This window comes from Leuciscus leuciscus (assembly GCF_965113295.1).
Source record: "Leuciscus leuciscus genome assembly, chromosome: 16".
Classification (NCBI taxonomy): Eukaryota; Metazoa; Chordata; class Actinopteri; order Cypriniformes; family Leuciscidae; genus Leuciscus; species Leuciscus leuciscus.
Window position 1 is genome coordinate 8,417,244 of NC_138740.1, and position 288,358 is coordinate 8,705,601.

Sequence of the window (288,358 nt, forward strand, 5' to 3'; positions counted from 1 at the left end):
ACAAAGTCTCTGATGTTTTGAACTGTCCAGTTTTGTAGCACTGGATGCTCGCACCTTTTGCAGACCTCACATTCCATCATTGACGCCAAGTGACCTTTACTGATGTGAGATCTGAAGTGTCTTATTACTGCATTCACTTCAGCATTGGTCCATGGTCTTTTGGGTGTTCGCTTTTTTCTTCTGCTTAAGACTAAAAACAAACAAGATGATACATTCTTAGCATTACTAACAACCATTTTTAAGTCATGTGCCTTTTAAACAGAACTTGTTCCCTGGCTTAACTGATATAAATATATGTTTAAAGGATTAGTTCACCTCAAAATGAAAATTTCCTGATAATTTACTTACCCCAATGTCATCCAAGATATCCATGTCTTTCTTTCTTCAGTGGAAAATAAATTAAGTTTGAGGAAAACATTTCAGTATTTTTGTACACAGAATGGACTTTAATGGCAACCAACTATCCTAATGTTCAAAGAAGGTTCAAATATCCATCTCAATGCAGCTCCAGAGTCTCAACACAATCCCAGTCGAGAAATAAGGGTCCTATCTAGCGAAACGATCTGTCATAAAAAAAATTAAAAAAAGAACATTTATATAATTTTTAAGCACAATTATTTGTGTTGCGCTGGTCTGCAATGCTGGAAATCACATCATCACCTTGGAAACGTCACCTGTCACATCATCCAAGTTATTTATCTGTGTACTCCGGTTCAAAAAAGCAGGGAATGGCGAAAAATTCCATATCATTTTCTCCTCCAACTTCAAAATCATCCGACATCTTTGTTTTAATTTCTGGTGCGTTGCAGACCAGCGCAACACGAACAATTGTGCTTAAAGTATATAGTTTTTTTTCTTTTCTTAGAAAATGCCCGATCGTTTCGCTAGATAAGACCCTTATTTCTCGAATGGGATTGTGTAGAGACTCTGAAGCTGCATTGAGATGGACATTTGAACCTTCTTTGAACATTGGGATAGTTGGTTGCCATTAAAGTCCATTCTGTGTAGAAAAATACTGAAATGTTTTCCTTAAAAAAATAATTTAATTTCTTTTTCACTAAAGAAAGAAAGACATGGATATCTTGGATAACATCGGGGTGAGAAAAATTATCAGGCAACTAATCCTTTAAGTAATGTTTTCTCAAATTGAGCATGACTGTGTTTGTATTTAAGAACAGGTAAGCCAACACAAATTTAAATGGGATTGTATGCCCATATTGCTACTTCAAATGTGAAATGAAACCTATTAAACAGTGTTGAGAACTAGGAAATAAGTGTTATATTTTTGTTCTTTCTTTAATCTATATGCATTACATGAATTCAATTAAAATTAAAGGGACTATGTGTAGCTTTTTAGGTATTTTATTATCTAAAATCAATATTTTTATTCATAAATATGCCCTCAATGGTGTACAAATACCTATGCCAATGATCAGACTAATCCTCGTAAACGAAGAATTTATTATCTTTATATACATGGGACGGGTAGGTCCACGGAGGCTTCCATGTAGTTCCGCCATCTTGAAAAACTATAATAGCAGAGAGGGACAAAAAGTAATAGGCCAAGGCGTTTCCACAACGCGTTTTCGTTCAGAACCAGCGTCACGTGACTGAAGCCAGCAGAAGCGGAGGAGCAGAGCAGTGAGAGGCGCTTGTCACTGCCACGGCAAGTTTAAAAGGCTGCACTGCACGATTATTTATACACCGTTCATTCATACATATGCTGAGTCACAGGATAAGGAGTCCTTGTCGTCGAAAAAGTCCAAAATAGACCGTAAAAGGAAACGTGACCGGAGATTACAAAAACAAGGGTTAATGTCGGGATAGCTAACGCAGGAGAAAGCTTTCAAAAGAGACGCTGAAGTTGCCTGCTTTCTTCTCGACAGGTAAATCAATGTTACGGTCTTAATTACAAGCTTTTTTTCATTGCTTGATTGTGTACTTTATTATATAGACAGTCGAACATTTATAGTTAAAAGTTAAACAGGCTCTTTGATGAATAGCAGCTATTGAGTAAAGTAACGTTAGAGAAGGCTCTGATGATGATGATATCTAACAATGCACGTACTTCAAAAAATATAACGAGTAAAGGCGGCATTACTACTAATTACCATAGTTAATGTTTTTCACAGTCAGTAGTTCATACTGTAACATTCTTTTTTTCGTTGTTTCAAGTTTCAGTTTGTTTTAAATAACAAACCTGTTCACCCGATGAAAAACTCGAAGTGCTATTATAAGACATCCTGTCATAGCTTTTTGGTACATAACGGCAACCGTAGATGCAACGCGCATTTGAAAAAGTGAGGCGCTGGAGAGCATTATTCGTTTGAATGCAAAATACAATTTCACCACTAGATGGGAGAAATTCCTACACACAGTCCCTTTAAAACCCAAATTGACCATACCATTGTTTTCAGAGACTTTTCTGTCAGTGTTTAGTCCTTCAGATGTGTCCTTTGGGCACGGTTTCCTCCTTACCAAAGGCTCTGTAAAAGATAGGCAAATTATTGTTTTATAATGCTTTGTCTACATAGAAATAGTATGCATACATGCAATAAACCACTGGGCAATACTACAGTTGTAAGATGAATGGCTTAACAATACTTTAAGTTTTTGTTCTTTCTTTAATCTCTATGCATTACATGAATTCAATTAAAATTAAAACCCACATTTACCATACCATTGTTTTCAGAGACATTTCTGTCAGTGTTTAGTCCTTCAGATGTGTCCTTCGGGCACGGTTTCCTCCTTCCCAAAGGCTCTGTAATAGATAGACATGCTTTGTCTACATAGAAATATTATGCATACATACATAAACCACTGGGCAATACTACAGTTGTAAGATTAATATCTGAATGGCTACTCCACAACAATAGTCTCCTAATGGTTTCCAAACCATTGACAAGCTAACTCGTATTGTATGAGAAAACACTTCCCATCAAAGATTAGAGCTTGGTGCAACGCCAATAGCACCCGTGACTCCTACAGGAGGAACTAGACCTCTCAAAGTCCAATGAAGTAGCAAAGCCAGATTAATTAAAAACCAGGATGTATAAGGTTGCAGAAACCAGGGTTCATTGGTGACTATCAAATGGGAAATGGTGGAAGAAGAGAACACAAGCGGGATTCCCTAAAGGGACAATGTAGAGCCGAAGGGTAACAAATCCTCTGTGGTTAGATGTGGACCCTGCTAAACTGCTACAGTAGTTAGGTGGTCTGGTCTTCTGTTACTGGACTTAGAGGAGCATAGAAGATGGGCTGGATGGCCAGTTTTATTGACAGGTTTGTGGCAGTACACAGAATGCAGGTGAGTAGATCCTTCAAGTAGTACACAAAGAATAACAATAAGTAATGAATTGCAGGTGTGATGAGGACATGATGATTCCAGACAAGTGGGAAAAATACACTGCAGAGAGCAAAGGAGCAGACAATGGGACAATATAGATCAGTATCAACAGGTATAGCCAACCCTGCTAAATTGTTAAGCTGTCTGGTCTTGTCACAGGACTCAACGGTGGGCAGAAGATGTCTGGGTTTATTGACAGGTCTGTTGCAATATACAGAATACAGCTAAGTACATAAGTGAAGCAGTACAAATTTAATTGACTGTACGAGTTAGCAGGAATAGCTGGATTCCAGCTAAAACGAGGGAAAAAGACAAAAGTGGAAGATACATTAAAGGGGTCAAAAAATAGCCTATTATTTCGAATTTATGATGATTTTTATGTAATAATATTGATATTGACATTATAGGCAGACTTCTGAACAGCACAAAAGAAAAAAGGCAGTTCATGACCCCTTTTTAAAGAGAACAATGAAGCAGAGGATGAATCTGAGAATGGGGTAATAAACAGTTCAGTTAGGGGAGTCTAAAAGAGCATCACTCGAACACTCTAACTCCTCCAGTGCAGTAAGTTGGTGATCCAAGGAGGTCTGAAACAGTCATTTACCAGACCAAGTGTGTGAGTGCAGCAAACATATGGTGCAGGTGATTAGAACTGTGGTTATTCCAATTAAGTGGGAGGAGCTGATAGATATGGAGTAGATAATGTGACTGATTCTGACAGAATATCCCTGGTAGAGAGACAGACCTTCTGACTCTGATGGTACTGGGGAGTTGCAGCTCTTCTTGCATTGGCTCTTTTGTCTTCATACTGCCCTCTGTAGATGGATGTGAGATGAGTCCCAGATAGGGATAGGAACCAAGAACCGGTTCTTCCTTAGAACCGGTGACCAATGAATCAATTCCTTAGAACCATTAGCATGCCTGCTTAACGATTCCGCTTATCGGTTCTGCTTGTTGCAAATGTGTCATGACGTCACACACACGCTGCATTGTTTTGGTTCAGATAGCAGCAAACACTATGAGCAAACATGGCATTGAGGCAGACTACACGCGACACTGCAACATGCGATAAAAGGTATATTTTCCATGTTAATCAGAGTTTTTGCCCTAACCAGCTGCGATGATTCTATTTTAGAAACGGTTTCTATTTTTCTGCGATGTCGCGCTGGAACAACAAACACAGTGTGGCAATGATAATCTCAGATACTGTTTATGTACTTTATTTAATGTTAAAAGCGTGTAATGTGACTTTGAATATAATTTAGTGCTCCCAGCTTTGTAGCTGTAAAAGCAACAATGGATAATTCACCTCAGATCTTAAAATGAAACAAATGGAAACAAGAATGTTCAAACTGTGAAGAAACAAGTGTATTATTTGACAAAGATTGTTTTAGTAACTCAGTAGCCTAATCCAAATGAGCACTGTTAATATTCCAAAAGGCACAAGCTCTTCCTTGACTTTTTTCAGTCTGTGTTTTTAGTTTTTATGGCACATAAATGGCAGTTTTATTTATTTATTATTTTAATTTTATTGTCTGGACCAATGAATGTGAAAATTAACAATTTCCTAATCCTAAAGGCACTCTTCTTGATAATCTTTCCAGGCATACTTGTTGAGAAACACTGCCCTAGGCTATAGGTCCCTGGACTTTACTTTGAGAAGTAGCTCACATACTTTTAGGTTTGTTCTGAGGTTGCTACACATAATTTGTGTATACTCTGTCCTGTGTCTTCTGATCAGATATTAAAGCGAGTTAATACAAACAAACAAATTTGTACTTATTCCCTCACCCAATGAGAATCGATAAGGAATCGAATCGATAAGCATTATCGATAATGGAATCGGAATCGTTAAATTCTTATCAATTCCCATCCCTAGTCCCAGACCCTCTTGCTCTCTTGGAACCAATGGTTCACAACTGGAACCTCAGATGGCACACCTGATCAGGTTAACAGGGAGGCTGGTAGCAGAGTATGCATTAGAACGTGGTTAGTTCATTAGTGGCTTGTTTCAGGGAGTTCTGAGCTAGAGGTCTTCTCGGGTCCTAAAAACTGTACCCGACCCGAATCGACCCGAATCACTACTTACCCGAACCCGACGTGCATAAATTAATTTTTTTTAAAGAAAAACCCGACCCGAGACAGACCCGATAAAATTAGACCCGAGTCCGACCCGACCTGACGCCATTTCCTTTAGAACCCGACTGGACCCGAACGTAAACGGCATTTACATTGTGCACAGCCTGCAGCCCTGCGTTTCTCAAAAATGCACTTAACATAGACGCGCAAGTAGGCCTACGCGCTGAAGTGCTGAAATGTCAATCACACATCACGGTCGGTAACCCATTACATCCTATAAAATTTGGCATAATGTTATTTACCGGACCATACGATGATTAACATTAGAACCACCACAGGGTAAAATTTACCGATGGCTGTTTTTCAAATGTAGCCTATAACAGATTTTCAATAAAATATCCAAAGTCTCCCAGTCATTGACTTTTACTAAAATTTTGTTATTTAGCCTACAATCCCGTTGTTAAAAAGTTGTTTAGATAAAACCAGATTAAAAACAAGGCATTAGAACCGCCATAGCAGGTCAAATACCATGTAGGCATATGTCTTTATTATCACATATCGTTTATTGTTTGCTGCTATTTATTCAAGTCTGCCAGTTTCCTGAAGAAAATTCCGATCTTTAATGTAGCCTAATGAATAAAAAAAAAAATCTGATTACCCCAAGTTTATTGGGGTTGTTCATTTATTGAAATTATAAATTATATAACTAAGCAAATTAATAACTGAGTAAATAAATGCGGAGGCAACCGTGCTTAGCCCATTGCACGTAGAAGCGCGGATTCGCTCTCTCACTTAGAAAAAGTGAGAGAACGGTGTCATAGAGTTGTTTTAAATAATGCAATTTTGTTGAATGCCCAACATAGTTTGGGTCTTCTCGGGTCCATTTGGAATAAGCATTTTTATTTTAAATTACCCGAGACCCGAGGCCACTAATACCGAACCCGACCCGTGTCCGAGACATTCGTCTGAGTTTTGGACCCGAAACCGCTCGGGTCTCGGGTCGGACCTCGGGTTTTCGGATCCAAGTAGACCCGTGAAGACCTCTATTCTGAGCACACTCTGCCCAGGGAATGTGGTGGCTCCAGCGGTGTTGGAAATCGACAATATGACCATGTGTCTCTCTCAATATCCTAGATCTTGAGCTCAGTCTGGAAATTGGGGTCTATGGTCCAAGAGAAAATCCTCTGAGATTCCAAAACACCAGAATATGTTTTTGAAGAGGGTCTCGGCCATGTCAAGAGCACTAGGTGGTTAGGGAACCTACCATGGCGTTTTAGTCATTTTTGTCGGTGTCTGACCCATCACAATTTGCTGTGCCATTGCTGTGGCCAGGCCACAGGCCCGGCTCCTCAGCAAAAAACAAAAGGGAGTGCATCCACTTCCGTATTTATACCCACACTGCGGAGTGTGTAATGCAAACACTCGTTGCCAACTTCATTGGCTCGTTAAAATATACTCATAGAGGATTGTCTCCATAGCGCAATCCCAATTCATTGTCTCCGTTTCCTCCTTCAGGGAACCGGAGTTACCATACGTAACCGAGACGTTTTTCCACTGTGGCCTTATATACTCAATGTTTCCGGTGGAGCCAAGCATGCACATTTTGCACGCCAATTCCCACTGGCCTTTTCAAGAAAGACTGAAGGTGATTTGTGCTCTGAAAGCAAACTCATAGTGGGAAATAACATTTCAGTTTTCTCCCTCTGGGAACAAGGGTTACCATACATAATTAACACATTTCTCTTGTTACAAGGATAGTTCACCTAAAAATTATAATTGTCATCATTTCCTCACCCAAAAGTTGTTCCAAACTTGCATGTATCTGTTTTTTTTCCTACTGAACAAAAAAATATATGTTTTGAAGAATGCCAAGCAGTTTGTAACCAAGCAGTTCCCAGGCCACATATATATTTGCATAGTATGTTTCCTACTATGGAAGTCAATGGTGCCCAAACATGCTTGGTTCATCAAAATATATTTTGTGTTCAGCAGAACAAAGAAATTTATAAAAGATTGAGGGTGAGGAAATTACAGAATTACATTTTTTCTGTGAAATATCCCTTTAAGCAAATCACCTACACCTTCTCATCCAAGTATACAAATACAAGGAGAATCCTAACTGTTATGCAGATACTTTTTTACATTTAAAATACATACCATTAATTTCAGCAGGAGCATCTTCCTGTTGTACATTTTTAGCAGGAATGGTTTCCTCATCTTCGCTGTCCTCCTCCTCCTCCTCATCCTCTGAGAAATCTGAACAATGGAACCCATTTTATTTTCAGATTCAACAATTAATAAACTTCACAGCTAAAAACATGAAATATGGCTTCCTAATAATTATGAAAAGGTTAGTTCACCCAGAAAGGAAATTTCAGTAATTAATTACCTTCGTTCATCTTCAGAACACACATTAAGTTATTTTTGATAAAATCTGAGAGCTCTCTGACCCTCTGTAGACAGCAGTATCAAGGTACAAAAACATAGCAAGGACATTGTTAAAACATTATATATACAGTGAGGAAAATAAGTATTTGAACACCCTGCTATTTTGCAAGTTCTCCCACTTAGAAATCATGGAGGGGTCTGAAATTGTCATCGTAGGTGCATGTCCACTGTGAGAGACATAGAAAAGAGAATCTAAAAGAGAAAAGAGAATCTAAAAAGAAAAATCAAGAAATCACAATGTATGATTTTTTAACTATTTATTTGTATGATACAGCTGCAAATAAGTATTTGAACACCTGTCTATCAGCTAGAATTCTGACCTTCAAAGACCTGTTAGTCTGCCTTTAAAATGTCCACCTCCACTCCATTTATTATCCTAAATTAGATGCACCTGTTTGAGGTCGTTAGCTGCATAAAGACACCTGTCCACCCCATACAATCAGTAAGAATCCAACTACTAACATGGCCAAGACCAAAGAGCTGTCCAAAGACACTAGAGACAAAATTGTACACCTCCACAAGGCTGGAAAGGGCTACGGGGAAATTGCCAAGCAGCTTGGTGAAAAAAGGTCCACTGTTGGAGCAATCATTTGAAAATGGAAGAAGCTAAACATGACTGTCAGGGCGTTTTTCCACTGGGTTCGTTTGCTGCGGTCCGAACCCGAGTGCGCTCGTTCCCGGCGCCCCCCGCAGCGTTGGTCTGGTTTCACACTCAATTAGTTGTATCGAACCCAGGTGCGTTTGCAGTGATCTTACGTCATCGCAAACGCACACGGAAAATGCATGGATAATACAACTCGACTGAGCATAGCTGTAATTTGTCTGTTTTTTTGGTGCTATTATGCACAACATAGTGAGAGACATCACCTCTTCAGTGTCCCACAACGTTCCCCTGCCACTCATGGTTGTCGTGTGTGAGGAAACAATGATATCGACAGTGATACGCATGCGCGGGATACTATACTTCCTGAACAAGCGCGCACCCGAGTCCGTGTTGCTTGCACATTAACGCGAACCGCGCCACGGTTCGGGAGCAACCGAGCTCAGACCACCTCCTCCAGGTAGTCTCGGGTTCGGTACTCTAGTGCGCACCCGGGTCCGATGACAGCGTTCACATTAGCGATTTTTCATGCGAACCGTGCCCCGGTCCGCACTAAACTGCCAGTGTGAAAGCGCCCTTAATCTCCCTCGGACTGGGGCTCCATGCAAGATCTCACCTCGTGGGGTCTCAATGATCCTAAGAAAGGTGAGAAATCAGCCCAGAACTACACGGGAGGAGCTGGTCAATGACCTGAAAAGAGCTGGGACCACCGTTTCCAAGGTTACTGTTGGTAATACACTAAGACGTCATGGTTTGAAATCATGCATGGCACGGAAGGTTCCCCTGCTTAAATCAGCACATGTCAAGGCCCGTCGTAAGTTTGCCAATGACCATTTGGATGATCCAGAGGAGTCATGGGAGAAAGTCATGTGGTCAGATGAGACCAAAATAGAACTTTTTGGTCATAATTCCACTAACCGTGTTTGGAGGAAGAAGAATGATGAGTACCATCCCAAGAACACCATCCCTACTGTGAAGCATGGGGGTGGTAGCATCATGCTTTGGGTGTGTTTTTCTGCACATGGGACAGGGCGACTGCACTGTATTAAGGAAAGGATGACCGGGGCCATGTATTGCGAGATTTTGGGGAACAACCTCCTTCCCTCAGTTAGAGCATTGAAGATGGGTCGAGGCTGGGTCTTCCAACATGACAATGACCCGAAGCACACAGCCAGGATAACCAGAAGCATATCAAGGTTCTGGCGTGGCCTAGCCAGTCTCCAGACCTAAACCCAATAGAGAATCTTTGGAGGGAGCTCAAACTCCGTGTTTCTCAGCGACAGCCCAGAAACCTGACTGATCTAGAGAAGATCTGTGTGGAGGAGTGGGCCAAAATCCCTCCTGCAGTGTGTGCAAACCTGGTGAAAAACTACAAGAAACGTTTGACCTCTGTAATTGCAAACAAAGGCTACTGTACCAAATATTAACATTGATTTTCTCAGGTGTTCAAATACTTATTTGCAGCTGTATCATACAAATAAATAGTTAAAAAATCATACATTGTGATTTCTGGATTTTTTTTTTTGATTATGTCTCTCACAGTGGACATGCACCTACGATGACAATTTCAGACCCCTCCATGATTTCTAAGTGGGAGAACTTGCAAAATAGCAGGGTGTTCAAATACTTATTTTCCTCACTGTATATATATATATATATATATATATATATATATATATATATACAGTATATATATATATATATATATATATATATATAATGTATATATCAGGGGTTCAACCGTAATTTTATGACACTACAAAGATATATTTTGTGTGAAAAATTAACACTTTATTCAACAATTCTTCTCTCGCAAGTTGCCATCTTCCACCATTATTGATATTACCATGGGGAATGCATGTCCTTTACTCTGCATGCAAACAAGGGGCAGCGCATTCGTGTTCAATGTCAGTAGCAGCCTGTGCATGCATTGTAATAATGTCCATAGCAGCGGAAGATGGTAACCAGAGGTGGACAGTAACAAAGTACCCTAAAAAGCAAAAAGGCAGTAACTACGCAGAGTGCAGAACTGAGAAAAATGACTTTAAAGTTATCCTGTCATCCAGTCTAAGTAGTTGTAGGTAGATTATTGGACATGTGGCTGTTTTGTTACTTTATATAAGCTTATTCTTTGTACATATCAATCCTCATATTTGATATGTTACCCCTATTTTGCAGTTACTGTATTCTTGCTTTGTATTACTTACCAGAAACGTAGCACCATACCAAGGAAAAAGGCAGTAACTGCAATAACTACAGATCCTACTACAATCTTTCTCCAAAACGACACACATTTGAGATAAGATGTTTTGTCACATAACAAAGGATGCCTTGAATGTCATGAAAATGATAATAACTCATTTTTTACCAAAAATGCAGTTCTGACGTCAACCCAATTCTCATTTTCAACCAAAATACAACTTCTGTCCAACGTTGGAGAATAACGTCATTGTGACGTTGGATTCTGACATCAACCTGATTTTCATTTTCAACATTGTGTTTGGTCTTCTAAATGCTAATTTTGTCATTGATTTGGCAAACACTAACTTATTATAGATACCAGTAGGCTAACATATTCATACTAAAAGCCAAACATCTTTAAATAGGGCACTTATTTTGGACGTTATTGAGTGCATTTATTCAATCTCACATAAAATCCCACTACTGGAACTGTGTTCTCGAAATACATTTCGTAAGGTACTGTATTACATACAACAATAATATAACAATGCATTGACATTTACTTCTTACTTTTGATACTTAAGCACTTTTAAAAACAAGTACTTCTGTACTTTTACTCAAGTAAAAATCGGTACAACTTTTACTTGTAACGGAGTAATATTTGACTAGTGGGATCTGTACTTTTACTCAAGTAAGGACGTTGTGTACTTTGTCCACCTCTGATGGTAACTCACGGCAGAAGAGTTGTTGAAGTCATTATTAAGTCATTCGTTTTTTTTGTGGACAAAATGTATTCTCATAACATCATAAAATTACAGTTGAACCACTGATTTTACATGAACCATTTTAACAATGTCTTTATTATGTTTCTGTGTCTTAATAGTGGTAGTACTGACTCTACTAATAGACCCTGTCTAAGGAGGGTCAGGGAGCTTTTGGATTTCATCATAAATATCTTAATTTTTGTTCCAAAGATGAATTAAGGTCTTTTGGGTCTGGAACATGAGGGTGAGTAATTAATGACAAAATGTTCATTTTTGGGTTAACTATCCCTTTAAAGGTCTTTCTACAATATAGACCTATGAAGATTGTAGGGATGGTAATCTTGAGGCACCTCATAATTAAATAATTAATTTGATTAACAATTGGATGGAAACTTAGCTACTGAACTGAATTAAAGGGTCATGAAACCCCAGACTACTTTGCACATCACAGTAGACAAAGTTAGCATCCATTCATTTTAATTGTTTGGGAAAACTGGTTCATTTTCAGCTTTTTTGCGCTATTTTCAGCTTCGGGTTTAAAAATCGATATTGTGTTGACATCAATTTGTTATGTGGCAAAGGACTATGGTACATTGATGACGTTTAACGATCTGAAACAAAAGTATCAAAAGCAAAGCGCAAGTCACTTTACGCAAGTTACGTCCTACGTCATACTACAGGATGCATCTCCCTTGATCGCGCATCTCCCGCTACCGGAAGCCAGCTTTTTCCTTTATAAAGTTTTAAATATGTATATTTTTCCGACAAAACCGCACGGATTACCCTCGGAAGGCCTTCGTTTATCCCCCTGCAGCCCGATGGATTACTTTTGTGAAGGATGCGTGCATATTTTTGGGACTTGAAGGAGGAATACAGAGGTGGACCCCATAACTTCTCATTATAATCACTGAAAGATCTAAGACATTTTCTAAAATAACTGAAAATGTGTTTGTCTGAAAAATTATTGACATATGCATCTCGAACGGCATGAGGGTGAGTAAATCATGGGTTTAATATCATTTTTGGCCGAACTATCCCTTTAAGGCATAGGACACATGTAGGCCTTCCTCTTCATCAACAACATTAACACGACACTGTGTACACCAGATGCAACACCAAAATACAGTAAAACCCTTTATAATCAGTGATTCCGTCTACAGATAAGCTGTGCGACGCGACAAATCTATGTCTATTAGATATTTATGACGTCCTGACACATTTTTGCAATGGTCACTTGGTTGCGTCCAGTGTAGACAGCCTCTAACTGGTGTGACGCGATGAGACAACTGTCGTGTCCTGTGTGACTGAAGCCGAGAGCAAGATATGCCTCGTCATAGAGCTGCACAATTCAATTCAATTCTACACAGTCTGCTCTCTGTGTGTCAGCGGCATTGAGAACACTTTTTCAAAAGGTTTAATATACATGGTCAAATCGAAAAAAGAAGGAATTTTCTTACCATCATTGTCACTGCCTGGCCTTCTAGCTTCCTGCTGGGATCTAACCATGATTTCCTGGAGTGAAAAAAATATATATAACAAAAAAAATTATTCCATGAAAGACAGAGTGGATATGGATATTAGGGATAAGCTAATTTTCACACTGGTAAATACACTTGCAACAAATTGTCTTTGGGAACAACTGAGATGAACCAGAATTCTCTTTTTTGACACACATTTCTCTAGCTCCCAAGCAGTATATCATTTACATGATTTCAGGCACTGAGGGCAATTATGAGGACATGATTTGGTTAACGAGGACTCATATGACTATTGTATGTGACTCAGCAGTAACTATTGTTTTACACTTGTGTGTGTTTACTCATGGTTTATGAGGACATTATTTGGTTAATGAGGACTCATATGACTATTGTATGTGACTCAGCAGTAACTATTGTTTTACACTTGTGTGTGTTTACCAGTGATGCGCGGGTTGATCCGAAATGAGCGGGTGCCTGCGGTCACCCGCGGTTACCCGCGGTTACGAGTCATCCAAAAATATTTTTAATGATATTCGGGTCGCGGTCGGTCGGGTCGTTTGAAATAAAGATGCCAATTAAACCTTTGTAATTTATATAGTAGTATAGAGAGCATAAGCGGAGTGGAGCGGTGAGAATCTTCGCTCATCGCTCACGGAACTGTCACGGAACTGTCACGGAACCGCTCAACGCGGTTTGATCCGCGCTCCACTCAAATCGCCCCCCGCTCGCTCCAAAAAGGGGAAAAAAAATCTACATGTAGCCTATATCACTGTAGCTTAGACCACAGCCTTACCTCCTAAAGAACTAATGAGCAACAACAACATTTTTCAAATAGAAATGTTTTATTTCAAATGACAAATTAGGCCTATGTAAGAAGGAATATAGCCTACACAAAGTCCTGTAAAATTAAACGAATAAATGGGCCTAATAATATGAATAACAATTATATAAACAAAAATATAGCCTACATAAAAATTTTACTATTAGGCCAGAATTTTGATAAGTTAACTTTTGTGCAACGCGCACGATTAAAATTTAAATGGGCTTATATCCATTGTACACACAAACTGCTGTAAAATAAAACGAATAAATGGGCCTAATAATATAAATATGAATAACAATTATATAAACAAAAATATAGCCTACATAAAAAATTTACTATTAGGCCAGAATTTTGATAAGTTAACTTTTGTGCAACGCGCACGATTAAAATTTAAATGGGCTTATATCCATTGTACACACAAACTGCTGTAAAATAAAACGAATAAATGGGCCTAATAATATAAATAAAATTTATATAAACAAAAATATAAAATAAATATACATAAACGTTTTAAAAGTAGGCCTAGGCTAAATTAACTATTAGGACAACATTCTTATAACTGAACTTGCGCGCAGGATTAAAATTTAAATGGGCTTGTATCAATTGTTTGCATTTTACGCTGTATTTAATTTAGGCTACACTTTAAGTTACCGTATTCAATTTGCTAACCTTTTGCTTTCTTCCCAGCGTGTTCACATATCACACTGCATGTTTTCGAGAGATGTGTCTTTTTAGATTCCAAAATTTATCTTTAGGCCTACTGACTGAAACGATGTCGTTTTCTTCTACCACATAATAGTTAGTTTTACACCTGTATGACTTCTTATTTTCCTTTTTGAAGTAGCCTACTTTTTGAACTCCATTATTGAGCCGAGTTTTGACTGAAAATAGAATCCATCTTGCAGTCATCAACAGTAGACTGAGTCAGGCTTGACTGAGCATGCTTCAGAATCTTGGTGTGCGCGGAGCGAAATTGGAGCGGGAAATAGGGCGACGCTCCATCCTTTTAAAAATGCCGCTCTGCGTTCTGTCCAAGATCCGCCCGCTTGCTCCCGCTCCACTCCGCTCACATGCAATTTTCTATGAAATACATAGGCCTACACTTTATTGGCTGAATAACTGGCGTGAAGATGACGCACGAGCTCAGTCTGCAGGTAGAGATGGAGGCGGCAAGAGAAAAGATGAAGACTGGGGAGTGGAAGCTCCGCAAATACACAAACAGAAAGAGCAAAGTTGCCGAAATAATGAAAGATAATGACCAAAGTGCTGGCTTTGTCATGTGTATTTCTTGCTATGCATTTACTAGCCTACTTTTAAAAAATGCGGGTCAGGAAGCGGGTCGGGTACAATATTTTCTTTCTTTTTTTTTGCGGTCCGAGTTGCGGGCGGGTTAGTTGAAAACGTCGGTCGGGTCCGGGTTGTTTATACATTGACCCGCGCATCACTGGTGTTTACTCATGGTTTATGAGGACATTACTTGGTTAATGAGGACTCATATGACTATTGTATGTGACTCAGCAGTAACTATTGTTTTACACTTGTGTGTGTTTACTCATGGTTTATGAGGACATTATTTGGTTAATGACGACTCATATGACTATTGTATGTGACTCAGCAGTAACTATTGTTTTACACTTGTGTGTGTTTACTCATGGTTTATGAGGACATTACTTGGTTAATGACGACTCATATGACTATTGTATGTGACTCAGCAGTAACTATTGTTTTACACTTGTGTGTGTTTACTCATGGTTTATGAGGACATTATTTGGTTAATGACGACTCATATGACTATTGTATGTGACTCAGCAGTAACTATTGTTTTACACTTGTGTGTGTTTACTCATGGTTTATGAGGACATTACTTGGTTAATGACGACTCATATGACTATTGTATGTGACTCAGCAGTAACTATTGTTTTACACTTGTGTGTGTTTACTCATGGTTTATGAGGACATTATTTGGTTAATGACGACTCATATGACTATTGTATGTGACTCAGCAGTAACTATTGTTTTACACTTGTGTGTGTTTACTCATGGTTTATGAGGACATTATTTGGTTAATGAGGACTCATATGACTATTGTATGTGACTCAGCATTAACTATTGTTTTACAACACTTGTGTGTGTTTACTCATGGTTTATGAGGACATTACTTGGTTAATGAGGACTTATATGACTATTGTATGTGACTTAGCAGTAACTATTGTTTTACAACACTTGTGTGTGTTTACTCATGGTGTACTCATGGTACGATTAACACACACAAGTGTTTTTAACAATAGTGTACTGCTATATCACATTTAGTAGCAATAAGAAAATTTTACTTTAGATCATGTTATAGCGTGTGTGAAACTTCATTGACAAAAGTATTAACGAACCTCTTTAGGAGACGTGACTTTACTTCCTGTCATGGCTGGAAATGCTGGAAGACAGAAACAAAAAGAAAGGAACAATAATGTGACTCAGCAGTAACTATTGTTTTACACTTGTGTGTGTTTACTCATGGTTTATGAGGACATTATTTGGTTAATGAGGACTTGTATGACTATTGTATGTGACTCAGCAGTAACTATTGTTTTACACTAGAGCCCGACCGATAAAGGATTTAAGGCCGATACCGATACAAATATTTGGTGATTTAAAAATCCGATATTCCGATATATCGGCTCGATATATATATATATATTTTAATCCAGAAACGTGTAACAAAACATGAACAGATTTTCCCTAACATTAGTTATTTGTAGTTATTTAAGAGTCCTCAGCCTTACTAAAATAATATAATGCAGTTTAAAAATAAATTAAATTTTTTTTAAATTAACTTTAGTGTCACAACAGAACAGAATATATTAAAGTTCTGATAAATATAATGTATATTAAAAATACAAACTTAAGATATGAAACTTAAAGTCCTTTGAACAAAAAAAAAATCAACTATTATTATTAATATTGACAGTAATAATTTTTAAAAAATCAATGATGATGATATTATTATTACCTTCATCATTTGTATTATTATTAAACAAGACAAAGGTCACTCCTAATTCTATCCATCTATTCCATCAAGCTAACGTTACAACAAACCATTTTCAATCATCATTTGCTGCCTGCCTTCTAAAATCTACTACTTATGGCGCTTTTCCACTACACAGTACCAGCTCGCCTCGACTCGACTCGACTCGGCTCTGTTTGGTTTTCCACTGTGTAAAAGTTGTACCTGTACCCGCTTCCAGGTACTTTTTTTCGTACCACCTCCGGCGAGGTTCCAAGCGAGCTGAGGCGAGCCGAGGCGATACTAAAATGTGACGTGAAAACACGGCAGACTGCTGATTGGTCAGAGAGAATCGTCACTATTCACTGCGTCATCATTGCACGCGCCAGACGGAGTATCCTGAATAAAAAACAGCAAAAACAAAAACAAAAACATCCAAAAACAGCATACACTCGATTTCCTCCATTGTCCTGTGTGTGTGGGTAGCGGGTGTATCTCGCGCGTCTCGCGTAATAGATTAAGTCACGGCAGTTTCCTGCGGCGTCGCTATGACGACCAGGTACTATTGTGGAGGTACTATCTGCAATGGAAAACGGAGCGAAAAGCGAGCCGAGCCGAGACGAGGCGAGTCGAGTCGAGTCGAGTTGAGCTGGTACTGGTAATGGAAAAGCGCCATTAGTGATGCACTAAATACATTATGTGAGGTAATTAACACATGGTTACCGAGTCGATCATTCCCTGGGATGCGTTTTCATGAAAATCGAATGTAAAGACTTTTATCTCTAAAAACAGATGATCTTATAACGCTAGTATATGGGGCACAGAGTAAGTAAAAGTAAATCGCTAGTTAATACCACTAACAAGGCTCAAAATAGCCTCACACTAACACGGTAGCATAATGAGGGTCCCTACATGCAAAACGAAGCATTGAGAACTTTGTAAGTGTACAGACAGTTTAATAAGAAGATACTTTATAAAGACAGTACATTACGCGTTTACAGGCATCATCTAGGAAAACAGTCTCGACTTGTCGAGTCACGAATGCTGTGCTACGTTAGATTTCACAAACGTAATTCCTATGGACCAGCTCACTTAGCACGGCGTTCGTGACTCGATGAGTCGAGACTGTTTTCCAAGATGACGAATGGCTGTAAACCATAGACTGTAAAAAAATATGGACGTAGTGTCCGTGACGTCACCCATAGGTTTCTGAAGAGCATTTTTGAAGCCTAAAGTAGGCGGAGCCGGCCGTCGCCATCTTGGTCTTGCGTCACTCCCGGATAACAGAAAATAGGCAAAGAGGCGGGGCGTGAGTGGAGCTGAGGAGCCTTGCTATGATTCTGTACTATTCTGCTAGTTGAAAATGTATTATGCAGTAACTTAATATTACTCTGAGAGTGTGTGTGTGACAGTGATTTATGTGCTTAACGTTACATGTCAGTCACTCTCTTTTTATAGTCTATGGTCCGTCAGCGCGGCATCGCTCAAGTTCGTAGAGAGCTTATTCAGTCCATTTTAAATTCTGATTTTGGCCGCCTCTCAAATGGTTTAAACCATAGATATATTGCCTATGAAGTTCAAGTAAATGCGCTAGAAAATCCGCGCTTATTCATGGATGTGCATTTATTGCATGGACGGAGAAAGCGCCGACACCTGCAGGATTTCATCTGACGGTACTTAAGCATATTATAATCTATCTGTTCCGTGAGAGCAGAACGAACTAGCCTTTATTGACGTTTTTAAATCTGAAAACTCCAAAAAGCAACGAAATTGTCAGACATCCCTTAGTGCATGTTCACAGAGGAAAACAACTGAAATACAGCGCTGGTTGCTCTCTCGAACGATACTCGACGACAACGACGGAATCCTAAGCCGTGGGCGAAGTAATGGGTGTATTAAATTGTATGAAATAATCCCGAAAAAAAGCACAAACACTGCAGAGATGGCAAGTTCAGCAGCTAACATTTGCTGAGGTGAAGTGACGGCTAGTAACAACAGACAAACGGCTAGCATTGACATCAGCGGCAATCCGCCTGTCACTCAAGTGGCCACACCCTTAATTATGCAGAACTTTAAATATTAATCAACTAAACGGATGAGTTATAAAAAAATTCACCCCCCTCACAGTTGTTATGAAGGGCAAAATTAGCTGTATAGACCAAAGCCACATAGAGATCCAGGCTGTAAACATGTTTTTTTCTGCTGTAAAGTTGGTAATTTTAACATGGGGGAGATACAGATTTGACTCACTTCTGCAGCCAGCCCAAGCGGACAGTCAATGAATTGCAGTTTAACTCACTTCCGTGTTGGTTTCAAGAGAGAGACGGGGAGGTTGCCGCTTGCTGTAAACGCGTAATGATTATCCAAGGCATGCATGTTACACACATAGACATCATATATAATATCTATGGTTACACACGTCACAGACTGTATTTCTGGTTGACCATTGTGTATTATAATAGAAGTTAACTAACTAATTAAGAGAAAGGCTAAGGTTTATGGGAAACAAAAAAATAACTTACCTTTGACAGTATTTATATATCTCCAGGTTATTATGTCTTTGTCCTTGTCCATTTTAACAAAAATCTCTGCATCTTTTAGAGGATTTGGTCCTCTGATCCGATGACTCCGAACCACTACAAAATAACATGTTAAGTCAGTCTTTACAGATAAACAGTTGTGTTATTTTTTAGTTTTGTATTTATAGTGTTTATATATAATATTTATTCATACTATATTATGAGGATATTTATATAACATGTTATTATAAAAATTAACATGATATAAAAAAACATAAATAACATATTTTATGTTAAATATTAACTATTATGATGTTAAAACAAAAATAATCATTAGGTAATTCTAACTAAAAGCGCCACTGAGAGGCAAAGATGAGTGTGCGATGCTCCACACATGTTAATGATAAGTTTGTGTGGAGCAGCATTAACAGAGCAGAGGGTTCCTTTTAATAGTTATTTGTAATTTTATCTATTTACTTATTTAATATTTAAATAATATTACTTGAATAACTTGTTCTCTGATCTTCTGATAACCATAAAAAATGTACTATAGCTGCCAAACAAAAACAGAGAGAAATGTATTCATAAATCTTTAAAACAATCTAATTAAATCTTAGACACAAAACATTCAGCCAGTAAAAAAAAAAATATATCCTCTCAGATATATATATAATATATATATATGTATATATATATATATATATATATATATATATATATGTTGTCTCATTTATCATTGTAGCCTTAGTTAAGCTGATTTTCTGTATACTGTGTATTTATTTTTGGACTAATAGTGGTTAATAAAGTCCAATAATGGTATGAGAGAGTGTCAGTGGTAATATCATTGTGTTCCTATTGGTTAATGTTAGAGGATCTGTGTAACAGCTAGCCTTAGCCTGACAGTTAGCCTGCCCTGGACCAGGCTAGTTTTCCAGCATAAGTTGCCAGGTTAACTGAGTTTGAACTATTTTAAGTTTGCTTTATGAAACAGAATCCACCGACAATAAGTCTGACAAACCAAAATAAGCCTGGCTTGTTTATGGAACAACCCTCTGCTCTGACATGCACACACATAACCTTAACCTACACTCATGTAAATAATTAAATTGCATACTGTATATTAAACCTGCAAGTGGAGTACTTACAGCAATGGCGCCACGGACTCCTGGCCACCCCACTGGCCACCCCGCTGGCCAGTATACATTTTAGTAGCATCAGTTATGCATTTCATCCCTAATGCACAGCCAGGCAGGCAATTAAGCCGCTCTAGACCTTCGATCGCACACAGTAGCCGCCAGTACTCCCCCGCCCCTCCGTCCATGCCGCTGTTGCGCGCTCAGACAGCAACAGCTCAGCCCGTACCCGTCGGTCAACAATTTCAAAAGAAGTTAAGAAAGAAGACGAAGAAGACTCCCGCGTCAGTTTGGGTGACAAAGGCATCTGAAGTCATTCCATAGCTTAATGTGACGGACAGAAGTCTATTTACATCATTAAAGTTTACGGAAACTCATTTTCTCTCCTCTGTGGCTGTCAATCATTCTCTATTCAGTATTCAAACAGCGCGCGCGCCTCTTCCGGTTGGATGCACGGTAAAACTCTCTCCAATATGATATATTCACATTATAATGCATTATCTGTAGATAAAAGGCTGTGGCTTTGCATAAAATGACTTTATTTTGTTGGAGTTTGTTGCTGTTTTTAAACGACTCACTACCGTCACGTGTGCTTGTTAGATCACACACATCACAAGGACTATGAATCGGCATCAAACGCACAATAACTGGAATTTAAAACTGTGAAACAAATGATCAATAAACTGTTGGACAGATAGACACTAGGATTTGTGCGCTCGACATTTCTTCGCTTTGTGCCGTGAACTTTTAAATGCGCACGTTGTGCAGCGCAGCCTATGAGCGCAGCGCTGAACACTGTGACTCCATGTTGCTTTTTCACTGTGACTACTACAACAGTAGAAAAAAAATCTGAAATTATGGTTTATAGTTTTGGTGTGCCACCCCAAGATTTTAAGTGGCCCCATCTGGCCACCCCTATGAAAAATTTCTGGAGGCGCCACTGACTTACAGACAAGAAACAGCATGAGAGGGAAGATTTGAGCGATTGTGGGTGGAGGTTTGCAGGTCTCTGAACACCTTTGAAATCTTCTCCTTGAATATGCGACAATTTCACATCTACAAACCAAACTTTGAATTTTGGTAGTGTAGGCTACATGTTGAATCTCACACCATTTCACCATTTCATGTTTAGTTTAATTTAGTGTTCATGTTGATACTGTTAAACTAACCGACAGTTTCTTCAGGGAAGATGCATTTAGTGGCATGAGCATTTGATATGTTTTGAGTGCTGCTAATCCAGAAAGCAATTCATACGCGTTTTGATAAACAAGTTAATTAAATGGAATTGTATTTCTATGGTCATGGCGTGAATAAAACTTATTTTTAAGTGTTATTTAATTATAATAATATATAATGTTTTATGTATTCGTCATTAAATGAAAAGAATTGCTGTTAACGTCTTTTCTATTATAATAAAATTGCATTGTGGGATATGTAGTTTCTAGATGATTCTCGTGACGCTGAGTTGACTGCGGAAGTACTGCACTGCGCAGTTTACGTGGAGTTTACAGCGTTATTTGTCCTGAGGTATTCTAATCAAATGTAATGTTATTTTATAGCTGTGTTGATATTTGTCTGTATTTTTGCTAGCCCAGCTGCACTCTACTCTGTCGTCATTATAAAATGACTCTGTTTGAGAACCATAAATGCCTCTTGTCCAAGTAATTAGGTGTACGATCTAATTAACTTAACAGGCTTTCATTAATATTGCAATAAATTAACAAGTTTTGATTGTGTGCACTGATATTTAATTAGACTTTTATATCATTTCAAGGCTACAAGTCAAAGCACTGGTCCAATATGTCAAAGATGGAAAGGATGAGTATTCTAGGAGTGAGGAGTTTTGGAGTTGAGGATAAAGACAAACAAGTGATCTCCTTCTTCAGCCCACTCACGGTGCTTGTGGGACCTAATGGAGCTGGAAAAACGGTTTGTATATTGCTGTCAGTCATTATTTACATTTAAACCTAAGACAGCAGGTTTGAGAACCACTGGTCTAGGGGAGGAACACAACAGCAAACTGGATGGTGATGAAACGAGTGTGCTATAGGGATCTCCCAGTCACGTGACCCCTAGCCGCGTGTCAGCCATTTTGACGGAATACTATTGCACAAGCGCACATACATGAGAATGCGGATTATCACGTTTTATGGCTGCGAATTGATTAAAATAATGAATAATGGTCACTGTATTAATTATCTTGAGCCTGCTGAAATGTTCCTATAAATATATTTTCTTTCCAACTGTGCAATCTTAATAATAAATAGGCTAAATATATTTATCCACTAAGCTGCAGCAGTCTATGCTCGTCTTCCCATTAAGTTTTTTTTCTCTTTCTGACATTTCATACCTGTTGTTAAATTTTGGAGGGGGACCGCAGCAAGTTGGGGTAAAAAAAATAGCTAAAAAAAATTTGTTAATATGAGTATTGTTATGAAATAGCATTATAATAATTTGTTGCATAGTCTATCTGAACATTATAGCCTACTTTTAATGCTAATATTTTAGAGATGAACTGATTGATCAGCTGGTGACCGGTTTTATGCCGGTCAAATGCACTCGGGCGCCACATGATTAACATCGCACAACATCAGCATCACACGTGCACACGGAACGCACATGTAGGAAACCTTGTGAATTTCGGCCGTTTCAGACCGCAAGCGCGAGCGGCGCGTTACGAGTCGTTCTCCTTTCCCAAACCCCAAGCCTCTCTCCAAGAAAGTAGCCTAATTATTCCAAGGGAACAGAACAGGTACGGCACAAGGCTTCAGCCTTCGCCTCCCTCCGACTTCAGCAGGCTCCTTGAGCTCTTCTGGCACAAAGTGCCGACTGCACACCTGTGTATGGTGAGATATAATTAAATTGTCTCTTCTTATATTTATTATCCATTTCTTTCTCTGTTGTACGTCGGAAGGGAAAGTATGAAAACTAATGATTGAAATAAATTTCGCTGAGGACGAGCACTGAGGGACACAACAGTGCTCAGCTGATGTCCCCTCACAGCGCTGAAATTTAAATGGCTTTTTCATTTCGTTAACTTAAGTTATCATTACTTTATTTTCACGTATTGAATAAATTAAATAAATAACTTCTAGTTGAAACTTTATCTATTAAAAACCACTAGAGTCTCAAGGAGTCTTTACCTCACGGATTTGAAGGTGCCGCCCACTAACCTAAAAGTACCACAACATCAAATGACGTTCTACCGCAAGTTTACGAGCTGACTTATCTTTATGCGCGTGCATATAGTCCATTCTCCTCCCCCTTCACATCGGTCACAATCATTTTAATTTATACTTTACCTTTGCAGTTTATATAAACCACACCTCACATATTTCAACAGGGAATCTTGCTTTATTATTATTTATTATGAATTTCTTAAATAAACAAACTTCAACAACATAAGGGCAGATCCTTTGAGCGCTGCTGATGACGCTGTGAAGTGACGCTCGAGTGATCAAGTATTCCAATGGATAAAAAAAAAGCTTTCATTCGATTCCTCCATCCTCCTTTTCTTTCCTTGCAGCCTTCCCTCGTATCCTACAGGGGGTGGAGCTGAGACGCGAGGAAAGGTAACGAGGATGCACAAATAAGAAATGAGAAGCACCCCCTGTCTCTGGCCCTGTCCCAAATGGCACACTTCATATGCACTTTCGGTCTTGTGGACTTACAATGGCTGCCACATGCGCGTGTCCGTTAAGTCCGTGAGACCGTAGGGTGTCCCATTTTTCATTTTAGGCCTCAGAAGGGTGCTCGCGAGTGCCCCCTTTGCAGTCGATATGTGCCCTCGATGCGCACTTTTGCCGAGCACGCACTGATGCGGACTCCGCAGCAGACTTCTTCCCGACAGTCAAAGTGCCATTACGTCACGAAAGTGCGGACTCGTAGGAAGACCACGAGTGCTTAGTGTGCCATTTGTGACAGGGCCTTTCTCTTGAAGCCAACACGGAAGTGAATTAAACTGCAATTCATCGACTGGCCGCTTCAGGCTGGATGCAAAAGTGAGTCAAATCTGTATCTCCACCATGTTAAAATACTGTGAGCGGGATACTGTGAGCGGGATAATTTTTTTTATAAATCAATCGTTTAAATTATATTAAGCCTAAAAGTTCTCCATAATTAAGGGCGTGGCCCTTGAGTGACAGGTGGATTGCGGCTGCCGTCAATACTAGCAGTTTGTCTGCTGTCTGTGTCTGTTAGCGTCACGTCACCTCAACTAATCCCAGCCTCTGAATTTGGCATCTCTGCTATGTTTGTGCTTATTTCATACAATTTAGTTCACGCATTATACCTTCGCCCACGCCGTTGGATTCCGTCGTTGTCGAGTATCGAGAGAACAACCAGCGCTGTTTTTCAGTTGTTTTCCTCTGTGAACATGCACTCATGGATGTTTGACAATTTCATTGCTTTTTGGAGTTCAGATTTAAAAACATCTATAGATATTGAGGCTACACTAGTTCTGCGGTACCGCTGCTCTCACGGAACAGATGGACTAGATATGCTTATTTAACTTTTTAGTGTTACATAAAAAGTACCGTCAGATGAAATCCTGCAAGTGTCAGTGCTTTCTCCCTCCATGCAATAGATGCACACCTTTGAATGAGCGGGGATTTCTGGTGCATTTACTTGAACTTCTTGGGTAATATCTATGGTTTAACCCATTACGAACTGCCAATACCTATGGACATTTGCACACATAAGCCCGCCCCCCCTCAATCACCCCATACCCCATGAAGAGCAGACAATTAGTGCAATTAGTCCACCTCCTCCTACCTGCACTCTGTAATAACTACAGACACTTTAAGATTTTAACGTTTAAATGGATTTTATGTATATATATATATATATACATGTAAATATATATATATATATATATTGTCTTTTTTATTTACATTTTAATGAGAGAACATCGTTTGTTTAGCCTATTTGTCTTTTGTCCTGATGTATGTTGTTTATTGTTCCTTGTAGTTTTTGTTACCTTTTTTGTGTGGTGCAAGGGTGGCTCTGTGAGAGCACCCTAAATTTCGTTGTACCTACACAGTGCAATGACAATAAAGGCTATTCTATTCTATTCTATTCTATTTGAGAGGCGGCCAAAATCAGAATTTATAATGGACTGAATAAAGCTCTCTACGAACTTGGCTGACATGCTCATTAATCACTGTCACTCACACACGCTCAGATCAATACTGTAAGTTACTGCATGATAATAAATTTTTAACTAGCAGAATAATAATGCATCACGATATACATAGTCTCACTTTTAGTTATGTCTTTTAACTATTATAGTATTTCGAAGGGCAAAAACATGAACTTTAACTATTGGCTTTACTTCAAGTCAGCTATCACTTTAGCGCGAGGCCAGTAGCATATAGCATTAGCTCCTATGCCTGAGCTAACTCGATCACGTCGAGCTAGGGGGCGTGGTTTCAGATAGCCCGGCACCTCACCTCCACACACGCCCCACCTCTTTGCTCATTTTCTGTTATCCGGGAGCATAGACTGTAAAAAAAGATGGACGACGCCCCTTCGCTCTCTTCCATTGGTGAGAAGTGAAGCTGCCAGTGTCCCGATATGGCGCTGACATCTTGGGACCTGAGTCTGCGCAGTAGCGATCTCGGGATCTGAGTCCGCGCAGTAGTTGTGCACAGTAGTGAGCAGGAAGGAAGCCGTGAAATCAAGGCCCCGCCCTCACTCTCGCAGAATCAATTGCAAGCACACGCTCCTGCACTTTTTAAAATTAATTATAGAAATGTAGATATTAAATTTAAAGCTCCAATCTCCTCAGTCCTCCGAAGATCCCGAAAAAAAGTATTTTGGTGCTTCAGTGACTACTTCGCTCAGAGAACCTGTTAATCACAGCTGTCAATCATCTCTTTTCCTGGAACATATCTCACCATCAGGCTATACTTTTGCAGTCTAATCATCATTTTCTGAAGTCTGGAACGGAGCTTTATGGAGTGGCTTCTTGAAAATGATCTCCAATGGCTTGTGGTCGGACTCAACCTGAATGCAGCGTCCATACAGATATTGGTGAAATTTTTCACAGCCATGCACAATTGCTAACAGCTGTGCATAGTTTTGTGCATAGTTTTGTTCACAGTCTGTTAGTGCTCTTGAGCCGTATGCTACTGGTTGTCCCTCCTGAAGAATCACAGATCCTAGACCTTCTGAGCTGGCATCCACAGACAAGGTAACCGGCTGACTCACATCATAAAATTTCAACACTGGTGCTGTACTCACTAGCACTTTCAGACGATTGAAGCTGTCTTGTTGTTCACTCTCCCAGTGCCAAAGTGTTTCTCCTTCCAGCAGCTTTCTGAGAGGTGCAGTTACTTCTGAAAGATTTGGGATGAACTTTGCAAAGTACTGCAACATGCCTAAGAACCTCTGCAGGACTGACTTGTCCTGTGGCTCCGGCATCTCATGAATAGCTGTCACTTTTTCATTGTCAGGTTTCAGTCCGTCTTTGCTCAGCACGTGACCTATGTAGCTGATTTCACTTAGGCCAATCTTGCATTTGTTTTTGTGCAGTTTCAGGTTTATGCTTCTCAGTTTTTCTAACAACTTCCTCAGTCTGCAGTCATGTGAGTCTTTGTCTTCTCCCCACACCAGAATATCATCCATTACATTAACAACTCCTTCCATTCCTTCCAGATGCTGAGACAAACACCTTTGGAACACCTCTGGAGCTGATAAAATCCCACAAAGAAGCCTTATGAAACTGTACCCCCCTAAGGGTGTGTTGAATGTACAGAGTTTAGAACTGCCATCATCCAGCCGGATCTGCCAAAATCCCTGATTTGCATCCACCACAGAGAATATCTTGGCTCTGGGCATTTCTGCAACAACTTCAAGCGTTTTAAGAGGATAATGTTCCCTTCGTATTGCTCTGTTTAGATCTTGAGGGTCTATGCAGGTCCTAATCTTTTGGGGTTTTACAACTGTCACCATACTGGTCAGGACTGAGCGAGAGTTCAAAAATAGCCTCCTCGGCCGGTTTAGAACAGGACGAGAGTTGATTGGCTGTGATATGATCACATGAAAGTTCATAACTGGCTTCTGCGACCGGGTTGGAATAGGACCAAAGTTCATAACTGGCCTCCCTGGCTGGTTCAGGACGGTACAAGAATTCATTGACAGTCTGCTTGGCTGGTTCAGAACAGGATGGCAGTTCATAGATGGCCACCGTGGTCGAGACAGGATGAAAGTTCGTAAATGACCTCTGAGGCCGTTTCAGGGCAGGACAACAAGGGTTCAGAGATGGTCTCCATGGCTGGTTTAGGAGAAAACAATAGTTCATAATTGGCCTCCGGAGCCGGTTCACGACAGCATGAAAGTTCACAGACAGCCTCTGCGGCTGGGTCGAGACTGGACAAGAGTTCACAAACGGCCTCCGTGGCCGATTCAAAACAGGACGAGAGTTCATCGCTAGACACTACCACCGCGCCAGGAGCTGAAGCGAGTGCCACCGCCTCATGAGGTTCAGCAGCGTAGGCCGCCACCTCTAGGGAAATTGAGACAGCTAGATAGAAATCGCATTTGTAATCGAAAAATGTATTTTTCTGCAATTGTTAACATAATTGAGTTTCTTGTTTCAAACACGCTTCCTTTCAGGGCTTCATTGGATGCTTTTGACACAATGGAAGAGGCGGGTGGGCCACCATCCTCCCCTCTTGTTTGTGTTGATCTGCAAGATGTGTGCAAGCGCGCTGCAGGGAAACTAAATATTCCGTGGCCGACCGTGGTAGCAGAGACTGCAAAGTCTCGCAATGAGGAGAAGAGGCTGCTGAGTGCAAAACAGGCAGCACGACAGCTCCTTCCTGTTTTCCCAGAGCTCCTGGAGGAGGTTGCAGTTACGTGGAAGGACAAGCCGTTTACCAGCAAGATGCCAGTGCAGGGTGGCTCCGTTCTCGATGTGGAGGGGATGGAAAAGGAAGGCCTTCTCCGAATGTCCCCCATGGAGCCATTAGTTGCCACGCACTTGCAACCGAAGCGCACGGAGGCTGCAAATCCGACCTTGCCATCTAAAGCTGGCCATTTCCAGTCGAGCATGACGGAACGCGCTTATAAAGCAGTCGCGCTCTCTGTCAGGGCTATGAATGCGATCTCTTTGCTGACCGCATACCAAGCGGAGCTGCAGGACGAAGTGTCTACCATACCAGGTCAGACACAACACGGATCTCTCTCTCCGTCTTCAGAGATGCGCGGTTGAAGCTGCTGGGAAAGCCATGGCCACAATGGTTATCCAAGAGAGAGGATGATGGCTTAATCTCTCTGACAGAGAAAAATAAGCCATTCTGGATGCACCGGTTGTTGCAGAGGGCATTTTCGGCTCAGCTCTGACACTGATGCAAAAGAGATGAGAAGAAAAAAAGAGGGATGACGAGGCCTTGCAACTCTGTATGCCAAAAAAAGACACAGACTGCACCCCCTCCGCCACCCCGACAGACCTTCACGCAGGCTATGGCCCGCCCACCTCCCAACTTTCACATTCCGAGCAGAGGGTCAGAGTGGAGTGCAAGATGTTCTGTGGGGAAAACAGCGCCTGGTTGGGCCGGGGGAAGCAGAGCGGTGAAAAGGACAAGACACGGTTCAGTGGTGCACACCCACTCACTAGTCACAATAACTTTTCATGTTCAAAATTGAGAACAACAGAGAATGTTGGAAAACATAATGCCCCAAAATTTTTTGCAAAACATGTTCACAGAACACATTATAACATCACCTCGGGGAGCGATTGATCCCTTAGAGGTGATGAGCCACTCAGACTCTGCTCAAGCGCTAAGTGCCCACGCATGCGCAGTACAGACCAGAAACTCGTTCATGACTCAGCCACACGATGGCACCAGAACGCTGCAAATAGACAATTGGCGAGAGTGCATACAGTCCCGCTGGGTATTAAAGACAATACAATTCGGGCACAGGCTGCAGTTTGCCACATCCCCCCGCATTTTCAAAGGGATAATTCATTCTCCAGTGCAGGGAGAATTACAGCACATTCTTCAGGGCGAAATCTACTCTCTGTTGAAGAAAAGGGCGATAAGAGTGGTCCCACACGAGCAAAGCCACAGTGGGTTTTACTCGAGATACTTTCTCGTCCTAAAGAAAGGAACTTGTGCCCTTCGTCCCAATTTAGATCTACGTGCACTGAACAAATACTTAAGGAAGTACAAGTTCAGAATGCTCACTCATTCTACACTCCTAAATCTGGTGCGCCCGGGCGATTGATTTACATTCATCGACCTGAAAGACGCATATTTTCACATAAACATATATTCACCCCACTAGAAATTCCTGAGGTTTGCTTTCCTTGGAGTGACATACGAATACCTGGTTCTACCAATTGGCATGTCTCTCAGCCCGAGAGTATTCATAAAATGTACAGAAGCAGCCCTGACCCCGCTCAGGGATAAAGGCATTCGTCTCGCTACTTGCATAGACGATTGGTTGGTGACAGCTCAGTCAGAGCGAGAAGTGAGAAATCACACAATCATTCAAAAGGGCAGGATAGTGAATGGAAGATGGGGTCATCATCTGACCAATCTTCACATAAACTATCTGGAAATGCTGGCCGTGTTTCTAACGTTGAAGCATTTTCTTCCTTTTCTGAAAGGGCATCATGTTCTTGTGAGAACGGACAACACTACAGTTGTGGCATGTATAAATCGACAGGGAGGCCTCAGATCACTTCCCTTGCACATGCTGGCACGCAAACTGATTTTGTGGAGCCATGCCAATCTTTCATCCCTGAGAGCGACGCACGTACAGGGCGTCATGAACCAGGGTGTGGATCTGCTGGCCAGGGGAAATCCACTTTACGGGGAGTAGAAATTGAACAAGGAAGTGGTTGAACAGATCTGGGAAATATACGGCAGAGCAACGGTGGACCTGTTCGCATCCCACTACAATGCTCAGTGTCCTCTGTTTTTCTCTCTGAAAGATCAGAGCGCGCCTCTGGGGATAGATGCGCTGGCACACGATTGGCCCTGCACTCTCCTTTATGCGTTCTCACCGATAGCGTTAATATCCCCAACACCCCAACACTGAGGGAGGAGGGATTAAAGCTGATATTAATAGCTTCGAAGTGGCCAGGGAAATACTGGCTGGCGGAGATCATACGTATGCTGTACGAAGACCCGTGGTCTCTCCCGTTACGCAGAGATCTACTGTCGCAGGCAGGGGGGAAATCTTTCATCCCCAATCAGAACGCTTGGCACTATGGGCCTGGCCTGTGAGTGGTTAAATTTGAATACAACCGGTCTGTCTGACAATGTCATCAGAACCATACAGAATGCTAGAGCTTAGTCGACTATGTCTCTCTATGAATGCAAATAGGGCGTGTTTGAGCGCTGGTGCGCAGCTAAGCATGAGATTCCTTTTCAGTGCTCAGTGGCAGTCGTTCTATCATTTGATAGACCAAGGGAAAGCGTTTTCAACCATAAAGGTGTATTTGGCCGCTATTTCTGCTTGTCACATAAGTTTTGATAATAAAACCGTGGGGCAGCATCCTTTAGGGCGTGTGCAGGTTCATGAAGGGCGCGCGTCGCGCTTTGCCAGTTTCAAAACCGCTTTCCCCTTCATGGGATTTAGCACTGGTACTTGATGCTCTCTCAATGTCTCCATTTGAGCCACTGGACAAGATTGATTTTAAAATAATGTTGTTTAAGACGGCGCTGCTGTTAGCCTTGGCTTCGGCGAAGCGCGTGAGATTCACGTGTATTCAGTGCATTCAGCATGTATGCAGTTCATGCCCGGGGATGCAGGGGTAGTTCTGAAGCCTAATCCTGCATTTATGCCCAAAGTAGTTCATTCCGTCACTCCTTTTGAGCTAAAAGCTTTCTATCCACCACCTTTTGCTTCATCAAAACAGCAAAAGCTAAATGAGTTGTGCCCAGTGCGTGCTTTACGCATTTACACGGAAAGAACCAGAGGTTTCAGGGAGAGTGATCAGCTGTTCGTATCTTGGGTGAAACCAAGAACGGGGACACCGATTACTAAGCAGCGTTTGCCGCACTGGATAGTGGAGGCGATTTCATTGGCATATTCCAGTAAGGGTCATGCACCCCCAGCTGGTTTACATGCACACTCAACAAGGGGAATGTCAACTTCATGGGCTTTCTTTAAAGGAGTCACGATACAGGATATTTGTGAAGCGGCGAGTTGGTCCTCGCCGCATACATTTGCAAGGTTCTATAAACTGGATGTTACAGCTCAAACTTTAGCACATGCAGTATTGAGCGTTGAAGTTGAGTCATGATTCAGGACTCGTCCAGCCCTAGAGGCGTTGCTGTGGTTGGCAGGAGACTTCGAGGCAGGCAATACGGGAGTTAGAATATCCCATAGTGAGACACCGAAACGTATGCTTGAAAGAGAACAACAGGTTACTTGCGTAACCCCGGTTCTCTGATAGCATTAAGTGAGGTGTCTTACCAGATCACCCTGCTTGCTGTGTGAAGCGAGGAAGAGGTGTGCTTGTTTTGAATGTCGTAATGACGTAGTGCTGCTCCTCTTATACTGAGGGGTGGGGTAGACACTCCCAGATACTACGTCAAGTCTGCTAGCAAATTGGGGCGGGCGTAATGTAATAGGACTTCTAAGGAATCCGCGGAAGGGGCGTATCCCATAGTGAGACACCTCACTTAATGCTATAAGAGAACCGGGGTTACGCAAGTAACCTATTGTTCCCCAAACCGGAAGTGCCACCCATAATTCAAAACGTAGTAAGGTCGTCAGGAATGAGGTGGATACCCTTACATAGGGCAATATTTGAAGGGACAGCCATTTGTACTGGTGTCCTAAACCATAGTGGAGTCGACATCATTAAAACACTCATTCAATCCCACAATACACCGCAATAACGACTAACGAGTGTACTGATGTATGCTCAACGGCTAGAGAATACCCATAATGCACTGTGAGAGTCGCATGCTGAATGAATTCCCACGTCTGACCAGAAGATGAAGCCGCAGCTGAATCATCCATCTATTTTCCAAACCGCTGGTCCAATGTGGCCACAGCATTATCAAGCAGGTATAAATTTATATTATATAAATCACAAAATAAATCTTTTCATTACTACTGGAGCTGCTATGCAGCTTGCTACATTTTAAATGATTAAGCAGCACAAACCATGCATTTTTACTGCTCAGATAGCTATCTGATTTATCAAAACAATTCCATTTACACCTGGTCACATATAAATGTGTTTTCGCAAAACAGATTTAAATCTGATCTTCAATTACCATGCTATATGCAGATTTAATGGAAAGCAACAGAGCTTCATTTTATTGATCATCATTCATTCAAAATCAAAGACCGCAATAGGTGAGAGCGGCAACAGCACTGATAAGATCATTTAGTTTCTTTTTTTATTATTATTATACCTTTATTTAACCAGGAGGTCCCATTGAGATTCAGAATCTCTTTTACAAGAGAGACCTGGCCAAGGTAGCAGCCAAATCACAACAAATGCATACATAACAAACACCAAATTACATTTTCACGATAAAAAAAAAGTACAAAATGTTAAAAATAAAAATATAAAACACAATGAGACTCTTTAAGAAAAACAAGAACATGTCTCCATCACAACACTCTTTACAGTAGTTTTAAATTCATTTATGGAAATAAGAGTTTCTAACTTTAGCTCTTTTTGTAGATTATTCCACCCCCAAGGTGCTAAATAAGAAAAAGCAGTTTTTCCCAATTCGGTTTTAACTCGTGGAACATTAAAAAGGAACCACTTTGAGGAGACATGATCAGTCTTACTATGTGGATCTTACTGTGGTGTTTTAGTGTTTTATTATTTTTATTTTTATTTTATTTTTTATTTTAGAATTGCTTGTACAGCACTTTGGTACAACTCACTGTTGTTGGAATAGTGCTTTATAAATAAAGAAAGAAAGAAAGAAAGCGTAGCTGATAGATACCAGAGCAGACAGAGAGGAGGTTACAGAGGTACAGTGGAAATTTGCCAAGTATAGCTTTATAAATAAAGATATACCAGTGCTGTTGTCTACGAATTTTAAGTGATGTCCAACCAACTAAATCATAAAGAATGCAGTGATGGGTAAGGGACTTTGTATTTGTTATGAATCGTAGTGATGCATGGTAAACTGAATCAACATGACGCAGGATGGAAAATGCAGCATGCATGTGCAATTTATCTCCATAATCAATAACAGGCAGAAAAGTAGCTTGCACAAGTTTCTTCTTAGCACTAAAAGTAAAGCAAGATTTGTTTCTGTAATAGAAGCCGAGCTTGACTTTAAGTTTCTTAACTAAAGCAGTAATATGTTCATTGAAGGAAAGCTTATCATCTATCCATATCCCCAAGTACTTGTATGAAGACACTCTCTCAATTGATTTCCCATCTAATGAGAAAAGGCCACAATTGTCAAGTAGCTGTGCTCGAGCTTTTGAGAAGACCATAAACTTTGTTTTCTGTGTATTTAAAACCAGTTTTAGACTCAATAATGTGTATTGCAATGCCTGAAACGCAGTCTGAAGTTCCTGCACTGCTACTGAAATGGTGGAAGCCTGGGTGTAAACCACTGTATCATCAGCGTATAAATGTAATTTGGCTTGATCTCTATCCAAATCATTTATAAAAATTGAAAACAGAATGGGTCCTAAGATTGATCCTTGAGGGACACCTTTAGTTATCTCAAGAAAATCAGATTTATAACCTTCAGCATAAACACATTGAGTACGATCTACAAAATAATTCTGGAACCATGCAACAGCCTTCTCACTTAAACCAATTGAACGTAGTTTGGTCAATAACAATCCATGATCAACCAAATCAAATGCCTTAGAAAGATCAACAAATAATGCAGCAGAATGTTGCTTCTTATCTAAGGCCCCAATAATATCATTTGTCACTAATGTAGCAGCAGTGATAGTGCTATGGCCACTTCTGAACCCTGACTGAAAATTATTTAGAATGTTTTTGTCAGTCAAATACTGTTTTAACTGTACATTCACAAATGATTCCAAGATCTTTGACAAAACAGAAAGTTTTGATATTGGACGGTAATTATTCAATTCTGATAGGTCTCCACCTTTATGTAAAGGGAGAACATAGGCTGCTTTCCAACTTTTAGGAAATGAGTTTGAAAGAAGACTCAAATTAAAAATATGCGCTATGGGCTCAGCAATAATATCAGCTGCCACTTTTAACAGAAAGGGATCCAGATTATCTGTACCTGCTGACTTTTTGTGATCAATGTCTCTGAGGGCTTTATGAACTTCTGAAACTGAAATCGGTTTAAAATTAAACAATTCCCGATTTACATTTTCAGATGCTGACATGGCAGGACATGGGACAGATTTATTTACGGTTTGATTAAATATGAATCCAGCCTGAATAAAGTGTTTATTAAACTGATTGACTATGACTGCTTTGTCTTTTATTTCATCTGAACCAATAAGAATCTGTTCTGGGAGGTTTGAGGTCACACGTGCACCCGACAAAGATTTAATTGATTTCCTAAACTTTTTGATTGGTACATATTTATTTACAATGGAAATAAAATTTAAATGAAAAAAAATCCCATGCCAGTTCAGCATCCGAAAACAAAGACACCCTGCTGAGTTCACTATGATACAGATCATGCAGAAAAGCCTGTTGTTCAAAACTTTTAAAATGTCTTTTTAGGATCATGTGCGGTTTTACCTTAGGGATTTTTGTATTTCTTACACAAGCGACTGCACAATGGTCACTGACGTCATTACAAAATACGGCAGTTGAGGTATATTTATGAACTGAGTTTGCTATGATTAGATCTAGGAGAGTAGATTTTATTTCTGCTTTGGGATTTATTCTTGTCGGTTCATTAATAAGTTGCACTAAGTTTAAGTCATTACATAAGTCTTTAAAACAATCAGAGTTCCCAGAAAGCCAGTCCCAATTCATATCACCCATAAGAATAAATTCAGAGTGATTAATTTCATGTAATATTTCGGATATAGATTGGAAAGCATCCTTTGAAGCAGATGGAGGTCTATAACACCCAACTACTGTAATATCAGCATCTTTTGAAATATTCACTTTCACGGTCAGAATTTCAAACTGTTTAGCTTTAGTTAGTGATAGGGTTACCGAGCTTATAAACTTGGATTTCACATATATGGCAACCCCACCTCCTTTGCCAACCCGATCAGTTCTATAAACTTTAAAACCTTCAATAGAAATAAGTTCATCAGATACAGATTTTTTAAGCCAGGTTTCAGAGATAATAATGATATCAGCATTGGTTGTATTAGCCCAGATCTTAATCATATTTAGTTTCTTTACTTTTAATGAAGATGATTGTGTGTTAAGCGTCTGCGACTTACTTTCACTTTGATTTGCGATAGTTTGCACATTGGCTTGATGAGTTTCTCAGCTGCTCACCTGTGGTGATGCTGCAGTAGTACCGTCATATCTGGCTATACATGAATATCAGATGATGTCACCAACGTCTCCTCACTGACGTCACTCACTTCTAGAACTTGTCTGCCGCCATCTTGAGTACCTGATTCACGTCAGTCGCAAAGGAACTAGCTAGCTATGCCTTCAACATGTGCGGTAGGGTGCAACAACAAAAAAGGAGACCCCAAAATATCATTTTACAGGCTACCTCAGGACGAAAAAAGATGCCGTATTTTGCGGGTGGGACGAGTGGGACATGTCCCCACCACTTTTGAAACATCTCGCGGCAGGAATGTACCAATACAAATAATCAAAACATCTCCAGTTAACTAGCAGAGCATTCATTTCGTTTGTTTGTTAAATAAGAGGCGATCTAGCGCTGAAATGTGTTGTTTCTGAAATCAAGTGATCAAAGTGCTCGTTGCCGCTGCGATCAGTGGTGCGGATACTGTGTTTGTTTGTGGCTCGCGCACAGCCTTCACTCGGATGCGTGCTTCAATGTGGAGAGACTCTCTATTTGTTCCGGTGAAATTACAAAACAAACTGCACACAAACGTGTCCCTGCCTGATATACAACCACTGATAAACATAATCGGTTTTGATGAGAAAAAAATAAAATAAAAATATATGAGTCCGGATTAGAACACAGAACCCAGAACCTCTGACACGCTTGGCAAAAGTTCTGCCCCTGGACCATTTAAATACACGCTTAAAATAGTCGGATCAACATATAATATAATTGAATGCCAGGATTGGTTGTTCGGTAGCACCGGACAGAGGCTTGAAGTACGCATCAGGTATCGCGTAGGGATCGCGTTATAACGATATTATTTTTTGAAAGTAGCGTTTCGTTTCATGGCAGTCGAGGTGCGAAATGTTGTCTTTCGTAGCCATTTACTGTATCCGTACGAAGCTGTAAATAGTAGCAAGCTAGCTAGTTAATGCTTGTCAGTACCATAGACAGTACTAGGTAGGTACTCAAGATGGCGGCAGTCAACTGGAAAAAGAGCGGATGACGTAAGAGGTCACGTGACTGATATTCATGTATAACATGATATATAGCCTATAGACCTTATGTAGCCCCGCCCCTTTTCAGCGCTGCGCTCGTTGTCTTTTGACTTCCGGTCTGTATTTTCACAGCGATTTTGCGTGTTTATTAATGAACGGCTCGTTTTAAAATCTTCCCGGTTAAAATGCACGGACACGGAGCAAGAAATGAGCTCTTATAGAGAGAGGATGAGCTCCCATGAAAGCAGTAAAATCATACACCTGTGGGGGTCTCTAAAAATCATCAGCACCATTAATATGTAAGTGTCTAAAATAAATGTGCACAGTTCAATTAAATGGTCAATTTCGCCCTCTTTAACAATACAATACATTAAATGTACGAAGCAAACTTTGTACAAAGCTGAAAAAATCTCAACAACAGTGAAATAAGATCGCATGATTTATCTGTCAATCAGATGCATGTAAAAGTGTAGTTCGTTACTATAGCAACAGTGGGCTCCCAGCACATTTTCGGTAGAACGAAATTTTTTTATTTTTTATTTAACATATTAACCATACACCACTCATTTTTATTTATTATTATTTAAAAAAAATTTACTGCCACTTTTTTATTCATACTGTTGTAAATCTCTTTTTAATCGGACCTCTCACTTAACCTTCTTTGCTTTCAATTATGAAATGATTCAAATGAAAAGATTCAAATGATCTTACCTGGTCTTACTTTTCAAAATTAGTAATAAAACAATCGCTCTTGACAACAGGGAAAGCTAGTATGTTTGCTTAGCATACCGTCAAACACTACAATTTATGAGTTTAATATCATGTTTTGCTCCAAAAACACAATACATGTCAGTCGTGTTTAAAGTGACTTCTGTGGTTTCATGTTGCTTCTTAACACAGAGTGAGAATATATTATTTTATTATATTCTATGATACAAGCTATGTTGATTAGCATTGCATTAAAAGTATAGTTCACCCAAAAATGAAAATTAGCCTATGATTTACTCACCCTCAAGTCCTCCTAGGTGTATAATATATGACATTCTTCTTTCAGTATACAATCAGAGTTATATTAAAAAATATTCTGGCTCTTACAAGCTTTATAATGGGAGAGTAAATGGCTGGAAAAAATTAGGAAAACAAATTACTCCACTCGGCTCCAGTTGGTAAATAAAGGCCTTCAGAAGCAAAGCCATGGGTTTTTGTAAGAAAAATACCCATATTTATAACTTTATAATCTAAAATAACTAGCTTCCGCCAGACGACCGTACGCATACTACGCAATTTGACTTGCGTCACAAGAGTAACCCGTGATGCATGATGTAGGAGTATCGTAAGCTTAGAAACCTCTCGCGGTTTAAACAAATAGGGCTGTGCAACAAACTGAAGCTCCTCTTCTATTATATAGAAATACTCCGTCATTTCTCTTCAAAATGGCTAATTCGTGACCGATGTTTTGTTTAGCTCTTTCCTCTGAGCTTCCACGTTCGTCATTACGCTGTGTGTCAGGTCACGGGTTTTCCACCGTAAATCGATGTGTACGGCCGTCTGGCGGAAGCTAGTGATTATAGTTTATAAAGTTTTAAATATGGGTATTTTCCTTAGACAAACGCATGGCTTCACTTCAGAAGGCCTTTATTAACCCCCTGGAGTAAAAGTGGAACACTTTTATCATGGATGGATGCACTTTTTTGGGCTTCAAATTTTCTCCAGCCATTCACTGCCATTATAAAGCTTGGAAGAGCCAAGACATTTTTTGGACTGATTGTATTCGTCTGAAAGAAGAATGTCATATACACCTAGGATGACTTGGGGGTGAGTAAATCAGGGGCTAATTTTCCTTTTTGGGTGAACTATCCCTTTAAAGACATATACATCATTCTTACGAAAATACCTGAGATAGCTTGATGAACAGATATATTATCGCTATCATCTGTTTGTCTTCATGTTTCATCAGTTAAAACATCTCTATTTGCATGTTATTATATCCATATAAGGCATTTCTTGAAATGTCATAAGTTTTATACTTCTATGAATCTCACTTGTGGACTTTCTGCATGAGGGATGAATCAGTACTGGGCTTCCAGTATGAATGAAACGGATGACATGTGAGTGTTTAGCGATCCATACCGCTATCATCTCCCCATTTTGGGTAAAAATAGAAAAATAATATTAAAGTACTTTGTAACGTAGTTACTTTTAGTTTTTAAGCAAACGACGTATTTACTCTTACTTGAGTCATATTATTTTTCAGTACTTAAGTAGCAATACTTGGTAACACTTTAGGTAACACTTTATTTTACAGTGTCATTGTTACAGTGTAATTATATATTCAAGTACTGAGTAATAATAATTAACAACATGTACTTACTATAGGGTTAGGGTAGGTTTAGGATTTGGTTGAGGGTTAATTGCATGTAATTATGCATAATTTACTCGTATTACTATGGTAAGTACATGTAACCTATGTAACAAGGACACTGTAAAATAAAGTGTGGTCCCACTTTACATTAAGTGGCCCTAATACCTGTGAACGTACATGGTAACTACATGTGTACATAGTATGTAACTACAGTGTAATTACAAACTGGTACATAGTATCCACAGCTGTAATGTTTGTGTAACTACACATGTAACGACCCACAGAATGGTATGTGTAAGTACACATGTGTAACAGGAATTATGTAACTACAATTTTGTAGTTTTTTACAGCAACAAAAAAACTGCATTTGTAGTTTCTACGAATATAAAGTGTGTGAACATTCGCCGGTTCCCACCTCCTTCTTCCCATAGCAATATACCTTGTTACAGCGTTTTTAGAGTAACCCTTTCGCCATGGGGCGCAGGAATAAGGTGGCTATTAACTATTTCTTTTTATGAATTTCCAGACCATCATTGAGTGTCTCAAATACATCACTTCAGGAGACTTTCCACCAGGAAGTAAAGGAAACACCTTTGTCCACGATCCCAAAGTAGGTCCTTGACAGGAGTAATTCAAGTAAACAAATATAAGCTGTTATAGAAATGTTCTCAATTACACATATTTTTGCTTGTCTTATTCAACTTTTTCAAACTTGCAAACATTGTTTCGTATTGTCAATGCAAGAGCTGGGCAGTATGACACTTAGTTTTTAAAGAGTTTTAATTATAGATAATGTTGGTCTGTTGTAGGATGTTCATGAAACGGATGTACAGGCACGGATCAGACTCCAGTTTAGAGATGTGAATGGCGATGCTGTGGTAGTCCAGAAGTCTATGCAAAGTACACAGAAGGGAAAGAAAACTGAGTTCAAATCCCTTGAGGGTTTCATCAAGTAAGTTGTCTTTTACTAGTCTCTTATACTCACCAAGGCTTCATTTATTTGAGCAAAAATTCAGTAAAAGTAGCAATACTGTAAAAATATTATGTTCCCATTCAGTCAGTCACGTTTGACGTTACGATGATACTGATGTAATGGGGTCTCGCCTGGGAGACCGATCACCTCCAAGTGGTAACAAAACGAGCCAATGGACATTGGCCAGTGAGATTTGCATGCCGAATCACACCCACCAAGACAATACGGGTATAAATAGGACCGGTATACTCAATTCATACATACTTTGCTTCTAAGCTGAGTGGTTGTCAAGTGATCGCTCATTTCTAGATCACCTTCACAGAAGAGTGCAAATTTTCTAAAGAAAATGAAGAGAGCAAAACAGCAATTTGCATTGCTATTAGGAGTTCTACACCAAAAACAGCAATTGTTATTGCTACTGTTTGCTTTCCTTTCAGCTCGGAAACCATTCCCTCACCAGCTGTAGCGTCTGGAGTCATTGGCTCAGTCCGTAGTGACCTGGACTTTCTCGAGGTATCAGGAAGCCCTGCCATCACTTCCTCTTCCTCTGTAGTCTCTGCCGAATTCCAAGCCACATTCTCCATCGTCGCCTTCTTCATCTGTGACCGCAACCCAGCCCTGGTTTTTCGTCCTTTTAGCGCTGTTTTGTGAGTTGATATCCCACCGCTGCCACCACTTTGGGGGGAAGGGAAAAAGTAACTGGAGTCCGTAAAAAAAAAAAAAAAAAAAAACATGGCTTACTCACACAGCACTCTAATGCAGGGTGTAATTTATTTACAGTGCCAATGAGTAAGACAGTCCACAGTGAAGTATATTTGTACATGTGTGCACAACCTGTTTGGCCGACGCAGCGTTTACCCGCCGAAAGACCGACTACTCCCAGACAACAAACAAACAAACGAACGAAGACACAAGGACAAAACACAAGACACGGATAATGTGTGTGTGTGTGTGTGTGTGTGTGTGTGTGTGTGTGTGTGTGTGTGTGTGTGTGTGTGAAATGATCGGTATGAGACTAGGCTGAAGGGAAATGTGGTGCAGAGAAATGTCCGTGAGCCATCGGTCTGGCGTGAGGAGTGCAGTCTGGAGTGAATTGATTTGCGCAGACATTTAATTTAGGTATATTTTGCGGCACATGGGAGAAAATGAAGACTCTTACGCTCACTCTTACATCCAACAACAGAACACCGGGATTACTTACAAGACACTGTCACTAGAGCTGCTCGAGCGCAGAGGAAATGGCGGATAGCGTACAACTCGCTGAGGGCGGAAACTATGGTAATGCAGGACTGTCAGTCAGCGGCCATGGGCGGGGCCTGAGCAGTATGATGTCACACTGCTCAGAGAATCAAAACGGCATATCTAATGAGACTGCTTTGGTTTAATGGGGATTAAAGTAAAAGGAGATGGTGGATTTTTATCATTGTTGGGTGATTGTGTTCACACACTGCCAACACACATTAATGTCCAAATACCATGTAAAAGTGGATTTTGCATAATAGGTGCCCTATAATATTCATGAGGTGAGACATTGCTATTAAAGGATAAGCACCCAGCACTTCGCCCACACATCGCACCAGAACCGTTTTTGGAACCAAAACTTAGGAATTTCGCACGGTTCCAGCATTTTTAAAAAAACACTTCCGGTTCTCGGTTCCCAACCCTTTACTCCCACTTGGCCCATGAAAAGTGTAAATTATGTTCCCTGTTTGAAGGACTTGTTTTCTTGTTGGATGTTAATACATCTTGACCTCTCTTGATGTCAGGCACAGAGAGAAAGAGATCCAGAGCTCTAAATGTGCTGAACTAGACCGTGAGATGATCTCATCCCTGGGCGTCTCCAAAGCTGTCATCAGCCATGTCATCTTCTGCCACCAAGAGGAGTCCAACTGGCCTCTCAGTGAAGGGAAAGCCCTCAAGCAGAAGTTTGATGAGATTTTCTCAGCCACAAGGTATTTTTATCTGGACAATGGCTTTGTCACTGAAGCTTCATTCATTAAAAGGGTCATATTGTACTTTTTATTATTGTTCTTTTTTTTTTTTTTTTTTGAGGTCCACATATGACTCTTTGGTAAAATATGTTTTAGTTTTTCATTTTACATCCTTTCTCTGAAACGTAGAATTAGACGATCCCCTTCACAAATGCTTAATGGGCAACAGCACTGAATGCCTTTAATTTTTGTCTAGTAATTTTTATAGCAATAATGCTTTTGGAGTGTGAAGGATGTTTTCAGTCAGTTTATGAGTTCATCAAGTTATTTTATCTCAAAAGATCTAGGAAAAGGTATTCTTGCTGCATAGATATATCATCCCCATAACAGCATTCAAATGAAGTTTTAATCATTAATATGTAATAATATATATATATATATATATATATATATATATATATATATATATATATAGTGGTTTGAAAAAGTGTTTGCCCCCTTGGTAAATATGATCAAATATGGCTGTAAAAAATAAATCTGCATTTTTAATCCTTTTGATATTTTATTTTAAAAATGTGCAAAAATCTAACCTTTCATTGAAGTAAAATAATTGAAAGTGGGGGGAAAATCACATTATGAAATAAATGTTTTTCTCCAAAACACATTGGGAACAATTGTTTGCCCCCTTTTATTAAATACTTTTTGCAACCTCTGTTTTCCAAGATAACAGCTCTGAGTTTTCTCCTATAATGCCTGATGAGTTTGGAGAACACCTGACAAGAGATCAGAGACCATTCCTCCATACAGAATCTCTCCATCCTGTTCTCCGTTATAAGATTTCTAGCACAGGCTGTCAGGTTTAGATTATTATCTGTTGGTATTTGATCGAATCCATGATGCCATGTATCTGAACAAGATGTCCAGGACCTCTGGCAGAAAATTAGGCCCACAGCATTAAAGATACAGCAGAGTATTTCATTTTACACATGGGGTACTTTTTTATCCCTGTGTGCACCAAACCCATCTTAAGTGTTTGCTGCCGAAAAAGCTAATGTTTTTGTTTCATCTGACCATCTGGACATCTTGTTCAGATACATGGCATCACGGATTCGATCAAATACCAACAGGATGGAGAGATTCTGTATGGAGGAATGGTCTCTGATCTCTTGTCAGGTGTTCTCCAAACTCATCAGGCATTATAGGAGAAAACTCAGAGCTGTTATCTTGGAAAACAGAGGTTGCAAAAAGTATTTAATAAAAGGGGGCAAACAATTGTTCCCAACGTGTTTTGGAGAAAAACATTTATTTCATAATGTGATTTTCCCCACACTTTCAATTATTTTACTCCAATGAAAGGTTAGATTTTTGCACATTTTTTAAATAAGATATCAAAAGGATTTAAAATGCAGATTTATTTTTTACAGCCATATTTGATCATATTTACCAAGGGGGCAAACACTTTTTCACACCACTATATATATATATATATATATATATCCTACAAGAAAACATCATCCCATTCCAAAGTCTTTTTAGAAGTTTGATATGTGTATATAATTATTTCTTTTCCCCTTTTCCCCTTCATTTAATGCATATTATTACCCTATAAAGGACTGTTGTGTATTATCTACACAATATATGTTTTGTAAATACTGTAAATTCTCAACAATCATGCCAGAGAAGCTTTGAACACTATGGGTCTAATTCTGTAGGCCTACACCAGTAGATGGCGATAAATGAGTGTCTATTTAAACAGACTTTTTTGCATATTGGCTTGTTGTCCTGTGGTGTCATTTACTCATATTAAGCTGGCATTACAAATGAATGGCCGAAAATAACCAAAACCTTTTGCTTAAAGGTACATTACGGTATTGGAGACCCTGAAGAAGTTGAGACAGAAGCAGTCCCGGACTGTTATTCTCTGCAGTACGGACCTCAAGTACCTAAAACAGTACAAAGATAAAGCCCTAGAGATTAGAGAGCTGCTGTCCACTAAAGAGGCTCAGCTTTCTTCCTCCAAAGAGAATGTCCAACGCATCGAGAATCAGATTGACCCACTGAAGGCGAGACACCAAGAATTTGTTGGCTGATCCGGTTTTCTTTTTCTTTTCTGTGGGATTTTAGAATAGAGGTTTTCCATTTTTGAGATCTGTGGCAGTTGATTGTTTTGGATAATGAATATTTAAAATTGTATTTAATAGAGGCAGGTGTATGGGTGGGCCGGTAGACATGATTAATCAGTACAAATTTTGGACTATCGTCTCTATCGCAGTTACACGCTCACGTGACGTTGCTGTGCGACATGGTCACGAAAACGTATCATTTGCATGCGTTTTCAAGCATTGGCCTTGAATGGTTAAGTACACAAACTTGTATGTCAAAACATTCATTTATGTCTTATGTGAAAGTAAACAGCTGAGAAAGAAAACACATGTGTATATTGGGTCAGGGTATTCGGTCTTAAAGTGCCTTATATTCCTGCTGTCTGTCTTTCATGTCTATCAAACTACAAAAGAGAGAAAATCTCTCCCTGACTAAATCACTTTTGTACATTTAATTAGAAGAAATTTATGTTTAACGTCCCCATTGAAGACTATAGTGTTTTTTTATTATTATTTGATTATACAGTTTATGTAGCATTTCTTATTTATTTGTTCTTCTGCATTTTTTTATTTTTTATTTTTTATTTATAATTTTTTTTGGTCATATATCTTGGAAATTGGTTTCTTATTCTTATTTTATCGCTGACTGTTTACATCTTCGAGCTTGAGTTTTTTTTTAGTTTTTTTTTTAAGCCTAGTATTCGTTTTTTGTGACCGGAATTATGACATTTCTATGGTATCAACATTTTTGTAATCATAACCTAATTTAAAGCAAAATGATATATATGGTGATATATATCGTTATCATGAAATAAATTACTTGTATCGTGATATAAGATTTTATTCATATCGTTGTTGTCATTGGCAGCAAATTCATCCCAAAAATATATGTTTTACATGTATGTATTTACATAAACATGTAATAATGTGTATTTTTAAATAATCCAGTCATTTAAATTATTTATTAATAAAAAGGTCATCAAGATTAATACTTTTTTTTTTTTTTTGATACTTGTTATTTACTTATACTTATTATTTTGATACCAAACTAAAATATAAAATTGATTCTAAATTATTGATAAGTCTGACATCAGTGCAAAAACAGAAGCTTCACATTATGATCAGTTGAGTTAAAAACAAAAGATAGATGAGCCCCACTGAAAATAGTCCAAATGTGTGCTTGTGACTGCACATCAGTTGAATTTTAGCTCATACACTAATGCAGTCATGTGATGTATATTCACTAAACACACTTTCCCCATATTTTCAGAACCGACTGTATGACATAGACAGCAGCCTCAGCAAAATAATGAAGTTGGATATTGACATCAAAGCTCTGGACAGCAGGAAGCAACAGATGAAGGATGATAACCGGGAACTAGAGGAAAAGATGGAGCAGGTAACCCAAGGTTTTTTTTTTTTGTTTTTTTTTTATATCAGTCATCAGTTATGAAGCTTTCACTGCTTCTCAGTATTAGTCATAAATGCCAGATAAGGATCATGCGAAAGCAGAGGAAGTGTTTTGCATAGAAAACATGTACAGGATGTTCAATAATTTATGGTTTTGGTATATTAACTGCTGCTGTTTTTCATCTGATGTTGGAATGAGGGGTTTGCGTTTGCTTGTTTTATATTGTTTGAAAATAAAAGAGGTCCATCCACTAAGTTTTCTTACTAAAAGCCATACAATTTTCTTCATTTACCTAAGGGTTCTTCTGGACTACTGGGGATCCAAATAAACTCTTAGTGTTATACTATGTGTTTGTTCTCAACAGTGCTCCCATTGAAGTCACATTAGTGTTGATGCTTTGGTTCACTGGTAGTCAAGTCAAGTCTCATTTATTTATATAGTGCTTTTTACAATACAGTTTGTTATCAAAGCAGCTTTACAGAGATAACAGGAAAATAGTGCAGCAAAGTTTGTTTCCAGAAGAAAACAGCGTCACAGTCCAGCTTAAGTAAGCTCAGTGATGTTTCATTTTTGGTGTAAAAAAAAAGTTAGTAATTTAGTTAATTTATATATATATATATATATAGCAGCTCTGGTGAAAACAGTGATGTCATCATCCAGCTCACCTCAGTTCTCAGATAATGGTGTCAATGCAGGCAGATCAATAATATTGTTGAATATTAAATTAAATGTCCCCAAGTGACAGATTTGAGTTCAACCTGAGTCATGTCTCGATTTATTCCTCCCCTCTTTCTTTCCCCAAAGGTTACTTCTTAAATTGTAATAAAACAGAGAGACAATCATCAATATTAAACATGTCTTGAGTCTGGAGAAATGTAGAGTTGTCAGCATTACAATGAAACGTAATACCATGTTTTCAAAACATATCACCTAAAGAGAGCATGTACGGAAAGAAAAACGAAGGGCCTAAGACAGAGCCTTGCAGCACACCGTGTGTTCATTCCTTGGGGCGCCTTGACTCTGTGTTGTGCTGTGTTTTTAGATGTTTCAGGGCTCAGATGATGAGCTGCAGGACATGTATCAGAACCACCAGCAGACTGTCAAAGAGAAGGAACGGAGACTTACGGAGTGCCAGCGCGAGTTAGAACGGGCCGGCCGAGAGTGCAAGAGGATGGACCGCATCAAAAATGACTTGCTAGTTGAGCAAGGTAGTCGTTTGCTCCTTTGCTATTCATTTATTGTTGTGTGGTGGTGGTGGAAATGTGTTCTCTATATCAAATGGTTGTTTCGTTGATTGTAGTATTTAAAAGAGTCAATAGAAGAATAGTGACGTCCTTAAGTTCTTATATAAAGTGCTCTCGTCTCGAGCTTTTGGCGTTAAACACATATATTTTTGCTTTTCTCCCACTTTGTGGCCTTCATCATTTATCCTCTTTTTAAATTGAAATAACTACTACTGCAAAGTTACTTCACTTAAGAAATTTTGCTTTTATAGATTAGTTATTCCAGTCCTAAAGTACACTATACTTGTAGACATGCACTAATAACTAGGCTAATACTTTCATATCGAGTGATTTTGCTCAAAATGCATTTTTAGCAGGAAAAAAGTTTATTCTTTCTCAGAGCTGTTCATCGTCATTGTTTCTGTTCATTTGAAGGCCGTCTGCAGCTGGAGGCAGATAGACACACACAAAACATTAAAAAGAGGGACACCCAGGTGAAGAGTTTAGCGTCTTCCCTGGAGTTGGAGGGCTATGATCGGACTCCTCTTAACGAAAGACAACTCCAGAGCTTCCACAGACAAGTCAAAGAGAGACTGGACCAGGACACTGAAGCCCTCAACCAAACTATGGTAGATAATTGAACTGCAGGACGTCATTTACCACCCAGTTCACGCTCTTTTGTATGTATGTATATATATATTGTGACGAGCGTCCTCAAAGGAATCAGCGTCGCCCTGGCAACAAACACAAAACACCTGCACGTCCTCACAGCGGGCTGATCGGTCACAGCTGCACCTCATCAGCCCACAGCCACAAAAGCAGCACGCGCTGAGCAGACAGACAGACTCTGGTCTCGAGCTGAATGAATTGCTGGACTAACCTTTCTCTCTGTTCCCTTCAGAAAGCAGCGAGTGACCGACAGCCCACCTCTTTTGGAGCACGTTTGGACACCCACTTTCGGTTTGGATTGAACACTGCAGAGCACTTGGAGCACCAGCCATCACTCACCGGATCACCGTCTTCCTTCACCTTTATTTTTTGCACTGTAAATAAAATCCACCCTCCGGGGCCTTTTCACTAAGCCTGCCTTGTCGAGTGATTCTTCACCCCGTGACAGTGGTGGAGAATGCGGGCAAGTGCGTGAAGAATCACCGGCAAGTTCACCACCCCAACCCCTAATTTTTTCTTTTTTTCCTGTGTGCACTACAGGACACGGAAAGCGGCGCGCTCGGTCCCCACAATGGAGGAGGTTCTGCAACGTCTCGCGGAGGTGAGCATCCGCCAGCAACAAATTGTAGAACATCTCGCCACTCGCCAGGGCAGGACGGAGGAAGAACTGACCGCCATCCATGCCGTCGCCGCCCAGCGCGTTCCGCTACCTGATCCTCGTGCCCAAGCAACCCGCCTGCTGCCGAAGATGACGGCTGATGATGACGTGGAGGCTTTCCTGCAAGTCTTTGAATCCACAGCCCTCACTGAGGCATGGCCCGAGGACGATTGGGCACGCGCGCTGGCACCTCTCCTCACCGGAGAAGCCCAACGGGCTTATTTTTCACTTCCCCGTGCGATCGCCGAAGATTATGACGAAGTCAAGCGTGAAATCCTGGCGAGGCTCGGCCTCTCATCCATCTGCGCCGCCCAACAGTTTCACGAATGGGAGTTCAAGTCCCGCGTGCCAGCCCGTGCTCAAGCCGCCGAACTCAGCCGCATCGCTCGTCATTGGCTGTTGGAAGATAATCCCACTGCAGCTCAGGTAGCGGAACGGGTGGTGGTCGATCGCCTCCTCCGTGCTCTTCCCCGTCCAATTCGGCAAGCTGTCGGCATGAGAAACCCTACCAACACTCTGGAACTCGTGGAGGCGATCGAGCTGGCGGATGCCATCCATCACCGTGAGGCTGGGGATCGAGCGTTGCCGTTTCCCCGGAGGGTGGTCCAGGAGCGGCGCCCGCTCGAAGGCACCTCGCGACCAGTCAGCAGGCCGACGGTTTCCCCGCCGCGAGACGAGCCCATGCCCAGCGCTGAACCCGTAACACCACCGCGTGCGTGGTTGGCAGGCTGCATCGTCCACCAGCGTGTACCATCGGGAGCCCCTGAAGCGGACGTGGTCGTGGAGGGGAAACGTTTCCGGGCCCTGCTGGACTCAGGCAGTGCGGTCACCCTCATCCAGTCGCGGTTGTGTGCCCCCCGAAGCGGTGAAAAGAGTTTTCTGCCGATTACCTGCGTTCACGGAGACACTCGCCAAGTACCGGCCCGTAGAGTTACCATATCGTCACCTCAAGGCACCTGGCCGGTGGAGGCGGGTTTGGTGAAGGACCTGCCGGTGGCCGTACTGCTTGGGAGAGACTGGCCGGGCTTCGACAGACTGCTCACTGCCGCTACTCAGCCTGCCAGCCCAGAGGGGAACCGTCGAAGACGGAGGCGGCCGCGTGGACCCCGCCGTAGACCAGCCCTACTTGCCTCCGACAGCGGGAGAGATGGTGAGTCCCCTTCTCAGTCTTCTAATCCTTTCTTTGATGTTTACCAACAGGCTGCAGGAGGGGGCTCATTTGCCAAGGAACAGCGGGAGGACGATCGTCTAAAGCACTGCTGGTCTCAAGTGCGGATCATCGATGGAAATGACGTCCTCCCACGGCCCCATCCTCTCCCGCATTTTGTCGTCGAGAATGGCCTGCTATACTGTGTCGCACAGCGGAGGGGGGAGGAGAAAAAACTACTGGTGGTACCTCGAGCCAAGACCGAAACTATCCTGGAGCTGGCCCATTCTCATCCCATGGCAGGTCACCTCGGGGCACCCAACACCACCCAGCGAATCCGTGACCGTTTCCTCTGGCCGGGCCTGGAGGCCGAAGTGAAGCGGTTTTGCCAAGCCTGCCCGACCTGCCAGGTCACGTCGCCCAGGACTCCTCCCCCCAGCCCGCTCATCCCGCTGCCCATCATCGAGGTGCCCTTCGAGCGGATCGGGATGGACATAGTGGGGCCGTTGCCAAAGTCTGCCCGGGGACACGAACACATCCTGGTGATCGTCGACTACGCCACCCGGTACCCAGAAGCAGTTCCCCTACGCAAAGCCACCGCGAAGTCCATCGCCCAGGAGCTGTTTCTGTTGGCCAGCCGAGTCGGTATCCCTGCGGAGATACTGACTGACCAGGGAACACCGTTCATGTCCCGGCTAATGGCCGATCTCTGCAGGCTGCTGCGGGTGAAGCAGTTGAGGACCACGGTTTATCACCCTCAGACGGACGGGCTCGTGGAGAGGTTCAACCAGACCCTTAAGCAGATGCTGAGACGCGTGGCGGCGGAGGATAAGCGGGATTGGGACCTCATGATTCCCTACGTGCTCTTCGGGATCCGCGAAGTACCTCAGGCCTCAACTGGCTTCACCCCCTTTGAGCTCCTGTTCGGCCGCCAACCACGTGGGCTCCTCGACATCGCCAGAGAAGCTTGGGAGCAGCAGCCTGCCCCTCATCGCACCGTCATCGAGCATGTACGACAAATGAGAGAGAGAATCGATCGAGTGATGCCATTAGTCCGGGAACACCTCAGCAAAGCCCAACAAGCGCAGCAACGCCATTACGACCGGGCAGCCCAACCACGGGAGTTCCAGCCGGGAGACCGCGTCATGGTCCTGGTCCCCAGCTCTGCCTGTAAGTTCCTGGCTTCCTGGAAGGGTCCATACACGGTGTTGGAAAGGATTGGGCCAGTCACATACCGTCTAAGGCAACCTGGTCGACGCCAGACAGAGCAACTCTACCATATTAACCTCCTAAAGAAGTGGGTGGGGACCCGGGACCAAGTGGCGGCCCTAAGTCTCACCGATCCCGTGGTTGTAGACGTCAACCCCCATCTATCGGCTGCCCAGAAGGCGGAGCTGCAGCACCTGGTCAGTCAGTTCCAGGATGTGTTCTCAACCCAGCCCGGGCAGACCAACGTGGTCCAGCACGACGTCAGGACACCCCCAGGAGTCGTCGTCCGGCAACGGCCCTACCGTGTCCCGGAAGCTCGTCGGCAGGCTATTGAGGAGGAAATCCAACAAATGCTAAAGTTGGGGGTAATAGAACCATCCCGGAGCCCGTGGTCCAGCCCCATTGTAATGGTTCCAAAGCCGGATGGCACCCTCCGCTTCTGCAACGACTTCCGCCGCCTGAACGAAGTCTCCGAATTCGACGGGTACCCCATGCCTCGGGTCGACGAGCTGCTGGACCGTTTGGGAAGGGCCCGGTATATCAGCACCTTGGACCTCACCAAAGGCTATTGGCAGGTACCACTCTCCGAAACTGCTAAACCTAAAACTGCTTTCTCGACCCCCAGTGGCCACTGGCAATACCGGACCCTTCCCTTCGGCCTGCACGGGGCCCCCGCGACCTTCCAACGAATGATGGACATCATCCTGCGGCCCCATCAAGCCTACGCAGCCGCCTACATCGATGACGTCGTGATCCACTCCGAGGCATGGGGAGAACATCTGGAGCGTCTGCGGAGGGTGCTTTCGGAGCTCCGGCGGGCTGGACTCACCGCCAACCCCCGAAAATGTCATCTAGCTCTCTCCGAAGCCAAGTACCTGGGGTTCCGTGTCGGACGAGGCCTTATACAACCCCAGGAGAAGAAGGTAGAGGCCATCCACTCCGCCCCGAGACCCCAGACAAAGACCCAGGTACGAGCTTTCTTGGGGTTGGCAGGGTATTACCGGTGTTTTATCCCCAACTTCTCCTCTTTAGCCGCCCCTCTGACAGACCTGACCAGGAAGGGGCAGCCGGAGAAAGTATGCTGGACCCCAGCCGTTGAAGAGGCCTTCGCCCGGGTCAAAGCGGCACTGACGTCGTCACCGGTACTCCGCGCTCCAGACTTTGGCTGCCCCTTCCTGCTGCAGACGGATGCCTCCGACACGGGACTGGGAGCCGTCCTGTCCCAAGTCCAGGAAGGTGAGGAGCATCCGATCATTTACATCAGCAGGAAGCTGTCCCCGGCCGAGAGGAAGTACGCCGCCGTCGAGAGGGAGGCCCTGGCCATCAAGTGGGCAGTCCTGGAGCTCCGGTACTACCTCCTAGGCCGCAAGTTCACCCTGGTCACAGACCATGCGCCTCTTCAATGGATGGCCCGCGCCAAGGACACCAACGCCAGGGTGACTCGCTGGTTCCTAGCGCTCCAGGACTTCCATTTCGAGGTACGACATCGGGCCGGGGCCGCCAACGCGAACGCTGATGGTCTCTCACGGATATGGACAGCTTATGCAGGTCTGTCAGGGGTCATTCCCCACCCGCCCCTAGTTTCACCCCTACTATCTCCATATGTTCACAGGACCAGAACGACGCTTAGGGGGGGGGAATGTGACGAGCGTCCTCAAAGGAATCAGCGTCGCCCTGGTAACAAACACAAAACACCTGCACGTCCTCACAGCGGGCTGATCGGTCACAGCTGCACCTCATCAGCCCACAGCCACAAAAGCAGCACGCGCTGAGCAGACAGACAGACTCTGGTCTCGAGCTGAATGAATTGCTGGACTAACCTTTCTCTCTGTTCCCTTCAGAAAGCAGCGAGTGACCGACAGCCCACCTCTTTTGGAGCACGTTTGGACACCCACTTTCGGTTTGGATTGAACACTGCAGAGCACTTGGAGCACCAGCCATCACTCACCGGATCACCGTCTTCCTTCACCTTTATTTTTTGCACTGTAAATAAAATCCACCCTCCGGGGCCTTTTCACTAAGCCTGCCTTGTCGAGTGATTCTTCACCCCGTGACAATATATACAGTATATATATATATATATACACTGTATATATATATATATATATATATATATATATATATATATATTGCATTGCCAATTTTTATACACTTTATGAAGTGTTTTATCCAATATAGAGACATATGTAATGTTTGGGTAACACTTTAATTATATTATTTTTGTATTATTCAATGCTTAACAGAAAATTATTAAATAATATTAATTCAGATATTTATAAATATCCTGAAACTTCATATATTTTCAAAAGTTCAGTATTAGTATCAGTATATAGCATGTTGCCATTTTTAATAATAATTTCTTGTTTTCAGCAAGATATGCAGGAGAAAGAGGCACAGAAGCAGCAAAGCATCGATGATCTCCGTAATAAGAAGACCGGTCTAGAGAGAACCGTTGAGCTGAAGAGAGACATACAGGCCAAGAAACAACAGGAACTGAAGAACATCAAGTGTGATCTCCAAAAACTGGAGGGCTCCTCTAGCAGACTGCAGGAGCTGGACACTGAGCTTCAGAAAGCGGTTAGATCTGCACTACACCACTAAACTTGCTTTGAGCATTAAGCCCAAAGTATACTTAGTTTTTTTTAACGCATGCGCTAGCATATGCGTACAGTCGAACTCGTAGCCTTTCAAAATATACTCCATTTGATAGCATGCAGACGGTCGACACATGCACTCTAGAAAGTTTCATCTATGTCCAGTGTTTGCCCTATTTTTCTCCAGAAGTTATGACTGATAAAAATGTCTTTTAAAATAAAGTTGCGGCTTTCTCATAACACCCCTCACACAAACGCTTGTCAATGTGTGTTTGTTGTTGTTGCAGTCTTCAGTATGTTCTATGTTGTTGTTGTTCCGTCTCTTTTAGTTTCGTTTTCTACTGTGAAACAACAGCCGGGCCAGTGTTGCCACCTTATGGAACAACTGAGTAGTGCAAAACAAATTCAGTCCGCTTGTGCGACCTGCGCATACAAAACGTATTTCATTTGTCAATGTTCTGTTGGTTTCCACCAACTGAACCTTTAACTAAAATGACTATGGAAAACATTTATGTATATAGCGCGTTCATGTCAGCTAACAGCTTGCACCAGCTCAATCCCTCTTTTGGGGTAAAAAACTACTTTGAGGTTTACTGAAGACACACAGTGAGAAAATAGCGATGAAAAGACACAGACACAGTCATTTTTGCAGCTGACCTTATTGCATACATATGTAGGAGTTTCCCTTTCAGATGTAAAATTTATGTGAGAAGTGTATTTAAATAAATTATACAACGTAATCTACTAAGATCTGCGGTATTCAATTTACTGGTATTTGCGACATTATTTTTAATGTCAGTCAGGATTACAGTCTCACGCTAATTTGCCCTGTTTAATAAATCTGGCCTAAAATCTGAAAATAAATTGTAGAAAGAAAACAATACTAACACCGCAACCAACAAAACTACCATCATTGACACCCTGCATTGCTTTTGTATGTGTTTTTCTTAATGTATGTGTGTTTATAGGAGCGTGAGCTTGATAATGCCACGCAGGCCTGTACTGTGGACAGTCTGAAGGCAGAAGTAATCAATCTACAGAAGGAGAAAACTGAACTGGATCAGGCCCAGCGCAGACTGGACCAGGAGATGGAACTGCTCAACACACACACCAGGGCACATGCAGAGATGGACATGCTCAAGAAGACCAAGGTGAACACACACATCATTCTCGCCCGCAGCCATATCACCTGTAGCCCAAGACTGGTTTCCCACTGAAGCTGAGCAGGGTTGAGTCTGTCAGTACCTGGATGGGAGACTCCTGGGAAAACTAGGTTGAGGCCAGTAGGGGGCACTGCTCACCCTGTGGTCTGTGTGGGTCCTAATGTCCCACTATAGTGATGGGGACACTATTCGGTTGTTAAGTCGTGACGTAACCAATACTCTTTCCGGGTCCAAAGTCCAGGTCCTCTCTACCTACCTACCGCTTTCGCTGGTGTTTTGGTTATTATTGAGTGTTTTTACAATGCCGCAGTGCTGTGTCTCGTGTCCCGAGCTAACTCACTTCAACCTCGTAAATCTTCTTTTTCATTGAGGACTCTACTCTTAATTATGCCACCTGAGTGATGAGCTACACTAACCACTCTGTTGGTGTTAAAGGAATTTAAACCCTTTTTGACCGCCAAGGGTGCCTCACTAAGAAGGACGTGATCGTAAATAAATTTACAGGTTCCACCGTTGTTATTTCTGGACCGCTTGGGACCCAAAACGTCACGCGTGACGTCAGACTTAACAATCGGATACTGTCAAAAAAAGCACGTCCTTCAGATGAGACGTTAAACCGAAGTCCAGACTCTCTCCAGTTGTGGTTGAGGAGAGACCGTATGTACAGTATTGTAGTAGTACATTAGAAAAGCGCTTTATAAATGCTTCATCCATCCATTGTGATAACACCTTTATGCCAAATTCTGAAACAAATGTAGCAAACAAACAAAACAAATGTCTTTGGACAATAAAGCGGTGCAGAGATGACATCAGAATTCTGCTAATAATCTCGAGATACCACAATATATCCTACAAAATGTGTTAAGTTCTAGAGGTGTTTGAGTTTGCCAGCACAATGTTTGCAGTAAATAACTGTAACACTAGATGTCAGTACAGTCTTTCTGCAGTTTCCTGACCGCCTAATATCCTCCAGTCTTTTATAAACACTTCAGTTTGTCATTTTTACATCACAAAAAATTTACTATTTATAACAATAGTGTACATTGTACACTATTACAATTGTACATTGTGTTAAATTTCAGTTTCAACAAAAAAAGTTGAATTGATGCCTATTAAAATGACAACTAATGCTAGGTTTATTTTAAAATGTTTGATGGGGCATCAAAATAATTTATAACATTCCATGCTGCCTAAAGCAAGATATGATTGGAAATCTGAATTTAAAAATGAATGGTCAATCAAACACATCATCTTTTACAAACATTGGTCATCCATTTCTTACTATGATAATTTTTCAGATTAATTTCTTTAATTGAATAGATTGCTTTTAAATAATTATTTATTAAGGTCATGTGCAATCTATAAAATAGTTCCTTCAGAAATTATGTTTTCATACTCTTTTTAAAAAGCAAGAGTGTTTTAGCAAAGACAATATATGCTACTATTTATGTTTTAGAAGTTTGCAGATTTTTATATACAGTATATGGATGAACCAAATTATTCCCATTATTACATTTATCAAAATGTGCTGAATCAGAGCAAACTGTGAGATATTAACTGGACGTCACTTAGGCCAAAAGACATTCTTTCTAGGCAGTTATGGCAGTATACAGAATATACAGCACAGTAATGTCTGGATAGTGATCTATATACTTCTAATATAGCAGTTTTATGATCAGTGCTTATGCCAGACAGAGGCTTGCAAAGAGACAGCTTTATCCAACTAGAAAATAAATAGTTTATCTCTGCTTCGGATTCCAGATGGAGAAAGAAGAGCAAGTGAGGAAGATCAAGTCGAGACACAATGAAGAGCTGGTGTCTCTGCTAGGACACTTTCCAAGCAAGAGCGAGCTGGCAGACTGGATCCACTCCAAAACCAGAGAGATCAACTCCACCAGAGAACGGCTCAGCAAAATGAAGTCTGTCGCACTTTGATTTGTTTTTCCGCAAACGTTTATTATAATAAGCTAGAGAATGCCATAAATGATGATATTCAGTGTGAGGGCCTATAATGTTTCATGCCGTTCTAATCATAATTGAAATGTCTACGTGATGAGCGACATACACACATGCATTGACACTGATGTAACAGAAAATACTGGCCTTTGTACAACCACCCACATACTTAAATCTTATACTTATTTGGTTTCGATTTCTGGGTGCCTGAGGAACAGGTCATCTTCAGGTCAGTGGAACATGCAGTGTAGTTTTCAAATGGTGACGTTTAGCTTACACAGACATGTCTAAAATAGGGCTGTCTAGCAAATATGGCAGATATGACTTGCACTCAGGGACGGATTGACAATCTGTGCGTTCTGGAAAAGTCCAGAACGGCCGTCCAACCGAGGGCCGTCGGCACAAAAAAAAAAGTCTAATAAAGCAGTATTAACAGCCAACAGCAGGGGCACTAATATGATCACTTATGCTACGTGTAAAAAACAACAACTGAGGAAGAAGAGTCGGCCTATAGCCACTGACATTTTATAAGGCTGCACTTTTAAATTTGCTTACATTATATTTGAATAGCTGTGGTCTCCAACGTGGTGCCTGTGAGTTGCCCGCTAAACACATTCTATAAATAGCCCCAACTTGCCGTCGGGGTTCCAGACTTCGAATAAATGGTATAATTTTGCGACCTTTTCAACTAAACGTTTCAATTTGAACTTTTGCCTCTACAAAATTACCCAACTCTCTTTGATTGTACGCTGTCATTTGCGTTGCGTATGAGAAACATCAAATGGCAAACGCTTAAAAAGCGGAACAAAACTTGTTTGATCTGAGCAGCGCATTATCAGCTCGGCCCAAAAAACAGCGATCGCGGACAAAGCTGATCTCGATCACGCGAACATTATTACACAGAGCTGCGCGATCCACTGAGGTCTGAGAAGCATTTCAATTCAGCGCAGAATTCTCTATCTCTATTATAAACCACAAATGACTATGTGATTTAAGCTTGTAAAAAGCCAGATGAAACAGCGCTGATATTCTCAACATATTGACGCAAAAACAAAAAACAAAAAAAAAAACAGGCGAAACATTGTTCCGAGAACAAACCAGTTAGAAGACATTACACACCAAAACCTATGAATTAACTATTAAAAATGCTGTTATATTAATACAGTTATGTATAAATGTATTAAATGTAATGCAGTAATGTTTTTGTTTAGAAGTTATGGCAGTTTATTATTATTTTTTTTCATTATTTTTTTTCATTTATATTTATACTAAATGTTTGGGCTACTGTTTTTGATAACACGTACAATAGGTTTATAGAAAATCAACAAAAAAAACTAAACAAAAAAAATAATTTTCATAAGTTTTCAGGATTTTTTTTAAACGCTTTTAAGTCTGAACCAGAATATCAAGATATTTTATTATTTCCCATATGATGGTGAAAAGTAAAAAAGCTTCACCATGTTATGTATAATAAATATTGGAGTATAACAAATAAAAATTCCTTCTAGATGTAGCCCTTGCACACAAAAAGGTTGGAGATCCCTGGTATACAGTAGCCTAACTATATGTTTTATAATTACAAGTTGTAATTTGGGTTACTGTAGCCAGTGACATTTCATTATTTGTATTTTATGGCATTGTACATTTTTTGTTTTTATTTGAAGGCTGAGGCTTCATTAATAAACACAACCCCAATTATCATCATTGGTTTTGAGATGTTACTTGCTGTGAATACCTGTCTGATAGGCTACAGTATTGTGGCATAGTATCAGGACATCCTGGCTAGTGTCTGTCCCACACGGCTAGAGGCGAATGGCCGGATGATGGGCCTATTTGGGAGAAAGTCCAGGGCTGTTTTTTAGCCCCAGTCCGTCCCTGCTTGCACTTGTAGTAGTGTACATAAACTGTTCGTAAGTTCACACACATCAATAAAATACATGTTTATGTGTAAGATAATATCGGAGAATGTACAATTTTCCAAATGCTGTATTTACACAATAAAATGTAATTATCCTCCAACTTACTCTAACTTGAACAGTGCTGAGATAATTCCCAATAAATGTTAATACATCCTTTGCAGCCTTCAGATAAATTAACTAGCATTAGACAAGACTTTTCATTTTTATTTTTCATAGTAAGGAGCTTGCATCTGGAGAACAGAAGAAGACTCACTTAATGGCAGAAATCAAACATAAGGAAGAGCTGCTGGTCAACTATGAAGAGAGACTTTTCAACGTGTGCGGCAGTCAGGACTTCCAGTCAGACCTGAGTAAACTGGAGGATGAGCTGGAGAAGTCCTCTAAACAGAGAGGTATGCTCTCACAAAACATTTCAGATCCACACTAAATCTACATACTGTGCTCATTTTGTAGGCAAATCTTCAGAATAATACAAAAAATCATATACATTTGGTAGAAAATGCTAATATAATGGACAAATCATACATGAGCCCGCTAGGGTCGAGGGACGCGTTTTGTGTATGATGGCCTTTGAATTCTGCTGAAGTCTTTGAAGCTTTTCAGATGCAGATTCTGTGTGGGCCTGCTTGACGGTAAATTACTGTTTATTGGTAAACAGGATATAGACTTTCTTTATGCCAAGTAGAGCAATGACTGTTGATATGAAGTCTGATAAGATATCAAGCTGGGACCCACACAGCTGAGTTTATGAAGTCCACAGCAGTTACACAACCCAGTATGTGTGTGAATTCAGAACATCCCTGGTTTTCTCAGTCTTCCGTGTTTTGAATGTGATTATCGGAAGTGTTGGGGAAAGTTACTTTGAAAAGTAATGCATTACAATATTGCGTTACTCCCTTAATAAGTAACTAATTGTGCTACTTAGTTACTTTTTATGTTATGTTATGTTAATTTTGCGTTACTTTTTTTGCACCTGGGCTGGGCTTGTTTTTTTTATAACAAAAAAGTTATATTTTTGGGCAAATGTAAAGACCCTTTCACACCAAAAGTGAAATAATAAGCCTCAGGCTGAAGGAAATTCACAGCTGTACAGTAGAGGGCGCAGCTCAGACAAACCTATCAGCTCTGCTGCCATTTCTGGATAACGGAAGAATAGGATGCAGGTTTAACACTTTAACCAATAAAACTTAAAACTTAAAAGTTTAACACTTACTTTAACCAATAAAACAAAAAAAATCTGTAGTCATTTTTGCTTATGGTTTAACTGAATCATCAAGGCAAGGCAAGGCAAGGCAAGTTTATTTATATAGCACATTTCATACACAATGGCAATTCAAAGTGCTTTACATAGAAGAAATAAAAATTATAAAAATAAATAAGAATAATTAAAACAGTTATATATACAGAAAAATAAAATACAGTACAGTACAAACAGTCGGACGAACAGTGGCACAGTGCTCATTCAGTAAATGCATAGCTAAACAGAAGTGTTTTGAGTCTGGATTTGAATGTGACCACTGTAGGAGCACATCTGATCTCTTCTGGAAGCTGGTTCCAGCATAATAGCTAAAAGCGGACTCGCCATGCTTAGAGTGAACCCTTGGTATTTCTAGCTGATATGATCCTAATGATCTGAGTGATCTGTTGGGTTTATATTCAGTGAGCATATCTGCAATGTATTGAGGACCTAGGCCATTGAATGATTTATATACCAGTAATAATACTTTAAAATCAATCCTAAATCTAACTGGGAGCCAGTGTAAAGACCTGAGGACTGGTGTGATATGTTCATATTTCCTGGTTCTGCTCAGAATCCTGGCCGCAGCGTTCTGTATGAGCTGCAACTGGCTTATGGTCTTTTTGGGAAGGCCAGTGAGGAGTCCATTACAGTAATCCACCCTGCTGGTGATGAAAGCATGCACAAGTTTCTCTACTTGTTTCTCTACATTATCAAAGGTCAGAAACAAGTACATTGGTCAATAAAGTGAGATTAAATGCATAAAAATGTATGTTTTATTTAACATATTTAGTTATTGAAGGTTTGCATAGTATTCTGATTCTGCATTTCAGTGATTTTATTCATTTTGAGAAATATTGAATCTTTTTTTGTGCAAGTGAGATGAGTAAATGCACGCTCACTTTTAGTCTAGAACTGCAATAAGCATCATGTTCACACAGCACACAAACACACACACACAACACCTCTCCACTTACTCATGATTCTCTCAACATTGGGACAGGAGAGCTCTCATTATTCTCGTAATTTTGTTGTAATTTTGATATTTTGTAGGAAATTTTAAACTTTACTTTACAAGTTACTTGAAAAAGTAATCTGATTACATATCTCAAGTTGCTTGTAATGAGTTCCCCCCAGCACTGATTCTCATTATCTTTTTGTCTTCTCTTGGCAGCCATGCTGGCGGGCGCCACCGCCGTGTACAGTCAGTTCATCAGTCAGCTGACGGAGGAGGGCGAGCCCTGCTGTCCCGTGTGTCAGCGTGTATTCCCCTCAGAGGCCGAGCTCCAGGACGTCATTAATGACATGCAGTCCAAGCTGCGGCACGTCCCAGACAAACTGAAGAACACCGAGCAGGACCTGAAGAGGAAAGAGCGCAGGCGTGATGAAATGATGGCACTGAAGCCCATCAGGCAATAACACTTTTCTGGCCATTCAGTTATCACTTTATCTATCTATCTGTCCATTCCTCAATCCGTTTATCACTTTAACTATCCATCCTTTATTTCATGTTTATACATCCATCTTTTACTTCACCTATCCATGCATCCATCCATCATCCACCTGTTTACCCATTCATTCCTGCATCCATCCACCTGTTTACCCCTTCATTCCCCACCCATCCAGCTATCCATACATCATCCACCTGTTTATCTATTCATTCCTCCATCCTTCCATCATCCATCATCCATCCATCCATCCATCCACCTGTTAATCCCTTCATTCCTCCATCCATCCATCCATCCATCCATCCATCCATCCATCCTTCTTCCTGTTTACCCCTTCATTCCCCCCTCTGTCCACCTGTTTACCCCTTCATTTCTCCATCCCTCATCCATCCTTCCTCCTGTTTACCCCTTCATTCCCTTCTCTGTCCACCGGTTTACCCCTTCATTCCCCCCTCTGTCCACCTGTTTACCCCTTCATTTCTCCATCCCTCATCCCTCATCAATCCTTCCTCCTGTTTACCCCTTCATTTCTCCATCCCTCATCCATCCTTCCTCCTGTTTACCCCTTCATTCCCTCCTCTGTCCACTTGTTTACCCCCTTCATTCCCCCCTCTGTCCACCTGTTTACCACTTCATTTCTCCATCCCTCATCCATCGTTCCTCCTATTTACCCCTTCATTCCCCCCTCTGTCCACCTGTTTACCCCTTCATTTCTCCATCCCTCATCCATCCTTCCTCCTGTTTATCCCTTCATTCCCCCATCCATTCATCCATCCATCCACTTACTTACCCCTTCATTCCTCCATCCATACTTCCTCCTTTTTACCCCTTCATTCCCCATCCATCCATCCATCCACCAGATTACCCCTCCTTCCATCCACCCCTTATATTGATATTGATGAATATTTTTTGTCTTGACAGGCAGTCTATAGTGGAGCTCCAGGAGAAAGAGCTGCCAGAGCTCAGAAATAAACTCCAGCGTGTGAATCGAGACATTGAGAAGCTGAAAGGAGACACTGAGGAGCAGGAGACGCTGCTGTGCACACTGATGTCTGAGGAAGACACCGCCAAGGCCTGTCTGCAGGACGTCTCCCTCATGGATCGCTGTCAGGTCTAAGCTCATCTCCAGCCAGTCCAAACACAGAAAATAAAATCCAGTAACATGCAGCACATCAGAACAATACAACATTTACTTAAAGACTTATTTATTTATCACATAGAACATTCAGAAAACTGCAGTATTTGGGATTCTTATTAAAAATACACAATACTGAAAGTTTATTATATACTAAATCTCAAGTTTTCTGAAGTCATATACTGTAGTAGCTTTATGAAGAATAGAGCAAAAGTTGTTATCCGGTTGTAAAGGTGCACAATGCAGGATTTTCAGTTACTGTTTGTAAACACAACATTTAAACTTGGCCCCTCCTCACAGGCTGAAAACCGCCAGAGGCACAAGTCCTCTCCCTGTCTATCAGTTGCACACGCAGCCGAACGACTCAAGAGAACACCAGCGGGAACATGAGCAATGAGCTGTTTTGTTATAAAAAATCATCCAAAAATAGCATTGTGTATACTAAAGAACAGATACGCAAATAGTTAGATGACTGCTTGTAATTTGCGAGCGAGTTTAGCCATCATCAGTCTAGCTCACTAATAAACAATAATTACGTGTCATCATAAAAACATAATTATAATGCCTAGTATTCTGACGGATTACAGATAGCTGTCAACAAGGCAATAGCAACTTACCGGACAACTTAACCAAGCTTCAGACTCACATGATAAAGTCCTGTCCTCACCTGTGCCACGCATCATTATTGGCTGGGGCTACACATTCCACAGGAATTCAGGAAGAAAATATGAAAATATAGGCAGTAGTGTATTTGTAGACACAAACACCGCTGCACACTTCTAGTGGACCATAAACCGTGATTGAGAGGCATTATTTAGTATTAGTCTATACACAATTTTTTCCCCGAAAATCCTGCATAAGTGCACCTTTAAGTCTGATTTCATACATTACAGTTTCCAGGTCCAAATGCTCCTTTGGATCCCAAAAGCAAACAAACTGTGCTAATATACTCTCATGGTGTGCTGTACTACTCCTGAAAAAATCAGGATCTTAACCTTTAACTCCATAGAAATCTAAAAACAAATTGTTATGAATCATTACAATTTTGGTGTCCGGGACAGAGTCCAGAGACTATAGTGTTCTCCATGTTTTTAAAAAAAAAAAGCTTAGCTTAAAGGTGTGCTATAAATGAATAGTTCTCATAAATGGCTTTCGATATATTATTCTCACTTGAAATAGAGTATAAACGTGGATGCAACAGTAATTGATGTGGCACAAGTTAGTATTAGCACAACGCAGTATTTTTATTGAACTGTGGGTAATCAGAATGTTTCCTGTCATATGTAGCTTGACCTGAAGGATGTGGAGAGAAAGATCGCTCAGCATGCAGCCAAGCTTCAGGGAGTTGACCTCAGCCGAACCATGACGCAGGTCAGCCAGGAGAAACAAGAGACCCAACACCGCCTGGACACCAGTACGTTCAGCTCTTTATGTAGAATACAAAACACTTTTTGTGAATCTCATGTGAATGTACACTCCTGTTCAAAAGTTTGGGGTCTGAAAGAAGTCTCTTGTGCTCACCAAGGCTGCATCTATTTGATAAAAAATACAGTAAAAACATGTGGAAAATTATTACAATTTATGATGTTTTCTGTTTTAATATATACAAAAATAGTAGTGTAATTTATTCCAGTGATAGCAAGGCTGAATTTTCAGCATCATTACTCCAGTCTTAAGTGTCACATGATCCTTCAGTTCATTTGGTACTGCTTAAAACAGTTGTGCTGCTTAATATTTTTGTGGAAACCATGATACTTTTTTCAGGAGTCTTTATGGATAGAAAGTTCAAAAGAACAGCATTTCAAACCGCATTTGAAATCCTTTGTTACATAATAAATATCTTTACTGTCAATTTTAATCTGTTTAAATAGTCTTTTGCTGAATTAAAATATTAATTTCTCTTTTTTTTTTTATCTTACTGACCCCAATCTTTTGAATGGCCATGTACATCAATTTAAACATGTGTCATTTGTTCTTTGATATTCTTATTTTATATTTATATAAATTTATAAGGGAAATTGTATATCCTGAGTACTATATCAACAGATAGACAGAACGACCAACCAAGATAGATAGATAGATAGATAGATAGATAGATAGATAGATAGATAGATAGATTGATTGATTGATTGATTGATTGATTGATTGATTGATTGATTGATTGATTGATAGATAGATAGATAGATAGATAGATAGATAGATAGATAGATAGATAGATAGATAGATAGATAGATAGATAGATAGATAGATAGATAGATAGATAGATACTAATAGGAAAAGGTATTTTTTCTATACTTTTAATCACTTTCACTACTTAGGGTGAGTTGCACCAATAGGGATTACGCTTAAGTGTATCTAGTAATTCTGTTGCACCAAACTTTTAAATTTGTTTAAAAATAAGCATGCTCTCATTTAAACTATCATTTTGATCCTAGTTTTATTTTACATTTAAGATAGATTAACTTTAATCTTGTTGCTCCATTACTTTAAACTCTGATTTAAATCTCAGTTAGGGATAATCTTTAAATTTACAGGAGAGGTTTAAATGCACCTACAATAATAATAAAATAAAATAAAATAAAAAATTTAAATATGTGGCTGACTAAACAAAGTAATGTAATATAAAAGAAACTGCATGCATTGTTAATATAAAATAAGTATTAGCAAAATGCTATTGGAATTCATTTTAAATGTAGCATGTCACACCACGGCAAATGTTAACAAAGTATTTTATGTCAAATACCCAAATACTGGTAAAATAAGTTCTAACACCTACTGTATATGACCCTGTTTATCACTGTGTCTCCATGTGATGCTCTTCGTGTTTAGCCTGCAGTAAGATCGAGCTGAAAAGGAAACTGATCCAGGACCAGCAGGAGCAGATCCAGGCCTTGAAAAGCAGCGTAAACGAGATTCGTGGAGAAAAGCTCCTGATCTCCAGCAACATGCAGAAGCGTCAACAGTTGGAGGAGCAGTGTGTGGAGTTCTCCACTGAAATCCAGACGCTCCAACGAGACATTCGAGTGAGGAGCGCCTCTCCACTTTAATGTGCCTTTCATTCATAATGAGAAAAGTTCCCTTTCATAGGTTCACTCGATGCAGCGTCATTAGCTGACATTATCGAAACACCCTTCAGGTATGAAGATTGTCTGAAACCTGTATAGAATCACACCAATTCATTGACTGATTGTGCTTGCACCGGTCACTAAGGCATGTGTCACCAGGATGTTATCATGGCATCACTCCTCAGATTTCTGCTCTTCAGAAATCTGAGCCATGTAGTGTGTTTCTTCTGATTTGAATGGATTCATCATGTTTGGTGGTCTTCATTACGTAGTAGATTATTATCCTCTGGGTGAACACAATGGCATTTCGTAAGTATGTGGCTCTGTGTCCTTTTTTATTACGAGCGAGGACTCGCATGATAAGTGCTTGGGCTATCATCATGCTCAAGCCGCCTTTAATGACTTGTCAGCACTGCAAGAATTTTAAAATGAAAGCTGATGTTGCATTGGATGAGAAATGCTATTTGTAAAGCTTATGAGGCGTGTGGGTTATCTTCACCTCTGGACACTTTTATAAGATTTTATAATCTTGATATTAACCTGACCCCAGGTTCCCAGTTTTGTTGTTGTTGGGTTTTTTTTTTTTTTGCTTTTTGCTTGAGCGGGGTGTTATTTATTCATGTCTGTCAGTGTTTTGTGTTTATGCAATCACAGACTGATAAACCAGTAGTTACCTCGTAGTGTAGTGCTGTGGTTTACTGTTCCCATAGCTTCAGCTCCTGACTCAGCGTTATATGAACCCATAAAAGGGAACATCTATAGATTACTTATGTATTTATTCAGTAAGATTGCATCAAACTGCTCAAAAATGACAGTAACATACATTTTAGTATAATAGTATAATGGCTGCTGAAAATTCAGCTTTGCCATCTCAGGAGTAACTTACATTTTAAATATACAGTGGGTATGGAAAGTATTCAGACCCCCTTAAATTGTTCACTCTTTGTTATATTGCAGCCATTTGCTAAAATCATTTAAGTTCTTTTTTTCCCCCTCATTATTGTACACACAGCACTCCATATTGACAGAAAAACACAGAATTGTTGACATTTTTGCACATTTATTAAAAAAGAAAAACTGAAATATCACATGGTCCTAAGTATTCAGAACCTTTGCTCAGTATTTAGTAGAAGCACCCTTTTGATCTAATACAGCCATGAGTCTTTTTGGGAAAGATGCAACAAGTCTTTCACACCTGGATTTGGGTATCCTCTGCCATTCCTCCTTGCAGATCCTCTCCAGTTCTGTCAGGTTGGATGGTAAACGTTGGTGTACAGCCATTTTCAGGTCTCTCCAGAGATGCTCAATTGGGTTTAAGTCAGGGCTCTGGCTGGGCCATTCAAGAACAGTCACGGAGTTGTTGTGAAGCCACTCCTTCGTTATTTTAGCTGTGTACTTAGGGTCATTGTCTTGTTGGAAGGTGATCCTTCGGCCCAGTCTGAGGTCCAGAGCACTCTGGAGAAGGTTTTCGTCCAGGATATCCCTGTACTTGGTCGCATTCATCTTTCCCTCGATTGCAACCAGTCGTCTGTCCCTGCAGCTGAAAAACACCCCCACAGCATGATGCTGCCACCACCATGCTTCACTGTTGAGACTGTATTGGACAGGTGATGAGCAGTGCCTGGTTTTCTCCACACATACCGCTTAGAATTAAGGCCAAAAAGTTCTATCTTGGTCTCATCAGACCAGAGAATCTTATTTATCACCATCTTGGAGTCCTTCAGGTGTGCTTTCATGTGTCTTGCACTGAGGAGAGGCTTCTGTCGGGCCACTCTGCCATAAAGCCCCGACTGGTGGATGGCTGCAGTGATGGTTGACTTACTACAACTTTCTCCCATCTCCCGACTGCATCTCTGGAGCTCAGCCACAGTGATCTTTGGGTTCTTCTTTACCTCTCTCACCAAGGCTCTTCTCCCCCGATAGCTCAGTTTGGCCGGATGGCCAGCTTTAGGAAGGGTTCTGGTCGTCCCAAACGTCTTCCATTTAAGGATTATGGAGGCCACTGTGCTCTTAGGAACCTTAAGTGCAGCAGACATTTTTTTGTAACCATGGCCAGATCTGTGCCTTGCCACAATTCTGTCTCTGAGCTCTTCAGGCAGTTCCTTTGACCTCATGATTCTCATTTGCTCTGACATGCACTGTGAGCTGTAAGGTCTTATATAGACAGGTGTGTGGCTTTCCTAATCAAGTCCAATCAGTATAATCAAACACAGCTGGACTCAGATGAAGGTGTAGAACCATCTCAAGGATGATCAGAAGAAATGGACAGCACCTGAGTTAAATATATGAGTGTCACAGCAAAGGGTCTGAATACTTAGGACCATGTGATATTTCAGTTTTTCTTTTTTTAATAAATGTGCAAAAATGTCAACAATTCTGTGTTTTTCTGTCAATATGGGGTGCTGTGTGTACAATAATGAGGAAAAAAATGCACTTAAATGATTTTAGCAAATGGCTGCAATATAACAAAGAGTGAAAAATTTAAGGGGGTCTGAATACTTTCCGTACCCACTGTATATTAAAATAGAAAACAGTTATTTGAAATTGTAATATTTCACAACAGTTTTTTTTTTTTTTTTACTGTATTTTGATCAAATAAATGCAGCAGTGGTGAGCATAAGATAATTCTTTCAAAAACATAAAATCTTACAGACCCCAGACTTTTGAACGATGATGTAATCATATTTTTACTGGTGTGTCATGATGTGTGTTTATTAGGATGCAAAGGAGCAGATGTCTCCTCTAGCTGCAACTCTGGAGAAGCTCCAGCTGGAGAAACAGGACATTGCAAAGCGCAGGATGCATAAATGGGAAGAAGGGCAAGAAAAGGTGTTGGTTAATTTGTTTTTGCATTTGTGTTTTAGGTTTTATGTGACTTATAATTTATGTTTACTGTGAAATTATTCACCACAATGTATTACATGAAAGGTTGTGGATTTTTACTTTAATGCAACTAAAGTCATTGCTTATTGTCAGAGTTGACTAAAGCTTTCTTTTAGATACATTCACTCAAGGAAAAAGTTAAAAACTTGACCCTCCTTGAAAGAGAGATCACCAAGTACATTGAAGAGGGCAAAGACAGCTACAAAGAGGTACAACAAAATAATGTGCCATCTCTTAGCTCTCGTTTCCTAATAAATGCAAGTATGTTTTCCCATTTGTTTTACTTTTTTACTTTTTCTTATTTAGCAAAAAGAAACTGAGCTACAAGAGGTGGACAAACAACTACAGGAGGCTGAAAAACAGCGAGAGAAGACCAATAAAGACATGGGCAACATCCAACAAGATATTGACACTCAGAAGGTCAAGCAAAGCGTTTTTGCTTTTGTTGTTGCATAGGCCTATATATACAGTTGTAATATAAATTATTCAACCTGTAACGAATTAGCTCTATGAAATATTAATAATCAATAATATTTGGTTATAATTGATTATGAATATTTGGATCAGTTAATATAATTAACTTAATGTTGTAAAATTAATATTACAATCAACCCACCTGTTTGTCCCGTGAACACTCAGTGTTAATTGTTTATTAATTATAAGAAATATTCATTTCCGGGGAAGGGAAATGTCTGTCTTACTGTACAGTACAAAGAGCCTGTTGTCAAAATCTAAATCGTAAAGTAAACTTTGTTGCAAGCAGAGAATCAGAACCAGATATGTATTGTGCACAAGTTTTATTAACTAAATCACAAACATAACTAATCTAAACACATACACGGGTAAAAGGGTGAGTGACAGAATGGAATCGGAAGCAGGAAATGGAACTATGGGAAAGATCCATTTAACTATGAAAAGAACGATCAGCTTATCATTTTCAGAGTACCTCATTAAATGTATATACTTGCTTGGCATTTGCCGCGGACACATTTCTTGAAGATCGTGGAAAAGGATGTTGATGTTTCCTTTGAGTGTCAAACATTGAAGTTGCAATCGTTTTCTTCTCCGTTGGATGAAGAAGATATGATGAACTTGCATGGTTAGTTCGACTCTGTTCTGGTTGGAGTGCAGATTGTGAAGGGGCCGGAGAGGACACGCAGAGCAAATGGTGGGAGTTGCGATGGACTTCTTCTGCATTGAAAGAAGACATTGTCCAAACTCCTGAGGTTGTCCTTGATTCTGTTGTGGTTGAGAGAGTCCTCTCTCTCCTGAATGAGCACATGGCTGGTTGTGAGTCGAGGCCTGCTGCCCTGGGGCCTGCTGAGACCACGCTGGACAGTACGGCATCCTGAACGTACCGAGAAGGCCAAGAGTTGATCGTTGCCCATTCAGTGATGGTAAAGTTGCAGGTTTTTTTTCTGATTCCTTTGGGAGAGTGAAAGCATAGCAGGCGGTGGTCACCGCCTGCCCACAAACATCAACCCAAAGAAGCAGCACTAGAGAGCCAGGAGAAGAGAGAGGAGGGTCACTGTGAATTTGTCTCTAATAAAGCCTGAGAAAGGCCCCACCTCTCTGGGTTCGCTTGACCAATGAGAAGGGTGGAATTTCCAAGCGGGAAAATTCCTCTGTGGTTGATTTATGAATCTTTGTTTTAAAGGGATACTTCAGGATTTAGCATTAAGCTTTGTATTAGTAGAAAACCTGTAGTATTTTCGAATTACCGTGCTTTCCACCCTCATATCCCCCTGAGATGAGAGATTTATGTATTTTTTGTCTGGAAAAAATCCTCAGATGACGCAAAAAAACGTCATTTTGCGTCATCGGAGGATTTTTTGGCCAGAGGCCAAACTACAGCCAGTAGGAGGGGCTGTCCCGCATGTCTTCAACCCGCCCAAAGGGGGTGGGATCTCACTCACAGAATGTACACAGTGTCAGCCGTCTTTCTTTGGAAGCTAAGCTAGCAGGCTCTTGATCTGTGGAGAAAGCTAAGTATTAGGAGAAAGCTGAGTAGTAGGGGTTACCATCCTCTTTTTCCTGGACATGTCCGGCCGTCGAGATCGTCCAAAATGTTCGGGATTCGGCTTTTGCTTTCTGCAGTCGCCATCCATGGTTTACATGCACACCTTTTGTTTCAGTCTAACTGAATTCATTCCGATTGGTTTATCTGAATGTAGTGTTTACATGAACGCTAAACAAGTGATCGGTTGATGTGCGTTTTAACTGCTAAAAAAAAATCCCGCTCCTCTGTGAGAGATAGGAGACCGGTGCGTCTCACAGACGGTGCGTCTTTGACTGCAGCGCGTCCTGCTCATCGGTAATCACGCCACCAGCCTTGCGCCGTTCTCCCACGGCCCTCAGTCTCGTCCTGCTCGCCACAGTAAACATAATGAATGGCGACTGTAGAACGCAAAAGCCGAATCCCGGACATTTTGGGCGATCGTGAAATCCCGGGCAGACTCTTCACGGAGCTTCACTATTAGCCTAGCCTTGTTGTTTAACTGCACTCTCTTACCGGTAGGCGTGGCTTGGGAGTGGCCTCCTAGGGCAGCGAAGCAAGTGCATTCTGGGAGTTGTTGTCTTTCATCCACATAAGCCAAAAATACATTTTCTGGCTTTTCTCAGTCTAGAATGCTCCAAATTCAAAAATAATTTCACATTTCTTCTACATAAATGACCCATTTTAAATACACATTCATCTTTCCAGAGGTGAAGTATCCCTTTAAGCGTGCTCATTTGCATGTGCAGCTGGATTGGTTTCTGATGAAGAAACGCCTCGGTTACGACTGTAACCTCGGTTCCCTGAAGAGGGAACGAGCGTTGCGTCGAATTGACGCTATGGGGAACGCTTTGCGTGATGACGTCTTGAAGCACATGTAAAATCAGTCCAATGGTGTGGCGGAACGTCAGAGGCGAGTGACGTCACGTACCAGGAAGCTACAAAAGCCGGCCCGAAACAGAAAACGAAAGCTTCGTAGAGTCTGAAGTCGTGCTGACAGGCATGAAGGAGATATGGCAAGGTGACGCAACGCTCGTTCCCTCTTCAGGGAACCGAGGTTACAGTCGTAATCGAGGCGTTCCCTTTCAAGGGAACTCGCGTTGCGTCGAATTGACGCTATGGGGAACGTCTATACCAACGCCACCATAGCTACAAATGTCTGTCCTGTGTGTAGTCAAGTGAGCAACACTAGGAAGACAAAACCTGAGACCCTGGAGTAGAGTCTAGGTCTAAAGAGTAGAACCTGACGAAGGTGTGCGGTAAGGACCAGCCTGCCGCATCACAAACGTCCTGTAAAGATACTCCTGATATAAGGGCCTTAGAGGCCGCCATACTCCTAGTAGAGTGCGGCCGGACAGCCAAAGGAGAAGGCTGCCCAGCCGCCTCATAAGCAAGTGAGATAGCCTCAACCACCCACTTGCTCATCCTTTGCTTACTGGACCTCCTTTGTTAGGGGACCCAAAGCAAACAAACAATTGATCACTCTTTTACGCCACAGGGCAGCTCTGTGGACATATGTGTCTAACGCCCGAACAGGGCAAAGCAAATTTATTCGCCTCCTGGTCCGCTTTTCGAAAGGGAGGAGGACCTCCAAGTGCCACGAGGGAAACGAGATACCAAAGGGTCTTTCCCCACAGACATTCCACCCAAAGGACTGTGGTAAGCACCTACGGCCGCCACATAAACCTTTAAAGTGGACGGGGTCAGACCTGCAGTGAACCGGTCCTGCAGGAACTCCAGAACTGTACCAATTGGGCAGTTGACTGGATCCAACCGACGGTCACTACACAAAGAAGTGAATACTCTCCACTTCCGGGCATAAAGTTTCCTCGTGGAGGGAGCTCTGGACTGTAGAATGGTCTCAGCAACCTCAGTTGAGAGACCTGACTTTATGAACTGGGCCCCCTCAGAGGCCAAGCCCACAGGTTCCACAGTTCTGGCGGGGGTGAAATATTGAGCCCCCTGCTTGGGACAGAAGGTCCCTCCTGACAGGAAGCTCCAGAGGATGCCCGTCGAGGAGGGACACAAGATCGGGAAACCATACTCTGCCCGGCCAACGCGGGGCTAAAAGAAGCAGGCAAACCCGGTCCCTGCGAACTCTCTCCAGAACTCCCGGGAGCAGAGCCACTGGGGGAAAAGCGTACAGACGTAGCCTCGGCCACGTCTGTACCATAGCATCCAGTCCAGAGGAGCTGGATGCGTGAGGGAGACCAAAGTCCCTCCATATCAGCTCCACCACCTCGGGGTGGAGCCTCCATTCCCCGGGCCTCGGCCCCTGTCTCGACAGAGTGTCTGCTCCTATATTCTGAACCCCGGGGAGGTAGGCTGCCCTGAGTGACAGCAACTTCCCCTGGGACCACAAGAGGATATGGCGTGCCAGATCGGATAATGGGCGCGAGCGCAAACCCCCTTGGTGGTTGATATAGGCGACTACCGACGTGTTGTCCGTATGTACTAACACATGGTGTCCCCTGAGACCTGTGATAAAGCTCCTCAGAGCCCGGAAGACAGCTAACATCTCTAGGCTATAGAATGCCAGGAACGATGATGGTCTTCCCACAGACCTTGAGATGAGTGACCCTCAGGATCGCTCCCCAACCCGTGAGGGAAGCATCCGTCGTTAGCAGTTTGCGACGACAAGGAGCTCCCAGCACTGGGCCCTGGGACAGGAACCAAGGTTTCTTCCACATAACCAAGGCACGTAGGCATCGCCGCGTGACCTTGATTGTGCGAAATGGGTTGCCCCTCGGGGAAAAACCCTCTGGTCCTGAGCCACCACTGCAGGGGTCTCATGTGCAGTAGTCCAAAAGGTATCACGTTGGAAGCTGCTGCCATGAGACCCAACAGTCTCTGGAACTGTTTGACAGTGAGTAGCTGGCCTAGCTTTACACTTTTCACAGCTGCAAGGATGGAATCTATGCGTGGCGGTGACAGGCGCGCCTGCATCGACACTGAATCCCAAACCACGCCTAAAAAAGTGGTCCTCTGAAATGGAGAAAGCACACTCTTCTCGGCGTTCAGCCGTAACCCCAACTCTTTCATATGGGCGAGAACAACATCTCGATGTTGAACCGCCATCTGATGCGACTGAGCTAAAATCAACCAATCGTCGATGTAGTTCATGATGCGAACACCCTGGAGGCGCAGAGGCGCCAGAGCTGCATCCACGCATTTGGTGAAAGTGCGGGGTGATACAGCCAGGCCGAATGGAAGAACTCGATATTGGTATGCTTTTGCCCCCGAAAGCAAACCTCAGGAACTTCCAATGACACGGACGGATGGAAATATGCGTCCTTGAGGTCTATCGTGACAAACCAGTCCTCAGACTAATCTGTGGCACGATTGTCTCAATGTTAACATTTTGAACTTGAGCTGCATGACTGACTCATTCAGAACTCGAAGATCTAAAATGGGACGCAATCCCCCGTCCTTCTTTGGAACTATGAAGTACCGGCTGTAAAACCCGGTTTCCCTGTTGGAGGGAGGTACATATTCTATGGCCCCTTTCTCTAACAGAGTGTTTACTTCCTGTTCCATAACCAGAACCTGCTCGGGGCCCACCACTGTGGGCAGGACCCCCATAAACCGAGTTGGGCGTTTCTAGAATTGTATCTGATACCCTTTTCCCACGGTCTGCAGGACCCAACGAGAAACATTTGACAGTAGCTTCCACGCTGTCAAAGATTCTACTAGAGGTACCAGGTTTCTGGATTGTGTTGCTGTTGAGTAGTCGGTTCGTCGCCCTGTAACGGCGCACCGGCAGGGAACGACCAAACAGACTGCTCTAGCACCCTCCTCAGAGGGGGCGGGCATCCCGAGGCCACTACGTTTCCGGGTGGACCTTGAGATATGTGCTCGCCGGAGACCGCTGCGCCCTGTAACACCGGAGGCGGCAGGGTTGGCAGAACGGTCCCCTGAGGGCACCGAAGAGAGACGGGCACCGTGAAAAGAGGTGTTAACCGCTCTGCTTCGGGGGGACTACCCTCATTTGTCCTGAGCCCTCAGACATCAGGACTTTTTCCCAGCAGCCTTCTTGGCGGTAATAACGGTCCGCAGATCCGTTTTACCCCTCGAAGACTGCTGGGTTTGAGAGCGCCCTCCGTGTCCCCGAGATTTTTGTGGGGGAGCACGGGAGGAAACGCTCTGTTTCTGAGTGGCGCAGTGCTCAGCGCTCTTTTTAGAGGAGTGAGGCTGCTCCCGCTCAGCAGCCTCATAGAAAGAACGGCGGGGGAGAAGTTTCTGAAGTGCAGCTGCCTGTTTTGAAGCTTCTTGTGACTTCGCTACAGCACTATTAACTGCGTCTCCAAATAACCCCTGCGTGGATACTGGTGCATCTAAAATAACATGTTTTTCTTTGTCCTTTATGTCACTTAAGTTGAGCCACAGATGCCTCTCAGTGGCCACCAGGGCTGCCATAGAGCGGCCGATGGATTTAGCCGTCTCCTTGGTGGCCCTGAGAGACAAATCTGTGGCTCTACGCAGTTCAGACACCGTATCAGCACTAATACCCCCGCCCTCCTCATAATCACCCAATAACTCAGCCTGGTAAGCCTGCATTATGGACATTGTATGTAAACACGCTGCAGCTTGACCGGCGGCGGCATAAGCTTTATGAACCAGGGCAGATGAAACTGTTACTGGCTTGGATGGAAGTGCAGGAGCCTTCAGAGAAGATGCCGTTGCTGGAGAGAGATAGCTCGCGAGCGTCTCTTCCACCTTCGGCATCTCCCCATAACCATGCTCTTTATAATTGTGAATGGATGAATAGTGTGATGTTTGTGCAGTATACACTCGATATGACACTGGTTTCCCCCACGATCTCGACACCTCGGTGTGGAGATCGGGGAAAAACGGAAGGCTTCTGCACTGAGGCTGTGCACGAGATGGCAGGAAACGTTCGTCGAGCTTGCTTTTCGAACGAGCGCCCTGCCTATCTTCTGGCCACTCAATAGATAATCGCTCGACAGCTCTAGTGATAACATCAAGCAATTCTTCAAACGCATGAGACTGAGGTGGCGAATCCTCAGACTCAGCGTCAATACTAACAACGTCCAACTCCTCAGAGCTGGACAATTGCAGTTCTTCGGGGGGGAAGAAACCGCAACACGTGCTTCCACACTCTGGTGAGAGGCACTGGATCTATCAGAAGGAGGCTGAGATAAGGCAGAGCCCGTCTCAACATCCACTGATAGATCCATTTGCGAACCCCAGGTCTGTGATTGCCGCCGTGCCTCGGCAGCGGCGGGACCAGAGCCCTGGGGAACGCGATCGGGCTGGCTTTTGTAGCTTCCTGGTACGTGACGTCACCCGCCTCTGACGTTCCGCCACACCATTGGACTGATTTTACATGTGCTTCAAGACGTCATCACGCAAAGCGTTCCCCATAGCGTCAATTCGACGCAACGCGAGTTCCCTTGAAATGGAACTAAGAAAGATTCTTGTAATACTAATATGTTGCGCAGCTATCGGCATATCATGTACACAATCATTTCGATCTTCAAAGTACCAATTTTATAGAGACCAAACTTGGTATAGGTGAGGTTACATTGACAGTTGGTTCTATCATAAAATACACAGTATCAAGAAAATAATAGAATTAAAAACACTATACAAGACAGTAAATCATTCACACAATTTTCTGGGATGCATGTTCATTTATAGATCAGATTAAGGCAGCAAAGTCTGTTTTAAAGTCTGTTTCTGTCTTCCCCATTGTCTCTGTCTCGACCACGTGACCACATTTTTTAACAGCCATAAAACCAACTTATCTGATCGTGGTCATGGTAACTAAGACCTTCTTGCCCTTGTTGGGGGGATGGGACCACAGATCTCAGAGTGAGTTTTAAATATTATTTGTTAAACTATAACAAATACTTGTGTCTGATTTATCTCAGTCGTTACAAACCCCCACTGCAAATCAGGTTTATTGTCAAAATGTACATACTTTTAGCTGTTTGCAATGGACAAATCAAACAAAGGTAATTTAAATAGCTCAACACAACAAATGTTTCAAGTGATTTCCCCAAATTCAACTGAAAATGTAACTTTTAATGACTTCTGCAGTCTCAAAATTATTCAACCCTTTAATGGCCAGCATCTGTATTACTTAGTAGAACATCCTTATGCTGTTTGACCTGCTGCAAACGAGATGTTTAACCAGACAGCAGCTTCTGGCAGTGTTTCTGAGGAATCTTAGCCCATTCCTCATGAGCAAAATATTACCCCAGTAATATTCATTAATTCTGAATATTAGAATATTTTTCAGTAATATTCTTGGGTTTGCGTGCTGCAACCGTCTTTTTCAAATCCCGCCAGATATTTTCTATGGAAGTCAGGTGACTGTGAGGCCACCATAGAATCTTCCAGGACTACTTCTGCAACCAAGCCTCAGTGGAATTTTAGGTATGCTTGGGATCATTTTCCTGTTGGAAGGTCCAATGACGACCAAGCTTCAGCTTCCTCACTAGGATTTCCTGATACATTAATGAATCCATCTTGCCTTCCACACGCTGCAGGTTTTCAGTGCCAGAGGATGCAAAGCAGCCCCAGAGCATCACCGAGTCCCACCATGCTTAACTGTTGGCAGAGGGTTTTTTTTTCAGCAAATGCTTCATTCTTGTTCCTCCAGACATACCGCTGATCCATAGGGCCGAAAAGTTCCAGCTTTTGGGTTTGAAGTGGTGTACGGCATGAAAACAGCATGCGTTTAGTACGTACCTTACTGTGCAAGCTGAAACCTCAGTGCCTGTTGCCACCAAGTCCTGCTGCAGGTCTCTTTGCAGTCACTCAAGGGTTTTTCTTAAACTTGCCTTCTCAGAAATTTAGTTGCAGCCGTTGATAGCTTCATTTTTCTGCCCTGTCTAGGTAGTGTAAGCACTGTTCCTTTAACTTTGAACCTGCAAACTATGCTTCCAGCGGTGTCTCTAGGAACATTTAGTGCCTTCTCTATCTTTTTGTATCCTGTTCCTTGTTTGTGAATGTGATGATATCTTCTCTAACTTTTTGGACCATTATTTTGACTTAGCCATATTTCTAACATGTAATCAAACATGACACTCAACAAACCCAGCCAGTTCAGATATTTCATGTGTTCTAGCTCAAGCACACCTGGTGCAACTAATGAAGCCTTTGATTAGTTGCATCAGGTGTGCTTGTTTTGCAGATTTGTGTTGTTGTGAGGGATTCTACTCAGGTGGTTGAATAATTTTGAGACTGCAGGAGTCATTAAAAGTTGCATTCATGTAATCACAGATGGACTTGATGATGGTGAGATCAGATCTCCGTGTGGAGCACCGGCTGTTGTCAGACTCCTTGTGCATTTAAAAATCTCACTGGATTATTACAATGAATGGCAAAAGGAATGTTTAGAAATGTAAACAGATATTTCCTACTGACACTACAGCAAAAGATTTAAATAACTGGCTTAAATAAGTTTTTGGGGGGTGAAAATACTAAAGTGCCTGTAAATAGAAGTGCTTTCAATCGATTAAATAAATTACGAATTAATCGCACATTTTTCTGAAAATTATTGGGATTAATCGTACCTAACGTTATTTTTTTTTTATCCATTTTTTATTTGTAATAATTTCATATTTATTCTCCAAATTAATATAGAAACAACATAAAGACAGTAGCCTATATTTTAAATATTTGTTTAATGAAAGAAGGCCAATATCACCGATACCAAAACTGCTATTGATGTCAAGTCAAGTCAAGTGTATTTGTATAGCGCTTTTCACAATACAGATTGTATCAAAGCAGCTTCACAGTATTAAATTAAAATAATACAACAAGGTTTGTTTCAAGTGGAATTTATTGATTGATAAAATTAAATTAAATATCCCCAAAATATCCCCAACTGTGCAAGCCAAAGGCAACAGTGGCAAGGAACCGAAAAACTCCATCAAGTGACCTAATGGTGTCCTAAAACTCCATCAGGTGACCTAATGGAGAAAAAAAAAACCTTGGGAGAACCCAGGCTCAGTCGGGGGCCAGTTCTCCTCTGGCATTTATGAGCTAGAGGCCGGATTGTAGTTTGAACTGTAAGATTAAAAATATTATATGAATGCCTGGCTGAAGAGATGCGACTTTAATCTAGTTTTAAACTGGGAGAGCGAGTCTGAGCAACGAACAGTATCAGGAAGACTATTCTAAATGTCTACTTTTTGCCGTTTTCTTTGATGTCTCTATGAAATAGATTTTTTCTAAATTTTAGCCATTAATTATAGGCATTTAGCATTACCGTATAATTTAATTGTACAATACAGCTATTAATTTCCATTTTTAATGATATATGATTTTTTTGATTTTTAACAGGTTCAAGAACGCTGGCTACAAGATAACTTGACCTTACGGAAGCGTGTGGAGGAGCTGAAAGGGGTGTCTAGAAAACATGAGGCTTTGCTTAAGGAGAAGGGAAACATGCAAGACGTGCAGTTGTGCAAGTATGAGATAACTTATACCTATACAGCTACCAAGTGCCAGTTAGGAAGTCCTGATGATGTTTGACACTTTCTGAAGCTCAAGAGACTTTATATGCTGAGTATGTTCTTTGGTTACCATAACTAAATGAATCTCTCTCATCAACTCATAGATTTTGCTCCTCGCTACTTTAATGAAACCTAGTTTGTTTAAAGGGGAACTATGCAGTATTTTTAGCTTACCGTATTTCCCGGACTATAAGTCGCTCCGGAGTATAAGTCGCATTTATTTAGAAATTTATTTCACAAAAAAACAATGTTACGGACGGGATATTTCTCTGTTACAGACGTGAGCGCTCTGAACGCGGCACTAAAAGACTGTTTTAAAACTTTCACAGAGACCTCAAACAGAAAGCACAAAGCCCGTCTTTAAATTTAATTTCGTTTTGTAATTTTAATCAATGTTTCATCAACCAATTACCTGGATTCAATAAATAAGAAGTAAATATAGTAGAAATCTGATTTTTCATCCTTCAAGCGAAGCACACGCATCGCTGGAGCTGGAGAAGAAGCCACGCCGTCTGAGAGAGAGCACCTTCAGCGGGACGAGTCACTGAAGTCGCTGGCCGCGCCGCCTTCCTTGCCTTCCTGCTGCGCTATCCGGCGTTATATCCTTTCTCTGCTACTGTGTTTATGTATGTGTGTGTGCTCGCCGCCACGACACACACTCTCATTGCACTAAAAGAGCTGGGCGTCTTTTTGAAGACGCCCCTTTTCCTGAGGATCACGCAGCTCTCGCGCTCGCTGACGGCGACTGCCCTCACTGCGAGCTAGTTACTGCCTATGGTGACTTTGAGGACTCACCTGGCATCCTTCTCCGAGACTGCTCCTCCGCCCCCCCAACCCGCAAAGCTTGCCGGTTCGCCCGCTTGCCTTGCCTGCTTGGGGGACGATACCTGTTCTCCCTCTGTTCGAGCCGCGCAAACCGCGCCGCTCACAGGGGATGTCAGGAGCGGGCGGTCACGGGGCTAGCTTTCTCTCTCCCTCTGTTCAAGCCGCGCAAACTGCGCCGCTCACAAGGGAGGCTGGAAGCGGACGGTCGGGGTTCGTTTTCTTTACGTTATAAGAAAGCTACCCTGCCTCTGCGCCCCATTCATGCGTCACTCACCGGCGAAAGGAGAAAGGAGTGTTTTTAGTCCCTCCGAGGATGGACTGACCTTCAATTTCTCATACATTTCTCAGTTCCCTGATCATGCGACTGGAAATATCAATATTGCAGCAAACGAGCTTGTTTTAATACAAGCGCGCCTGCAAGCAAACGCCGAAGAAAACATGTTGACGCTCTTATATGCTCATGCATCCGAAAGCCTTTGTGTTCCCCCCTGTGGCTCAGTGGCGGAATCTTTTTCCGCACGAGAGACCGGTGTTCGAATCCCGGTCTAGCGGCAGTTAAATTATGCCGCCAATGCTTCGCTCTGTCAGTTCCCTGAAAGGCGACTGCCGATGTGCATTTTGCAGCCAACGAGTGCGTTGTACAACCCGCTCGCCTGCACCCAAACACCGTTTCTATGGTTTCCGTGCGTCACTGGCGTAAGGAGAAAAGAGAGTGTTTCTGGTCCCGCTGCGGACGGTCCGACCTCCATTTTCTCGTACATTTCTCATTCCCCTCTGAAGTTCGGGCGACTGGAAATGTCAGTATTGCAGTGAGCAAGCCTGTTGTAATACACGCATGCCTGCAAACAAACGCCAGCACGTTGACGCTCTCTGATAATACTCGCGCTAACTGAGTTACAATGTGTCTCCCCCTGTGGCCCAGTGGCAGACTCTCAGGTTTTTGCGCGCGAGAGACCCGCGTTCGATTCCGGGTCTACCGGCAGATAAAATTATGCCGTCAATGCTCGCTCTGTCAGTTCCCTGAAAAGGCGACTGCAGATGTGTATTTTGCAGCCAACGAGCGCGTTGTACAACCCGTTCGCCTGCACCCAAACACCGTTTCTATGGTGTTCCGTGCGTCACTGGCGTAAGGAGAAAAGAGAGTTTTCTGGTCCCGCTGCGGACGGACCGACCTCCATTTCCTATACATTTCTCATTCCCCTCTGAAATTCAGGCGACTGGAAATGTCAATATTGCAGTGAACGAACCTGTTGTAATGCACGCAGGCCTGCAATAAACGCCAGCATGTTGACGCTCTCTGTTTCTATGGCAACTTCTCGCTCGTTCAGTTCCAGTAAATGTGACTGTTCCAGTGTATTCTGCAGTAAACAAGTCGGCGACGCAGCACGCTTGCCTGCACACAAACGCCGCTTTTACGGCTACCCAGATAAATCCCATAAGTGTGAATTTTCTGGTGTCCCGGCCACGGCCGATGGTGTTTTATGTGTAGAAAGAATGCCCACTGCCCAGTGCCCATCTCTACACACAAGCACAGCCCGTCACACAGGGCTCGCGCACATAAATCGACTCAGATCGATTGCGCATCAAACGTGGTAAATGTGCCCACTACCCAGTGCCCACAAACACTACGTTATGCATGTCTCACGTTTTCTGTAAAAACGAAACCAACGTGCATTCGCTTCACTCAAGCGATCAATGCTTTCGGTGTGGTAAATGTGCCCGCTATCCCGCGCCCACATCCACGCACAGGCATGACAGTTCCTACGGGACTCGCCCAGCCCTCCCCCTCTCGGTTGACCGCCGCAGAGGAGTCGAGCGCGGGTAATCTGCCCGCTGTTATCAGCGCGCCCCTGCCTCAAATGTCACGAGCGCGACGCTTTACAGCACACCGAAGCCTCTCCATCGCTGAGGGAACGGAGCACGCTTCGTATTCAACCCCTAGCTATTCATGCAGATGCATGGGCAAAGCTGCCTGGGGTTTCGAAGTGGGTGCTAAACATTATAAAAAGAGGCTATTCGCTGCAGTTTCGCCGACGCCCTCGCCTCTATACGGCGCGCGTCGAGACCACGGTAAAACAGAAGTAGGACATTTACTTTGAGCCGAAGTGGCGAAACTATTGAGCAAAGGGGCCATAGAGCCTCTCTCTCAAGTTCAGAGCGAAGGAGGGCTATACAGCAGATACTTCCTGGTACCGAAAAAAGACGGGGGTCTCAGACCCATACTAGATCTAAGGCAACTGAACAGAGTGCTTGTGAAGCGACAGTTCAGGATGCTCACGTCCAGAAAAATCCTCGCGCAGATTCGCCGAGGAGACTGGTTCGTGTCACTAGATCTGAAAGACGCGTATTTTCAAATACAGATAGCGTCACGTCACAGGCGATTTTTGAGATTCGCCTTCGAGGGCCAGGCATATCAGTACACAGTCCTGCCGTTCGGTTTATCCCCGGCACCCCGTACATTTACGAAGTGCATGGATGCGGCGCTCGCACCCCTCAGAATGAGGGGCGTGCAAGTACTGAACTATTTGGACGATTGGCTGATTCTAGCGCAATCTCGTTCAGTGCTCATAGAGCACACGACCATTTTACTCGATCACCTCAAGAATTTGGGTCTCAGAGTCAATTGGGCGAAGAGCTCTCTGTCCCCCAGTCAGACGATATCTTTCCTGGGCACAGAGTTGGACTCGCTGTCCATGATAGCGCGACTATCACCACAGCGCGCGGTAGACATTCAGCGCACAGCGAGCTCGTTCCGCTGCAGCGCGTCTGTCCCGCTCAAGAAATTTCAGAAGATGCTGGGTCTCATGGCCTCAGCATCATCAGTGCTCCAGCTGGGCCTGCTCCGCATGCGCCCGCTGCCGTTTTTGGCTGAAAGCGCGAGTCCCACGCCAAGCGTGGGCATCTGGTCTGCTTCGCCTCAAGGTCAATCAGAAGTGCGTCATAGCTCTGAAACCTTGGAGAGCGGACGACTGGCACCAATCAGGTGTAAGCCTGGGGACTTCCTCGAGGGTGAGAGTGGTGTCCACGGACGCATCCACCTCGGGATGGGGAGCGCTGCTCGAGGGTAGACCGTTCTTCGGCCAGTGGTCAGAACGGGAGAAGCTCCTGCACATAAACTGCCTCGAAACGCTGGCAGTAGACAACGCGCTGACGCGTTTTGTCCCCAAATAAAAGGACGCCACGTCCTGGTCTGCTCGGACAACATGTTTGTGGTGTCCTACATAAATCGCCAGGGCGGCCTCAGGTCCAGGAGCCTGTACAGGCTAGCAGAACGCCTCCTGGTATGGGCTCAGCGCAACCTGCGCTCGCTCAGAGCAGCGCACGTGCCAGGGCTCCTAAATATAGGACCAGACAGACTGTCCAGGAACAATGTTCCGGCAGGCGAATGGTCTCTACACCCACAGACAGTCCAACTGCTGTGGAAGAAATTCGGCAGAGCGGAAGTAGACCTGTTCGCGTCTCAAGAAAACGCTCACTGTCCGGAATTTTTCTCCAAGAGCGGGGACTCGCTGGCTCATGTATGGCCCCGCCGCCCGCTCTATGTTTTCCCCCCCGTCTCTCTCCTGCCTCAGGTGATAGAGCGGATCAGGGAAGAAGGATGCTCAGTACTGCTTGTAGCACCGTTTCTGGGAAAACCAACCTTGGTCCCCAGTTGTGATGCAGTTAGCGAGCGCTGCCCCGTAGCCAGTGCCAGTGAGGAGAGACCTCCTCTCTCAGGCCCACGGCTCGGTCCGGCATCCTCACCCGGAATTGTGGTCCCTTCATGTCTGGGCCATCAACGGGTACATCTTGAACTCCCTAAGGGAGTATTAAACACGATCACGCAGGCTAGAGCTCCGTCTACGAGACGGCTCTACTCCTCGAAATGGTCAGTGTTTTCGGGCTGGTGCACAGCCCATGGCGTGTCACCCACAGACTGTGGAGTGACGGAGGTGCTTTCCTTCCTACAAGAGCTGTTGGATAAGGGCAGGACCCCTTCCACGCTCAAACTTTATGTGGCGGCTATAGCAGCGTTCTCAAGAACAACGCTTGGTCAGTCAATAGGAAGGAACGATTTAGTCATCCGCTTCCTTAGAGGGGCTAAGAGACTGAATCCTCCCAGACCTCCCTCAGTCCCCGTATGGGACCTTTCTACGGTACTGGAAGCCATGAAAGGTGGACCATTCGAGCCTTTACAGACGATTGATCTGAAACATCTGTTTTTCAAGACTGTGTTTCTGCTGGCTCTCGTTTCAGTGAAGCGCATAGGGGACTTACACGCGCTCTCTGTGAGCGCGACGTGCATGGAGTTTGGGCCTAATGACTCAAGAGTTATACTCAAACCTAAGCACGGTTATGTTCCGAAATCCCTCAACACACCGTTTAGGGCGCAGGTTATCTCCCTGTCAGCCCTACCGGTCCCTGATGAGGAAAGGGACGCGGGCCTCCTTTGCCCAGTCAGGGCATTGCGAGCTTATGTGTCTCGCTCGTCTGTTTTCAGGCAGACAGAGCAGCTCTTTGTTTCGTTTAGCGGGCGTTCTAAGGGACTAGCCGCATCAAAACAGAGCCTATCCAGATGGATAGTTGATGCTATAGCGCCGGCATACGCCTCCAAGGGCATGCAGTGCCCGTTGGGTGTCAGAGCGCACTCCACGAGAGGCATGGCCTCTTCGTGGGCCCGGTCGAGTGTGATTGCCTTGCAAGATATTTGGACGGCGGCGGGCTGGGCCTCCCCGTCTACATTTATAAGGTTCTACAACCTAGAGGTTCCCGCCCTGCAGGCCAGGCTGCTGTCGGTCTAGTTAACCAGTATTATCTGACCTGATGCTATCAGCTCAGAATGCTGCGTCTACTGAGCACAGCTCGATGATCGACAGTGAAAAGCAGTAGCACAAGATGTGCCTGGGCAAACTGTGTAAGACCCACATTTCCCCATCAGTTCAGGCCGTACCCCGCCCTGTCTGTATGATGAAATTCGCGTCTAAGCGACGCTGCCATATGTGGAAGAGTGCGGCTTCGCCCCTCCCTCTTCCCGGACTCCCTGTGAGTTCCCTGGGTGATTGTGCACTATATGAACCCCGCTTTCGCCCTTGGGTCTTTGGTGTCAGATCTCAGCATGCACGGCGTTTTGCATTGGGTCCCCTAGCGTAAGATATCTTACGCAGTACGAGAGACCTCTCGTAAGAGAACGTACTCGGTTACTAACGTAACCTCGGTTCTCTCTAGAAGAGGGAACGAGTACTGCGTGTCTTGCCGCGCATGCGCACGCTCTGGTTGCTTCAATGATGAAAAACCAGATAATAGCTGCCTGCGAGCGGTATTTATAGGCCTAGACCACGCCCGTTTCGGCGATAGGCTGCTGCAGTTGCCGCAGAGCAGCCAATAGGCGCGCGAGCTGCCTCGCCTATGTCTGCATGCTGCCGCAACGCGTTTTGCATTATTACAAAATTAAGGATAATTTTTGGCTTCAATATCTCGCGGAAAAAGGATTTTCCCCTAGCGTAAGATATCTTACGCAGTACTCGTTCCCTCTTCTAGAGAGATCCGAGGTTACGTTAGTAACCGAGTACGTTTTTTTTTCTTTTTGGGGGCATTTTGTTTGTGTTCAGGCTTTCTCAGTTGTCTTTAGGTTAATGTTTCAGTTAACAGTTTTTCAGTTGTTTTCAGTAAATTTTTTCAGGGGTAGGCTATAGGAGCAGCATAGAGTACTCTCGCGGCTGTAGACCTTAATGTTTTCTCTTGGTTCATGTCAGTCAGTATGAATTCATCTTGATATATAAGTCGCACCTGGCTGTAAGTCGCAGGACCAGCCAAACTATGAAAAAAAGTGCGACTTATAGTCCAGAACATGCGGTAATTTACCTTAACTGAACAGCTTCGGAGTCATTGGAATGGTTATATGACTTTTTTCGGGTTGAATGGTGGTCTTCTCGCACCCCCCTAGCACCCTTGCAACTTTGGGCTGGCGGGCCGCAGCGTCAGGAAGTATCGCGTGATATCAGGTCTCGGGATGTAATTAATTGCTTTACGGCACTGCACACATACACTATCTAAACATTTAAATGCTGGCCTTCTATGTATCATACACACCTCAGTGGACATGGCTCCATGCGTTCGCCGGCTTCTTTGAAAACAAATGCACATGACCAGAGTTAGAAGATGGGATGGGGGAGAGTCACCAATGAGTTTTGACGACAGTGTTGTCAAATATCTATTCCGAAGCTGTAGGGGGAGCTCTAAAGAGAAACCTGCGAGCAAAAAGCGAAGAACAAGCCGCAAAGAAATTGCCAAAACTGCATAGTGCCGCTTTAAATGTTTACAAAGGGTGAGAGTTCAAATGAGTGTGTATCTTCTTTTGTCAAGTGAGCGGCGAGAAGTGGAGCAAAAGTTGGATGACCTGAAAAAGAACCGCAGTGTGGCTGTCGGTCGGCAGAAAGGCTACGAGGACGAGATCATCCGTCTTCATAAAGAGCTCAAAGAGGATCATTATAGCCAGGCTGAGGATCGCTACAGAGAAAAAATGATTGTCATGAGAACAACAGAGTTGGCCAATAAGGACCTGGACATCTACTATAAAGCTCTAGACCAGTAAGTAGGTTTTGCTATCGGGGGTTTTCTGAAGGGTAATTTCAAGTAGCGGTTTGTCAGAGTGTGTAGTTTTGGTTTTGATGTGGTTCAGCAGAGAACAAGAAGCAACAATCAGCAACAGGCCATGTGTGCGATGACCTAGACTGAAGGAAGTCTGACTCAACTTTTAGCACTAATGGTGCAGTTGAATCATCACTAACTGGTGGGCTTAATATCACAGGAACTCCACAGAAAGGTGCTAAAACACTTACCATGTTACAACCATTGCTATGGTGATCTTGCCATGTTTAGGTCTTGATAATACAAGTAAAATAATTTTGTAATGTATACAAAAATTGGTCCAAAACACTATATTACACACTATACACATTTTTGTTTATTTATTCAGAAAATACTAAGAAATCATTCAGAAAATACTAAGAAATCATTCAGCAGATGAGATTATACAAAGCATTTTACGCAAGAGAAACATAGAAAGCAACTTTCTATCATACAAGAGCAAACATTAATCACTGCAATACCCAGTAATGTTAGAGTAAGCTACAACATAGGTAAAGTAATAAAGAAAGCATAATTTTATTTGCAGGAAATGCCTTTGATTGTTATTGTACTTTAAAGGGCTCATGACATGAGAAATCAAATTTCCCTTGACCTTTTGACACATAAGAGGTCTTTTTACCATTAAAATACCCTAGACGTTGTTAAAACATCCTCCTCATTAAAACAAAAGCATTTAACCGAGCTACAAAAGCAGTTTGTTAGCATATTACGGGGTCTGTGATGTCACATGGGCAAATACACTTGCATATGATATTTTTCCACACAATTGTGGGACTAGTACTAACACTAAACTCAGGTCCTTGTGGAACTATACTGGTTCAGATCATATTTTAATGTTGATTCTCTCCTGCATGAAGACCCTGGCTAAGTGGTTCGATGCACAAGCACTGACCACTCATTTATAGTTTACGAGATCTGTGTACAATTTACATTCATTTGACTCGTCCAAATTTGACCTCATTTTCATTGGACTCTGTTCTGCACAAATTTACAATTTTAGCAATAATGATAAAGCATTGAGCATTATTATTAAAAATGGTGGTCAAAATGATGTTGCTGGTTTCTGTTGTGGAATATACAGAGGAAGTCACAAATCATTATCGTTGGTTTAGATCGGTATCATCCTGTGTCTTCACAGAAGTTACATCAGCAGGCCTGTGGTTGTCTAAATCGTTCTGCCGTCATCAGCCTATCTACAGTGCAGAGGCGTTATCCTGACTTTTCAGCCGTTAATCTTCCATTTCTTATTCTTATTCTTTAAGATATCGAGTTTAATGTTTTAGCTGATGCTAAAACATTTTAGCTGATGCTAAAACATCACAGTTGTCACTATAGTCATTTCACTCCAAATATTGAATAATCAGTACTTGAGACACAGTAGCTATAGTGGTATTAGTCACTCATTACTGCTCCATTGTGAATAAATTAATAAATCAACAGCATTTATTGCATAATCTCTATTTTAGACTGTATTCAGTTTGCACCAGAAATAGCAATTTTTGGCCAAATTGTGCAACTCTCTTAAAACCACAACAGATTATTTCAAAGTTTCAGGGTTTGTCACATTGCTTCTAGCAAACACCGGATATGGCTTATCATTGAATAAAATAAAATAACTTCAGTAAATTTGGATATTTCAGTAAATATTGCATTAAATAAGAGATTTTATCCCCATTTCGACTACTTTTAATGTGTTATGCGCACTAACAAAGAAGATAAATTTGTAACACTTTACAATAAGGTTTAATTTGTTAACATTAGTTAATCTATTAACTAACATGAACTAACCATGAGCAATACATTCGTTACAATATTTGTAAATATAAAATACAGCTGTGCATTGTTTGTTAATGTTACCTCACAGTGCATTAACTAATCTTAACAAATACAACTTTTGATTTTAATAGTATTCGTAAATGTTGAAATTAACATTAACAAAGATTAAAAAATGCTGTGAACTCGTTCACCGGGATGAACTCCAACACATGGCGGCTGAGCTGGGGGGCTATAAGCAAACCCACACCAGCCCGCCGCCTCTCACCATGGGCAACTCTAGAGTGGTAAAGAGTCCTTTCTCAAGGAGTGTGGTTCCAGAGCACAAGCTGTGCATGGAGGTGATCCCGACTATCTCTAGTCGGTACCTCTCAGGCTCCTTCCCCGCCAGCGAGGTGACTTTCCACGTCCCTAGAGCTAGTTTCCGTGTCCAGGGATCGGGTTGTCGAGGCCCCCACCTTCGACTGCCGCCCGAGTCACTTTGCACCGGCCCTTTACGGTCCCTCCTGCAGGTGGTGAGCCCACGGGAGGGCGGCCCCACGTCACTCCTTCGGGCTGAGCCCGGTCGGGCCTCCCCCCATGGGGCCAGGCACTCGCATATGAGCCCAAAACCTGGGCCTGGCCTGGGCCGGGCGACGTCACGGTCCTTGCTTTAAATTCCATCATAAAGGGTTTATGAACCGCTATTAGTCTGACCCGTCACCTAGGACCGGTTTGCCTTGGGAGACCCTAACAGGGGCATATAGCCCTGGACAACATAGCTCCTAGGATCGTTCGGGCACTCAAACCCCTCCACCACGGTAAGCTGGCAGTTCAAGGAAGGGTTATTGTAAAGTGTTACCAATAATTTCAGTTGACACATTTCTGAAGGCACTGTAGATGCAGCCATGTTACTCATTTTCACTCATTTTGTTTTGTTTGTATTTTTCTTAAGAACATTTCACTTTTAATATTGTAATTTGTTTGCATTATGTTTGGTTTCAGACAGAACAGCAATTCTACAGTCACTTGTACAGCAACTCTGCTCAACAGTTTGTTTGAAGCAAACATCTCACTATCCGCTAGCTGCCTGTCCCCTGAACACACTGTAAAAAAACGCCGTCTCTGTAGACAGCCCAGGCTCCACAAACGGCAAGAAAAACAAACTGGCCCAGCCTGGACCACGAAACATAACAAACAGTGTTCCAGCCAATAACCGACAAGAATGATTTGGGGGTGGGGTTGGGGGGTTAGTGCGCGTGCACTTGAAGAGGGGTGTGGGGAGTGGAGGAGGGAGGGTCGAGCTAGCCTCTGTTTTGTTTGACAATAGAATTCAACAAGAAGTGACGTCACCCAACATCGCTTAGAGCACTTTTAAAATGTATTGATCTGCAAGCAAGAAAACTTTTTATTTTATTACCTAAACTTGTAATACATTGATACTACTGGTAATTGCTGATTAATCAATAACAAAATATACCATATAGTAATGTGTCATGGGACTGGAATTCGATACAATACCTTGAAAAATATTCGATACCATTTTTGATACCACAGGGAAAACTGCCATATACTGTACCACCACCACAGATAATTTGTTCTCATAATTGTTTGATAATTGGGGTAGTTTTGTGTAATAGCTTACACACAACACAGGGAGGCTTTATTTGAATTGTTGAACTGCATTTACAAAAAAAACAAATAAAGAGTCAGTAATAAAATAAGAATAAATAAACAAATGATAGCACAAATAAATACAATAGAATAAGGAGACAAATGAAATAAACATGGATTTAAGTTTTTCAGGTGGGTCTAACTGTAGCATTCTGGTAAGAAATACTACAAAAATTTAAGTAATTGTATGTAAAATAACACTTGATAGTTTTCATTGTAGAAACTGAATGCATGATTAACATGACAGCAGCAGGTTTATTAAGGGCCGTACACACCGGGACGAATATCGGCGCGCGTTATTCGCCAGCGTTTTTCAGCGCGTTTTTTGTGTTCACACCCAAGCGATTTTCGCTGACGATGAGCCGAGTGAACATGCAAATTAATTCCCTGACATTAGATGGCGCTTAATGTAAAACAGAAATACAATACCACTCCATAACAGTTCTCTTTTATCAAGATTTTTGTAGTCGCTGTCGCGTTTGTCATATAGTTCTTTATGTTCCGACACCAACGAGACCAGCAGCTCTACATTCATCTTGCCTTGCATCTTCCTCGTCTTATTTCTTCCCGGCAGTGTCTGTCTATGGGCAGTGTAGACGCTACTTGGCGTATATCTTCTTCGCTGTTACGTATGTGTGCTCGGCAAGACCGTTTTGTGTTTGAGCGCCCCCAAGTTGTGTTTTACTGTAACTTCAGAAGCTCCAGACACGTGAGCAAAAGCGCCAATCTCATTGGTCGGATAGTTTTTGACGCGGTGCGTCAAACCAAAAAAACGAACCCGAGGCGTTTAAAAAAAAAAAACGCTTTTACACGTGCCGTTTTTCGCGTCGGTGTGCACACTCACATTGGTGCCCTTTGTTTAGTCACGAGGCGTTAAACGTCGGCGAATATCGCCTCAAATTCGTCCCGGTGTGTACGGGCCTTTAGGCTGCTGACACTTAAGAGCTTATGCACAGACTTAAGGCCCGTACACACCGGGACGAATATCGGCGCGCGTTATTCGCCAGCGTTTTTCAACGCGTTTTTTGTGTTCACACCCAAGCGATTTTCGCTGACGATGAGCCGAGTGAACATGCAAATTCATTCCCTGACATTAGATGGCGCTTAATGTAAAACAGAAATACAATACCACTCCATAACATACTCTGCAATACCACTCCATAACAGTCTATACTCTGCAATACCACTCCATAACAGTTCTCTTTTAACAAGATTTTTGTAGTCGCTGTCGCGTTTGTCATATAGTTCTTTATTCCGACACCAACGAGACCAGCAGCTCAACATTCATCTTGCCTTGCATCTTCCTCGTCATTTCTTCCCGGCAGTGTCTGTCTATGGGCAGTGCAGACGCTACTTGGCGTATATCTTCTTCGCTGTTACGTATGTGTGCTCGGCAAGACCGTTTTGTGTTTGAGCGCCCCCAAGTTGTGTTTTACTGTAACTTCAGAAGCTCCAGACACGTGAGCAAAAGCGGCAATCTCATTGGTCGGATAGTTTTTGACGCGGCGCGTCAAACCAAAAAAACGAACCCGAGGCGTTTAAAAAAAAATTACGCTTTTACGCGTGGCGTTTTTCGCGTCGGTGTGCACACTCACATTGGCGCCCTTTGTTTAGTCACGAGGCGTTAAACGTCGGCGAATATCGCGCGCGAAATTCGTCCCGGTGTGTACGGGCCTTTATGCACCACTTATATAGATCAGTGGTGCAATGCGCAATACAAGCACAATTCAATGTTTTTATGAAATGTAGTGGAATAAAAAGTACAATATTATGCTTTGAAATGTAGTGAAGTAAAAGTAAAAGTTTCCCAAAATAAAAATACTTCAATACAGTACAGATACTTGAAAAATGTACTTAAGTACAGTTACGAAGTAAAAATATTTACTGTCCACCACTGGGATAAAAGTATTTGAGTCACTAATTAATAACCCGAAGTAACGTTAATTAAAATACTAAGCCTATGAAAATAGGCTTTGTATTATTTTATCATACAGTAATATATATTTTAAAAAAACTCTCCATTAGAAGAGTTAGATTCTAACTAACTGACCAACTGCTGATTAAATAAATCATGTGATGTTACATGATGTGATGTATAGGGTAAATTGCACATTGCCACACCGAAAAGAAGAAAAGGTTCTATTTATTTATTTTCCATAATTCATTTTATTAGTTAAAATACTATCAAACATGTATTTAAGCATAAGTATGTTGTACATCACATTATAATTTAGGAGTGACGGAAACTAATTTGATGAAGGGCCTGGTCCCCGCAGGCCTCCTAGTAGCACTGACCCTGGCATTAGGAGGCAAACACACAGAAAACATTCTTTCCTTCTGAAATATATAGCTGGGGTTTACATTTTGAGTATTCCAGCAATCTAAAATATCTTATAGATATCTACTGAAAATTCTAGAACCAGATTCTTTCGTACCAGTGGTCATTGGAAAACCCACGTTGGTCGACCACTGGTACAAAAAAACAAACCTAACTGCTATAAGTCTTTATAACTGCCAAGTACTTCAGTAGATTGATTGGAAACTTGCCAAGGCTGAGAATTGGGTTTTATGCATGTGACATCACTTATATTTTCTATAGCTGATCAAATGGAGACATTACACAGACAGCTGTCCATAGTATTCTGCTTTCTAGGCCGTTGATTGGGTGTAGGCTGGTAAAGCAGTTTTCTTCTAATGAAATATTGAGCCACACATCAAACCAGCTGACCCGTTCTTCTCACCATGATACCATCATTGCTGACTGTGCAGAAGAGTAGAGGAAGTGTGGCAATCTGATATGACACACCATGTTGAGATGCAAGATTTCGCCTAATATCAATTCTAATAAATGGGTGAGAAAAAACCTAATGGTCAAAATTACAGTATTTTCTTACATTTTGTGAAATCCAGAGTGGTGTCTTCAAAAATCTGGTAAAAAATATAATAATAAATGCATCTCTACCACAGTGAAGCAATGATTAAAGAGGTTTCGTTTTGTGGCGAGCCTGTTTAGCTGCTGGTATTGGTGAGCTACTTCACTGTAAAATGTCACTTAATGCTTTGGAATAAAGGAGAATATTGTAGAATGGCTTTGCTTCCCACAAAAATGAACAGTTGTTATAGTTGTGTGTGTTTACATTACATAACATTACATTACATAACATTACATTACTGCCCGGCCTGAAAAAAAAGTTGGTGTTTGAATTTAAATTGGAAAATAAAAAGCCTATGACTTGATCATTAATCATTATTGCAGTGATCATTATGTTTCTAGCATATACAGTGGGGAGAACAAATATTTGATACACTGCCGATTTTGCAGGTTTTCCTACTTACAAAGCATGTAGAGGTCTGTAATTTTTTATCATAGGTACCCTTCAACTGTGAGAGACGGAATCTAAAACAAAAATCCAGAAAATCACATTGTATGATTTTTAAATAATTAATTTGCATTTAATTGCATGACATAAGTATTTGATCACCTACCAACCAGTAAGAATTCTGGCTCTCACAGACCTGTTAGTTTTTCTTTAAGAAGCCCTCCTGTTCTCCACTCATTACCTGTATTACCTGCACCTGTTTGAACTTGTTACCTGTATAAAAGACACCTGTCCACACACTCAATCAAACAGACTCCAACCTCTCCACAATGGCCAAGACCAGAGAGCTGTGTAAGGACATCAGGGCTAAAATTGTAGACCTGCACAAGGCTGGGATGGGCTACAGGACAATAGGCAAGCAGCTTGGTGAGAAGGCAACAACTGTTGGCGCAATTATTAGAAAATGGAAGAAGTTCAAAATGACAGTCACTCTCCCTCGGTCTGGGGCACCATGCAAGATCTCACCTCGTGGGGCATCAATGATCATGAGGAAGGTGAGGGATCAGCCCAGAACTACACGGCAGGACCTGGTCAATGACCTGAAGAGAGCTGGGACCACAGTCTCAAAGAAAACCATTAGTAACACACTACGCCGTCATTGATTAAAATCCTGCAGCGCACACAAGGTCCCCCTGCTTAAGCAAGCGCATTTCCAGTCCAGTCTGAAGTTTGCCAATGACCATCTGGATGATCCAGAGGAGGAATGGGAGAAGGTCATGTGGTCTGATGAGACAAAAATAGAGCTTTTTGGTCTAAACTCCACTCGCCGTGTTTGGAGGAAGAAGGATGAGTACAACCCCAAGAACACCATCCCAACCGTGAAGCATGGAGGTGGAAACATCATTCTTTGGGGATGCTTTTCTGCAAAGGGGACATGACAACTGCACCGTATTGAGGGGAGGATGGATGGGGCCATGTATCGCGAGATCTTGGCCAACAACCTCCTTCCCTCAGTAAGAGCATTGAAGATGGGTCATGGCTTGGTCTTCCAGCATGACTGGAGTGGCCTAGCCAGTCTCCAGACCTGAACCCAATAGAATATCTTTGGAGGGAGCTGAAAGTCCGTATTGCCCCCCGAAACCTGAAGGATCTGGAGAAGGTCTGTATGGAGGAGTGGGCCAAAATCCCTGCTGCAGTGTGTGCAAACCTGGTCAAGAACTACAGGAAATGTATGATCTCTGTAATTGCAAACAAAGGTTTCTGTACAAAATATTAAGTTCTGCTTTTCTGATGTATCAAATACTTATGTCATGCAATAAAATGCAAATTAATTACTTAAAAATCATACAATGTGATTTTCTGGATGTTTGAAAAATTACAGACTTCTACATGCTTTGTAAGTGGGAAAACCTGGAAAATCGGCAGTGTATTAAATACTTGTTTTCCCCACTGTGTATCTAGTTATATGTTTAGGAACAGTTCTTCTAACCCTAATCGATGGAGTGTGTAGCTTTTCATTTCAAATTCACGATGACGCGTACTCTGTGTATAGGGAGCGGCAGCACATTTTACAGGATATTTGCCAATGACACTCAGGATCTGTTGCGCACCAAATCCTCCAGTCAAGTCAAGTCACCTTTATTTATATAGCGCTTTTAATAATATAGATTGTTTCAAAGCAGCTTTACAGTGATAATAGGAAATTAAAGTAACAGAGATTGTTTTGGCTTTACAGCATCTCTACAATAAAGTTACTGTCCAGCTAAAGTTAGTTTTGATTGATTCACTTCTGGCGCAACGATCATTAGTTATTAACTTAGGGGTCGCTAACACGACCCGTTCTAACAGAAAAACCCTCAATGCGATCCGGCCGCCCATTTGCACAAAACAGTGCCGGGTGGCTCGAGAACACAAACCATGAAATAGGTTCCAAGGTATAAGCCTTGAAAAATGTATAATATAGAATTTGTTTATCGCTTCCGCGTAGCCACATGAACCGGAATTATCCTGACAATGTTTTATCTGTACAGAGGTGAAGGGAAGGAGGCCTTCACAGGGGAGAGACTAGTTGAGACTTCAGGACTGCATTGTCGTCGTGTCCAGGCGCAGGTCCTTCATCAGATCCGGATACGGCCTGGATCCGGGGGGCTGCGGTAAACCTCGGGATAAACAGAGAGACTAATATTAGCGTAGACATCATCCTTCTAATGAACTAACAAGTACATCAGGATTTATGGGAAGTGTTCCCGGGTTCCGGCTGACCTAATCTATGCAGTCTAACGTTGAATTATAGAAGTCTATAATGTGTCATGTGTATGCTAGGTGTGTTTTTAAAGAGATGTGTTTTTAGTCAAGATTTGAACTGACAGAGTGTGTCTGCTTCCCGGACAATGTTAGGAAGACTGTTCCAAAGTTTTGGTGCTAAATATGAAAAGGATCTACTGCCAGCAGTCGATGCGTTAAGAGCTCGCTCAAGTACTGGGGAGCTAAACCACTTAGTGCTTACTGCTTTGTAAGTAATTAGCAATATTTAAAAATTTATGCAATGTTTAATAGGGAGCCAATGCAGTGTTGACAGAACTGGGCTAATATGGTCATACTTCCTGGTTCTGGTAAGAACTCTAGCTGCTGCGTTTTGGATCAGCTGTAGTTTGTTTATTAAAAGCGTGCAGGGCAACCACCCATAAGAGCATTACAATAATCTAGCCTTGATGTCATGAACGCATGAACTAACTGTTCCGCATTTGTCATTGAGAGCATGTGACGTAATTTAGATATATTTTTAAGATGGAAATAAGCGGTTTTACAGATACTAGACACGTGACTTTCAAATGAAAGATTGGTATCTAAGAGCACACCCAGATTCCTAACTGACGACCAAGACTTGACAGGGCAACCATCAAGTGTTAGACAGTATTCTAGGTTATTACGTGAGGAATTTTTTTTGTCCAATAATTAGAATCTCTGTTTTTTCAGAATTAAGTAGTAGGAAATTACTAGTCATCCAGTTTTTTATATCAGCTATGCATTCTGTTAATTTTGTGAATTGGTAAATTTCGTCAAGGCGTGAAGAAATATAGAGCTGAGTATCATCAGCATAACAGTGAAAACTAATGTCATGCTTCCTAATGATATCTCCCAAGGGTAGCATGCACAGAGTGAACAGCAACGGTCCTAGTACTGAGCCTTGTGGTACTCCATACTGAACTTTTGATCGATAAGACATCTCTTCATTTACTGCTACAAACTGATAATGGTCAGATAAGTATGATTTAAACCATGCTAATGCAATTCCACTAATGCCAAAATAATTTTCGAGTCTATTTAAAAGAATGTTGTGGTCAATGGTATCAAATGCAGCTGAGATCAAGTAACACTAATAGAGAACAACCACAATCGGATGATAAGAGCAAATCATTTGTGACTCTGATGAGAGCAGTCTCAGTACTATGGTACGGTCTAAATCCTTACTGAAAATCCTCTCAGATATCATTTCTTTCTAAAAAGGAAACATAGTTGTGAGGATATTGCCTTTCTACTATTTTTGACAGAAAAGGTAGATTCGAGATTGGCCTGTTATTGACTAATTCTGTTGGATCAAGTTGCGTTTTTTCAACAAGCGGTTTAATCATAGCCAGCTTAAACGTTTTTGGTACACATCCTAATGACAAAGATGAATTAATGATATTAAGAAGAGGATCTATGACCTCAGGAAGCATCTCTTTCAATAGCTTTGTCGATATAGGGTCTAACATACATGTTGTCGATTTAGATGACTTAAACGAGTTTAGAAAATTCTTCCTCTCCTATAGCAATGAATGAATCAATTTTTTTCTCAGGGAGACTACGATGTCAACTCCACCACCATTCTGTCAATCATCTCTTCTTACTCTTGTCATGTGATCAGTGAAATCTGACTCCTGCCACTCTGCAGTTTGTGCTGTATGGAGCAGAGAAGACGCTTTCAGTTTACAATTGTAGCATCTGTTGTCCAACTGAAATAAATGGTTTTTATTTAAATAAAAATGCAAAACGACAGAGAGTGAGGTGCCTTGGTGGGCAAGTAACGTAATCAGTGTACGGTCGAACACTCTGTAACACTGAGTAACACCTGTAACACAGAATACAGCAGCAAGGCTAGCATGCACAATTAAATGACCAATATCAACGGATACCAATAAAAAAAAAAAGATATGGTACAGATATATCGTGCATCCCTAGTATATATGAATATTCATGAAGCTATTTTTTATTACAGAACAATAATGAAGTTTCACAGCATGAAGATGGAGGAGATTAATAAAATCATCAGAGATTTATGGCGGAGCACATACAGGGGACAAGGTCTGCCTTTACACACAAATGTTTGTCTGCAATTATGGCTTTGTTTTCATGAATCTTTTGTCCTGCTTGATAAGCTGTCAAATCTTTGTTTTTTTTATACTTATTAAATATAGTGACCTTTTACCATGAGTATGTCTCCTGATCTCCCACAGACATTGAGTACGTAGAGATTCGCTCTGATGTGGATGAGAACGCCTCTGCCGGCCTGAAAAGAAGGACTTACAACTATAGAGTGGTAATGGTCAAAGGAGACACGGCTTTGGACATGCGGGGACGTTGCAGTGCTGGACAAAAGGTCAAAAAGCATCTACGTGTATCTTGTGTTTCTCTATCACTCCAGTGGAAAAAAAAATCTCTCTTAGAATCACCCAAGGTTCCCATTTAAATGTTTTCTGCATGTTTGTCTGTAGGTTCTCGCCTCCCTCATAATACGATTGGCTCTTGCTGAGACGTTCTGTCTGAACTGTGGTATTCTGGCGCTGGATGAGCCCACCACCAATTTAGACAGAGAGAATATAGAGTCCTTGGCACATGCACTGGTGGAGTGAGTTTTTTTAATTTTTTTATTTTTTTTTACATAAATACAGCCAGTTAATTTATTTACAGCAAGAGCAAAATGACAAAACAAGAACTTGTATTTGCCTTTTGACACTTTCACTAACTAAAAGATGTGCCATTGGTTTCTTTGCAGGATAATCAAGAGTCGTTCTCGCCAACGCAACTTCCAGCTGCTTGTTATCACTCACGACGAGGATTTTGTCGAGCTCCTGGGACGATCCAACTATGTGGAGCATTTCTACAGGATCAGGAAGAACCAGGACCAGTGCTCAGAAATCACAAAGTGCAGTATCAACACACTCAACTCCTACCTGCACTGATGCCTCAGATCAGATGAGAGAAGAAAGACTGTTAGTCTATATTCAGAGGTGACATAGAATCAAAGTTTAATTTATTAGACAGTTGATTAGCATGATCTAAACATAAGGCATATCAGTCTCCATGTACCAAATCTGGGCCAAATCTAAGCACCGAGCAGTAAATTGTCCACATAACCATACATGCATTAATTGTCGAGTTAAATGGTTAAATGTTAAATGAATGGTTTTGCGTCAAATTCACACACAAATTTGTTCTGTTTCATGAAAGGCACAATGTGATTAAACTTTACTAATATTAGTTTGTACATTTAGTTGCCTTCTTCTGAAATAGAAAAAAAAAAGTAGTTAAGGCTTCTGTAATTAATCATGAGTAATTGCGCCTAACATTACAATTTGTAATCATCATATATTTTCACATTAAATCAATATGATAAATAAATGTGGAAACAACATAACTGTAGACTGTATGTTAAATGTTTGACATTTTCAATGTTTGTTTAATGGAATCTTTTACTAATTAAGATCAGTTTCATTGATACCAATACTGGCATTTATATTGCACTTTACTATGTACTGCTGTACACCCAAAGTGCTTTACAATCATATCAGGAGTCTCTCCTCAATCACCACCAGTGTGCTCACACCAGCTGTAGGTGGGGAGGAGAGGGAGTGATCGAGCCAATTCAGTGGATGTGGTTTATTAGGAGGCCATGATTGATAAAGGCCAATGGAGGGATTTTGGCCAGGACACCAGGGTTACACCTCTACTCTTTACGAGAAGTGCCATGGGATTTTTAATGACCACAGACTCAGGACCTCTGTTTAACGTCTCATCTGAAGGACGTACTTTTTTTTTTACTGTATAGTGTCCCCATCACTATACTGGGGCATTAGGACCCACACAAACCACAGGGTGAGCAGCGCCCCCTACTGGCCCCCTCAACTTAGTTTTCCTGAGTCTCCCATCCAGGTACTGACAGACTCAACCCTGACTAAATTGCACTATTTTGGTTCTGTTTCTGTCTTTATCAGCGCTCTCTGAATTGGTGATGTCGGTACTGCATGTCGATATGCAGTTTGTTTTTGGATGAGCGAGGAGGATTTATTTTCTTGAAACCCTCCCAAACAACATGTTTCTGACCCCAAGACTTGAGTAAGTTCTGCAATTCTCCATCTGTGATCTTTGGAGAGTCTTTGGCCACTCAAACTTTCCTCCTCGCTGTGAATTAAGACAATATAGACACACGTCCTCCTCCTGGCAGATTCGTAACATCTTTAGTTGATTGTAACTTCTTAATTATTGCCCTGATGGTGGAAATGGGAATTTTCAGTGCTTTAGCTATTTTTTTTACAGCCACTTTCTATTTTGTGAAGCTCAACAATCTTTTGCTGCACATCAGAACTATGGTTTTACTCATTGTGATGGATGATTAAGGGAATTTGGCCTTTGTGTTTCCTTTGTTGTGCATATTTATACTCCTGTGGAACAAGAGGCCATGGCTGGACAATTTCATGCTCCTAGTCACCCTGACTACTTGTATTGGGAATATATTTCAGAGATATTTTACTCATAAGATTTTCTAGGGGTGCCAATAATTGTGGCCAACATGTTTTGGAGAAAACAATTTTTTTTTAATGAAAGATCAAAAGGATAAACAGCTCAGATTAATTTTTACTCCCATTTTTGAAAATATTTACCAAGGGTGACAATAATTTTGACCTTGACTTTATTAATTGCAGAAAGTGAAAAAAAAAAAAAAAAGTAAAAACAATCCCAGCCCTAATTTGAATGCCTAAAAAAAATTCTTTATGAAAATATCAAACCCAGTTGCACTTATTTGAAAGCAATAAGCAACAAGCAACAAAATCTAGTGTATTAGGTTTTAAATGATAAAACAATACATATACTGTGAAGAATTAAGTAACTGTTTTATTTCTAGGTAGGACCTGAGGGGAAATGACTTCATACATTCACTAAAAAGTTATTAGTTTAAGGTAATTAACTTATTAGTTTTGAGAAAATTTGTTTTCAGATCTTATTTGGTTTGATTATACATTTTAAATGCAACTTGAGTATTCTTTTTTTATTTTTTTTTATGTTATATAATGTTTTAAAATTGTCTGTTGAGTTCTGCCAACCAACATGTTAAAATTCGATTTTAAAAGTTTTTATTCATTGGACCTTTGATGCTGTTATTTGTATGACTAACTGCAACATGCAGATTTGCAGCTAAAGCTATCAGTATTGATCAATTGGTTTTGCAATAATGAAACTTATTTGCACAAGCAAACCTAGTGAAGATGTGGCCTTCAGAACCCCATCCAGAGGCCTGTTACTCAAAATCATGAAGATCTTGAAAGTTAGTCAGTGTCAGTTCCAGGAAATCAGGACAATATGACAAACATTATCAACCACATCTCAATCAAGATATTCAGTGAGTGCGCCATAATCAGCCAATAAACGTCGCTTCGCTTACGATGCAAAAAAAAGAAAGAAAGCTAGATAGCCAAGTCTTGCCTTCTTGAGAGTATATATATACACAGCATACAGCAGAGAGGGAATCAGGTACCTCAGGCCTTCAAACAACCAAAGTCTCGAGAAATCCAAGCAGACAGACAAAATGATGAAGACTATTCTACTGCTCGCTTTCACTGTATTCGTCTCCGGTGCGTCTGTGAAAGTAGAAAAGACTTCTGTGAAAGAAGAAAAGAATTTGTTGAGAGAACTTGTTCATAAGCTGGACGCCGCAATGAAAAATCTCCCAGAGGAGCCCGAGGTAAGATTTAACTTTAGTATAGTATCAATAGTAAGCCAAAACTGTCTATACTTTTAGATACTGAGCAGAGCATGATTGCAATATTCATTTTACCTGTTATTTTTAGGGGAAACAAATCTTCCTAGAAGATCTGAAAATGGATGTCTTGTGCTCTAAGGTGAGAGAATTTTTCATTGACTATCCAGCATATTTATTTCATGGTCAGAGCCTAATAAGCTTTTTGGGGTTTGTGAAAATTGTTTTTGCTAGTCTCTTATGTGTGAGCATTTATGAGTAATTTAAAATATTTGTACAACTTTTATAATGCTAACATTTGAATTGAAAAATATCTTTGCAGCATAAGTTCTGCCAGGCTGAGCAAGAACTGAAGAAGGTTTCTGGGCTTACTAATTATGATGACTTCCGTACTGATAAGACACTAATGAGGAATTTACATATGTATAACAATGGGGTAAGTTGAACTCTGAAACATGATGTCTTTTCCGTTCAATATAACCATCCTACCGGAGTTGAATAACTGTGACGTTTACTGTCTTTCAGACCACCTGCAATGACAAACCTGTTGTTAAAGGCCAAGATCAAATCGACCTGCATCGCTTCTTGGAAAAACTCAAGAAATGTGTCCAGTCTGAATTCAGCAAAAAATAATTTATAAAAGATCGTATTTATTTTTTTGTCTTTATTAACATATTATTTAGTCTACATTGACTGTAGCTGTAGTCTATATAATTTTGTACCTGAAGAAAATTTGCAAAAATGTATTTATCATTCTTAAATATGTTCTGATGTATTTTGTAAAGTACAGATTTTGTGCAGTATTTCTTTAAAAATTTGATATTTTATTTACTTGCACTGAAACATCAATTTATAGAGCATTACTGAGGTTTTTATTTGATTTTTTATTGTATCTTGATGTTTAGATTGTTGTCTGTGCTTAGTCTTGACATTAATGGATTGGGTGACCTCACAATATAATAAATACTAAAATACAAAGAAACTATTTGATTTATGTATTATGCGTCTTTATTTTATTGAATTAACTTGTGCACAAAATAATGAACTTGTATAATGCTTCTTAAAAAAAGCTTCTATATAGGACTCTATATATGTTTGGAGCACTGTGAACTGGCCTTAAGGAGAAATGACTGGCATAATACTTTCATGTTTAACTGTTATTTCAATCTTTTGTAGTGATTTAAGTATTTTACAAGCTTTCAGCAAATTTAATTACAATTAAAAAAGGATCTATATATGAAGTGCCTAAAATAACCCTTTCAAGGTTTTATGTAGTAGAACCTTTTCTTCTGTGTACAAAACAGCAACATTATTAAAAGGAATCATTGTGTTACATATATAATCTGCAATCTTTGTATTTATTGTGCATGCCCTCTACAAGACTAAAGATTCCTTTTTTGGTAGTTAACACTGATTAATAATCATGCATGAAGCTATTAATCATTCATTTATTCATTCAATACATAATTTATGCTTGTTAAATATTTCATGATATGTTCACTGTTAATAAGGGATTTGTGTATTTTTTCTTGAGGGTGTTGTCTGTTCCAGAGGGCATATATCATGTGAAATGGATCACAGAAGCTTTGATACACTTTGATAAAATTCTTCATTTTTCATTTTTTTCCCCTTTCATCTACAGTTTACATAGTGATATTGCATAGAAAACAATCACACCTGATATGCCTTTAAGTGTTGCTTTATGCAGCTAAATTCACAGTTCATTTAGCGTAAACATTGTGTCAGTATGTGTGTTCCCTGGGAATCGAACCCATGACCTGGGTGTTGCTAGTGCTATACTACCAGTTGAGCTACTTTTAGTGGGAAAAAAAGAGTTCCTTCAGAACACTTTAGCAACCATGTATAGCAATGCCCTGGAAATCAACAAAACACCTTAACATTGTGGCACCAACTTGCTCTATTCAAGTGCAAATTGTCATTGTGTTGCTGTTTTATAGCACATACGCCCCCTTGCTTTCACATGTGCTTATGGCAGTGAAATGTAGACCAGTGTCCCATAGTGGGAGCTCAAGAGAACATGTGGAGTGATATATAACCACACTGCATGGGTGCATGTATTATTCAAAGGCAATTCAAGAGCCAAATGTGCACACGTCCCACAATCCAGCACGCTTAAAGGGGCGCGAATGATCAGATACCTGTGCCTATCAGCCACAGGGTCAACTCTATTACAGTCCTGGTGTCACATAGCCTGGACTTGCTCTGGGTAAAAAACAAACAAAAAAAAACGAGTGTCTTTGCACATAGCAGGAATATGCTAATGCAATTCCCCTGACTCCTCACCAGTACAGCCATACATTAAGTGATTCAGGATTGCATGTGGCAATAAATGTTACAATTGTAACCAAAAAGGATTTTCTTTTTGTCCTTTTCATGTCCTTCTCAGCTTACGCAAGGACTTTTTTCAAACATTTTGTGATTACTTCAGAATTAGCTATTCTATTTTGGTTTTCATGTAATTATAATAAAATTGTAGGATTGAAGTTTAAAAAATCTCCCTTAATAATGCTCCCTAAAAAAGCAACTTCTTACATAACTTAGTTACTTTTTATGGAAAGTAATGTACTACTTTACTTTTGCGTTACTCTTTCTGACCTGGGCTGGGCTTTCTTGTTTGTTTTTTAACAACACACCAAACCAAAAGTGAAATGGATGAGTCTCAGACTGAAGGAAATGCAAATTTTACACAAAAAATTAAACAACAACAACAACAACAACAACAACAACCTTTATTTATAAAGCACATTTAACACAATAAAAATTGATCCAAAGTGCTGTACATAGTGCATAGCAGGACTACACTATAAAAAAACAACATTTACAAATTTCCAAAAGCTAAGGAATAAAAATGTGTTTTCAGAGTAGATTTAAAAATGTCCAGTGAAGAAGCAGACCTCACATGATAAGGGAGAGCATTCCAAAGCTTGGGCCCAGCCACAGAAAAGGCCCGATCACCCTTTAATTTGTAGCGACTTCGTGACACATTTAAAAGCAAGTGATTTGAAGATCTAAGTGCCCTAGCAGGACAGTATGGCACAATAAGATCACAAATATACCTTGGTGCACAGCCAGACAACGCCTTATAAACAAACATAAGGATCTTAAAATCAACTCGAAACTTAATGGGAAGCCAGTGAAGGGATGCCAAAACAGGAGAAATATGATCCCTCTTTCTAGACCCAGTCAACAGTCTTGCAGCTGCATTTTGAACAAGTTGTAATCGAAATAGTGAAGATTGAGGAAGACCACAATAAAGAGAGTTGCAATAGTCTAATCGTGATGTTACAAATGCATGAATTGCAACTTCTAAATCTTTGCTTGAAAGAAGGTTCTTCAACTTTGCAATAGATCTTAAATGGAAAAAGCTTCCTCTAATAACCGCACTAATTTGTTTATCAAAGAATAGTGAAGAGTCAAAGATCACTCCAAGGTTTTTGATTTGTTTGCATACATTTGTTGAGAGAGGACCTAACTGGGCTTTCAGAGCAGGAGAGGAATCTGCCGGACAACCCAGAATTAAAACCTCTGTTTTATCCTCATTTAGCTGCAAAAAATTATTTGTCATCCACCTCTTGATATCATCTACACATTCCAATAACACATCAAATGGAGCAGTGGTGTCAAGCCTTACTGGAAGGTAAAGCTGAGAATCATCTGCATAACAGTGATATGAAATGTTGTACTTCTGAAAAATGAGGGCCAAGGGGAGCATATAAAGTGAAAACAATAACGGTCCCAAAATAGATCCCTGGGGCACACCAAACAAAACAGGCGCAGATGGCGAGGAACAATTTCCTAAATTTACAGAAAAAGTCCTCTTTTCGAGGTAGGAAGCAAACCATTTTAGTACAGTGCCCTTGACACCTACCATATATTCTAGCCTTTCAAGAAGAATGTTGTGGTCAATGGTATCAAATGCAGCGCTCAGGTCTAGCAAAACCAGCACAACACAAGAGCCTGAATCTAGAGCAAGCAAGATATCATTTGTAACCCTCAACAGAGCTGACTCAGTGCTATGTAACGATCTAAAGCCAGACTGGAACATGTCCAAAATATTAAAAGAATTCAAATAAAACTGGAGCTGTGAGAAAACCACTTTCTCTAAAATTTTAGAGATAAAAGGCAGTTTAGAAATCGGTCGATAGTTACTGCACATTTCTGGATCAAGTTGAGGTTTTTTCAACATAGGTTGCACAATTGCATGTTTAAAACTAGCTGGAACGACACCTTTGGCTAGAGAGCTGTTTATGATAGCGGTTACCATATGACTAATGGTAGAGAAAACATCCTTAAAAAAACGAGCCGGGATAATATCTAACTTAGAACCAGAACACTTCATAGTAGAGATAATATCAGCTAGCTGAGTTGGAGAGACAGGTTTAAAGTTTGACAGACAACTCATAGGACAGGGCAGTTGCAAATGACATGGTTCAGATGGAACAATGGAGCTTCTAATATCATCAATTTTTTGAGTGAAATGTTTTAAAAAATCTTCACAAAGCTCAATAGAGGCCTCAGATAAAATATTCGTGGTCGGGTTTAGAATAGAGTCAATCGTATCAAACAGGACTTTTGGTCGCTTAGCGTTGTCAGAAATTAATTGAGAAAAGAAATTTGATTTTGCCTGTTTTACTGCTGTTTGATAGTTGAACAGACTTGATTTTAAAATGTCAAATGAAACCTGTAGCCTATCTTTTTTCCACTTTCGCTCCGCTTTTCGACACTCTTGTCTGAAAGCGCGGGTGTCATCATTTAACCACGGCTGGCCAGCAACCTTCATCTTTTTACGCTTAAGCGGAGCAACAGCGTCCATAGATATAGAGGATGCTTTATAAAATATCTCAGTCAAGCATTCAGTATCTGTTTCATTCAGAAAATTATTATTAAAATGTGAAGAAAAATGTTCCGAAAACAAATTTGCAGTATTTGAATGAATAGCTCGAGAGAGAAATGAAGGCTGAGGGCAAATAGAAGACGGGAGAAAGCACTCAGATTCAAACAAAATAGGATAATGGTCAGACACACATGCATCAATAACCTCCAGTTTTGAAATCAAAAAGCCACGAGACAGTACCAAATCTAGTGTGTGACCCAGATTGTGAGTTGTGACCCAGATTGTGACCCAGAAACACAAGTGTGATGTTTATCTAAAGTCATTTCTGCTTATTAGTATGGTTGAATTCAATCATCGAAGGTCAGCAGCAAAGACACTGATTAATAAAGTGAGATTAAATACATAAAGTATATATATGTGTTATTTTATTACAGGTTTGCGTTTTTTTTTTTTACTCAGATATTTTGTTGTAAATTTTAAAAAGTAATAGTTACTTTACTGGTTACTTGGGAAAAAAAGTAATCGTATTATGTAACTCGCGTTACTTGTAATGCGTTACCCCCAACACTGATTATATTTATCAAATAAAAATTTGTTCTTACATGCATTTAGTTGTATACTGAATTTTGATCTGACAAAGGCATTTCCCATAGCTTTGCCTAATAGTTTTATAATAATTATAATTTCTACTTTGAAATTAATATCAGATAATCACTAGAATGTAATCACACAAATACTATTTCATTTGTTTTTCACTATTTTATCAAAATTATGACATTATCACTCACAATGCCTATTACTTTATCACTCACTGTCCTTACCTTAAAATACATATTTTAAACAAAAACTTGGTAACACTTTATTTTACAGTGTCAGTTAAATATGTTACATTGTACTTACCATAGTAATAACAGTAAGTTATGCATAATTACATGCAACTAACCCTCAACCAAATCCTGATCCTATCCTAAGCCTAGTAAGTACATGTTGTTAATTAATATTAATCAGTATTTAAATATATAATTACACTGTATGACACCTTAAAATAAAGTACCAAAAACTTTTATACAGTTCCACAAACTTTTTGTCAACACAACTTTTTCTGAAAACAAACAAAATCTTCACAAATATTACAAAATCATAGCCTTGATTTGAAAAATTACTTGAAGGCCTATGGGCTCTGGTGAGTTAAATAGTTTTAAAAATAATTACACTCAACTGAAGTAGATCTTATTAGTTCCCTGGTAATAACACTTGAAAACAAATGGCTGCTGTGTTTACTTTAAACTGTAAGATGACTTGTGTCAGTCTAAAACTGTGCTGTAGTCTCATTCCATTCATTTAAAGGTGCAGTATGTAAGAATGATAACTAGTGGTTGACATAGGTACTGCAGTCGAATTCAAAATATCGGAGATCGTCGTTTCTCCCGCCACTTGCTCCTCAGACTGGACGGCGCTCACTCGGGTTGCCAGTTTGAGCACACGCAACACGGAACAAGCGCAATGGACAATGAAAATTGGCAATGTGCAGTATCACAGACCAAAACAAAAACAAACATTCCAGCCTGGAAACGCACATTTCAAAATAAAATAACTGGCTTCAGAAGTGTTTTTCAGAGAAACGAGTATGTGAATGTCACGGTCACGTTCACGTTCTTCTCCCTTCATCTGCATTCACCTGTTTGTGTGCACTACATTCCCCAGTATCCTCCATGGCGCACACCTGCACTCACTCTCTCAATCACTAATCATCAGCATCACCTGCACCCCCTCATCAGTCTCACCCTTTATATTCAGCATTTTCCCTTCACTCCTCGTCTGGTCTTGTCTATACACGTCATTACATGACTCACAGACTCCCTACACTTACCTGGATCCTTACCTGACGCGAATCCTCATCCTTCTGCCAGCCTGCCTTCCTCGTCAGCCTTCCATCCTTGGTCACCTACGAGAGAGAGAAATAGAGAGACATTACCAACCAGCTAAGCATTCACTGTTATTCTGTGTTGCTGTTACTCACCATCTTACTGCATCTCCGTTCATTCTGCAATTAAAAGAGTTAAACTTACCATCTTGTCTGCTTCCTCTGTAAACCCTGACAGTGAACTTAGCATGTTTCCTAAATATCTGCTAACATATGGTATTTTGATGCTTTAGTAGAGTGAGAAAGTTACATAGAGCACCTTTAAAGTCAACATGAAATCAAAATGGACAATTCTTATATTTTTTAATGGAATGCAGTATTTATCATAAATTATTTATCCATGAATATCTTTCTTTTTTCTTCTTCTTTTTTTTAATGTGCCCTAGTAATCTTTAATCAAAATAACTTTCTTCCCTCTTGCAACATCTCTTATCTGATGATGCTTGTATTGGCGTGAGGGCGGGGCAACCTGTCACTCACATGAGATCCACCAATATATATTGCGTTCCTGTCATATCAGGAAAAATTTATTTTCGAGTTGAAAGCATATCAATGGGAAACATGGGATTTTCTTTGAGTCCTGACCTTGGGAGCGTGTCAGTGAGGAACAAGGCGGAATACCACAATACTTAAGTTATATGTATTTAGCAGTGACACTTGCCAGACTTGTTTATTTACAACAAAATAAGCTAATTGCCTGCACAAAATACAATAGCATTGGAATATAACAAGTAAAGTTTCCAGTGGCTCCATAAATGACTTAAAAACATTTTTTTAAAAAAGCAAAACACAGGCTACCTGGTGCACATTCTTTGTTCTTTATTTTAAGTAGAGTTTATTAAGAACCTTGCTGTATTTTGGGGACACCACCACCAGCTGGTAACATTCAAAGAATACCAGTCAAAGCAGCAATTGTTCTCCCCTCCCCCATAAAGTTCATGGCCTCGTATTTCCGATAATTCCGATAGCACGTGAAGGAAGCATTGAATAAGCCACCATGTCACAAGAAAGAAAGTAATATGGCAACTTTTCATGACTTTAATAGAAATAATTGTAATTATTTTACACTTTTTACATACAGTATAACCCATATTGCTATATAGGCTACTTGATTTATACATATAAACTTCAGTTTGTCTGTTCTGCCCTATAGTGTTCAAGAAAGTGTGTTGATTATACACCGCTGACAGAAAACTTAGGAGTTTCGCAAGAACAGCTAAATTCAATGGGGCTCTATTTAAAAAAAAAAAAAAAAAAAGTGCAAACACCATATAGCCCATACATAGGCTAGTAATGTGACTTTCTAACCCGATCTCATAAGTAACTATTTTAGGAGTTGGCGATTTCGGCTGACTTAACTCTTACGATATATTTTTTTCCAACTAACTATGAAGAGACACCAGTAAGTGGGGTGTAAGCAATTAATACGAATTAGCCATCAATTCGCCAAAATGTAAAATAGTTACGAATCGCCTTGATGAGTATGAGCTTGACATTGAAGTATGAGCTACAAATAGATTCTAACACAACGTTGAAGACGCGCCCAAAATTCACCTCTGAAGGACGGGCCTCAAGTTTCCCGGTAACAGTATCCCCTTGGATAACCCCGTGAGTTATCGCATGGAGACACCGCGGGCAAATGCCTAAGGTGGCTTGGCGTGTGATGATGATAGGAACGGACTAATAAAGCACACCGGGTTCGCGGTCTGCCTCCGCATTGGCTACATCTCATATGTTGCTGCTGGCGCTGTATGAATAATTAAAGCGCCGGTGTCTTAACTCTGCCGTTCTCGTACGCGGACTCGAAGTGTCGGCCCGAGAACAACCGCTTGTCCCGCAGAGGGAGAGGGGGTTCGCCACATCTTCCAGGAGACCTCCACCCTCATTCTGTCAGATCTTCTTTGCTCTGAAATAAAAACATGAATTCACTTTCTCTCTCTGTCTCTCTCAGACACGCATGTCTAGCAACCCCAAGTTCTCAAGTAGGCTAGGCTATCATAAAAATAAAGGTAGTTATTTAAATAGCCATTTTAGAGGTTATTGCTTTGAACATTAAAAGGTTCCTGCACGCGCTTCTTTAGATCTAGAAACGAAGAAGGTTTTTTCTCTCTCTCTCTCTCTCTCTTTATTATTATTATTTATTTACAGAATTTCCCAAAACAAATGCCCCTGTATAAAATAAGAAATTGAATTAAATGAATCCACTATTATAGGCTAGTTCCCCTGCGATTTCCTTGGAATTGTCGAGTTGCTAAAACGTTATTCTAATCCATTTAGAGTTCTTGAGGATTTCTATTCAGGATGTCCCTATACGAAACAAATAAAAAGAGCTGTGTTCAGTTGATTATAAGAGTATAGGCTATGAGTGTTTCATTGGTTTCAAATTACATCCCTTTAGAATTTTTGATTGGGAAAAGGGTGATGAAAACTCAAACAGCCTGAACTAAAGCAACAGTTCTTTGAACATTACTCTGAAACATGCCATAGGTTGTTCCTTATGACACATGAGTTCCTGGCCTATAGGCCTCTACCTTTCAGTAGAACATCAATAATTCAGTCCCCACCACTGGCCACATGCCCTGCTCTGTGCTCAACTTAGATTGGTTTACACCTTTGTTTGAGGGTTATGATATAAAAAAGTATTGCCGATCTTAATTATTCATGATCCGCCTTCTCCGATGAATTTAACCCTCCTTCATAATCCCATTAGTTTAACTACTTAAATTTGGATTGATGATCGTTCTTGGCAATTAGGAAAGATTATAATTTAGGCATTTGGGGAAATTGCAGTGCTATTAGAGTTACGTATTTTAAACCTTTTAACATTTCTATGGAGAACTTAAAATAAATGCGAATTTTGAATAGGCTTTAGAACTTAATGTAATGCTTAAGAAGTAGCCTGTTTAATACATGCTAAAAAGAATTTGTACAGCATAACATTGTCATGCAATTACCTTATTACAAATAAAAGAAAAAGAATAACCCGCACTGACTGAGGCTACATTTGAGCATTAGTTATGTTTTTAATAGCCGATACATTTTCAAACCTTTAGCCTATACAGGGGTTTTTTTTGTAGGAAAATGACTAAAACGTTTATATAAAATAAAACTATTTTACATTTTGTGTAATGTAAAAAATAAATAAAATAAAAATAAAGAATTAAACTGAAGAAGCCTCCTTGAGCTGTTCGGCTCTAAAATTTTCAATTAATTCCTAATTTAGACAAACAAAATGATTAACGGAAACGTGTTAGCCTAGGTCTATAGGCTAATATCAAATTGATCAACCTTTTTACTTGAATTTAATTTAAACATACCAACACTTAAATAATAACTTTCTTAAGATGATAGGCTATCTATCTATTTGCTGTTGTTATTATTATTATCGTTTTGTATAGGCTACAGTAATTCATGTAAATCTACAACGACATCGTCTTTAACATAACTTCTTGAAACATGACAGTGAACTGGAACGATCATCGTCTTACCTGAACAGCGTCTCTTCTCCTTCCCTTGAGCCTGTAAGAAGCGTTTCCTGACTAACAACTCTCCCTTCAGCTCTCTGCCTGTTTTATACCAATATACAATTAATATTGCATCGCCATTACTTAATAATTTCAAATCCCTCTCTGCACAAAAGCCGTGACAGACATGTATTATTCAGCGGTGTCTCATTCTTAAAGTTGGAAAACCGGATAGAAAAGAGGGGGAAATAGCCTAGTTAAAGTTGGCTTGAATTTTTATTTTTGTTCTCTCTGTAAATATTCTTTAAATTCGGTGGTGGTTGGTCAATATTATTCCATTAATGTTTAATCACAATTGAACTGAAGCTTATTAATAAAACAACGCAAGTCTTAAAAATGAATGATATTACAAGGATTTTGATGCGAGTTGCTTTCGTTGTATATTGTTTATGTAAGATGAAAATGGTGCATATATTTATAGCCTAAAAAAATACAGTATTATTATTTGTTTCTCGTATGACGTGAACGAGACACGTTGTCCTGTTTTTTATATGTGTAATTAAAATAATAATAAAAAAGTCCACAGAGGTTTTGAAAAAAAATCAACAATTTATTAAATAACATTCTTCAAAGTCACACATTTTGTAAAGTGGAGTTTAAAGTGAGAGTGATTGCAGTGGCTACATTAATGCAAATCAAATAGCAGCATTCTTTACACCATCAGTTTTTGCATATTAGGATCACTTCGACTGATGATCGAAAAATATAAATATAAAATATATATTTAGTGACATTTTGTGAGAACGTGATTTCCACCATGTATGCAGTCACATCTGACAAGACATTCAAACGAATATTACAAACGCTATACACAAATTCAATGGGCATTTCATGTGATAGCCTACTATCGTAACTTGTGCGCAAATTGTATTGTAATGTAAATAAGTCTTTAAATACCAAAAACACACGTACACACTTCAAAATATAATTTCACGTGTGATAATACTGAAACAAAGTTTTTTAGTAGCCGTTCAGTTAGTCTCCTATAAATGTATTTAGAGTTTGATTATTTCAGATTAAAGCTTTTAATGATTAAACAGTATTGCTTTATAATGCAGTGGTAAATTAATATTTATTTTGTTTTACTCAAATAAAAAATACATTACGATGCCCATGTTACACAGTGCATGTTGCTTTATAACCAAAACGACGTGTAATCACAATCAGCTTCATAAAATAATTACACATTAAGTGCTCCACGATTTTCATTAGTTTTACTTTCTCGTATAGCTAAATACAAAGTAACATGAACTCTGTAATGTAAGCTGCGATCACAGATTAATCAATATCATTTCAAGTTTGTTTAAAAGGTCAAAGTGTGCGAATTATTCAATGGCCTTCGGTGGAATGAAACATTTCTGTCACTAACTTTCGGGGTGAGGTTTCTCGACCTCGCACAAACCAAAATGACTAACTTTTGAGGAAAAATACAGATACTTTACACAGAAACCTTGTGTTTTGACTTGGGGGGAGTCGAACTTTTATTAGGTAGCCTACAGACCCCATGGAATAATTCGCACACTGGTTTACATCAATTGGAGGCAATATGAAATGTCTTTATAGGCTTATAATGCTTAAAAGAAGAAATTTAGATCCCTGTGGTGTTCCTAAAATGTCTCCTTTGCTCTAACAGCATTAGTGCACTGCTGAATATTTCATCCGTTTCTGTTTTTGCCGTTGATTGCAGAACCAAACCCGAACCACGTTCTTCTTTAGATCCAACTTCTCCGCGATTGCCGCGATTTTCTCCGACGACGGTCGCGGTTGGATGGCGAAATACGCCTCGAGCGATCGCTTCTCCGGAGCCGCGATGGACGTTCGCTTTCGTTTCCTCTCGTTCCCGTTAAAAAGGTCCGGTTTCCCGTTTTTCTCCCGGTAAGCCGCTTCAGCCTCCTCCAGCCAGGCTTGGAGAACGGGTTTGAGGGCGATCATGTTGTTGTGGGAAAGCGTTAGGGACTCGAACCTGCAGATGGTGCTCTGGCTTAGCGAGCCGACCCCCGGTATCTTGAGGTTGGCGAGGGCAGAGCCCACATCAGCCTGGGTCACTCCGAGCTTAATCCTCCGCTGCTTGAACCTCTCCGCGAACGCCTCCAGCTCTCTGGGATCGGACTCCACGTCGTTGACGCACCCCATCCCGTTGTGGACCGACAGGGCGTGCGGGTGGCCCATGGCCATGGCTTGGTGTAAGTGACCCATTTGCAGGTGGTGCTGGTGGGCTTGAGTGCTCATCTCCGGCGGCGCACCCATGCCGCTGACCGATAAACTCGAGGAAATGTGGTCAAGCAGATCCCCCTCCAGGGTCTGGTGGCTGAGGTGGTGGTGGTGGTGCGAGGGCAGGTTGGATGACGGGTGGGATATGGGCACTGTGGACGAAGAAGAGGTGCAGGGCACGCTGCTCATGGTATGGTAGGTGACGTCCGTCTTGAAAGGGTGACTCTTGCCGTGACTGTGAGACACCAGGTCAGCCGCTGCCAGAGCTTCAGCGCGGGCCAGCAGACTCTCATCAAAGCCGCTGAATATATTGCCCTGGAGCTGCAGGGAAGAGCGCGCACATGGAAGTCAGTGGGGAATTGTGTCAACTCTGGATTAAAGAACATTCCCAAGCACCCTCCTCAAAAGCACAGGTCATAAAAATTAATATGAAAGCAGCAGCTTTGCTTGGATAGGCATGTGGGTGAGGGAGAGAGGGAGTCAGAGGGAAAGGAAGGAGAGGCTGGGGAGGGAGGGATGGAAGCTGGAGCAACTCAAAACACCTCAAAGTGACAGAATGGAGACAATACCATTTGACAATACGAGGAGTTTAGCGCGAGACGTACCTGCGGGGCAGGTAGACACACCCGCCGCATGCCCTCGGAGCTCGGGTGCAGCGCAGGGTGCATGGAGAAGTGCTGCTTGCCGTTCATGGCCATCATCCTCGGTGTGCACCTTGCAGGTGAGTGGACCTGACATGGAGGCGACGCGGCGCTCTGGCTCGACGCTCCTCGTGTGTGCGGTTTCCATTGGCAGCGCCTCCCGGGCTACACACACACACACACACACTCCTCACACCGCCCTCCCGCCTCCACCTGTTCCTCTATTCAACTTACAAGATGCGAGTCGGGAAAGTGTAAGCTAGTAGGATAGCCTACTTACCACATGCAAAATGTTAGCAGTATTTCAATTATTTAACTCATCAACGACGGGATTTTGTTATTAAAAAAAAAAATGTATGATACATCTAACTATTAATAATAATAATTTTTATCTTATTTAATTTATTTACGATTATTACATTTTTTCCTATTTATTTGGCATGAAATAATATATTGTCATTTATTTTCATTTCATGTTAATGTTGGCCACTTTGTTTAAAACGTAAATGGAATTAATAATAAAATGTTATTGATAATCATCATTATTATTATTCATTGCGAAAAACTAATGTTTTTTAAAGTGTTCAAAAATCAATAACAATGTTAAATGCGTTATGTTATAACGTTAATGTTTCTTTTTTTTTCTTTTTTTTAAAGTGGAAAACCAGATGTACACAGTTTGTTCTTAAACTTAGTTCAACAAATTTCATAATAAATATAATTTATTATAAATAAATAATAATTAGGTCATTCTTGGTTTTATATTGTCAATATTGTATCTCCTGAATTATATAATTTCACAGTACATCAAATGTAATGGATAATCAAAGAACATTTTTGTCTATTTTAATGTGCAGGAAGTCCAATAATTTAACTTACATTATTTCTAATTATTGTAATGTCATTAGAAATAGCCCTATGCTGTGTAGAATATTTATTAGTAAAATACTATATGTATATGAAACACGATGCATTAAGAGCCGAGGGGTGAAAACTTTTTGAATTTGAAGATCAAGATATATTGTATTTAATTTGGACTTCATCCTATTCAAAAGTGTTCACCCTCTGGCTCTTAATGCATTTGTTTCCTCCATCAGTGAATATTTAAACCTTTTTAATAGTTGTGTTTGAGCCCCTCAGTTGTCCTCAGTGTGAAAAGATGGATCTCAATATCATACAGTCACTGAAAGGGTTCAAATATGCAAAACAAATGCTGGAAAACTGAAGAAGTTGTAGGACCTGAAGGGTTTTTCTGAAGAACATTGGGCAGTTTAAGTGCTTAGAACAAACAATGGATTCAAGAACAACCATCACAACAACAACAACAACAAGCCATAGATCATCTGGGTAACAGCACACAGTTTTAAGAATCAAGGGTATGTAAACTTGAATGGGGTAATTTTCAACAAAAAAAATAAAATGGTCTTGTAAACATCTTTTATATAAAATATCGTATTCAGTACTAAACAAAAAATATGCATTTTGTATGATCCCTGGTTGTGATAAAATGAGCATATATATGTACCCCTATAAAAATGTATATTTTTAAAGAAAATCTCCATATGATCACATCAACTTGGGGAAAGTTGATGCTCGCAGTCGATGGCAGGAACTTTCACCTTGGCTGACCCCTAATCTTCATCAGCTGTGGCGTTTGAGAGCTGTTCTCACCTGCCCTGTCAACCGCCTGAACAATAAGAGTACACAAAAACACTTTAACTGCTCTATTCAATATAGAGATTCATGAAGCTAGCTGTTGTCCGGTTGATACCAAAGTCAAACCAATGATTTGCAAACTCAATATTAAAAGAAAAATGTAATTAAAGAAAAAATTGGACAAAAAAAAAAAAAAAGAATCTTATGAAGTCATTTTATATGAGCACCACTGAATTCCCCAGCTCAAATTGGTTTGGTGAATAAATGAATGGCATTGCAGTTGGCCACTGGAAGTAAACACCTGTTCTTCTTCTGTGTCTGGGTGACGTGGCGAAGAGAAGCCAGGCAGTGCAGTGACACAGATGCACCATCCGATCTCATCCACCTCTCCTGTTCCCCCAGACGCTCAATTATTCATCTGCTATGTGGCGGGCATCCATTACCTCTCTGGCATTTTCTCATTCATTACGCAGATTAACAATGCATACTTTTTTTTAAAAAGTCTTGGCAAAATTGTCAACAGTCTTGTTGTGCCAACTGTGCCATGATATTCCCTAATCTTGCTTATGATACCTTTTATGATAAAGTCATGTCCCTATCCTTGCAAGATAAAGTTTCAAGTCATGAATATTTTACAAGCATAACCTAAAAATGCCCCATTCATAGCGCATCGGTTCATCTTGATTTACATGAACAGTTACTTTTTCCATAGTGTTTGTGTAATCTTGAATTGAGCGTCAAAATAAATTGATTAATCTGTCATGTGGTAGTCTTTTATTTGTGGTCAAAAGCTTCTTTGATACTCTAAATATCAAAAAATTCTATACATACAGGTTAGGCTTATGGTTAGGGTTAGGATTGGGAACCCTGTTGCTTTTTCAGGGATCTTGAGATTTGCCTTTATAAAAGGGTTTTATTATTTTTCAAGACAAATAGTAGGCTACGTTTGTAAAATATGGTGTAGTATTAATACTTTTGTTTATTATAACACATAAATTTAGATGAATGGATCAATGGGGTGTAATAAAATAGGCTGGGGGGAACTAAGTAGTTTGGCATAATCTGTATTATTTCTTTAAAAAGTAATAGCTTAGTTCTGTAGTACCAGTAATGTTTAAAAATAAGATTAATATTTAAAGCTACACAATATGGGACATCTTATCACAGCAAATATATACATATATATACATACATACATACATATATATATATATATATATATATATATATATATATATATATATATTAAACAACCAATGATTTCCCTGAGGTTGCCATGTTGAGAAAACTCCTCTTAAATGTGAAATGATGTGTGCCAATCCAGTGGTCCAATGCTGTGTGTGTCTCAGTTATCAGTGATCGGCTCAAGACTAGTCTGGTCTGTGTGTGCAATTCCACAAATATGGAAGACCTTCTGAACATATATAAGCAGTAGACTTTAATAGAAAGGAAAATGTAAAAGATAAAAAAGAATCAATGAATTATGAATAATTTACTGCCATGGTGGTGTAATCATGTAATCAATAAGAAAGTAACTGTAGTCTGATTACAAGTATTTTAACACATACAATATAATATAATTACAAGTACTTAATTTTCGGAATCTTATTCCATAATCCAGATTACATGTAATCAGTACTGTTTGTTCCATTTAAATGCACATTGTCAAAAATAGCCTACTTGTTACATTTAAAAGTAATTATTGCGATGATTACAAAGAACTGTTTATATTTAATTGCTTAATAATATTATTTTGTTAACTACAATAAGGTTTCATTATTTAATGTAAGTTAATACATTAGCTAACATAATAAAACGGTTAGTTCCATACCTTGGTCCTGATTGGTCAATGTGTTTTATTTATGATAAAGCATGCTTATGACCACTTCACCCAACGGTTTTGTGGATCCCTGCAACACCCTTAGCAACCATCCTACACCAACATAAACAATCAATATAGCATTATGCATTTCAGCAAAATTATTTACTTAACGAATTATGAGCGGCCCTTGCTGGCGTTATGTTGCATCATTCACCTTTAATTTTGAGGCAACGCCCTTCAAAGCGACCTGTCCTCCTGAGACACAGCAATGGAGTTTTTTCGTCTGTACATTATATTTAAGAAAATTTCTTTGAGACCAAGACAACTTTTTAAGTCTGGATGTCTTGTAAAGAGCACATTCAGGGATTTTCAGAGATACCAAATGTTTGGAGGTTTCACCATGGTAATTCCCTCTCCTTGGTCTTTTTAATATGACTGACATTGACTGAATAACCAAATTTAGCACTCTTAATGGAATATGATCATATTTTGTCATTTTAAATCTGACTTATTTTCACATTGTTGTAGTAAATTAATATCTCAAGACAACTTTAGCTCAAATCAGAATATTACTTTCTGTTATGAGACATGCATCTGTTTCATTCATGTCCACTGTGAAGGACACTAGGACTTACTGCATGTTAATCAGGCATTTTAGGAGACATAATAAGTGAATAGGGAAGAAATAATACATCAATATTTCTATGAAATATGAGCTATTATGAAAATGTTGGCAAGTTATTACTCTTTTTTTTATAGCTACTTATTTTTTCATTACATGTTGCCCAAAGAACACATTAATTAGCAAATTAGAGACAATGAATAGATACATTTTATATAATGGGGAAAAACATTGTTGGCCATGTTTACACATATAGTATATCAAATCATTCTCTAATATCTTTCATACCATAGTTGAGAATCTTTGTAAAAGTCTTGTGCATACTGTAGTTTGGTTCAGGTGGAAGTTTACAGGAGCTGTCAAAGTCTTGAAAATATTCTTTTGGTTATAGAGTCTTGTTTTCATTTTCTCATTAAGTGAGTCCTGGTGTCCTCTTCATAGAACATAGGTCTATATGATCTTCATAGATTATAGGACATATCATAAAATCTTTTTTTTTCACCCAATCTTTTCCCCCCTCTCCATTTGTTTCTTATTCTCCAACGTAATGATGTAAAAAATAAAATAAAAAAACTCGATTTTCCACCTTCAGGGAACTAGAGTTACATCAGTAACCGAGACGTTCCCATTCAGTCAGCCACATTTGACGCTTCGTCGATATTGACATATTGGGCTCCATATGGAAGGCGCCATGGCCACTGAACCCTCACACAGTCGTAACCTACCCAGCACCCCATGTAAGCCCAAGTAGAGTAGTCCTTCGTACCAACGGGATAGAAGGGACAGGGCTTACTTTGAAGACTGTCATAACTTCAGTTTCCCTTATCGTGATATATCACAGGGAAGAGTGCTTCAGTTCTCAATTCCCATATTTTCCAGCCATGGCCAGTGTTGTTTATGCTAGGGAAGCGTGCCTAGTCCAATTGAGAGGGACACTACGGAAGCCAGACCCTGCTGAAGGAAGGTAATGTGTGGTGGAAGCTACATATGGAAGATCTCTGTTGTATGTCCTGCCTAGCCAGGGATGGAGCTACTACCAATGCAGAGACAGGGCAGAGCAGAAACTGCCCAGGGAAAGACACGGGTTTACCAACAGGATTACCAAGGGGAAATCACAGCATATGGGCATCTAGCCCAGTTCAAGGGCTGACCGGCCGCACATGCACACAAGCACTGGGCCTGGCATAAGAAGCCTCTGCTGTGTTTGACTACAGAAAGGATGCTGAAGGAACTCAACTCAGGTTTCGCCAAGTGGAGAACTCACTTGGAAGAGCAAAGTAGGCTCTCGGATCCCCCCACTAGAAGGGAATGGTGCTGCAAGCGAGACACAGAGCCAGTTTTCCTGCACATTACCTGTTCTTACCCAACACACAGGAAGAAACCAGCTCAACATGGAGATTGTAGAATCTCTCCAAGGTGTTAGGTGTCACCCAGCCCACAGCTCTGCATGGCTAGCCTTGAGACTGGTACGCCAAGGTGATTGCCTCCACTATCCAGTGGGCCAACCTCTGCTTGGAGACAGCCTTTCCCTTCTGCTGACCTCCAAAGCAGACAAAGAGCTGCTCAGAGCTTCTGAAACTCTGCGTGTGGTCCATGTAAACTCGCAGTGTGCGAACGGGACATAGCAACGCAAGGGCTGGGTCTGCCTCCTACATGGGCAGCACTTGCAAGTTCACCGCCTGGTCCCTAAAGGGAGTGGTGGGAACTTCGAGCACATACCCGAACTCTAGACATGATTCGCTGACCAAAAACAACTGCAGGCCCCCCACCCTCTTGAAGGAAGCAAGTGCAGTCACGAGCACTGTCTTTAGAGACAGGATCTTAAGCTCAACTGACTCCAGCGGTTCAAAGGGAGCTCTCTAGTCGTCGAGATAGTTGCAAATGCCCACCTCCCTGAGAGGGGTAAGGGCAGCCTCTGCGACTTTGGTAAGAACACAAGGAGACAGGGAGAGCACAAAGGAGAGGACCTTGTACTAAAATGCTTGACCCTTGACAGCAAAGCGTAGTCTGTGTCGAGGTAAAATCGAGACATGACTGAGACTTTTAAAAAAGAACTAAAAACATTTCTTTTTAGGAGAACCTATGACTTTTAACTATTAAATCTATTTGTATTTTATCACCCTTAAATGATCTTAACTGTAGCACTTTGAGATTTGTTCCAAATGTAAAGTGCAATACAAATAAAATCTATTATTATTATTATTATTATGAAAGTACGCGTCTTTCAGGTCGATCACTGCAAACCAATCTTGGGTCCGAATGCACGTGAGGATGAGATTCAAGATTGGCCGTAACCCACCACCTTTCTTGGGTATGATGAAGTATGTGCTGTAAAACCCTGACATCATCTCGGCTGGAGGGACAGGCTCTATTGCGTCCTTCACCACCACTGCAATCTCCGCACACAGGACAGGGGCGTCTTTGTTTGCCACCGAGGTAAATAGGACACTGCTGAACCTGGGGGTACGCCTAGCGGATCGCATAGCCTAGTCTGACGGTCCAAATGAGCTAGCGAGACTCAGGGCCACTTAGATGGATGCTTCGAGCCTGGACTGGCTCCGTCGCCTTCCTGCTGTGGGCTCGACGGGGAGTCCAGGATGATTACTCCATGCATGCCAGAGCCAGGGAGATGCCCTTGGCGCCTAGTAGCAGTGGTGTCATGCCGGGCTAGAATGTGTTTTATGGCCTCGGTCTGCTTCTGAACTGCTGGGCAAAGTCCTCGACAGTGAAACTGGCATAAATGCACCTCAACTGCACGCTCCATCTGTGGAATTCTCCACGTAACCCTTATGAATCGCCACATAATGGCCCCTATGAAAAGCAGAGGCAGGCTGGGTAACAGCAGAAAGGACTCGTGCCTCCGTAAAGAAGGACAGTCGAGACCGTAATGCCAACATGGTCATGCTCTCACAGTGAGAGCATGAACCATCCACAAACACTTTCTCAGAATGCTCTCGGCTCAGACATTTGAGACATTGATCGTGGTCGTCAGATGAAGTCAGGAAACTACCGTATCCCGAAACACGCACGGAAAGACATCTTTAAAAAGACGCTGGCCGCCTCTGCTTGCTCTTTCAGAAAATCTGTTCTTACACCAAAGCGTTGAGGGGTGAAAAGCTGCACTTCGTGCACTGCTTTCTCAGGAAGCGAATCACCGCTGGATGCACCCTCACTCTGACAGGAAAGATCTCCTCAGGAATAAACTCTTTTTAGCGATTAAACATGGATGTTTCATCCACTTTAGATGAAGGATGACTGGAATGAGTGATCGCTGTTCACAACCGCTTGGCTCCGAAGCAAAGTATGAATGAATGAGTGCGAGCCGGCCTTAAATACCCGTATGTCTGGGTAGAAGTGGCTCGGCATGCAAATCTCATTGGCCAATATCCATTGGCTCGTATAGTTACCACTTGAAGGTGATCAGGCTCTCAGGCGAGACCCCAATATGTCAGTATGAACATAACGACAAACGTGACTGACTAATTGGGAAAAAAAATTTGCGGAAGGATGGCATTTAATGAATTTACCTAAAAAAAGTAACATAGTAATATATACATATTGGGTTTTAATACTTTTATTGTGTGCCAACCGTTTTATAAAAGCAATAAAGTACCCGAGGCATTACTGTAGGCCTATTTTGAATAAGACTTATTCACAATAGTGCACGGCCTCTCGAACCTTATTGCTTACTTAACTATGAATGAACAATACATTTTTTAGGCCTACCTATTTATACATTTTTGTTCAAATTAGTTCAAATCTAGGCTACTATTCATTGTTAGTTCAGGTTTCCTCTACTCCATGAAATAATATTAAAATATAAAACTTATAATAGAACATTGTAAAATGAACAATAAAGTATGTCATGTACTGGCTTAACTTGATAATCCAAATTAAAGAGGCTTGATGCAGATGAACAATGAAATAACATTTAATAAACACTAGGAATCAAACAGAGATATATACCACCACGAAATGTTACCACAAGACAAAGAACAGACGAAGACTGAGGGTTTAAAATTTTAATAAACAAAATGACAAGGGGCTAATCGAAGGACAGTGTAGGTGATTAGTTGACATGGTAACAAACAAAGGTAACTATGGAAACAAATAAGATGACAATTGAAACAGGAACTAAAATCACAAGAACTGAAACCCAAAACATTAAGACAAAAGAACATAAAAAAGTGCTTACACACAGAGACACAGGGAATCGTGATTCGTGATAATTACTTTAGAAGAATTTTTTTTCTAAAATGTTTCAGTTATATGTAATTGTTGATTACACCATTTCACATTTAAAGCAATTAAATAAACCTTTTTAATACACATAAGTAGTCAAAATGAAAACAAAAATTACAGGTGTAATTTTTTTCCGTTTTATCATCTCATACATCCATATTTGACATTAACCCTATAATATTTCCTAATTGATCCTCATTTTTTTAGTTGAGTTATTATTTGTGAATGCCTTACAGTACAAACTAATAAGTAATTGTTTTTAAAAGCAGAAACAAAAGCCTCTGAATTAAAAGGGATATCCAAGTCATGATAATGTGTAGGTACCGCAGATGAACCAAACCATCATGTTAAACGAACCAAATAGACGAGAACCAAATGGTGACTATGTGTCACTGGGCCTTGACAGCCAAACCACCTGACTGATGCTTCTGTATCATCAGATCTCACATTGCATGCATGGAAAGATCAACCTCACCGTGACTTCACAAGTCTCTTACTCTGATAGCTGTGCATCTGCCTACATCATCTTAAAGCCTCCCATTGTCATCTAAAAAAACAAAACAAAAAAACCCCCAGATTCATTATTTAACGGTTGCAATGGTATTTGAGGGCTTGTCTTCAGCCGGCAACAACATGGCAGTGATTTCAGGTGGCATGTTTTATTGATATGGTTTTGGTGAGATGTGACAGGAGTTTGCTCTTCTGCAGGCATTATAGCTCTGATCTGCGGAATGACCTCGCCGTTGTCGTCAGTGTGTTTGCTCCATCCATTTCCATTCGTATCCAGGCTCCAAGCGAGCTCTGAGTGCTTGTCGCTCCAGCAGCAAGGGATGAGAAAATGACGAGCGGGTAAAGCTGGTGGTTGACGTGCCGTCCCAAGGGGCAATCAACACTGCTTGCATTAAATCAAATAGACTCTGAGTGTTTTTCACTTGGCTTCCCAAAGTAAGGGATGGCTGTGCATTATTCATGAGCATTTGAATATGTCAAAGCCACTGAAGCCAAATTAACTTTTACACTGTGTCGAAAGTTTGGGTAAGGAAGCTCAAATGTGTTACACGAGAATGAACCTCATTGGTTCTTGCAGAAGCTGAAACGTGCTGCGTAACACAAGAATGAACCTCATTGGTTCTTGCTGAAGCTGAAACGTGCTGCGTAACACGAGAATGAACCTCATTGGTTCTTGCAGAAGCTCAAACGTGATGCGTAACACAAGAATGAACCTCATTGGTTCTTGCGGAAGCTTAAACGTGCTGTGTAATACGAGAATGAACCTCATTGGTTCTTGCTGAAGCTCAAACGAGCTGCGTAACACGAGAATGAACCTCATTGGTTCTTGCAGAAGCTCAAACGTGATCCGTAACACGAGAATGAACCTCATTGGTTCTTGCAGAAGTTCAAACGTGATGCGTAACACGAGAATGAACCTCATTGGTTCTTGCAGAAGCTCAAACGTGATGCGTAACACGAGAATGAACCTCATTGGTTCTTGCGGAAGCTCAAACGTGCTGCGTAACACGAGAATGAACCTCATTGGTTCTTGCAGAAGCTCAAACGTGATGCGTAACACAAGAATGAACCTCATTGGTTCTTGCGGAAGCTTAAACGTGCTGTGTAACACGAGAATGAACCTCATTGGTTCTTGCTGAAGCTCAAACGTGCTGCGTAACACGAGAATGAACCTCATTGGTTCTTGCAGAAGCTCAAATGTGATGCGTAACACAAGAATGAACCTCATTGGTTCTTGCGGAGGCTCAAACATAATGCGTAACACGTGAATGAACTCATTGGTTCTTGCAGAAGCTTAAACGTGATGCGTAGCACAAGAATGAACCTCATTGATTCTTGCGGAAGCTCAAACGTGATGCGTAACACGAGAATGAACCTCATTGGTTCTCGCACGTCAAGCGAACATGCTTGAGCTTCTGTTTACCATATCTGATGTGTGAGTTGATGAATACTTATATGTGAAAAAAAGCCTAAATTAAATAATTTCATCATATAATATATAAAGCAATCGTGTCTCTTCAGGAAATAGGGACTAAACCGCTCATTTTATATGGATTCGTTTTACAATCTCTTTATGAACTTTTTGAAGCGTCAAAGTGGTAGTTGTGTAGCTGTCAATGGAGGGACAGAAATCTCTCAGATTTCAAGACATGAGGGTGGGTGAGTAAATAATGACAGACATTTTGGCACATGTATTTTAGAGAAAACCATATTATTTCATTTATTTCACATTTGTAAAGTTATATTAAAAAATTTAAAAATAAGGGGAAATTTTCACAGTCAGTTTTACTAATATTCACTGCGTGAACAGGAAAAAAATAAATAAATAATACCTTATGGGAAACTGCCATGTAATTTCAGGTTTGCCGGATGTATAAGGAAAATACTCGAGCCGAAGTTACACAGAACAGTACATTTCCAGAAAAACCCAGATACTTGGTGTACATGGCATACACAGCCAGCAACAACAACAACAACAAAAACCTGCTGGTAGTAAGGATTAATGGCTGTCAGGCGAGAAGACCATTCATGTGTTAATGACAGGCGGTTAGGGTGCTTGCTGTGTTCTCATGCTGCGTTCCAGTCCACTTTTAGACACGCACTTGCGAACTTCCCTAAGCACTTCCCCTTGGGGGAATCCCTGCCGCCATTTTGAAGTGCGTTCCACTTCGTGAAGTGGACGAGGGAAGTTTATATGGACAGACCCTCGTTCCCTCGATTTTGACAGAGGGAGCGAGTCTGCTTCAAATGTACACTTCAGGCACCTATATGTCCCACAATGCAGTACGATTGTGACGTCACCACATATCTCGTCTAATCACCACCACACAGACAACTCTATGATATATTAATTATAATGTTTTAAATTTAAAACAACCCAAACACACCTATAAACATTTGGATGTTGCATTAAACAAATGATTAAAGGGAAAAAAAATTAAATAATAAATCAACTCCACAGCTGATTCCAAGTGATCAAGGGCTTAGGACGTTCCAGTTCAGCCCATTGCAGTTTCCGCCAGTAGTGGGCACTCGCAATGACGTACATCCGAGTGAACGAGACGAAGGGAAGTTAGCGAGTGAAGGGCATGACAATTTTGGACTGGAACGCAGCATCAGAGGGAGGGAGAGGTTGAAAGTTTTGCTGACATGTTAAGGCCAAGTATGATAACCCACACTCAGATTGTCCTCTGCATTGAACCCATCCAAGTAAGTGTACACACATTAGGAGAAGCGAGTAGTGAACACACACACTGCAAACTGTGGACACACACCTGGAGCAGTGGGCAGCCATTTTTGCTGTGGCGCCCGGGGAGCTCAAGGGCACCTCAGTCATTTCCTGTCAGTATTGAGAATTGAACCCGTAACTTTCGGTCTACCAATATTGAGTTCAATATTATTGATATTAATAACTTGTCAAATTATTAATAAAATTCATTATTGTCCACTGTTTCAGAAACCATCACTCACAGATTGGTTTATCTCTCATTTTACTAATAGTATATCAACCCTGAAACTGTTTCTCATATCAAGCTGTATAATAGTCTGTTGAAAATCTCAATAATGTTGGCTTCTTAGTGTAATATATAAATCTAATAAAAAAAAAAAGAGATAGATAGATCAGACTATCATGCCGTGGTCCGTGGGTTATGAGTAACCCACTTGAATTTGTTCAATAATTCAATAACCTTGAATTTGGTTACATGTCGTTTTTGCCAAAATAACTTGCGAGATGTATGATATAACATCATGTAAGCAAAGTAAACAGTGTTTACAAGTTATTTGGTTTCATTTTCTTCACTCATTTTATTTCTTTGTTATCTAATTGATGACTAGTCTATTCTTGGACTATGGTTTCAAGACGCCTATTAAATTTTCACTGACAGCCCAAATTTTGCCTTGATTTAGCCTAGATGTCTGGGCTGTGTTTGGACGGCTATTAGATGTCTTTTAAACGCAAAATTGCTTGCTGGGAGTAGACCTTATGTAGCTCCGCCCCTTTTCTGCACTGCACTCATTGTATTTCAACATCATGAAGATAAAGGATCTTACGGATTTATGAATAAACCGCTCTTTTTAAATCTTCACGGTCTACTTACATTTATTATGACATCTGCTTCAAACATTACAATGCTCATGATAACTTCCGTTAACTCTACAATAAGTAAATCCACTTCATCAGCTAGGCCTAATTATTCTTCGACAGCAATGCCATAAAAATATCCAGAGCCACCGCAAATGGACGTTCTAAAGATGGCTGCGTGCTTGTTTCTCTGGCGCATACGTTTTAGATTTTTTAACCCTATACAATATAACAGAACAGTTATTAAAACAATATAAGAAAAACAATGATAAAACACAATCTAAAGTGTAAAAACTCTTGTAAAAGACATAAAGGGGACCTACAGGACAAGGTCAGTGGTTTTATAGTTCTGACTCAAATAGCCACACAAATGCGTGCTTAATGTGGTTCCCTTTCAAAGTAATACATCAACGCTGTGTCATGGTATTGATGCTATGGGCAACGGCATCAGCATGACTGGTGTCTAAAGCATGTGTGTAAACCAGGGGTCTCCAACACGTCACTCGCGAGCTACCAGTAGCTCGTAGCCTGATTGGAGGTAGCTCGCCAAGGGGCCGTTCACATATCGCGTCTTTTGCGCTCAAGTTCGTTCAAATGTAGGCGCGCGGCAAGCGCGCTCATAATTGAAGCGACGCGCTCATTTTTTCCAGGCGCAGCGAGATGAAAAAAAAAAACTCAACTTTTCAGAATGCCACAAACGCACCGCAGGTCATATGACAAGAACCAGCCAATCAGCTTCACCCTCTCCGTAACAACACTGAAAGCTCAGTCAGCATGAAGGATGGGGGGTGCACCCAAACACTACAGGTGTTTTTCTCTTCTCCGTAAATAAATCTTGTAGCCAAGCTACAACAAGCATTTTTCGGTGGTGGAAATCTTTGTCGTTGTGGAGAGCAGTGCATGGTTGCATAGTAACGACAGACAAAGGGCAAATCGGACCGAATCTTACTATTAATAATAAAAGATAAGCTAATCATGTGCATTGTAAATGTCAGTAATTTATCTTTTTTGACTCTTGACTATCTTTTTTATTTAAAGGCTGAAATATGTGAGGTTTATCTTTTTATAAAACCTTTTTTGTCAAAACTTGATTTGAACTTGATGCATGTCAATAGATAACCTTGTAAGACACTCTTTTCAAATCTGGCTATCATTTTTAATGTTATTATTTTAATGTTTATGTAAACAAAAAGTACATATTGATGCTAATTGTATTTGTTATTTGCTGGTTTTCGACATAAAACTTGGTGAATTGATTTCATTGTGTAGTATTTATACTTTTTGAACGGGATTCTGTGATAACCGTGATCATTTTTGTCACTATAACCATGAAATGAAATGTTCATGCCATTTCATCTCTAGTTATGATCAACTAAAAAATTATATCTGATTCTGTTTTTCTCTGACATTTAAGGGTGACATATTTAGGCCTACAAAAACTCTTTTAGGTCTAAAACAGTTTTGATAGTTGTTAATATGAGAGTTATGAGACATTATTTAAGAGATTTAAGTATTGTATGAGTAGGTCTCGGCCACTTTTCTTTTTAAAAAGTAGCTCTCAAATGAAAAAAGGTTGGAGACCCCTGGTGTAAACACATGCATCACAATAAAAAAAAAAAACTAAATGAAAGTAAATTTTTTAGACTTTTTTTTTCAATTTCACCAAAATTGAAATAAGCCTCAGGCTGAAAGAAATGCAAATTCACTCCTGTACAGTAGAGGGCGCAGCTCAAACAAACCTTTCAGCTCTGCTGCCATTCTGGATGCATACAAATATTTGTAATCTTTTGAGGTTTGCAGTTTTCTGATGTTCCATTTGACTAATTTTATTGATTGTGAGGAATACTGAATCTTTTTTTGTACAAGTGAGATGATTAAATGCTCACATTTAGTCTAGAACTACAATAACCATCATGTTTACACACAACGCCTCTGCACTTACTCCCGGTTTTTCTCAACATGGGGACAGGAGTACTTGCGTTACTTATTTGAAAAAGTAACAGATTTTTTCTTTTTTTACATTTTAAAGTAATGCGTTACTTTACTAGTTACTTGAAAAAGTAATCTGATACATTACTCATTACTTATAATGTGTTTCCCCCAACACTGTATGTATGTGTATATATATATATATATATATATATATATATATATATATATATATATATATATATATATATATATATATATATATATATATACATTCATACAGGTGCTGGTCATAAAATTAGAATATCATCAAAAAGTTGATTTATTTCAAGAATTCAACTTAACAGGTGAAACTAATATATTATATAGACTCATTACATGCAAAGTGAGATATTTCAAGCCTTTATTTGTTATAATTTTGATGATTATGGCTTACAGCTTATGAAACCCACGAAATCAAAATACCAGAAAATTAGAATATTACATGAAATCACACAGTAATTACACAGTGATACCATGGTCATTGAACCAGGTTTTGGTTATTTTGGCAGTGTGGGCAGGTGCAAATCCTGCTGGAAAATGAAGGAAGCATGAAGTGCACTGAAAATGTCCTGGTAGACGGCTGCGTTGACTCTGGATTTAATAAAGCACAGTGGACCAAAGTCCTCTTTTCTGATGAGAGCAAATTTTGCATCTCATTTGGAAACCCAAGGTCTCAGAGTCTGGAGGAAGAATGGAGAGCCACACAATCCAAGATGCTTGAAGTCCAGTGTGAAGTTTCCAGTCTGTGTTGGTTTGTGGAGCCATGTCATCGGCTGGTGTTGGTCCACTGTGCTGTCCACTAACACAGCCGTCTACCAGGACATTTCCAGAGCACTTCATGCTTCCTTCAGCAGACAAGCTTTATGGAAATGCTGACTTCATTTTCCAGCAGGATTTGCACCTGCCCACACTGCCAAAAGAACCAAAAACCTGGTTCAATGACCATGGTATTACTGTGTAATTACTGTGTGATTTCATGTAATATTCTAATTTTCTTGGATTTTGATTTCGTGGGTTTCATAAGCTGTAAGCCATAATCATCAAAATTATAACAAATAAAGGCTTGAAATATCTCACTTTGCATGTAATGAGTCTATATAATATATTAGTTTCACCTGTTAAGTTGAATTCTTGAAATAAATCAACTTCTTGATGATATTCTAATTTTATGACCAGCACCTGTATATATATATAGACAGAAGCCAACATTTGAAGTGGATCAAAACCTTTCATCAAAGTTACACATGAATTTTGAACAATACCCATTCTTGTCTTAGGACAACTTTGATTAACTTTTTGGATCCACTTCAAATGTTGACTACTGTATATTTAATGTCCTACCTAATGAAGACTTTAAATTATTATATCTAGGCCTATACATAAATTGACTTTCAAAACCTCACTAGGAACATGACAACCAGCCCCAGTGTATACATGCAAACAATGAATGTAGAAGCAAAATAACATATCTCTTATACTCTTTTAAAGCTGCCTTCCTATATCTCAATTGTCACATGATTATCAATTACTTACATTGTTTTGTTTTTTTATTACAGGTCCAACCATAACATCTTACCGTTTCATAGAAACACTTAATATAATATTAATATACTTTTTTTTTTTTTTTTGATTATGCAGCACAATCATTCACAAAGAAAATAAAACACACAACAACTGTTTCAGAGGGGAATAATTCTTGGAATGGATCATGATTTTTTTCTTCCTTTTTTTCTCTCTCACTCTCTCTCTCTTTTTTGCTGAGACATCTTTTCATTTTTTGTTTGTTGTAAATCATTTTACTTTCGGCCAATTGAAAATGTTTTTTTCTTTTTTTTTTCTTGTTATTCTTCTTGCTCACCCCCATTCCATTCTCTTTATTGATTAGCAAACATGCAACTGTTAGAAATCCATTTTACAAACAAAAAACTGAAAAATACATCCATAGATATTTAAATTTATAAACAGTAATAAAGTCAAAATCTATTTACGCTAAATGTATGACTTTGTACTAATGTGGTGTAGTAAAACGGTTATACAAATGAGCAAAATCCATTCTTTAAATTCACACACAGTCCCGAGTCCTTCTACTAGACTCGTGTACAAAACCAATATTAAGACCTGCCAGACCTTAAATGAACAACGGAGTTATTGAGAAATCATTGTAGAGATTATAAAAACAATAAGTACCATCGATTGGGAAGAGCGGGGCAAACATGTGCATCACTAAATTCGAATGGCAAAGAAACGTGCTATTACTGTCACATCAACAGCATACATACGTTTTACACTGGTCCTTCAGTAAAAGGAACTATAAACTTAGATTTCATTTTAGCAAAGTATGTAAATATGAATATTAAAAAAATATATATGCATACATACACATATTTTCTTTTCTTTTTTCAAATGAACACACGCATACATACGCCAGCATGCTATTGGGTAATATTTAAGGTTACAGAAACGGGTGTGTTTTTGACCCATTTCTGCAGGACCAGGCTTTTGAAATGAGTGGAGTGTCAAAAATGAGATAAAAAAAAAACTATACAACAGAATCTTCTTTAAAGCATGGTGTAATCTTATAAGAGTGTGGTTTTTAGTCATACACTCACTGAAATAAGCCTCTAAGAGTTTCGAATGCGATCCGTTTAGCGATTCATTAATTCGACCAGCTAAAATAATGAAGTGAGCAGTCATTATTACTGAAACCATTTACAAAATATACACACAAAAGGGGAAATAAAGTCACATATCTCATAAAACTATATCATAAAATTTAAGGCGTAAATGAAGTGTAAATCAATTTTGAATACATTCACAACACCACTGTTCATATTTTACCTCAATTAACAAGAATCATATTCTCGGACCCTCATCCAAAGCTCTTTTTGGTTTTGGAACATCATCTAGAGATGTGAGAAATAAATATGAACACTCTGACACACTGAGCAAAATCAAGTGTGCCACATATATCTTCCAGAGTCCATATTTACAGGAAGTGGCATATTAATATTAAGAAAGAAAAATCCACCTGGTGATATATATATATATTGCCTAAACGTTAGAGAGCAGATACAAAAGCGTTTTGTTGTTTGTTTGTTTTTGAAAACATTTGACATCATGAGGGCATTTCGTTTCTTCACAAAGGAAAGAGATGCCAAAAGAGTGCATCCATACTACCAAAGTGGCACAAAGTGCAGATGAAGTTTCATGGTAAATCATATTAAACTGGGTGAAACAAATTAGACATTTAAAAAAAAGAAAATTCACAGTAGTCACAAATGTTGTGAGTTACTGACATCTGCTCATGCACAGTGAAACAAAATGTTTCCCAACTGAAACATTTTGCACTCAATCTCAGCAAAAGTGAGAGTTTGATACATAAAGCAGAAATTTCAGAGTGACAGAAACACTGCAAGTCTCCACAGACGTCTCACATTCTCATATATTCTCCTGTACGGAGAACGCGCTTTGCCTTTTCATTTCTCCAGGTCTCAAAACACTGAAAACCGTCAAAAAAAGAAAAAAAAAAGAAAGACACTTTGTCTTATTCAATCAAATATACTTAAATTAACTTTCACAAAGAAAACCTAAAAATGAGAGTCCTTGAACAAAAAGTGGTGCCGTTTCCCCTTCCTCATCGCCTCCATGAGCGGCTCTCGTCTTCGTCTTCTTCGTCATCATCTTCTTCCTCTTCCTCTGGAAGCAGAAAGGGGCTGACTGGATCCTAGAGAGTGTGAGAAAAGATCAGTGTTTTTACAGATGTAATATTCACACGGGTTTGAAAAACCTTTCATACAGTTTAAAGGGGGAAAAGTCATGTGGTGTAACCAAGTGAAAAGTAGTTGAACATGCAGTTACCGTCATTACATGGATTCCTGCAGCATTGACCTCTTCCTTTGACTCTTCCTCTTCTGGTTCGGTGGACACAGATGGAGTTTTAGGTTTGTACCATGAGATCTGTAGAATTCGACCTTTGAACTTTGCTCCTTGGTTTGCAGCCTGAAAAAAAAAAAAAAAAAAGATTATTTAGTGTGCTTAAAGTCTACTAACCTCAACTAACCTAAACAAAAAACGTAAGAACTAAAAAGCCACAGTACATTTTCTGCTTCACTGCGGGTTTTGAAGGTCATTACGACACTGGTAGCATCATGGTCACGAAGCTCCTCGATCTCGCCAAATTTCTATGGATTGAGCATAAATTAGGAACAGATAGATAGATAGATAGATAGATAGACAGATGATTGACAGACAGACAGATGATTGACAGACAGTATATGGAGATATAATCGTAAACTATTTAAACTCAAATCTTACCACGAAGTGCGGCATGAGCTCCTCCTTCTCTTCCTGTGTGAAGCCGATAATAGAGATGGCTCGAGGCCGGTGGTCCACCACCATGTGATTGCCTCCGCCACGCCCCCTGAGGCTCCGCCCCCTGCCCCTCCCTCTGCCCCGGGCCGGTGCCGCTGGGGGTTTGCCCCGTCCCGCCGGTATCAGGCCCAGCCGGGTGGCCTACGCGATTCAAAGCCAGAGGGGGGGATGTGTGAACAAAACTTACAACAACTTACAATATAAAGCATCATCAAATAATAAATATATATTTTATGTATTTAGTGCTGAGCAACGATTAATCGCATCCAAAATAAAAGTTTGTTTACACATAATATGTGTGTGAGTACTGTGTATAATTATTTTGTAAATTTAAATACACGCGCATTTAAGAAATATTTGCATGTCAAGTCACCTTCATTTATATAATAAAGATTGTTTCAAAGCAGCTTTACAATGATAACAGGAAATTAAAGTAACAGACAGTGGCTAGACTAACAAATAAACAGACGTCACCCGAACAAAATATCCCGTTACAGTTCAGTAGTAATGATTTCATGAACTTCTTCACTGAGAAAATAGAAAGCATCAGAACCACAATTGTAAACGTTCAATCTTCAATCGCGCCTTATAATTCAGCTTCAACTATCACCCCGCAAGAACAATTACAGTGCTTTACAACTATAGAACAAAAAGAGTTAAATAAACTTATCACTACATCTAAAACAACATGTTTATTAGATCCTATACCAACTAAACTACTGAAAGAAGTGTTACCTGTAGTGGAAGAGCCTCTCCTCAATATTATTAACTCGTCTTTATCTTTAGGTCATGTTCCAAGAACATTTAAACTGGCAGTTATAAAATCTCTCATTAAGAAACCACAATTAGATCATAATAATCTAGCAAATTATAGACCCATTTCAAATCTTCCATTTATGTCTAAAATATTAGAAAAAGTGGTGTCCGCTCAACTGGGCTCTTTCTTGCAACAAAATGATATCTATGAAAAGTTTCAGTCTGGATTCAGACCGCATCATAGCACTGAAACTGCGCTCGTTAAAATCACAAATGATTTACTTTTAGCTTCTGACCAAGGCTGTATCTCAATACTAGTTTTACTTGATCTTAGTGCTGCGTTCGATACTATAGATCCCACATTACTCTTAGATCGACTACAAAATTATACTGGTGTTCAAGGACAAGCATTAAGCTGGTTCAAATCATACCTATCTGACCGCTACCATTTTGTCTATTTAAATGGAGAAAAATCGATCATAACTCCAGTAAACTATGGAGTGCCGCAGGGATCTGTGTTAGGCCCTCTGTTATTCTCAATATATATGATGCCACTTAGAAATATTATAAGGGAACATGGAATTAGTTTCCATTGTTATGCTGATGACACTCAAATATATATTTCATCACGGCCGGATGAAAACGCTAAATTTTCCAAATTGACAGAGTGTGTTAAAGATATAAGCGTAATTTTCTTTTATTAAATCCAGACAAGACAGAGGTAATACTTATCGGTTAAAAAAACCGCCCACAAAACCTCGCACAATACAACTTTAACATCATAGGATGTCCTGTTACTTTATCCTCTACAGTAAAAGACCTGGGTGTTCTACTCGATTGCAACCTGTCTTTTGAAAATCATATTTCATATGTTACAAAAACAGCCTTTTTCCACCTTAGAAACATTGCTAAGCTACGTAATATGCTATCAGTTTCTGATGCAGAAAAGTTAGTTCATGCATTCATGACCTCGAGACTGGATTACTGTAATGCCTTATTAGCTGGTTGTCCTGCATCCTCAATAAACAAGCTACAGTTAGTCCAAAATGCCGCCGCTAGAGTTCTTACTAGATCAAGAAAATATGATCATATAACACCGATTTTATCATCACTGCATTGGTTACCTATAAAGTTCCGTATTAATTACAAGGTATTGCTACTGACTTATAAAGCCCTAAACGGCTTAGCTCCAGTCTATTTAACAGATCTTCTATCACCCTATAATCCATAGCGCTCTTTAAGATCACTAAATTCAAGGCTTTTGGTCATACCCAAGATATCCAGAACCACCAAAGGAGGGAGAGCATTTTCACATTTGGCTCCAAAACTCTGGAATAGTCTTCCTGATACTGTTCGTTGCTCAGACTCGCTCTCCCAGTTTAAAACTAGATTAAAGTCGCATCTCTTCAGCCAGGCATTCATATAATATTTTTAATCTTACAGTTCAAACTACAATCCGGCCTCTAGCTCATAAATGCCAGAGGAGAACTGGCCCCCGACTGAGCCTGGGTTCTCCCAAGGTTTTTTTTTTCTCCATTAGGTCACCTGATGGAGTTTTAGGACACCATTAGGTCACTTGATGGAGTTTTTCGGTTCCTTGCCACTGTTGCCTTTGGCTTGCTCAGTTGGGGATATTTTGGGGATATTTAATTTAATTTTATCAATCAATAAATTCCACTTGAAACAAACCTTGTTGTATTATTTTAATTTAATACTGTGAAGCTGCTTTGATACAATCTGTATTGTGAAAAGTGCTATACAAATATACTTGACAGCATGTATATACTGTATACACAGTACATACACATTATGTAAACACAAACTTTTATTGTGGATGCGATTAATCACGATTTATCGTTGCCAAGCACTAGAATTGATACAAACATAATGCAATGGGATATATATGGATCTATGGGAATAGTGAGCTCCTCTAAACTTCCAAAAAGTACTAGACTTTGTAATGTGCCTAACCTTTACCCTGACTGCAGATTGAAAAATTAAAGCCACACCAAATGCTGATCATTTCTCTTTCATGCCCTGAACACTCTTTCAGCTTGTGTAGTTTCTTACTATCACCCTCTTCCTTTAATTGTCTTCCCTCGATCTTTCTCTCATTTCTTACATGGGAGCTGCTCAAACTTTAATGGGATGAAAAGCACCAGCGTGAGGAGAGGGATGCGTGTTGTTTTGGGACTGGTCCTTGGGGTTTGGGAAGTGCTCAGAGTTAAATGTGCAGGAGATGAAGTGTAATGACATGCATATTTCACACCAGCTAAGATAAGCCCAATGCCAGCCGTGATGTTTCGGTTGTCTCTCGTTTTAGGAACGCGAATGTTAGGGCTGAGTGTGACATTGTGTTTGCATGAAATGGATTATGCTGGTTCTGGTTGGGTACATCTGTGTTTTTTGCTTCGGTAAAAAAAAAAAAAACTGAAATTAAGCATGGGGTCTTAGCAACTAACATATATGGCATTTTATGCAGAACTATAAAAATATTGAATTTAGTAAAAATGGGTTTAAAATGGGTCTCATTTTCAGGTTGGCTAACACGTGTGCCACATTGTCTATCGCTACTTTAGAGATACCTGTCAGGTCATAGGGACATTTTTGCTATTACAAAGTAAATAAACAAAACAACTATAATAATATTGACTCTAAATTGAAAAGAATACATTTATTTAAATGCACAATTATATTTCATTCTATATTTTTGTATAATTTCATTATCACCTCAATTCCATTAATTACAGTAATGTGTTTTGATGTTTTAAAATGTAGCTCAAATTACTGTCAATCATGATTCACATTAGATTCGGATTACTGCAGTCATCTAATATTTTGTCAAATAAAATTTAAAGAGCAACTTAAAAAAAAACTACAGGGGAAATAATAATCACAAAAATACTCTACAATTCAGTAACTAAACACAATATACACTCACCTAAATGATTATAAGGAACACCTGTTCAATTTCTCATTAATGCAATTATCTAATCAACCAATCACATGGCAGTTGCTTCAATGCATTTAGGGGTGTGGTCCTGGTCAAGACAATCTCCTGAACTCCAAACTGAATGTCAGAATGGGAAAGAAAGGTGATTTAAGCAATTTTGAGCGTGGCATGGTTGTTGGTGCCAGACGGGCCGGTCTGAGTATTTCACAATCTGCTCAGTTACTGGGATTTTCACGCACAACCATTTCTAGGGTTTACAAAGAATGGTGTGAAAAGGGAAAAACATCCAGTATGCGGCAGTCCTGGTTGATGCTAGAGGTCAGAGGAGAATGGGCCGACTGATTCAAGCTGATAGAAGAGCAACTTTGACTGAAATAACCACTCGTTACAACCGAGGTATGCAGCAAAGCATTTGTGAAGCCACAACACGCACAACCTTGAGGCGGATGGGCTACAACAGCAGAAGACCCCACCGAGTACCACTCATCTCCACTACAAATAGGAAAAAGAGGCTACAATTTGCACGAGCTCACCAAAATTGGACAGTTGAAGACTGGAAAAATGTTGCCTGGTCTGATGAGTCTCGATTTCTGTTGAGACATTCAGATGGTAGAGTCAGAATTTGGCGTAAACAGAATGAGAACATGGATCCATCATGCCTTGTTACCACTGTGCAGGCTGGTGGCGGTGGTGTAATGGTGTGGGGGATGTTTTCTTGGCACACTTTAGGCCCCTTAGTGCCAATTGGGCATCGTTTAAATGCCACGGCCTACCTGAGCATTGTTTCTGACCATGTCCATCCCTTTATGACCACCATGTACCCATCCTCTGATAGCTACTTCCAGCAGGATAATGCACCATGTCACAAAGCTCGAATCATTTCAAATTGGTTTCTTGAACATGACAATGAGTTCACTGTACTAAAATGGCCCCCACAGTCACCAGATCTCAACCCAATAGAGCATCTTTGGTATATGGTGGAACGGGAGCTTCGTGCCCTGGATGTGCATCCCACAAATCTCCATCAACTGCAAGATGCTATCCTATCAATATGAGCCAACATTTCTAAAGAATGCTTTCAGCACCTTGTTGAATCAATGCCACGTAAAATTAAGGCAGTTCTGAAGGCGAAAGGGGGTCAAACACAGTATTAGTATGGTGTTCCTAATAATCCTTTAGGTGAGTGTATATACATACATTAACCCACGTTCTGGATATTGGCATCAGACACTATATCAGATGAACAGGTCACAGTGATAGAAAGTGGCCGCTTACCTCCACCTGCAACTGACCCAACCTCCTCTTCAGGTCTGTTGTGTCTTCTCCTGACGTCAACTTCTTATGGAAGTCCAACTCCGCATCAAGCAACTCTTTCTGTGCCTAAAGGTGAAAAAAAGACAGTCATACTTAAGTTTAGAAACATCTTTTAAAAAATGGGCAATGTACATTTAGGTTCTAAATTTTAAAGCTGCAGTCTGTACATTTTGTGTTCAAAAAGGATATAATAATAAGAGAGTACATCATGAATCCATTTCCCAAACAGTGTTTTTGTCTGATCCTGAATCACTACGGTACACCTATAATAAGTGTTTATATTTAGACAGTGGCCCAGTACTTGCGTCAATTGTCATAGACATAAACAGAGAGAAGTAGCTCTGGGTACAATGTTCTTCTGCAAGACGCATGCAGTTCTGTTTATTAACCGCTAGAGCGCCAGAAGTTATGGACTGCAGCTTTATACAAAAATCGATCTAGAACACACTTGTATCAAGAACACTAGGTATCTACAAATGGCCTTACGTCTGTTTTTGACTTTGATTGTGTTGTGTTGGCAGTAGCTTGTGCGGTCGGGCTGATCTCATTCTTCAGCTGAGAGATCTTTTCTGTCAGTTCTTTAAGAGTCTTCATGATGTTTGCTCTATCCTCTGGCTTCATCCCTCTGTTCTTTTCCAGGCGGTTTATCAGCACCTGCAGAAGGCAGATCAGGTTTAGAGTTACATTGAACTGCATGTACGAAATCACTAGTAGTTCTAATATACACTCCTTAGATCATATTCATTCAACAGAGACTGAATCAGGACAAGCACAATAACTTTAGGGCTGTCACGATTCCTTGATTAAGTTCAAGTGCTCAATTTTAAAAACTTGATTGCAATTTACTCGTGTGAAGTGGGGCATTCCACGGATGAGAATCCATGAACTGCATTATAAGTCCTTTTCTAAGGCTCCTTGATTTTGTAATAAATCCTATTAAAAGTATTTTTTTTAAATAGTTTGCGCACACTGGGAATCATATGTTTTTCAAATAAAGACCAGGTAATGCTTATTGTACACAGTAAATATGAGATAACATATGGAATGGGTGTCAACATAAAAATATCTGACATTTATCAGCCAAACAGAAAAAACTGAACACAAATACTCTAAAATGCAGAAAAATGTGTAATTACAGTACTATCAAAATATAATAAAAAAACATGTATGTGTCTCCAAACTTTTACCTGGTGGTATATATACATTTATTTTGTTAGACACCAGTAATCTTTCATACCTTCTGACATTCGATCTGTTTTTCAACCATTTCTTGTTTCTTCTTCCTCATGTCTTGCTGCAGTTTCAACGCCTCCTGAAGGCCAGAGGTCAGAGGTCACGTTAGCGCACTCATAAGTACATTCCAGACTGTGCAATCCTAGTAGGTGGATCTGCCTGTATCAGCTTACAGAGGTGAGGAGGAGAAAGGAAATACTCACATGCTTCTTTTTCAGAACCTCCTGAGCTTCCAGCGCTTTGCCCGTTTTTCCTAATGACTTTGATGCGGTTTTCAACACCGTGCGTGAGAACGGACCCTTCGGTAAACTCGAAGATGGCGTCAAACCCTTGTTTAACAGAGAAATTCAAACAATTGTTGATTTTTAACACTAATTACATGTTTATGTGTTTTTTTGTTTTTAATATAGACATACAATCGGTTAAAAGTTTGGAAGATTTTTTAAATGTTTTTGAAAGAAGTCCATTATGCTCACTAAGGCTGCATTTATTGTTGCAGTGTCACATGATCCTTCAGAAATTATTCTAATATGATGATTCGCTGCTCAAGAAACGTTTATTCATTTAGCAGACCTTTTTTTGACCATTTATTTAACCATTTACCATACTTATTTTACCACTTATTTTTTTACCATCAATGTTGAAAACAGTTGTGCTGCTTCATATTTTTGTGCAAACTAGGCTTGCTGCGATAGTCAGTGTTACCGGTGTTCGGTTACATCACTTGCCCCTCGTAGCACCGCCTCCACCGTCGTTTAGATTTTTTTTATAGCAATACAAATCATGTAGTTCAGTCAGAGAACAGACACTACAATTAAAAACTGAACACGAAAAAAGAGCAGCACAGATCAGCAGCAGGAGTCAGATTTCATTTACCACGAGAATGAGGCGAGCTGACTGACAAGACGATGGCGGAAGATTTGGTCTCAAAGCTAAATGTAAAAGCATCTATTTGGCAATATTTTGGATTTAAACCCACTGCTAATAGGGAACCTGCAAAGAATTAGTTGTGTTTTTCTAGTTGTTGTGTTTTTCCATTAAGAATAATGATGAACCCACCACTCAAGCAATTTCCGCCCCCGAATTGCTGCTAATGCGCACGGGCATTCATAACGGTGTGTCCTCTGGTGCAGAGCAGAGCGAGAGTCCTATGCAAGTCTAACTTCCACTGAAATTAATTGAAAACACTCGCTCTGCTCCGCACCGTTATGAATGCCCGTGCGCATTTTACTTCGAATTAGCAATTTAAAAGCGAGGTGCAAAAGAGTGAAAAACTCCAACGAAACACTTTTATTCAGCAAGAATGCCTTAAATTGATCAAAAGTAACAGTGAAGTAATTTATAATGTTATAAAGATTTCGATTTCAAATAAATGCTGTTCTTCTAAACTTTGTATTTACGAAATTTCTATTTGACCAAATAAGCCTGAAATCAACCCTGCATCAGTGTTACCACAAACATATTAAGCAACAAAATAGATGTTTCCAACATTGATAAAAATAAGAACCATTATTAAGAATTGAGCACCAATAATAACAATTCCATTCCACAGGAATAAATTACATTTTAAAATGCAGTCTATGTTGAGAAAAAGATACATCTTTTAAAAACTATAATTACTCCAAACTTTTGACTGGTAGTTTCTGCTGGATCTATACTGGCAGCATTTCTCACAGCAAGCATCAAAGCAGCAAACCTACTATATTTGTACAAATACTACTGTTATTGTGTCACAGAATGTTTTTGGACGCGTTTTAGACCTTAAATATACGCTTTATATATAAACAGTGCCTATTTGAAAATTAGTTGAGACATTTTCGGAGATGTGATACAGTGCTTATGTATCCGCTGAGAACAGCTTCATCTCAGCCACTCCTTAGGGGATTTGCTGCTGACTCTTACATACAGTAGATAATGGATAAATAAGAGGTATAATTCATTTTGGGTTTATCAAATGGGTAATCTTTGGTCTTATTAATCTATTACTTGATCCAGAGCAAATCGATTTGGCTAAGGGTAAAGTTAAGTTTTATAACTATAGTAACAGTACAAGATTTAATTTAAATTAAAATAGAGCGCTGCTTTTATACTTTTGACTGAATTGTTTGCTTGTGTTTATTTCCTATTGTACAAACCTCATACTTTTATAATGGCTATTATTGTTCATATAATTATTATTGTTAAATAAGTAACATTTAATTTTCTATAAACAATATGCTGTAATTGGTATTGGGAAAGGGTCTGTTAGTGATTGTGATTTCTACTTATACGTTAACGTTACATTATTACGTCATTAGATGGCGACAAGAATCTTTATGAGTGAGTCAAGCAAAGCGAAGACTTTTATATTGAAATCGACCCAAAAAGGGATGTAAAACAAGGTTATTTCTAAAGAACACCTCACATGATGCAACCGGCACATGCATTGACTAGCGCTATCATGGGAAATCCCCTTATCTGTTAAAAAGATACTAAGATAGACATTTTTTATTATGAATATAAGATTGACCTGAATAATTAACTTGTTTACTCTCTCTCTCTCATTATACTCTCCAATGAAGTGACTTAAAGTTCCTTCGTTACTAGTTCTAAAGTGACGTTTAGTAATGGAGGCTCGTAGCCGTGCGATGTCTCTCTCTCTTGTGCCTATGGCTTAATCACAGCCCTGCTCATATAGAGCCATATTGCACTCCTACTCCTTTATATTCTCTCTGAACAGATGTGTGCAAACACTCAAGTGTTTTCTTTACCACTGATGGCTCTTGGTTCGGGCTGGTAGGTTCAGTGCCGCCCATGATTCCCGTGGCAGTCTGGTGTTTGGGGAAGGTCTTATTCAGCACGTAAGCTCCTGCAGGGTGCTGCTGAATGACCTGCACATAAAACAAAATTCGGTCAAAGTATGTAAACGAATGACGATGAACAGTCACAGTAAGCATATCAATCAATCATTTTTGAGTTAACAATCTATTAAAACGGATACAAACTTCTCTATGGGGGAAAAGAGAACTATCAATAGTAGGGCTGGGCAGCAAGAGCAACACAATGAAATAGCATTGAAATATAATGTATTGTGCATTGCAGTTTTAATTTTCTCTGAATCTGATCATCCATCAGTGGGTCTCAGACCTTGTGTGTCGTGGGTTGCTGTTGGCCAGGGTTTGTGTTCTGACCGGGACCCTGCTCCTGTGTGCTGGATGTGGGCTCTCTATGCCAGTAGACTCTGATGAAGCGGTTGTTCAGAACGGCTTCAGTGCTGGAGATGGCCCTCCGAGCCTCGTCATTGGCTGTGTACTGGATCAGTGCTGCCTCTGGATCGCCCCCGAACACAACCTGTGGAAACGACAACACAGGACACAGTTTTACATCACAATCACTACAAATACATTCGTTGACCTGTATAACAAAAGTGTTACATAACAATAGCAAATATGTAGTTCAAAATCTAATCCACACAGAAGGTTTACCTGAATGTTGACTATGGTTCCAAACTTGCTGAAGTGCTCATTGAGTTTGGTGATGTTGTTGAGGTCCCGGGGGATTTTGCGGACCTCTAGTTTGGTGTTGACGTAATAAATCTTTTTCGGGAAGGTGGGTTTATGCTGGTTATTGAAATTTTGTCTGTAAAACAGGAAAGACAACATTACACATCTCAATCAGGACATCCACCTGTATCATTGTAGTTTCCTTTGTGTTCCAAGATATCAATATTAATTAATGGACACTAAAAATAATGTAAATAAAATGTATAATTATTTATCAATACATAAATTTAAATGTAAAGGTAATAATAAGCATAATGATCCATAATTTATTACATTTATAATAAAGTAAATTAAGTAAATGTAATATAATTTATTATATAATATAAATTATAATAAAGTAAATACATTTATATCATTCTGATATACAGTACTGGTCATATGTTTGTAAACATAACTTTTTTTTATGTTTTTGAAAGAAGTCTCTTCTGCTCATTAAGCCTGCATTTATTGGATCAAAAATATAGAATAAAACTGTAATATTGTGTTTGAAGTACATAATAATGAATCATGGTTTTCCATTTTAATATATTTTAAAATATTATTTATTTCTGAGAATCAAAGCTGAATTATCATCAGCCATAACCCCAGTCGTCAGTCATATGATCCTTCAGAAATCATTCTAATATGCTGATTTAAAAATGAAAGTATTATCAATGCACAAACAGTTGTGCTGCTTAATATTATTTATTAACAACATTTATTAAAAATACAAATATTTTCTAACAATATAAATCTTTATGATCACTTTGTATCAATTTAACACATCCTTGCCGAATAAAAGTATCAATTTCTTTCAAAAATGGTAGTGTATTGTATATTGCTGTTCTTTTTTATTCATCAAAGAATCCTGAAAAAAGTATCACAGGTTATAAAAACATACACACACACACGTTATAAAATAGCAGCACAACTGTTTTCAACATTGATAATAAATATTAGAATGATTTCTGATTAATCATGTGACACTAAAGATTGGAGTAATTCAATAAATTATATTTTAAGGTATATTAAAAGTAGAATACCATTATGTTACATTGTAGTACTATTTTAAAATACTAGTTTTTTTTTCTGTATTTTTGATGAGCATAAGAGACTTGATAAAAGTACATAAATGATCAAAGTAATAATAACCATAATAATCAATATTGGATCCTTTTCACATTCCCCTGGTCCTCTGAAGTTCTCATAGTTGTGTAAACTTCAATAACAGTGAATGGGAGATGACAGCAAATATAGTTACATTTTGTTTAAATTCCAATTTTGGTCCAATAGCAAAAGAACAAAATCCATGATAACGTTTCCATGACTTTCCAAAACAAATGTAGAGAGACTGAATTCAGCAGTCAAAAAAAAAATAAAAAAAAAATATATATATAAAATTATTAAAATCTAGATTTACAGACTAGATCCACACTACCAGTCATACTAGATTTGTGATGTTGATTATGTGTGACTTTTTCATGTTGTGAAAAGTCATCAGTCATTGATCACAATTATAATTCAAAATTCAAAAGTTTATCACACACACCACATTTGTGGTGAATTTCTAAAGGTCATATACTTTCTTGAAAGACTGCAAAATAAGATCTACTAAAACAGTTAGTAGTCGCTCATCACTCACTTGTCCATCCAGGGTTTTTTGACCAGTGGGCCATCAGTAGACGGCAGACACCTCTTCCTGTTCTCCTGCTCAGAGTTGTACCTCGCCTCACTACTCGACACACTCGGGACAGACGGCTCCGTCTGAATCACTATGTTAGCTGCTAAAAAACACATATTGAACAAATTTAAATTGATGTTGTCATGATGAATGCATTTAAAATTCTCATGCAAAATTAGTCATTGGTTTGGAACTGATATTTTACATCTGATACCTCGTGAGTTTTGTCCATCACCAGAGGTAAGGCCGATGAGGTTGGGTCTCTGCGTCTGGATGCGAGGGATGAAATGACGGTACTGAGCTCTGCCTGGGCCGGTCAGTGCTGGGGACTCTGGGTTATAGGCCTCGGGGTCATAGCTGTCTGTATGTGACACAACAAAAGTGTTAAACCATATGTAGTGTGTGCAGCAGGAAAAACACACTACAGGAGGTTCTTTCCCTTCGATAAATGAAACATTCATTCATGTGTTTGAGAGAACTTTCTCCAAATTCTCAAGAGTGTAAGATGCAGCAGCAGCACAACTACATGGTCAGAGTCTGTCACTGCAGCCTTCAGACATTAAACATCCCTGATGTACTACACTCAAAACAAAATGGCTTTGAAACTATTTTCACTCAGAAATTGCTAGTTCATTTTTCACAAATAATTACAAAGAAACAGCAAGTGACAGATACAAAACACGAAACTTTGAAGTAGAAAAACTGAAACAGTATTTTCTTTTAATAACGTACTCAATCTTTGTTGTATTTACAACCTCGAAAAATTACTCAGAATGAATAACCCGACTCACGGTTTGGTTTGTTTTCGGTACAGCAGGAAAAAAACATTTTTTAGTGGTTTACTGAACAAACTAGATATGCTTATAAATAAATAAAAATACACTACAAACTCTTCCTTCCAATTACAACAGCACCATAAACTGCAGAGTTAAACAGACTCGCTTGCTGTCAAGATAATCGTTTATGCGAGATGGAAATGTGTAAATTTGTAACATTTACAGATAAGTATACAACCATAATAGTTAAACACGTCTCAAGCGCATTAAACATCACACGCATCTGACAGCAGGGTAGGTTTATTATTTAGTTTGATGTGCTTAAAGTCCCTCTGTGGTAAAAAAAGCACGTTTTTAATGTTGTTTATATGTCTATGTGGTGTTTTTAATGTGCTTTAATTCAAACCATGTGTAAATTCATAAGTCAACAACATTGCTGAGTATTTTCCTCCATAAAACTGCAGTGAACCGAAAGACAGTCTCAAAAACACAGTTTGAAATCACTGGTTTTTCTGACGTCACAAACGACCTTGTAACCAATCAGATCAACATGTGATCGTCAGCGAGTGGATCTCTGAGCTGAGTGAGTGAGTGAGTGGAGGCGGGGCTCATTTGCATATTCATAGAACCTCGTATACTAAATGAGGCAAGGGTGTCGAGTTACATTCAAGATATTTTAAGGCATGAAGAATTTTTTTTTCCAAAGACATTTTTTTAAATGTCATTCTGGTGATCAGAGATGAATACATTGGAATTGGATACAATTATTGACTACAGGGGGACTTTAATATAAAACAAGTCTTATGTTTAAGACAAGCTGGATCGTCAGCAGCTCACTCTGGCCTCGTTTACACTGCAGGTCTTGATGCCCAATTCTGATTTGTTGCCTATATCCGATTTTTTTGACTGTCTGTTTACACATTCTTTAAATTGTGACCCATATCCGATTCATGTGTTTACACTTGCCATATAGGCTACTATCTGAAACATATCGCGCATGCTTAAAGGGTTAAATTCTCTTGCACAAATAGACGAACACAAAATATGTTTCATGCTCTGCGATATGCAAAGTTGCCAAACACCACTTTTGAATAAGAAACAATGTCTATAAAACTCGTTAAAACTCCACGAATCACAAGCGTGTCGGTGAGAACACTCGTTAAAACAACATACACACAGCCGAACTTGACTGCACATCACATATTTGACATTATTGATACTGCTTTCATTCGTAATGCAACGGACCGATCTACGGCACATACATTAAGGGCTGTTCACTGTTATACAATAAAGAGCCTGCACAGCGACAAGAAATAGAAATTAACACAAAAAAAACTGCCTAGAGCCTGTACTTACACAACACTGACAGGAGTTGCGCTCAGGAGTAGAGCAGCTGTGAACAATTTTCTTTTTTGAGCGGCTGCGGACAAATTCTTTCTATGCACACACAATATTACATCACAATCTGCGCGTATGTTTTAAAAATATAATTGAATATGTAAATAGTCCTAGCACTTTTTAAATTTAAATAGCCCACTTAAAGCGTTTATTACAAATAAATTACTAATTGCTTGAAATGAATAAATGTAAATTAACAAAAATTTTCGTTAAATTTACAGTCATATGAAAACACTTCCTGTGACCCTCTCCACATTCCTCTCCTACGATGACAACGTTTCGTCGGGCCATCCGTCCCTTTGCAGATCTGCGTCGGGGTTTCTCTCGTCATTAAACCGCGGAGACGTTGCCTAATGCCTCAGAAAATCCGATCTTCCTGTTTACATGACAGTCGCATTGGCACATATCCGATTTATTTCCACATATGAATGAGGCCTGAAACCGATCTGGAAATATCCGAATGCATGCGTTTTTTTCTTGTTTACACTGTCATAGAACACATCCGATCTGTGTCACATGTGAGCAAAAAATCGGAATTGGGTCACATTTCACTGGCAGTGTAAACGGGGCCTCTGTGTCCTGGGTTTTTTTTCAGTTGTGCTCGCAACAAAGTATATGCGTAGTGCGTACCAAACCGGAAGACCCGTACTGAAAATGTTCGGTACTAATACATGCATCATTATACCCCCACTAACTGATGTACACACGACAAGACCAGAACCACCACCAACAGACAGGAAAGAGGCTTAGCATATCAACTGCTTTCTTTAAAGGGGTCACACTTTCTTCCCTGAAGGCAACTTTTAATGTCAATCGCATTGATGGTTTAAATTCAAATCCATTTCTGATGGACAGGAAAAACACAAGTAGCAGGAATATCGATGTAGTGCAGAAATCTGACGTGACCCCTTTACAACACACATATAGACAGCAAGCTCTAAGCACCACTGCTCAAGATGAGGAGAGAGAAGCGCAGTGGCTTACATTCAGAGAGAGTGTATTGAGGATGGAGAGAGGCAGAAGAGGAGGAAGAAGAGGAAGGAGGTGGTGGTGGTGGTGGTGGAGGAGGAGGAGGAGGTGGTCCCACTCCAGGCAGGGCCAAAGGGGAAGAGGTTCTGGTTCTGGAGTGGGGTGGAGTGTCTATCCCAGTAGCTGGGATTAGAGGAGGCCCTAAAACAAGACAAGAGCAAACTCAAGCACTCATCTACAGCTAACTTCCATTAGTGCACTTTAGGACAATCGTTCGTTGTTAATATAAAGTCATTCTCAAGATCTCAAAAATTAACGAATAATATTCCTAAAAATGAACAATTAACAAATGCATTTACCAAATTTTCTGGAATACAAGTCAATTTTTTGTATTACCTAAAACAGTCTTATATTCCAAGCGACTTGTATAAAGCAATTAACATCAAGCTGTAAAATGTGCGAAGTGCACACATTTTGGATTAGTGCCAAATGAAAGAGGTACATGAGCCCAAGTTTATTTGTATAGGCCATGTCCACATGCTGGCAGTTTCAGCATCACTTTAAATAAATTTGTTTAGGCTTGGCTTTTATAAGGAATGTTGTCTATTTTATCTTTCTACTTTTTTTCCATTCCAGTTCTGAATACAGTTTAATCTAAAGGATTTGTTGTGTAGTGAGGGGAACTAACATACACGTTTACACTGTTTGTAATATTTGTAAATGTGTCATTTTATTTACTGATGTTTTACATTTTTTTTTGATGTAATAAATGTGACAAACATATATAATGCATATCATAATATAATGAAATATATTTATTTCTCAACAATGCAATTTGGACCCGGTGTGATTTATTTTAATGTGCGACTAATTTTCTGGAAAATACTGTAATGCATAGTTGTACGATTTTAATGTCAATTGATAAACATTAAAATAAATTAATTTATTTATTTATTAATCAATAACCTATGAAAAATGTTAAAAAAGAAAAAAAGAATAATTTATGAATAAAAATGAATAATTACGTATATTTTTAATAAGACAAAGTAAACAGGAGAAAATAATTTAACGGATTAATTGATTAAAGAATGAATAATTAAATTAATAAATAAAAAATTACATTCACAATCTAAAGATTTTAAAATCACTTAATATGGAGCTACACTATTCTGGATAAATTGACAATCATGTTTTTTTATTTTATTTTTTTATTCTAATTTACTAGTGGTTCTGACAAAATATTAATTGCTGCAGTCTATTTAAAATGTTTAATTCCTTTGAATGAAATATTGAAAAGAATGGGTTTGAATGAATGATTCAATGACTCACTCACACCTATAAAACATGGTAACGGCTCTCTCTGGCTCAGCGGCGGCGCAAACACAGTTCGAATGTTACGCTGTGATCACACTACTCAAACGTTTAATAGATTACGGCGAAACGTTGTCATTTAGGAATAAGATTGAGTAGGTGTGTGAATCGAGATTGTGACCTTTTGCTTTTAGTGATAAATCGTGCAGCTCTACAATATAATATAAATATGAAACAAATACAATGAAATTAATAATGATAAATAAAACACAAGCATCATTTAGAGACATTGTTATATACACACACACACGAGTCAAAATCTGCTAAGGGGTAATAATACAACGACAATTTTAAAGTGATTTTTCACCATTTACAACAGAATCTGCATTAATGCATTCAAATAAATGAGTTTTGTTATAAAAGACAACAACTTTGTGCATCAAAACCACTCCTTCCCAGGTAAAACATTTACCTGATTTTTAACAGTGAAATTTGGAAATGAATTTGCAACACCTGAATATTTTTGACAGGCCAAACATGCCAGTAAGTATGATGTCATTTATTTACGCCATGAAATAAACTTTTTCCGTGAAATAAGTATAATGACCAACACAAAAAGCATTTAGAACGTATCCAGCGTGTTTTACAATTACCCAAAAGTCAAACATAGTTCACATCTCAGCTAAGAGAATAAACGGCAATCCTAATTGACAAAGTTCACCGGGTTAGTGAACATTGTTCAACATGTGTTGGTTTTGAAGGACATTTTTATGATCGACGCATTCTGATTCTGACATTCCTGATTTGAATATTTTCAATACTTTATGATTTAATTGAATGATTTTGTTCAGAATTTTGGCAACAGATGAACTGTTAAACGAGTGATCTTCAAATGAGTCCATGTAGTCGTCCAATTTGACTCTCATATATGCTGATGTAATACTGTAAATTTGACTGGTGATGTAGTTTGATCACCATCTTCTCAGTTGTTTAAAAGATCAAGGCAATAATAAAAAGTTTGATCAAATGTTTAATTTTCCAATAAAACATGATTTGTTACATTTAATTGCCCCGTAGCAGATTTTGACATGTATATATCGACTAGGTTTTCCAGTTAATAACTCAACTGAAAAGCCTAGTCTAGCATGCTGCAATCAAAGGACACTTACCTGGCATGGGGTAGATGCCCGGAGGCGGGGGCTGCCCGTGGGGGGGAGGGGGCATGGGCATGCCAGGGGGGGGTTCAGTCATGGGGGGCATGGGCATCCGTGGCAGGACTGGCGGTGGTGGAAACGGGATCATGGTAGGAAGTGTGACGTCATCCACAATCAGAGGGTCATTACCGTGGTCAAACGGACAGAGGTCACCTCGTATACAAAATCCTTTCTCTGCAAACAAAAAGAAAAAAATTTAAATCACCATCACAACAGTCTTTCTGGACAGTTTAAAAGCAAAAATGTGAGGCTTGTATGATATACGTGTCCTTGAGGTGAGACTACTTGTCAAGGTGATTGAACTTCTGGTTATGTGTCACTGAGGTCATTCTTCAGTGGAGTTTGCTCCATGTAAACAGTGCTGTATGGATAGTCACGTATCTCGTCAACGTGCCAAATCACAGTTTCTTTAGTAAGATCATTACACAAATCGAGCTAACCATCCAACCCGATGTCATCCCTGTGGACGCTCTTCTCCAAGTCCCACCAGTGTGAAAAATACCCCAGGTGCAGGGTGGTAAATATAAACTCTGCAGCTATAATGCCATTCCCATAAGGCCACGCAGTGAGTTCGCTACAGCACAGTCATTAGTGACGCTTTAGTAACAGACACCCTGAAGAGTAAACTGTGTCCTTAGAGAATATGAAGACGCTTCGGTGTTTCTGAAGTGTTGTACATCATTTGACTTTGACTTTAGAGTGGCTGCAAAATGTATTTGGACCTCAAGTATTAAAACACGACTAAAATATCAAACAGATATTTTTTTTATTTTATTTAAATATCAAATATCAAGTGCAGGTTCACACATACTTTCACATATGATGTGTTTGCAGTGACCCCCTGATCCACGGCTGTAGACCACAAACAACATTTATTCATTACTTTTATTTCAAATCCAAAAGTTGTTACTGAAAATGTTTTGTCAGCATTGCGATTCTCTTTGTACAGTTAAACAATCTTTCATAGACGTATTCACGTTTAAACGCTAAATTTGAACAACGTATTATTCAATGCATTACTTCTATATTAAGTTGCTCAAGCAAGTGGCAAAAACTTTTAAACATGTAGCTACTTTTCTTATGGTAACATCACAAACATTTTATATCAAAATTTAAACTTGACAAAAACAGCCGACTCTCATGCCTTTTCTTTTGCATTTAAATCTTCATAAAGAACTTATTTTTACACCTCCACGAAGAGATGAGTGTCATCTATTATGTCGCTCTGCAAACGAAGTATGAGTGAACCTGGCACAAGTGGCATTTACTTAAAGACAGCACAATCACACTTTAAGCGAAACATTTCACAAAGTGTTAGGTTTAACATGCCTTTTAAAAAAAGTAGCAGTAGCTTTTTGTCTTCATTTCATCATACGAGCATAATCACCCCAAACATGACAAAAGTAGATTGGGACTCACCGTCGTAGTCTCTGCAGCGGTGTTTGAGCGTGCTGATCTTGTTGAAGGTCTTTCCGTCTTTGTGGTTGGTGAAGTAAGTGGACCAGCTCTCTGTGGTGCTGTCGGGCAGGTGAGCCGGCGCTGCCACGGTTACGGCGTTGGGGACGGCGGGGGTCCCTGAGGGGGGGAACTGGTGCTGGGGAAGGGGCAGGGGGAGCAGGGGGGGTGGGTGGGTCTGCTGGTGGTGTGGGTTACCCATGTGGGCAGAGGACGGGTTGTAAGGCTCTGCGTCCTTCCGCTCCTGATCAAATTTGGATCTGTGCTCGGCTGAAATAAAGCACATTTGAAAGGATTCATTTGTTGAAGACTTGGTTGCAGAGGAAGAATTCTTGGCAATATTGTTGTTTGATTAACAGCACAGGCAAAGACAAATAAGAATGTCCACAGTAATAAAAAAGAAAAGAAAAATCTTTTAAAATTTTACTTTCAAATAGAGCTGACAATTCTTCAACTAAAAATTCACTTAATGACTCCAAAAATGTTATTGGGCGTAACCAACAAACAACACTTTTTACTTGGTTACAAACATTTTCATATTCACACATTGCACATACGAACAAGTATTAATAATTTGTTTTAGTTTTGAAATATATTTATCATTTCTTGTTTAGATTTTTCCCCCGGCATGTTGTTTGCGCCACATGATTTTGATATGGTGTACTTTTTTTTCCCTTCAAATATTAATGAGCTGTTGTGTTTCCGATGAAGTAACAAATGAGTATGTCAGAGTACCTAAGGTTTTCCTTAATTTTTTTTTTTTTTTTTCATTCTTTTAATGAGGCTTTATGATATCAGGACAGTAGAGCTGCACAATTCTGGATAAATTGACAATCCCTTCTTTTTTTTTTAGATAGAGCTGCAAGATTCTTCCACAATTCTGAACAGAATAACGTATGTATATATATATTAAATAATGTAGTTTACTAGAGGTTCTGACAAAATGTTCATTTCTGCAGTCTATTTAAATGGGTTTGAATGATTCACAATGACTCACTCATAAAGAGTTCACAGCGTTTTCGAACAAATATCTAGAATGAATGATTCAATGACAAATACATTTTCACTTTCAAACAGTCCCTTGTTGCCACCTACTGGTGTAACAATATAATTCATCATTTTTCATTTTTTTCAGTATAGTGGAGGATTTTCTTTTTCCGGGTGGATCATCAAGATATGATTTGTTTACGTAAGGCCGTCGTACGTGCTCGTCCTTTCTGCGCATGCGCACTTTCAGGTGTATATGTGCGGTGAGCTATGGTTTCAGCCATTCATTGAAGCTCGCTGTTCTCACTGGGTTTTTTCAAAATGTCTGAGGGTCGCAAGAGAAAAAGTGTCTACGAATTGTATGACAAGAAGAGAAAGGCCTCTGAAGAAAGAAACAAGACCAGAGTGTTTTTGGGAGAATATTTCACACGCTGGCGTGCGCTAAAAGCACAGGTTGGGCTTCCCACTGATGCCTCAGTCACGAAGTTTCTACTCGACAGGTAACGTTTGGCATGCTATTTGGAGAAATCCATTTAAAATCACTGCTAGTAAAAGTTAATGTAAGCTATGATTAGCGATGCTAGCGTTTAATAGGCGTTCCCTCTCGGGAGCAGGTAGAGTGTTGCGCATGTGCATTTTTTCAAAAAGTGGAGAGTGCGGTTCTTTTCTAAAATTCGGGAAAATCCTCCGCTATACCTTTAAGGTCAAGCTGATTTATTTTGATCGCTATGGTGGACATCAGTGTTTATATCCTAACTATAAACTTTTATCCCAGTACTTCTGTGATAATCTGAACTACTGTAACACATTACTGAATTACTGTAAGTATTGATACTGTATGGTAAAAAAAAAAAAAACTGTTTGTGAAGCAGTTTCATACCTGCACATGATCTCTCTGGATCAGCGGCAGCGCAAACGCAGATCTGAATGTTTCAGTGTTATTTTGTCAGAGGTTTAATAGACGCTGGCGAATCGTTGGAATGAAATGGCGTGGTTGTTTGAATCGAGATCACAATCTTTCCACGATTAATCGTGCAGCTCTAGTTACCCTTCCTTTTTTTTAATATTTTTTTTTATGTCTAAATAAATGCTCATTATATAGAGGTGTATTTAAGTACTTCTATGAATAAATTAAATGTTTGTGTGCAATTACGAATAAAATAATGTTTCTGGACAAACATTTTGCATTATGTTACTATTCGATTAACCATTAAATCCATTTCTAAGAACTCCTTTAGTATAGGTGAAAGTAATGTGAAGGAAGTGGTTTGAGATGGCCATTACCTCTCCTCTGATTGTGCTCTCGTTCTCGGCTCTTTCCGTGGCTGCTGCTTCGGCTACGACTCCTGCTGCGACTGTAGCTTCTTCCCCGTGAGCTTCCTCCTCGTCGATCATGTCGCTCCCGGTACGACTCTCCGCTCTTCCCGTGACGGTCCAGTTCACGTCGCTTACGGTCGTCTCTCCTGCGGTCATCTCTAGCCCTGAGGTGAGATGTACAGGGTCTGACTTAGATATATTGGACAGCTTTGAAACTCTCATGTCTGGTGTAAGAGGGTTTTAGACACCTAGCATGGTAGTACTATGGTATACTTAGTACAAGAGTTTGGGTTCAGTAAGCTTTTTTATATATATAAAAAAATACTTTTATTCACCGAGGATGCATTCAATTTATTACACAGAAATTATTTGTGGCAGTGTTAGTCTTTACTGTTTTTTTCTATTTCAAATGCTATTTATTTTGACTTTGTAAAAAAAAAAAAATCCTGAGTAAAATGTACTATGGTTTCAAACAAAAATAAAAAAAGTGCACAACTGTTTTCAACACTAATACAAATAAGAAATGTTTCTTGTGCAGCAAATCAGCATATTAGAATGATTTCTGAAGGATCATGTGACACTGAAGACTGAATAAAGCAAAATTCAGCTTTGACAACACAGGAATAAATAATATTCTTAAAATATATTCAGATAGAAAAAACTTATTTCAATTTATATACTGATGATTACATACACACTGATGAGCCAAAACATTATGACCAGTCACAGGAGAAGCCTTTATCGTTGATCATCTCCTAACAAGGCCACATATAAGGGTCTGGGTAGATTAGATGGTAAGCAAACAATCAGTTCTTGTATCAACGTGTTGGATGCAGGAGAAATGGACAGGATTAAAGATCTGAGCGACTTATCAAGGGCCAGATTATTATGGCAAGACGACTGTGGGTTGTGGGCTTGTGGGTTTCTCCGGGTCAGCAGTGCTGAGGATTTACCAACAAACCAGCGAGAGGGGGTTGGGCGCTCGAGGCTCATCGCTGCACGAGAGAACGAAGACTATCCCGTCAGGTCTGAGCCAACAGAAGATCTACTGTGGCACAAGTCACACAAAAGTTCAATGATAGTTATGGGAGGAATGTGTCTCAACTCTCAGTGCATCACACTCTGCGTAGCTGTGGACCGATCAGGGGTGCGTTTCCCAAAAGCATCGTTAGCCAACTATGATCGCGACTCGTGAGTTCCGTCGTTATCAGCATAGTTCAGCGGGTCGGTGTTTCCTGAAACCATCGTTCTAACGAACATTTGCAAACAGCAACGCAATGTTGTGTGGATGGAACGACAGCTCTTGACCTGTGGTTAGAAGCAGAGTTTCTAGTTTGCATGACATGTGGACTCAATAAATTCTTGTCTTGAGCCAAACAAACAAGCTGACATTCAGTACAACCTGTGTCTTTTATTCAGAATGCATACAAATGTCATTTACTTCTTTTAGTTTGTCAAGAGATTTAAAGCACCGTTTTTGAAGACTGCGCATGTGCGAACGTACTCTAGTAAATAAGAACGAGCTTATGATTGAATCTGGAAATAAAGCAAAATAACTGAGAAAAATTTGAAATAGTGCTCAGATGCCATGTCCATAATTTATAGCAAAACATCTAGCGTTAATTCGATCTTAAAGGACAAGTTCGGTATTTTACACTTAAAGCCCTGTTTTCAGATCGTTTCTGATGAAATACAATGGTTAAGATTGAAATTTGGACAAATGCTGCTGGCCCGAGAATTTTCGGTTTCTGTGGTAGCACCCCCCCCACCTCCACAATGGTTGCATAGGTGCACTGGAATAATCCTTCCTAAAACGCATTAAACTTTCGTTTACAAAGACGTGAAACTCACCGAGTGGTCAGGGGGTGTTCACTGATATGCTCACACAAAAATCGCTGCAAAAGATGCTTTCCAACAGGTTTTATCGTAGTTTTTGTCCAACTCCATTGACTTGTATTGGATGAAAAACTACGATAAAACCTGTTACCACAGAAACCGAAAATTCTCGGGCCAGCAGCATTTGTCCAAATTTCAATCTTAACCGTTGTATTTCATCAGAAACTATCTGAAAACAGGGCTTTAAGTGTAAAATACCGAACTTGTCCTTTAAACAGTTTCATTAAAAGAAGTTATTACTCCACCGAGTTTGTGACATCATTAACCAACGTGGTTGAACGACCAATTTGCGACAATACAGTTTCGGGAAACAGTCGTGACTAGTTGATTTCTTCAATGATGCATTGGGCTATGGTAGTGAAGCAGCGAGTTACGGTGTTGTACGATGAAACGCACCACAAAGTGCCTCTGATAACCGCTATCCACCGTCGAAAGCTCCTACAATGGACAAGCGAGGAGCAGAACTGGACCTTGGAGAAGCGGAAGAAGTGTGTCTGGTCTGATGAGTCCTGTTTTCTTTTACATCACGTGTGTGGCGTTTACCTGAGGAAGTGATTCACCGGGATCCACTGTGGGACGAGGACAAGCCGGTGGAGGGAGTGTGAAGATGCTCTGGGGAATGTTCTGTTGGGAAACCCTGAGTCTGGCCATCCATGTGGACACAAATTTGACACGTACCACCTTCCTAAACAATGTTGTAGACCAAGTATACCCATTCATGACAATGGTGTTCCTTGGTGGAAGTGTCTCTTTCTTTCATAATGCACCCTGCCACACTGATCAGGAATGGTTTGAGGAATATGATGAAGAGTTCAAGATGTTGCCCTGGCCTCCAAACTCTCCGGACTTCGTAAAATACAGGACTTAAAGGATCTGCTGCTAACGTCTTGATGCCAGAAACCACAGGACACCTTCAGGGCCCTTGTAGAGTTCATGCCTCGGTGGTTCTGTGCTGTTTTAGCAGCACGTGCAGGACTATATTAGCATATTAGGCAGGTGGTCATTATGTTTTAGCTCATCTGTGAGTGTAATATATATATAAAACCATATGATACCATCCACCGTAATCGCCACAGTATTGTTTTGTTTGCTAGTTGCAGAAAACAGTGTGCACTAAAAGCGGAATAAGACAAACCAGACGGACAACTGAGAATTTTTAACACCCACACATAACAGAGCCTGTAACCTTTAGATCATATGAAGAAAATCTTTCAACACAAACGATAGAATAAAAAACTCTTGGAAACCAACCTTGATTCATTGAAGTCTGAACGATTCCTCAGTGGACTTCTTCTTCTTCTGTTCTCCCTATCATCTTCAACATGAGCAGGCTGAAAACAAATGTTATTGTATAAATATTAACACTATTTATTTATGCATTTACACTAGGAACTGGAAGCTGACTGTCGTGATTATTAAGGGGTATAATGCCCTAGATACACGTCAACTAAATGTAATATGTAAATATGTTTTGATAGGAAAACAAAAATGCAATTAACATTATCTTTGGAGAGAACGAATTAACCAAAAGTAGTTTAAAACACATTCTACAGTTTTAATAGTAAGAAAGAAAGAAATGACCCTGACTCATGTGCACTTTTGATGGACATATATCAGTGACATGTGACAAAGAACAGGTTTTACCTCTTCCTTCTCCTCAAGCTTCTGCACAGGGATTTTACTTTCTTCTTTAGCAGCTGGATTTCCCAAATAATTTTTGGTGGTTAGACATTCAAAGAGTTTATCAACAAACCCTGTAGTCTCTGTAAAACAAGCCGATGAATTGACAGAGTAAATACAAGAAAGGGCCTGAATTCACTAATAATTGCATACTTATGTACACAGAATATCAGGGATGTGAAGACTTTTTGTCGATACCTTTCTGAAGAAACACGTCCAACTGATCCGCACACAATGCTCGGAGTTCTTTCTCTGGTTTATCCTTCTTTACTAACGCCACAACATAGTTCGCCAGGGCAGATGGGTCAGCATCACATCTGTAAAAGATCTCAGGTTCATTTGTGTAAATGCAAACTTGCAAAAGACAAGAAGTCTTCCATTATAATTCAAAAGTCAAATATATCCATGCATGTAAAACAACAATTTTCCAAGAGGTCTGCTAGGGTTTACTGAGACCAAATACAAGACAATTTTGGCAGCTAAAACAAGAACCACCAAGCAAACTCATACTGAGTGATCATACATGCCAAGGCTCTAAAACTAAAATAACTTGTGCCTGATCCTGTTTTGGCCCAGTCTATGAAAACTATCAGGCTGTTTTGATGACCACCCCTCTCAGCCAGCAGACCCTCTTAGCTTAGCTTCCAGCTACATGGTTCTAACTAGAAGTTTTGTTAGATTTCTGAACACTATGAGCTTATAAATGATTAGAACACAATTGAACTGTCATATACACATAAAATCAAAGGAAACGATATCTGTTTGCAGCGCGGATAAGTAATATGAATCCCAGCTAATGGGTTAGCATGTTAGCAGCGCAAGTTAGCTTCACTGCTTCAAATATCACTGTTCATCACTTACATGGGTTCAAGAAGTTTAGCAAGCCAGGATTTCAGAGCGTCAACATTTTCTATAATCATCCTGACGCGCATATGATTAATACTGATAAAAGGCTGGGTGTTTATGCGCAAGTCCTACTAGCATCGTCTAATAACACACACTGGGCCTTTCTGTAGTCACTGGCACGTCGGACAAGCTGCTGGAGGATCTCAGCAACGTCACGGGGAAACGTCACACAACGCAACGTCGGCAGCCAATCACAGAGACGCTATTACATGCTAATTTGCATACCACATTACCAGTCCCCCACTTTTCATTCTAAACGTTTCCAAGAGACTGAGTCTGAAGACAAAATATAAAGAGTCTGAAGAAAACATATAAATTAGTAAAAACAAGGTGTTTAATGTTGCAATTCCAACGGTTATATTATTTTTAAAGTTTTCGTTTATTTTGTTGTTCTTTTCTGAAGTCTCTGTTTTAGTAACTTTAAGTAATCAGAGGTAGAATATTTAATATTTAATTATTGGATGTTCGTAATATTTCTGATTTCAAAAACATTAGTAAATTAATTTATCAGGCTACTGTAATATTATAACAATTATATATATATATATATATATATATATATATATATATATATATATATATTTTTTTTTTTAATTGTATTATTATTTTTAATTATTATTGTTTCAATGTTATTCAGGTTTATTATTTAAGTGTTTTATTATTTGATTTTGAAGTGATTTTTATTTGATCTTATTTGATCATAATTTCTTTAAAGTCCCCATGAAGTCAAAATGGAAGTTGTTTGGCTTTTTGTATATTATATAAGCTAATGTGCTCCAAAACAATGACAAAAAGGGGAAATTACGTCAATACATTGAATATATGAAATTCCAAAGTTGACATAATAAATAAAAAAATTTATAAAAAAATAAATATACGAAGAAATGTAAAAAAAAAAAAAAAAAAAAAAAAAAAACATAAATAGGCTATAGCCTACATAAATAAATATACAAAGAAATGTAAAATAAATAAATGAGTATTTATACTTTTTGTACTTTATACTATATTTTATTTCCTTGTTTATGTATAATTGTATTTTTTCACATTTATTTGTTTATTTTTTCATTTATTTGTTTATTTATTTATTTCAGGTTTATTTAACAGGGACAATGCACACTAATAATACATAAATAAATTTATAGTGTGCCAGAATTAGCCAACCGGCTATTTTACATCTGCTGTCCCTGGACAGATCTTAATATGTCAGGATTGAAATAGTACATAACTTACTAGTTGCTTTTATTTACTTCCACATTTATTTATTTATTTCTACATTTATTTATTTCTACATTTATTTGTCCATATGGTAATGAGGGGGATGTGATTTACCTCAGACATCAGCAATCGAGCTCAGAGTAGCAGTGCTGAAGCTTTGAGGCCACAGTGACACTTTGTGGTGTGACCAAACGAAATGCAAGCCTTTGCAAGTCACACAGGGAATGAATGACTGGCCAAATTTAAGTCATTTACTGTAATATCACCCTAATTGTATGAATATTGGGTGATACATACATATTATTTATCCTGGACATGGCCGTAAAACATAATTTGGTTGGGATTTCTAATGTCTTGTTGGCACACATGAACAGAAACCACATCTTCAGCAGATCTGATAACAGAAACTTTATCAGCGCGTGAAATTGTCACTTGCACAGAAATCAAAACTCCATTTTTTCAGAAATAAATAAATTGTTTTTACCCTCTTGCATTTCTGTTTATAGTGTAATTTGATCACTTAGAAATCAGAGCTCAATATTTTGAGAAACAAATACATTTTTGACGCTTGAATTTCAGTGTATTTAGTAAATATTTACTAAATATATTAGCATACAAGTCAAGTCACCTTTATTTCTGTAGCTCTTTACACAATACAGCTTGTTTCAAAGCAGCTTCACAATAAAAAACAAATAAAAATTCTGCTGTAAAACAGCTCGAACAAGCCAATAGTGTCCTTATACAGCCAAAACTTCAGTTCCGTGTTGATTCAGTTCAGTTTAATAACTGTAAAGTTTATCAATTGTGCACATACTTTATTACAGTGTATTTGTGCACATACATGTGTCTGACAAACTCCTGTACACTCCACTGCACACCGAACATGCAAAAGACACAAGAGAGTAGTGTTTTACATTTTTCACATTTGTGTGTAGTTTGGCGTATACGTTGCTAATCATTTGACGGTTTGTCTGTAGAGTTACTATGCAAAAACACAGTTTTTAGACGAATTGTTTGCTTTTGCAAGAGATGTGTGACATTTTGCATCTTGTGTGCGTGTTTTGAGGTTTTGTGTGTAGATGTTTGACAAATGGAGCCATAGTTTCAGAAATTGTGTGTAAGCAATTACAAAAAAACTGTATTATTATCATTTTCTTTCTGTGTGTGAAATAGTCAAATCGTTTAAAACTACATTACCCATAGTGCAAAGCGTCTTCCGGCGTTGACGTTTCTGAACGGTGTCATCAGCCGAGTGAAGCGTGGGTTTTTTTCTTCAACAAATCCTGCTGAAGTTATTCAAAATGACGGTAATTTTTATTTATATTAGGCCGGTTTGATGTTTCGCACTCTTTACTTCATGCGGTTTGGAGCACTGCCTGTTTCATGATCTCAAACTCCCCAAAAATTTATTAAACCGGTCCATTGAGCAGCATGGTTATCTTTAGCAGCTAGCTTCATGCATATGTGTCTGTTAACGTTGTTCATGTATGTTCTTTGAATCCTGAACAAAACGTAGTTGCAATATTCGATCCACACAGAAAGCGATCTCTACAACAGCACTCTCTGGCAAGTCGGAATAAGTTGTTGGCAGAGTAATATGAATAGAGTTGACAGCTGTCAATCAGAGGTGCTGATGTGTGTAGCTCAGAACAGTAGTAATGCTCCAGTACCAGTTTATAGCTTAGCAAATTTACGTTTTTGGTATCTGGAAGTTTAATTAATGAACATAAGCTATAATATTTAACAGATCAGAAGATGATGAAACGTTCATTCATATTTGAATAGCCTATACAATGTCCAACAATTTAAATAGACTTTAATGTAACTATAACTGATATGTATATATATATATATATATATATATATATATATATATATATATATATAATCTCACACACACACACACACACACACACACACACACACACACACAATACCGGTCAAAAGTTTGGAAACATTACTATTTTTATTGTTTTTGAAAGAATGGATTATGCTCATCAAACCTGCATTTATTTGACCAAAACTACAGAAAATGATTGTGATTTTTATTACAATTTAAAAAAAATGGTTTTCTATTTTAATATCCTTTAAAATATAATTTATTCTTGTGATTTAAGCTAATAAATCATCTAATATGATGATTTATTAACAATGTTGGAAACAGTAGTCCTGCTTAATATACTTTTTTTTATAACCTGTCATACTTATAAAAAGTTAAAAAAACAGAACAGTATTTATTTAAAATAGAAATATTTTGTAACAATATACACTACTTTTCCAAAGTTTGGGGTCAGTAAGAGACTTCAAAAACATTAAAATTAGTAATGTTTCTAAAAAATTACCGGTTGTATGTGTGTAAATGTATGTATAGACGGAAGCCAACATCTGAAGTGGATCAAAACCTTTCATCAAAGTTATACATGAATTTTGAACAATACCCGTTCTTGTCTTTGATCCACTTCAAATGTTGACTACTGTATACAGACATACACACACACACACACAACCGGTAACATTTTTGGAAACATTACTAATATTGTTAATAACATAGTGTGTGTGTGTGTGTGTGTGTGTATATATATATATATATATATATATATATATATATATATATATATATATATATATATATATATATATTTATTTTTATTTTAAATTTTTTTCTTATATTTCACATGTAGACATTTAAGTTCAATATGTCATTCCAGGAACGCAAAGGAACAGCAAAACTTGACTTTTTGAGGAAGATTGAGGAGGAGGTTCAGCAGAAATGGGAGAAGGAAAAGCTTTTTGAGACCGACGCTCCAACCACCATTGGAGGAAGTACAGAGTGAGTCTGTTTTGTATATATTGCTGTATTTCCTGAGGTTTTACAGATTATATTCATCATGACTAATGTATTATTATCTGTCTACCCAGTAAGAACAAGTTCTTGGTCACATTTCCCTACCCATACATGAATGGGAGGCTTCACCTTGGACATACATTCTGCCTGTCAAAGTGTGAGGTGAGTTTGAAAGCCAATCAAAGAATATATCATAGACATCATGCCATATAATTTGTGACTTAATTATAATTTCTCGTATAGTTTGCAATGGGTTACCAGCGGTTGAAAGGAAAGCTGTGTCTTTTCCCATTTGGACTTCACTGCACTGGGATGCCCATCAAAGTGAGTAGTTTAATCTCTTCTGCACCTCAGATCTGTACATTTTTGTAATCAACATCATATAATGCAGGGAACGACAACTGGCGGCTCTCACTACTTGAGAAAAGCCGTAGTCGCGCGGGATTACATTTTAAAGTATAACTGTGCGTTCACACCGGACGCGAATAGCGCGTCAAATTCGCGCCTGCCGCGTCTAGTTAGACGCTTGACCACTTTGTGTCCATTCGCGCGTCAAAAGACGGTAGCGGTCAGAACTCTGGTGTACTTTGGACGGAGCGGGCGGTCTGACTGACAATAGCCCACTCCCGACATCTTTTGACAGCGTATCCGCACTTAATTCTGACCGCCTGTACACCTATAGCTCTGAGGAGCTGTTTGGTACTGAAACCATTGTCAGTCAACAACATTCTTTTTTTACAAGGATGTTTGAAATAGTTCGGCAGAAAATAGCCTACTTCATTTGTCAGTAGGGCAATATGATTTTCGTTTATGTTGCTTAGAAATTTGAGTGATAGGCTTTGTCCTATTTAATTTATGTTAGGCTATTTATATTTCTTAATTTTTTTCTGTGGCATTTTTTTTCTCTGCTGACAGTACAATGTTAAAATAGCCTACTATTTATATTGACACGAACACAATTTTTGTATAGCATTTATTATAGGCTACTTAATCTCATTCTTGCCATTAGAGACATTTGAATGTGAGATTATGGAAACGAGATCTAAATTTTGTGGACCCGTCAGGTCGGGAAATAAAGCGGGCGAACACCGAGTGTATTTTAAGCGGTTGCTGAATAGAACCTTGTGGGAGCGGGACAGAAAAAAAACAGTCCCGCGCAGAACTCCTTAAACCTTAGGTGTGTATGTGTGTGTCCCCGAATAAATAATAATACAAAAAAAGGAATAAAGTTCAAAAGTCAGTGAATGAGTATGATTGCTATTCACACCTTTATTAAAATGGCTGTAATCTGTTACCACAATAGTACTTGATCTGTTTAAAATGATTTCCTTGATATATGCCTAAGGTGTTAAAGGGATACTCCACCGATTTTTTCATATTAAACTATGTTATTCCCTTAACTAAGATGAGTTGATACATACCTCTCTCGTCTCAGTGCGTGCACTAAATCGCTCTGTCTTGCCGCGAAAGCCCTATCTAGTCTATTCCCCGGTACGGGTTGTGTCGAGACCTGGTCGAGACATTCGTTAGTCTGGTGGTTATGATGAGATAAAGATTAAATGTAGTTGCAATAAATACGTTAAGAATCCGCACAAGGGAGGACTCTTATTCTGCTGTGCAGAACTGATGATGGAACAGTTTGATCTTCAGCTGACAAATCAGAGGAAAGGGGCGTTTAATTCCCGCCCACGTGTAGAAATCGAATATTCAAGCTGTTTATTCATTTTTCTAACTGAGAACGAAAAACGAGAAATCCAGCTGAATTCTTGTTTTTCGTTTTTTTGTAAAAAATGAAAAAACGAAAAAGGAACCGTTTTCTCATTTTTCTATATTCAATATTAATTCAAAAAACGACTGAACGAATGATACACGGATTATCAACTCGTCTTAGTTTAGGGAATAACATAGTTTAATATGAAAAAACGGTGGAGTATCCCTTTAAATTAAAAATCTAAATTAAAATTTGTCTAATCCAGTAATTAATTTTTTCTATTTTTGATCTGAGCACAATCAGAAAATCAGAAAAATCCGTGTATCATTCGTTCAGTCGTTTTTTGAATTAATATTGAATATAGAAAAATAAGAAAACGGTTCCTTTTTCGTTTTTTCATTTTTTACCAAAAAACGAAAAACAAGAATTCAGCTGGATTTCTCGTTTTTCGTTCTCAGTTAGAAAAATGAATAAACAGCTTGAATATTCGATTTCTACACGTGGGCGGGAATTAAACGCCCATTTCCTCTGATTTGTCAGCCGAAGATCAAACTGTTCCGTCATCAGTTCTGCACAGCAGAATAAGAGTCCTCCGTTGTGCGGATTCCTAACGCATTTATTGCAACTACATTTAATCTTTTTCTCATCAAATAACCAGACTAACGAATGTCTCGACACAACCCGTACCGGGGAATAGACTAGACGGGGCTTTCTTCTGTGTAGACCAGGAGTTCTCAAGTGCCAGGGGGTCCGTGAAATAATTTGCTATTTTCCGGATTGTAAAGTCAAGTCACAGGGTTTTTTTTTTTAACAAGCACGCTGTGATTAATCTTAATGTTGACCTTCAAAAATATATAGGCGCGCCAAGAAGGCTATTGGCTGTAGGCTATTTTGGTTGATTTTTGGTGTGCGCCAGAAAGAATATAATAATCATTTATAATAATTATTATTCTTATATAATAATTTCAAAGGCATATGATATGTTGTAGTCATTTTGAAAGTACACAAATAGACATATAATGTTACTGTTTCGAATGAGAGTATTAAACGACAGAAGCTATTAAATCCCCTGTTGAGCAACACATCCAAGTGATGTCGGGTGTCGCAGCCTGTTCGTTATTAAAATAAAACAGTCAACCAAACATATAAAACGTTATTCTGCTTAATTGGTCTGTTGACATTCCAAACTAATTTCCCTTGCTGTGGAGATGCTGATTTACGTGTAGTATTGGGACACGAATGAAGTACGAAGCCTTCTTTACATTATTAATTAGCATCCAAATGTTACATTGCAAATATGGATAGGCTACTGGACGAATGAGAGATGCCCGAAACCAACGTCTGCTCCTGTACAGTTTCAGTTTCTCGTTAAAATACGCATATTATGTTATTAATAGTGTTTATAATGTTAATGTTGTATTTTATTTACCGGTCTTTTACACTATTTATGAATATGCTTTTTTTACAACGATGTGACGCGCGCGTTTCCCTCTCAACATGACCCGGCGCGCCACGCACAAGCGCGCATCCTAGAGATATAAATTATAATACATTTTAATGAAACACAAGGCCTACATCATAAAACTTCTCCAGTTGTTAGATAGGCTAGTCAGTCTGAATGACAGTTTATACGTTAACGTTAATATAGGCCAATTATATAGTCAATGCATTATTCTTTTCTTTTTGTATTAGTGTTAAAAATATTTAATTTACAACTAATTATATTGATTTATATCTTAATTTATATATATATATATATGAATTACTGGGCGAGTGCGACAATATAGGCTAACAGCCGGCTGATGCAAATCGTAGGTGAATTTATATATACACAGAAGAAAGCCCTATCTAGTCTATTCCCCGGTACGGGTTGTGTCAAGACATTCGTTAGTCTGGTGGTTTGATGAGAAAAAGATTAAATGTAGTTGCAATAAATACGTTAAGAATCCGCACAACGGAGGACTCTTATTCTGCTGTGCAGAACTGATGACGGAACAGTTTGATCTTCGGCTGACAAATCAGAGGAAAGGGGCGTTTAATTCCCGCCCACGTGTAGAAATCGAATATTCAAGCTGTTTATTCATTTTTCTAACTGAGAACGAAAAACGAGAAATCCAGCTGAATTCTTGTTTTTCGTTTTTTTTGTAAAAAATGAAAAAACGAAAAAGGGACCGTTTTCTCATTTTTCTATATTCAATATTAATTCAAAAAACGACTGAACGAATGATACACGGATTCAGAAAACCCATTGTTATTCGTTTTTTCATTTTAGTTCAGGAAATAAATAATGGAAAAACAAGTCGTTTTTCATCTTTTTATTTTTGGTTTTAATTTGAAAAAACGATTGAACGAATGATCCACGGACGGTGACGGACCCATCATATTCCGCGATTATAGGCCTATATAAAAGTATTTAATTTGTATCCATAGGCCTACTCTGTGTAGCTGGCCCGCCATCTACTGGCTAAAAAAAATATTGGCCCGCGGCCAAAGTTACTTGCCGACCCCTGATATAATGTAATATAACATATCTATGTCTACCAGGCGTGTGCAGACAAGTTGAAGAGGGAAATGGAGCTGTATGGATTCCCACCCCAATTCCCTGAGGAAGATGAAGAGGAGGAAGAGCAGAAGACGACCACTGATGAGATCATCATCAAGGACAAGTCAAAGGGCAAGAAGGTATATATATTATGAGGAAATTCTAACTGAAATGTTTTAGGGGTTGATCCATGAATGATCAATATAGTAGTATAATTAGTGAAAATGAATACATTTTCTTTTTTTCGAATGTCATGCCATTGGCAGAGCAAAGCTGTTGCAAAGTCTGGAAGCGCCAAGTTCCAGTGGGACATCATGAAGTCTCTGGGCCTGCGGGACGATGAGATTGTAAAGTTTGCTGAAGCTGAACATTGGCTGGATTATTTTCCTCCTCTTGCTATCGAAGATCTGAAGAAAATGGGTCTCAAGGTAGTGAAAGCTCACCTGAACCATTGTCGTTCTGCCCATTACTTTGTACTTTGCTATTTAAATGCAAAATGCACCATTTTAATGCTTTAGGTTGATTGGCGTCGCTCCTTCATTACGACCGATGTAAACCCCTTCTACGACTCTTTTGTGAGGTGGCAGTTCATCACTCTGAAAGAGAGAAAAAAGATCAAGTTTGGGAAAAGGTATGGTAAAATATTGAACTACAGTATGACTTAAACATTCAATTTGTTTGTTACTGGTGGAGGGAAACCAATATACGAGTTTTACCTGTTAATCAAAACTGATAGTTGTTAGTTGTGACACCAAAGTTTAATATTTGCACAAATGTAACATGCATCATTAAAGGTAGGGAGACAATTTGTTTCATAAACACTTTGTGTTATACTGGTTGAAACTCTCTTCACATCCTGATAGCAATCAATAATATGAGTGGTCTAAATATTAAAATGTTGTACATATTGAGCATGAAGAATCATTTTCACACATTATTGGCTCCTCTGAGTCCAGACCTTAAATTCATTGAAAGTCTGTGGGATGTGCTGGAGGAGACTTTACAGAGTGCTGGACTCTTGCATTGTCAATACAAGATCTTGACCAAAAAGTGATGCACCTCTTGATGGAAATAGTGTAAGGTAGTGTTGTCAAAAGTACCGATTTCGGTACCAAGTTGGTACTGAAATAAAAAAAATGTGACTATACAAGCATTTCCCTCCAGCATTTTGAGCGCTGTTGAGCGGATTCTTAAACACCTCTGATTGGCCGTTGTGTTCCCGGACTTAACATATATGTCTGTGATTGGCTCCAATGATCAACGCTTCAAAAACATGGTCTTCACCGAGCGCTTACACGGACACAGACGGGAGTGTTTGAAAGCAGGCGTCTATCAGCGGATCCCTGTTATATCCACTGATAGACGGATTTGCTGATAGACGCCTGCTTTCAAATGCTCCTGTGTGTGTCTGTGTAAGCGCTAGGTGAAGAGCGTCAAAGTCTATTTACAAGTGTTTGAAACCTTTTTTTGGTCTTATAGATATACCATTTACTCTCCGAAAGACGGGCAGCCCTGCATGGACCATGACAGACAGACAGGAGAGGTGGGCACTATTTTTAATTAAGAAATTCCTTCTTTTTTTTTGGTATTACATAAGATGGATATGTGTGTCCTATAGTAATGATCTGTATTGCAGGGAGTTGGTCCTCAGGAGTACACTCTTATTAAGATGAAGATTGTGGAACCTTACCCAGCAAAATTGAGGTAAAATCTTTAATATTATGGTTTTGAATGATTGACATATTTATGTAGTATCATGTTACTCCAAAGAATGTCATGGTACTGTAAACTCGCACTCGATCGGCCCAAAGCCGGCATCCGACCAGCGCTGAAGGTCTTTACGTGTTACTGTCTTTTTCTCGAGGCAAAGTATTTTTGGTTAAATGCAATACATTTGATTATGTATTCTCTCGTTATTTCATCTGACTCCATAAATGAGAAGGTTTTTAATGATATCTGTGCATCACTAAATGTGAGTGAATGTTTGACTATTATTTTTAACTCTTGAAATTAATGAAAATACTTAATGAAAATAATGTCAAAGTCAGTTAGAATAATCAAATGTAACAATTTATTATGTCAGGTAAATGTATCATGCCAATTTCATAATCAATTCAAAGATAATCGATACAAAACATCAAATGCTCTGGAATAAAGAGAAGAGATGCGAACCCAACATTAAGAAATGCATGAAGCTGAGTCTCACTCTCAGCCTCACGGGATAATCTGAAGTACAGAAAAGGCCTCGAACCCTTTGCTGCATTCCATTATATAGACAGAACCTCTTTCACATGGAAACATTTGCTAACAATGGGAATTTGCATTCAGAGTTGACACCTTTTCGGGGTAGGAGACCATTTGTCTAGAGACCAACCTTTCTTTGTGTGCCAGTTATCTCTAAACTCTTAAAAACCTTATTACCTTTTGTTTTACTTATTTGGAAATGAGACATTTGTACCAGTCGCACTGAGACATTTCAAATGATACCCAACATGTATAATACTCTATGATAATTATTAACATCAAACCATATGTATTTTTGGGTAATTTTCATGTGGTCTCAGCATGAGAGGGAGAGTGGGGGAAGAGGGGAAGAGATGTATTCTGAGGTGAGACTTTGCGTTTCAAATGGTTTCAAATTTCCTTTGTTGTCTCAGAGAACAGCTCTCTCTTCCAGTTCTTCCAGTTTTTCCAGTCTTACAGTACCAAAAACATGGTACCTGGAAATACATTTTTTTTTATGTTTCCAGTGTTCTTAAAGACAAGAAAATTTTTCTGGTTGCTGCGACTATGAGGCCTGAAACCATGTTTGGTCAAACGAATTGCTGGATCCGGCCAGATATGAAGTACATCATATTTGAGACGGCTAGCGGTGACCTGTTCATCAGCACACAGCGGTCAGCCAGGAACATGTCCTACCAGGGCTTTACCAAAGAGAACGGAGTGGTTCCAGTGCTCATGAACATCATGGGCCAGGTTTGTGTCCCTAAAGCACACACTGCTTGTGTTTTATAGTAAATAAAGTTGGCCTATTTAACTTTATGACAATATAAATTAACAAGAAAGTAAAAAAGGAAATAGAATATGAAATCCAAAATTTAAGAGTAACATGTTATTTAAATGAATAAGTATGGTAGTATTTGTTGTACTATTTTATCATTAAAGGGGTCACATGATGCTTTTTAATGTTTTCCTTTTCCTTTAGTATGTAATGTGTCTGTTTATGCATGTATAAGATCTGCAAAGTCACAAAACTCATATAAGTCTCCCACAAAAGTGATTTATTCTATGATATCTAATGAACGCTGTTCCAGACCTGCCTAAAACATATTGATTGAAGTCCAGACGTTACTTCCTCAAATATCTACATCATCATTTTGTAATATTAGCACAATGCAAAGGCATTTGCAAAGTAAGAAGACAAGGCTTCAGTGAATTGTAGTGTTGTCACCATGTTGTGGTGTTCTGATGTTGGTTCCACATGATCTGCTTTATCATCCAAGACATCCATATTTTCAGAGTCGGACTCGGGTTTGAACTCGGGGCCGTCCTTAAGGCGGTGCAACTGGTGTGACTACACGGGGTCCCGTGCTTTAGGGGACCCGGGAAAGCAATAGCGAACTGACTGAGGGAAATCCCCACAGGGTGTTCCCGCTTCCTCTTAAGATATACTTAAAACAAAGTTCTTTTTTGTTTTTCGTTTAGGGGTAAAACGAAGTTCGAAATGCGTGAGCGGCGACATACTGATAGCGTACATCTGACTCCGCCCACACTGCTGAGAGCGACGGTTAGATGAATATGCAAATATGTGCTGCGCTCTTTCCTCTCAATAACAAAATAAACACACAGCAAAATTGAGAAAACATCAAGCATTTTTTAATAAAGCATAAGAAAAGCATCCGTTCATCATAGAAACATGGATATGTTTGCATGAGCTCTGCAATTCGGCACTCTAGTAAAGTCACGTCTGTTTATTTATATAGCACTTAAAATCAAGCAGCTTTACCGTATTAAACATAAAAAAATGTGTCTGTGTCTCGTTCCATCATTAGTACAACTTCATTTTCTACTATAAACAGCTGTGTGCTCATGTTTTCACTCGTGGACGTCTGACCTCTACGGCTTTCAACAGTGGAAATGAACCAGGAAAGATTTCCATGTGAAAGAAGGCGGAGCCTCAGCGCACACCTACCTATTACATAATCGCCACGGACCAATAGTAGTGTATATGTGTATATATATTATTAGTTCATTTTGGCCTGATTTTGTTTGAAATTACGCTTAACACCTTCAGACTACCATATTATGTCACATCAGTTCATTCTTTGATTTCGCTTGAAGTAAATCGGGGCCTTAAAGGGATACTCCACTTTAAAATGAAAATTCTGTCATCATATACTCACCCTCGTGTTGTTTCAAACCTGTATGAATTTCTTTCTTCTGCTGAACAGAAAGGAAGATATTTAGAAGAATGTCAGTAACCAGACAGTTTCTGGTCTCATTGACTTCCATAGTATATTTTTTTTCCTACTATGGAAGTCAATGAGACCAGAAACTGTCTGGTTACTGACATTCTTCTAAATATCTTCCTTTCTGTTCAGCAGAAGAAAGAAATTCATACAGGTTTGAAACAACATGAGGGTGAGTATATGATGACAGAATTTTCATTTTAAAGTGGAGTATCCCTTTAACTCGCACTGGGGCGGCCTTGCTTGAACTGATACGATGATACCGAAAACATTTTTAATTGTTTGTGTTTACAATTGCTTTAGAAGCAATGAAAGCTGAAGCTCATGATTATATTAAGAGGCATTACATTTTCTAACACGCTTGTGTTGGCCAATCACAACGCATTGTGTCAGCTGGCCAATCAGAGCACTCTGGGCTTTTCAGAAGGAGGGACTTTGTAGAAACTGGAAGTCAATCCGAGCGTTTCAGACAGCCTGGGAATAGAGGTGCTGCAATAATGTACAGTATTTGAAATGAATGTGTTTGTGATACATTAAAGCAAGTTAACCTATTCTAATACAGCAAATAAACGAAATAACAACCTTTAAAATAGCATCATATGGTCTCTTTAATATTATTAATATATAATGATAGTAATGGTAGCACATTTTCTTTGTTTTCAATGAAAATGTAAAATGAACATTGTTCTCTGTGTGATTTGTCATCATACATTTTTATTATATTATATTTATATTATTCTAAATAACAGTAATGTTAACATGGTTTCTTTATTTATTTTTTTATAAGAAGAAACTACATAAAAGCTCAATAAAATAATAAATCCAGCTTGTGCATGTATGCTGTTTACTCTCTCTCTTTCACTCTCTCTCTCTCTCCCATCTTTCAGGACATCCTGGGCTGTGCATTGAACGCCCCCCTCACCTCATACAAGACCATTTATGCCCTGCCAATGCTCACCATTAAAGAAGACAAAGGTACCTGACAACACCCCATAATATCGTCGCATCACATTACCCCTGCACAGACAAGATGCGTCTCTGAACGGGAAGTCAGTCATTGCGGAGAACAGCGAAGCTAGGAGAGATGGTATATGGAAATGACTGTAATGAATGTTTCCTCAGGCTGTGCGGACCACATTACTCCGATCACAAACTGCTCCTCACTTAATGTGATTCGGCAGTTATTCTTTTTCTTAAACCCTGGGATCCAAATTGATACGTTAGAAATGTTAATATCGATCGTTTTAACATTTAGTAAGTTATCTCATTATGGGAGGTTGTTGAAATTAATTTGTGGTCACAGGAACTGGAGTTGTCACCAGTGTACCGTCAGATGCGCCTGATGACATCGCGGCTCTGAGGGACATTAAAAAGAAGCAGGTGTTGTATTTGTTTTATGGCATTTCATTTTCTTTTCTTGATTCAGTTGTTTGATTACCGTTTCTGAGGGAAATTCCCATAGAGATAACTATTTCAGATAAGATGAATGTGATGGATGATGAATTTTTATTTATTTATTTTTTTTAGGCTTTGAGAGAGAAGTATGGAATCCAAGATTTTATGGTCCTACCATTTGAGCCGGTAAGCAGCTTTTTTGTGATTGGATCATTTTGTTGTGGTTTGCTATTGTTGCGATATATTATGTATAATACATTTACTGCAAAATTCCCTAAAAAATACGTTTCAAATTTCATGGTGACTTTTAAGACCCCATGCAATGCACAAAAATAAAGAAAAGCCTGCTGGTCCAGTGGCAGTGTGTTCCTGAGATGCTTTCCCAAAAAGCTTCGTAATACTAAATGGATCGTAAAGACCATTGGTGACAATCTACAATCTACTAATACCCAATCAGGGGCCCAGATTCAGGGAACATTCTTAAATTATAATAATAATACAAATCTTTTTAATTGCTTTTTTCCTTCTTATTTTCAATAAGAAATAATAACAACTACTGTAGATGAGTAAAGTTTAATAACAAACTTTCATGTTGGCTTGACAAAACCAATTTGAAAGTTTAAAAAATAACTTTGAAAAGCTTTAAGTTTGAAGATTATACTTAAAGATATCAATAAAATGTTTTAGCAAGTTGTTAACATGTTTTAACATTATTTGGCACATTGCTAGCATGATTTAACATGTTCCTAACATGATTTAGCACATTGCTAGCATATTGCTAATCATGGATTAAGGGATTTTTCAGAACGTTCCTAAATTCTGTGTGTCTAAAGTGGCTTATGTTCTACCAGGTACCCATCATTGAGATTCCAGGGTATGGGAACCTGTCAGCTCCTTTGGTTTGTGATGAACTGAAGATCCAAAGCCAGAATGACAGAGAGAAACTGGCCGAGGCCAAAGAGAAAGTCTACCTTAAGGGCTTTTACGAGGGGGTGAGACCATACGGACACCAACATCACTCAAATTCCCCATTTTCTGGTGGAATGCATGTAGGGGACAACTGAAATAATAAACAATTTAAATACACAGCTAGCCGTGGATTATCCCGCTTATACCATGGTCATTTGCCAGCATCGAAAAGGTCAATCTTTGTGTGAGTGATGTGTGTGTGTGTGTGTGTGTGTGTGTGTGTGTGTTTGTGTGTGTGTGCTTCAATGAAAGCAGCCTTCATGTGCACATCTAAACAACTTTACTGAACTTTGTTTTGCTAGATCATGTTAGTGGAGGGTTTCAAGGGTCAGAAGGTCCAGGATGTGAAGAAGCCCATTCAGAAAATGATGGTGGAGAAGGTTGGTGGACTATATATAAATCCTTGTAAAGCCTGACATGAAATAATAGAAAAAAAAATATATATATTTGAAATGGCACAGTTTATTGAACCTTTAGACCAGGGGTTTTCAAACTGGGGGCCGCCAGGGGGGCCGCAGCAAGTTGGAAAAAAAATTTGTGTTAATATGAGTATTGTTATAAAATAACATTTTAATAATTTGTTGCATAGCCTATCTGAACATTATACTTTTAATGCTAATCTTTTAGAGATTAACTGATTGATCGGCTGGTGACCAGAATTGGCCGATTTTCACGTGATTTTCAGTCTGACATAATGCCGATTCAAATGCACTCGGGCGCCGCATGATTAACATCGCGCAACATCAGTATCACAAGTGCACACAGAACGCACATGTAGGAAACCTTGTGAATTACCCCTCATTTACTCTGAACACGTCTGCGGCGCATTACGGCTGCGACACTGCTACCGGAGCTGATCGCGCCCATTCAAGTGAATGCTTGTGTTTACACCGGCCGCGACGCGGCGCGTTTCAGAAGCGTCTCTCCGCGCCGCTTCGCTAAATATAGGCGCCTAGTCTATTTTTGACGGACGCGCGTCCAAGTCGCACCGGGAATACAAAATAAAAGTAAAAAAAACATTGTCAAATTCAAAATAAACACCCTGTGCAAACTCCCAAACGTATTACACACCAATATCCTTTGTAGAAACCATAGACTGTATGGTAGAAACTCAAAAATCAAGAAAAACCACGTCGGACAGGCAAATCACGTGGTCTCGCGCATCCAGTCGCTCCGCTTCTGAAATGCTCCTGGTTGGCACCGCGTGGAGGACGGAATAAAACCTTGTCGCAGACGTAATGCGCCGCAGATGTGTGCAGTGTAAATGAGGGGTTACGGCCGTTTCAGACCACGAGCGGCGCGTGAGTAGCGCGAATTTTTTTCGCCGTGCATGTTCAGTGAGTGCATTCAAATGCGAGCAGGAGCAGCGCGTGAGCGTCAAGCAGGAGCGTCGCGTGCCGTGAGCAGTAGTGAAGCGGAGGGTTTCGGCGCCGAGTCTATTTTTGCTGCGCTGCTCACGCTCAATTAAAGTGAAAGCACACTTTTGATGGACAAAATAAATATGATTTCACACAAAAAGTACCAAAAATTCACATAATTTGCATGTATAGTGTGTTTTAACAAGAACTTCAGTAGGCTTCAAGAAAATGAAGACTCAAAAATATTTATAGAAATTTACCCATTTAAACTTGTTTTTATTAATCAGTTTGGATAAAAGTGGTGTTTTATAAAATATATATAGAAAATAAATATTTGTGTGTGCTGTAAAGTGGTTAAAAAAAATTAAATCAGAATCGGCTAAAATCTGTATTGGCAGGTCAAACTCAATGACAAATCGGAATTGGCCTTGAAAATTGTAATAGGTTCATCTCTATAATCTTTCTGATTGGCTGGTATCAAACACCATCACATAATCTGATGTTCACCTAGATGTTTTATTTATTTATTTATTTCTACATTTGCCATAGTATTGTCGATGGGTTCAATAACACATCCTGCAAAAGGGGGGCCTTGGCCAGAACCTAGTGGTATTTGGGGGGCCTTGTCATGGAAAAGTTTGGGAACCCCTGCTTTAGACAATATCTAAAAAGGCTGGACAATAGGGACTGCCAGGGGCCAGTGTAAACGCCAGTGCTGCATGTCACAAAATACGTTTTATCATTTGCACGTGTTTTTAAGCCTTGCTAATTAAAATGTGCAAGCGCAAGAAGGCAAGAAAGAGAACTCAATTCAATATTTGCGCGCTGTGTGAGAAGTTTTGTTTGCGCAACACACATCCGTAGCGTGCTCCCAGAAAGCCGCCTCTCAGACAAGAGCGCAAATGCTGAATTGATTTCTCTTTCACGTTTGTGCTTCAATTGACATATTCACAGAAAATGATGTCAAAATGCCAGTATTGGTGAGTATCCTTGTAAACATATTCAGTTATGTCTTAAGTGAACGTAAACAGTTATAAATCGTGTAACTGTGTATTGGATCCATGCATTAGTTCTTAATGCGTGGATTAGGTCCTAATATTTCTGCTGCTGTCTTTGTTTTTAATGTTAATCAAACAACAGAAAAAAATCTCTCACTACTCTTGATTCTCTTTATTCACTTGTATGTTTGTTCTATTGTATATATTTGTGGTATTGCTCATAATTTGGTTATTTGTTCTTATTTTATTACTGACAATTTACTTATCTGTAGATGTAGATACAAATAAACCTTCATCAAAAGCCTGATGGATCATATTTGATACTCATACTTTTTAAAAAGAACAGCAAAGCATATACACACCTTATGAGGTGCAAATTAAAGGGAAAAACTTAATGTAAATAAATTATAAATTGAAATTATACCTTGACAAAGGCCACTTGTTGTCCCGAAACTTTGATAATAAATGTGCTTAAGAGAGTGTGCAGTTATATTATCTTTGCAAAAATGTTTATGGATAATCAAGTAAACCTAAGTTACTGTTTACTAAGTAAGTGTTTATCTCGATATATTTCCTAAATATATAATACCATATTTTATTTTATTTTTTGGTATTTTGGTTATTTATTGTTGATAATTTAGAGAACTTTTGCATATCAAAATGTATGCAGGGGTTAATGATTGAATGGAAAAGGGTTAATGAAATGTTGGTTTGGGAATAAATGTCTTTTAAATAAAATATGGAAATGAACTTGGTCTAACTCAATTTTGTTTATTTCTAGGGTGAGGCACTGATTTACATGGAGCCAGAGAAGCAGGTGTTATCTCGGTCTGCAGACGAGTGTGTTGTGGCGTTGTGCGATCAATGGTTAGTGCAGAAAACACTCATACAGATACTGCATAATGTTGTACACATCTCAGAACCCATGATAACGTCCACTTCTGTCTTGTATTCACTTCCTGTTCAATAAGAAAATGACTTATCCTTGTGATCTTGTGCGATTTAAGTCCTTTTTTTATCGCGTCTTATTGCGGTGCATTGGCATGCGGAGTCCCTGATGGATTTGACTTGTCAGACAGTGACTGGGGTCTTTATCTGGCAGGTATCTGGATTATGGCAATGAGGAATGGAAAAAGCAAGCCATGGGTGTCCTGGAGGCTCTGGAGACGTAAGTCTTGCACTTTGTGTCATTGAGGAGATTGCAGTGGAAAAGTGTCATGTTGCTTTGGGGTGCCATTCTTGCTGGAGAAGCTTCATTAATATGTGAATATTGACGTTATGCTTTTCTCTTCAGGTTCTGTGATGAAACCAGAAAGAACTTTGAAGCAACGTTGGCTTGGCTTCAGGAGCATGCCTGTTCCAGAACGTATGGTTTAGGTAAGACCTGCTTATGTCTGTGCCATTTTAGCTTAGTTGCAAGCTTTTCCGTATCCTGTTCGGTTTTTCTTTTGGAATAAATTGCTTGCAGGGCTTGACATTAACTTTTGCTCACCAGCCACTGTGGCTAGTGGTTTTCCAAAGTTACTAGCCACTCAGCATTTTCACTGGCCACAATTTTGACTTCAATACCATGGGGAAAATCTGCCATATAGATATTTTTTATATTATCTCATAAATTGGTCAAGTCACCTTCATTTATATAGCGCTTTTAGACTGTTTCAAAGACGCTTTAGTAACAGAGATTGTTTTGGCTTTACAGCAGCTCTACAATAAAGTTATTGTCCAGCTAAAGTTAGTTTTGATTGATTCACTTCTGTTGCAAAGATCATTAGTTATTAACTTAGGGTAGCAGGTATATTAGGCTGCTGTCACTTTAAGCCTGAATGCACGGATCCATTATACTGTTACACGTCTTTTCTTTCTCAACTGTTTAAGTTCACTTAAAACATCACTGACTGCGTTTACATGAATACTCACCAAGAGTATTATTTTGTGTGTATTTGACTAAGTGCAATAAGCAGTGAAAAATAACTCTTTTTAGTACTGAAAGGTGGCTTTATGTGCTGCACACTGTCCACAAGATGAGAGAGAGAGAAAGCGTAGCTGGTATCATGGAAAATGAGTATAGCATTTCAGATAATAATCTTTATTTTTAACAACACTATATTGCACTTAGTTTATTATTTCAGATGCCTTTTTAAAAGACTACAATTGAAAAATATATATTTACATTTTTACACGCCAAAGTGGCTAGTAGGAGAGACTGCGTTACATGGCACTGCTGAAATCCATGGCGGGTGTTAATGTCGAGCCCTGATTGCTTGTAATAGTTAGGCAAATTGCACAGTTTTCTTTGCACACATCCTTTTGAAATCACTTCAGATGTCCACCTTTGTGTGAAGCTTATCTTAATCAAAGTCTTTTTGTAAGGACAAGGCCCATCTATATTTCTTTTGTAATACTCTTATTTCTCGCTCCTCCCTTGCCCCCAAACCACTCAGCGATACCATCAGCAATTTTCTTGCTGCTCCTTAGTGAGAACATTTGATTTTGTAGTTCTTTTATGTGTTTGGTTCCCATAGGAACCCGGTTGCCATGGGATGAACAATGGCTCATTGAGTCCCTGTCGGACTCCACCATCTATATGGCCTTCTACACCGTGGCACATCTCCTCCAGGGAGGGGTTCTCAACGGACAAGGACCCTCCCCACTGGGAATCAGGTATTCTTTGCTCTTCCAGAAATGAAATGAAAAATGCAAAAAAGACCATTCCATGCAACAGATTTACATAATACATGTTTTTTTAGGCTGAACATCACTTAAGCAAGGGAGAATGAGGAAAGGTAGTTGATGGGGAAAAAATGAATGAATGAATGAATGAATGAATAAGGCATTTATATAGCGCTTTCATATGTACTACTGTACGCCCAAAGCGCTTTACAATCATATCAGGGAATCTCTCCTCAACCACCACCAGTGTGATGAAAATGGAAAAGATTTTAGACTGATCATTTGAATTTGAGTCTAGTTTTATTTTATATGTAAATCATTCCAATATTCCCATTTATTCAGCTTCCGCCTTGACATTTTCCCACTAGCATGGCTTAGGACCACTTAGTAAAATTAAGATTAAAATAGAGAGCTGCAGGAATGATGTATTTTTCTTGGACAAAACTCTGTTTGCATTTTAGCACTTCTAGTTTGTCCTGAAGTCAATGGATTTTTTGAGTGGGTTTTTGGTTAAATGTCTGGAAGAAGGTCTATGGTAAACACAAAACACAAGATATTTTCACGTTTTATTCTACGGCATAAAGCACACCATTAATACCCCCTTGTTTTTTGTTCGTTTTTTTAATAAAAAAATGTAAATACGATTGCTAATGTTGCTAAATGGGACATTAAACATCGTCACGCTGGACATGTAAACTCATCTACTCACTAGTCCGCTTTCACAGCCTCATTGTGTTTATAGTCGTGCTCTTGGAACCATTCTAACTCAAACCTTCAGGGAAAATGTTTTGTAAATAAAGACTGAAAGAGTTGTCGAAGCTTAATGGTGGTGATGTTGAAGTCATGTGACCGTGGTGCAGTTTGTTTATTGCAGAGCCCAAAGACTAACTTTATTCCACGCCTGCCAATGGCCGGTGACTTAAGAAAATGTACTGGCCATGAAAATTATGACACACATTTTAGATACCAGTGAAAATTCACAATTCTAAAGCTATAACTACTAGCCTAATATAAACTAAATCTAATAATTAAAAACCTTAAATTTAAGCACTGCATATAATCTTCACTGTATAAATTAAACATATTAGTCCTTATTAAAGTTACAAATGTTTTTCAGTCAAGAGCAGTGAGAGACTTTGTCTTTTGTTGTTTGATTAACATTAAAAACACAGACAGCTGGGATATTAGGCTGCTGTCACTAAGGGTGTGTTCACACTTGTAATTCGCTTGGTTCACAAACAAAAAAATGTAGTCCTGGTTTGCTTAGTGTTTATTGGCATTTTAACACCGAACCTAAAGGCTACATTCAAGGAATACTGATGTATATTTCGTGACGGAATTTACCGAACATCCAATACAATACTGTGTGATTTTACAGAGCTTGCGCAGCGCTGAGGTGCAGCTCAAAGGACCAAGCCATGTGACCTACTCAACATCACAAGGAGGATGTGTTTGTTAGTGCCACCGAATGGATGGCGCGGCACGCACTAATCTCCCCGGCGCACCACTGACCAATTAAAACATTGCAGCATGAACCACATGACTTAATTCATCACTGCTCTGCAGAAGTTCTGGGGATTTTCCCTGCACATAAGATAATGCAGATCAGTATGAAGTTATTAGTTATAGTATAGCTAACATGCCCAACTCCTAGTGTTTTTTATTTTTGTACTCCTTGACCTAGTTATTGGATGCAGCACTGGCCTGTCAACTGTCCAGAGCATCGTTCATGTTTGTTCATGTTCTCACAACATTACATTGTTAGAATTCATAAAAATATTACCGGCCAACTGGCAATTGACATCGTTTATTATACTCACCAACAAGATTTTTACTCTCATTTGGCGTGTTAATTTGTGAAGATTGTCAAAATGTTAACAGAGCTTATTTTCTGCAATATTCCAAAAGCCAATGGAAAAATCCTATTGGGTTTTGGTTGAGGGAACCAGGGCGATGCCAACTTTCCTAGGGCTGGACTACAGAAATACACCACCACTGCAGTGCTCTCGATAGTAAAATATGGAATCAAGCAGTAATATAATGTAAAACATGATATTAAATTGAGTACAATTTTAAATTTTACAATTAAAAGGAAAACTTTACTTACATCGTTATTATTTAATTTATTTAGCATAAAACAGGCTCACTGTGAATCAAATTGAGAACAAAAATGACATGGAAAATGTTGTCTGAATGTCCTGCCACACATGTTCATTGTTACTTGAGTAAAAATAGTAATGATACACAAGACCATATTTCTTCCCCCAGACCCGAGCAGATGACGAGAGAGGTGTGGGATTACATCTTCTTCAAAACAACACCTTTCCCAAAGACGGACATCCCGAAGGAGCACCTGCTGAAGCTCAGGAGGGAGTTTGAGTTCTGGTACCCTGTAGACGTGAGAGTATCAGGGAAGGACCTGGTGCCAAACCACCTCTCCTATTACCTCTACAATCATGTAGCCATGTGGCCCAAAGACAGGTACAATGCCGTTTACAGACCCTATAAACAGTATGTAGAGAAAAAGTAATGTGAAGTATATTTTTCTTGTGTATCTCAACTTCCCCTATGTTTTGCAGTGCAAATTGTAAAAAAAATTCACATTAAACAGACATGAGAGAAAGTAATATGTATGTATACTGTACCGTATATACTGGATGGATGGATATCTAGATAGATAGATAGATAGATAGATAGATAGATAGATAGATAGATAGATAGATAGTTCAGCTGCTAAATTTCAGTAGTTTAATTTCACTTTGTCACCCTAATTGAGTTTTGCACTTGCAAATTTGTTATTATTATAATTTTTGAATAGTGCAAAATGGCCACAAGCAGTGCGTGCCAACGGTCATCTTCTGCTAAACTCTGAAAAGGTGAGTTGAATTTTTTTGGTTTCTTGTCAGGAATCATTTGTGGCTTCACGACATGCACTGACTTTGCTCTAACTTTAGCTACCATAGAATGGAATTTGTTTCAGAATTGTGAGGGCCACATATCTGGGAATATCCTTACAAACATAGTCTAATCTCCTTACTAAGTCCATAAATCACCCAGATAATGTCTTAATTTAAATTTAAATTAAAAAGATTATAGAAATATATTCAAAAGCAACATGCCTAAGTTTTTCATCTTATTAATGTTTGTGTTTAACTTTGGTCAGCTTTATTTCAATTAATGAAAGTGATTGGTGAATAGATTTATTGAACAATAACACTGCTTGAGAAGTTCCCCTGTATTTATGAACACACATGTTGTGGTTGCTCATCTTCAGCGATTTAATTAGCTGTGTTTATATCCACCAGATGTCCAAATCCACTGGCAACTTTCTCACTTTGAGTCAAGCCATTGCCAAATTCTCAGCAGATGGTGAGTCTTTCATAAAAACCGGCTCACTAGAAGGCCAAACACTTTACATTCGGATATATAGATTCAATCCTTATGCATGTAAGGGTTTATGTAGGTCTGCATATGTCATTGATAAGTGTAGTTGTCTTCAATGCTCTTTTAAGTGACTTATAATGGAGATATAAGATTGTGAATGCCATATACCTAAATTAAATCCATCCCTCTCTGTCTCTGTCTGTCTGTGTCTTAGGTATGCGTTTGGCTCTGGCTGATGCAGGGGACACGGTGGAGGACGCTAACTTCGTTGAGGCCATGGCCGATGCAGGGATTTTGCGCCTCTTTACGTGGGTGGAATGGGTGAAAGAGATGATCGCCAATCAGAACAACCTGAGGACCGGACCAGCGGACACGTTTAATGACAGAGTGTTTATTAGGTAACACTGGTGTTTAAAAAAATCTATTCACACTAGAACAAAACAAAAAAAGACATTCACTATATTACTACAAGAAGTGAATTTTATGTACCAGAGTATATTGTGGCATAATAATGATAATAATGTACTGTTGAAGTAATTGATAAGTAAAGATAATTAAATGGTGATGGTTACACTATTCTGTTCAAAGGTTTGGGGCCAGTAAGATTTTTTTTTTTTCTGAAAGATATTAATATTTTTATTCAGCAAGGGCACATTAAATTAATCAAAAGTGACGAAGACATCTATAATTTTATAGATTCCTATTTCAAATATATGCTGTTCTTTTGAACTTTTTATTAAGCAAAGAATCCTGAATTTTTTCTATCAGGGTTTCCTCAAAAATATGATCTATTATGTAATATAGTACATGATTATAAAATCAGAAGTGTTTCTTGAGCAGCAAATCAGCATATCAGAATGATTTCTGAAGGATCATGTGACACTGAAGACTGGAGAAATGATGCTGAAAATTCAGTTTGGATCACAGGGAATACATTAGATTTTGAAAGATATTCAGATAGAAAACAGAGGTTTTTACTGTATTATTGTTTAAATTAATGTAGTCACGGTGAGTATAGGAAACTTCTTTCAAAAACATTAAAAAGTTTTGCAGACCCCGAACTTTTGACATTCATTTATTAATTCATTCAGACGTTTTGACAGCCATAGAGGCTCAATTTAAATCTGAAATGTGTTTGTTAAAATTGAATCCTACATGATCTGTGTCTGTCTGCAGTGAAATGAATTCCAGCATCATTAAAACAGATCAGCACTATGAGAGAATGATGTACAAGGAGGCGTTGAAGAGCGGCTTTTTTGAGTTCCAGGTAACGTATACAAAATCACATCAACATCCGTTGGCTAAATACATTTAGCAATTTCATGAGCAGTAGTAATATTAATTAAAAATAACAATAAAACATTACGACATGTAATATTTGATATTTGTCAGGGAACCTTCAGTGCAAACTACATTTACATTTACATTTACATTTATTCATTTAGCTGACGCTTTTATCCAAAGCGACTTACAATTGCTATATATGTCAGAGGTCGCACGCCTCTGGAGCAACTAGGGGTTAAGTGTCTTGCTCAGGGACACATTGGTGTCTCACAGTGGATTCGAACCCGGGTCTCTCACACCAAAGGCATGTGTCTTATCCATTGCACCACCACCACCCCACACCACCAAACTAACAGTGAGACTACATGTAATAAACATGTTCTTGATACTTTGAAGGCTGCCAAGGATAAATACAGGGAGCTGGCCATCGAGGGCATGCACAGGGATCTCGTGTTCCAGTTCATCGAGAACCAAACGCTCCTGCTGACTCCCATCTGCTCCCACCTGTGTGAACACACCTGGTCTCTGCTGGGGAAGGTGAGACCCTCTCTCTGAAGGATTTCTCGCTTACTCTTAAACCATGATCACATCAACAATACAGTCAGAGCAATAATAACGTGAAATAGTTTCTATCCTAATATGTTTATTCATGTGTTGACAAAGCTGAATTTTCAGCATCATTACTCCAGTCTTCAGTGTCACATGATGTTTCAGAAATCATTCTAATATGATGATTCGGTGCTCAAGAAACATTTCTTATTATTATCAATGTTGAAAACAAATCATATGTTTGTAGAAACGGTGATGGATTTTATTATTCAGGATTCTTTGATGAATTATTTTAAATAAGTAATCTTTTGTAACAATACAAATGTATTTACTGTCACTTTTGATCAGGTAAATGCATCCTTGTTGAATAAAAGTGTTTTTTTTTCTATTCTTACTTAACCCAAACTTTTGCATGTAAGTCCACAGTTCCACAAAAATATTAAGTGGCAAAACCTATTTTAAACATTGATAATAATAAGAAATGTTTCTTGAGCACCAAGTAAACACATTCGAATTTCTGAAGGATCATGAAATCCAGTTTTGCCAACACTGGAATAATTTGCATTTAAAATTGTTTTCAAATAGAAAACAGTCCTTTTTTAAATTGCAATAATATTTCACAACCGTAATGTTTTGCTGTATTTTTAATCAAATAGCCTTGGTGAGTCTTCTTTCAAAAACATTTAAAACATCCAGCAATTATAATCAAACAACAATGTCATACTTTTGACATCATTGTGAATTGACATTCATTTAATTTTAGTAAGAAAAATATTCTTTAACTAGTTTTAATTACCATTAATTCAAAGGTACTTTTCCCAAATAAAAAATGCTTTTTAAACTGTTTTATTTTATTTTATTTTTTATTTGGTAAAAGCTTAATTTGGTCTAAAATTGCAGCTTTGGTATATGCATTCTGTCATTTATTATTATTATTATTATTATTATTATTGTTTTTCTTCAATTTGTCTATTTCATTTTGCATTTTAAATTGTTTTTAACAGCTATAGGAGATTGTATCTCTACAAACAACTGATAATAACAGTCTTACTTTACATTTATCTTGTTTAAATTAAAGTTTGTGCAATTCCAGTAGAAACAGGAACAAAATGTTCCTTTAACTCTCCCTTTTTCTCTCCTTATAGAGCAGTTCTGTAATGAAGGCTTGCTGGCCTACAGCCGGTCCAGTGGACGAGATCTTGATTCGATCCTCACAGTATCTGATGGACACTGCTCATGACCTTCGCCTTCGCCTGAAAGCTTACACACAGCCAGCCAAGGGCAAGGTATGGACTTCACCACATCATTGATCACCACAATACATTTATTTTTATTTTTATTTTTTCCACAGTTTTTTTGTCTTATTTTGTCAACAACATTTAACAAGAAGTTAAGTGTCTTGTTATGTTTTATTAAGATCTGGGTCATTCAGAGTGAAATGTTCTTAACAACAGGGTAAAACTTACCCCTACAATGTTCATGCCAAATTGACATGTCACACATCAGCTTGTTGACAATGAGGGAACCAGACTTGAAATTAATCTGTGTTTTGGCAAAGCGTTGCATATTACAGTGAAATTTCGGTTTCCTGAAGGTTGTAACACACCAAGCTAACATCAGAGAACTATCACCAATGAAATCCAACTTTTGGTGCCTCACGGCACTGTCGTTTCTAGGCCAAAAACTTGTTTAAACACCTCGAAGACTACAGCCAACGGCCTTTAACTAGCATGTACGTTCTTGTGAGGAAATAACTCTCCAAACCAGTAGGTGGCAGTAGTCTGTATTTGTCATTCAAAAGGCAAACTAGTACTGTGGATATACAAACTGAAAACAAAGCAGCGTTTTTCTACCATATTGAATATGAATCACACTGTTCAGTTTGTCTTCACTTTCGTCATTCCAGGCGGTCATGTTGTTACTAAAATATTTGAATGCTCAGATATGTAGAATTAGAAGAGCCTGTGTGGCCTCTCTATCTATGTGTGCCATCTTGACTTTTGTCACTTTTATTTTACTTACATTTTCATTTAATCATTTAGCAGATGCTTTTATTCAAAGCGACTTACAAATGAGGAGAACACTGGAAGCAATCAGACCAACATAAGGGCAACAGTATAGTGCTGTAACAAGTCTCAGTTAGTCTAGCACAGTACACATAGCAAGGTTTTTTTCTCAGAAAAACAAATAGAATAGATAAGGTAAGATAAGTGCTATTATTAATTGGTCAGCTGCTTATGAAAAAGATGTGTCTTTAGACATTTTTTAAAAATGTCCGTGAGAGTGATTTTGTGCCTCTTTGGGATGGCACCACGAGGCGTCGTTCACATACAGAACGCAAGCTTCTGGAGGGCGCATAAGTCTAAACTAGCGAATTTAGGTTTATTGGTGCAGAGCCAGTGGTTGTCCTTTAGGCAAATATCAGTGCCTTGAATTTGATGCGAGCGGCTATTGGCAGCCAGTGCAAACTGATGAAGAGAGGTGTGACGTGGGCTTTCTTTGGCTCGTTAAATACCACCCCCGCTGCTGCTTTCTGGATCAGTTGCAAAGGCTTGACATTACATGCCGGAAGGCCAGCTAAGAGAGCATTACAAAAGTCCAGTCTGGAGAGAACAAGAGCCTTGACAAGGAGTTGTGTAGCATGCTCTGATAGGAAGTGTCTAATCTTCCTAATATTGTAGTAGGTGTAGTAATATGGTCTGTGAAGCTTAACTGATCATCAATCACAACACCAAGATTCCTGGCTGTCCTGGAAGGAGTTATGGTTGATGAACCTAGCTGTATAGAGAAGTTGTGATGAAGTGTTGGGTTGGCTGAAACCACAAATAGTTCTGTCTTAACAAGTTTGATTTGAAGGTGATTGTCCTTCATCCAGCTAGAAATTTCTGTCAGACAGGCTGAAATGCCAACTGGTACCGTTGGATCATCTGGTTGGAATGAGAAGGAGAGTTGAGTGTCATCAGCATAGCAGTGATAGGAAAAGCCATGTTTCTGAATGACAGATCCTAGAGTTGACATGTAGATGAAGAAGATAAGTGGTCCAAGCATCGAGCCCTGAGGCACCCCTGTAGCAAGAAGTTGTGACTTAGAGACCTCATCCCTCCAAGACACCCTGAAGGACCCCTACCTGAGAGGTAAGATTTGGACCACTGGAGTGCAGTTCCTGAGGGATCCCATCTTCATGAGTGTTGACAGGAGGATCTGGTAGTTGACTGTGTCATAAGAAGTGGACAGGTCCAGCAGGATGAGTACTGAGGATTTGGAAGCTGCTCTTGCCAGTATCAGAGCTTCAATAACCGAGAGCGGGGCAGTCTCAGTTGAGTGGCCACTTTTGAAACCAAATTGGTTGTTGTCCAGGAGGTTAAAGCACTGTGGTTAAACACAACTTGCTCAAATGTATTTGCAATGAATGAAAGAAGGGATATCGGTCTGTAGTTTTCTAAAAGTGCTGGATTTAGAGGGGGTTTCTTAAGCATTGGGGTTACCCGAGCTTGCTTAAATGCTGTGGGAAAGGTACCATTGTGAAGAGAAGTGTTAATACTGTGAGTAAGTGCAAGTATAACTGAAAAAGAAATGGCCTGAAGGAGGTGAGTGGGGAAAGGATCAAGCGGACAGGTAGTGGGATGATTTGAAAGGATAAGTTTGGAAATGTCTGCCTCCAAGAGTGGAGAGAGGGAGGATCGAGAGTGTGTATTTGTTATGATGTGTTTGTCAGTTTGTGGTGTGGAGAATTGGCCACTGATGGTTGTTTGTTTTGTTTATGAAGATTGTTGCAATGTCGTCATCTGTAAGAGTAGATGAAGGAGGGGGGAAGGAGGACAAAGAAGAGAACGTTTTGAAAAGTGTGCGAGAGTCAGAACAATTGCTAATTTTGTAGTGGTAGAATGTCGTTTTAGCAGTGGAGACATTTGCAGAGAAGGAAGAGAGAACAGACTGATACAAACTAAGGATTTTGTGCCACTTCCTCTCTGAAGCCCTGAGTTTAGAGCGATGTTCACGGAGAACATCAGACAGCCAGGGGGCAGAGGGTGTAGTGTGGGCAGGCCTGGTTGAAAGGGGGCAAAAGTTGTCTAAACAAGATGTTAGAGTGGAGCAAAGAGTGCTGTTAGTGTCCAGTGCTGAAAACTGAACGGGTGGAGGAAGTGAGGATGAAACCATGGAGGATAGGCGAGAGGGAGAGTGTGAGCATAGGTTACGTGGAAAGGTGACCTGCAGAGGAGTGCATGTTGTGACAGGAGTCAGTTTGAGGTTAAAAGTGACGAGGAAATGGTCTGTGGTGTGCAATGGAGTAAGTAAAGTGTTGTCCGTGCAGCAGTAGCGTGTGTAGACGAGGTCCAGTTGGTTACCTGATTTGTGAGTAGCCGTAGTAGACACTCGCTTGAGGTCAAATGAGGCCAGTAGAGTGTTGAAGTCAGCAGTCTGGGGTTTTTCAAGGTGGATGTTGAAGTCACCGAGTAGTACCAGAGGAGAACCGTCCTCAGGGAAGTTTGAGAGTAACACATCCAACTCCTCCAAGAAGTTACCCAGTTGATCTGGGGGACGTTAAACAACTACAAAATGGATTTTAATTGGGTGAGTAAACGTAATTGCGTGCGATTTAACTGTTTCCAGTTAGAGATGGTAAAGGATCAAATTTCCATTTATTTGAGATAAGCAGACCAGTACCTCCACCCCTCCCAGTTGGGTGTGGGAAAAAGTGAAATTAGTGGAGAGGGCTGCAGGAGTGGCAGTGTCCTCAGGTTTGATCCAGGTCTTAGTTAGGGCCATGAGGTTGAAACCTGAATGAGTAGCAATAGATTAAATAAAGTCTGCTTTGTTTACAGCAGACTGGCAGTTCCAGAGACCAATTGGAATAGAGAGTAAGTACTAGAGAACTTGGGGATAGTACGCAGATTGTTAGGATTGCACTGCCTCCAATGTACAGAGCGCGATTTACGAGTGTTAGTAGTAATAGTAAAGATTTTAAAGCACAAAGTGAATACAGTTCACTGAAACAGATGAGAACAAGCTGTACAAAAAGGAAAGACAGGGGGGGAAAGCAATTCTCAAGTGCCTTGTTGGTGTCTTTGCTCGGTGGAGTTGCACAGGTTGAGTCACTTGTCTTTACACTCTTCGGTTTTCCCACGATTAGGGGTTCACACGAGGGCTGCTGCGGTGCATTAACCAATTAACTTCTCACTAATTGGTTCGCTAAGCCCAACAGCCAATCAGTGATCTCTAACCAACAGCTCTGACCCCAAATCAACATGATAAGGGGAACCGAAAAAAGCCGTCGACTGTGTCCAATTAGTGGCAACGGTCTTGGCAGACAGTCACTCAACAACAACTCAACATTAACTGACTGTCGGCTTTGTTACAGGGTTTAGGGTCCTTCTGAACTTTAGGAATTGCACCCCTAGTGGATAAAATGGACTAAATTTGCCTATTTTCATTGATCTGTTTATTTTAAAATCATATTTCTGCTGTTAGGACTCTTTTAACCCTCTGAGGTCTGAGCTGTTTTCTGGGCGCTGGAGGTGTTCTGACATGCTCTGACATTTGTGTTTTTTTCTGTTACTAGTGATATTTTCATGGCTAAAGTCTAATTACACTGTATTCAGCACAAACTCTGCTACAATAATATATCAGCAGCATGTATGTAAAAGTTTGTAGTTTTGAGATAATGACATTTATGCGTGGTTTGTGAAAATACAAAAAAAAATTCTCACTGAAATAAGGCCATGAAACCCATACTGATTATTTCTTCACAAGACTTTTGAAAATTGTATGACATAGCCTAGAATATTTGCTCCAAAACTATGTGAAAATCACCCTGACTGCTCATTCAGATAAGACAATATATTGATTTAAAATTTCTAAGACGTGTTTTGTGTGACAAAGCCATATTCGAAGAGGCGTGATCATCTCATGAATATGTAAGCTTTTTACACCTGAGAAAGACAAAGACACTCCCCTAACTGCCCTATTAGGAGCGATCAGGCCCTGTCATTCAGAGCAACCTTGCACAAAGAATGAGGAGATTTAAAAAAATAATGGCTTTTAGATTGTTTGGATTTATTTACAACACAACATAATCCAAAAATACACAACAAATGACAAAAGAGCACATTGAAAACAATGATCCAACGACAGAGACCTTTGTGCCATTCCTAAAAACATTGTACATACCTTTAATTTCCAAGGTGTTTGATTTTCACTTTACCATGTTCATATACAGAGACTCATGTGAATGTTGAAGTCAGCAGGACTCAGTTGCATCTGGTCCCTGAAAGAAAAAAAAAAAGAAAAAAATGTGAACATACTGATATCAAGAGAAACTATAGGGCTGCACGATTTTGGGAATAGATTTTAGATTTTTCTGGTTAAAATTTCTTTTTAAAATTCACAGAATACACACACACACACACGTTTCCAACAATATATAATGAACACCAGGTTTGTTGTGCCTTGTAGGCATAGGCTATGCAGTGCTGCATAAAATAATAATAACAATAAATTAAATCTTCCAAAAGATTTCAAGAACAACTACGCTAGATAAAAATATATTGATTATCATATGTTACTTCAAATATTTCCATTCGTTATGATGATATGAAATGAGATAATAGTAAAAACATAAAGCCTAATGTTTGGTGCATTTTTCCTTTCAAACGCAATCGCGCTCCAAAATATGATACATTCAAACCCACAGCGCGCTCCAAAATATGATACTCAAACGCACAGCGCGCTCCAAAATATGATACAGTCAAACGCCATCGCGCTCCAAAATATTAAACATTATGGTTATACATATCTATGTTTGAGCAGATATCCACAAACAGTATTTAACAGTAAACACAGGTCTAAATAGTATAATATTCACCATATCTAGCAACAGTTCAACTGCAATGTGAAGTTTATGCAACAATACCATAAACTAATAAGTAAGAATTTATTACCTTACATCTTTCTTGTCTTCAAATCGCGTTCTTCTTCTTCTGAGGTAAATCCAATGTAAGCTCAGACGTGTCTTCCAAACTCGACGAAAAGCAGAGACTTGTGAAGTTTTTTGGTGTTTTGTGTTTGAGGTAACGAGGGCGTTCGCGTTCCATGTGGAGATTTGCATGTGAATCTCTTTTGCGCGAGTGGGCGTGTCGAATTAAAAAGTAATTAGCAAGCGTTTGAGAAGCTGGACATCCTGTTGGTTTTATACAAATTACTTCAACAGAGAATATTTGTTTTCAGTTTGAATCCGATCATTTAAAAGTACACACTTAAATGTGTATAAAGGTATATGGCTCATAAATGTGTGAGAAGTATTCGCTGAGTTTTGATTCAGTTTATAGACGTGCTCAAGAAAAAAAAGTTCACCGCGACGGAGAGGCAGAACGCACACCCTGTTTATTTTCTTTATTTTACAAAAGCACAATGTTTTGATTTGATTGTAAGTGAACACATACAAAAGTAGAAATATCACAGATTATTTTTTTATATTTCTTTTTTCTGTATAACCATAAATGACGGAGTAATTTAAGTTTATGTTGCTGCTATGTGAAAAAAATCCAGCAAAACGCGTCGGCGCGTTTCTCGACCTCAGAGGGTTAATAGTGCTTAAGTCACAGCATACCTACCATTGCCGTACTTGCTTTTGTAATTGCTGCTTGCAGCTATATTTATAGTAATTATGATAATGATAGACAATTTGAACAGCTCAATTTTTATCATTATGGTTAAAACTCGCCAAACTTTGCACTCATGAACTCACATCCAGTGAGACTGGATGTATAGTTGCATAGCAACTAGTGGTTAACTGTAATATTCAAAACCTCAACCCTGCTACACGACATAAAATGTTCAGTAATTTCTTGATGAAGATTTTCAGTTAAGTGTTTTATGGGAGCTTCCTGTTGGGTTAGAATTAGTAGCATCCTTGTAAAATCCTCGTAACATTAAGCCGTTAGACAGAGATCCTGCACTGAAACAGAATTGACCTCAAGAATGAGTCAAGTCTACAGCTGTCATGTAGAGTGAGTTCAGCGCTGTCCCAGACCTCCCCTGACAGAAGAGTAGTGCATTATCCCTCGCTTTTATCATGGGACGTTTCCCTACAGTCTGTTTCTACCTATGCCGGTCCTTACATAAGTGTTATGAGTCAAAGCTCTGAGGAAAGAGGCTTTTCTCAGTCCTGTTGTTGAGACCATGTGGTAATGGATGTCGCTTTGGATAAGGAGTTGTTGTGCTGATGTGTTTTAGACTGTGAAGGAAACTATACTGTTACATGTAATGGAAAAAAACAAACACCTTCCCTAGATTTACTCCATTCCAGTCAATATTATTTGTGTGTGTGTATGGTCACACTTTAGATTAGGGTCCAATTCTCACTATTAACTAACTATAGCTATGAATTTTGCCTCAAACTCCTATTTACTGCTTATTAATAGTTAGTAAGGTAGTTAAGATTGGGTAAGACTAAGGGATGTAGAATATGGTCATGCAGAATAAGGCATTAATATGTGCTTTACGCAGTAAGTACTAACAGCCAATATCCTAGTAATATGCATGTTAATAAGCAACTAGTTAATAGTGAGTTAAGTGTTACCATATAAATTATTGATGTTGTTATTAATATATCACAATCTTTAATCTTATTGTACTTTCTTGTGTAATGGGCTTTAAACATTATTATCTTCAGTTTGTTTAAGTTTTTTTCTTTGTCAACCACAGAAGGGGGACAGCAAACCACCAGCTAAGCCCACGCACTGCACCATCTATGTAGCGAAGACCTACCCACCCTGGCAGCACAGCGCCCTCTCTCTGCTGGGCAAACATTACAAGGTACAAACACCCTAACCACAGCTCAGTGTATTGCTATATCAGTACATCACTTGTATATCAAAGTGTGCCAATTGAGACAATTTTTGCTGGGTATTGACTAGGGATGGGTACCGAAACCCGGTATTAAACGGGCCCCGGTGCTGAATTTTGAAAGACCGCTGGATCGTTAAGCTCGGACGTTATCGGTTCTGCTCTCGGTACTGGAGAAATGATGAAAGTAGCCTACACGTGCTATTTATTATTGCTATTAAGAAATTATTATCTTGCGAATATATATTGAACCATTTGTCTGTGATGCATTTTTGCTAAAGAGAGAGAGAGAGAGAGAGTGTGTGTGTGAGAGAGAGAGCGAGAGCGAGCGAGCGATCTTTCACGCAAAGCCACGGCGCGCGCAACACAACAGCCCTGCTTAATGAGTGACGATGAGGACAGAACATTCAAAAGGTTACACTTTAGATCTTTGATATTAAACTAATTTTATTTTAGATTTAGATTTTGGCTTCCAATGATTATAAAAAAGAAGATATTTGAGGTGTAACCATTAAAAACTAATAACTAAGCCACATTCTCTCCAGCGCAACTTCCTTACCTTCACAGAGCGATGCGCTGTCATTTCTCCCTAAAACCCAAAAGTAACGTCAGAATCTGCACGATCGGTGATTGTTGTAAAATGTAGTCTATACTGTTGCTAAACTGCGGGACGCGTTTGATAATAAAAGGCTATTAAAAGTACCAAAATTTACGCAATAGACGCTGTTCCAAAATGCGGCGCACGCTCCGAAACACACCGCAACGAGACAAGCAGCAACGTATATTTTGGGCTTCGTGTGCGCATCTAAACGATCAAATACACAAATATGTCAAAATGGCCGTCTTGGAGATTCACTTAAACAGTTTATTCACTTAAATACAGTTTATGTCTTAAATCGGCGTAAATAGTTGGGAGAAAATATGAGGCTTAATAATATTAGATCTGCATTTGGTCTTAAAGAGGCAGCAGTCTAATAAACCTGCTGACGATTGCTCCATTAATGTGAATCAAACAACAAAAGGCAAAGAGAAAATCAGTCACATCTCTTGAATGATATAAGCTTTAATCTATCTATGATAAACTATGCAGTGTTATTTTACATCTGACTTTTAGATGTCTTTTTAACCCATATTACTCCTGAACAGTAATCTCAGTAGACATTACTGAAATTAAAGCACTGGGTATATAATTTGTATATTTGTTTTATTGTATACTTTTTTTTTTTTTGACCATGTGTTTGTACTTTGTTTTTGGCGTCCTGTCTGTCTATATAAAACACAAAAGCCTGCACCCTTCTGCATAACATGCATGTTTTATTTGTTTTGTTAAAGCATTGCTTTTTCTTTTGCTATAGATATTTATTTTACATTTCAAAATATAAAGCAAAATTAATTATGTTCTAAATTATTTTTCCCCCTTTTTTTAATATAACATAAAGAACCGATAAGAATACCGTTAAAGTACCGGATCGATAAGGAGTATCGGTAAGAGTAGTAATACCGTTAAAACCTTAACGATACCCATCCCTAGTATTGACACAGAATTCAAACTGATTTGATTCCAATTGACTAGCTCTTGACTAGTTTAGATACTGATTCAATATCAGTTCGGATAAATATCAGGTATAGTACAATGTCAGTGGTTGTTGTTTTTCTGGCTGACTGAGTTAATAGACATTAAATGGCTTTTCTGAGGTAAATGTGACATTACGTGACATTGTTTACAGTCGGTTTTATTCACGTCTTTCTGCGTTTGAGACACTGATTGAGCGATTACATGAGACATGATCCATTTCAGTAAGTTGTTCTGGTTCTTTCAGCATCCCTTCTGATGTTCATTCATGTTTATTTCATACTGTAACTAGTAGTAAAGAGGAAGATATAATCCGTTTATGCCTGTCATACCTCATTAAAGAGTGTAATTTATTGTTTTACTTTTATTAAATTGACAGAATTTTAAAGTTCAGATTTGTTTCTTTTCAAAAGTAACCAAGCACAAAGTGTATTGGGATTATTGTATGGAAGGCGCTGCACATATTTTTAGTCAAGTTTTGTTTACGCATCAACAGCACAAACTAAAATCGATTCTTGGGATTTAAGAGTCGTTGAATAAGTTCATCAAATTGAAAGTTGATGAAAAAATATGAATCAGTCTGTTTTTGTCTTTTTGTTTATTTACAAAAGGACACGGTGATGAATATTTGGTGTTGCATATGTAATTATTATGCTGTATTGGGATATGCAGCTATTTGATCACTTCTCCGGTACTATTTTAAATGCTGTTGAATTTAGAGGGTTAAATCTTGACCTGAGCGTGAATCTAATGGTTATTCTTTCCCATTATCATTTCCAGAGTAACAGTGGAGTTCTACCTGACAATAAGGTCATCGCCACTGAGCTGGGTGCCATGCCGGAGCTGAAGAAGTACATGAAGAGAGTGATGCCCTTTGTAGCCATGATAAAGGTAGAAGAGAAGTTTGGTACTTGAATACGATCTTGAAAAAACAGGGTTTTAGATTATTATTGGAAAACTGTATCCCACAATGCAACGGATTCAATTAGACGTTCTATTTAAGTAACGAATGAATTAGTAAAAGAGGCAATATCATTTAACATTTTTTTCTGCAGAACTTGTAAGAGTAGTATGTTGTTTTCAATTCAGCCATACACTTTACACACTTAATAATACATGTATTAAGCCGTATGCTAGTATCTTGTTTCAACATTACTTTTTTGTGTGTGAGACAAGTGAAATAAGCAATAAATTAATATATCAATTATATATTTAATTTTATAAATGCTAATATATAAAATTGTATTTTCTTAATGTTAATTAACCCAATAATTACTTTATTATATATATATATATATATACACACACACACACACACACACACACACACACACACACACACACACACACACACATATATATATATGTATATATATACACACACACACACACACACACATATATATATATATGTAAGGAATAATTGATGACAGGCCGTTGAATTATTAGAAAAATAATGCACACCCGAGGTGGTAATGCGGTCACGACGCGAAGCGGAGTGGCCGTTACACCTCGGGTGTGCATTATTTTTCTAATAATTCAACGGCCTGAAGTCAATTATTCCGCTTATACTACAGTTACCACACCTCGAAACATTGTTCAGATTATGTATTTCAAGACGTTTGTAAAGTTTTTGTCATTAAAACGCTCTTGTATGTAGGACTAATTTCTTACGCATCTAATCCCATACCTCCGTTGCTAATTCCAAAACGTCATTTCAGAGTTAGTAACGGAGGTTTGAGCCGCTGATAGCAGACTAATGCTGGGGACACACGACTAGCTGACACATTCTCTGACTGTTTTCATCGACTGCAGCAGATTTTAAACACCGACTTTGAACACAGACTGAACGCGCTGAACACGCGCGGGCATGATCAGTCAAAGTATCAAATTACATTCATAACCGGCCTTAAAGTGTGTTCCCGGCTTTATGCAGTTATTAATGCAGTTATTAGAGAGAGATGTTGCATAAATGAGACAGAAAAGCATGTGCGTCAATATTATTATTTATTAATTAATTCAATCGTTTTAATTAATTCGTTAATTCTTTTTTTTTCTTTCTATTATTGACAGATGACAGTAGACTAGCCAAATAAATGAAACCCAAAGCCCTTTTAACAAGTAGGCCTATCAATAATTATTTATTTGTTATTATCTGCAATAAAAATCCGTGCTGCAGGACTATCCATTTATTTAGCCTATATTCAGTTTAATTTTCTATTGATTATAGATAGGACTTTATAGTTTATTTATTCAAATTAAACTGCATGTTTCTATTGATTGTGAAGCTAGACATTGAAAATTGCAGATCAAGCGCATGGGGCGAAATGCTTTTTCTTGTTATGAATTGTATCCTATTTTCCGTTATTACAGTTGACTACGCGAAGTGATATGGAACTGTAATGCGGTCAAGACCTGCCTGGAACTACTTTAGCCGTGCGTTTCCCTGAAAATAATGCACACCTTAGAACGTTCGTCAACCAATCAGATTCAAGCATTCAACGGCCCTGTAGTATAAATGTATATATATATATACACACACACACACACACACACACACATATATATATATATATATATACACACATACATATACATATATATGCATTTGTGAGCAGAATAGACTCTCAAAATCGCACTGACCCCGACAGTAGAATATTGTGTGTGTGTATCTTAATTATGCAAACTATTAAACCTTTTTTGCTGCTGAACACATGCTAGGTGAATTACTAAGTATAATAAATTTCCATAATATTATAGAACCAAATGTGTTATAAAATGCATTAAAATTGATCCTGTTTCTGTTTTTCTGTGTATTTCCAGGACAGCCTAGAGAAAATCGGGCCCAGGGTTCTTGATCTAGAACTGGAGTTTGACGAGCGCACCGTCCTACTGGAGAACATCGTTTATTTGACTAATTCTCTCGAGGTAATAGCGCACAACTACTTAAAAAGACAACTAAATGTACAGTTTCTATAAAAGGAAAGATTAGAAATAAAGAAAGACCCTCACTTTCGAACTCTTAAAGACAACATAAAATGTATATTAACTTAATGTATGGCTTAAGTAATGTCCCTGGACTTGTATGTCTCATCAGTGCACAATACAACTCAAACAACTTTTCATTTCTGCTGATGTAATCAAGGCAGTGTGGGCGGGAAAAATTATATTATCCAATCATCACAGTCCAGAAAGTTCCTGCTGAATATAAACAAATGCCCCACCTTACATAATTACCCTAAAAATACATAACAAAGGTGTTTGTATGGTTTTTTCTCTCTCCCTCTCCGTCTCCTCCATCAGTTGGATCAGATAGACGTTGTATTCGCCTCTGAAGCCGATGACAAAGTAAAGGAGGACTGTTGCCCTGGGAAACCATTCTGTGTCTTCAGATCTGAGGTGATGATGAGAGCCACTGAGGCCCTGTCAAAACTGCAACACAGAAGCCTCCATCTATTGTCTCTCTCTCTCTCTCTCTCTCTCTCTCTCTCTCTCTTTATTAATGGTTGATCTGGCCTGTGCTTCATGCAGCTAGAGACAGGCTAATTTTAGAAGCACGCTGTGCATGGGTAATGCTTCTTACATTCAGCTCACTGTGGTGTAGTGTGGTGTAGTGTACAACTTTGAGTTGTGGCTTTAAGTTGTTTTCTGAAATGCAGTGCTGACACATTTTATACAGAATTTGATATGCAGTGTTCCCACAATCATGAAAAAACATTTAAAATTTAAATATTTCACACACACACAAACACACTATATATATATATGTATATGTATGTATATATATGTATATGTATATGTGTGTGGTTCTTCTCTCAAAATAACCCCGACAGGGTGATGAGGACCCCGACGCAGAGCATTTCACCACATAAATAATTATGGGGATAAGATATATTGATTTCAGATTAAACTGTTTTAAATTCGTACCTGTTTGTATCTCATAATCCAACAGTTTACAAAACAAAAGTCACAAAATAGCAGCAGCTGCGTTTGTATGAAACGAGAGGGCGAGTCCACGATACTGGATGGCATAATTAAATAACTGTACACAAAATATTGATTCGACTGAGTTTTAACACTGTATTAGCTCACCAAACACAAAACGTTCCTAGCGCTGCTGACTTAAGTAACCCGGATGAGCCTGCGCGTTATCCACTTTGAGCGGTTGTTATCTGGGAATAACATACCACTGGATGGCGCTATTGACCAATCAGAATCAAGTATTCCACAGAGCCGTGTAAAAAATATATATAGTTAAGTACCTTTAGAAATAAATATTTTATTTGATTCAAGTTCTACACGGTTGAACAACTGAAGCAACTGAGAGAAACTTTTCTACAGATAAAAGCCAAATGGGAAAACCTACGAGATGCATACATGAGGAAAAATCATCTAGTCATCCAGTAATCATCTGAAGAAGGCAATCAATCGTTTCGCGTTCAGTGTGAAAGCTCCGTTCGTCTGTGATTCGCTTAGCTTGATCGCGTCGTGCTCAGTGTGAAAGGGCCTTTTGTCAGTGAGTCGGTGTATGACATCAAAGCCATGAGCAGAAGTGTGTATGTATGTGTGTATATACATATAGGAATATATATATATATATATATATATATATATATATAGGAAATTGTGATGCATTTTATTATTTCAGGATTCTTTCTAATAATAATTCTATCTAATAATCATAGACAACTGAAAATACATTGTTCAAACGGTTTGAGGAATCCTGTATATGAGGCAGAAAGTGTCATATAAACGTGATCTGTATAATGTCGCATCCTTCAGCTGTGACCTGTGTGTCTCCTGTAGCCTGGAGTGTCAGTCTCACTGCTGAACCCTCAGCCAGCCAACGGCCTGTTCTCCACCAAGATCGACATCCGACAGGGAGACAGCAAAGACAGCATCATCCGCAGACTGTCCCGAGTCAACAGAGCCATCAAGGGTAATTTACTTTGCCATAGGTTTTCATGAAACTATTAAGATATTCAAAGCAACAAGCCACAAGCAACATTTTAAAGTATCCAAATACTGTGAGGCCACATTATGCTATGGTGAACCTGATTTCACCATGTACAAAATGTTCCTGGATCGACATATTTGTTGATCCTGGAACAACATTACATTCAACCAATCATATTTGAGGGACAAGTCTAAGTTAATGTCAAGTTTAGGTTTCTAAATCCAGTGTTTTTCACCTATCATTTCCCTCTGATTTTAGGGATAAGTTATGGGTACGATTAGGTTTAGGGGTAGGGATATGGTTAGGACTAAATCTTTGAACAGGAATGTAGTTCCAGGATCAACAAAATATGTTGATCGAGGAACAAGTCTTACTTGACAAAATCATGCTACATTGCTGATCATGTTGCCAATTTTTTTTTTTTTTACAACGCTGTTGTAAAAATTGCAGATTTATCCAAAGTGAAGCTGATGCGTTTTGAGGACCCTCTGCTCGGACCGCGGAGAATCCCAGTTTTGGGGAAGGAAGAGGAGGGTAAACTGCCCATCTCAAACAGTTCAGTCTTCCACGTCAGCCTGCAAGAAAACAAAGTTCATATGAGCGATAACGGCCTGAAAATGGACATTGGGGACACTTTAATCTACCTGGTCTAGTGACATCTGAAACTGTTATATGTTTTTTCTCTCGTTTGACTATCTGACATGCATCTATAAAAACCATATTGTTCACAATGAATGCTGAGGCGCTAGTTAATTTAGCATTATCTGGCATTTAGACTCCTGTTTCAGCATTTGGGAACTGTTCTGTTTAATGATCTGCTGTGTCTGTATAACACACACTATTGATTCATATTTGTTATCTAGCTTTTTATTCAATAAAAGACCAAGAGGATCATCAAGAACAATCAATTCACACTTATTCTGACCATATTTTGAGGTCCCTGCAAATGACATTTGAAGGTATTATTGTCTCTTTTGTAATTTTCACATCCGTCCTGTGTTTTAAATTGTTTGCATATGTCAGCCGCAGAAGTCTAGTGTAGGGTGTTTGAAAAGACGCATTCAGGACAATAAGTTGTGAACGAACTGTCTTTTCACTGTAAAACCTTAAGAAAGCACAGTTTTCTCTTCTTTTTCTCCCCGGTAAATATGTATTCAATGAAAACTTAATCAAATCAATAGATGCTAATAAAATTTACATTTGTTTCCTTGAATGTCTCTGAATACAGATGCTTCCTCAAGCATGTCTCCAAGTGGAGTGTCTGTTATTCACCATTACATTTTAATGGTTTATATAGGGAGAAAAAATACTATTTGGTTTGTCATTGAGGTTAAAATAAGCTCTTTGTTTTTTCAAAAATCCTTTATGCATACAAACCATTACTCTGTGTATCATTACAACTTTGATATGGAAGAAAAATCACAGCAATCCTTTTATGTTTTGGAGTGGAGAACACTACTGTTCAAAAGTTTGGGGTCAGCAAGTTTTTTGTATATATAAAATTAATACTTTTTGTTTTTTAAAGTTTTACTTTTAAACCTATTTCATGAAGGTAAAGTAAAATGTCTTTTAAAATTTCTATCCACAAAGAATCCTGAAAAAAAAGTAATCACATTTTCCATAATATTTTACAACAGTTTTCAACATTAACATATGGCTGCATTTACACTGGCACAAAAGGAATCATTGCAAACACAAAAATCCACATTATATAAGCATTCCTTTCTGAGCCTCTTCCAAGTGTGGTTTTAAATCGTATACGATGGACCCTTGGTCTTTTGTTTGTCATCTTTGATTTTTTGTTTTTAGCAACTGTGCTAGAACACTTCGTCTGTTTAAATCAAACTCACACTGACAAAAGTGTCCAAAATCATCCTCTTATTAATTATTTCCATGTTTTCACTGTTACATGATAGGGGAGCGCTATTACACATCTTACTGAATCTCCAGATCAAGACAGGCCTTCGAAGACGAAGCAGAAACAAGCGATATTATATGTAAGCATAAATAACGCCATCAACAACATTAAACGGCATATAAATCAAAACTGCCTAATGTTAATGGAATGGCGACCCATGACGAGCTACAGGAATGTGAATCTTTGGGGATGTTGATGGACTCGGATTTACTCCATCTGTGTTTTGATTATTGTTGTGATTTGTTGTTGTTGGACGATCTGGATATACAAAAACGTGATTTTCCCATCTTTTTGCTCAAAATGTTGCTTTTTTAATTAAACTTACCCACATTCAAGTGTAAATTTTTACAATATATATATTTATATAAATATATATAAATATTGCCAACTGTCCTGGCCGCCATCTTGTTGGCCTCTCATTCATGATTTTACAAATGAAGGAGTGGAGGATGACGTTCATCACGCTGTCATATGCCGATTCGGACTGAAATATTACCATAGAGAGTAAAAGAAAAGGACATAGACTTCAACGGAGACAAGTGAAGTCAATTAGAAGCACTCACTTCCTGATGGTTGAGCGTACTGCACAGACTCAAACTGAGCTTGATGATGTAGATGTGACATGAGCAGCCTGTCTGACAGTTGTAAGTCTTCTAGTAGCTGTGCCAAGAGAAATCTGAATCATTCTCTTCCGGATTTTGCAGAGACGGAGAGCGTGAGTAGGAGCTGTCCATCAGCTAGGAGCAGGAACAACTTTATGACTCTCTATGGGCCTCTCCCTTGACTTTATGCCTCCACGTCCCCTCGATTGCCTGCGAGCTTCTCCTCCTGTCTATACGGTAATTTCTCAACTGTGCGATAGAGTTGCGTGGTTATGATGCAATCATTAGCCTATTTTTACAAAAACGGCTTCTACGGGGCCATAGTGTAAGATACAAGGTAATGGAGCCTTTTATACATTGTCGTGTTTCTTTATAAATAAACAATGGACAAACGGAGTCTTTAAACGCCTCAGATGTAAAGTTATTCGCTGTCAAAGTGACGCCAAAATGAATGGGAGTCAATGGAATGCTAACAGCAGGTGATGGCTTGTTAGCCAATAGATGCCCTCATAGAAGGTACGCTTTCCAGGTGCTGGATTACCCCCTTGAATATTACGGAGGTAGAAGCGTTAGGAATAATGTATGGTGATAAAACAAAAATCATACATCAAAATAAAATACTTGATATGAATGAAATAAAACTTCAAAACTTTCCATGATTGACTTCACATTTCCGATGGACGGCAAATGACCGTTTTAGTTACATTAATGGCTATTTTTCAGTTAAATCAAATAACAGAATCCCAATCAAAGAAATACATCTGAAATAAACGCCTATATTTTTAATTGAAGGGGTGTCAATTGCAATAAAATATAAATACATGAAATTATTTTACTCAATTAGCTGAATAATGAATAATTAAGGCTTTGAAAATTAATAATTCCACGAATGATAAAAACATGAATTTTGAAGGTGAAGTATGTAGTTTCTGCGACACTAGTGGCATTCTAGGCACGCCCAATTACAATGAGGAGAAATAATATTTTATTTCTCCTCATTGTAGCCCTAACCCATAATCATTACTATTGTTCACCCTTTACATCTGTCTGTGGGTTTTGCAAATATATTAACCAATTAAACCTATTAAAAAGAGCTTATGACTAAACCTCGTGACTCCATTGGATCCTCAAACTGTCGGCCAAACCTCATAATTGAGTATTTGAGGCAGACAGGGACTACAGCGGGTACTTTCAAGGACATCTTTAACCTCTCCCAGAAGCTCGCTGTAGTCCCTGTCTGCCTTAAATCCTCTACTATTGTACCTGTGCCTAAAAAGTCAGCTGTCACCAGCCCCAGTTGCTCTGACCCCTGTCATAAGGAAATGTTTCAAGAGGCTTATCCTGCAGCACATTAAGAACATTATACCTCCTGAACTAGACAGACACCAGTTTGCTTACAGGGGGAGCTGATCTACAGACAGAGGACACGGTCATCATAGCACTCCACACAGCCACTGCTCATACAGGGGGTGGATGTGGAGCGTGTGGATAACATCAAGTTCCTGGGCATCCACATTACAGCAGACCTCACTTGGGCTCTAAACACCTCCCACCTGGTGAAGAAAGCTCAACGAAGACTTTTCTTCCTCAGGAAGTTGAAGCAGGTCGGACTCTCCTCTCGGCTGCTGATAAATTTCTACAGGAGTGCCATAGAGAGTATTCTTTGTCACTGTGTGAATGTGTGGTATGCCAGCTGCACAGGAAAGACTTGGCCTGGTTAAAACAGCGCAGAGGATTGTGGGATTTCCACTTCCAGATCTGGACTCTGTGTAGAACCAGTAACATAGCCGTAGTTTCCTTTCAAAACGTTCGCTCTTATTGCATCTTGCTAAATGCTTATGGGGAAAACTCCTGTTTCTCTGATTATTGAAGCCTTTTATCCAATAACGCAGTGCTACTGCACAGCCATAACAGTGCAGTGATCTGCACGCGGATTGAACGAACGGGAATAAGTGAGCTCATGCCAGCTATATCCCACGTGTCTCACTCTCCCTGAAGCACGGGGATTCACCCATGCTGCCTCCAATGCTAGAGCAAGCACAGCTCTGACAGCTCGGCAACTGAAAATGATGTCTCCACCCTGTGGCTATCAGGTGAGACTCATTGAGCATATCCCTCTCTAAAGAGCATCTTTCACTGGCAGTTATTTTACAAATCCGCGCCAATGAGTATGTCACTTGCCAGGGCTGCGCGCACGCAAGCCGCATTCATCAAAGATGGACGCTCTCACAGCGAAAGCACCACTTCTCCGCTCGGCCAAGCGCTTTTTTCAAGCCTGAAAACCGCTATTTTTTTAAACCGGGTCCCAGAGTGGATAAATCTGAAAACGACACCCTTGCGTTTTCGTGTGTACGGCCAATCCGTAAATTTTGTGAAACGATGATGTCTTCACCCCATGTGTCAGGATTTGTCACACACCACTACATCACAGGTAACAGCAACAACAATGGCGGACTACATGCTTATGTTCGTGCTGCAGAAGCTACTGAGCCTATTAGCTTTTCTAAAGCTCACAAAGTACCTTGACCCTTAAAAGGCTGGCCAACAAGACACTGTTTTTATTTTATTTGTTTTTTAAAAAGTATTTACTACATTCTCCAAAGGTAAATTGTATGATGCTTATCATTTTGATTTGTTGTGTCCAGTGTTGCAAAGTGCTGTTGGAACAACAATTCCCTCATGAAGGAAAAACCCTCCTGAATGGTGCTGGTTATGTTGATGTCACAGGTGACAAATGAAGAGGCGGAACTTAAGGAGATTGGATGTTAAGGAGATTGTATTGAAGAACTGAGGATTGGAAGCCCCTGCCAACGCCTAAGCTGTGCGTTATGAAGATTTGCAGTGCTATACATTGATATAATCATGTGTGCTGTTCTGTGTGGATTGCAGTGAAACACGAGTGGGAGTGCATAGCGAAGGCATGAGGAGATCCAGCCCATTTATGAAAATAATATCGTTTCTGTCTCGGAATCAAATGAATGAGATCAACCAGTGGTGAACTCCTTTCCATTACTTCTTTGACAAGATAAATCAGTGGATGCTTTTCTTTTCACTGCTTCCGGTATTATTATGTCTCCAGCAGTGTCCGCTTAAGCTTTGTTGAAGCAACGATATCCATTTCTGTCCGCCTGAGCCCCGTGAAGAGAACACAATCAGCTTCGCTGAAGAGAACCAGTTCAGCTTCGCTGAAGAAGCCACCATTCTTTGTCCGCCTGAGCCCCGTGAAGAGGACCAGTTCAGCTTCGCTGAAGAAGCCACCCTTCTCTGTCCGCCTGAGCCCCGTGAAGAGAACCAGTTCAGCTTCGCTGAAGAAGTCACCATTCTCTGTCCGCCTGAGCCCCGTGAAGAGAACTAGTTCAGCTTCGCTGAAGAAGCCACCATTCTCTGTCCGCCTGAGCCCCGTGAAGAGAACCAGTTCAGCTTCGCTGAAGAAGCCACCCTTCTCTGTCCGCCTGAGCCCCGTGAAGAGAACCAGTTTAGCTTCGCTGAAGAAGCCACCATTCTCTGTCCGCCTGAGCCCCGTGAAGAGAACCAGTTCAGCTTCGCTGAAGAAGCCACCATTCTCTGTCCGCCTGAGCCCGTGAAGAGAACCAGTTCAGCTTCGCTGAAGAAGCCACCATTCTCTGTCCGCTTGAGCCCCGTGAAGAGAACCAGTTCAGCTTTGCTGAAGAAGCCACAATTCTATGTCCGCCTGAGCCCCGTGAAGACAACCAGTTCAGCTTCGCTGAAGAAGCCACCATTCTCTGTCCGCTTGAGCCTCGTGAAGAGAACCAGTTCAGCTAGCGTTATTATTACCCAAAACAAGGTAAGACCAAAGCTATGTTGTGAATTATGCACTAAATCAACAAAGAACATGCATCCATCCTAACTATGCCCACATCAAACGGTACTGTACCATATGTCTAACTCGCTAAGCTTGAAATCATAAGCCTACCTGGAGCAAATCCCGGCGCTGCTTTACAACCGCAGGTGGAAGACAGTCGAGGGATTCAGTGGAGTTTGGAGAATCAGAAGGCAGCTCCATTGTCGATGTAAACGACTCTTCCAGGTCACCCTGTCTCAATACCAGCGTCGATGGAGCATGTAGCAGGCGACCCACCCCAGATTTCCTCGCAAAGCTCATAAAACTACCCGTCCTTGGCCACTTCGACGCGCGAATAAAAATGTCATTCAGTGTAAAATGTCATTCAGTGTAACTATATTTATGTATCAGAAAATCTTATCAGGCATATTGAAAACAAGAATCATTTGGTGACATATTAAAATACTATATTTTAGGATCACACACAGCCCTCAAATACTAATTAATTAAAATCTTTTTTATATTTATACTTCGCTAATATCTTATAAACCACTAGGTTTTACCCAAGCCAAACAGTGAAGCCAAAGCAACTCGATCGCCCCCCGGTGGTTGGTCTCAGTATAGGTCATAAACGCCACCCTCCCCATGAAGTCTAATGGGATGTGATGGAAACAAACAATCAAATTACACTTCAAATAAACTTTTTCCAAAGATGTTTTCTATCATTTAGGTAGTTTTTATCATGCTGATTTAAGTTTAAGTGTTCATTTTTTTTAAATAAGTTTGATCTTAGTTTGTTATTTGATTCTATAAAAACAGGAATGTGACATCATGATTGACAGCTTCTCTAAACAAAATAGTCACCGAGGCACCAACAGACTTCTTGAGGGATTTTCGGGAGGAGATTGGAGCTTCAACTTTAATTTCTATAACTAATTTTATAACTGTTTATTTCACACAGTAAACTTTGTACTAACCATTTCTGTGAGAGAGAGGGTGGGACATTGATATCGCGGTTCCACTTCCCGCTCACTACTGCGCAGAAGCAGGTCCCAAATCTGCGAAAGATGTCAGCGCCATATTAGGACTTTGGCGGCTTCACTTTTCACCAATGGAAGAAAGTGAAGGGGCGTCGTCCATCTTTTTTTTACAGTCTATGGTTTTACAGAGTGGCAACCTTCCAGTCGCTCTTGTGAAGCCAACATGGAAGATAATTAAACTGCAATTCATCAACTGGCCGCTAGAGACAGGCTCCAAAAGGGAGTCAATTCCATATATCTCCCCATGTTAAAATGCCCAACTTTACAGCAGAAAAAAATATGTTTACAGCCTGGAACAAAAATTGGGTTTGGTCCATATATAGCTAATTTTGCCCTTCATGGCAACTCTGAGGGGGGTGAACTCATCCGTTTAAATTATATTAAGCCTTAATGTTCTGCATAATTAAAGGAACACGCCGACTTTTTGGGACTTTAGCTTATTCACCGTATCCCCCAGAGTTAGATAAGTCCATACATACCCTTCTCATCTCCGTGCGTGCCGTAACTCTGTCTGAGGCACCCACCACCCACTGTTAGCCTAGCTTAGCACAAAGACTGGAGGTAAACGGCTCCAGCTAGCATACTGCTCCCAATAAGTGACAAAATAATGCAAATATTTTCCTATTTACATGTTGTGATTTGTATATCAATCAATCAATCAAAACTTTTATTACAGACTCAAGGTCCAAATTTTACCCACAACAATACATAAATACATATCCATAAACACACATGCATACACACACACACAAAAAAAAAATAAAAATGTAAAAAGAAAATCATTGTTCTTCCAGGAGACAATTATACCAGTGTTTCCACGTACGGGATTGGTAGCGTATAGTATTTAGCCGTATGTTAGTTAAGCCCATTATTATTTCATTTTGTGACCCATTAAGCCGGCACATGAATTTAAACATTAGGTTTCTTAAAACAGCATGAAAGGTCCTCACTCTTGCAACCACCAACATCTCACTTGCACTACACCATCTTGGTCTTGTGAGTAACATTCTCATTGCGTCGTTATGCTACTTTCAACTTTAAAAGACTTGCCTTTCTATAAGTTGACCACAAGTGTGCAGTATAGAACAGTGTGCAATATGCTTTAAACAGAGATATCTTCACACCAACCGTACATGCCCTAAATTTACGTAAGAGAATATTGGCTTGTGCATACATCATGCGACATTGTCTGTAAATATCTTCATCATCTGTCATTTTATCAGTGATTCACTATTGAATTACCAATCATGCACCCAGTTTTACAGGCTCTCAACGAGATGGTCCTCACTGCAGAACACAAAATCCAGGGGGAGGAGTTGGATCTGGATTGGAGTTGGATCTCCCACCTTACATATACCTAAACCTACCCATCTCCACCCCCTGATCCCTAAACCCACCCCTAAACCTACCCATCTCCACCCCCTGATCCCTAAACCCACCCCTAAACCTACCAATCTCCACCCCTTATATCTGGATCCAACTCCGCCCCCTGGATCTCATGTACTGCAGTGAGGTGCTACTGCTTTCAACTGCCTGGACAGATCATCCATATAGAGATTAAAAAGAGCAGGTGACAAAATACCCCCTTGTCTGACTCCATTGCCAAACCCAAATAAAGCTGACACACTACTGCCCCATTTCACTTGCGTAGTCTGGTGGGCATACCAGTAAGCCAAAATTCTCACAATATACTTGGGCACCCCTCTTTGCCTTAATTTGTTAAACAATTTACCATGATTTATACGGTCAAATGCTTTAGAGGCATCAATAAAACACATAAGAACTGATGAGTTTGTTTCTCTATATTTGTTCACAATTTCCATTAGAGCTTATATACACAAGTCAGTGCCATGTTTAGCTTTGAACCCAAACTGGTTATCTGTGGTGTTAATAAATTAATTTAATCTGTCCAACAGAATTCTTTCTAGTACCTTTGATATATGCTCGCTAAAGCTATAGGCCTGTAGTTATCTAAACTACCTACCTAGCTTTGTCCTTAATGACTGGAACTAATAGAACAGCTAACATTAAGTCAGGCAATACACCATGTATCATAAAAACAGTAAAACAAATGGCGAGCAAGGGAGCTATTCTCATACTGGCATTATTAAGATGTTCAGCAGAAATACAATTCAATCCACTAGCTTTGTTATCAGAAAGCTTATGTATGGCTTGGTGTACCTCATGTGACAATCACCATTGATTCCAACGAAGTATTGCTCTCAATGTGTTCTACTTTATACAAATCAGTGTGAATACAGTTGAATAAGGTACTATAGTGCTGTCGCCATAACTCTGCAATTTTGTCTGGTCCAGAGATACCTTCAACAGTGCATGGTAAAGATATCTTGCAGTTATTAAGAACTCTCACTTCTTTCCAAAAATCATTAACATTGTTACCTATGAGCTTCTTTGCTATGGAATCAGTCCTCATGGCCTGCTCATTTTTACATATAAAGTGAATGGCATACTTACATCTTGCATTAGTGAGCTTCTTATGCTCAAACACAGGACCTTGTCGAGGTCTACAAGCAATAGCCCATGATTTAGTGGCCTCCTGTGCCTCCGTATGATATCCAGCCACATACTCCTTCCAACCAGGCTTGTTGTTATGGTTCTTATTTTTATGTTTATGTTTATAATAGGGCTTACTGCCTTCATACAGAGCATGAACTATGTCAGCATACATGGAGCATATATCTCTCCTATGCTTCTCATCCTCAAAGTTAATATCCCTACACAGGATTGCATCTAGAGGTAGTTGGATATTACCTAATGACTTGTCTGTATGTACAGTGGGTACGGAAAGTATTCAGACCCCCTTACATTTTTCACTCTTTGTTATATTGCAGCCATTTGCTAAAATCATTTAAGTTCATTTTTTTCCTCATTATTGTACACACAGCACCCCATATTGACAGAAAAACATAGAATTGTTGACATTTTTGCACATTTATTAAAAAAGAAAAACTGAAATATCACATGGTCCTAAGTATTCAGACCCTTTGCTGTGACACTCATATATTTAACTCAGGTGCTGTCCATTTCTTCTGATCATCCTTGAGATGGTTCTACACCTTCATTTGAGCCCAGCTGTGTTTGATTATACTGATTGGACTTGATTAGGAAAGCCACACACCTGTCTATATAAGACCTTACAGCTCACAGTGCATGTCAGAGCAAATGAGAATCATGAGGTCAAATAAACTGCCTGAAGAGCTCAGAGACAGAATTGTGGCAAGGCACAGATCTGGCCAAGGTTACAAAAAAATGTCTGCTGCACTTAAGGTTCCTAAGAGCACAGTGGCCTCCATAATCCTTAAATGGAAGACGTTTGGGACGACCAGAACCCTTCCTAGAGCTGGCCGTCCGGCCAAACTGAGCTATTGGGGGAGAAGAGCCTTGGTGAGAGAGGTAAAGAAGAACCCAAAGATCACTGTGGCTGAGCTCCAGAGATGCAGTCGGGAGATGGGAGAAAGTTGTAGTAAGTCAACCATCACTGCAGCCATCCACCAGTCGGGGCTTTATGGCAGAGTGGCCCGACGGAAGCCTCTCCTCAGTGCAAGACACATGAAAGCCCGCATGGAGTTTGCTAAAAAACACCTGAAGGATCTCTGGTCTGATGAGACCAAGATAGAACTTTTTGGCCTTAATTCTAAGCTGTATGTGTGGAGAAAACCAGGCACTGCTCATCACCTGTCCAATACAGTCTCAACAGTGAAGCATGGTGGTGGCAGCATCATGCTGTGGGGGTGTTTTTCAGCTGCAGGGACAGGACGACTGGTTGCAATCGAGGGAAAGATGAATGCGGCCAAGTACAGGGATATCCTGGACGAAAACCTTCTCCAGAGTGCTCTGGACCTCAGACTGGGCCGAAGGTTCACCTTCCAACAAGACAATGACCCTAAGCACACAGCTAAAATAACGAAGGAGTGGCTTCACAACAACTCTGTGACTGTTCTTGAATGGCCCAGCCAGAGCACTGACTTAAACCCAATTGAGCATCTCTGGAGAGACCTGAAAATGGCTGTCCACCAACGTTTACCATCCAACCTGACAGAACTGGAGAGGATCTGCAAGGAGGAATGGCAGAGGATACCCAAATCCAGGTGTGAAAAACTTGTTGCATCTTTCCCAAAAAGACTCATGGCTGTATTAGATCAAAAGGGTGCTTCTATTAAATACTGAGCAAAGGGTCTGAATACTTAGGACCATGTGATATTTCAGTTTTTCTTTTTTAATAAATGTGCAAAAATTTCAACAATTCTGTGTTTTTCTGTCAATATGGGGTGCTGTGTGTACAATAATGAGAAAAAAAAAAGAACTTAAATGATTTTAGCAAATGGCTGCAATATAACAAAGAGTGAAAAATGTAAGGGGGTCTGAATACTTTCCGTACCCACTGTACATACAAATGTCTTCCTTTTTGAGTGTTGACCAGTCTAATACTTTTGTATTGACACCGTTTCATTTTTTTTCACCGTTCATCATTTATCACCATAGCAAGAGGTATATGATCACACGTTGTTATCCCATACAAAATGCTCATACACCCCATTGAGGCATGTGCATCAGCTGTACTGATACAGTGGTCCAGCCATGATGTAGTGTGCCAGGCCTCGCTAATGTAAGTATAACTGTCTGTGGGCAACAATTTTCTGCTTGACAATATGAAATTATTATCTTCACAGAATTGAATTATATGTTTAGCAAATAGTGACTTCTTATATATATCAAAATATCCGCATTCATATCTCCCAATGACATAAACGCAAGAGGTATTACTGTTTTGAATAAAGGAACTGATGAAGGCAAGCCTATTTAAATATTCATCCTCATTCTGACAGCATTCATATGGTGTATAAACATTTAAGATAAAAAAAACCTCCTTGTTATTGCAGACAAAACGCAGGGCTATACACCAATCTGCATCAAGCCTAACCACATTTATTATTGAGTCTAGCTTCTTATTCCATAGGACAGCCATGCCCCCTGATATCCTACCCCTGACTATTCCCATGCCAAGGTCAATTGTAGACTTCCCAGCCCCATAAAAGTCATCATTGAGAGAGTTAAAACATTCCAAGTTTTGCTTTGATAAAAATGTATCTTGCAAACAGAGTATATCACAGTTCTCCAGAAGGTTGTCAACAACTAGGCGGCTCGCTTTATCTCCTGCGTTCTGCCCCAAACACAGGCCACGACAGTTGTACTGTATAGTCACAGCGTGTACAAATAACAAGGTCACATGAGACACAGCCATCTTCTAACCGTATGCATACTGGAAACTATATTCTCAGAAGGCGAAGCACTGCTACTTCTGCGGAATGATTTGGTCACAGCACCTGAGAAGCCCCGTGGTGAGGAGCAAAGAGTTCACTCAGAGTTGGAGTAATAGAGTCAGCAATAAACCAATTTATTTCTAAAGAAAACCGACGTCGAGGGAAAAATCACGCTCGTGTGGTTACTAAATAAACAATCTCTTTGGCACTAAAAATAAATATAGGAAAGAAAAGATTTAGGAGAAAAATATGTACAAATAAGAATAAATGGGAGAGAAGTGAGAGAGACCTCACTTGAAGTCACCCAGGTCTTTATACTGACACCTATTAGAAGGTCTGCACTGGTAGCAGAGCCAGCAGGGGGAAACAGGCAGGCGTAACAGCAACAATTATGTGTTTTTTTAGCACAAAGCACTCATGTCACTTCATGAAATTGAGGTTAAGCCACTGGAGTCACATGGATTACTTCAGTGATGTCTTTACAACCTTTCTGATAGTAAATATGAAGGCTTTCATATTTCTTTAAAAAGATCTTCATTTGTGTTCCAAAGATAAACGAAAGACTTACAGGTTTGGAACGACATGAGGGAGAGTAATTATAATGACAGAATTATTTTTAATTTTTTTGGGTGACCCTAAAAATGACCCATTAACAAGCAGAATCACTGAAGAAAAGAAGAAATGGATCAATATGAGCCACAGAGAAGTGTAATTTATCAAAGCTAATTTGATAGTGTTGCTTTTACTTACAGTTATGGCGATGATGGCCAGATAGCAGGAAGGGTTTTCAAGGCAATTTGTCCATGATCATCTAAAGCAGGGGTCGGCAAGCAAGTTTGGCATCGGGCCCCAAAAAAATGTCACCACTTACATGGCGGGCCAGACCATATTCAAAGGATAATTTAAGAAATGAATTGATGAAAATTGCAACTAGAATTGCCTGTGACAGACTGTTAGTGTCTTTTGTAACTGGTAGTGGTAGCTGTTACTCTGTGTTAAAGCCTGTAGTAGGACAGTCATTAACAAAAAGCCACATTTCTGTGGCGGTGTCCGGGTTTTACACTGGATAAATTAATAAAGCAGTAGTGACACGTAACCGGGCAAGTATCTTCATTCACCAACTTGCAACACAGACTGTCTTGCTAAAACACACATATGTGGGAGATGCGGAATGGATAAAAAATAACTCAAAAAATAAAAGAGGACGTGAAAAAGCCCCTCAATGGCATGTTTGAGTCACTCTTAACGAACTATGTTTTATTTCCTCTTTCCATATTGTGAATAATAAATGTGTATAATTTTAATTTGCTTGTTATACAATGGAGCCTAACTTATTGTAATAATTATTTGACGTAGCCTAGTTTTACACTATTCCTTGGCATCCTCACGTATTAAACTGCATTTTTTTTTTATTGTTTGCGTGCTGGAAGGAAAGTTACGCTATTACGTCATGTGCAGAGTGATGTTAACAATTGTTCTCTAATGATTTCTTCAATAGTTTTTGTCCCAGAGGATCAAATCACTGCAGTTTGTTGAGGTGTTACGTCTCATGCACTCCTTGGCACGGCTGTGAGGGCTTCCGATGTTCTTTTGCCACTCAATCATTAGTGTCATCAGACAACTCAGACTCTATTAAAGAGTCTAAATAAAAACATACCGTTTAAAAATGAGGGAAGACAGCTGAATTTCCAATCGATCTCACTTCACGGAGAGGATTAAAACTGACTAAATATCAAATTCAGTTTTAGAATTTATTCAACGTTTCACTACTCAATTAATGTTATAAGTAATATTTAAAAAGACGATATGACTTACCTTTCTTAATCATCATTGCCCATCGAGGTCCCTGCGCCACTCTTCAGCCATTGTTTTGTGTGTTTGTTCTGACCTGACTTTCTTGTTTATTGCTAAATAAACCATTTTACTTGCATCTTGCATCCTCCATTGTTTTAAGCTTGTGTTTTAAGCTCCAATGTTCCAGCTTAATAGGGGAAAACCCCAGCACAATTTCCCTCCCAGTCTATTTGCACGCGTCGTATAACAATCTCCAGCCCACATCCCTGAGGGGGCACAGTACCTAAGCTGGCCTGTCAGCAGGAGTAGTCAAGACCATAATCAGCTCCAGAGTTCCATCCACGAGGAAATTGTACGAGCTAAAATGGAATATTTTCAACATTTGGTGTAGAGAGCGTGGCGTGGACCTAGTTAACTGGGTTATCGGTTCTCTGCTGGTCTCACCCCATCCACACTCAAGGCTTTCCACACTCTTTGGCCTTTGGGAAAACACCAGCTGAACCTTTAGAATCAACTGAGGCCAAGGTAACTTTCAGTCAAGGTAGCTTTTCTCTTAGCCATCACTTCTCTTAAAAGAGTTGGAGATCTTCAGACCCTCTCGATATCCCCCGAGTGCCTGGAGTTTGCTCCTGGAAGGGTTAAGGCTATCTTTTCAGTGTGCGGACTTCACACTTCTTTATTTTATCTTGCATCCCAGGCTGGGCTATGTGCCTTCTAACACGGCACGGCCCACGGTTCTGCAGGCTTTTTATCCTCCATCTCACATGACGGCGGAAAACGAGAGACTTCTTCTGCTCAGCCCTGTCAGAGCTCTCAATATTTATCAACTGGATAGTTCAGGCTATTTCCCTGGCCAATCAGGTGTGCAGTTTGCCTTCAACTTTGGCCTTGAGGGCTCATTCAACCAGAGGCATGGCATCCTCTAGAGCCCTCCTTTCTGGGGACCCTATCCAAGAAGTGTGTGATGAGGCAGGTTGGACCACCCCTCATACATTTACAAGATTTAATAGTCTGGACCTTTCTTCAACGCCGGGTGCATGAGTGCTCTTGTACTAAGTTGTGCCTGTGACAGTCTCACAATAGGACAGGTGGGGTTTGTTGTGGCATAGTGGGTATTCCTTCCCTAAAGTGTCGTTATCGACGCAGTGTGAGTTCCCTTGAAAGGGAACATCTCGGGTAACCCTTGTTCCCTGAGAAGTCCCTTTGCCACGCCTCCCACTGCCTGGGCAATGCATTCTCATCCTAGGGCGTCATATACTGACGCTTTTGACATTTCGTCTACATCCAACGCACATGGCACCCTTTAGCGTCAATATGACACGCACAGAGCTTTGTTCGGTTATGGGTAGGTTTATGTCTGGGGTAGGGTTAGGGTTAGACCGCTAGGAGGCGCCTTCTGGCCCATATCTATCTGCGTCTCATATTGACGCTAAAGGGTGCCATGTGCGTTGGATGTAGACAGTCCAAGCCACATTTACAGAGCGTCAGTATATGACGCCTTGGGATGAGATCGGGCTGGCCTGGGAGTGACTTGCTTCATCACATAATATTCATCACATTCATCCATAACTCTGTTGTGTGCCGGCGTCCCTTTGTAACTTCCGTGTATGCCATCACACGTTACGTCATGACGCAACACCAATCACGATTGGCTTAGTTTCATTCATGCTTCAGAGGCGCTACGTTGAGGGGCGTTCCCCAAAGTGTTGCTACCGACGCAATGTCTCGTTGCTTTCGTTGCTACAATAAATACATGGTGAATTTTGGTGATTTGTGGATTAAAAAGCCTTCTATAACTTGTTTGTTCATGGCATAATGTTTCTCCTGGTTTTCTATGTTAGTGCTGTTTGATCTGATATCTATGGTTTATAATAGAGAATTCTGTACAGAAAGTAAATGCTTCCCTAGATCTCTCTGTGATGTTACTAATTTTGCTAATAATTCAAACCCTTTCTCACTGGTTCTCTCAGCGCTGTGTAGTAACAGTGTTGCATGATCGAGATTGGCACGTGAGTAAACCTGTTCTGAGCTCGCTCTGCGCTGTCTATTATTGGAGCCAAAAAACGGTCCGCACAGTGCAGCTCAAGCGAGTAGCACTGTTAGTTTAATTTGCCATTTGATGTTTCTCATATGTAACAGAAATGGCAGCTCTTATCAGTTTGGCAATGTGGTGGTGGCACCAGTGCAACCTCTAACATAATTTTGTCACATCGGCAGGAAAAAAAGCAGTCTGGAGTTCTGTCATAATTGGTGTGCACATGTATGTATGTATGTATGTGTGTTTGTGAAAGAATTTTTTATGCAGTTATTTATTAATTAATTCATATCTTTTGGTCTTTTATGCCATTTACTCTCGAAAGATGGGCAGCCCTGCATGGACCATAACAGACAGACAGGAGAGAACTATTTTTAATTAAGAAATTCCTTTGTTTGGTATAAAATAGGATGGATATGTGTGTCCTATAGTAATGATCTGTATTGTAGGGAGTTGGTCCTCAAGAGTACACCCTCATTAGGATGAAGATTGTAGAACCTTAACCAGCAAAATTGTGTTAAAATCCCTAAATGTCAAAAATCAAGCCTCTGTGGCTCCCTCTGATCACCACCAGAGGGCACCATTGCCTGAGTACTAATCCTTTTCACGTACTTCATTTCCCATGATCCCGTACCTGGTGCTGATTACACTCACACCTGTCCTTAAAGCACACACTGCTTTTGTTTCATAGTAAATAAAGTTGGCCCATTTGACTTTATGAAAGTATAAATTAACAAGACAGGAAAGCTATTACTTGCCCAGTAAAATGGAAATAGAATATGAAATTCAAAATGTAAGAGTATTATGTTATTTAAATGAAAAGTATGGTAGTATTTGTTGTACTATTTTATCATTAAAGGGGTCATATGATGCTTTTTAATGTTCCTTTTCCTTTCGTATGTAATGTGTCTGTTTAAATGCATGTATAAGATCTGCAAAGTTACAAAACTCATAATCTCCCACAAAAGTGATTTATTCTATGATATCTAATGAATGCTGCTCCAGACCTGCCTAAAACATATTGATTGAAGTCCAGACGTTACTTCCTCAAACATCTACATCATAACTTTGTAATATTAGCACAATGCAAATGCATTTGCAAAGTAAGAAGACAAGGCTTCAGTGAATTAGTCGTGGTTTTCTGATGTTGGTTCCACATGATCTGCTTTATCATTCATATTTTCAGAATTGGACTCGGGCTCAAACTCAGGGCTGTCCTTAGGGCGGTGCAACTACATAGGGCCCTGTGCTTTAGGGTGGCCTCCTGGAAAGTAAGCGCGAACGGACTGAGGGAAAACCCCTGAGCACTCCGATTGCAAACTGACTGGGGGACTGACCGAGGGGGGGCCCTATAACTCGAAGTTCTTTTTGGCCTGAGTTCATTCTTCAGTTCCGCTTATAGTATATCGGGGCCATAACTTGCAATGGGCCCCGTCGCCATGCTTGGGACGGCCCTGCTCGAACTGATGCGATAATATCGACGACATTATTAACTGTTTGTGTTTACAATTGCAGTAGAAGCATTGGAAGCTGAAGCTTGATTATGGTAAGAGGGGTTACATTTCCAACACATTCTTGAGGTGTTGGCCAATCACAACGCACTGGATCAATTGGCCAATCAGAGCACTCTAGGCTTTTCAGAAGGAGGGACTTTGTAGAAACTGGAACTCAATCAGGGGTGCGTTTCCCGTACAACTATATAGCTCGCTGCTTAACTACCATAGTACGATGCATCGTTGGAGAAATCAACTAGCTAGTCACGACTGTTTCCCGAAACCGTCTGTCGCAAAGTATCGTTCAACCACGTTGGTTTATGACGTCTCGCACGTGGTGGACTAATAACTTATTTTAATTAATCGGTTTGAGATCGAATTAACGCTCGATTTTGTCATATAAGTTACAGACATGGCATCTGAAGACCATTTCTAATTTTTCTCAGTTATTTTGCTTTATTACCAGACTCAATATTTGGCTCGTTCTTACATAGTAGAGCACGTTCGCACATGCGCAGTCTTCAAAAACGGTGCTTTAAATCTCTTGACAAACTAAAAGACATAAATTACATTTGTATGTATTCTAAATAAATAACACGGGTTGTACTGAATGTCAGCTTGCTTATTTTGCTAAAGATAAGGATTTATTCAGTCTACATCTAATGTAAACTAGAAACTATGCTTCTAACGACAGCTCGAGAGCTGTCGTTCCAACCACACAAGTTTGACATGATGTTTGCGAACGTTCGTTTGAACGATGGTTTCGGGAAACACCAAATCGTTGAACTATGCTGATAACGACGGAACTTGCGACCATAGTTGGCTAACGATGCTTTCGGGAAACGCACCCCAGAGCGTTTCAGACAGCCTGGGAATAGAGGTGTAATAATGTACAGTATGTAAAAAATAATGTGTTTGTTATACATTAAAGCAAGTTAATCTTTTCTAGTACAGCAAATAAACTAAATAATGACCTTTTAAAATAGATTCATATGGTCTCTTTAATATTATTATTATTAATAATATAATGATAATAATAGTAACAGTATCACTATTAATTATTATGAATTATTATTGTAATGTGCCTATAGTTGTCTTATTGTAATGTGTTCTAAAAATACTAGCCTACATTTTCTTTGTTTTCAATGAAAATGTGAAAAGAACATTGTTTTCTGTGTGATTTGTCATATTATACATTTTAATAATATAAATTAACAGTAATATTAACATGTTTTCTTAAAAAAGAAGAAACTACATAAAAAAGAATCCAGCTTGAGCATATGACAGTTTGTGCGCTGTTACTCACTCTCTCTCTCTGCCATCTTTCAGGACATCCTGGGCTGTGCATTGAACGTGCCCCCTCACCTCATACAAGACCATTTATGCCCTGCCAATGCTCACCATTAAAGAAGACAAAGGTACCCGACAACACCCCATAATATCGTCGCATCACATTACCCCTGCACAGACAAGATGCATCTCTGAACGGGCCGCAGGGCAAATACCTCGTGTTTTTAAAAGCCAAAGTGAAAGTGACTTCAATCATTGCGGAGAACAGCGAAGCTAGGAGAGATGGAATATGGAAATGACCGTAATGAATGTTCCCTCAGGCTGTGCGGACCACATTACTTCGATCACAAACTGCTCCTCACTTAATGTGATTCGGCAGTTATTCTTTTTCTTATACCCTGAAAGTGCCTTCCCCAAATTGATACCTTTATGGCAAGCCATTTTAGCTTAAATTGTACCCAGCGTTACTCGTCGTAATTGCATTTACTAGTAAGAATTAAATTAGAGAGCTCTACAATTCAATTCTTACTAGTAGCAATTACAATTAGAGAGCTCTACAAATGAATTTTTACTAGTCATATGTCTCCATTGACTTCCATTCATTTTTAATTATGGAGCTCTACAATTGAATTGTTACTAGAAAGAATTACAATTGTAGAGCTCTCTAATTCAATTATTATTAGTAACAATTCCAAGTAGAGAGTTCTACAATTCAATTATTACTAGTAACAATTACAATTAGAGAGCTCTCTAACTCAATTCTTACTAGTAAGAATGCAATTAATTGAATGCAGCTTTCTAATAGAATTTTTACTAGTAAAAAAACGAATTAAAGATATGTATAATTGCAGAGCTCTGTAATTGAATTAAAGAGCCCTGCAATTGCATTCTTACTAACAACTGAATTAGAGAGCTCTCCAATTGGAATTGTTATTAGTAACAATTCAATTGTAGAGCTCTGTAATTAAAAATGAATGGAAGTCAAAGGAGACATACAGTATGACTAGTAAAAATTCATTTGTAGAGCTCTCTAATTGTAATTTTACTAGTAATAACTGAATTAGAGAGCTCTCTAATTGTAATTGCTACTAGTAAGAATTGAATTGTAGAGCTCTCTAATTGTAATTGCTACTAGTAAGAATTGTAGAGCACTCTAATTGAATTCTTACTAATAAAAATGCAATTACGACGAGTAACGCTGGGTACAATTTAAGCTAAAACTGCTTGCCATATACCTTAGAAATGTTAAAATTGATCATTTTTAGAGTAAGTTATCTCATTATGGGAGGTTGTTGAAATGAATTTGTGGTCACAGGAACTGGAGTGTGCTTGTTTTTGTTTTATGGCATTTCATTTTCTTTTCTTGATTCAGTTGTATTTGATATCCGTTTCTGAGGGACATTCCCAGAGAGATAACTCTATTCCAGACAAGATGAATGTACCTAATACAAAAATGCCTGAACTTTTTTTTTAGGCTTTGAGAGGGAAGTATGGAATTCAAGATTTAATGCTCCTATCATTTGAGCCGTAAGGCTTTAAACATTTTTTTTTAATTTACATTTTTTTTAAATGAAACTTGCGATAGTTGCGATAGTCTTTTCTTCTTTATTTTGAGGTAAACAGGTTCTCGAATAAGGACAAATGTAGGGAAGGACTTGATTTTGTCTGTCGGGAATTGATTGGATCATTAGATTGTAGTGATTTGCTATTGCTGTGATATACCATTTATAATAAACAATCCAATATTCCCTAAAAAATAAGAATTGTCAATTTTGATTTCATGGTGACTTTAAAGACCCCTATGCAATGCACAAAAATAAGAAAAGCCCGCTGGTCCAGTGGGAGTGTTTGAGAGTTCCTGAGCTGCGTTCCCAAAAAGCTTTGTAATACTAAATGGATCGTAAAGACCATTGGTGACAATGGGTTCTACAATCTATTTAGGCTTACAATACTTTTACAGTAATACCCAATCCGGGGCCCAGATTCAAGGAACAATCTTAAATTATAAGAATAATAAAATATTTTTTCGTTTTATTTTCTATATCAAGAAGAAATAAGAATAACTAAATGAGTGAAGTGTCATTGGTTTGATAAAGCCAATCTAAAAGTTTGAAATAACAAAACATATAAACATTGTGGTAACGTCCGTCACGGTGACACCTGTCTTGGACTTTGTTTTGCCCTCTGTGTTTGTGCACCATGTGTTTCCCTGTTAATCGGTATCACCTGTTACCTGTCATCATCCTCATCACAGACATCATCACTCACCGTGTGCAGCTGCAGTCACTTTGTCTCCTCATTTGTCTGTTTGTGTCTCCCCAGTTTCAGTTCTCCCTTGTCAGTTCTCGTCAACACAGTTGCTAAGTTTGGTACGTGTCTTGTTTGTGAATAAATACTGTTTAATCCTGATCTGTCTTCCTGAACGTGCCTCACGGAGCCAGAGCATGACAACGTCGCTGTTTTTTAAATAAGTCAACTCGCAACTTCATTGCTAGTAGAAAGAAATTCTGCACAGAATCAGGGAATTCACACATGCATCTCTCTCAATAGGTTAAATCATTCAAATAAATGTAATGATTCGGTCAAATAAATGTAACCTGTAGCGATTCAGTAGCAAAGTTTATTAATTAATAAAAGTCACAGGGCAGCGTTGACAAGTTTCTGTCCTCCTGAATGTCTCTGTGTGCACAGCGTGATTTCTGTGTGCGAGTGATGTGTGTGTGTGTGTGTGTGTGTGTGTGTTTCAGTGAAAAGCAGCACATTAAAGGTGCAGTAAGCGATATCTGAGACGTTTTGGAATTAGCAATGGATTGGGCTTAGATGCGTAATAAATTAGTCCTACACACAAGAGTGTTTTAAAGGAGACATATCATGCTTTTAAATCGTTCCTTTTTACATATAAATCATACATTTGTAGTCTATATAAAGCAGAACTGCAATGCTTGGGTCTGAATTGTATTATTGTAAAACGCGTTGCAGCAGCATACAGACATAGGCAAGACGGCTCGTGTGCCTATTGGCTGTTCTATTGGCAACTGCAGCAGCCAATCGAGCGAGGCCTAGCGTGACGTCAGACCCAATGAGGGTGCTTCGCGCCCACTGCGTCACGTCCCGCCGAAACGGGCGTGGCTTAGGCCTATAAATACAGCTCGCAGGCAGCTGATATCTGATTTTTCATCTCTTCAGCGAAGCACACGCATCGCTGGATCCGGAGAGAAGCCGCGCCGTCTGAGGAAGCACTTGCAGCGGGACGAGTCGTCACTGAAGTCGCTGGCCGCGCCGCCTTCAATCGCCTTCCTGCTGCGCTATCCGGCGCCTATATCCTTTACACTCTCTGTTGTGTGTGTGTTCGCCGCCGCGACACACACTGTCTAAAAGAGCTTGCGTCTTTTTAAAGATGCCTTCCTGCGGCTCGTGCAGAGCCACACTCAGCGACGGGGACCGCCACGTTATCTGCGTTTCCTGCCTGGGTGAGGATCATGCAGTTTTCGCGCTCGCTGACGGCAGCTGCCATCACTGCGAGCTACTGCCTATGGCGACTCTGAGGACTCGCCTGGCATATTTCACTGAGACTGCACCTCCGCCCGCTGTAGTGCCGCGCCGTAAAAAGCGGCGTGCTCAGCGGGTCCCGGAACCTTCCCCCACCCGTCAAAGCTCGCCGGTTCGCCCGCCAGCTTCACGGGCCTTGTCTGTGTCTCTTCCTGACGGACAGCGGCCGCCATCTGCCGCCGCTTCCGTCGATGACGCTGATGAAAAAGCCGCATTGGGGGAGGATGATTCCTGCTCTCTCCTGGCATCAGGCAGTGAGGATTGGGCGAGCTCTGTGGATCTCGCGCCCTCTGTCCACGCATCGTCAGGCAAAAGAGCTAGCATCGAGTCAGAGCTGATGCACGTACTCGCACAGGCCGCGGCGAGCTTCGGCCTCGAGTGGTCTACGCCTGAACAGCCTGCTCACAACCGGCTGGATGGATATTTTCTTCCTGGGAAGCGCGCTTCGCCTGCGTCCAGACCAGCGCCCTTTCTTCCTGAGTTACACGAAGAAGTCGCTAAGTCTTGGAACGCCCCCTTCTCAGCTAGAATGCGCTCTTCTGTTTCGCTAGCATTCTCCGCTGTTGACGATGCTAAAAACAGAGGTTACCATTCGCTGCCGCCAGTCGAAGAAGCGATAGCAGCCCACCAATGCCCGCCCTCCGCTGGATGACGCGCTAAGCTGGCTCTGCCTTCAAAAGCTTGCCGCATGACGTCAACCCTGCTCGGTCGCGCTTTCTCCGCCGCTGGGCAGGCTGCGTCAGCGCTGCATACTATGGCCACACTGCAAATTTTCCAGGCCGATCTCCTCCGAAAGCTGGACGAGAAAGGACCAGATGCAATTTGCGTGCCAGACTTGAGAAGTGCTACGGACCTCGCTCTCCACGCTACTAAGTCTGCTGCACAGGCCATAGGACGGAGCATGGCCTCTCTCTCTGTGACTGAGAGACACCTATGGCTAACGCTCTCTGAGATGTCTGAGTCTGAGCGCGCCGCGTTCCTCGACGCTCCGCTTTCTCCCGCTGGCCTCTTCGGAACTTCCGTCAAAGATTTCGCGGAAAGATTCGCCGAGGTACAGAAAGCGTCACAGGCTATGAAGCACTTCCGTGCGAAACCGTCTGCTCAGAGCTCACAGCCTCAGCCTCCGCCCACCGCCGCCACTTCGCAGCGCCGACAGGCCCGAAGCGCGAGACCGCGCTCTCGCTCATCTGGCCCCCGCCCCGCGTGGGGCGCGGCCCAGGATTGCGGTAAAGCCAGAGGCCCCGAAGTCGTCCTAGCACGCCTAGGGAAACGACGGTGTCCAAGTCCCGCTGCGGCCGGACTTCCACCAAAACTCATCGCTCGTTCAGTTCCAAGAAATGTGACTGTTCCAGTGTATTTTGCAGTCAACAAGCCGGTTCCACTGCCCGCTTGCCTGCACACAAATGCCGTTTTTACGGCTACCCAGATAAATCCCATAAAGAGTGTATTTTCTGGTGTCCCGGCCACGGCCAATGATGTTATGAGTGTAGACAAAATGCCCACACAGGGCTCGCGCACATAAAATCGACCCAGTTCGATTGCGCATTAAACGTAGCAGATGTGCCCACTGCCCAGTGCCCACAATCACTACGTCCTGCGTCTAGAGGTTTCTGTAAAAACGAAACCAACTTGCATTCGCTCTGCTCAGGCGGACAATGCTCTCGGTGTGGTAAATGTGCCCGCTATCCCGCGCCCACATCCACACATAGACATGACAAGTCCTACGGGACTCGCCCAGCCCCCCCCCTCTCAGTTAACCACCGCAGAGGAGCCGAGCGCGGGCAATCTGCCCGCTGTTATCAGCGCGCCCTCTGCCTCGAATGTCATAAGCGCGACGCTTGTGTTACAGCACACCGAAGCCCCTCTGTCGCTGAGCGACCAGAGCACGCTTCGCATTCAACCCCTAGCCATTCATGCAGATGCATGGGCGAGGCTACCCGGGGTTTCGAAGTGGGTGCTAGACATTATAAAAAGAGGCTATTCGCTACAGTTTCGCCGACGCCCTCGACGCTATGCGACGCGCGTCGAGACCACGGTAAAAACAGAAGTAGCACACCTACTTCGAGCCGAAATTTTGAAACTATTGAGCAAAGGGGCCATAGAGCCGTTATCTCTAGCTCAGAGCGAAGGAGGGCTATACAGCAGATACTTCCTGGTACCGAAAAAAGACGGGGGTCTCAGACCCATACTAGATCTAAGGCAACTGAACAGAGTGTTCAGATCTAAGGCAACCGACAGTTCAGAATGCTCACGACCAGAAAAATCCTCGCGCAGATTCGCCGAGGAGATTGGTTTGTGTCAATAGATCTGAAAGACGCGTATTTTCAAATACAGATAGCGTCACGTCACAGGCGATATTTGAGATTCGCCTTCGAGGGCCAGGCATATCAGTACACAGTCCTACCGTTCGGCTTGTCCCTAGCACCCCGTACATTTACGATGTGCATGGACGCAGCGCTTGCACCCCTCAGGCTACAGGGCATGCGAGTATTGAACTACTTGGACGATTGGCTGATTCTAGCTCAATCTCACTCGGTGCTCATAGAGCACAGGACCATTTTACTCGAGCACCTCGAGAATCTGGGTCTCAGAGTCAATTGGGCGAAGAGTTGGGCGAAAGATAATATCTTTTCTGGACACAGAACTGGACTCGCTGTCTATGATAACGCGACTGTCACCACAGTGCGTGCTAGACATTCAGCGCGCAGCGAGCTCTTTCCGCTGCGGCGCATCTGTCCCGCTCAAGAAATTTCAGAGGATGCTAGGTCTCATGGCCTCAGCATCATCAGTTCTTCAGCTGGGCTTGCTTCGCATGCGCCCGCTACAGTTCTGGCTGAAAGCGCGAGTGCCGCGCCGAGCGTGGGCTTCCGGTCTGCTTCATCTCAAGGTCAATCAGAAATGCATCGCAGCTCTGAAACCTTGGAAAGCAAATGACTGGTACCAATCAGGTGTAAGCCTGGGGACTTCCTCGAGTGTGAAGGTGGTGTCTACGAACGCATCCACCTCAGGATGGGGAGCGCTGCTTGAGGGCAGACCGTTCTTCGGCCAATGGTCGGAACGGGAGAAGCTTCTGCACATAAACTGCCTCGAAATGCTGGCAGTAGACAACGCGCTGACACGTTTTGGTCCCCAAATACACAACATGTCAGTGGTGTCCTACATAAATCGCCAGGGCGGCCTCAAGTCCCGAAACCTGCACAGGCTGACAGAACGCCTCCTGGTGTGGGCTCAGCGCAACCTGCTCTCGCTGAGAGCAGCGCATGTGCCAGGGCTCCTAAACGTAGGACCGGACAGACTGTCCAGGAACAATGTTCCGACAGGCCAGTGGTCTCTACACCCACAGACAGTCCAGCTGCTGTGGAAGAAATTCGGCAGAGCGGACCTGTTCGCGTCTCAAGAAAACGCTCACTGTCTGGAATTTTTCTCCAAGAGCAGGGACGCGCTGGCTCATGTATGGCCCCGCCGCCCGCTCTATGCCTTTCCTCCCATCTCTCTCCTGCCTCAGGTGATCAGGGAAGAAGGATGCTCAGTGCTACTCGTAGCGCCGTTCTGGAAAAACCAACCCTGGTTCCCAGTTCTGATGCAGCTAGCGAGCACTGCCCCATGGCCAGTGCCAGTGAGGAGGGACCTCCTCTCTCAGGCCAAGGGCTCGATTTGGCATCCGCGCCCAGAGCTGTGGTCCCTTCATGTTTGGGCCATTAACGGGTACCCGCTGACCTCCCAAGCGGAGTGTTAAACACGATCACGCAGGCAAGAGCTCCGTCTACGCGACGTCTCTATTCCTCGAAATGGTCAGTGTTCTCCAGCTGGTGCACAGCTAGTGGCGTGTCGCCCCCAGACTGTGGGGTGACGGAGGTTCTCTCCTTCCTACAAGAGCTGTTGGACAAGGGCAGGTCCCCTTCCACGCTCAAAGTTTATGTGGCGGCCATAGCAGCGTTCTCAAGAACAACGCTTGGTCAGTCAATAGGAAGGAACGATTTAGTCATCCGCTTCCTTAGAGGAGCTAAGAGACTGAATCCTCCCAGACCTCCCTCAGTCCCCATATGGGACCTTTCTGTGGTACTGGAGGCCATGAAAGGTGACCCATTCGAACCTTTACAGACGATTGATCTTAACCCTCTGAGGTCTGAGCTGTTTTCTGGGCCTGGAGGTGTTCTGACATGCTCTGACATTTGTGTTTTTTTCTGTTACTAGTGACATTTTCATGGCTAAAGTCTAATTACACTGTATTCAGCACAAACTCTGCTACAATAATATATCAGCAGCATGTATGTAAAAGTTTGTAGTTTTGAGATAATGACATTTATGCGTGGTTTGTGAAAATACAAAAAAAAATTGTCACTGAAATAAGGCCATGAAACCCATACTGATTATTTCTTCACAAGACTTTTGAAAATTGTATGACGTGGCCTAGAATATTTGCTCCAAAACTATGTGAAAATCACCCTGACTGCTCATTCAGATAAGACAATATATTGATTTAAAATTTCTAAGACGTGTTTTGTGTGACAAAGCCATATTCGAAGAGGCGTGATCATCTCATGAATATGTAAGCTTTTAACACCTGAGAAAGACAAAGACACTCCCCTAACTGCCCTATTAGGAGCGATCAGGCCCTGTCATTCAGAGCAACCTTGCACAAAGAATGAGGAGATTTAAAAAATAATGGCTTTTAGATTGTTTGGATTTATTTACAACACAACATAATCCAAAAATACACAACAAATGACAAAAGAGCACATTGAAAACAATGATCCAACGACAGAGACCTTTGTGCCATTCCTAAAAACATTGTACATACCATTTCCAAGGTGTTTGATTTTCACTTTACCATGTTCATGTACAGAGACTCATGTGAATGTTGAAGTCAGCAGGACTCAGTTGCATCTGGTCCCTGAAAGAAAAGAAAAAAGTGAACATACTGGTATCAAGAGAAACTAGGCCTGCACGATTTTGGGAATACATTTTAGATTTTTCTGGTTAAAATTGCTTTTTAAAATTCACAGAATACACACACACACACACACACACACACACACACACACACAAATGTTTCCAACAATATATAATATAAAGAACACCATATTTGTTGTGCCTTGTAGGCATAAGCTATGTGCAGTACTGCATAAAATAATTTTATTTTACAAAGCAGCCTATAAATCTTCCAAAAGATTTCAGTAACAATGCTAGAGAAAAATATATTGATTATCTTATGTTACTTCAAATGTTTCCATTCGTTATGATGATATGAAATGAGATAATAGTAAAAACATAAAGCCTAATGTTTGGTGCATTTTTCCTTTCAAACGCAATTGCGCTCCAAAATCTGATACATTCAAACGCACAGCGCGCTCCAAAATATGATACATTCAAACGCCATCGCGCTCCAAAATATTAAACATTATGGTTATACATATCTATGTTTGAGCAGATATCCACAAACAGTATTTAACAGTAAACACGGGTCTAAATAGTATAATATTCACCATATATCTAGCAACAGTTCAACTGCAATGTGAAGTTTATGCAACAATACAACTAATAGGTAAGAATTTCTTACCTTACATCTTTCTTGTCTTCAAATCGCGTTCTTCTTCTTCTGATGTAAATCCAATGTAAGCTCACAGCGCGTCTTCCAAACTCGACGAAAAGCAGAGACTTGTGAAGTGTTTTGGTGTTTTGTGTTTGAGGTAACGAGGGCGTTCGCGTCCCATGTGGACGATTTGCATGTGAATCTCTTTTGCGCGAGTGGGCGTGGCCGAATTAAAAGTAATTAGCAAGCGTTTGAGATACTGGACATCCTGTTGGTTTTATACAAATTACTTAAACAGATAATATTTGTTTTCAGTTTGAATCCGATCATTTAAAAGTACACACTTAAATGTGTATAAAGGTATATGGCTCATAAATGTGTGAGAAGTATTCGCTGAGTTTTGTTTCAGTTTATAGACGTGCTCAAGAAAAAAAAGTTCACCGCGACGGAGAGGCAGAACGCACACCCTGTTTATTTTCTTTATTTTACAAAAGCACAATGTTTTGATTTGATTGTAAGTGGACACATACAAAAGTAGAAATATCACAGATTCTAATTACAGAGTAATTTAAGTTTATTGTACTACAATGTGAAGAAAATCCAGCAAAACGCGGGGGCGCGTTTTCCGACCTCAGAGGGTTAAACACCTGTCTTTCAAGACAATGTTTCTTCTGGCTCTCGCTTCGGTGAAGTGCATAGGGGACTTACTCGCGCTCTCAGTAAGTGCGACGTGCATGGAGTTTGGGCCTAATGACTCAAGAGTTATACTCAAACCTAAGCACGGTTATGTTCCAAAATCCCTCAACACACCGTTTAGGGCGCAGGTCATTTCCCTGTCAGCCCTACCGGTCTCTGACGAGGAAGGAGACGCGAGCTTCCTTTGTCCAGTCAGGGCATTAAGAGCCTATGTGTCTCGCTCATCTGTCTTCAGACAGACGGAGCAGCTCTTCGTTTCGTTCAGCGGACGTTCCAAGGGACTGGCCGCGTCGAAACAGAGCCTATCCAGATGGATAGTTGACGCCATTGCGCTGGCGTACACTTCCAAGGGTATGCAGTGCCCGTTGGGTGTCAGAGCGCACTCCACGAGAAGCATGGCTTCGTCGTGGGCCTGGTCAAGTGGGATTGCCTTGCAAGATATATGTATGGCGGCAGGCTGGGCCTCCCGTCTACATTTATAAGGTTTTATAACCTAGAGGTTCCCGCCTTACAGGCCAGGCTGTTGTCGGTCTAAATATTCCAGTACTGTCTGTTCTGATGCTATCAGTTCAGAATACTGTGTCTGCTGAGCACTGCTCGATGAGCACTGCTCGCTGATCGACCGCAAAATGCTTATGGGCAAATAAATAAGACCCACAATTTTCCATCAGCTCAGGCCGTACTCCGCCCTGTCTGTATGATGTAATTTGCGTCTAAGGGACGCTGCTATATGTGGAAGAGCGCGGCTCCGCCCCTCCCTCTTCCCGGACTCCCTGTGAGTTCCCCTGGTGATTATGCACTATATGAACCCAGGGCTTTCGCCCTTGGGTCTTTGGTGTCAGATCCCAGCACGCACGGCGTTTTACATTGGGTCCCCTAGCGTAAGATACTTACGCAGTACGAGAGACCTCTCGTAAGAGAACGTACTCGGTTACTAACGTAACCTCGGTTCTCTCTAGAAGAGGGAACGAGTACTGCGTATCTTGTCGTGCATGCACACGCTCTGGTTAGCTTCGGCGATGAAAAACCAGATATCAGCTGCCTGCGAACTGTATTTATAGGCCTAAGCCACGCCCGTTTCGGCGGGAAAGGTCTCACGCTAGGCCTCGCTCGATAGGCTGCTGCAGTTGCCGTAGAACAGCCAATAGGCACACGAGCCGTCTTGCCTATGTCTGTATGCTGCCGCAACGCGTTTTACAATAATACAAAATTAAGGATAATTTTTTGGCTTCAATATCTCGCGGAAAAGGGATTTTCCCCTAGCGTAAGATACTTACGCAGTACTCGTTCCCTCTTCTAGAGAGAACCGAGGCCTACATCCAACAACCGAACATTTTAACTTACCCTCTCGTAACTTCTGCATCCTTTAGCTTGGACTACAAAATTGCAGCGAGAAATAAAAATGGTGGATTGCTGGAAGTGTTGGGCCGGAAGTCAATGTCCTTATTTGGCAGTTCCGCTGCAAATACTGTGACGTAATAGTTCAAAAAACGTCATAGAGAACAGAAAAATCAGAACAGGTTGAAAAATATGACCAAAACAGAATATAAAGATATCAACGAAGCACCTGAAGAGAATAATTTCAACTTTTCTGTACTTCTAAACACTCCAAATATACAACAAAATGCATTTAAGGGCTAAAAAAGTGGATTTAGCATGATATGTCCCCTTTAAGGACAACAACCTGACAAATGTCTTGAAATACATCATCTGAACAATGTTTTGAGGTGTGGTAACCGTAGTATAAGCGGAATAATTATGCCAATGGGTGGCATCTGAAGGTTGCTGGTTCAATAATGCATGTTTTCTTTAGATATCTGCTAAATAACTACTTAAAGTTGTGGTCAGAATGAATGGCACCCCTTGGAAATATGATCAAAAATGGCTGTAAAAAATAAATCTGCATTTGTTTATCCTTTTGATCTTCCATTCAAAAAATGTGCAAAAATCTAACCTTATTGAAGTAAAAGAATTGAAAGTGGGGGGTGGGGGGGATCACATTATGAAATAAATATTTTTCTCCAAAACACATTAGCGCACAATTGGCGCCCCTAGAATTTTTATGAGTAAAATATCTCTGAAGTATTTGCCCATTAATATTTACTTTTTTTTTTTTTTTTTTTTTTTTTTTTTTAGCACACCAGGAACTAGGAACATGAATTGTCTAGCTATTACTTCTTGTTCCCAGTCCCCTGTCCTGATGAGTGGGGTGAAATGAAAAGGAAAAGCACCAACATGAACTTGAGGATCTGGAGAGATGCTGTATGGAGGAATGGTCTCTGATCTCTTGTCAGTTGTTCCTTAAACTCATCAGGCATTATAGGACAAAACTCAGAGCTGTTATCTTGGAAAAAGGAGGTAACAGGGAGCCAATAATTATGGCCATCATGCTGTGGAGAAAAGCATTTATTTCATAATGTGATTTACCCCCCACTTTCAATTCTTTTACTTCAATGAAAGTTTAGATTTTTGCAAAAAAAAAAAAAAAAAAAAAAGTTTAGATTTAAAAAAAAAAGAAAAAAAAAAAGAAAGATCAAAAGATCGAAAATGACATATTGTACCTTTAACATGATTTTAATATATATATATATATATATATATATATATATATATATATATATATATATATATATATATATGTATGTATAGATAATCAAATAAACCTAAGATACTGGTTCAGTAAGTGTTTATCTTAATTTATTTCCAACAATATAGACTAAAAGTGCATCTTAATTTTCGTTTACTTTATAAAAATCAGAGTAAAGATTTCACAGCAAAAGACACATGAACCATGACCTGACGGTGGAGGATTTTAGAATGATACTAAAAGACCATCTACTTGCTAAAAAAGTATAAGCAATCAATCAGACGACAGAGGGAATGTTGTAAATTGTGTGAATTTTTTTCAGTTTGGATCATGTTGATAGTTTAGAGGCCTTAGAACTTTGCATATTAAATATGATGCAGTAAGCTTTATAGGGTTAATGATTGACCGTTGAACTAAGAAAATATATTGTATTCACTTCCTGTTCAATAAGAGAATGTGATTTTACTCCTTTTTTTTATCGCAGTGCATTGCCTTGCGGAGTCCCTGATGGATTTGACTTGTCAGACAGTGACTGGGGTCTTTATCTGGCAGGTATCTGGATTATGGCAATGAGGAATGGAAAAAGCAAGCCATGGGTGTCCTGGAGGCTCTGGAGACGTAAGTCTTGCACTTTGTGGCATTGAGGAGATTGCAGTGGAAAAGTGTCATGTTGCTTTGGGGTGCCATTCTTGCTGGAGAAGCTTCATTAATATGTGAATATTGACGTTATGCTTTTCTCTTCAGGTTCTGTGATGAAACCAGAAAGAACTTTGAAGCAACGTTGGCTTGGCTTCAGGAGCATGCCTGTTCCAGAACGTATGGTTTAGGTAAGACCTGCTTATGTCTGCCATTGTGGCTTTGTTGCAAGCTTTTCCATATACTGTGCAGTTTTTCTTTTGGATTAAATTGCTTGTAATAGTTAGGCAAAATGCACAAAGTTTTCTTTGCACACATCCTTTTGAAATCACCTCAGATGTCCACCTTTGTGTGAAGCTTATCTTAATCAAAGTCTTTTTGTAAGGACAAGGCCCATCTATATTTCTTTTGTAATACTCTTATTTCTCGCTCCTCCCTTGCCCCCAAACCACTCAGCGATACCATCAGCAATTTTCTTGCTGCTCCTTAGTGAGAACATTTGATTTTGTAGTTCTTTTATGTGTTTGGTTCCCATAGGAACCCGGTTGCCATGGGATGAACAATGGCTCATTGAGTCCCTGTCGGACTCCACCATCTATATGGCCTTCTACACCGTGGCACATCTCCTCCAGGGAGGGGTTCTCAACGGACAAGGACCCTCCCCACTGGGAATCAGGTATTCCATAATGGTTTGGAAGTAAAAAAAAAATAAAATAATGGAATTTGGAGTCTGGTTTTATTTTATATGTAAATGATTCCCATATTCCCCATTTATTCAGCTTTTGCCTTGACATTTGACCACTAGCATGGCTTAGGACTACTTACTTTAATTAATATTAAAATAGAGTGCTGCAGGAATTATGTATTTTTGTTGGCCAAAACTCAGAGTTAGACTTTTAGCACTTCTGGTTTGTCCTGAAGTCAACGGGTTATTTGAACGGGTATTTGGTTAAATGTCTGAAATAAGGTCTGTGTTGAACAGACCTCAAAATGTTTTATTCTGCAACATATAATATATCAGTTATACCTCCTTTTGTGTTTTAAGTGAAAAAGTAAATATGATTGCTAACAAGTGACTAAATGGGACTACAGAGGACTATATACATGTAAACTCATCTATTCACTAGTCCGCTTTCACAGCCTCATTGTGTTTATAGTCGTGCTCTTGGAACCATTCTAACTCAAACCTTCAGGGAAAATGTTTTGTAAATAAAGACTGAAAGAGTTGTCGAAGCTTAATGGTGGTGATGTTGAAGTCATGTGTCCGTGGTGCAGTTTGTTTATTGCAGAGCCCAAAGACTAACTTTATTCCACACCTGCCAAGCCCACCGACAACTATAGTTGCCACAGTGTATAGTTGTCATTTTCATTTTGTAAGTATTTTTCTAGATGTTATCCATGTTTTATGTCTCAATGACATGCAAGCAAACAACCAAAAAAAGTATTTCAAGAAAAAGAAAAAAAAGTATTCACTTCCTTCCTGTCACATGAGGCTGTCAACTTCCAACCCCTACTTCCAGGAAGCATGACGAAGGCAAACCCTCCCAAAGAAAGGTCATTTTCATGTTACTAATAAGTATTTTTTCTTGACATATACTGTATATATCTACAGAATCATGAAAGTCTCTAGAATCATCCAAACAAAACAAATCTTACAAGAGATCTATAGTTTTTTGTATACTTAGTCAAAAGTCCAAATGGCAACTGTAGTTGCCGGTGGGCAAATGCCTTGTAAGTACATATCTCAGAGACCCCAGGCAACAAAATAAAAATAAATAAATAACCAAATGTAATTTTACTCAGTTTATTAATGTTTTTACTCCACATTTGGACATATTTACTCCACAAAATGTATACAAATAAATAAATAAATAAATAGTTTTTAAATAGTTTTTTATAAAAAATCCTCTAAATCCTCCTCGCCCTCCTCTCGTACCCTCTTGGGACCTCGCAGTGGTTCTATCTGCCCTGCAGAGTGCTCCCTTTGAGAAAACGCGTGTGGTTTTATTGCGATTAATCGTGCAGCCCTAGTTCCTGTCATTGAAGACAGTGCTCCTGGTTGCATTGGACTCCATCAAGAGGGTAGGGGACCTGCAGGCATTTTCGGTTAACGAAGCATGCCTGGAATTCGGGTCGGCCTATTCTCACGTGATCCTGAGACCCCGGCCTGGATACGCCCTCCGTGCTTTCGTAGACGTAACGCAGTGTTTCAGGACCTCAGACCAGCTCTTTGTCTGTTATGGTGGGAAGCTGAAGGGAAAGGCTCTCTCCAGGCAAAGGTTGTCTCACTGGATAGTGGATGCCATTGCTTGGCATACCAGCAGCAAGGTCGACCATGCCCCCTTGGTGTAAAGGCACACTCCACCCGGAGTGTGGCTTCCTCTTGGGGTCTAGCGCATGGCGCCTCGCTAACAGACATCTGCAGAGCTGCATGCTGGGCGACACCCAACACATTCGTGAGATTCCGAGTGGAGCCAGTGTCCTCCTGTGTACTTGCTTCAACTAGCCGGTAACTAGGATCTGCTCAGGTGTCTTCGCTTGCTCGCCATTCCTCGGACTGGATACGTGCGATATTCTCCTCAGGTGAGCTTCCCCGAGAAGCCCTGAGTTCCTCCAGCACTGTCGACATCAACGCCAGAGTTATGCCCGCAGCAGCTTTCGCGTTGGCTAGGTGCCTCCATGTGCATGGTTCCCCCTTGGGCATTTCCAGTGTACCTTGGTATTCCTGTGTTAAGTTGGGGAACTTAACACAGGAACAGTGAGAGATTTTTGTTTTTTTGTCTTTTGTTGTTTGATTAACATAAAAATCAGACAACAGCAGGATAGGCTGCTGTCACTTAAAGAATGCTTGGATTCAATACTGATACATGTGTTTTCTTTCTCAACTGTAGTCTCAGACTATGTTTATTAGGATACTTGCAGAGACGGCAAGTATCTCTGCTTTTATGTATTATGTATACATTATGTATTTTGTTTTTTACATAATTTTGTGTCAAGTGCAGGAAGACAAGAAGGGGAGCTTATTCTAGTATTGGTGCTCTGTCTGAGATGTGTATGGAAAGCCAAACACCCCAAATGTGGGACAAAAGGGCACATTTTTACATAGCTCCTGCTGAGAAGACATGATTGTTGGCTTAGGCACCACCGAACAGACGGCTCGGCACGTCTCAGCAAGCAGTTGGGTATGCTCTTCAAGACGACTACGATATTGTAAATCATCAAAGTTTCTGCCACGAGCTCTGTAACATCACACTGTTTCATCCCACATTTTGTGTGTTTGCCTTCCTATAGATGTGGCTTTTTGTGGGCGCATGGTTCGGATTTTCAAACTTCCCACATAGCGTGCAAGTAATTGAGTTCCCTTTCACGTCTTCTTACACTTGAATACTTAGATGCAGCGCTAGCTCCCGTTCATGTTCTCTCAACATTTAACTGTTAGAATTCATACAAATATTGCCAGCCAACTGGCAATTGACACAGTTCCATATACATTTTTACTCGGATATGGCGCTTGGCGAGTGTTAATTTTAGGCCCTGATTTATAACCTACGTTTAACTTTTTACTTCTGATAATTGTATTTTGCCTTCACAATTCATAAAAGTTGAATTCATATGTTCCACAAACTTTTATTGTTTGGGAACAAGGGTGATGCCAACTTTCCTAGGGAATACACCATCACTGCAGTGCTCTATACAGTAAAATATTGAATCAAGCAGTAATAAAATGGAAAACAGGATATTCAATTGTGTAAAATTAGACATTTTGTGACTATTAAAAGGTAAACTTGAATTTGTAATGTTTTATTTAGTTATTTATTTAGAACAAAAATGATATGGAAAATGTTGTTCCTGACCATTCACACATGTTCATTGTTACTTGAGTAAAAAAAAAAGAAAAAAGAAGAAAACCATACAAATAGTAATTCAAAACATTTATACAGAAGACCATATTTCTTCCCCCAGACCCGAGCAGATGACGAGAGAGGTGTGGGATTACATCTTCTTCAAAACAACACCTTTCCCAAAGACGGACATCCCAAAGGAGTACCTGCTGAAGCTCAGGAGGGAGTTTGAGTTCTGGTACCCTGTAGACGTGAGAGTATCAGGGAAGGACCTGGTGCCAAACCACCTCTCCTATTACCTCTACAATCATGTAGCCATGTGGCCCAAAGACAGGTACAATGCCGTTTACAGACCCTATAAACAGCATGTAGAGAAAAAGTAATGTGAAGTATATTTTTCTTGTGTATCTCAACTTCCCCTATGTTTTGCAGTGCAAATTGTAAAAAAATTCACATTAAAGGTGAACTAAGTAACTTTTTTTACCTTAACTGAACAGCTTCGGAGTCATTGGAATGGTTATATTACTTATTTCGGGTTGAATGGTGGTCGTTTCGCACCCCCCTGGTGCCCGTGAGCGGAAAATACGCACTTGCAACTTTGAGCCGGCGGGCCGCCGGCCGCTGCGTCAGGAAGTCTCGCGTGATATCAGGTCTCGCGAAATAAACAATTGCTTTACGGCCAAAAGAAATCTGCTAAAATGCTGTCAGTATTGCGCTCCCTCACGCTGTCCGAACCCGAATGAAGAAGACGTTTTAAAGAATGTCCCATCTGCTTTGATGTCGTTGATCTATAGCCTCTGGTGTCTGAGAATCACCAACGAGTTTTTACAACAGTGTTGTCAAATATCTATTCCGAAGCTGTGGGGGGAGCTCTAGAGAGAAACCTGCGAGCAAAAAGCGAGAATACAGCGAAGAAATCCCGAAGCTACTGAGTGCTGCTTTAAACAGACATGAGAGAAAGTAATATGTATGTGTGTGTATACTGGATAGATTAATGAATGGATGGATGGTTAGATGGATGGATAGGCAGATAGATAGACATGCGCTGACTTTGCTCTAACTTAAAGGTATAGCGGAGGATGTTTTACTTCCTGGTGGGTAGTCTAAACTATTGGTCCTCCTAATTGTCAATCATTCTGGTGAATCAATCAAACTTTTCAAAAAGTGGAGAGGGCGGGTCTTATCTAAAATTTGGAAAGATCCTCCGCTATACCTTTAAGCTACCATAGAATGGAATTTGTTTCAGTAAAATTCTGAGGGCCACATATCTGGGAATATCCTTGCAAACATAGTCTAATCTCCTTACTAAGTCCATAAATCACCCAGATAATGTCTTCATTAAAATCTAAAAAAAATTATTTTAGAGCGTTCGTAACCTTGCACGTAGAGAGCGCTCTTAAGAGCTAAGATACATCGTTATCAGGAAACCCGGCCCTGGTCTCTGCTGGGGAAGGTGAGACCCCCTCTCTGAAGGATTGCTCGCATATTCTTAAACCACTATATTACTTCAATAATACAGTCAGAACAATAATAACGTTTCTATTCAAATACGTTTCAAATATAGTTTATTCATGTGATGAGTGACAAAACTGAATTTCAGCATCATTACTTCAATCTTCAGGGTCACATGATCCTTCAGAAATCGTTCTAATATGCTGATTTGCTGCTCAAGAAACATTTCTTGTTATCAATGTTGAAAACATATATTTTTGTACAAACGAAGCGATACAGGAGTAATTTTCATTTTTAAATATTTTCAAATAGAAAACAGTCCTTTTAAATTGCAAAAATATTTCACAACCTTAATGTTTTGTTGTATTTTTGATCAAATAGCCTTGGTGAGCATAATGGTCTTCTTTCAAAAACATGTAATTCATTGTGAATTGACCATCTATTAATTAGAGCAAGAAACCATTACCATTATTTTTTGGGGAATAGATTACATTTTTTTTTATTTATTTTTTTTAATCCAAAATGTGTTTTTATAATATTTAGTAAAAGCTTAATTTAGGCTAAAATTGCAGCTGTGGTATACAGTACATTCTGATATTTGCTATTAATTATATATATATATATATATATATATATATATATATATATATATATATATATATATATATATATATATATATTTATATATTTATATATATATATATATATATATATATATAACATTTAATTTTCAATTTTATTTAAATTGTATGTCTACAAACAACTGATAATGACAGGATGACTGTACATTATCCCTTATTTGTTTTAAAGTGCCTATATTATGTTTTTTCGAATATTCCCTTTCATGCAGTGTGTAATATAGTTGTTTGTGAATGTAAACGTTCTGCAAAGTTGAAAAGTTGAAAGTGCACGAAAAATAAAGTTATTGGGCCCTATCTTGCACCCAGCGCAATTGACTTTGTACAGCGACGCATGTATCATTCCTATTTTGCACCCGAGCAAAGCGAGCTTTTCCATCCACAGAAGCACGTCGCTAAACTAGGGAATGAACTTGCGCTCCATGGGCGGTTCAGCGCAAAAAAGGAGGCGTGTACCGGCGCAAACGTTCCTTCATGCTATTTTGATGGTTTAGAAAACAATTCCGCCACTAACCAGGAAAAAATAGTTTAAAGTCAGTGGCGCGTTGCGCATGTTATTCATATGCTATTTTAAGGGCGCATGCTTGGCCATAATCAATGTAGCGTGTGCACAACACGCATACACTTTGATTCTCTCATCTACACAGAAGCAGCATACATTATTACAATAGATAGATAGATAGATAGATAGATAGACAATTTATTATAAAAGCATACATCTAGCTTACACATTTACCCAAATTATCATACGCCTGTTTAACCGAAGTTAATTTGGGTGGGTTTCTCCATTTCAATGTACCTTCTCTCTTTTACGGCCGTGACGAGAGCGTTGCTCTCCTTGGCTGTGAACCGCTCCTGGCGCGCGCCTGGCAAATCCGCCGTTACAATAGCAATCCGCTATGGAAAAAGCGCGTCTGCTCTTAAAGGGAATGTGAGATGACGCTCTGATTGGTTTATTTCACGTTACTCCCAAACCACACCTATGAATAATGAAGCTACTTCAGACCAACCCATTTTAGATTTGCGCCTGGCGCAAGAGGCATTTATCCCGCCGGGAAAATAGCAACAGCGCCCAAGACCCGCCCACAAAGTTACTTGCGCTTTGCGCTTGACACTTGCGTTTCAGATCGTTAAAATAAGGCCCATTGTCTCCCAAAAGAAAGAATCAACTCTGAACGGCATTTACGAGTCGTTTGTGTTTCGAATCCTACTCATTTACGGTTCTACGTCACTAGAAGATACATTTGCATAATGCCCGCCTACTGTATGTTGTACGTTGTCCGACCGCGAACAACTTGACCAGTCCACAACATGTAATTTCACTGACGGCTGCTTCTCAAATCTCGGAGTTCAAATTGGATTCGCAAATCTGATGGGTCAGTACCCAGTTTATTTGGACCAGCATGCTCCTCAGAATCACAACCTGTAAGTATGAATAATTATTGATGTATATATTTTCTACCGGGTGTTCAAAATATTTTTGTGTTTTATATTGTGTAAGTTTCCGGCTAACCAACTATGGCGAGCATGACGAGGCCACGGGCTCTGAGAGAACGGCGCGAGGCCGGTGGCGTGATTGATAATGAGCGACACCTGCGAGACGCACCGGTCTCTTATCTCTCACGGAGGAGCGGAAGCATAAAAGGAGGAGCGACGACAGTGGAGATCGAGATAGGCCAGGCCTGGAATATTTTATTTGATGTTTTGTTTTATTATGTATGGGGGACTGCCGTCTTTACTTTCGTTTTTGTATTTGTTTATTTATTTTATTCAAGTCTTTTGAATGTTCGCCGGTTCCCGCCTCCTTCTTCCCATAAAATCTGAACTGTGTTACACCAACGTTATTACTGTCTTGCTGAAATACTTCTGCTAAGCAGCTGTGGGCCACTATTACCTAAAATTGTGTCTATTAATGCAGATTGTCTGTCGTTCTCACTACTTTGAGGAAAGATAAAGGATGGAGCAAGATTTGTTGTACACAGTTTGTTACATCAGTCATTCACGTTAGTGCTGGGTGAACATATGCACTGTTATTGATACAGTTCCCACATGTGCACTGCAATAAATTGGAAATATACACATCGGTTTGTTGATGGACATGCTTTTGTTAATGCTGATGGTGAGGAATTACAGTTGCAACATCTCATAATGTACCTCAAACTAAGAAATGTATCACTGAGAAATGTCCTGCTCGAGTCGTCCTTGCGATGGAGGTTCGGGTTGAATAACTAGTTCTTCCAATGTTTTATCATCTGACTCGTGCTCGGATTGAAATGGTATAATCGACGTCATCGTAACAGAGATTTTAAAGTGCTTTTTATTATTTAAAATGAAAAACCTTTAATATGCTTGAACACAGCTCAAAGACTGAAGCCAACAGCGCGTGCGTGAGAGGAAATAACTCTCCAAACCAGTAGGTGGCAGTAGTCTATATTCATCATTCAAAAAGACAAACGGAAACTAGTACTGCGGTAGTACTTTCAGTACACAAACTGAAAACAAAGCAGTGCTTTTCTACCATTTTGAATATGAATCACACTGATCAGTTTGTCTTCACGTTCGTCATCCCATGTCGTTACGAAAATATTTGAATGGTCAGATAAGATGAGTATGTAAAATTAGAAGAGCCTGTGTGGCCTGTCGATTTGTCTGTGCCATCTTAACTTTCATCTCTTATTTTTCTTCTTGTTAATTGGTTTGCTAAGCCAAACAGCCAATAAGGGATCTTTCTCTTACCAACAGCTCTGACCCCAAATCAGCATGATCAGTGAGCCGAAAAAAGTCCAACTAGTGGCAACGGTCTGGGAGGACAGTCACTCAACAACAACCCAACATTGACCCACCGTAGCTTTGTGTTACAGCGTTTAGGGTCCTTCTGATAACTACCATTGCTGTGCTTGGTTCTGTAATTGCTGCTTGCAGCTATGTTTATAGTAATTATGATAATGATAAGCAATTTAAACAGCTCTAACTTTTTAGCGTTATGGTTAAAACTCGCCAAACTTTGCACTCATGAAGGGTGAGAGTGGCTGTTTTCATGGACTGAATGTGTAGTTGCATAGCAACTAGTGGTTAACTGTGATATTCAAAACCTCAACCCTGCTACATGCCATAAAATGTTCAGAAATTTCTTTTAGTTATGAATATTTTCAGTTACGTGTTTAACGGGAGCGTCCTGTTGGGTTAGAATTAGTAGCATCCTTGTAAAATCCTCGTAACATTAAGCCGTTAGACAGAGATCCTGCACTGAAACAGAATTGACCTCAAGAATGAGTCAAGTCTACAGCTGTCATGTAGAGTGAGTTCAGCGCTGTCCCAGACCTCCCCTGACAGAAGAGTAGTGCATTATCCCTCGCTTTTATCATGGGACGTTTCCCTACAGTCTGTTTCTACCTATGCCGGTCCTTACATAAGTGTTATGAGTCAAAGCTCTGAGGAAAGAGGCTTTTCTCAGTCCTGTTGTTGAGACCATGTGGTAATGGATGTCGCTTTGGATAAGGAGTTGTTGTGCTGATGTGTTTTAGACTGTGAAGGAAACTATATTGTTACATATAATGGAAAAAAACACACACCTTCCCCAGATTTACTCCATTCCAGTCAATATTCTTTATGTGTGTGTATGGTCACACTTTAGATTAGGGTCCAATTCTCACTATTATCTAACTACTAATTATAGGGTGACCAGACGTCCCGAAAAATTCGGGACAGTCCCGAAATCGAAACTGTTGTCCCGAATCCCGAATCTGGCCCTAATTGTCCCGAAAATTATACTTAAGCAAAATCTTGAGTAGTTATTGTCTTATAAACATTAAAAACTGTCTGCGGAGGTTGAGGCCGGCGACACACTGGCTGCGTGGCGTGTCCGTTTTTATTTCGGTTAGAGCTTGCACACTGCCTGCGTGACACGTGCGTCTCAGGCGCGCCTCGAGCCGCGCGGAAAACGCGTGCATGCTAGAAACAGAACCGACGCCTATTTTTCACGCGACACGCAAGCCTGCAAAATAGCAAGCAAAACAGAATAGGAAAAGATGTTTGTATGTCATTTTGACATGAAAACATATTAATAAATGACATTTTGATGTTTGAAAGTTTAAGTTTTTACATAAATGCAGATATAAATGTAATAAAAAAATATATATGATCGATTTTCAAATATTGCACCTGTCAATACAGAATAATGACAGACTGTTGAATAAATCAATTTTATCTTTGAAGAAAAATATGTTTGGTTCAGGTTTGAAATTCATTATCTTTTATTATAGGCTACGCAGTCTGATATCATAGAAGCCCCCCATCCCGTCACCCCAGACCCATAGACCCCCCCCCCCCCGGTCCCGAATTTCAGCCAATCTCATCTGGTCACCCTAACTAATTATGACTTTTGCCTTCATAAACTCATATTTACTGCTTATTACAAGTTAGTAAGGTTGATAAAATTAGATATTGGGTAAGATTAAGGGATGTAGAATATGGTCATTCAGAATAAGGCATTAATATGTGTTTTATTAGTACTAATAAACAGTCAATATCCTAGTAATATGCAAACTAATAAGCAACTAGTTAATAGTGATAATTGGACCCTAAACTAAAGTGTTGCCATACTGTATATACAGTATAATTGATGTTGTTGTTATTAATCAATCCATTCACATAATGTTTGTAGAACATGTTTAGTGTTCAGAATTCCTGACATTAAAGCTTGTGTAAGTTTGCTTTTCTTTGTCAACCACAGAAGGGGGACACAAACCACCAGCTAAGCCCACGCACTGCACCATCTATGTAGCGAAGACCTACCCACCCTGGCAGCACAGCGCCCTCTCTCTGCTGGGCAAACATTACAAGGTACAAACACCCTAACCACAGCTCAGTGCATTGCTATATCAGTATATCACTAATATATCAAAGTGTGCCAAATGAGACAATCTTCACATATTTAATAGGGCTGGGTATTGACACATAATTCAAATGGATTTGATTCTGATTGACTATCTCTTGATTAGTTTAGATTCTGATTCAATATTTACAATAATGTACAAATAATGCCAATACAAAGTATTCCACTCTGAGAAATCTGGTCAACCTAAATATAATGCATTATCAAAATGCTCCTCTCGTACCTTATGCTATCTTATAATCCAACAGTGTACAAAACAATAGTCGCAAAATGGCAGCAGCTGCGTTTGCATGAAACGAGAGAGCGAGTCTGCGACACTACATGACATAATTAAATAACCGTACACAAAATATTGATTTGACTGAGTTTTAATATTTTATTAGCTCGCCAAACGCAAAACTTCCACAAAGAAAAACTGTTCCTAGCGCTGCTGACTTCAGTAACCCGGATGAGCCTGTGCTATCTGTTTTCAGCGTTTTTTATTGGTGAATAACATACCGCTGGATGGCACGATTGACCAATCAGAATCAAGTATTCCACAGAGCCGTGCAATAATGGTGAATATTAGGTGTTGCATATGTAATTATTATGCTGTATTGGGATATGCAGCTATTTGATAATTTCTCCAGTACTATTTTAATGCCAGTGTTGAATTTGGAAGGTTAAATCTTGACCTGAGCGTGAATCTAATGGCTATTCATTCCGATTGTCATTCCAGAGCAACAGCGGAGTTCTACCTGACAATAAGGTCATCGCCACTGAGCTGGGTGCCATGATGCAGCTGAAGAAGTACATGAAGCTGAAGAAGTACATGAAGAGAGTGATGCCCTTTGTAGCCATGAACAAACAGTGTATGATTATGATTCAGGCCGCATTACAGGTCAGAAGTCAGATTGGATCAGAACATTCAGAATATTTATCCAGTTCCATCTGGTTGAAGATTTGGGACATTTGGCTATAGAACCAAATGTGTCATAAAATGCATTAAAATTTATCCTGTTTCTGTTTTTCTGTGTATTTCCAGGACAGCCTAGAGAAAATCGGGCCCAGGGTTCTTGATCTAGAACTGGAGTTTGACGAGCGCACCGTCCTACTGGAGAACATCGTTTATTTGACTAATTCTCTCGAGGTAATAGCGCACAACTACTTAAAAAGCCAACTAAATGTACAGTTTCTATAAAACCAAAGGATTGAAATCAAGAAAAACCCTCACTTTCGAACACTCAAAGACAACATAAAATCGATATTAACTTAGTGGATGGCTTAAGTAATGTCCCTGGATTTGTTGTATGTCTCATCAGTGCACAATACAACTCAAACAACTTTTCATTTCTGCTGATGTAATCAAGGCCGTGTGGGCGGGGAAAATTATATTATCCAATCATCACAGTCCAGAAAGTTCCTGCTGAATAAAAAGAAGCCCCACTTTACACTTTTTCTTTGAATATTGTATTTTACCCTAAAAATACATAACAAAGGTGTTTTTTGTTTTTGTTTTTTAAAAACCAACCAAACCGCAGTGTTGAATGCAGTGAGCCCTATTATTAGTTGACTTTAGGTCTGATCTCATTGTTAGTTTTTTCTCTCTCCCTCTCCGTCTCCTCCATCAGTTGGATCAGATAGACGTTGTATTCGCCTCTGAAGCCGATGACAAAGTAAAGGAGGACTGTTGCCCTGGGAAACCATTCTGTGTCTTCAGATCTGAGGTGATGATGAGAGCCACTGAGGCCCTGTCAAAACTGCAACACAGAAGCCTCCATCTATTGTCTCTCTCTCTCTCTCTCTCTCTCTCTCTCTCTCTCTCTCTCTCTCTCTCTTTATTAATGGTTGATCTGGCCTGTGCTTCATGCAGCTAGAGACAGGCTAATTTTAGAAGCACGCTGTGCATGGGTAATGCTTCTTACATTCAGCTCACTGTGGTGTAGTGTAGTGTACAGCTTTGAGTTGTGGCTTTGAGTTGTTTTCTGAAATGCAGTGCTGACACATTTTATACAGCATTTGATATGCAGTGTTCCCACAATCATGGAAAAACATGGAAATAAAGAATTTAAAATATGCTTTAAATTGTAATAATATTTCACACACACACTATATATATATATATATATATATATATATATATATATATATATATATATATATCATGTTCATCATCAATCAACCATATGAAATGTAAGATGACCCACGTAGGTCTGGAGTGGGGCGGGTGCAAATCAATAATTTGATTTAAAATGTAATTTATTCCTGTGATCAAAGCTTAATTTTCAGCATCATTATTCCAGTTTCAGTATCACATGATCCTTCAGAAATTTAGGTTTAGGTACAGGGTTAGTACTTAGTTATTAACAAGTTTTTGCAATTACTATAAGTACATAGTATATCCATGGGGAACATGACTGTAAAATAAAGTGCGGTTACACTTTATTTTAAGGTGTCATTGTTACAGTGTAATTATATATTTGAGTACTGAGTAATATTTATTAACTACATGTACTTACTATAGGGTTAGGGTTGGATTAGGGTTTGGTTGAGGGTTAGTTGCATGTAATTATGCATAATTTACTGTTATTACTATGTTACATCTAGTTACTATATGTAACAAGGACAATGTAAAATAAAGTGTTACCTAAAGTGCCACAGAAAACGTTATATTGGTAAGAAATTGTGCACACAGAAACGTTCAGGCACATAGAAACTTAAACCTCTTCCCCATGACTTGCTATAAATAAAATAGCTCACTACTGAAAGCTACATTATTAAATGTGACACCGAAGACTGGAGGAATGATGCTGAAAATTCAGCTTTGTCGTCACAGGAATAAATTATATTTTAAAATATAAAATAAAAATATATACAATTAGACAAAAGGTTATTTTACATCGTAATAATATTTCACAATTATATTGCTTTTACTGTATTTTTGATCAAGTATCCCTTGTAATAAATCATAAGATTTGTTCATGTTTTTGAAGGAAGTCTCCTTTGTGCATGTGCCTTGGTGAACATAGGAGACTTCCTTCAAAAACATGAAAAAATCTTATGGTTATCTGTATGGTTATCTGTAAGGCTAGTAACAATATATAACTATTGGTTACTTTGATAAAACCATATTGGATGATCACTAATCTGAAATTCCCTCATCATCTTTGATAACGGCCCTAGTATTTTTGGACTGAAGTGAGAAAATCTGAATTTGGTAAAGAAAAGTTGCAAAAAACAATTTTTCGGACACAAATAGCCCTGTTTTCTGAGAATGTGCCAACGCTCTGAGTGATTTTATTCTATTTTCCGGCCAAGCAGGCCGTAGCAGATATGAAGACGGTTCAATTTTACAGTCTGATGCAAGTGGAGACGAGATCAGCCACAAAGAAGCACGTTCAGATAAACGATTACATGCACTTCAACAGACTTGGCTGGCAAACATATAAGCGAGCCGTTCTACATATGACAGCTACATGAAATGTTTTATTATGGTGGATGTGACACTGTTGGATTGTGCTTTAGCGGCGGTGCAGAAGGAAGTGATGTGAGACATTAACCTCAAGAGGACGTGCTATTCTGCATTGCTGCTCTTGGGGCGAATTTATGTAACATCTTTCTCACACAGGCTGGATCGCTGGTAAGCTTTTGTTGCATATTTGAGGTGTCATTCTTGAGGTTTTGTTTGATATTTTTATGTGTGTGAATTGTAGGCTCCAGTGGGATATTTGTAAGTAGGCCTGCAGTCTCAATTATGCATGATTATGTGTTGTATAATTGTATTTGAGAGGAATTTTTGAACTGGATCTGCTATTGTGTGTTACATTGCTGTTTGTGACTTGAGAGTTAGTATTTGAATGTGCTTGCGAGGTGTGTGAGGGTCTCCTGTGCATGTGTGTGTGTGTATGAAGGCTTATCAGCTCACAGCAGCTTCTGTCAGGGCTTCTTGGCGAAGCGACTATCAGAACGAACACACCACTGTCACCATAGGAAACTCACCCCTGTCTTTTCCTTTAGTCTGTTGTCATTGTGAGGGATTGTTCTGAGCCACATTCACCATGTAAGTGTTCACCCTCATTAATAAGCATTTCATTTGTTTAATGTCACAATGCTGTAAAAACTTGTTTAGGTCAGATGAGGACTTCCTTTATAGGATTGTGTGTCAATGTTTTTTGATCTGAAGCAGATTTCTTGTATCGCCTTCAGATTCAAATGGACTCTCCAGGTGGAAAAGATGTTGAAGCAAACCCAACAGGAAGTGCGACGATGGAACTTCCTGTGCTGACTCAACCTGGCCTCGGGGAGACCACGACGACAGTGACCACTATCACACAAACAGGGGGAGACTGGAGCTCAGGACTGTTAGACGTGTGCGGTGACACCAGCACATGTAAGAGGAAGTGCTTGAGAGAAGTTTACAATTAATATCATCACATTGTGAGATACACAAAGTCACATTATGACGAGGAAAAGTCACACTGTAATATACTAAAGTATATAAAGTCAAAATTGGGAGTGATATAAGTTTGCTTTTGCACAAAACAAAGTCATAGTTGCAAGATATAAAGTTGGAATTACAAAAACGATCACATTGCCAATATTTGTGGAGCCCACTGTATAAAGTTTCACAAAAAAACTCACATTGCTGGATATTGTGAGTCATAAAGTCGCATCTGCAATATTTTAACTCACTTTGCAAGATATAAAGTCGTATTGTGCAACATTTTTAGATGTAAATTTAAAATTAGGGGATGTATGATTTTGATGATGTATGATGTATGAATTGTAAGAAACAAATTCACAGTTGCAAAATAAGTTGCAATTACAGCAAAAAGCAGGCAGAAAAAGGCTTCCATAATTATTTTTATTTTTATTTTTTTGTATTAAAGGGTTAGTTCACCCAGAAATTAAAACTCTGTCAATAATTACTCTGATTCGTTAATAACCCTAACCCTCATGTCGTTCCAAACCCTTAAGACTTTCATTCATCTTCAGAACACAAATGAAGATCTGAGAGCTTTCTGTCCCTCCATTGACAGCTACGCAACTTTGACGCTTCAGAAAGTTCATAAAGAGATCGTAAAACTAATCCATTTGAATTGAGCAGTTTAGTCTGAATTTACACATTTTCTGAAGATACACGATCAGTTTATATGATGAACAGATTGAATTTAGGCTTTTTAAGAATTTAGGAAAATTTGGAGGGTCAGAAATCAATCAGATTTCATCAAAAATATCTTCATTGTGATCCGAATATGAATGAAAGTCTGAAAGTCTTACAGGTTTTGAACAACATTAGGGTGAGTAATGACAGAACTATCTCTTTATGACTGTTGTAATTCAACCGATACGACTTCGCCTTGTTTTGGTCTACTTGGCAACAAAGAAAACATATTTTTCTGTTCCGGAATAATGAAACTGGCCTGGACCTCTAGTGGGACACAATTTGTTTTAAAACACTTTTAGCCTCAGGAAATCCAACACAGTAGCTTATTTACTGTTAGTCTCTCCATAAAGCCTCTGCCTCTCTGCATCTCCATACAAGCAAGTGAGACATTTAGCCCCTTTCACACAGCGCTTTGAACCCGGGAAATTGCCGGCAAATTGCCAGAGCGCCTTCTGTGTGAACGCAAACTCGACCCGGGATTTATGCCGGGATCGATGCCGGGTCGGGACCTAGTAACATTGCCGTGTTCAGTCCCGGAACGCGCGCTGTGTGAACAAAAGCCATAATAATGCCGTGTCGTAGTGATGACGCTGAAGCGCGGGATCGTTCGCCAGCTGTGAAACGATACGTAAAGCGCAAGTTTATGATCGAATCAGAGAAAAAATGCACAAGCGTGGTTTCTCGAGAGAGAGATCGCAGCTCATAAGCAAACTTAAGACGCTGCTGAGACATTACAAGTCACATCAATGTCACGTGTCTTTACAGCATTTTTACGGGATCTGATTCCGGAAAATCACTGGCAGTGTGAATGAACCAAAATCAAACGAACCCGGGTCAAATCCCGGGTCACTTTATCCGTGTATTTTCCGGAATCTCTGTGTGAAAGGGGCTCTTGATTGACAAACTGTACATGAAATTCTATTGCTGCATATTTTTAGATCTTTTGGGACCCAGACTGGCCCTTAGCATCACATTTTGTATAAATTTGGATTTTTTAAAATTATATTTCCTCATAATTACATTTTTACATTATAAAATGTCTCCTAAAATACTTTATTTTGTGTTGTATTGCAAATAGCAAATTGCAGTTTCCCACATTTAAACATAATTAAATTTGTCCAAAAGATGTGCGCTATCCTGCTGAAAATACATATCCACAGATTATGTATTTCACAAATCGCACAAATGACTTAAAAATCTTATGGGTCAAACTTTTTGGATTCCAGCTAGCCTTAGTATGTACGCTATCAAGTATGTGTAATTACTGTTGTTTTCCTAATCCAGTGGTTTGTGTACCGTTTTATAATCATTAAAAGTCAATGACATTCCTTAATGATTAAAAATTGTTAATGATTTTCCATTCATTTAAAAAAAAGCTGGGCATAAAGGATATTGATTTCTCTTTCAAAGCCATATTTATCAGAATTGAATCCTTTTTTTGCAGACAGTCAATATAAGCAGTGTTAAAGTAATTGCAGATAAGCACTGATGCTCCGAGTTTCTCGACTCACGTTTCAAAGCATCTCTCCTCTCTTCTGTGCAGGTCTGATGGGTGCGTTTGTGCCATGTTGTTTGGACCTGAGTCTGGCTCATCAGTACGGAGAATGTGTGTGTTTGCCTCTTCTGCCTGGCTCCACGTTCGCCATGAGAGTGGGCATTAGAGAGCGGTTTAAAATCAGGGTAAGGATTCAGCAGTAATGTAAATAATGTGACATGCTGGGAATGGAGTTTTTGAGTTTTCGATGACTCATCAAACTGTGAAAATTTCACAGTGCTGACAAAAATGAACCTTGATTCCGAAATCTGTTTGATCCGTTTAGTATGCAAAATTATTTATAAAATGAAAAATTATATATAAAAACTTTATGCAAGAATACTGTTTCAGTTTGCGTGTTCCCATTAATATTATCCCTATTATATTTTAATGGACTATTTTGCTATACAATTCAAAGTCCAATATCTAATTCTACAAACATTTTACTTTTATTGTAATTAAAATACCATGTAGTAAAATAAAATATCAGATTGTTTTTTAATGCTTTATGCATACAAGAAACTGGCTTTGTCAAAAAATGTGGCTTTGTCCCTGCACTTTCTGTACATGTTTTTTTGTTTTGTATTTTCAGAAAAATATTGTTTGTAAACATGGCCTTGGAAGAACTATATTATTTTAGTATCATTGATATAGGCCTACTATTATAGTGTTTGTTGCTTTCACTTTAATTGTGGTTAAAGTTATTTTTTATATGTCCGTTTTTTGTATGGTTTTCGGTTTGGGTAACGATAATAACCCTGTGGTATCATGCAACGATATGTAATAGTTAAAACAATTATTTGACATTTTTGCACTAACCATCAACACCATAACACATTTAAAAAAAATGTTTTTACTGAATGAAAAAAAAAATAAAAAAAATAAATAAAAAATGAGCACCTGGAAATGAGCAAGCTACACTGAATCCAAGACGGATGTGCATGCCAGATACAGTAGTTTGCCTTAAACCCCAATGTATACTACAAAGTATACTTCGGTTTTTACGTGTATACGAGGGTCCGCATACAGTGTGCATCAAGCAGGCGGACACACTACACTTCTCCTACCATTGACTTCCATTCATATGCAGAGCGTAAACACAAGCTCATGCGAAAAGTTTTGCATTTCACTGTGTTCCAAAGTTCAAGTTTGGTAAACTATGAGAGCTCCATCACATGAAGACGTGTTACCAGTATAAGATCGATACTTCATGGCATGACCTTTTGGCTGAATAAAAAAACAAACAATATTGTTGCATATAAGTTGAGTAGATTGCAGATTTTTTTTTTTTTTTGTGTGTATTACTATTTGCTATAGTATGTTTAATTCATTTTTACATACATCATAGAGCATGATATCGTATCACGACCGTTGCAGTGTCCGAAATAAATTTTGTATGCTCAAAGTATATGCGACTGCGGCTTCAAATTTGTTTGACCAGATTAAAAAATTTCTGGCGTATCCTGAATTTTTTTTTAACCACTTATGCGCATTGAATTTGTTTTGCACTAATCAGTTGTTCCACTAGGTGGCAACACTGGCCCAGGCTGTTGTTTCACAGTAGAAAATGAAACTAAAGAGACGGAACAACAACATACACACGCATTGATAAGCGTTTGTGTGAGGGGGTTATGAGATAGCCCGCAACTTCAGTTTAAAAGTAGACATTTTTATCAGTCATAACTTCTGGAGAAAAGTAGCGTGGACACTGGACAAAGATGAAACTTTCTAGAGTCGACTGCTTCCTTCCACTGTAGAAAAATGAAGCAGGTGTTGTGCCGAATTTCGACCCCCTGGCAAATTAGTACCCCCCTCATTAAAGTCAGTAACTGATTGCCTAATCCTAACCCCACCCCTAATCCTAACCCCTCCCCTAATCCTAACCCCTCCCCCACAACTAAACCTACCAATGCTAGGGCGGTTATCATTTGGCACCGGAATATCCCAGTTGCAGTTCTTGCTTACGTTGTTTGGAGTAGGGATGGACATTTTTCAAAAATATTGCATTCGAATATTCTGGCTCATCAAAATTAAATATTCGAATATTCGTTTATTTAAATGACGTATAACGAAAAATACATTATTTTTTTAAGTTTTTGTCACCATTTCTGAACAAGCTTATGATTAGGCAATATACACAACAAGCTTACAATATTTCTTAAGGTTTTCTTTTAGTTGAAAACATTAAACAATATGAGAGAACAAATATAAAGAACAAAAGCATTTAAGCTCACGCAGGCTAACGAAAAAAAAAAAATGCTAATAAAGTAGACTGCACAAGTTATTGTACAGAACGAGTCAGAATATGGTTATCGTGTTTATATTGTTTCACATTCATGTTGAGAAAACAATAATATCCACATGCTCGAGTGAGAAAACACACTGCGCTGACAGACGTTGCAGAGACAAAGATAACGGTGTTCTAAGCGAAGTTTCTACAGCACTTTGCGTTTTCTGTTGTTAAACCTGTCTCCCTCAACGAAATTTAAAGGAAGCATATGTCTCAAAATCATTTAGCTATAAGATAAGTTATAATCTCGGATCACTCGGGGTATACAGCTCCGCTTACCTGCAGTCGTGATGCAATGGACAGCTGTCTTTCCTCAGTCGACTTCTGTTTGGATTTCATGTGATTTCTCATGGTGGTGATATTATGATAACTCAGATTCATTCATTAATTTGATCAAAAGTAATTCGATTTTGTAAGATCGTCAGATCATTTTCATCTGAGTAACGTTAGCCTAATTCCAAACTTCGTGAGGCAGACGACGACGTACAAACTTGTTTAATACGCTCCACAGTGCAACCTAGTGCATTTAATTATAACTGCGAGTTAGTGCTTGGGATTTATCATGGATTCACTGCATTTACGGCCAGCAAAGCAACGTAGTAAAATTTGAATAGTATTTTATTTTTCGAATAATAATTACAGATCGAATATTCGAAAATTCGAATATTCGTGCACACTCCTAGCTCGGAGCCAGAGTCTGTGCCGTATAGTGATCCTGAGGTGGAGCAGAGGCATCAAGTTCCCACCCACACTCCTGCTCCCGCAGACTCAATCACAAGCACAGCTGTCAATCATGACATTACTCACTGTTTTTATAGCTTCAAAATAGTAACTAAATAAAACTTATTGGGAAAACAAACACTTGAATATACAGTAGGTCTACATGAAGAGAACTACCTAAAATGACAGACACCATCTTTTAATTTTTTTTTTTTTTTAATTGTAATTGGATTTTTTAGTTGTGATGGCAGAGGCTATTTACACTAACTCCGCCCACTCCAGAAAAAATTACGGAAGACACTTAATTGTCTTCAATAGTGTAGGGTAAGGTCCGTGGCAGAAACTTTTGACACAAATCGACCCAAGTTTGAATCCGCCTTTTGCCGAACTAATTCTACTCCCTTTGCCCATCACATATCTGATCGGAAAGGCATTTATTTTCAATAAAAATGGAAGTGTCTAGCATGGGTTTAATAAAGTGTTTATTGGTTATTGTTTGGGGTAGGTGTAGGGGGGATTATAATCGTTATAATTATAATAGATTATTAATAGTGCTTTATTGTCCCACTAAAGTGGCATCCATTTAATAATTTTAAGAAATGTAATAATTTACACTCTATTTTATTATTGCATACAGTTTAATGAGGTGTAAAAAGTATCTGCCACTATTTATAAATATAATTAGCATCTAACTACTGTTTACACTTATTGCAAAGAAAATAATGCTATTTTTACATAATGTAAATAGAATATTTCCCACCGGAAGAAGGTGGTCATCTGGGTACTTTTTGCCCACTGTTTTATGAGTACTGTGAATTCGGACATACTTCTTCTGTAACATACTGTTTTCGTCTACTATTTAGTAGTTAAGTATGTGATTTCTGATGCAGCCTTGCTATCAAATGGAGTAGACTTTAAAAGGCAGTTCGACTGTATACGTAAAAAAAGACGTATACGTTGGGCTTCAATGTGAGGACCAACAACTCAACTCAGATATCACTGTAGAGTTTCTACCGAACAATGGATTATGGTGACCTGAAAAAAAGTTTTACAGTAATTGCTCTAGGTGTAGATATTTATCTTTGATTCATCTTGTCATATCCTTCTTGTGCTAAGAAGTAAAACACATCCAGTATTTGACAGTTATATGAAGATTCCTTAAATTAAATTTCATAACTAGATTCCTCGACTTGGAGGGGGGTGTTAAATCAATATTGGGGAAATGTATCCTTACTTAGAAATCTACAAACCCTAATGTGCCTGGTTATATTAAATTAAGAATACATTACCGTGTGGTGTGTGTGTCTCCAGGGCAGCGTGTGTGAGGACTGGACTACGGTTTATTGCTGCTACCCTCTGGCCCTCTGTCAAATGATCAGAGAGATGAAGAAGAGACTGAAGACACAGATCTACACCGTTTCTACCCTGCTGGAGAGCTCCTGAGACACAGTGTGTGTGTGTGTGTGTACATGAATCCGATTTTCTTCTCATCCGTGTTTTTGCCGATGCTAAAAGACTGAGGGGCCGTCTCAGCTGTCAGGATGTTTATTACCCGGGGTCCTGAACTTCACGCAGGGTTAGACATATCAGTACTCTCTGCTTGAAGATTGATGCCGCTGACATTTCCAACTGACGGAGAGATGGAGTGACAGATGGGTGGAGAGACGGATGAGTGGAGAAGAGGTTCCTGATGTTTTCTGGCACTGTCTATGGTTTAATTTCAGATTTCTCTCTCATGGTACACATAGAACAAATGCAGGTTTTGTTATATGAATTCAGTTTTGGCACTATTTCTAATCGTATTTCAAATTCAGAGTCAACACTGATTTGACATCTAATCTCTTGTTTTATCCAAAATAAAGTGTGTTTAAAAAACTGCTAAATTTTGTCTGATTTACTTGTAGATTTAATTTGATATATCATTTTGTATTATGATGTATTCTTTTTTTATATTTACATTTGTTTAATTTCTAATCCAACAAATGGCTTATATATGATAAAGCAAGGATAAAAACAATAATGAATATAAACAAAAATTAAATACGCTGGATACCATTATTTTTACAATTATATTTTAGATTGTAATTTTCAATTAATAATTTTTAACATATAATTTATTTATAATTTAATATTACAACATTATTTAACATTATAAATATTCAATAAACCATTATAACATTATTTAAAGTCAGCATGAAATGGAAGCTGCAATAGTATATTCTTCCCTATGCTGTAACTATGGCTGCATTCAAACATACTTATCACATACTTTCCTACAACATAGTAGGCGAAAAACAGTATGTGATAAAAAGAAGTTGAATGTCCGAATTCACAGTACTCATAAAAGAGTAGGTAAAAAGGATGACCAACTATTTCCGGCGAGATTCTGAAGTGTGCATACGATGGTCTCTTTACTATCCCGTTTGTGAATGGCAGTGAAGTGACGCAACTGACGGTGGTAGGTCACATGATAATGACATCATGGTGGATGTAGTACGTCCGTATTATATTCATACTGCACACACAATTATGCTATACTGTATATATTGAATGTACATGAGCAGTCGTGAAGTAATTATTCTAGATAAGTACATACTCAAGAGAGTATGTGATTTCGAATGCCTATGAGTAGAACAAATGTAGGGCGGGACTTGATTTTGTCCATGGGGAATTGATTGGATGGTTGTGGTTTGTGAGTGACAGGTTGCACTGCCTATTTAAATTTAAGATTAAGGGCATATGTATGGTGGCCCAGTAGTGTACAACACAACGAAATTTAAAAAGCAAACATAAGTTCGCAACACAACGAAATCAAGTCACAACACAACATAAATCAAGTCACAACACAACATAAATGTTCCTGACCACTAGGGGGCTATCGGAGCGTGGTAAAGCTAGTTCTCTTACGAGAGGTTCTCTCGTATTGCGTAAGTTTAGCTTACGCTACGGGTAAAGTCATCTTTTCTCGAGATATGAAGCAAAAAATTATCCTTAATTTTTATATCTTGTCAACGCAGTGCGGCAGCAAGCAGACCTAGAGCGGGCAGTCTAGCGTGCTCATAGGCTGCTCTGCGGCAACTGCAGCAGCCTATCACTGAGCCCTTGGCGTGACGTCACGCCCAATGAGCGCGAGCAGCGCGCCTATGCGTCACGGCCCGAGGCGGGGCGTGGCAGAGGGTATAAATATGGGCTGAGAGGCTGCTTTCACTGATTTTTGTCTCTTCAGCGAAGCTCTAGGCATCGCTGATCTCTGAGGAAGCCGCCGTTGAAACCAGCGCTTTGCAAGCCGAGGATTCTGCCTGAGGAAGCCGGCCGCCTTCGCCGCCTTCAGCTATCCCTGCCTGCTTCGCTATCCGGCGAAACATATCCTTTTCACAATAATGTATTGTATTTCATGTAAAGCTCCGCTCAGCGACAGAGACCGCCATGTTATCTGCACTCTCTGCCTTGGACCGGACCACGCCGCCCTCGCCCTCGCGGCGGGCGGCTGTGAAATGTGCGAAGAACTGCCGATGTCGACCCTGCGGGCTCGACTCGCCTTGTTCGACGCTCCAGCTGTCTCACCGTCTGCCTCCACCGGGCCGCGCAAGAAGAAGCGCCGCTCTCAGAGGCCACCGGAACCCGCAGCAGCAGCTGAGCGCTCGCCGGAGCCCCTCCCGCGAGCCTCGCTATCTCCATCTCCTCCCCCCCTTCCCGACGCGCAGCGGCCGGCCTTCGCCCGCACTGCCGTCGCCTCGGGGGATGAAGCGGACGACGCTGTTTTAACGGACAGCTGCTCTATCCTGGCCTCGGACAGCGAGGAGTGGTCTGGATCTCTCCGCTCCACCTCCTCTGCACAGGAGTCTAGCCGGTCCCGCGCCAGTGTCGACGCGGAACTGCTCCGCCTCCTCACCAAAGCGGTTGAATAATTGGGACTCGACTGGTCCCCACCGAGGGCGCCCGCGCCTAACCGACTTGACGGGTGTTTTCTGCCTAGCCGCCGCCCAGCGCCTGCCTCTAGGTCAGCACCCTTCCTGCCTGAGCTCCACACTGAGCTCTCTAAGTCGTGGAACGCCCCATTCTCCGCTAGACTCCGCTCACCGGTTTCCTCGACCCTCTCCCAAGTGGACGGGGCCGCCGAGAAGGGATATACTCAAATTCCCCCGGTGGAAGATGCTGTGGCAACGCACCTTTGCCCGCCATCCGCCAGATGGCGCTCAAAGTCTGCCCTGCCGTCCAAGGCCTGCAGGACCACATCAGCACTCGTCGGCCGCGCCTTCTCCGCCGCCGGCCAGGCTGCTTCCGCCCTGCATTCCATGGCTGTGCTCCAGATCCTCCAGGCCGATCTCCTCCGAGAGCTGGACGAGAAAGGCCCGGATCGCGCCGTTCTCACGGACCTGCGTAGCGCGACGGACCTCTCCCTTCGCGCCACAAAGTCCGCTGCACAAGCCATCGGGAGATCTATGGCCTCGCTCACCGTCACCGAAAGGCACCTTTGGTTGACGCTGGCGGATATGAGCGAATCCGAGCGTTCCGTGTTCCTCAACGCACCGCTGTCTCCCACCGGCCTGTTCGGCCCAGCGGTCGCCGGGATCGTCGATCGCTTCTCGGAGGTGCAGAAGGCGTCGCAGGCGATGAATCTCTTCCTGCCCCGCCGCTCGAGCTCTTCTGCAGGCCGCTCTCAGCAGCCTCCTGCACGGAACTCTTCTCAGCGCTCTGCCCAGCCTCCGTCTTCGCAGCGACGACAGGGCGGCCGCCCTAGGTCGCGCTCAACCAGCCGTCACAAACCGCCTCCCCCCCGGGGACCCCGGCCCAAGGTGACGCTCAAGCCTGAGCCCGCGAAGTCCTCCTAGCGGCTGCAAGGAGGAAAAGATGGCTGAGTCCCGCTGCGGCCGGACCGCCATCAAAGCGCCCAGCTCTGCCAGTCCCCTTAGAAAAGGCTACTGCAGCAGCTTACATCGCAGCCAACGAGCCAGTAATACAACTCTCTCGCCTGCACACAAACGCCGTTTTCACGGCGACCCAGAGAAATCTCATAAAGAGTATGGTTTCGGGTTTTCCGGCTCACGCCGAAGGTGTCATGAGTGTAGAATTTGTGCCCACGCCCCAGTGCTCACCACTACACACAAACACGATCTCCCCGGTAACGCTCACAGAGCGCACTCTCATAAAGCGGGCACGCGCCGCTCGAGTGCTAAAGGTAGAGAATGTGCCCGCTCTTCCGTGCCCACACCTACCCACTGCCCGCTCTGTCACACAGTTATCCCGGGACGCAGATCCTCTAAAGCTCCCTTACACTGGCCGTGTTGCATATGTAAGCCCTGTGCCCGCTCACGAGCGCGCGCACTTACTATCAAACACGTTAAACCTCATGCCGCTCTCGCGCCACGGGTTTCTAGCATCAAAATGTGCCCCGTCCCCAGTGACCGAGCCGTTATGTGCTGTACAGCCAGTCACCATTGTTCGCGAGCCCCCATATTCGAGCACCGGCAGCGCGCGCGCCGCCCCGTCCTCTCTGATAGAGGTTCCCCATCCCGCCCAGCGCGGCGATCCGAACCCAGAGATCATTCGACCCCTAGCTATGTGTGCGAAAGCATGGCAAGCTATCCAGGGCGTGTCAGAATGGGTGCTGAATACTATAATGCACGGCTATTCGCTTCAATTCGCTCGCCGTCCCCCGCGCTTTCTAGCACGGACAGAGACGAGAGTGAATACAGAAGTAGCGCATCTGCTTCAGGCAGAAATAGCAAAGCTGCTGCACAAAGGGGCTATAGAACAGGTGCATCCTTCTCAGAGCGAGTCGGGCTTTTACAGCCGTTATTTCCTCGTACCCAAGAAGGACGGAGCGCTGAGACCTATTTTAGATCTGAGACATTTGAACAAAGCTCTCATGAGACGGCCGTTCAAAATGATCACAACCAGACAAATCCTCGCGCAAATTCGCCCGGGAGACTGGTTCATCTCTCTCGATCTAAAGGACGCATATTTTCAGATTCAGATAATACCCCGTCACAGGCCATTCTTGAGATTCGCCTTCGACGGTCGGGTATATCAGTACACCGTCCTGCCGTTCGGTCTATCTTTAGCACCCCGTACATTTACGAAGTGCATGGACGCGGCTCTCGCTCCCCTGAGGAGACAAGGAATGCGGATACTGAATTATCTGGACGACTGGCTAGTCCTCGCGCAGTCAGAGGCAGAGCTTTTGTCTCACAGAACAGCGCTTCTCAGCCATCTGGAATGCTTGGGTCTCTCGGTCAACTGGACCAAGAGCTCATTACTGCCCCGCCAGTCGACTTCCTTTCTCGGAATAGAACTGGACTCGGTGGCTATGACGGCCAGATTGTCAGAGCAGCGCGCGCGCCGCATTCGACATCTCGCCGCGTCTTTCCAGACGGGCAGTCAGGTTCCGCTGAGGACATTCCAGCGAGTCCTGGGGCATATGGCCTCAGCTGCAGCAGTGCTCCAGCTGGGCTTACTGCGCATGCGCCCGCTTCAACGCTGGCTGAAAGCGCGAGTGCCTCACCGAGCCTGGACGGCCGGCCGCTTACGAGTCAGAGTGGATCATGGCTGTGTTTCAGCCCTGCAGCCCTGGCTAGCAGCCGAATGGTATCGCACGGGAGTGACGATGGGAGTTGTCTCGCACCGGAAAGTTGTCTCGACAGATGCGTCCAACCTAGGTTGGGGAGCGCTATTAGAGGGCAGACCGGTCTATGGCCCTTGGTCAGACCAGGAGAGTCACCTTCATATAAACTGTCTGGAGATGCTGGCGGTCGAGAAAGCGCTCAAGCACTTCCTCCCATACCTACAGGGCCACCATGTACTAGTCCGCACGGACAACATGTCAGTGGTAGCCTATGTGAACCGTCAGGGCGGTGTCAGATCCAAAACACTCTGCGCCCTGGCGGAACGCCTCCTTGTGTGGACTCAGCACTCACTGCGCTCGCTGAGAGCCGCGCATGTGCCGGGTCTCCTGAACGAGGGTCCAGACAGACTGTCCAGGGACAATGTTCCCCTGGGGGAGTGGTCTTTGCATCCCCAAACAGTCCAGTCGCTGTGGCGCCGTTTCGGCAGAGCGGAAGTCGACCTCTTTGCGTCAAAAGACAACGCGCACTGCCCACGGTTCTTTTCCAAGAGCGAGGACGCGCTGGCCCAAACCTGGCCCAGCGGCCCGCTTTACGCTTTTCCCCCTGTCTCTTTGCTGCCACAAGTCATCGGGAGAATCAGGGAAGCGCCCCACACGGTGCTCCTCATAGTCCCGTATTGGGAGAATCAAACGTGGTTCCCAGATCTAATACGGCTGGCGGACACACCCCCCTGGCCGATACCGGTGAGAAGAGACCTTCTCTCTCAAGCCCGCGGCTCGATCTGGCATCCTCATCCAGAGCGCTGGTCTCTGCATGTATGGATAGTCAACGGTTACCCGTTGACTTGCCAATAGGGGTTGTGAACACGATCACACAGTCTAGAGCTCCCTCTACGAGACGGCTCTACACATCTAAATGGTCTGTGTTTAATAAATGGTGCACCTCCCAAGGGCTGGATCCACAAACATGTGAGGTGTCGCGTGTGCTTTGTTTCCTCCAAGAGCTGTTGGACATGGGCAGGTCCCCCTCCACGCTCAAAGTATATGTTGCGGCCATATCAGCTTTTTCCGACTCGGCGCTGGGCCGCGCATTAGGGAGGAATGAGTTCATTATCCGCTTCCTTAGAGGAGCTAGGAGGATGAACCCCCCGCGACCCCCCTCGGTTCCTATTTGGGATCTTTACCTGGTCTTAGAGGCCATGAAAGCGCATCCCTTTGAACCCATGGAAACTGTGGATATGAAATACCTCACGCTCAAAACCGTTTTTCTGATAGCCCTGTCTTCAGTCAAACGTGTGGGTGACCTGCATGCGTTATCAGTTAACGCGGCATGTCTCGAGTTCGGACCTAATGACTCTAAAGTCATTCTCAAACCGAGACACGGTTATGTCCCCAAAGTGTTGGGCACACCCTTCAGAGCACAGGTCATTTCTCTCTCAGCTTTGCCGGCTACCGGCAGCGAAGTTGACAGTAATCTCCTTTGCCCTGTCAGAGCGCTGAGAAATTACATTACGCGCTCCGCCGCCATGAGGCGCTCGGAGCAGCTTTTCGTTTCGTTTGGTGGGCGCACCAAGGGTCTCGCCGCCTCGAAACACACTCTGTCCAGATGGATAGTGGACGCTATTGCAGCTGCTTATGCGTCTAAAGACCTGCAATGCCCTTTGGGCATCAGAGCCCACTCTACTAGAGGCATGGCCTCGTCATGGGCTTGGACTAGCGGAATTTCTATTCACGACATTTGTACGGCGGCGGGGTGGGCCTCCCCGTCTACATTCGTTAGATTTTACAATCTAGAAGTTCCCGCCCTGCAGGCTAAACTTTTATCAGTCTAAATCTCGCGTAGGCCGGCCCACTTCTGTGCGCGGGCTACTGCTGTTTGATTTAGCCCTCCTGGTTGAGCTGTACAATATAAGGGTTGGTTAGTCAGACCGGCCGCGCCGTTCTGTTCCCCCTACTATGTGCTTATGTACTTGCGCTAGCCATATCATTGGCCGCCTGGCTCACACTCTCGTGTTCCCCGGGCTTCCCTGGGACTCATTCAGAGGATGCCGGGCGCGCACGGCGTTGACAAGGGAGTTCCCGTAGCATAAGCTAAACTTACGCAATACGAGAGAACCTCTCGTAAGAGAACGTACTCGGTTACCTAACGTAACCTCTGTTCTCTCTAGAGAGGGAACGAGTATTGCGTAACCCGCCGTGCTCGCGCCACGAGCTCACTCGCTTCTGCGACAAAAACCAGTGAAAGCAGCCTCTCAGCCCATATTTATACCCTCTGCCACGCCCCGCCTCGGGCCGTGACGCATAGGCGCGCTGCTCGCGCTCATTGGGCGTGACGTCACGCCAAGGGCTCAGTGATAGGCTGCTGCAGTTGCCGCAGAGCAGCCTATGAGCACGCTAGACTGCCCGCTCTAGGTCTGCTTGCTGCCGCACTGCGTTGACAAGATATAAAAATTAAGGATAATTTTTTGCTTCATATCTCGAGAAAAGATGACTTTACCCGTAGCGTAAGCTAAACTTACGCAATACTCGTTCCCTCTCTAGAGAGAACAGAGGTTACGTTAGGTAACCGATTACGTTTTCCTTGCCACTGTTCTACAGAGTCGGTCTTACAAAGATATCAATAACACGATTAGTTTTAACTGTATGTAACCATTGTATATCGACATGAAATATTAATTCAAAATCACCTACGTGCATTATAGCTGCACGTTTACACCCGAGAATGCTTTGACGCGCTACCACAGCGCATGGTCCCTAAGGGAACGGCTGCCAGTTCCTCCAAGTGGTTAAAACGTGTAATTTGTATGAATTAAAATGACTTAATAAATAACATTTAACAACAGACATGTTCAAATTCCAAAGCTTGATTTTATTGGTAAGACTGACTTACTACAGGTGAAATTTTGCCAAAACTTGCCTTAATGTATGTACAGTAATCAATAATTTTTTTGAAAAAAAGTACTGTAATTCACCTATGAGTTTTTTCATGTTACAATGGTTGTAGTACAAATAGTTTTAAAATTTACAGCACTTTGTTATTCTTCTCGTTATTTCCCTATGGCGGCTAATGAACCGGAAGGCTCGCACATTCACAGAAAATAGCTTACTTCAGTGTTGATAAATAAGGTGTATAGAACAGTAGTAAGGAAAACTAACTTTACCGCGCTCTTGGGATGTGACGGTGAGGAAATTTTCCCACCGGTTAATCAATGTATGTGTCATGATTCCTGTCTTGTGTTCCCCTTGTCTTGTGTGAGGACGTTTGTTATTTCCTGTCTTGTGCCATGTGTTGTAGCTTTTTGTAGTCTTTCTTGTGGATTAGTTTTCCACAGGTGCTGCCTGTAATGGCGCTTTTCCACTGCATGGTACGGCTCGGTTCGGCTCGGTACGGTTCGACTCGGCACGGAACGGTTCGGCTCGCTTCGCTTTTCCACTGCGTGGTACGACTCGGCTCGGTACGGCACGGTTCGGTTCGCTTTAGCTCGGTTGCTTTTCCACTGCAGTTAGTACCGCTTCAAAGTGGGTGTGACTGACCGTTATAGTTGCCGTCTCTACTGCCATGACATCATCATATTAAATGCGAATTTTTCATTCCGTGTTTCCCCATCCACTCCTCGGCAACCAACGAGAGGAACGTCTGCACCTCGTCCACTGACCACGATTCATTTCTTTTTTGTAAGTTTATACTCTTTTTTTTTTTTTACAGCCGTACTGTACCGTACCATGCAGTGGAAATGCGTCATAAGTGAGCCGTACTGAACCGAGCCGTACCGTACCATGCAGTGGAAAAGCGCCAAAGCGTGCCGTACCGAACCGAACCGTACCGTACCATGCAGTGGAAAAGCGCCATAAGCAACTCCCCCTTGTTATCTTGTTAACCTAGATTCCCTTTGTGCATATATACCCTTGTGTTTCTCAAGTTAGTTGTCAGTCGTTGTTTTGTGGAAAAATGTTCATGTCCTGAGTCTCCCGGCTATCCCATGTTTGTTTGTCTTGTGGATTACTCTCATTAAATCATATACTGCACTTGGATCCTCTTCTCTGCCTGCTTCTTTGCCTGTCTCAACTGTTACAGTATGACAATACTGGTAATACCGGTATCACCGGAGGGCGGGGACGGGGCGTTGAGTTTTCCCCCTCTTTTTCACCTCGCTTTTATATCGCTAATTCAAAAGCGAAAGTAAAATGCGTATGAGCATTCATAATGGTGCGGAGCAAAGCGAGCGTTTTCAATGAATTCCTATGGAAGTTGAGCGTGAACACACACCATTATGAATGCTCGTGAGCATTTTACTTTGACTTTTGAATTAGCGCCGATTCGGGAGTGGCAGTTGCTTGAATGGTGGGTTCATTATTATTCTTAATGAAAAACACAACAAAGCAGTACAATGACAAACTCACTTAAATAGGCACTTTTACTTTTCGCTTTGAAACCAAATCTGAGGTGAAATGGGGAAGTGAGGTGAAATCTGACTCCTGCTGCTGGTATGTGCTGCGACTCTCATTCGGCTCACGCTGATTTGAGAAGACATTCAGTTTTTAATTGTAGTGTCTGTTCTTTCACCGAACGAAATTATTTTTATTACTATAAAAAATCTTAACGATGGTGGGAAAGTGGGCTCTCCGAGAGCCACGTAGTGGTCGGGATCATTTACATTGTGTTGTGAACTTATCTTTGCTTTTTAAATTTTGTTGTGTTGTGCACTACTGGGCCACCGTACATATGAATTAAAAAAAAGTAATGATCTGAACAGATTAAACATTTTCAATTTAAAATAAGAATGACGTTTGATGGAAAATGACTTTTTGGAAATAGCAACAAAGGCGTGATATGAGGTGCATACGAAATTAGTCCTACACAGAAGAGCGTTTTAAGGACAAAAACCTGACAAATGTCTTGAAATACAACATCTGAACAATGTCTTGAGGTGTGGTAACCGTAGAAAGCGGGATAACTGACTATTTTCTAATAATACAACGGCCCGTTGTAAATTATTCCTAGAACATAAAATTATAAATATTTAATAAGTGAAAAAAATTATTTTGTTAAAAGAAACAAGCAGTTTTTTTTTTGGACAATAGGCCTAATGGTAGAAATGTTCAATAGATTTTTACTTAACCCTGGTATGTGTCCAATGAGAATAAATTTTCATTGGAAAATGTCTGGAAACCTCCCCTATATAAATCATTTAAATCATCATGGTTTTCAAGGATTGTATGTCATCTAAAAGCCCTGGATGCTTCCTGTTCACCTGGTCCAAAAGTGTCTGTGTGTGCATTTCTGTAGAGGGCACTGTTGTCACACATACACACACTCTGTTCTGGGGTAAAGTAAGGAGAGTGTGTGTCTGTGTATAAGACGACAGGTGTATGGCTGCCATCAAGGGTTTTCTGTGAGGCCCCTGGGGGACATGAGACCGCTGGAGCCTTAAGCACTGCAGAAACAAAACTGGAAAGGTGAAAAATGAGGACAGGAGCGACTGTGAGGAAAGATCATGGAAAGTTTTGAGAAGCAGTTTCTCAAACACAAATGGTTGAGAACCAATAAGCCTCTTTTTGAATGGCTTGCATGGAGTTTTAATCAAGATCAGATCACATCCAATTATGAAATCCAAATTTAGTCCTCAATCAAAGAGATTCCGCCTTCAAAATCATGTCAGAATGATCATGTTTTTCCACCGTGTAGAAATTGAGTCAATGAAATCTATTAATTATTTTAAAATACATAAAAATATAGAATTTGAACACATCACATCTATGTGAACATGTTCTTAATTTCTATTTAAGTTCATCAATATCTAGTTTGGAGACAAAGTTATAAAAAAAAAGAAAATCCTGATATAATGAAAAACTGCACATATTATAATGCATTTTAACTATATTATTATATTATAATTGCACAACTATATATGCATGCACATAATAACGCATTATTATCTACCTTTATAATGCATTATGCATAAATGCTTAAAGTTTTACCAGAAAACTTAAAAAAAATCTCAATAATGTGATCTTTGTATTCATGTTGACTTCATATGGATTTCATAATGGTTTTATACTGGACAATAATAAAATATTATTTAAAACTAAAATTTCATATACAAAAAAATTCATACAAGGCTTTTATTCCTTGTTACATCTGAAATTGGTTGTTTGTCATGTATTTTAATGCATTATACTTTCTAAAGGCGTGTTCAATTAAGTATTTTAATGTATTATAATAGTGGTTACAATTATTATTAGAGACTATACAATGCATTATATGGTGCATTGCAAGGCATAATAATGCATTAAACAAACTTTTATAATATTTAAAGGCTTTAAGTAGAGTGTTACCGTATTTAAATTTTTATTTTACTTTATTGCATGTCAAGTAATAAATTACAAATAAAGCATCAATTACACAACTAATGTGCTCTTCATTCTATTGTATCAGCGGTTAAAATCCTCCAGTGAAATATAAAAATTGTCGCAATCATGAGTTCCCGGCTTGCAAGTATAGCAGCTTCCCAGGAGGATCCAAGAGCATCCGTGGCACTTTTTGGAGCATATGTACCCTAGAGAGAGTCTTGCTGTGACGTGTTTCAGTGTTTGTGTGTGCATCTCCTTAGCAGCCACGTGTCCCTTTGGTAACAGCCCAGTCCACAGCAACAGCTCGGGCGCCTGGGGCAGAAACCATCTCACCCAGTCCAGCACGATGCTGATGATGGATGGCCAGTTAGATGTTTGCATGCCTGAAGCTTGATTCTATTCAGTCAAAAACAAGAATCTTGTTCAGCACAGATGTGTGTCAGATGGAGGTGTTAGAGGATCACCTATTTAAGTCAACAGTTCCTTTGGATCATAACTATATTCTGCATGGTGCAATTTTGTGTTTTATCTCACTCCTTCGGGGTCTCATCCTAACTCATGTTGTAAGTCTTTGATCTCCCAGCACTGATGTGTGAGCTCTTATCTGGGTGTCTCTTGGAGTGTGGTGACATGCAAGTCACGTGGAACATTTTATCTCCTCATGGTGCCTCTGTTGTGAAGTCTACTGAATAGACCATACATAATGATGAATGGTTTGTTTCTGTAATGTTTTGAATGTTATTTGTAGGTTTTGACAAGATCGAGTTGTCCACATTTAGACTGAAGCTTGAGGAAAAAGCAACCTAAGCTCATTGGGAAAATGTGCCTTTACCTAAATTTTTTGTAAAACTTCAAAAACGTACCTATACATCACTGCAATTCAGTGCAGTTTCCAGCTCGAAATGAACATAGTGGCAGTAAAACACCAACAACTTTTATTCATTTTCACACAAATTCAGACTCAAAGGGCATTATCCATTAATAAAGACTTATTTTTGCACTGTTTATTGCACAATACCATGCTCTGAGGAAAAACGTTTCAGTGTGGTTCTATATAGAACTGACTCCAAAAAAAGGTTCTATAAGGAGACATGTCTTAAATGATTGCATAATACTTTTTCCATATTTTCTAGTGATAAAGCAACACAACGACCACTTTCAAGGCCCAGAAAAGGTAGTAAAGACATCATTAAAATAGTGCATGTGACTCCAGTTGTTCAACCTTAAAGGGATAGTTCGCCCAACAATTATATTAAACCCATGATTTACTCACCCTCAAGCCGTTCGAGATGCATATGTCAATCATTTTTCAGACAAACACATTTTCAGTTATTTTAGAAAATGTCTTAGATCTTTCAGTGGTTATAATGTCAAGACACGCGTTCACGGGAGATGGATGCCGGCATATGACGTAGGACGTAGCGTAGGAACCGTCGTACGTAGCGTACGTCCTACATCATACGCCGGCATCCATCTCCCGTGAACGCGCGTCGACCGTTGCCGGAAGCCAGTTATTTTCATTTATAAAGTTTTAAATATGTATATTTTTACGACAAAACCGCACGGATTACCCTCAGAAGGCCTTCGTTTATCCCCCTGGAGCCGGATGGATTACTTTTGTGAAGGATGCATGCACATTTTTGGGACTTGAAGGAGGTGGACCCCATAACTTGACATTATAACCACTGAAAGATCTAAGACATTTTCTAAAATAACTGAAAATGTGTTCGTCTGAAAAATGATTGACGTATGCATCTCAAACGGCTTGAGGGTGAGTAAATCATGGGTTTAATATCATTTTTGGCCGAACTATCCCTTTAATGTTATGAAGCGACGAGAATACATTTTGTGTGCAAAAAACATACACGTTTAACAATGTCTTTACTACCTTTCTGGGCCTTGAAAGTGGTAGTTGCGTTGCGGTCTATGGAGGGACTGAAAGCTCTTGGATTTAATCAAAAATATTTTAATTTTTTTGGGAACAACATGAGGGTGAGTAATTAATGACAGAATAAAAATTTTGGGGTGAACTAACCCTTTAACCTTTTAGTGCCACTTATCGGACATTTCTTTCACTGGACTGGCACTGCACAACAACCAAAGTAATAAAATGTTGTCACTTGCCAGATTCACATTCATCTGCTTAGGATTTTATCGCACCTGGTGTGAATAGCTCCATAGGGATCTATTGTTTAAATTCAAGAGAGTCATCGCAACGTACATTTGCGTCGCTTAGAAATAAAAATATGAAAAACTTTACTAGATTTGAGATGTTGACAACTGTGGAAATGTCGGAGCCTCTAGGGGGACATGGTGGTGGAAAAAAAAATGTCAACGATTCAATGAAAAGTCAATGGTTTAGCGTTCTCTTGTAAATGTTTTGCTTTCCCCCGAGAAACTTTGCTTTCACTCGCAAAATGTTTGCGTTTCCCTGAGAAACATTGCGTTCGCTCGCAAAACTTTTGTGTTCTTTGCGAGTGAATGCAAAGTTTCTCGGGGGAACGCAAAACATTTGCGAGATAATGCAAAATCTTCTCATCTTATATATATATATTTTTTTTTTTCTTCACCATGGCCTTTTAGGGGCTCCGTAGAAACGCGTCATCTCCGTCCATATAAAAGGGGAAAATCAGGTAATTTTCAATATTAAAGGTGCATTAAGCAACTTTTTCATGTTAAAAATACCCGTTTTCTAACCCATACATGCTTAAACAATTGCCTGATGGGCTGAATGAGCCCTTCTCTGATCACTGAGATTGTCTCTATAATCCTGTACAGTAAAATAAATAAGAGGGATTCGGGCCGGAATTTTAGACTGGGCGTGACGTCATGCGCGTTCACGGCACGCTCACCTGGCTGTCTGGCAGGTTTGTGTATTCGCCGCCATTCTCCGTAGAAGATGGATTCTAAGAGACCGGCTTGTAGTTCATTTCAAACACCAACGCAAACTCCACGTAAGATAAAAAAAAGAAAACTTTTGTCCGTGAACGTGCACACTTCTGGCTGCAGTTTCGCTTGCCGCCAGAGGGGGCATAGTTCTGCAAAAACTCAGTGACTTGCGCAATGCACCTTTAAGTTCCAAAACAACATTAATAAATAAAGCAGTTAGGTTCTTATATTCAGTCAAGGTCATCAGTGATAGGATGTTGTCTCCGGAAGCCCTCCCCCATGTCTCTTCACAGCTTATCTCAAAAAGGAATGATTTCCGATAAAACCCAGCGAAGATGCCATGAGAGATTCTCATATCTTAAACATTAAAATTTTAACGGTTGATGATTTTTTTTACATGATCATTTTCTTAACTAGATCAGTTCTAGTATTCCAGGAAAATGATTCCAGATGCAGCTAATGTGCTTGCATGGTGTACAATGGGTATTATTCATCTGTATCACAGTGCCCTAGTGACCTTCCTTTGGACGCTATGCATCAAGCTCGCTGAAAATAGAATGCTGAAAGGAAAAAACCCAGTGGTTAGTGACAGAACAAGACAAACAATGATATCATATAATAGATCATGAGGAAACACACACACACACAGGGGGAAACAGAAGACAGCCCATATTTTTCAGCCACTTAACACCAAGAAATCTGGATTTAACACCAAATAATACATAAAATTAGAGTTTTAATGTTAAGTAATGTTTAGTGACTTGTTTGTATGGCTTTGTACAAACATTACCACCTGTGTTGTTTAAGCATAGCTTTTTTCTGTATGCAAAGGCTACCCAGGTAATCTACATTTTCCATTTAGGATATATGTAATATACAGCAGTGTATATAATTTGCCAATGAGATTTATAATATTTTTTTACTCCCAACCCCCCCAAAAAAAGATATATATATATAATTTTTCCCCGCCATCGAGCGAAAATTTCCATAATTTGTGAGAAAACACTTCCCCGCCATTGACAGAATTTTCTGGCTTTCAGTGTTTTCACTGTTATATGGTAGGGGGCGCTATTATGGATCATCTGAAAGAGTACTGAATCTCCTAACCAAAACACATGCGAATAAGATGCAAAAACAAGCGTTATCATATGTTATCATATGCATATGTAAAATAACGCGATCACCAACATTAAACAGTGTAAAAATCAAAACTGCCTAATGTTACTAAATGAAATGTCTTCCCAGGACGAGCTTTAGGACGTTGCAAGCATTAGAAGTGTTGATGGACTCGATCTAATCCATCTATGTTTTGATCATCATTCTGAATCTGATCTAGATGTAATCATGATTTTCTCAGCTTTTTGCTCAAAATGTTGCTTTTTTATGACTACTAGTGTGACCGTGAGGTATAAAAAGGGCACCTAGAGAACATGTCATCCTATATTTCGTCTTCAGGGACTGTTTTATTTGAGTACGTGGTAAGCAATTCATTATGGCTTGTGAACCTAAGTGTTTCAAGGAGTGTGTGGATCCGTGTCCAAGGTTTTTGACACCTGATGACACACACAACTTGTGCGGGATTTGTTTGGGCAAGGAGCACGCACGTTTAGTCCTCGAGGGGGCTGTTTGCATGCATTGTGAGCATTTTTAAATGAAAAAGCTTCGCTCTTGTCTGTACCTCTTGTACAGGCACCTGTACAAGGTCCTGCTCTCACTGAGGCGGGGAGGAGACTGAGATCATGGGAGTCTCAGGTGGAGCTCGCTGAGGAGTTTGAGAGAGCTATAAATCTCTTGCGCTCTTCAGTGGCTTACGAGAGAGAGCTGCTGGAGGAAGATGTATTGTCTCTTACATGTTCTGATCCAGCATCCAGTGCTCTGCTGGCGTCAAGCCAGGGTGAGCAGGTAGTGGCTGATAAAGGCGAAGAGGTTGAAATGACTGAGCACTCTCAGCCTCCCTGCCCCGTGTATATTGAGCTACTGGAGGTTATGGAGTGCGCTAAGACCAGACTCGAGCTGCTGTGGAAGCGTGAGAAGGAGGAAACCGCTTGTGGAAGATTAGCTGAGCGGTTTCTATTTTAGACATAACTGCCCATCTCCCGTGAGCCTTCCATTCCTTCCTGATCTCCATATTGAGATCGAGAAGGCATGAAAGAATCCATATTCGGCCTGCATCCATCGGCATCAGCATGCGAATTACACAAATGTTAATTGGTGTCGATACGTGTCGATGCCCCCTATCAATGAGAAGTCTGCAAGCTATCACTCGCTAGGGGAACATCGAATTTGAAAGCTCCAGCCCTGCCATCCAAGCCCCTTAAAACAACATCTCATTTGAATGGCAGGACATACGCAGCAGTGGACCAAGGTTAGGGTCTTTCCCCTGAAGCAGTTGCCAAGCTGCGCCGCACCATAGATCTGACTCTCCGGGCCACTTAACAGACTGCTGCCGCAATTGGTAGATCGATGGTGGAAATGGTGGCCGCGGAGAGGCACCTGTGGACGAACCTGCCCACCGGGGAGAAAGAGAGGGGCTTTCTTCTCTATGCGCCGATTTTGACTCCTGAATTGTTTGGCACATCCATTGAGGTGGTGGTCGGCAAGTTCACGGAGACAAAGGTGCACTCGGCTGCATTCAAAACCTATATACCGCGCTAGTCTGAGTCTGCGCCCAAACAAACGGGGGGTCCTGACCTGTCTCGTTCTGAGGACCAAAGGCAGGGCAAGAAGGCCAGCGTTGCTGCTAATACCCCTCCTCCGCCGAGGAGCAGGTCACACATGAGGCGTGAGTCGAGGAAAAGGAAACAAGATCTAACAGAGACAGATAACATCTCGTCCTTCCCTCTCAGGGTTATTACATATGCCCTCTCTTTTTCCTCCTGACCCATCACCCTCGCCTCCAGTCGGTCAGGAAGAGATCGTACTGTCCAGCTAGGTGAGGGTTTTTACTCAGGCTCGCAACATCAGGCCCTGGGGCTGGACCGATTATGTTTTTATTGTTCCTTATCTGAATAGAACAATTTAATGATGGTCCGACTCGGGTCTTTTTAGTGAGTGTCTGTTTTATAGGTTTTAAAGGAGTGTTATAGGGATCCTCTCATTTGAGCGTCATTCTTTATCAGGCTTCCGCTCTTCAAGTAACAGGTGTGAGCATTGTTAGGTCCCCTCTCAGTTGCCAGAGGCATTTGCAGAGATCTCAGTCTCAGTAGGATTAGCAGTTTTACAGGCGCGCATTTGTAGGCTCCCTTTTGAGCCTCCTCTATTTAAGCTAGCCTTCAGGTGGAGCGCTGTTAGGCTGCTGCTCTTTTCACAGTAGCTAAAGGTACATGCTTCGTTTAAAGCCTCCTTAGCCTAGATTGTCCTTTGCTCCCCAGAGCTCTAGTCATGTATTTTTACTTATAAAGATGACTTAGATCTTCTCTCACTTAGAGAGTCATTCTGCTGAGGTCACTGCTCTTAGAGCTTCATTAAGACAGTAGTAATGGTGTGGCAGGCTCTTAAGAGCCTCATTTGTTAACTGTCTTTTTGGGATTGAGTGTTGTTAGGCTTCCTCTTGTTATAGAGAGTCATTCTGTTGAGACAGTGTTATCAATACTTTGGCTAGAGGGTTGAAGGTCTCCTATGGAGTTAATATTGTGCCATAATTACAACTCGATCTGCTTTGCAGAGGAAAACTAGACTCGCAAACAAACTCGTTCTGCTTGGCAAAAGAAAACTCGACTTGCAAACAAACAGAAAGCAATGTGCAAGTACAAAGGTCAATTTGAGCGAAAATGCAGTGGAGTAACAAATATGTATTTTGTTTTACAAATATAAATACATGAGCCTAGATAATATTTCACAAATAAATACAAACCATCCTACAAATTGTAGGGAAACTTTGAACAAATACCAAATCTAGTGCATACAAATGCATATCTGTCTCTTATGATTGTGAGACACTTGGCTTTTTATGAGATCTCTTGGCTCGATTTTCTCAAAAATGTGTTCAGGCAGATTTTCTCACAAATGCAGTTGAGCAAATTCCTCTTCTAAAACAGTAGATGGCGCTAAGCTAGGGGATTAATTTAGCGCTAGTCTCCCGGGAGAAGCACTGATTTGAAACTTGCCTTTGCCAGAGCTGAGGAAAATGACCGGTGAACGGGTGTTTCTGTATAATTAACCTTTTTGAGGTTTTCTTTTACAAAATGTTTATTACATATCTAGACAGATTAGCACTTAGTAGCAATTCACTCTCTCTAGGATAGAGGAATAAGCTGAAAGCTCTGCCATTATATGTTGCTTTTTTACATTTTTATAAAAACATTACATTTACGGAACGTTTTTACTTTTCTTTCGTTCTCCATAAATTAATGAGAACATTTCATTTAATTGAAAGGAGGGTCAAGTCAAGTCAAGTCAAGTTTATTTGTATAGCGCTTTTCACAATACAGATTGCATCAAAGCAGCTTCACAGTATTAAATTAAAATAATACAACAAAGTTTGTTTCAAGAGGAATTTATTGATTGATAAAATTAAATTAAATATCCCCAAAATATCCCCAACTGAGCAAGCCAAAGGCAACAGTGGCAAGGAACCGAAAAACTCCATCAAGTGACCTAATGGTGTCCTAAAACTCCATCAGGTGCCTTAATGGAGAAAAAAAAAACCTTGGGAGAACCCAGGCTCAGTCGGGGGCCAGTTCTCCTCTGGCATTGGATAGAGGCCGGATTGTAGTTTGAACTGTAGGATTATATGAATGCCTGGCTGAAGAGATGCGACTTTAATCTAGTTTTAAACTGGGAGAGCGAGTCTGAGCAACGAACAGTATCAGGAAGACTATTCCAGAGTTTTGGAGCCAAATGTGAAAATGCTCTCCCTCCTTTGGTGGTTCTGGATATCCTAGGTATGACCAAAAGCCTTGAATTTAGTGATCTCAAAGAGCGCGATGGATTATAGGGCGATAGAAGATCCGTTAAATAGACTGGAGCTAAGCCGTTTAGGGCTTTATAAGTCAGTAGCAATACCTTGTAATTAATACGGAACTTTATAGGTAACCAATGCAGTGATGATAAAATCGGTGTTATATGATCATATTTTCTTGATCTCGTAAGAACTCTAGCGGCGGCATTTTGGACTAACTGTAGCTTGTTTATTGAGGATGCAGGACAACCAGCTAATAAAGCATTACAGTAATCCAGTCTCGAGGTCATGAATGCATGAACTAACTTTTCTGCATCAGAAACTGATAGCATATTACGTAGCTTAGCAATGTTTCTAAGGTGGAAAAAGGCTGTTTTTGTAACATAAGAAATATGATTTTCAAAAGACAGGTTGCAATCGAGTATAACACCCAGGTCTTTTACTGTAGAGGATAAAGTAACAGGACATCCTATGATGTTAAAGTTGTATTGTGCGAGGTTTTGTGGGCGGTTTTTTGAACCGATAAGTATTACCTCTGTCTTGTCTGGATTTAATAAAAGAAAATTACGCGTCATCCAATCTTTTATATCTTTAACACACTCTGTCAATTTGGAAAATGTAGCGTTTTCATCCGGCCGTGATGAAATATATATTTGAGTGTCATCAGCATAACAATGGAAACTAATTCCATGTTTCCTTATAATATTTCCAAGTGGCATCATATATATTGAAAATAACAGGGGGCCTAATACAGATCCCTGCGGCACTCCATAGTTTACTGGAGTTATGATCGATTTTTCTCCATTTAAATAGACAAAATGGTAGCGGTCAGATAGGTATGATTTGAACCAGCTTAGTGCTTGTCCTTGAACACCAGTATAATTTTGTAGTCGATCTAAGAGTATTGTGTGATCTATAGTATCGAACGCAGCACTAAGATCAAGTAAAACTAGTATTGAGATACAGCCTTGGTCAGAAGCTAAAAGTAAATCATTTGTGATTTTAACGAGCGCAGTTTCAGTGCTATGATGCGGTCTGAATCCAGACTGAAACTTTTCATAGATATCATTTTGTTGCAAGAAAGAGCCCAGTTGAGCGGACACCACTTTTTCTAATATTTTCTAAGAGGGTCCCACTTATATATTTATTTAGTTGGAATTCAGTCAGCTTATCTGTTAATGTAAATAATTATAATAATTAATGAACAAAACAAACAATATACAATTGTTTCTTAACTTGCCTATGACATATGCAGTGCCCAGATTATTATTTTGGACAGACAAATGAAACCCTCCTTTCAATTAAATTAAATGTTCTTGTCACGGTTCATGAATTCACTGGTTTCTTCGTGTCTCGTGTATTTGTTGTTTTGTGTGTGGGTGTGTGTGAGTGGGCGTGGCTGCTCGTTCAGTTGATCAGCACTCCACCTGATCTCATTCCCCTCATCAGCTACCATCAATCATCTCTGCTATATAAACTCATCGCACTCTCCTTTCCCTGTCAGATCGTTGGTTTTGGTGTCCTCAGTGTGTTGTCGTCGTCTGCTCTTCCGGTTCCAGTTCCTGTTCCTATTCCAGTTCCAGATCGTGTCCTGTTCGGTGTTTTCGTGGTGTTCGTCGTGTTGGATGTTCACTTCACTGGATTCACCGTCACCTGTCTTCACCTCCACGCTGACCATCAAGTCCCTGCGCCACCAGCCCACCCGTGTGTTTTTGCTGTGTCTTCTGACCAACAATAAAGGAGTTTACTTGCATATTGCTTCCGCCCCTGAATTATGACAGAACGATCTGACCAGACGATGGGAGCAGCAAGTGGATCCTCTTCGCTTGATGACTTCATCAGAGTAACCATTTCTCGGATAGAGGCTCAAGAGAGGACATCTACGGAGTCGGGTCGGGCCATTCAAGCTCTCGTGGCGCAGGTGTCCGAGCTCACCCAGCAGCTTCAACATCTACGAGCTCCCACTGCGCCACCACCCACACCGGCCGCTCCCCCAGTTCCACCATCAAGCGCCTCCCAGTCAGAACCCCGTCTACCGGTCCCTGAACCCTACAGTGGTGAGCCGAATTTTTGCAGAGCTTTTCTAACACGCTGTACTATGCATTTCTCTCTGCAACCCAGAACATTTGCCACAGAACAAAGCAAAGTGGCATTCGTACTCACACTGCTGACTGGGAGGGCAGCTCTGTGGGGGACGGCGGTGTGGGAGAATCAAGATCCGTGTTGTGCCTCGTTCCAGACACTCGCCGCCGAGATGAAGATGGTGTTTGACCGCGCGGTCGCGGGAAGAGAAGCAGCACGAACCCTGGCGGATCGCAAGCAAGGAAGCAGATCCGTATCAGATTATGCCATTGAGTTCCGGACCTTGGCGGCTGAGTGTCAATGGAACGAGGAAGCGCAGTGGGACATGTTCCTGCATGGGCTGGCTGACCGCGTCCTGAGAGAGATCTACGCGTTGGATTTACCCGCTACACTCAACGGACTCATCGACCTGGCGCTTCGCGTGGATTCTCGTCTCTCTCGTGTTGAACGGATGAAGTTACCGGTTCGGGCTTCAACCACCGTGGAGACCACGCAAGCCAGCGGCGGGGACGCGGTCAGCCCCGTCTACGATCACGAGCCCATGCAGGTCGGGCGAGCTCGGCTTTCCCGGGAGGAGAAGGAAAGGCGGAGATCCCAGGGCCTTTGCCTGTACTGTGGGACTGCTGGTCACTTCGCTTACAACTGCCCGGTAAAAGGGCAAGCCCGGCAGTAAATCTGAGGCTACTGTCGGGTGGGATCTCCGCTGAGAAGACCTCATCAACATCTACTCTCCTTCCGGTAAGACTTAGATGGTCAGCCAACACTCACGACTGTCTTGCACTTTTGGATTCCGGGGCAGAAGGTAACTTCATGGACTACACATTCGCTCACAAGATTCACGCTCCCCTGTTACCACTCACCCATTCCATTGCTGTGCACGCCCTCAATGGTCAAGCCCTTCCCACCATCGCATTCACCACTGGACCCATTACACTCACTGTATCCGGCAATCACACAGAGACTACCTCATTTTACATCCTGGACTCGCCCCTTGCACCTGTCGTTCTCGGTCACCCCTGGCTAATCAAGCATAACCCCAAGATTGACTGGCAGCAGAGATCAGTGTTGGAGTGGAGCAGTTTTTGTCATGAGTCCTGTCTTGCGTCTGCCTGTCCGTCTGTTGTTGTTTCTGCTTTTCAGGAGGAGGCAGTGGATTTATCAAACGTGCCCGCGGAGTATCTGGACCTGAAGGAAGTGTTCAGTAAGTCTCGGGCTGCTTCTCTCCCTCCGCATCGTCCCTATGACTGTGCAATAGATCTACTGCCAGGTACGTCTCCGCCTAAAGGCAAGCTTTACTCTCTATCTATTCCCGAGAGGGAGGCCATGGAGAAATATATTTCTGATTCTCTGGCATCCAAATTCATCCGACCTTCCTCTTCTCCTGCGGGGGCGGGGTTCTTTTTTGTGGGGAAGAAGGACGGTTCTCTGCGACCTTGCATTGATTACCGAGGGCTGAATAACATCACGGTAAAGAATACTTATCCTTTGCCGTTGATGTCTTCAGCCTTCGAGAGGTTGCAGGGAGCGTCGGTCTTCACAAAACTGGACTTACGTAACGCTTATCATTTGGTCCGCATCAGGAAGGGGGATGAATGGAAGACTGCGTTTAACACCCCCAGGGGGCACTTTGAATATTTGGTTATGCCTTTTGGGCTGTCCAATAGTCCAGCAGTCTTCCAGGCACTCGTCAATGACGTGCTGAGAGACATGGTCGATCAGTTCATTTATGTCTACCTGGATGACATATTGATTTTTTCTTCGTCTCTCCAGGAACATGTTCAGCACGTCAGACGAGTGCTTCAGAGGTTGTTAGAGAATGGTCTTTTTGTCAAGGCGGAGAAATGCGCTTTTCATGCACAGTCTGTTCCTTTCTTAGGGTACATTGTGTCGTCTGAGGGGATGCGTATGGATCCTGAGAAGGTTAAGGCTGTGGTGGATTGGCCAAGTCCGGATTCCCGTAAGGCCCTACAGAGGTTTCTGGGGTTCGCCAATTTTTACCGGCGGTTCATTCGCAATTTCAGCCAACTAGCCTCACCTCTGACCGCCTTGACCTCCCCCAGAACTACGTTCAGGTGGTCAGACGCAGCCGAGGCTGCGTTTGCCAAACTGAAAGGCCGCTTTGTTTCAGCCCCCATCCTAGTTACCCCTGATCCATCACGTCAGTTCATGGTGGAGGTCGACGCGTCAGAGGTGGGGGTAGGTGCAGTGTTATCCCAACGTTCTCCTACAGACGACAGAATGCATCCGTGCGCGTTTTTGTCTCATCGTTTGTCCCCTGCCGAACGTAATTATGATATTGGTAACAGAGAGTTGTTGGCAGTCAAGTTAGCATTGGAAGAGTGGCGTCACTGGTTAGAAGGGTCGGGGGTACCTTTTATCGTATGGACTGATCATAAGAATCTGGAATACATTAGAACCGCTAAAAGATTGAACTCTAGGCAGGCTCGGTGGGCACTTTTTTTCGGACGTTTTGACTTTACTCTCTCGTACCGCCCGGGCTCCAAAAACATCAAGCCCGATTCTTTGTCACGTATTTTTGACCATTCCGATCGCCCGTCTACTCCCGAGTGCATTTTTCCGGAGTCCCTAATTGTCTCCACACTCTCATGGGAGGTCGAATCGAAGGTCAGAACGGCCTTAGAAGGGGTAACGCCTCCGCCCGGTTGTCCACCGAACCGGTTATTTGTGCCAGAGCAATTACGGTCCAACGTCATTCAGTGGGGTCATTGTTCCAATGTGGCTTGTCATCCAGGAGTCAGTCGTACCACGTCTTTAGTTAAGCAACGATTTTGGTGGCCATGTATGGCTCGTGACGTTCACAGTTTTGTTTTGGCTTGCTCAGTTTGTGCCACTGGTAAGACTTCCAATCGACCCCCAGATGGGCTCCTTCAACCGCTGCCGATCCCTTCGAGACCCTGGTCCCACATCGCTCTAGATTTTATCACCGCCCTCCCACCCTCTCAGGGTAACACGGTAGTTTTGACCGTGGTGGACCGATTCTCGAAGGCGGTCCATTTCATTCCCTTGCCCAAATTACCCTCAGCCAAGGAGACAGCGGTAACAGTCGTTGACCACGTCTTTCGGCTACATGGCCTCCCGACAGACGTGGTCTCCGACAGAGGACCCCAATTTGTGTCCAAATTTTGGCAAGAATTTTGTAGATTACTGGGTGCGACTGTTAGTCTGTCCTCAGGGTTTCATCCCCAGAGCAATGGCCAAACTGAGAGAGCCAACCAGGATTTGGAGAGAACGTTGCGATGTTTGGTCTCCAAGAATCCTTCCTCATGGAGCCAACGACTGTCAATGGTGGAGTACGCCCACAATTCGTTACCAGTATCATCTACGGGCCTATCGCCGTTTAAGTGTAGTCTAGGTTACCAGCCACCAATTTTTCCTAGTCTGGAATCCGAAGTCGCGGTCCCCTCCGCTCACGCCTTTGTCCAGAGGTGTCGCCACACTTGGACTAGAGCCCGCGAGACTCTACTCCAAGCGGGAGCGCGCACCAAGGCTAAAGCCGATCGCCACCGGTCTAAGCCTCCCGTATACGTCGTTGGTCAAAAAGTGTGGCTTTCTACTAAGAACATTCCTCTCCGCTCCGTCTCTAATAAGCTAGCTCCCAAATTTATTGGCCCATTCACTGTCACCAAGATCATTAGCCCGGTGGCAGTCCGCCTCAAACTCCCTCCAGTGTACAGGAGGATTCATTCCGTCTTCCATGTTTCCAAAATCAAGCCCGTGTTTCGTTCTCAGTTTAATCCGCCCGTCCCGGTTCCCCCCCCGCCGCGTCTCGTAGAAGGGGAACCTACGTATTCGGTTAATCGCATTCTGGACTCAAGGCGGAGGGGACGCGGATTCCAGTACTTGGTGGACTGGGAGGGTTACGGTCCGGAGGAGAGGAGTTGGGTTCCTGCCAGAGACATCCTGGATCACTCTCTTATCGATGATTACAATCGACAGGTAAGGGAGTCTGGGGACGCCAGGAGGCGTTCCTAGGAGAGGGGGTACTGTCACGGTTCATGAATTCACTGGTTTCTTCGTGTCTCGTGTATTTGTTGTTTTGTGTGTGGGTGTGTGTGAGTGGGCGTGGCTGCTCGTTCAGTTGATCAGCACTCCACCTGATCTCATTCCCCTCATCAGCTACCATCAATCATCTCTGCTATATAAACTCATCGCACTCTCCTTTCCCTGTCAGATCGTTGGTTTTGGTGTCCTCAGTGTGTTGTCGTCGTCTGCTCTTCCGGTTCCAGTTCCTGTTCCTATTCCAGTTCCAGATCGTGTCCTGTTCGGTGTTTTCGTGGTGTTCGTCGTGTTGGATGTTCACTTCACTGGATTCACCGTCACCTGTCTTCACCTCCACGCTGACCATCAAGTCCCTGCGCCACCAGCCCACCCGTGTGTTTTTGCTGTGTCTTCTGACCAACAATAAAGGAGTTTACTTGCATATTGCTTCCGCCCCTGAATTATGACAGTTCTCATTCATTTATGGAGAACGAAAGAAATAGATTCGTTCAGTGTAGACATAATCACTAATTTAGTCATTTCGCACGCGTCCGCTGTAGAATAAAAAAAAAAAAGCAACATATGATGGCAGACCTTTCAGTTTATAGATTCCCCTATCCTAGAGAGAGTGAATTGCTACTAAGTGCTAATGTGGATTTCTGTCAAGATATGCAATAAACATTTTAGAAAAGAAAACCTTAAGACGGGTAATTATAGTTAAATTAAGTCAGAAACTAGTGATGTAGTACGAGACCGGTCTCAAGACCGATTTCTGCTTTCTCGAACTCGTCTCGGACTTGTTCCTTCAAAGACTCGGTCTTGACTCGGTCTTGACTCGGTCTCGACCCTTCAAAGACTCGGTCTTGACTCGGACTCGGCATAGGCGGTCTCGTCCCCATCACTAGTCCACTAGAATACATACCACTAAAAAAAAAAAATTTGCTCTGCATGTCCTAACTATGATTAAAAAAGTCAGGGTGGGCTTAACATGTTGATGACAGAGCAGCACTGTTGAAGCAGTTTAGAAAAATAGGCAGAAGATGGTGCATGTGGTAGGGATTTTTTTTAATGATAGTAAAAGCATAGTCCATATTAAGACGTTAAGACTGCTCCTCAAAACAATTCCCAATCTAGCTTAGTCTGTAGGCCTAACTGTTGATTATTAACTGGGGTGATATTAAATCATGAATATGAAAACTGACATGTTTTTATGGTCTTGGTCTCACTCTCAACTCCTTAAGACTCGGTCTCGACTCGGACTTGCTTCCTCAAAGACTCGGTCTTGACTCGGACTCGACTGGATCCCTATCACTATCAGAAACACACCTGTTCACCGGTCATTTTCCTCAGCTCTGGCAAAGGCAAGTTTCAAATCAGTGTTTCTCCCAAGAGACTAGCTCTAAATTAATCCCCTAGCTTAGCGCCATATACTGTTTAGAGGAAGTTGCTCAACTGCATTTGTGAGAAAATCTGCCTGGAAACATTTGTGAGAAAATCAAGCCGAGAGATCTCATAAAAAGCCAAATGTCTCACAATCATTACAGACAGATATGCATTTGTATGCACTAGATTTGGTATTTGTTCAAAGTTTCCCTACAATTTGTAGGATGGTTTGTATTTATTTGTGAAATATTATCTAGGCTCATGTATTTATATTTGTAAAACACAATACATATTTGTTACTCCACTGCATTTTCGCTCAAATTGACCTTTGTACTTGCACATTGCTTTCTGTTTGTTTGTGAGTTGAGTTTTCCTTTGCAAAGCAGATCGAGTTTGTTTGCAAGTCGAGTTTTCTTTTGCAAAGCAGATCCAGTTTGTTTGTGATTCGAGTTTTCCTTTGCAAAGCAGATAGAGTTTGTTTGCAAAATGCTGGATTTGTTTGTTTAATTATGGCACAATATTTACTCCATAGTCTCCTCTTGTTTAGAGAGTTGTTCTGACCAAAACATCTTCTCTCCGAGTCTTGTTAGACAAGACTTGTTAGACAAGTTTTCAGAGTCGTAGGCTCTTTGGAGCTTCCTGACTGTTTTAAGAAAAACTCTGATAGGCCTCCTTATGTTTTAGAGAGTTGTTCTTTTGAGGCTTCTGCTGGCACTGCTCTGTTCTGACAGTTGCATATGGTGTTGTCTCTTTTTTGAAGCCTCCTCGGTTATCTCTCTTGTAGGTCTGAGTGTTGTTAGGCCTCCTTTCATTTTAGAGAGTCATCCTGTTGAGGTCTCCACTCTCCAGAGCTCCGCACAGACAGTGTTGTCAAAAAGCAGACTCTTGGGTAAAGTGAACCTCTTTGATAGACTGTCTTTGGACCAAAGAGTATGGTTAGGCCTCCTCTCGGCCAAGATAGTTGTTTTGTGTTCAGGCCTCTGCTCTTTGAGCTCCGTTTGTGTATGGTCAAGCATAATAGTACTCTCCTTGTTTTTAAGGCTCATCATAGAGAGTGCTTTGCTTCCTAGAGCTCTGAGTCACAGGTGTCCTGTGAACGCCTGATATGCTCAGGTTGAGTCTCGATAAATACTCCCCTTGCTTAGAGGGTCATTATGTAGAGTACTCTGCTCCCTATAGATGCAAGCCCCATGAGAGACTTTTTATTTCGTAACAAAATTGTGTTTAGAAAATAGCGTTAGAAGAATGACACTGACATATCCTGACATCATCTGACCGCAGATACTGTATCAGGACAACACAGTTTTTCTCAAGCACTCGAGTTAAATTACGTTAAAATCAAGGTTGATACTGCTGTCAGTTGAGTAAAATTATTTATTACGCTTTTTTTTTTTTTTTTTTTACAACATCCACCAGCAGGTATTAACACAGCAATGCTAAGTAGCCAAAACTTGACCCCTTGATTTGAATACATTTACATGTCAATGGCTATCAATATTGATATAATTTACATTTTTTATTAAATTATTCAAGTAAGGAGGAATGCTAGATGGTATTTTTCCTGAAAAACAGATAAACTAAAAACCTATAGGAAAGTCTGTCAAAACCTTGTGCCGTTCCTGCTGTGTGCAGCACCAACATGTTGTATTTTACCATAGTGTGCATCGTTTTGTGAATCTATCACAATATTATTCAGACAATGAATTAACTGAAAAGGGATTATTATTGGAGGATCAATTCTAAAGACACAATATTAAAGGCACAGCAGCAAATAAAAATCACTGTTTTTTGCTGAAAAAAAAAACTTGTCTAACATTAAAACTGGATAAGCCCTTTAAAGTACACTACATGTCAATGTTATTTAAGGTTTCAGACAAGAATGAAGAGGTGAGCTAATAGAGGAATATCCTTACAGGTTGGTGGTCCGTTTGAAGCTCTCCTCTCCTGTAAAAGCCAGTCTTGCTTTGAAGTTTCCTCAACGTGACCTCAACTAGGTATCTCAATCCATGCACCGTGGGTGATCAAGTGAATATTTCAGCGGATATCAGTTGCTTCTCTTCACGATATGCTTCAAACATCAAGGTGGAACAGCCCTCTGAAGTAAAATTGGCTTTTAAGATTTTGCAAGTCCTTGTGGAAAGAGGATGAAGTTAACTCGAAAGGTCAAGGAACATTCATATCACCATGGTAGGTTCTCAAGGCTTGAGTTACTTTCCCTGAAAATGACTTTTAATATGCCACGATAAGCACAGCCTATTAAATCCCATGGCCATTGCATGTGCCTTACACACACACACACACACACACACACACACACACACACACACACACACACACACACACACACACACACACACACACACAAAAGTGCATGGTCTAGAAATAGGGCTTTAGGGGTGCATACAAAATAAATAGATATACTTTATAGATGACATGCGAGTCAGGGTACAATAGAAGGTCCTGAGACATGAGCGAGTGGCCACCAGTCAACTCTCCAGCACTGATGTGAAAACAGAAATGGGTTAGCAAAAAAACAGAGAGAGAGAGAGAGAGAGAGAGAGAGAGAGAGAGAGAATTCAGTGAAAACTGACAGTGAAGCGGATAAAAAGGAGTGCGGTTGGAATAATAAAGTGAAAAAAAGAAAAAATAACAGTCAGCAAGAAACGGAGAATCATGGTCGGTATAGTAAACTCAAGAGGGTAGAGAATGAGGTTTGAGATAAAACTTTTGAGCAAACAATGAGTAAGCAAAATAATGCTTTCCTATACAGAACTCACTCCCATGATGCTTTAGTGTGTTGTGGGTGCACGTCTTGATTTTGCCGAATTAGACGCAGAACATATATTTTTTTTGATCCTGGAACAACAGTCCTGTCCAAAATGTTTGTCCTAACTATATCCCTACCTCTAAACCGAACCCCATAACTTATCCCTAAAATCAGAGGGAAATTATGGGTGAATAACACTGATGTAGAAGCACCCTGTTTATAAGCCTAAATTTAACATAAACTGTAAACTTCTCCCTCAAATCCGGTTGATTAACAAAGATGCTGGTCCAGGAACATGTTGTACTTGGTGAAATCAGGTTATGTGTTGTGGGTTATTGCCAGGGTGTTATTATGCTGTTACACAGCTGTTCTTACCCCTCTTTCACACCGCAAGCGTGAGCGGCGCGCGAGTGGCACGTCCGCGCAACTACATCGTCACTGCAGCAGCAGACTCTCGCGAGTATTCACACTGGAAGCGTATAAGTGCAGCGGCTGCAGCGTATAAGTGCAGCGTGTTCGGCAGACAATAGGCTTGTTTGAGATGCGCCTTGCCTCGCCTGAAATGTATGCGAGAGTAGGTGGCTGCAGTGAGGGGAGGAGTGAAAAAAGCGCAGGCAAGCCGGACAGATCTCTCTTCTCGTAGTAGATCTGACCATTGCGAGATCAAAGATGGATATCGCGGGATTCACGCTCGTGCAGTGTTGCTAATAAACTGGATGTAATTCAAGTTCTGTTGCTTTTATATGAAAATAAATAAAATGAACAAGACACCCAAACTTGTTATTTAATTCCATTCCAAATACATGTTTATCAATTTTTTTTTTTTTTTATACAGACATATGTGTTTTTATTTATTTTCTTTTTTTTTTTATATAAAAATTAAATTGCATAACCCAAAGAGATCGCACTGTCAGATAGTTTGGGAATATTCACACATAACATATACACATACAACCTGATATTAGAGTTTTAAAATCAAACATTTTAAAAGAGAACAATACATCACAGTTGTTTAAACCAATGAGCATTAAGCTGTGTCGTCAGCAAGTCGTTTCCCATCGTGCTTTTGATCAGCGCAGTCGGTGGAGAGCAACTGCGCTCGACTGCAAAATCCGACACGTGCGCCTTGCGCTCGCGAGAGATTTTTGACATACGTCAGCATGACATCAGAGCCAGGCGGACCGCACTCGGACACATTTCTAACCGGCATGCATCTCGCGCTGATCACCGGTGATCGGTTCTGCGCAGATTTTGCTCATCTCAAACAAGCCTAATATAACCATTTCAAACAATGGGTAAGTTCTTTCAACATTTTTGTTTTTATACATTATAACTTGCAGAATATTTGTAATACCTGGAAGAGTTTGTTTTATCTAAAATCGTTGTTCATAGTCTACTTTACCGCCGTACGTATTTAAACATTTTGTTTTAATTCCTTTTAGAACGTGTTGTAGACAGAAGGAGAGTCATCTCACTTTACCTTTTGTTCAGAAAGTTGCGTCGAAGGATGCGTAGAAGAATGTGGGTTCATCCGATCAACCTGCGCAGGAGACTGTTTGGTGCTTTTCACAATCTTGTCGCGGAACTGCGCCTGGATAACGACCGTCATCTGACATATTTTCTGTGCTGAGCAAATGGACGAGCTTCTTTCTGTTGTTGGACCCGAGCTCACAAGGCAGTCAACGAATTATCGAGCAGCCATCGAACCCAAACAGCGTCTTGCAATTACATTGAGGTAATAACAGACACACTGTGTGATTTATCTGCCATCAAATTATATGTTTGTAGTTTAAGTACATTTCTCCATATTGCAATTTAATAATAAAATATAATACAATTTAAAACCTGTATTTTTTATGTAAATGAATAAAACAATGACGTAGTCAATTTATTTTCCAAAATGTGTTTAATTAAATTATAATTTAAAGGCAACAGAATAAACTCTAAACGGAACAGTATAAATATCACAACAGAAGTATACGAAAACTTTATATAACTGTCGAAAACTGTCTATAAAATAATGATTAAAACATACAATTTATTAAATTAAAGTCATAAATATTTACAACCTAGTTCAACTGCAAAACTGCTATTAAACAGAATTAAATGTTGGAAAGCAAAATTAATTTCTTTCAAATGGTGATATATTGGCAAAGATGGGTCTTCCATAGATGTACCTTGTTGTTGGCCAGACCTTGTTGAAGAAGGTGTTGATTGGGCTAGGTGATGTGTCTGGATTTGCTGAGTGTGGCTTTGATGGTAAGTGGGGAATGGCTGGTATTGATGAAATCCTGAACTGTTTGGTTGCTGACTGCTTGTGAATGGTTGGGTTGAAGTGTGGCTTTGTTGCATGGTTTGTTCTTCTGCTTCTAGATCTGAGAGGCAAGTCAGTATATTAATCTGTGCTTTTGTCTGGTTCCGGGGAATAGTCTTGAAAGTCTAGGTACTAAACTAATGGCGCTTTTCCATTACCAGTACCAGCTCAACTCGACTCGACTCGACTCGACTCGGCTCGGCTCGGCTCGGCTCGGCTCGCTTTTCGCTCCGTTTTCCATTGCAGATAGTACCTCCACAATAGTACCTGGTCGTCATAGCGACGCCGCAGGAAACTGCCGTGACTTAATCTTTTACGCGAGACGCGCGAGACACACCCGCTACCCACACACACAGGACAATGGAGGAAATCGAGTGTATACTGTTTTTGGATGTTTTTGTTTTTGTTTTTGCTGTTTTTTATTCAGGATACTCCGTCTGGCGCGTGCAATGATGACGCAGTGAATAGTGACGATTCTCTCTGACCAATCAGCAGTCTGCTGTGTTTTCACGTCACATTTTAGTATCGCCTCAGCTCGCCTCAGCTCGCTCAGAACCGCGCCGGAGGTGGTACGAAAAAAAGTACCTGGAAGCAGGTACAGCTACAACTTTTACACAGTGGAAAACCAAACAGAGCCGAGTCGAGTCGAGCCGAGCCGAGCCGGTACTGTGTAGTGGAAAAGCGCCATAAGAGCGAAGTAGTACATTTCATCTCCAGGTTTGGGAATATATGGTCAAGTCAAGTCAAGACAAGTTTATTTGTATAGCGCTTTTCACAATACAGATTGTATCAAAGCAGCTTCACAGTATTAAATTTAAATAATACAACAAAGTTTGTTTCAAGAGGATTGATTGATAAAATTAAATTAAATATCCCCAAAATATCCCCAACTGAGCAAGCCAAAGGCAACAGTGGCAAGGAACCGAAAAACTCCATCAAGTGACCTAATGGTGTCCTAAAACTCCATCAGGTGACCTAATGGAGAAAAAAAAACCTTGGGAGAACCCAGGCTCAGTCGGGGGCCAGTTCTCCTCTGACATTTATGAGCTAGAGGCCGGATTGTAGTTTGAACTGTGGGATTATATGAATGCCTGGCTGAAGAGATGCGACTTTAATCTAGTTTTAAACTGGGAGAGCGAGTCTGAGCAACGAACAGTATCAGGAAGACTATTCCAGAGTTTTGGAGCCAAATGTGAAAATGCTCTCCCTCCTTTGGTGGTTCTGGATATCCTAGGTATGACCAAAAGCCTTGAACATGATGTTGAGCTAGATTTAGTGGTGACAGTGTTGTGGTTGGTTGTGTTAAAATGTCCAATAGCTGTTGCTCTGTTGCAGTTGGATCATTTGACCTCCTCCTCTTCTGTCTTGTTGGCTGAGCCTCACTAATTAGAGCTTGCACTCTGGAATGGGGTGTTGGAGTATGTAACCTCTGACTGGCCAGTGGTGGTGTGGAGATGTCCGATTGTGAAATAGTAGAAAGTGTTGGGGTTGCAGATCTCCGTTGAGGTGGCACTGGAGAACTTGGCCTTGATAGTTCTGTTAAATCTGGCTCAACATCATGTTCTGCTACAGTCATGTCCACAGGTCCATCCTCCAACTGCAGAGTGTGTCTGGAGCTACAACAAATAATAATAAAAACATTTATTTACATAGTTTAGAAACACTCTGAAAGACTATTTACAACACTTTGTAAAATTTTGTTTAACAATGCCTTTTTCATTTTGATTATTTGATATATCCCATTAACCTTCTGGACTGCATATGGGGAAGCAGAAAGGACATCACTTGGACATATTTCCATTCTCTGCGGATTCCACCAGCAGAGCCACTAGGATTTTTTTTTGCTTCCTATTTCGTGCAAAGGCATCCCTTAGCACCTTCCACCTCCTTTTACACTAATTTACTGTGGGGGAAAAAAATGCATTGTAATGACTACACTTTTGTCTGTTTTCTTCACAGATTCCTAGGAACTGGGGAAAGCTTTACTAGCCTTGCCATCCAATATCGTCTTGGGACAAGCACTGTTGCTGGGAGTGTGCATTTGACTTGTAGGGCAATTGAAAGGAAAATGAAGGCAACACAGTTTCCAAAGCCAACAGAAGACATGTGGAGATTCATCGCCTCCAAATTTTCCAAACTGCATTGGTGCCATTGATGGCAAACATGTCAACATAGTGGCACCTGCACATTCTACAAATTTACATTCGTCCAAGTAGGAGACTTTGGCTGAGCCAGTGATGGTGGGGTTTATCAAAACTCATCTCTCGGAAGAGGCATGGAAGCAAAAACTTTGTCTGTGCCAGCAGAGAACCCTTTACCAGGATCTGGTGTTCAGGGTCCCATGCCATATACCATGGTTGCAGATGCAGCATTCCCCTTGAAGACCGACATTATGCGACCATTTCCAGGGAACAACATTCCAAGATGGAGGCGCATTTTTAATTACAGGCTGTCTCGAGCCAGGATGGTAGTTGAGTGTGCCTTTGGCATTCTTTCATCAAGATGGAGAGTACTCCATACAAGATTGAATGTCAAGCCACAAAATGCAGATTATGTGGTAATGGCAACATGCATCTTGCATAATTACCTCATGAGCCCATCTCAGAACCAAAGATGGCTAGATGAGGCAGAAGAGAGGGGCAACGTGCTACCACCGGTGAGAAACATGGGTGGAAACAGGGGAAGTAGAGAAGCCTACGATGTGCGTGAAAGGTTTTGCACATTTTTCTGTTCCCCGGAAGGCAGAGTTTCGTGGCAGGACCAAATGGTTTAGGGAATAGTAGCCTAGGGCCTACAATGGCAACAGTGTGTAATTTTGTAAATAATGCTATTTTGGGTAATATTACATAAAATGTTTTCTGTCATTTTTTTATTGTGATTGTACTGTGAATACATTTTTGCTTAAAATCACTTGCTCATGTTTCATTTATAATATATAAACAGACATGCAATTGGTTACAAGCAAACAAAACATTAGGAAATATTTATAGCCTACTTATTCAATTATAAGACATATAATAACATACGATTTTTTGGTTGATGTAAACTACAATAGTTATAAATCTGCCAACTTTACCACGGGGCGTCGAGAGAAAGTGCATCCACCGTTTATGATGTTTTGCACATAAAACACTGACGATCACTGCTGACGATCAAATGACAGAGCATCATAAAATACCTTATACATTGTTAAATGGTATAAAAATGCAGTAAATTATATGTTTTGATGAAACACACACACAAAAAAAAATGTGTAGTCTAGTCAGCTTTCCTCAAACGAAACAGATTACAGTTAAATATAAAATTGATGACTTACCATCTGCAGAAATAGCAGAAGCAATTTCATCCCAGGCTTTTTCCTTGGAAGACAGGTCCTTGTAGTATTTGTTTTTTGGGTCATAAAGCACTTTGTGCTTCTCGACCTCCACGATCAGCCTCGTGTCATCAATTGATACAGGTTGTGTTTACGTCATCTGCTGGATGCACATGTTTACTAGAGCCTATATACTGTAGCATAGTGTCTGTGTATTACATAATAAACTCAAATAAAGTTTATATCGTATTTTGTGGCTAGTTTGACTTTATTTAAATTTGTATAATAATACACCATACTTTAACCCAAACCGAATAATTAAAACGTTTAAACGGGTAAATACTAGAGGTGGGCATAGATTAATTTTTTTAATCTAGATTAA

General features: G+C 40.4%; 6 protein-coding genes and 2 long non-coding RNA genes across 15 annotated transcripts; 4 read left to right on the forward strand and 4 right to left on the reverse strand.

Moving 5' to 3' along the window:
- The first annotated feature begins 22,155 nt into the window (after nucleotides 1-22,155).
- On the forward strand, nucleotides 22,156-101,556 carry LOC309477979 (DNA repair protein RAD50-like). Its single transcript, XM_082141519.1, has 29 exons — nucleotides 22,156-22,299; nucleotides 39,685-39,768; nucleotides 39,968-40,110; nucleotides 41,898-42,083; nucleotides 43,921-44,125; nucleotides 45,435-45,563; nucleotides 46,618-46,783; nucleotides 47,234-47,427; nucleotides 52,852-53,058; nucleotides 54,044-54,226; nucleotides 56,000-56,157; nucleotides 58,330-58,505; nucleotides 60,525-60,762; nucleotides 61,720-61,909; nucleotides 63,221-63,347; nucleotides 64,763-64,956; nucleotides 67,717-67,827; nucleotides 67,998-68,090; nucleotides 68,188-68,301; nucleotides 78,194-78,321; nucleotides 85,534-85,758; nucleotides 96,823-96,908; nucleotides 97,061-97,203; nucleotides 97,319-97,452; nucleotides 97,600-98,699; nucleotides 98,819-100,563; nucleotides 100,670-100,720; nucleotides 100,901-101,014; nucleotides 101,104-101,556. Exons 1-25 carry the CDS (start codon nucleotides 22,171-22,173, stop codon nucleotides 97,784-97,786), a joined length of 3,930 nt encoding a protein of 1,309 aa, XP_081997645.1. The 5' UTR covers nucleotides 22,156-22,170; the 3' UTR covers nucleotides 97,787-98,699; nucleotides 98,819-100,563; nucleotides 100,670-100,720; nucleotides 100,901-101,014; nucleotides 101,104-101,556.
- On the reverse strand, nucleotides 92,676-93,616 carry LOC309478066. The gene is made up of 2 exons (XR_014198802.1): nucleotides 93,139-93,616; nucleotides 92,676-92,784 (listed from the first exon to the last, which is right to left on the reverse strand). It is a non-coding gene; the product is annotated as an uncharacterized lncRNA (long non-coding RNA).
- Nucleotides 101,557-112,516: 10,960 nt separating the features above from the next.
- pou4f3 (POU class 4 homeobox 3) lies at nucleotides 112,517-113,793 on the reverse strand (the record flags this gene model as incomplete). The annotated part of the gene is made up of 2 exons (XM_082140102.1): nucleotides 112,517-113,413; nucleotides 113,698-113,793. 2 exons carry the CDS (start codon nucleotides 113,791-113,793, stop codon nucleotides 112,517-112,519), a joined length of 993 nt encoding a protein of 330 aa, XP_081996228.1.
- A 16,023-nt stretch (nucleotides 113,794-129,816) lies between these two features.
- On the reverse strand, nucleotides 129,817-158,020 carry rbm27 (RNA binding motif protein 27). 8 transcript variants are annotated; one of them, XM_082141246.1, is made up of 21 exons: nucleotides 157,833-158,020; nucleotides 157,170-157,288; nucleotides 156,936-157,054; nucleotides 156,543-156,622; nucleotides 153,363-153,559; nucleotides 151,056-151,361; nucleotides 149,592-149,810; nucleotides 147,127-147,312; nucleotides 144,183-144,329; nucleotides 143,930-144,068; nucleotides 142,231-142,384; nucleotides 141,893-142,096; nucleotides 141,517-141,636; nucleotides 138,970-139,095; nucleotides 138,771-138,845; nucleotides 138,020-138,187; nucleotides 137,495-137,599; nucleotides 132,454-132,651; nucleotides 132,237-132,320; nucleotides 131,998-132,138; nucleotides 129,817-131,863 (listed from the first exon to the last, which is right to left on the reverse strand). In XM_082141246.1, the coding sequence occupies exons 1-21, from the start codon at nucleotides 157,901-157,903 to the stop codon at nucleotides 131,774-131,776; spliced, it is 3,048 nt and encodes a 1,015-aa protein (XP_081997372.1). In that variant the 5' UTR covers nucleotides 157,904-158,020; the 3' UTR covers nucleotides 129,817-131,773. The 8 variants fall into 8 exon arrangements, 7 of the variants coding, with proteins under 7 accessions (XP_081997372.1, XP_081997373.1, XP_081997370.1 ...); XM_082141247.1 differs by having other exon boundaries at nucleotides 132,007-132,138; nucleotides 143,930-144,071; XM_082141244.1 differs by having other exon boundaries at nucleotides 143,930-144,071.
- Nucleotides 139,353-141,506, reverse strand: LOC309478052. Its single transcript, XR_014198789.1, has 2 exons — nucleotides 139,998-141,506; nucleotides 139,353-139,953 (listed from the first exon to the last, which is right to left on the reverse strand). It is a non-coding gene; the product is annotated as an uncharacterized lncRNA (long non-coding RNA).
- Nucleotides 158,021-160,313: 2,293 nt separating the features above from the next.
- On the forward strand, nucleotides 160,314-199,853 carry lars1b (leucyl-tRNA synthetase 1b). Its single transcript, XM_082141216.1, has 32 exons — nucleotides 160,314-160,399; nucleotides 161,801-161,922; nucleotides 162,012-162,099; nucleotides 162,181-162,261; nucleotides 166,193-166,330; nucleotides 166,457-166,618; nucleotides 166,709-166,821; nucleotides 167,670-167,733; nucleotides 167,827-167,894; nucleotides 168,941-169,166; nucleotides 171,547-171,634; nucleotides 171,963-172,039; nucleotides 172,187-172,240; nucleotides 172,906-173,046; nucleotides 173,326-173,403; nucleotides 176,161-176,246; nucleotides 176,482-176,547; nucleotides 176,674-176,756; nucleotides 177,902-178,040; nucleotides 180,318-180,530; nucleotides 180,868-180,925; nucleotides 181,355-181,418; nucleotides 181,648-181,831; nucleotides 182,610-182,700; nucleotides 183,114-183,254; nucleotides 184,412-184,552; nucleotides 191,970-192,080; nucleotides 194,464-194,574; nucleotides 196,507-196,611; nucleotides 196,987-197,082; nucleotides 198,490-198,622; nucleotides 199,091-199,853. The coding sequence occupies exons 1-32, from the start codon at nucleotides 160,394-160,396 to the stop codon at nucleotides 199,291-199,293; spliced, it is 3,531 nt and encodes a 1,176-aa protein (XP_081997342.1). The 5' UTR covers nucleotides 160,314-160,393; the 3' UTR covers nucleotides 199,294-199,853.
- A 30,888-nt stretch (nucleotides 199,854-230,741) lies between these two features.
- Nucleotides 230,742-235,137, forward strand: LOC309477958 (leucine--tRNA ligase, cytoplasmic-like). Its single transcript, XM_082141489.1, has 4 exons — nucleotides 230,742-230,879; nucleotides 231,006-231,088; nucleotides 231,435-231,573; nucleotides 234,861-235,137. The coding sequence occupies exons 1-4, from the start codon at nucleotides 230,854-230,856 to the stop codon at nucleotides 235,120-235,122; spliced, it is 510 nt and encodes a 169-aa protein (XP_081997615.1). The 5' UTR covers nucleotides 230,742-230,853; the 3' UTR covers nucleotides 235,123-235,137.
- A 9,931-nt stretch (nucleotides 235,138-245,068) lies between these two features.
- On the forward strand, nucleotides 245,069-253,290 carry plac8l1 (PLAC8 like 1). The gene is made up of 5 exons (XM_082141495.1): nucleotides 245,069-245,342; nucleotides 245,720-245,762; nucleotides 245,909-246,092; nucleotides 248,413-248,549; nucleotides 252,725-253,290. The coding sequence occupies exons 3-5, from the start codon at nucleotides 245,915-245,917 to the stop codon at nucleotides 252,854-252,856; spliced, it is 447 nt and encodes a 148-aa protein (XP_081997621.1). The 5' UTR covers nucleotides 245,069-245,342; nucleotides 245,720-245,762; nucleotides 245,909-245,914; the 3' UTR covers nucleotides 252,857-253,290.
- Nucleotides 253,291-288,358: the final 35,068 nt, after the last annotated feature.

Bases quoted from the DNA above. Each gene is read 5' to 3' on its own strand.
- LOC309477979 (XM_082141519.1), top strand. From the start codon at position 22,171: ATGTCAAAGATGGAAAGGATGAGTATTCTAGGAGTGAGGAGTTTTGGA. The intron at 22,300-39,684 runs GTTTGTATATTG...ATGAATTTCCAG, and splicing joins CTAATGGAGCTGGAAAAACG to ACCATCATTGAGTGTCTCAA. The intron at 56,158-58,329 runs GTCTGTCGCACT...TATTTTTCATAG, and splicing joins GAACGGCTCAGCAAAATGAA to TAAGGAGCTTGCATCTGGAG.
- rbm27 (XM_082141242.1), bottom strand. From the start codon at position 157,903: ATGCGCGTCAGGATGATTATAGAAAATGTTGACGCTCTGAAATCCTGG. The intron at 147,313-149,591 runs GTAAGTGTCCTT...GTCTTGTTTTAG, and splicing joins GGGCATCTACCCCATGCCAG to GGCCTCCTCTAATCCCAGCT. The intron at 142,097-142,230 runs GTAAACCTTCTG...TCGTTTCCACAG, and splicing joins GAACCATAGTCAACATTCAG to GTTGTGTTCGGGGGCGATCC.
- lars1b (XM_082141216.1), top strand. The intron at 162,100-162,180 runs GTGAGTTTGAAA...TTTCTCGTATAG, and splicing joins TCTGCCTGTCAAAGTGTGAG to TTTGCAATGGGTTACCAGCG. The intron at 182,701-183,113 runs GTAACGTATACA...GATACTTTGAAG, and splicing joins GCGGCTTTTTTGAGTTCCAG to GCTGCCAAGGATAAATACAG.
- LOC309477958 (XM_082141489.1), top strand. From the start codon at position 230,854: ATGGGTGTCCTGGAGGCTCTGGAGAC. The intron at 230,880-231,005 runs GTAAGTCTTGCA...TTTTCTCTTCAG, and splicing joins GTCCTGGAGGCTCTGGAGAC to GTTCTGTGATGAAACCAGAA. The intron at 231,574-234,860 runs GTATTCCATAAT...TTCTTCCCCCAG, and splicing joins CCCTCCCCACTGGGAATCAG to ACCCGAGCAGATGACGAGAG.
- plac8l1 (XM_082141495.1), top strand. From the start codon at position 245,915: ATGGACTCTCCAGGTGGAAAAGATGTTGAAGCAAACCCAACAGGAAGT. The intron at 246,093-248,412 runs GTAAGAGGAAGT...TCTTCTGTGCAG, and splicing joins GTGCGGTGACACCAGCACAT to GTCTGATGGGTGCGTTTGTG. The intron at 248,550-252,724 runs GTAAGGATTCAG...GTGTGTCTCCAG, and splicing joins GAGAGCGGTTTAAAATCAGG to GGCAGCGTGTGTGAGGACTG.